The sequence below is a fragment of the Canis lupus genome, chromosome 14 (assembly GCF_011100685.1).
Source record: "Canis lupus familiaris isolate Mischka breed German Shepherd chromosome 14, alternate assembly UU_Cfam_GSD_1.0, whole genome shotgun sequence".
Classification (NCBI taxonomy): domain Eukaryota; kingdom Metazoa; phylum Chordata; class Mammalia; order Carnivora; family Canidae; genus Canis; species Canis lupus.
Window position 1 is genome coordinate 255,982 of NC_049235.1, and position 277,602 is coordinate 533,583.

General features: G+C 55.6%; 13 protein-coding genes and 2 long non-coding RNA genes across 42 annotated transcripts; 7 read left to right on the forward strand and 8 right to left on the reverse strand.

The window, feature by feature from the left end:
* The first annotated feature begins 13,539 nt into the window (after positions 1-13,539).
* Positions 13,540-19,424, forward strand: H2BU2 (H2B.U histone 2). The gene is made up of 2 exons (XM_038557523.1): positions 13,540-13,593; positions 16,594-19,424. The coding sequence occupies exons 1-2, from the start codon at positions 13,540-13,542 to the stop codon at positions 17,029-17,031; spliced, it is 492 nt and encodes a 163-aa protein (XP_038413451.1). The 3' UTR covers positions 17,032-19,424.
* Positions 19,425-20,910: 1,486 nt separating this feature from the next.
* On the reverse strand, positions 20,911-22,291 carry H2BU1 (H2B.U histone 1). The gene has a single exon (XM_038556407.1). It carries the CDS (start codon positions 21,482-21,484, stop codon positions 21,056-21,058), a length of 429 nt encoding a protein of 142 aa, XP_038412335.1. The 5' UTR covers positions 21,485-22,291; the 3' UTR covers positions 20,911-21,055.
* Positions 21,688-23,196, forward strand: H2AW (H2A.W histone). The gene has a single exon (XM_038556408.1). It carries the CDS (start codon positions 21,745-21,747, stop codon positions 22,135-22,137), a length of 393 nt encoding a protein of 130 aa, XP_038412336.1. The 5' UTR covers positions 21,688-21,744; the 3' UTR covers positions 22,138-23,196.
* A 236-nt stretch (positions 23,197-23,432) lies between these two features.
* Positions 23,433-32,307, reverse strand: LOC119866881. Its single transcript, XR_005369273.1, has 4 exons — positions 32,203-32,307; positions 31,522-31,608; positions 24,906-25,031; positions 23,433-24,188 (listed from the first exon to the last, which is right to left on the reverse strand). It is a non-coding gene; the product is annotated as an uncharacterized LOC119866881 (long non-coding RNA).
* Positions 32,308-44,419: 12,112 nt separating this feature from the next.
* On the forward strand, positions 44,420-44,829 carry H3-4 (H3.4 histone). Its single transcript, XM_038556409.1, is given in 2 exon segments — positions 44,420-44,630; positions 44,633-44,829. Coding segments are annotated over 2 exon segments (408 nt in total).
* Positions 44,830-51,010: 6,181 nt separating this feature from the next.
* TRIM17 (tripartite motif containing 17) lies at positions 51,011-56,790 on the forward strand. Of its 6 annotated transcripts, none has more exons than XM_038556414.1 (8): positions 51,011-51,140; positions 51,281-51,402; positions 52,484-52,917; positions 53,392-53,487; positions 53,922-54,152; positions 55,520-55,542; positions 55,634-55,734; positions 56,067-56,790. In XM_038556414.1, the coding sequence occupies exons 3-8, from the start codon at positions 52,489-52,491 to the stop codon at positions 56,612-56,614; spliced, it is 1,428 nt and encodes a 475-aa protein (XP_038412342.1). In that variant the 5' UTR covers positions 51,011-51,140; positions 51,281-51,402; positions 52,484-52,488; the 3' UTR covers positions 56,615-56,790. The 6 variants fall into 6 exon arrangements, with proteins under 6 accessions (XP_038412342.1, XP_038412343.1, XP_038412341.1 ...); XM_038556415.1 differs by having other exon boundaries at positions 51,308-51,402; XM_038556413.1 differs by lacking the exon at positions 51,281-51,402.
* On the reverse strand, positions 52,116-58,192 carry LOC106559712. 2 transcript variants are annotated; one of them, XR_005369276.1, is made up of 4 exons: positions 57,715-58,192; positions 54,271-55,140; positions 52,731-54,104; positions 52,116-52,611 (listed from the first exon to the last, which is right to left on the reverse strand). It is a non-coding gene; the product is annotated as an uncharacterized LOC106559712 (long non-coding RNA). The 2 variants fall into 2 exon arrangements; XR_005369277.1 differs by having other exon boundaries at positions 54,271-54,595; positions 57,715-58,190.
* Positions 57,627-64,675, forward strand: TRIM11 (tripartite motif containing 11). The gene is made up of 6 exons (XM_038556416.1): positions 57,627-58,095; positions 59,829-59,924; positions 60,057-60,287; positions 62,719-62,741; positions 62,828-62,928; positions 63,374-64,675. Exons 1-6 carry the CDS (start codon positions 57,688-57,690, stop codon positions 63,919-63,921), a joined length of 1,407 nt encoding a protein of 468 aa, XP_038412344.1. The 5' UTR covers positions 57,627-57,687; the 3' UTR covers positions 63,922-64,675.
* Positions 64,676-81,728: 17,053 nt separating this feature from the next.
* Positions 81,729-204,933, reverse strand: OBSCN (obscurin, cytoskeletal calmodulin and titin-interacting RhoGEF). Of its 10 annotated transcripts, none has more exons than XM_038556421.1 (105): positions 204,805-204,933; positions 200,942-201,954; positions 199,828-200,097; positions 199,457-199,717; positions 198,443-198,751; positions 198,043-198,309; positions 196,859-197,137; positions 196,256-196,531; positions 195,436-195,711; positions 173,712-173,987; positions 162,565-162,840; positions 160,354-160,629; positions 158,139-158,414; positions 155,922-156,197; positions 153,662-153,937; positions 151,445-151,720; positions 149,186-149,461; positions 146,967-147,242; positions 145,861-146,145; positions 145,380-145,646; positions 144,941-145,210; positions 143,964-144,230; positions 143,451-143,717; positions 143,145-143,257; positions 142,878-143,031; positions 142,568-142,729; positions 142,390-142,494; positions 141,842-142,108; positions 141,475-141,744; positions 141,070-141,336; positions 140,718-140,984; positions 140,360-140,626; positions 139,057-139,329; positions 138,299-138,565; positions 137,877-138,143; positions 136,370-136,642; positions 135,791-136,057; positions 134,770-135,036; positions 134,645-134,685; positions 133,587-133,809; positions 132,989-133,252; positions 132,448-132,714; positions 131,419-131,685; positions 131,037-131,309; positions 130,209-130,481; positions 129,745-129,941; positions 129,554-129,629; positions 127,413-127,685; positions 126,189-126,455; positions 123,773-124,045; positions 123,194-123,469; positions 122,614-122,901; positions 122,116-122,490; positions 120,923-121,296; positions 119,206-120,094; positions 118,222-118,500; positions 113,807-113,885; positions 113,467-113,591; positions 113,140-113,337; positions 112,633-112,665; positions 112,305-112,403; positions 111,877-112,095; positions 111,502-111,574; positions 111,221-111,288; positions 110,625-110,741; positions 110,376-110,515; positions 109,806-110,006; positions 109,613-109,695; positions 109,263-109,436; positions 108,276-108,432; positions 107,953-108,069; positions 107,713-107,877; positions 107,467-107,625; positions 107,100-107,277; positions 106,302-106,415; positions 103,985-104,152; positions 103,696-103,798; positions 103,264-103,393; positions 102,224-102,332; positions 93,601-93,789; positions 93,109-93,205; positions 92,723-92,844; positions 92,086-92,198; positions 91,765-91,933; positions 91,553-91,634; positions 91,184-91,384; positions 90,636-90,696; positions 90,102-90,179; positions 89,655-89,827; positions 89,521-89,547; positions 88,801-88,953; positions 88,648-88,693; positions 88,446-88,523; positions 86,117-88,097; positions 85,534-85,611; positions 85,116-85,226; positions 84,821-84,988; positions 84,341-84,463; positions 84,034-84,204; positions 83,703-83,787; positions 83,251-83,490; positions 82,785-83,008; positions 82,551-82,626; positions 82,175-82,324; positions 81,729-82,025 (listed from the first exon to the last, which is right to left on the reverse strand). In XM_038556421.1, the coding sequence occupies exons 2-105, from the start codon at positions 201,921-201,923 to the stop codon at positions 81,848-81,850; spliced, it is 23,604 nt and encodes a 7,867-aa protein (XP_038412349.1). In that variant the 5' UTR covers positions 201,924-201,954; positions 204,805-204,933; the 3' UTR covers positions 81,729-81,847. The 10 variants fall into 10 exon arrangements, with proteins under 10 accessions (XP_038412349.1, XP_038412346.1, XP_038412348.1 ...); XM_038556418.1 differs by having other exon boundaries at positions 133,587-133,850; positions 134,422-134,685; XM_038556420.1 differs by lacking the exon at positions 133,587-133,809 and having other exon boundaries at positions 134,422-134,685.
* A 17,182-nt stretch (positions 204,934-222,115) lies between these two features.
* Positions 222,116-227,255, reverse strand: IBA57 (iron-sulfur cluster assembly factor IBA57). 4 transcript variants are annotated; one of them, XM_038556429.1, is made up of 3 exons: positions 226,915-227,255; positions 223,513-223,853; positions 222,116-223,261 (listed from the first exon to the last, which is right to left on the reverse strand). In XM_038556429.1, exons 1-3 carry the CDS (start codon positions 227,253-227,255, stop codon positions 222,870-222,872), a joined length of 1,074 nt encoding a protein of 357 aa, XP_038412357.1. In that variant the 3' UTR covers positions 222,116-222,869. The 4 variants fall into 4 exon arrangements, with proteins under 4 accessions (XP_038412357.1, XP_038412360.1, XP_038412358.1 ...); XM_038556432.1 differs by having other exon boundaries at positions 226,921-227,046; XM_038556430.1 differs by lacking the exon at positions 226,915-227,255 and adding an exon at positions 226,635-226,752.
* A 5,582-nt stretch (positions 227,256-232,837) lies between these two features.
* GJC2 (gap junction protein gamma 2) lies at positions 232,838-241,534 on the reverse strand. Of its 5 annotated transcripts, none has more exons than XM_038556433.1 (2): positions 241,386-241,534; positions 232,838-235,016 (listed from the first exon to the last, which is right to left on the reverse strand). In XM_038556433.1, exon 2 carries the CDS (start codon positions 234,995-234,997, stop codon positions 233,693-233,695), a length of 1,305 nt encoding a protein of 434 aa, XP_038412361.1. In that variant the 5' UTR covers positions 234,998-235,016; positions 241,386-241,534; the 3' UTR covers positions 232,838-233,692. The 5 variants fall into 5 exon arrangements, with proteins under 5 accessions (XP_038412361.1, XP_038412364.1, XP_038412362.1 ...); XM_038556436.1 differs by having other exon boundaries at positions 241,257-241,392; XM_038556434.1 differs by lacking the exon at positions 241,386-241,534 and adding an exon at positions 241,029-241,166.
* Positions 241,535-242,355: 821 nt separating this feature from the next.
* Positions 242,356-248,696, reverse strand: GUK1 (guanylate kinase 1). 3 transcript variants are annotated; one of them, XM_038556442.1, is made up of 9 exons: positions 248,560-248,660; positions 246,337-246,520; positions 244,720-244,833; positions 244,348-244,389; positions 243,851-243,947; positions 243,014-243,158; positions 242,849-242,933; positions 242,645-242,730; positions 242,356-242,532 (listed from the first exon to the last, which is right to left on the reverse strand). In XM_038556442.1, the coding sequence occupies exons 3-9, from the start codon at positions 244,829-244,831 to the stop codon at positions 242,497-242,499; spliced, it is 603 nt and encodes a 200-aa protein (XP_038412370.1). In that variant the 5' UTR covers positions 244,832-244,833; positions 246,337-246,520; positions 248,560-248,660; the 3' UTR covers positions 242,356-242,496. The 3 variants fall into 3 exon arrangements, with proteins under 3 accessions (XP_038412370.1, XP_038412369.1, XP_038412368.1); XM_038556441.1 differs by lacking the exon at positions 246,337-246,520 and having other exon boundaries at positions 243,020-243,158; positions 248,560-248,696; XM_038556440.1 differs by lacking the exon at positions 246,337-246,520 and having other exon boundaries at positions 248,560-248,696.
* On the forward strand, positions 248,690-251,980 carry MRPL55 (mitochondrial ribosomal protein L55). 3 transcript variants are annotated; one of them, XM_038556443.1, is made up of 4 exons: positions 248,690-248,832; positions 249,450-249,506; positions 251,246-251,444; positions 251,793-251,980. In XM_038556443.1, the coding sequence occupies exons 2-4, from the start codon at positions 249,481-249,483 to the stop codon at positions 251,940-251,942; spliced, it is 375 nt and encodes a 124-aa protein (XP_038412371.1). In that variant the 5' UTR covers positions 248,690-248,832; positions 249,450-249,480; the 3' UTR covers positions 251,943-251,980. The 3 variants fall into 3 exon arrangements, with proteins under 3 accessions (XP_038412371.1, XP_038412372.1, XP_038412373.1); XM_038556444.1 differs by having other exon boundaries at positions 248,718-248,869; XM_038556445.1 differs by having other exon boundaries at positions 248,728-248,841.
* Positions 251,981-253,520: 1,540 nt separating this feature from the next.
* C14H1orf35 (chromosome 14 C1orf35 homolog) lies at positions 253,521-255,798 on the forward strand. Of its 2 annotated transcripts, XM_038556439.1 has the most exons (8): positions 253,525-253,708; positions 253,953-254,103; positions 254,219-254,264; positions 254,339-254,421; positions 254,527-254,599; positions 254,711-254,799; positions 255,047-255,181; positions 255,268-255,481. In XM_038556439.1, the coding sequence occupies exons 1-8, from the start codon at positions 253,615-253,617 to the stop codon at positions 255,347-255,349; spliced, it is 753 nt and encodes a 250-aa protein (XP_038412367.1). In that variant the 5' UTR covers positions 253,525-253,614; the 3' UTR covers positions 255,350-255,481. The 2 variants fall into 2 exon arrangements, with proteins under 2 accessions (XP_038412366.1, XP_038412367.1); XM_038556438.1 differs by lacking the exon at positions 254,527-254,599 and having other exon boundaries at positions 253,521-253,708; positions 255,268-255,798.
* A 1,492-nt stretch (positions 255,799-257,290) lies between these two features.
* ARF1 (ADP ribosylation factor 1) lies at positions 257,291-258,239 on the reverse strand. The gene is given in 4 exon segments (NM_001251927.2): positions 257,291-257,503; positions 257,662-257,793; positions 257,870-257,973; positions 258,054-258,239. Coding segments are annotated over 4 exon segments (546 nt in total). The 5' UTR covers positions 258,202-258,239; the 3' UTR covers positions 257,291-257,341.
* Between the last annotated feature and the right edge of the window lie 19,363 nt (positions 258,240-277,602).

The following is a 277,602-nucleotide window of genomic DNA, read 5'->3' on the forward strand; positions in this document are numbered from 1 at the left end:
AATGTATAAATATATAACGTATTGAAAAATCATTCTCATAAAATCTCAAGTTTTGTGAATTGACACACGTGTGTTCTGTTTTCTATTTGTCCTCTACTGAAAATGTTAAGAATTTACTTGAGCAGGGACACCTGGGTGGCTCCAGGCGTGATCCTGGGGTCCTAGGATTGAGTCCCACATCGGGCTCCCCATGGGGAGCCTGCTTATCCCTGTGCCGGTGTCTCTGCCTCTCTCCATGTCTCTCATGAATAAATAAATAAAATCTTAGGAAAAAGAAAATAGAATTTACTTGAGAAAACACTGATTGGAACTGGGGGGTATCCAGTCTAGCAGAGAGCCCTAGAAGATCAAGGACTCAGAGGACAATGGGGTGGGAACTAGGAAGTCATCCTGGGGCAGAAAGCAGGACATTACAAGGACATCTTCCTCTGGAGAGGGACCTGTGTGGCCTATCTTTAAGTCTCAGTTTGGTGACCTGGGGCTGGGCATAAGGGACTCCACCTGAGGCCTGCTGTCTTGTTTTCACAATCAACCCCCCCAGACCCCAGCTTAACTGAGAGACCCAGTCAGAATGCGGGGCAGGAGCACCACTCTCCATTCCAGAAGGTGTCTTGTGTTGGGGTTTTGTTTGTTTTTTCCTCTGTGATATTCCCAGGCCACTATTCTGGGCTCACATTTTTTTAAATTGCTCATTCTCTTTGTCCTTTTCTGACATTAAAAAAAAAAATATTTTATGTATTTATTCATGAGAGACACAGAATGAAGCAGAGACATAGGCAGAGGGAGAAGCAGGGTCCCCATAGGGAGCCCAATGTGGGACACGATCCCAGGACCCCAGGGTCATGCCCTGAGCCGAAGGCAGATGCTCAACCGCTGAGCCGCCCAGGCATCCCTGTTTCATAGTTAGTAGACATGTATTCTCCTCATATCAGCTTTCCCATGTGGCACCAAACATGTTTACTACGAGACCCAAATAGCCTTCATCCTTCTGTAAAGAGAAGCCAGAAGTAGACAAATCTATGTTCAGTAATTCACATCTCTGTGGTTTCTCTTTAAAAAAAAAAAAAGATTTTACTTATTTATTCATGAGAGACACAGAGAAGGAGAGAGGCAAAGACACAAGCAGAGGGAGAAGCAGGCTCCATGCAGGGAGCTCAACATGGGACTCGATCCCGGGTTTCCAGGATCACGCCCTAGGCTGAAGGCGGCGCTAAACTGCTGAGCCACCTGGGGTTGCCCTGTGGTTTCTCATATTTAGAAATGATCTGGATTTTCAGTGAACACCCATCATTCAACTTATCTCAGTATCACTGTAAGGTTTCTGACTGCCAAAAAGGACTTGGAAGCTATTTTTAAGTAGATGTACCATAAAGTGTAATAAGTGTTGAAAAGCTCATTTATAAAGCCTTGTCTTATTTGCATCCACTTGCTCTTAAGCATTATGGTTGGATTAGCCATGACAACCTTACAAGATATTCAGCAGCTCCCCATTATCTAAATTCTGTAAAAGAAATAACATGAGCGTATTTAGTAAACCGAGGTAGAGTAAAAGTATCATATTTAATGCCGTCAACTCTAAAGAAATGCCTTTTTAAGTGAAAGCAATAAAACTTAAGCTGGCTTGTAATTACCAATGATGATCCTGGATCGCATGAAGTTGAAAAATACATGGCTTAGTTTGTATATTTTTGAGAGTGTACTTCATCTCTATCAACGCTTGTTTGCTTTTCGGCCCATTAACCAGAGCGGCTTATAAACTGACTTTGGCACCACTCTCCAGAAGTAGAGATCCATCACATGTTTGTAACACGCATACACAGACGTACATAAATGCACACACATATACAAACAGATCTTATGGTTTTCAACTTAAAATTTTAACCATGAAGTAGGTAGGATCATGTAAACTCACTAGTTGATAAGGGAACAGGTGTTTCTGGCAGATGTTGGGATTGTGGGCTCGGAGGGCAGATTGCCAATACTTTACACTAACACCTGCGGGAGAGACTGCCAAGGTTTATATTTGCCCTGGACAAGTAATCTCAGGGCAGCTGTGGACTTGGTTTGGGGCAAAAGAATGTTTATAACGGTTTGTGTTTTATTTTTTTTATAAATTTATTTTTTATTGGTGTTCAATTTGCCAACATATAGAATAACACCCAGTGTTCATCCCGTCAAGTGCCCCCCTCAGTGCCCATCACCCATTCACCCCCACCCCCCGCCCACCTCCCCTTCCACCACCCCTGTTCGTTTCCCAGAGTTAGGAGTCTTTCATGTTCTGTCTCCCTTTCTGATATTTCCACTCATTTTTTCTCCTTACACCTTTATTCCCTTTCACTGTTTTTTATGTTTTTTAAACAGCTCCCTTCCCCTCTTTCCCTTTGAGTCTCTGGGGTTCTGTAGGCAGCGTTTGGATAACCTCCTGGGGTGTCTCTGTTTCAAGGACAAGGTAAGACTATCATCTCAAGGGACAGAAGACAGAAAGGAAGTTTCCTCCTAGGAGTTTGGGGTGTGTTTGCCTATTATCAGAACTCTAGGGTAATGATTATTTTAATTTTTCCTTCAGAGCAGGACAGTTCTGCTTCCAAAGTCCTGATCTTTTACAGTGTCTGCAGGCTTCTTGAGATGAATAGAGGACATTCGGGAATCATAAAGGCAGGTGGTTCCTGAATTGTTTCTAGAGCTGTATTTCTGGTTTTGCAAAGACTTGTCAGATAAGGAGAGTGGTTTTTAGTTCCCCAAAGAGGTGTGTTACAGCCTGAGTGACATCAAGGGGCTGCCCCAGCCATGCAAGCAACTGCACTACCCTCAGTTTGCTTATTGATGTCAGGGAGATCCCCCAACTACAATGGGAAGCAACAGACCCCTATGTTCAGGATTTACAGCTGTGAGTCTTTGGAACATTTCAGCAAATCCTTCCCTAAAAGGCCTCCAGACAAATAGACTCCAAGCTGAGCTCAAGCCCAATGCAGGACTTGATCTCAGGACCCCAAGATTGTGACTTGAGCCTGAATCAAGAATTGGTCACCCAACCAACTGAGCCAGCCAGGTGCCCCTAAAGTTCATTTCTCTATAGTCCTATCCTCCCAATGAGAATTCAACTAGTCTCACTATTTCAACTATTTGCTTGACAAAGATTTCCCAGGCTGGCATAAGGGTTTAGACTAGGTAGTAGTAAAATACATTTGGAAAAACTAAACAAGGTCAAATTTGAAAATCTTTGCATTTGCCTGTACAGTTATATAACAATAAAGGAAGGCATTTAAAGGTTAGCCCAGCTAGCAATGGACTAAAATGGGAAGAAAAAGGATCAATGGCAGGAAGGTCATCTAGATGTTACCAAAGCCAACTTTTGATTATTCTTCCTTGCTGCTTTTAGGACCTTTATTATGGAAACTAAAACCCCCACGGTAATGACCAAATTTGTAAATATTTTACATCTAAATCTAATTCATATTCCAAATTTTACTATCTCTGACCCTCCACCTCTTCTCTCCCGCTCTGACGCTCCAAGGATCAAAGGGCCATTTAAACAGGAACATCACTCTGAGCTAATTGTCCAACTCCTGGGTTCAGCTCAGGTCATGAGCTCAGGGTCCTGGGATAGAGCCCCTTGTTGGGAAAAAAAAAACCCTGCTCAGCAGGGGGTCTGCCCCCTCCCCCCGCCACTAGTGCATTCTCTAAAATAAATAAATCTGTAAAAAAAAAACAAAAACAAAAAACCCAAAACAACTTTTTAAGCCAGTTATAAAATAAATCATGGAGACAATATATAATATGATGAACTACAGTTAACAACACAGTAGAGCATATTTGCTTTGTTTTTTTAAGATTTTGTTTGTTTGTTCATGAGAGACACAGAGAGAGAGAGGCGGAGACGTGGGCAGTGGGAGAGGCAGGCACCATGCAGGGAGCCCAACATGAGACTCTACCCCAGGACTCCGGGATCATGCCCTGGGCTGAAGGCAGATGCTAAACGACTGAGCTACCCAGGCGTCCCAGTAGAGCATATTTGAAAGTTGCTAAGAGAGATGTTGTAAGTTCTCATCAAAAGAAAAAAAAATTGTAACTGTGCGGTGACAGATGATATCTAGACTTATTGTGATCATTGGTAATATATACAAACATTTAAAAAAAAAAAAGGCCTCCAGATGATCTTCTTTCTCTCTGGGTATGTGGTTTTATTTTAACTTAACAGACAGAAGTCTTAAACAAAACTTCCTCCCAGACTCCAAATATCAGCTTCCAGTTTGCCAACCTGGGACCACAGAGCCATGCGAAAAAGAAAAATCTTTTAAAATATCTTGTCAGCTATATCATACTTAAAGGATCTATCCAAAAGAGGACCTAACAATCATCAATATATATACCCTGAATGTGGGAGCTGCCTTATATATATATCAATCAATTAATAACCAAAGTTAAGACATACTTAGATAATAATACACTTATACTTGGTGACTTCAATCTAGCGCTTTCTACACTCGATAGGTCTTTGAAGCACAACATCTCCAAAGAAAAAAAGAGCTTTAAATGATACACTGGACCAGATGGATTTCACAGATATCTACAGAACTTTACATCCAAATGCAACTGAATACACATTCTTCTCAAGTGCACATGGAACTTTCTCCAGAATAGACCACATACTGGGTCACAAATCGGGTCTGAACTGATACCAAAAGATTGGGATTGTCCCCTGCGTATTCTCAGACCATAATGCTTTGAAATTAGAACTAAATCACAACAGGAAGTTGTGAAGGACTTCAAACACGAGGAGCTTAAGGTCCATCCTGCTAAAAGATGAAAGGGTCAACCAGGAAATTAAGGAAGAATTAAAAAAATTCATGGAAACTAATGAGAATGAAGATACAACCGTTCAAAATCTTTGGGATACAGCAAAAGCAGACCTGAGGGGGAAATACATCGCAATACAAATTATTTTTTTATCCAAAAACTGGAAAGAACTCAAATACAAAAGCTAACCTTACACATAAAGGAGCTAGAGAAAAAAACAGCAAATAGATTCTACACCCAGCAGAAGAAGAGAGTTAATAAAGATTCGAGCAGAAATCAATGAAATCAAGACCAGAAGAACTGTGGAACAGATCAACAAAACCGGGAGTTGGTTCTTTGAAAGAATTAATAAGGTAGATAAACCATTAGCCAGCCTTATTAACAAGAAGAGAGAGAAGACTCAAATTAATAAAATCATGAATGAGAAAGGAGAGATCACTACCAACACCAAGGAAATACAAACAATTTTAAAAACATATTATGAACAGCTATACGCCAATAAATTAGGCAATCTAGAAGAAATGGATGCATTTCTGGAAAGACACAAAGTACCAAAACTGGAACAGGAAGAAATAGAAAACCTGAAAGGGCAATAACCAGGGAGGAAATTGAAGCAGTCATCAACAACCTCCCAAGACACAAAAGTCCAGGGCCAGATGGCTTCCCTGGGGAATTCTATCAAACGGTTAAAGAAGACCATACCTATTCTACTAAAGCTGTTTGGAAAGATAGAAAGAGATGGAGTACTTCCAAACTTGTTCTATGAAGCCAGTATCACCTTAATTCGAAAACCAGACAAAGACCCCGCCAAAAAGGAGAATTACAGACCAATATCCCTGATGAACATGGATGCAAAAATTCTCAACAAGATACTAGCCAATAGGAGCCAACAGTACATTAAGAAAATTATTCACCACGACCAAGTAGGATTTATCCCCAGGAAACAAAGCTGGTTCAACACTCGTAAAGCAATCCATGTGATTCATCATATCAGCAAGAGAAAAACCAAGAATCATAGGATCCTCTCATTAGATGCAGAGAAAGCATTTGACAAAATACAGCATCCATTCCTGCTCAAAACTCTTTAGAGTGGAGGGATAGAGGGAACATTCCTCAACATCTTAAAAGCCATCTACGAAAAGCCCACAGCAAATATCATTCTCAATGGGGAAGCACTGGGAGCATTTCCCTTAAGATCAGGAACAAGACAGGGATGTCCACTCTCACCACTGCTATTCAACATAGTACTGGAAGTCCTAGCCTCAGCAATCAGACAACAAAAAGACATTAAAGGCATTCAAATTGGCAAAGAAGAAGTCAAACTCTCCCTCATCGCCGATGACATGATACTCTACGTAGAAAATCCAAAAGCCTCCACCCCAAGATTGCTAGAACTCATACAGCAATTCGGCAGTGTGGCAGGATACAAAATCAATGCCCAGCAGTCAGTGGCATTTCTATACACTAACAATCAGACGGAAGAAAGAGAAATTAAGGATTCAATCCCATTTACAATTGCACCCAAAAGCATAAGATACCTAGGAATAAACCTCACCAAAGAGGTACAGTATCTCTACCCTAAAAACTATAGAACGCTTCTGAAAGAAATTGAGGAAGACACAAAGAGATGGAAAAATATTCCATGCTCATGGATTGGCAGAATTAATATTGTGAAAATGTCAATCTTACCCAGGGCAATTTACACGTTCGATGCAATCCCTATCAAAATACCATGGACTTTCTTCAGAGAGTTAGAACAAATTGTTTTAAGATTTGTGTGGAATCAGAAAAGACCCTGAATAGCCAGGGGAATTTTAAAAAAGAAAACCATAGCTGGGAGCATCACAATGCCAGATTTCAGGTTGTACTACAAAGCTGTGGTCATCAAAACAGTGTGGTACTGGCACAAAAACAGACACATCGATCAATGGAATAGAGAATAGAATAGAGAACCCAGAAGTGGACCCTGAACTTTATGGTCAACCAATATTCGAAAAATGAGGAAAGACTATCCACTGGAAAAAAGGCAGTATTTTCAATAAATGGTGCTGGGAAAATTGGACATTCACATGCAGAGGAATGAAACTAGACCACTCTCTGTCACCATACACAAAGATAAACTCAAAATGGATGTAAGATCTAAATGTGAGACAAGATTCCGTCAAAATCCTAGAGGAGAACACAGGCAACACCCTTTTTGAACTCGGCCACAGTAACTTCTTGCAAGATACATCCACGAAGGCAAAAGAAACAAAAGCAAAAATGAACTATTGGGACTTCATCAAGATAAGAAGCTTTTGCACAGCAAAGGATACAGTCAACAAAACTCAAAGACAACCTACAGAATGGGAGCAGATATTTGCAAATGACGTATCAGATAAAGGGCTAGTTTCCAAGATCTATAAAGAACTTATTAAACTCAACAGCAAAGAAACAAACAATCCAGTCATGAAATGGGTAAAAGCCATGAAGAGAAATCTCACAGAGGAAGACCTAGACATGGCCAACAAGCACATGAGGAAATGCTCTGCATCACTTGCCATCAGGGAAATACAAATCAAAACCACAATGAGATACCACCTCACACCAGTGAGAATGGGGAAAATTAACAAGGCAGGAAACCACAAATGTTGGAGAGGATGCGGAGAAAAGGGAACCCTCTTACACTGTTGGTGGGAATGTGAACTGGTGCAGCCCCTCTGGAAAACTGTGTGGAGGTTCCTCAAAGAGTTAAAAATAGACCTGCCCTACGATCCAGCAATTGCACTGCTGGGGATTTACCCCAAAGATTCAGATGCAATGAAACCGGGACACCTGCACCCCGATGTTTCTAGCAGCAATGTCCACAATAGCCAAACTGTGGAAGGAGCCTCGGTGTCCATGGAAAGATGAATGGATAAAGAAGATGTGGTTTTTGTATACAATGGAATATTACTCAGCTATTAGAAATGACAAATACCCACCATTTGCTTCAACATGGATGGAACTGGAGGGTATTATGCTGAGTGAAGTAAGTCAATTGGAGAAGGACAAACATTATATAGTCTCATTCTTTTGGGGAATATAAAAAATAGTGAAAGGGAATAAAGGGGAAAGGAGAAAAAATAAGTGGGAAATATCAGAAAGGGAGACAGAACATAAAGACTCCTAACTCTGGGAAACGAACTAGGGGTGGTGGAAGGGGAGGAGGGCGGGTGGTGGGGGTGAATGGGTGGCGGGCACTGAAGTGGGCACTTGACGGGATGAGCACTGGGTGTTATTCTGTATGTTGACAAATTGAACACCAATATAAATAAATTTATTAAATATAATAATTAAAAAATAAATATCTTGTCAGGTTCCAGGTGGGCCAAAGAATAGGTTTTCTTGGTGATATTAAGCAACCCTTGGGATTGAAGATGCTTCCCCGAAAATAGGCGAAATATGCTGCCCTCCCGAGATGCACTGCCACTCCCAACGAAAGGAAGATTTGGACAATGTTTCTGGAAGCTGCGGACAGTGGGCAGTACCCCAGCTGTAAGTGGGACACAACCCACATTTCTGGGAGGCCATTTTTGGGGTCCCCAACCTGCCAGTTGCCAAACTAAGTTCCCAGGGCACAACAGAAGCCAAAAATAAGGCAACAGCTGTCCCTGGGGAGAGAAAGGATCAACAACCAACCCCTGGGTACCCAGAAGGAAACCCATAAGTCACCATTCAGAGTTCTAATTTTTACAAATGTTTTCTCCTCAATGTGAGTTTGGGAAGTAAGGAACAATGTGAGATTTTACCTTCCTCCCTGGACCAGGCATCACAGAGATCTGGTAAGTCTTCTCACCCTGGGCCAGCTTCTACCTTTGCTCCTGGGACCTCATCAGCAGGTTCTGGAGTGAGCCGAGTGTCCCAGCAGCCTCATCCTGGTCACCAGAAGCTGTAAAGGAGGAAAAATAATTTTCTGTCTAGCCTTTGTGGTGAGTACTTCACTGAGACCCCTTTTGCTCTGGGACACCTCATAATGGACAAGCTCATCCAGGATAAAAGTTCTGTGTCTCAAGATTATCTTTGGAGATCCAGGTGGCCAACAGGCACATGAGAAGATGATCAACAACACCCATAACCTGGGAAATACACATCCAAACCACAAGATACCACCTCATACCTGTCAGGATGGCTAAAATTAACAAATCAAGAAACAACAGGTGTGGCGATGATGTGGGTGAAGGGGAACCCTCTTGCACTGTTGGTGGGAATGTGAACTGGTGCAGCCACTTGAAAACAGGATGAAAGTTCCTACAAAGTTAAAAATTGAACTACCGTACAACGCAGCAATTGAACTACTGGGCATTTACCCGAGGATACAAAAATACAGATGTGAAGGCACATTGCACCCTGAGCAATGTTATCAACAACAATTAGACTATTCAGCCCAGACATCCATGGGCTGATGAATGAAGAAAGCACACACACACAAGGGAATATTACTTAGACATAAACAAAAGGTGAGATCCTGCTATTTGCAACAACGTGGATGGAGCTAGAGTGTGTGATGCTGTGACTGACATAAGTCAATCGGAGAAAGACAAATACCATATGACCTCACTCATAGGTGGAATTTAGGAAACAAAACAAAGGAGCAAAGGGCAAATAAGAGAGAGATAAACAAACCAAGAAACAGACTCTGAACTACAGAGAACACAATGATGGGCACCTGAGGGGAGGTGGGCAGGGCGATAGGGAAACAGGTGATGGGGATGAGGGAGGGCACCTGTCATCGTGAGCACCAGGTGACGTGTGGAAGTGCTGACTCACTACATTGTGCACCTGACACGATTATCACACTGTGTGCTAACTAACTGGGATTAAAATAAAAACTTTAAAAAAGAAATAAGACTGTCTTTGGTGACGTTTACTGTTTTTTCAGCCTTTAAACAAAATCTGACTCACCTGAGGCCTCACGTCGGAGCCCATCTGATTTTCAGCCATTTCCCATCCGGAAGCTCAGACCAGGACCTGAGTGGGCCTCAGCCATGGCCAGCAGAGGTGGCAAGAGGGCAGCAGGGTCAGAGGGGCTCAGCAGGGACCCACACCTGGTTGCCTGCTGCTCTGCCAGCCATCAGGGCCTTCCTGGGGTGGGGGGGGTCCCATTTCTGACACTAGCACCGTGGAAAGATAAACATCGTAAGAGTGTATTTGAGCACAGATGGATTCAACTCAGGCAGCATGCAATCCTGCACATGGGAAGCCATTTGGAGGAGCCGTACAAAATGCAGGACTTCTGTAGGCAGAAGGGAATGGAGACAAGGAAGTCATACATGCAAAAAACCAGTGGTTACTACACGGTCACTTTTCTCTAGGGAGAAGATGGCAGGGATCCACCAGCAGATTTCCTCTCCAGTGCCAACCATGTGATTCCTGATCCACTGGTTTAAGAGTCCATTCTGGGAGAGCCAACTTGGTCATTGACTTGTGTGGGTCGTGCAGAGAAAGTAAGAAAAATATGCCATATGCACACGAGGAGCAGAGCTTGGTCCTGTGAAAGAGCAGCGAAGAACCAAAAGGCCTGTGGGACAGGGTGGCCTCCAGAGCCCATTATGCCCCTGACCCCAGCTGGGGACAACCACAGTCTGTCCTGGGGTGGGCATCAGACCTCCCACAGGTGCTCATCCAACACAGCTCCTGCTGCCTGTCCCTGATCCTGTCACACCCCTGAGCCAGGGTCCACATCAGGCACTGGGGTTGACTGCAGACCCGCCTCTTCTGCTTGCTGAAATAACGTGGAAGGGAGCACAAAGGCAGCTCTGCCAGTCTCCTTGCACAGGATGCGAGCAGCACACGTCTCACCTGGGGTCCTTCTCATGTGGAGGCAGGGCCCCCCAGCACTCCCAGCCACGGGGGGGGGGCGGCAGAACAGGCTCCGTCTACTGGCAGTAGCACCCAGGCTGGCTAAGCTGGCTTCCTTTGCAAACCTACAAGCATTTAGTGAGGTCTACCCGCCCTCTGGGATCTGACGCCCTGCACTGGAATTGCCCCCACACGCCGCCCTGCAGCTCCCAACCCCACAGTGAAATCTTCTCCCTACTCCTATCTTTTTTGAACCCAGGGTGCTGCCTCCTGACAGAGCCCTCCCCCTGCCCCTCTGCAGGCTCTTCCAGTTTGGAGAGAAAGGGAGGAAAAGCAAACGCCTCTGTGTTTGCTATTGCAATGTTTCATCTATGGCAAATTCTCGTTTGTGAGAATGTTTTAGCAAGCAGTCTTCCTGGCTGCAGTGGGGAGAAAGCTGGCCACTCACTAGCCCCACCCCAGGGGAGAAAACAGGATGGTAGGCAGAGAAAACAAGTGGTCAAGCATCAGGCTCCAGATTTCAGCTCAGGTCATGATCTCAGGGTCGTGAGATCTGGCCCTGAATAGGGCTCTGAGCCGGGCATGGAGTCGGCTTGAGACTTGCCCTCTCCCTCTCCTTCTCCCTCTCTCCTTCTCTAAAAAAAAAAAAAAAAATACACGATGATAATTTACAATAATAAACATAATTATTTTATTCAATCATTTATTCAACATATTTATGGAACGGCTACCAGCACCAGGCACTATACACTAGAATTGCTAACAGAAAAAAGTTTCGATTTTTTTAAATCATCCAAACCCCATTTATTTTCTTTTATTTTATTTTAAAGATATTATTTATTTAAATTGACAGAGAGAGAGAGTGAACAAGGGGTGAGGGATAGAGGGGAAAGGAGACAAACAAGGAATCTGCACTGAGCTCAGAGCCCAGTGTGGGGTCTCGGGCTCTCATGACCCCAAGACCATGACCTGAGCTGAAACCAAGAGTTGGACACCTCACTGCCTGAGCCCCGCAGGCACCCTAAACCCCTTTGTAAATTTTTCTTCTAGGTCGTTCCTCCCAAGCACAGCTGTCTGACCCTAATGGCTAAGCTTCAGGCCACCGTTTCATTGCTTGTCTTTCTTTTTCTGTGTTCCTTTTGGCCTTTTTCATCAGCACAAAATCAACCAATGTTTTAGACTCTCAACAAGGGACCAGAGTGGTATGCAGGCCCAGGTTAGGATGGCTGCCCGGCACACACAGGGAAGGAGGGGCTCCTGCAAGTGGACAGCATCCATAGGGCGTAGAGCTTGCACACAGAGCCGCAAGTCAGCAAGTCAGAAGGACTCCTTTGTAAGACTTCACGAAAGTCATAAACTAACACGCAGACAGAAATCACACGTTTTAACATCCAGGAGTGCTGGGAGTGAGAGCATTGATCCACAGCTTCAGGACAGAAATAAAGTTCTCTTTAGGCCACTCATCCATGAAGCAGGTGCACAGTGCATGCTTGGTCTGAGCAGACATCGGACCTGGACTTGTAAGTCCGGATGGTGGAGGGTTTTTCTCTCATCACTCTGCCTCCCTCCCCTTCCCTCCTCCCTCCATTTCTTCTTGGGAAATCTCAGCTTGCCCTCCTGTGTTCCATCTGCCAATATGCCGTGGCTCCTGACCCCAAGCCAGCTCTCCCAGTCAGCACAGGCTGCTGTGACAAACAGCACCGACCAGGCCACTGAACCAACAGGCATCTATTTACTCATCCTGGTTCCAGGGGCTGAAAATCCAAGATCAGCCAGTTGGGTTCCTGATGCGGTCTCTCTCCCAGGCATGCAGAGGGTTCCCTTCTCACCATGTCCTCACATGGAACACACACGGAGAGAAGCAAGGGCTGTCCTGCCTCTTCTTATAAGGACACTAATCCCACCACAGGGGCCCCCAGCACCAGGACCCCACATAACCCTACTCTCCTCCCAAAGGCCCTGCCTCCTGATGCCATGCCACTGGGGATTAGGGTTTTGAATACAAATTTGGGGAAGACACACATTCATTCCATGGTAGCAACCCAAGAGAGTCAGGTCCTGATTTTCCAGCCACTCTGTGGGGGTAGAGCAACTCCCAAATCTTAGCACCAACACAGAAACACAGCTTCTTACTCAAGGCCATTTCTACAAATGTTCCCCTCCTATCCCACTGCAAGTCTTCCTCCAAGGCTTCCCAAACCACAAGGAAGCCAAGAAACCCCAGCCGGACCTGGTGGGAGGACCAGCGTTCCCAGGGTTGCGAGGACCAGGGCGGGTGAGGGGACTGCGAGGGGCACATGTGGCTAGGAACTCCCCCCTACATGGGGCCTGCAGGCCTAGGGGCACATGGCCACCTTCAAGGGCCAGCAATGTGGGCCAACACCAGGGCTGCCCTGAGAAGCGTCCCATGCTTGCTCCAATGCTCTGCTGGACCCCTCCTAAAATCCTCAACAGTCCTGGCCCAAGATGCCAAAATTCTCATTTTGCACCAGACCCTGCAAATCATGTCACTGGTGCTGTGACATACTCAAAGCACGTCATCCCCAGAACTCCCACTCCTTGGTCACAGGTTCTCTGAGCCACATGTCTGGGACTGAAGATGTTCAGGATGTGCCACCCCAAAGCACATGCCTTTGGGATACTGATTACTTGGGCCTGAGGATGCTCGAAAAATAACACAGGCTGGTAGAGCCTTTCTCTGAACCCCCCTTATCTGCCTAAAGACAGTTCCTCCCAAAAGTCCCTAACGGGCATCAATCCCCTCCCGCAATCATCACAGGAGACAAGAAAGAGGTCCAGGCCACAACCACAGACTTTATTACAAACCAGCACACCTGCCATCTGGTCTCCAAAGAGCCCAGTCGTCTTTCCTGCAAACTGGTCACTGCCTCTCAGAGGCCCGCACCCACCTCCCCTGTGAAGATGGTGGATAAGCTCTCCAACCTCACTTTCTACCCCTATGATGCCTCCACGCAGGTAATATTAAAAAGTAGTAAATTCATGTACCTTTTCTCCTGTTACTCTGCCTGTTGTCGGCTCACTTCATGGAACCAGCTATCGAAGCCTAGGAGGGTGGAGGTAAACTGTCCCCTCCCCAACATCGCAAACGCATTCACGTCTGCTGCCAGCGAACCTCAGCTGACACCGAAAGACTGCTTCTGAACGTTGTTTCGAGAATGTCAGAGAAATTTGTGCCAACTAAATCCATAGGTGAAAGGGAAGTGATTCCTACTTGGACTGCACCTCCTGTGCAAGATCAGGCTTCAGACATCTTCCAAGGCTGCCAGGAGGCAAGATGAATCATTTCTATACATTACTCATTAAGTCTCCCAGGGAACAAAATAATGATGTCCACAAAAGTGCTTTGGATAAATGATCCAGAAACAAGCTCATCTATTGTCTTAAGGCGCGTATATTCAAAGACTCTCTCTTTTTTTTTTAATGGAGTCAGCAATTGTGGAAGTGAGTGCAATTTCATCTATAGCACTTCCACCTTTCTACGGCATTAGAAGTTATAAGATTTCTGACTTTTTAAAAAAGGTTTTATTTATTTATTTATTTATTTATTTATTTATTTATTTATTTTTAGGTTTTATTTATTTATTCATGAGAGACACACACAGAGAGAGGCAGAGACATAGGCAAAGGGAGAAGCAGGCTCCCTACGGGAGCCCGATGTGGGACTCGATCCCAGGACCCTGAGATCATGCCCTGAGCCTGAGGCAGACGCTCAACCACTGAGCCACTCAGATGCCCCTCTGATTTTTTCTTGCCAGAAACTTGAACACAGAGCAACGCATTTGTGTTTTAATATTTTTCTTCTACACACCACATCATAAATGGTGGTCTTTCCTTGTTCAAAATGAAATGAAATTCACTATCCAAATATTTAAAAATTCTATGTTGCACTTGTCTTGGTTCTTGGTGCCAATCTGCCTGATTTCTAGGGGTTGACCCCTAGAAAGGCTGTTGACCCCTGACAGGCTGTTTAACTTGGGACATGTTTTCCTCAGCCTTTTATTAATCATCTATAAAACAGAGTTGATAATAGTGCATGCCTGAAAAGGCTGTTATGGGCCCTACATTGAATTAAGGATTTATTAAGTGCTTCCTGGCTTGTAATGAGCTCTATAGAAATGTTTGTTAAATCAACTACCTATTTTTAAGGTAAACATAAAATGGTTAATGCTGAGTATGTGCAAAGCCTCTCAGGGCACCCACAATGCCAAGAGGCCCAGGGATCTCAGAAGACATATTTGCATGTGGAGGGCATTTGTGTTGGTATCTTGAAGGCATCTTGTTAACTCTCTGAAGCTGAGAGCCATCTCGACTTGTGGGCATCACCAAGTCTCCTGGTCTGCTTGGATAATGCCCTGGATGGTTAAAGTGGCCGGGGGAAGGACCCCCAGACCAGAGCTGTTTAAAATATAGAGTCTGAGTTAATACCCCAGGATTCTGCATTTCTAACAAACTTCCCAGGTGATGCTGAAACAAGTTAGAAATGTGAATGCCTAACCCCCTTTTTTTCTCTCTTGTCATTTAACATATAGGAAAACTTAACCCGTGTTTATAGGAATTAATTTAATGAGAAAGCAACTGATGACTTCTGATAAAAACAAGACAACAGGTCCAAAATGGAGTGCCTTATGCTAAGCGCCAAGACTTAATTTACTCAAAGTGTCAGCTGTCCTAGAAATGGAGTCAGTCAGGAGTCCCCTCATCAGCACTAGTGAGGTCATTGGCCTGATGGGCTCCTGCTGTCCAGGTAAAGGAAGGTGACCTTTCAGTAACACTTTCTTTGCTTTGTTGGAAGCTCAGTTCATGCTCAGTTCTTCTTATATAAGATTTTCATTTTGTTCAGCTCCTTGGAGCTCCTATCTGTTAAATGAGGTGCTGCCCGATTTGAATCAATTTTGACTGATAAATTCTTAATATTTTGAATAGGCCTCCACTTTTCGTATAACAGATCAATGAGCCGGTGTTCTGATGCCTGGTTAGCGAGTAATACTATTTAAGTGTAGTAAGTATGTATGTATTATGTATTTATATTGATTGATTGAAATAGAGCCTAAGCATGCCCGCAAGTGGTGAGGGAGGGGCAGAGGGAGAGATTCTTCAAGCAGAGTCCCTGCTGAGCGAGGAGCCAGATGATTCAACCCCACCAACCGAGGTCATGACCTGGGGTCACGACCCCAGATCAGCACCTGAGCAGAAACCAAGAGTGGAGTGCAACCCTGTGCCAGGCAACCCTCTGTGCCAGGCAGGTGCCCCTAGCCGAGGCTATTTCAGTAGAGTAGGTGATATCATGTGCCCCTTCAAAGGGGGGTAGTCAGAGCTGAAACACAACACCAAGGACGACTGTTGCCCTTGAATCCCACTTGTTTCCTGCCTCCAGCTGAGAATTGGCTCCCATGCTGCACTTCCAATCCGAGTACCTTAACGTAATCTTGCGTTTCCTAAAAAGTTATTAGGATTTACTCACGAATTCTGACATAGCTCGGGGGGGGGGGGGGGGGCGGAGATGATGGAAAATAAAGAAGTTAGCATCATTCTGCTCAATAAGCTTCAGCTTCTCCTCCCTAGCCCTCGGCCTCAGAAATGTGTCTGCCCCTCGCCCAGAGGAGATGCAGGCGCGGGATTACACCGGCTTCTAATCCCTTGTTTCAGCATCCGTGTCCCTATTCGTATTTTGCCCCACGCAGGACCTACGCTGAACAAAGGCCCCAGCTTTCCCGGCTCTAACAAAGATGCTCCAGCCACCTCCCTGCGCGCCGCACAAGCGCCTCCGGATTGGTTGGGTTACCGTCCAATAGGAAAGAAGAGCCGGCGTCCGCTATTTACATAAATCCCTGGCCGCCCACGCGCGCGGCCGGCCGGCCAATCGGATCCCAGAGTTTGGAGCCTTCATTTGAATATGGAGACGATAGATAAATATCGCTGCCGGCGTAGCTGCTAGCATCTCCCCGCCGCCTCCAGGGCCGGTGTCCCCGCCGCGCCGTTCCCCCGACCCCCGCCGCCTCCGCGCCTCCCTGCCCTGCCGAGCCCTCCCGATCGGCCCCCGCGCCCAAGAAGGGCTCCAAGAAGGCCGTCACCAAGGCGCAGAAGAAGGACGGCAAGAAGCGCAAGCGCAGCCGCAAGGAGAGCTACTCCATCTACGTGTACAAGGTGCTGAAGCAGGTGCACCCCGACACCGGCATCTCGTCCAAGGCCATGGGCATCATGAACTCGTTCGTCAACGACATCTTTGAGCGCATCGCCAGCGAGGCCTCCCGCCTGGCGCATTACAACAAGCGCTCGACCATCACGTCCCGCGAGGTGCAGACGGCCGTGCGCCTGCTGCTGCCCGGCGAGCTGGCCAAGCACGCGGTGTCCGAGGGCACCAAGGCCGTCACCAAGTACACCAGCTCCAAGTGAGGCGCACCGGCCACCCCGGAACACAAAGGCTCTTTTCAGAGCCACCTGTGCTCACAAAGGAGCGTGCCACCCGGGCTGGTTGTGACGGCCTGGGGGAGCGGACGGCGGGACCTGGCCCGAAGCAGAGCTCCTGTACAGGGGTGTCCCCCCGAGCCAGACCCCGGAGACGGGGACCCGGTGAGGTGAGGATGCGCACCACCTCCAGGAAGGCCTCGGGCGACCTCCCCACCAGCCCCCCGTGTCCCTTCGTGGGTGAGACCGAGGTTCGCTGCGCGCCACCTCCGCTAGGCCCTGAGTGCTGTCGTGTGGCCGTGGCCCCTAACCCGGCGATGAATTGAAGCAGCTATTCTCGGCGTTGTGCGCTTCTGTTGGAAAGAGGACTGTGGGAGCATAGTGGCTCCATCCTCTTGGTCCCCTAGAATTCTTCCTATTAGATCATGGTTGTTTGCTTTTTTTTTCCCCCCCGAAAATCGTGAATACTTTTATTATAAACCCACCAAAGGGCAAAAGCCTTTTTCAGGAAAGGAATGGAGGGCTTTTAAGGAAAGAAAAAAAAAAAAAAAAAACAGGTCAAGCACATGCAAAGTGGGTGCAATCAGCCTGCTGCATAAGGGCAGGCCTGACAGGCTGGGCCAGGCTGCCGTCACCCTGAAAACCTCCCCCTGTGCCTCAGACTGCCACATCTCTGAGAACACCACCCAGAGTGTTCTGACCTCCCTGGGTTTGGGTGCGCCTGGGTGCCCGCGGTGGGCTGGGCCGAGCCAGTCCTGTACCTCAGGGACTCCCCCATCTCCAAAAACATTTCACCACTTATAGTCAGTTCTTTCTTTGCTTTTGTAGCTTTTATGAAAGGGACAGCCCTCCCTCTGCATCTTTGGTTTACCACAGAGCAGTTAGCAAATTTGACTTGAGATTTTTAGCTGAGGTGGGTGGGGAGAGGCTCACATGGGATCCCTGCAAAATCCCTCGGGGCTTCCAGATCTGAGTGATTCCGCGTTATCTCAAACCCAGAGGTTTCTGCAGCTGTGTTGGGTCCTCACTCTCCAAGCCTGTGCACTGCCAGTACGTGGCATACCCCTTCAGCAGCCTCCAGCCAATCGTAAATCACGTGTCCCTCTGTCGCAGCAGATTTAGAGGTGGGCTCAGCATTCAGTGTCCTTCCATCTTCCTGATGATAAATTCTCAACAGCAGAGACTGTGTCACCCTGCATCTCCCTGAATGGGTTCCTTGGTCGGAGAGGGCCAGCCAGGTCCGTTCTGTGCCTGGGGCTGCTGCTGGCTGCCTCTGCAGCCTCCACCATACTGTAAACAGAGGCAGTCTTTATTTTTATTTTTTTAACTTCTGTGTGCCAGAGCAGCCAAAGGACTGAGAAATTAACATTTTGCTTCATCCACAATGAAACATGTTCATACTATTGTATTTGGGAACTCTTTATTTTGCTTCTTGATTTCATTTTTGGAACTAAATAAACAGTATTGTTGCCTACTGCTAGCACAGTCACACATTGCTGGAGACCAGTCTCATTATAGTGAAATTAAGCCAAGCAGAGAATTAGGTGGCTCTGGGAGACTACATTCCTGTGACCAGAAGTGCTCATGAAGAGACTGACTCCTGATCAACCTGGGTACAAGGCTGGGGGCTCAGGCCCATCAGGAGGCCCCTGCTTCATAGTGGAAGACTGGATTCTGGGTGTTCCATATGAATTAGACATCTCTTAGGATTCAAGGCGTTGATTTTGATGATACATCACTGTTTCCAAATTTGGGGATTATAACTAGAAAGGAAAGAATTGAGTAAAATACCCATGCCAAAATTTCTGTATCTATGGTTTTGTTTGGGTTTTGTTTTGTTTTTCTTTTTGGTAAATATTGTTTCAGAGCATGTATCTAAAAAAGAAAGGGAAAGCAATGATGCACACCGCTATCACTGTAATCATAACAATACCATCCGTGCCCATGGATGCATAAACAGCCAATAGGGTAGAGAACCACCATCAATCTCACTGAAGACCTAGGTCTCCCTAAAATTCTAATTGACAATTACTTACAATTGTCTATCTTTGCTACCTACCAAAACGTATGTTTTCATGATCGCATACTGTTCAGATGATTTTTTAAACACTTTTTGCCCCCCTACAAGTATTTTTAAATTTCAATTTACATACGTTTTTTAAAATTTTTTTGATAAGTAGTAGATAAGACACTGTCAAAATATATCTTACATTTGGGTGAAATTCTGAGACAAGTGCAATGAGAATGAGTTCCGAGAGAAAAAAAGGGTCATCTACACCATCTCACTGTTAATGAGGAAATCTGATCATGTTTTATGAATTGATTATGGTATCAAATTGCTATTACAATATATACCTTGAAAAGATTGATGTGATCGTGTGTCAACCACCTCTCAATAAAAAGGACTTTGAAAATGTATAAAAGATCAAGAACTTTTAAAATATTCCAAATTCTCTTTAAAAATTGCTGTGGGCCATTTTGCTTTCTTAAAACGTCCTGTTGGGATTTGTGTCCTTGTAACTATCAGAACTAAGGATAAAAATATTTTAGATGAAAAATGTGAGGTTTTACATCCCTTTAGACTGGATTCAGGTGGGAAAAGGAATGGGTGGCTGGGCTTCCAGCCACTGGGCGAAGGAAGGGCTCGGTGGGACATTCCCGCCCAGACCTCCTGCCCAGCCTGGCATCCACCACCCAACCGGCTTCCTTCAGAGAGAGGATTTACCCTTTTTCATTGAGCTTCTGTCCCCCGCTTGGGACGAGGACATGGCCTCTCAATACAGGAGTCTCAGAACGGCTCAAGAGAGTGATTGATAGCAAACCGCTGATTTACACGTAACAAAACCAAAGGAAAAGGCAAAGCGACGTCCTTTCCCAATTGAAGACTCTTCGCGCCAAAGGCAAGGCGACACTTTCCAAATAAATGCCGTAAATTCTTTCAAAGAGAGAGGGTGGCAGCCCGGGTGGCTCAGCGGTTTAGCGCTGACTTCAGCCCAGGGCGTGATCCTGGAGGCTCAGGATCAAGAACCCACGTCGGGCTCCCTGCATGGAGCCTGCTTCTCCCTCTGCCTGTCTCTGCCTCTCTCGGTCTCTCATGAATAAATAAATAAGATCTTTAAAGAGAGAGAGAATTCTGCGTCACTAACGCTTCCCAGAAAATAACAATGTGGCTGATACGGGAGAGAGCTCCCTCCCCCCGCCCAGAATGGGAGGAATTACAGAAGGAATAATTTTCCTCTAGAACCGACTTACCCCGGCCCCATTTAGTCTAAAGCTGCCGCAGCAGGGGTTGGCTTAGCACATCTGCCTCCTACTCTAGGAACGCTTCCATCTCTTTTTCGGATTATATTTTGCCAGTTGCACGATCCAGCCACTAACATATCCTCCGGGAAATGTTCACTGCGTGAGGACGGAGGTCTCTGGTCCAGTGGGGGACGCGGGTCTCGGCGGATGCAGGTCCCGCCCCCGCCCCCCTCGCCCCCTCCCCGCCCCCCGGGGCTGCGCAGCAACCAAGTTCTCATCTCCGGGTTTCATTCATCAGGAACATGGCAGGTGGGAGGGGGAACTGGCACGATGTCCTCCTGAAAAAGGTGACCCGCGCCCCTCCCCCACGGGCGCACTGCCTGCGCAGGCAAGCGAGAGCCTCAGGCGGTCCACGCGCGAACAGGCCAGGGCGGGGGGCCAGGGGGGGGCGGTTCCCGCGCGCAGGCGCACTCGGAGGTCAGCAAGGGACGTGGAGCGAGAGACGCCCGCTTGGACTGGCGGTGCGTCAACAGCCCTGGCCACTGGGGGGGGGGGGGGGCTGTTAACACCTCACACCTCGGGGAGCGCAGATCCGCACTCCCTCATCCCGCTCTCAGACACCTAGGCGCGCGCAGACCCAGGACAACCACCTGGGGTCCCGGAACCGAACGGGTTCACAGGACAACCCTTCACCGTGTTCGAAACCCTTTTTCCGATCGTGTGGGTGGCTCTGAAAAGAGCCTTTGTGTTCCGGGGTGGCCGGTGCGCCTCACTTGGAGCTGGTGTACTTGGTGACGGCCTTGGTGCCCTCGGACACCGCGTGCTTGGCCAGCTCGCCGGGCAGCAGCAGGCGCACGGCCGTCTGCACCTCGCGGGACGTGATGGTCGAGCGCTTGTTGTAATGCGCCAGGCGGGAGGCCTCGCTGGCGATGCGCTCAAAGATGTCGTTGACGAACGAGTTCATGATGCCCATGGCCTTGGACGAGATGCCGGTGTCGGGGTGCACCTGCTTCAGCACCTTGTACACGTAGATGGAGTAGCTCTCCTTGCGGCTGCGCTTGCGCTTCTTGCCGTCCTTCTTCTGCGCCTTGGTGACGGCCTTCTTGGAGCCCTTCTTGGGCGCGGGGGCCGACTTAGACGGATCAGGCATGGTCGCAAACCTCTCCAAACAAAAAGAGCAGAGCTCTGCAGCCGGCATTTATACATCCCGTATGCAAATGAAGGATCCAAAGCTGCTCGTTCCTGATAGGCTTGGATGCTGCTTAACGTCATCCCCGGACAGGCGCATGCAAATCAGGGGATGGCGGCCTGCGCTTCTGATTGGTGACCGGCGCTGTCCAATGGGAGGAAGCCCGCGCCACTACCCCCGGACCAGATATAAGCGCTCGGCGGGCCTGCCAGCGCGGTTTCTGTGGGCGTTCTCTCCCGGTTCCCTCTCTCTTCGTGCCCCTCGCGGAGATGTCTGGCCGAGGCAAGCAGGGCGGCAAGGCGCGCGCCAAGGCCAAGTCCCGCTCGTCCCGGGCGGGGCTGCAGTTCCCGGTGGGTCGCGTGCACCGTCTCCTCCGCAAGGGCAACTACTCGGAGCGGGTCGGGGCGGGCGCGCCGGTGTACCTGGCGGCCGTGCTGGAGTACCTGACGGCCGAGATCCTGGAGCTGGCGGGCAACGCGGCCCGCGACAACAAGAAGACGCGCATCATCCCGCGCCACCTGCAGCTGGCCATCCGCAACGACGAGGAGCTCAACAAGCTGCTGGGCCGCGTGACCATCGCGCAGGGCGGCGTCCTGCCCAACATCCAGGCCGTGCTGCTGCCCAAGAAGACCGAGAGCCACCACAAGGCCAAGAGCAAGTGAGGCCGCAGAGGCGGGCCGGCCACGGCTGTGCGCCCCAAGGGCCCCTTGACACCAAAGGCTCTTTTAAGAGCCACCCACAGTCTCCGCAAAAGAGCCGCACTGAGCACGCAGCCTGAGCCTGTCCAAGCGCCGCCGCCTCCTGCGAGGCGCACGGGGAAGCTGGGCAAGACCTGGGTGCGCCCGCGCACCTGGTGGGCGCCTGTGCGGGTTTGCGCCGGACACGTGGGCGGCCTTGGCCTTCCACCCAGCCTCCTCCCTCCTCCGCGCCCCGGGTAGTTTCGGGAAGGGTCAGCCATGGCTGGAGATCACTGCCTCTGGATGGATGCGCAGAGTGGTCCTCTGGCTCCTGTAGACTTCAATACAGGCTGTCCGCTTCCCACGCACCTGGTGTTGCAGATGGGCAGCTTATGCAGAGCATCTGCTTTTGGGGGGCCCCTCCATAAACCTTAACGACTTACACTTTCAAACATAAAGATGCTTGACTGAGCGAGTGGACATTGCAAACTAGAAACGTGAGGTCCAACCGAGTTATGATCTAGTCTGGGTGTGAATGTCTTGCAAAGGGTTTGTGTTCGAAAACCATTTGCAGCATTTTAAAAATCCTATTTTTAAAAAGCGTAGACTTGGGATCCCTGGGTGGCGCAGGGGTTTGGTGCCTGCCTTTGGCCCAGGGCGCGATCCTGGAGACCTGGGATCGAATCCCACGTCGGGCTCCCGGTGCATGGAGCCTGCTTCTCCCTCTGCCTGTGTTTCTGCCTCTCTCTCTTTCTCTGTGTAACTATCATAAATAAATAAACATTAAAAAAAAGAAAAGCGTAGACTTTTAAATCTTAATGTAAGTAAAATGTTCAAAGCCATTCAACTGTTCAATCTGGGTTGGTCACACGTAAATCCGAATCCCTTAACCCTATGGCTAAAATCAGAGTAAGATAATTTTGTCCATGGAGTTTGGTCAGGAAAACCAGGTTTGTGAATTTAGTGCGTGGAAAGTCAACACTGAGGATCGGATTATGTAATACACGTGTGGCTATTTAGGAGGACGCCTGTTCATGAGCTCTACATTCTGCAATAAAGGGGGAGTGGGACAGTTCCCAGGGTTCTGGCAAAGTCTGGAGAATTAGCACCCACCTCACGGGGCAGGAGGGGTTAAGTGTTTCATTCGTGATAATTCCTTTAAAACAATGTCTGCCACAGAAAAGGCCTGATAACTGTTTGTTACTCCTGTTATCAATGTCATTGTTTTTGTTAATTTTATAGCAATAAAGAGAGGCCAGTAAGTGAATTCAGGAATATTATGTAATTTGTATTTGACTTACTAAAATTAGGTCTACTCAAACCAGGGCTCCCCAGACACCATCTAGGGCTAACCGCACATCTGCTGGGCCTAAAAAAATATCTTAGTGGTGTGAAAGTAGTTCACACCAGGGATGTGCACGCATGCTCTGTCCGCGTGGACCCAAGCACAGGACTCCCCACAGTGAGGTAGGTCCAGAGCATACAACCCAGCAAGCCCCATCTCTGTGCAGCCGCAAGGACTGTCCAGGAGACCATGGAGCCTCTGGAAATCAAGCTGGCCATTAGGTTCCCAGTGACAGTCTTCAACTCTGGCCCACATTTGTGTCTAAGCATCAGTATTAATGTAGGTCATTGAATGTCTTCACTCCCCTCAGTGGTGTTTAAGAAACACTTTCCAGGGTGCAGGGGGCTTTGGGATGCCAGGGTATCTCCGCAGAGCTCCCAATTTCCTCATTCCTCGAGACTCTGAGAGTGGGGCAGGGAGGTGGCTGACACTGCCCTTAGAGGCAGCCTTCTTTTGTTGTCTCCACAGCTGAGCTGTTCCCCATACAGAGCACCAAACACCAAGGGACATTCGGTTTTCCGTGATTAAGCACTGAAGGCAGGGACACAGGTTTTCAGCTGCCATCGCCACAGGTGGCCAGCTGACAGCACGTGGTACGGCACGGGTACAGAACCACAGGGTACAGCTCCGCCACCGGGAAGGTTCCACTGGACAGCTCTGGCCTGCCATCTCATCATCTGTCAGGGGTTACCTGGTTCAGAAAGGTGAAGAAACATCAGAGCCAGCCCACCGCTGTGAGACAAAGGCCAGCAGACCCTGGCTTCAGTGGGAAGGCACCACCTGGCCCAGCAAGTCTACCCCCAGGTGTACGCAGGGGCCAGTCACAGTCTGAGCAGCACGATGCCATGCATCCCAAAGGTGGGAGCAGCCCCGATGTCCCCGCAGGTGAACGCACAAACGTGTGGTCTGTCCAAACAGAGTGCCTGTCAGCCATGGTTGAGCCTGAGAAATGCGTTGGTGAGACAACCTGACAAAGAGGCCATGTAGGGGTGACTCCCCTTATAAGAAACAGCTGGAATGGGCAGCTCCACAGAGGTGGAGGCAGCTCCCTCAGTTGTCAGGGGCTGGGCGAAGAGGGGGGCACACTGCTGTGGCAGGACACACTCCCTCCCCTATCCTGGGATTATTGCCACTGTTCTGCCCCCATCCCTGTGAGAGGTGAGCCAAACAGGTACAAAGCCCCACAGCAAGAATGCAGAACCACCCAGGCCCATTGCCTGGAAAGTGGTCCCAGCTTCCAGAACTCTCCGCCACTCTGACTGGCTCCTGCCCTGGGCCTGGGTCTGTACCCTGCCCCAGCCCAACATTTGCTCTCTCCTCCTTGCTCCGTTCAGTCTCATCTTTTTACCAACATGTTTAAGAATTTCCCAAGTGGGGCACCTGGCGGGCTCAGTCAATAAAGTCATACCTTTATGATACCATAAAGCTCAGGTCATGATCCCCGGGGTCCTGGGATTGAGTCCGCATCAGGCTCCCCCTGAGGTATCTGCTTCTCCATCTGCCTGTGTCTTTGCCTCTCTCTTTCTGTGTCTCTCTTGAATAAATAAATAAAATAAAAATAAAAATAAAAAATAAATCTCCCAAGTGGGCAAGCATAAAGGACTCCCTGAACCCCTGTGTTCGCTTAGACCCTGAATTAGGCCGTTAGGGGACACGCCTTGAGGAGGACTGGGCCAGCCAGCTTGAGGGCTGTCAGGTGTGGGCTGCGCTGAGGAACTCTGTCGCCTGGAGGTCCTAGGCCTGGTCATCACAATTGACCTCGTGCTCCCAGCAGGGTCTGTTTCCCTGCATTTCTGACCAAGCCTCACCAAGGCTCTGCTTTTCTCCCATGCCCACCCAGCGAAAGCTTTAAAATCCCACTCCCCCCAACCCCCGCCCCATGCCCACTTCCCTCCCCACAGGTGGCTTGGCTGCAGTGCTCTCCGGGGACTCAGCATCCTGGCGCTGTGATCTCCCCTCCTGTCAACACTGCCCCCAGGCCTCCAGGACGCCCTCTCTTACCCACTGCCCTGTCCTCAGCTTGTCCCAGAGGGGGCAGCCCTTCTGGGGTTCTGTCTTGACTGTTTCCTCCTGAGGGATGATGGATCAGCCCAAAATGTTCCAAGTGCTGGGTCTCAGGGTCAGTGGTTGGAGCCAGCCTCCCCAGGAAAGCTGGTGGCTGCCGACCATGCTGGAAGCTGGCTCGTGGGTATTGGGGATCAGCTGGGGGGGGGGGGTTCACTGAGGGGGATGACCTAGGGGGGCAGCTGGAAGGTGGGAGGGGGGTGGATTAACCTGGTGGGTCAGTGTGGAGTCAGCCGGGAAGGCACTGGTCTGGGGGCCTCCTTCCCGCGGCTGGGCACCTTGTTTCTTCTGACATATAGTGTCTCTCCAAGGAAAATTCAGGCTTCCTTACACCTTCTGGGGGAAAAAAAAAGTCCCCAGGACCGCTGAGGGTCAGCCTGCACACCAGGACTCATGCCCCATGCTGGGGCTCATGGGTCCCCTGATGGGGAAACCTCCACATGGGGCAGCCGTGAGAGCCACGCTGTGGTGCACACAGGTCCTGTGCTGCAACAAGAGGCTTCCTCTGTCCTCCTGCTCTCCTTCCAGCCGGCCCATCAGTGGGGCCTGATGTGGCCCACGGCAGCCATGTCTCCACTCCACCTGGGAGCTCTCCTTTCTCCCAGTGCCAGGCTGCCCCCTGCATCCCAGGCACACCCCCACAGCAGCACCTCCTGGTCCTCCCCTAGCCAGGGACACCCACCAGGAGACCATCAGCAAATCGGGAGTGTCGGGGTGCAGATCCTCTCTGGGTCACTGGAGACATCCTAGTTCTGGCTCCCACCTGCAATGTGCTCCCCACCCCAAATACACATGGCCCTGTCCTAATGCCTAGAACTTGTGAGTGTGATCGTATGTGGGCTAACTAAAGGATCTTGAGATGAGGAGGTCATTCTGGGGTGAAGACTGACTGGACTCAAACATGCATGGGAGGCCCCACCGTCAGCGGGAAGGCTTGAGGCAGCTGGGAGGACTGGACACAGGTGTGCATGGGATCTACTCCGCAGAGAGCCCTGTCCTATTTGGCAGCTCACCCCATCTCTTCCACCTTGCTCCTGCCCTGAGTCTTAAATGGATTTAATAAACCACCTGGTTTGGGCTTGATGGGCCTATGAGCCCCTCCCGGCCAAGGCCTATCGTGACCTTGGAGGGCGCATCAGCCTCCAGCATGCCCTCCATCAGGCAGTTGGAGGCCCCCTTATGCAGGCAAGCCCGACAGGCTGCTCCCCATGGCACCGCTCTGCTCCCCGCCCCTCATGGTGAGGGATGCTATGCGGGACTCTCAATTCCACCCCCCTACCCCCCCACACACACACACACACGGCAAGACAAGCCCAATCCACCCTGATGCCCGAGGACAGCTGTGCATTCACAGAGGTGCGGCCGGGCAAGCGACCGTACCAGTGTGCAGGACTCGAGGTGTGCGTCCACGTGATCGACACTTGGCTGACACTGTGACCTGCCGTCTTCACAGGCCCGCGCATGCCTGGCTGGAGCAGCTCTAGCTGTCAGGTCCCTGCCCGGAAACTGCCCAGGGGCTGCGAACGGCCAACTCCAGGTGTGCTTGGGAAGGAGTCACCAAGGCAAGGAAATCGGGGACCCAGAATGCAAGCCACTGCCCCGCAGGCTCCTAGGGCGACCGAGGGGCTCCCGTGGCACCCCGCCTCCCCACTACTGCCCTGGCTAAGAATCTGGGGCACCTGCCGTGTTCTGCGCCCTGGCAGCCCACCCGGGCCTTGGCTCTGGCATGCAGCGGTGTGGCGAGCGATGACCCCGGAGCTGCGGGCTCTCCCCTCGCCCCTGCCCTCCACTCGGGGCGCCTCCCATCACCGGACACGCTGTTTCCATCCTCCCTGCATACCGGGGTACGTGCGGGTCCAGGTGGGCGTGCTTAAGAACCAAATAGCCAAATATGTCAAACAAAATATGTGAAAATGTAACACAACCTTATTTCCTCTTTGTAGAAACTGAACATTCTAATTACCCCTGGGCCTGGACTTGCCGTTGATGACTGATGGGGGGCAGGTGGAGGTGCTTTTAGGGGACTGAGCCCCAAGCCTGTGGGGTCTGACGCTGTCTCCATGTAGATGGGGTCACAACTGACTTAAACCAGTGGGACATGCAATGTCCTCTGAGGCCTGGAGAAATGTTTAGTGACCTTGCCAAACACATTGGATTGAGGGTGGGGTTTTTTTTGTTGTTTTTTACTCAAAACATGATTTTGGTGGGACGCCTGGGTGGTTCAGCGGCTAAGCATCTGCCTTAGGCTCAGGGCGATCCCAGGGTCCTGGGATCAAGTCCCACATCGGGCTCCCTGTGGAGAGCTGCTTCTCCCTCTGCCTCTCCCTGTGTGTCTCTTGTAAATAAGTACAATCTTTAAAAAACAAACAAACAAACAAAAAAAAAAAACATGAATTTGGCTATTTTGGTTTTGGTTTTTGCATTCAGGGTGTGAATGCAACCACACTCCACAGGGCTTGTTTCGCTCTTGGTGGAAATTAGTATTCGCCATCATTGAAGAGCTGGGTGAGCTGGGCACAGGCCTGGCAGTGGCCATGGGGGACAGGGCAAGGAGTAAGTGTTGTCTGCTCTTCTTGTCCACTGTTCTCTCCTCAGGGTGACACAGGTGTGTGTCCCTCCTGTGCACACAGACCGATCTATAGAGTCCTCTGATCATGGCTGGTCCTCTGCGGTTTCCACAACCAACAATGGGTAAGGACACATTTTCTTTGGAGCCACCGCCAATGGTAACATTCCTTTCTTCTGTGGCCGTTCTCTGTGGCAGAGCCAGCTGGGCCACCTGGACAGCTTTCCCATCAGGGTCACTCCATTTACCAATACAAGTTTAAGAAAGGTCACCAATGTGCTGCTTGCTTCGTTTCCGCTCCCTGAGAGGAGGTGGGTTTGCCCTGCACTAAATCTCTGTGTGCTGCTTGGAGTTCAGCAAATGTCCCCTTGTGGAGAGCCCCAGGCCTCACCCCCAGCCACCTGCTGCGCTGACCTTGGGTGTGGCAGTGTGTGGCTGGCTCTTAAGACTGCCACTCAGCAACATAATCTCTTACTCATCCCAGAGCCTGTGACTATTAATCCCTGTGGGGGAAGAGAGGAAATCCAGCATCCTGAGAGGAGGAGCTTCTCCTGGATTATCCTGGGCCCAAATCACTCATCTGTTGTAGAAGGAAGGCAGAGGGAGTGTGGACGCACAATGAGAAGGAGGTGAACATGCAGGTAGAGACTGGGGTGATGTGGCCACAAGCCAGGAGACACCTGAGGCCCCGGAGCTGGAAAAGGCAGGAAGAGATTTGCCCCAAAGCCTTCGGAGGAGGGAGCATGGCCCTGTGACACCTGACCTTGGAATTGTGGCCTCCTGCTCAGGAACTGGGTGGGGGATGGGAAGATCGTTAACCCCTGTCATAAGCCCCCGCCAGTTTGTGTGTGCCACTGGCTGATGGCAGGTGAGTGGAAGGGACGGGACCTCGTTTCTGGAGCAAGAACTTCAGGTGCAGCGAGCTACTGCCAGTCGTTCGTTCCCTCCTGCCCTGCATGGGACACCTGCACGTCCAGGGAATTCCTGCTCCCTGAGCCCAGTGAGAGAAGACGCGCGTCGGAGGGCAGCCTGGAGCCAGCAGCCACGGAGCCCGAGGTTTGGAGCTGTTTCTAGGCAGCATTATCACAGAAGAAACGATGGATGGCAAAAGGGGTCCATACATCCCATGGCAGGAAACCTGCTCATCTTCTCGTGTAACAAGCCCTTCGTCCGTTTTAATATGGAGCGTGAGTAGCATAAGTAGGTGCTATTCGCTGCCCAGGCCAAAGTATTACCAAAATAGTAATAATCATAGTAATAATAATAAGCTCAGAAAAGACCTTGGCCTATTTATAACCAGGGGTGAAAGATGAGAGACAATGGTAGGTAATTCCAAGTTTTATCAGCTGGGCTTCTCCAGAGAAACAGAGGCAATAGAATATACAGAGGGAGAGGCATTTCAAGGAACTGGCTCCCCTGACTGTGGCGCTGGTAAATCTGACATCCTCTGGCAGGCTAGGGACCCAGGAAAGAGTTGACAGTGCGGGTCTGTCTAAAGGAAGTCTGAGGTCACTAGGGTGGACCCGATCCCATAGGATCCGTGTCTTTGCAGCAAGAGGTGTAGGATGGGGACATGCAGAGGGACGGCCAGGTGAGGACACAGGGAGCAGATGGCCATCTACACGCCCAGGGAGGGAGGCCTCAGGAGGAACCAGCCCTGCCCACGCCTGGAGTGCAGACTTCCAGCCTCCGGGACCCGGAGACAATACATGCCTGTGGTCCAAGCTGCCCTGGGTGCGGGATTTGTTACATCAACTCTAACAAATCAGTACACCAGGAGTCTGGCTAAATGCTTTGCTCATGTTAATGTTAATGGCTTTATAAGATTGCTTTGCTACTGCCTTCTGAAAATAGTCATGCTGTCAACCCAAAAGGAACAACCCTTTTAAAAAAATGTTAAAGAGAAAGGAAAAGAGTTTTATTGCAGCCCAAGTCAGGGTGGCCACCTGGTACTCAGTCGTCCGCTCCAAGAAAGGGACACTGGCTGCAGGGTTAGGTCTGTTTTCTTACGTAGAGTACAAGGCACCATGATGAAGGACATCCAGAAAGTCACAGACTTTGTCCTGTGCTTTTACTCTGTTTAAGACTGTGTGCCTTTAACATGAGAACCAGGGAGGATTTTGTTTTCCTAATTTTTATGTTTGGAATGCTCCTTTTTTGGTTTTTTGGTTTTTGTTTTTATATGAAGCAGACATACAGAAATAGAGCCCATGCTTTGAGGTTTCACCAAATCATATTTACCTCCGTAAATGTTAAAGTATAGCTTCCCCAGGAGCCCAGGAGAAGGGCCCACACATGTTAGAAGCTGAGTTTTTTCCTTTATCAATGTGAATAAGCTCTGTGTAATGTACTGTTGAGAAGGTTTGTTACTGATAAACAGTGGAAGGTAGGATCCGACATCTGTTGAGGAGTGTGATTAATCATTTCCTTGAATTATTAAACAAAATCCTTTCAATGTACTGGGAGGACCTAGGAGCTCGGGCAAGTATTTATGCATGAAATGATACAATATTTTGGATGTTATTTTTCAAAATAATCTGAGCAAGAGAAGGGTAGAGATATAAATGAGTCGAAATTGCTCTTTGGCTGCTAATTGCTGAAATCCAGTCCATTTTACTATTGTGTTTACCTTTGTGTTTGAAACTTCCCAGGTTTTAAAGGAAAAAAAAAAACAGTTATGTAACACATCAGAGTTGATCCTTGAAAAACACAGGTTTGAACTGTGCAGGTACATTTATACACCAATTATTTTTATAAACACAGTACAGTACAACAGCAAATGTATTTTCTCTTACATTTTTCTTAATAACAGTTTCTTTTCTCTAGCTTACTTTATTGTAAGAATCCTGTATATAATACATATAATGTACAAAATACCTGTTAATCAATTGTTGATGTTTTCGGTAAGGCTTCCTGTTAACGGTAGGCTCTTAGTGAGTAAGTCTTGGAGGAATCAAGTCATACACGGATTGTGAACGGCTCAGGGGATCAACACCCTAACCCTGCATTGTCCTGGGGTCAACTGTGTTTTTGTTTGTTTTGAGTGTGAACCACAAAGACTTGAGACCACCTAATTTAGCAAGACCCTCATCATTGTAGGGTCATCACCAGAGCCACAGCCATAGACGTGTGTGGCATACATCCCACGAGTCCTCTCATTTCTTTCCACAGGGAGCAGACGAATTCTGCTGTGAACACATTCTGCATCTGTGTGCAACCGTAATGTGGTCTCACACCAACATCCCATGCATCCCCCATGACTGTTGTGTTCGTTCATTCTGGCAGGCAAGTATTCCCACCCCGGGAAAACTCAGACATGACATGCCTTTCTTTCAGTGTTGGGGCTCCCCAACACACCCCTGCTTCATTGGGCCATTTCCCAAAGCAAACATACCTTCCAGCTCTATCACGCTCCGAGTGGTCAAGCCATCTGGAAATGTTCACACGCTGGTATGAGTCCTGCTAACTCGTGTGAGCCCACCTAGGGAGGAATGAGCTCTGTTTCTACTGCGGAACCTCACTGATTTGAGAAATGGATGATGGCACAAGTGCTAAGGGGAAATCTGACAGGGTCTCTGGGGGGCAGACTGCAGCCCCCACCCCCAAGGGACTTGGCAGGAGTCTTAAGGCCACAGATCTGGAGATAAGGAGATCATCCTAGATTCCCCCATCTAATCACAGGAGGCTTAACAGCAGAAAGCTTGATTCAGCTGGAGTGACAGACCCAGCACAGAGATCAGGCACACCTGAAGCAGGAGGGGTCAGCTCGCCACCACTGGGGGGACCACCAGGGTCTGCTGGGCTCACACCCGGTCAGCTGCAAAGGGACCTCCTCCCAGCCAGCAACTCAGTGAGCCCGCGCTCAGTCATCCAGAGCCCTCAGACAGGAGAGCAACCTTCAAGTCACCTTGACATGAGCCCAGTTGAGCCTGGACTTCCCGCCTGCATAGCGGCAGAATACATGGGCTTTGCTTTAAGCTGCTCTCTGGGAGGACAGATGCTATGGGAGCAGCATGCAGTCTGGGTGGCAAGGAGCTGGAGGCTTGGGGTTCCTACAGGGGGTCCCCGAGCTCACCGTGGAAAGAAGCAAAGCCCCCTGGGATGCCCACCCTTCCCACCGCCAAGCTTCTCCCGCGCAGACACACTCGCTGAGCTGACAGAGCAGGTCCTGCGGTGGGCCGGCCCCCCGTGGTTCTATTTATACGGCCTGTATGCAAACGAGGACTTGGGGAAACCCAGCATGTGATTGGGTTACAGAGCATATGTAAATAGCCAGAGGCAGCTCTGCTCTCTGATTGGATAAGATTGCTGGGGAAGTCAGCCAACCAGAGCAGAGATGGCCCTAGACACCCTCCAAGAAGCGCTGCTCCGGGCCCTCCCCGGAGAGCCGGGCGCTTGACTGGGGGAAGTGGAGGCTGTAGCTGGGATTCCTGATGGTTTTTATTGTTTTGTTTTAAAAAAAATTTTTTAATTTAAGTTCAATTTGCCAATATATAGTATAACGCCCAGTGCTCATCCCATCACGCGCCCGCCTAAGTGCCCGTCACCTGGTGCTGATGAATTCACGGGGCCTTATGGTGATGAAGCCCCAGTAGGACGGCAGTGGTGAAATCCATCACCTTCCGACTGACAAAGAAATCCAGTATCATCTTTATTCCGGAATATCAGAGAATGGAGAGGAAGAGGGTTTGGGCGTGTTTTCGTGGTTTTTCGTTGTTGTTGTTGTTGTTGTTGTTGTTTGTTAGTATTTTTAGGGAAACGATATACACTTCAACGTATATGAGAATATCAAATACCTGGGCATCCCAGAGCAGTGTTTGCAGAGTGTGGTCTTGGGCCAACATCAGGTCACCTGGGGATTCGTTAGGAATGCAAACTCGGGTCACTCCAGACCCATTGAGTCACCAAGGGAATGAGGCCCAGCTCTCTGCTCAGATGCATGTTAATGTTTGAGAGCCAAACAAACTAGATTGAACGGGCTCACTCAGAAATTGAGCCACGTACTAAATTATCTGTCCTGTCTGCAAATGAGTCAGTAAAAAAATCGAATGGCAAAAATTTCTCTCATTATATTAAATAAGATAAACAAGGATACTCTTGGAAAAAGTGGGATTCTTTTCATGAAAATAGAAAGCTCACTGAGAGGTTGATAGAAAGAGACCTGCTTCCTTGGCTATTAAAATAAATTTGAAAAAAAAATCTATTTTCTCCTAAACTGATCTATAAATTCAACATAATCCCATTAGGATTTTATCTGTCATTTGGAAAGGGGATAAAAGTTGTGAAGATCCTATACAAGGAAATAGAGAGACAACAGATAAATTCTTTAAAAGAATAAGACTTTTCTATATACAAGACCATATTGGGATGCCTGGATGGCTCAGCAGTTGAGTGTCTGCCTTTGGCTCAGGTCCTGACCCTGGGGTCCTGGGATTGAGTCCCACATTGGGCTCCTTGCATGGAGCCTGCTTCTCCCTCTGCTTATGTCTCTGCCTCTCTCTCTCTCTGTCTTTCATGAATACATTTTTTAAAATATTTTTTAAAAAGACCATACTATCTGCAAACAGGGGAAGTTTGATTTTCTTCCTTTCCAAAATGGATGTTCTTTATACTTAAGATCTCAGGGATGTCACCGAACTGTTTTTAATCTAGGTTAACAATGGTTTTCTAACATTTTTTTCTTGTAAATATCTCTCCTAAAAGAAAGTTCTCCTTTGGACTGAGATTGAGTGTACGTCTTGCAGTAAGACCGTAGTACAGCTCTAATATGTGCTCATAGCTAAATTGCTGGTAATCATTTCAAACACAGTGGGGATTTTTAAAGGGCTGAAGTATTGAAAAAAAAAATGCCAGGCCTCCTGGCAAATTACTGTTAAACTAGTAAGAAACATAAAATACTACTGATAAATTCCACAAAATAAAGAATGCAGGAAAACCTCATTTTTTCCTTCTGAAAAAAAAAGTAGAATGCTGTTATTACAATGGATAAAGATGACCCACCGACAGCACCCCCCACCCAAAAGTACAGACTAGCATCACTTATAAATAAGGACAGAAAGATTCTACCTTAAATATTAGCTGATTGATTCCAGGATCGTGAAAGAATGACAACGGCAAATTTGAATTTCTTGAAAGAATGATAGAATGGTTCAGTATTATCGGGAATATAAGTCACCTCACTTAGATCCAAAGAGAAAAGGCTTATGAGTATCATTAATCTTTTATCATTTTTTTAAAAATTAATCATCTGTAAGTTAGGATCAGTGGAAGCCCAGAATCATTTTGCCGGGAAGTTCCTTTAGTATGGCTACTGTTAGAGCTGGAAACAAATCAGAGAAGCCCCTCATTTCATCTCTATTCACCTGCATTCTGGAAATGTCCTCTGTCATTCAGTACTGAGTGAAGAACCGACTTCTAACAGGTACCCAACATGCAGAAACAACAAGGAATGACAGATTACAGTTACACAAATACAAGTCAACTGCGCCAATGCAGTAGTCAACTACGAGCAAGGAACAGAAAATGTAATAAGGAAACCCATTCGGGGATCCCTGGGTGGCTCAGCGATTTAGCGCCTGCCTTCGGCCCAGGGCATTATCCTGGAATCCTGGGATCAAGTCCCAGGACAGACTCCCTGAAGGGAGACTGCTTCTCCTTCTGCCTATCTCTGACCCTCTCTCTGTGTCTCTCATGAATAAATAAATAAAATATTTTTTTAAAAGGAAACCAATTCAATATAGCCAAATAAATACATAAATACATCAAAATTAAAATATTTTTAAAAAATTTAAACCTACAAATAACCTTGATGAAAATGTGTGCAGAATGGAATGAAGAAATGTCTGTAAGTCTATAGATGGTTAAACACGATTGAAAGAAACAGAAGATGGGTCAGTTGGTGGAGCGTGTGACTCTTGATCTCAGGGTTGGGGGCTCAAGCCCCATGCTGAGTGTAGAGACGACTTAAAAATAAAATTAAAAAAAAAAAAAAAAGGAGCAGTCGAAGGTCCTGTGTCATCAGACACCAGAATGAAAGCTGGAGGGATCTCTGGAGAGAGCCGCTGGTTCTGACACATGTTCGGCCGTTCTGAAACCTCACTTGGAGCTGGTGTACTTGGTGACAGGCTTGGACCCTGGATCCAGTGTGCCTGGCCAGCTCATCTGCCCCTCAAAGGATGAGACAGTGGAATGGCCTGGGGGAGCATGCTCTAAAGGAGGTGCCATCCATAGAAGCATTCATCTCTCCTAAAATACTTAAAAATTCAATGGCCTGTACCCTATACAATCCAACCCAGTTTTCCTGACTTCACTGATGTGCCCTGGCCCCTCCTCCAGCTCACCACCACCCCTACTAAGAAAGCTGCATTCATTTCTTCTAGCATGCTCTCAAATGCACCAGCCCCATGTTCAAGGAGGCTTTTGTTTCATTTATTTTCACATTTGTCTGAAAAGGTATGTATTAGTTAGGCTGCTGCCTAGAAATAGAATTAATAAGATATATAGATATGCACATATAGGTATGTTCCTTTTATGAAGCCATTTAATAAAAAATAGATACATGTATTACACATATATAATTATTGGCTCTGAGTCTGAAGGTCAGAGATCGAGGAGCACCAAAGACAACAAGGATGTCCTGGCTCCTCAGCCAGACAAAGGGGGCCAGCTCCTGCTTCCTCCTTCTCTCCAGGCCCTCAGCGGCCTGGGTGGTGCCCCTCTACCCCCGCATTGGGGTGAGCCATGTGCTATTCCGAGGCCACCCATTCACCAGTGAATCTCATGCAGAAACATAGACGCACCCAGAATCATGTGCAATCCAGGCACCCTACAGAACATCAAGCCTCCCCATAAAATGAAGCGACACCAGGTGCTTTCTGCATTCCCGAATTTTTCTAGGTGGCCCAGTGATGAGCAGAATTAGGGTCCATGTGCTCTGGTCAGGCCCACCCCACCTCTCCTGGGCCCTGTGCCAATGTTGGACTCCGTGGTCTTCCTTAAGGTGAATGTCAGCAAAGAGAAGAAAGCATCCTCAGGTCCAGGGGGTCGTCACCTGGACGGGGCCGGGACGGCAACCCTAAGGTGAACCTGGCTATAAGCTGACCATCTAACCATGGCTGGCATGTCCCTCCCTTAGCAGGACAAAGCCACGCTGCATGCTGGGTGGGGCTGGTAATGTGCAGCTGGGTCCCCAGGATAAACACAGGTATCCACGTCTCGTTGCAGAGCCCACGTTTCAGCTCAACACTAGAAAGCTGGAAAGTTGTCTTTCCCATCTTTGCATGAAACTGAAAATTAACAACTCTGTGGACTCCCCAGAGAACTGTGGTCACAGAGTGCCTCCAACATCAGGAGACACAGGTACAGGCAGAATGTCACAGGTGAGATCTGCTTACATGGGGCAGGGGAGCTGGAGCCACCCACAAGTACCAGCACTCCAGGTCATTCTCGATGACGCCCAGAGGCTGAGTGTTGGACGAGCCCAGAGCAGCAGTCTGCAGGGTCTTCAGCACGGACTCCTGCCACCGCGCTATGTCCAGGTCCGACGGCTGTGCTGTGCCCAACACCAGGCAATTAACTCCGCTCTGGCCCCATCCACGTGGAGTCACACCCCACAGGCCACCTCACAGCAGACTCCAGCCAAAAGTCCAGGGGTCGCCCCCGTGACCCCCTGGCTACAGACCAGAGGCTCCCACGGCCCCTCCTCGGGTTACTGAACTTGCTCGAGTGGTTCAGATCTCAGAGAAACACCCCATGTTACCAGCTTATTATCCAAGGCTGTGACCCGGGGCCAGCCCTGGGGCAGGTCACTCTCCTCACGTCTCCACATGCTCACCAGCTCCAAGCTCCCCAAGTCCGACCTCCCAGGTTTTCATGGGGCCTCATGATGTGGGTGTGATTGGTTACGTCACTGGGCATTGGTGACTGATCCCCTCTTCCCTCCCAGAGGTCAAGGGGTGGGACTGAAGCATCCAACCCTCTGCTCCCAGGGTTGGGTCCCCTGGCCACCCGCCCCCATCCTGAGGGGCTCCCCAAGGTCACCTCAGTACTTAACAAAGACACTTGTATGGTTCTTGGAAATTCCAGGTATTTTAGGAGGTTTTTCTAGTACTGGGTGCTAGGACCAAATGTGTATTTCTTATTGTGAATCACAACATCACACACATTAGCTGGGTTTTACCTCCAGGAGTCCCCCCATGTTTTCTGGATAAAATACGAGAAAGATCCCCCACTCCACCTCAGATCCAGCAGAGCATCAGCCCCCCAGGGCAGGGCATTCATCCAACCCAAGCCCCCTGGCCACCCTGCCTTACCTGCAGAAGGCAAATCAGCTATGATGCACTGTGAAGGTCACAGCCCAGCAACACAGGTCCACAAAGACACTGAGAATGAATCAGAGTGTTCTAGCATGCTGCCCCTGCCCACAGCCTACCAGCACTCAGCAGGGCTGCAGCTCATGGCAGCAGGTCACAGCAGGAGAGCCAGAGAGCCACTCCATCTCACACTGAGGTTTTAGGGACAAAAAGAACTCCAGGGGTATTAGAAGCTACTGGGGCCTGTCGCCACAGTAGACACAAAGCACAGCCCAACCCCACAACTAGAACACCACAGATCCTCACCCTCAGAGCTGATTCAGTATGGCTCTTATCACCGGTTACATGTGTCATGTCTGCCTTTCAACCAGAAATCACCAGACACACCCAAAGGCAAGCAAAACACAGTCTGAAGAGAAAAACAGGCGTCAGAACTAGACGCAGGTTGACTCACGTATTGGAATGATCAGATTGGAATTTAAAATAACTGTGATTGGGGCCCCTGGGGGGCTCAGTGGTTGAGCATCTGCCTTCCACTCAGGGCGTGACACCGGGGTCCCAAGATCAAGTCACACATCGGGCTCCCCTCATGGGCCTGCTTCTCCCTCTGCCTGTGTCTCTGTCTCTCTCTCTCTGTATCTCTCATGAATAAATAAAATCTTTTAAAAAAATCTACTTCTCCGTTCTTGAATGGTCTTACAACTGTGCAGAGAAGGAACAGCAACAATGTGCGGACAAGAGCCTCTGGAGGAGGGGCCCAGAGCTCTCAGGGAGGTGGGGGGATGGGGGTGCTTCAGCACGTCCACCTGTGAGTTGTCTGAACTGCCAGGAAGCAAAGTAGTGTTATTTACAGTGGACCTAGGACACCTGAAACTCATGCAGTACTATGTATCCATACTCAAATAAAAGTAAGCAAAAAACAAACATTCAGGGGCACCTGGGTGGCTCAGTGGGTGAAGCACCTGCCTTTGGCTCAGGTGGAGATCCCAGGGTTATGAGATCGAGCCTCACATGGGGCTCCATGCTTATTGCATCATCTGCTTGAGATTCTCTCTCTCTTCCCCTCTGCCCCTCCCCCATGCTGATGCACCCTCTAAATAAATAAATAAACAAAATATTTTTTAAATAAAAAATAACATAAATACCCAAAAAAGTAAAGGGGACTTAGATTGGTTATAAATGTATATTTCAAACTCTAGGGAAGTAACTTAAAAAGAAGTGTACGTAGAATCATAATGGAGTAAATTTGGGGTAAATCCCCAGCAGTGCAATTGCTGGGTCGTAGGGCAGGTCTATTTTTAACTCTTTGAGGAACCTCCTCACAGTTTTCCAGAGTGGCTGCACCAGTTCACATTCCCACCAACAGTGCAGGAAGGTTCCCCTTTCTCCAATGAAACGCCGGGACACTGCACCCCGATGTTTCTAGCAGCAATGTCCACAATAGCCAAACTGTAGAAGGAGCCTCGGTGTCCATGGAAAGATGAATGGATAAAGAAGATGTGGTTTATGTATACAATGGAATATTACTCAGCCATTAGAAATGACAAATACCCACCATTTGCTTCGACGTGGATGGAACTGGAGGGTATTATGCTGAGTGAAATAAGTCAATCGGAGAAGGACAAACATATGGTCTAATTCATTTGGGAAATATAAAAAATAATGAAAGGGAATAAAGGGGAAAGGAGAAAAAATGAGTGGGAAATATCAGAAAGAGAGATGGAACATGAAAGACTCCTAACTCTGGGAAACGAGCCAGGGGTGGTGGAAGGGGAGGTGGTGGTGACTGGGTGACGGGCACTGAGGTGGGCACTTGACGGGATGAGCACTGGGTGTTGTTCTATATGTTGGCAAATTGAACACCAATAAAAAATAAATTTATATAAAAATAAAAGAATCATAATGGATATGCTAAACGGAGGACCGCAGATGGGCTCCTCACACCACAGCATGGCAGAGATCTCCAACCATCCTTAATGCCTACAACCACTTCCAGGTGACAGTAGTTACTACTCCTTCCCTAGTAGTACTTGGCATTTACCGCAGTGATAAAGATGCGCATTTATATATGTATCCATACAACCACACATATATTACGCATGTGAGTATATCAGAAATTAATTTTGTAAAAAAAAAAAAAAAAAAAAAAGGAAATTAATTTTGTGAACGCATTTATTTATTTATTTATTTATTCATGAGAGACACAGAGAGGCAGAGGGAGAAGCAGGCTCTATGCAGGGAGCCCGATGTGGGACTCGATCCTGGGACCCCAGGATCACACCCTGAGCCCAAGGGAGACTCTCACCACGGAGCCATCCAGGTGCCCCAATTTAGTATATATTTTGACAATTTAATTCAGTATCACTGATTTGCTTTGCAGTTTTGAAAAATGTTATGCATTTCAAAACATTCTGAGATATTTCATTGTATGCATTTTTAAATGTCACCGAACTGCCAGAGGGGTTCATGAGGCCCCCAAAAATCCAAGAAGAATTAAATTCTTGTCACCTATTCACCAACACAGAAAAACAATACCTCCTAAAAAGGAAAAAGTTACAAAACATCATGGAAAATGTTTTGAACCCTGAGCCTGAATTCTTTCCTACTGTGGGGCCGAGGGGAATCAGCACTATGGAGACAATTCCAAGCAGACCCTCTTATGAAATGGGTCTTCACAGGGAACAGACCCTGTTATGGGAACCTTGTCACGGCTAGACAACCAGGCAGGGTCTGTGTGCAGGTTTGGAGGTACTTTGGTGGCACAGTGGGTGACGGTGGGTGACGCTGGGACAGTGGGACACACCCCAGGCCCCTGGCACCGAATACGGTCTCCTTGTGGGGTACTAGGCAAGGGAACTGAGTGCCCATTGTGCTCCAGACCCGGAGCATGGGAAGGCAGGGCTGGCCAACGGTCAGCAGGTGTCTCCCACGAGGGGCCGGGCCACAGGGTATCAGTTGGGGTACAGGAAGGTTCCAGGGATAGCTGGAAGCCCACACGTCCACCACACCTGTGAGGTCCTGAAAAGCCTGTGTACCTGCTAATCCAGGGCCATCTGCTGCTGGGAGACCCGACTCTGAGCCACAACAGGGAGTTCCTACCCAGGGAAGCCCCACGTGTTGCGGGCTTATGGGAACACCCCACAGAGAAGATATGCAAGGTCAAACCCCGTGACCTCCAGGGCCCAAAGGATCCACCACAAAGTGCTACACAAGGCCCTGCATTTCCTGAGTTGTACGTGCAACTCCCAACACCGTGAGTGGTGGAGAGCAAGGAAAGAACTTTCCAGACTGGGGAGGGCTTTCCTCCACCACAGGCTAGAGGCTGTGTAGTTGAGGCAGAGCCACTGAATGCAACTGTCTAGGAAGAATTGTGGAGAAGTCTTTGCTGCAGAAAAGGTGTTTATATTAGAGCACGGGGACTGGACCTGCAGGCAGAGAATGCTGCCCAGTGTTTCGGAGGGTGGCTCTTGACATCCTTCTAAGGTTGTGCAGGGAGCGTGGAGACAATCTAATTTCTAGGGGATTTCTGGAGGCTGAAAGTGAGGTCTCAGGGACCCCAGAGGTCCAGTTCAGCCCGTAATAAAACATCAACCTTAAGGCAGCCTCAAGTTCCTTGAGGGATGGCACGCTGCTCGCTGCACATCATAAGGGAGTATCACCGTAGCTACATGACACTTGCCTTTGTTCTCATCACAGTGATTGGCACCAAATGTATGCACAGAGCAAACACAACCCCATCCATAAAATGCACGCGTCCCAGACAAGCCAAAACTTCCAGGAGGGACTGTTTGCATCTGAAAGTGTCTTTAGAGAGAGGATATCTCTCCTCTTGGGAAGGTTCTTTTTGTTTTGTTTTTGGGGTTTTTTAAAGACTTTATCCATTTATTTGAGAAAGAACGTGCAGAGGGATACAGAGAAGCAGGCTCCCGCTGACTAAGGACTCCATGTGGGACTCCATGTGGGGCTCCATCCCAGGACCCCAGGATCATGACCTGAGCCCAAGGCAGATACCTCACTGACAGAACCCCCCAGGCGCCCTCAGGAAGTTTCCTTAGGGGGTGATTGTTCCCTGGACCTTGGCACCCCTGAGGGAGTCGGAAGCACAGGGAACTCAGTTGCTGAGATCATGAAAACTGTCAACTGCACCAACTAAAAAGCAGTTTTACAGGTGATGAAGAAACTCAGCTTTTCATGTGTGTGGGCCCTGCTCCTGGCTCCCGGGAAGCTATACTTTGACCTTTACCAAGGTCGAACCGACTCAGAGTACGCCTGCTTCATTAATATATATGTAACCAAAACAGAGCATACCCATTGGAAAGAAAAACAGAAATCGTCGGGGGCTCCCATGTTAAAGGCCCACAGCCTTGCACACGCTAAACACATGAGATAAAGTCTGACTTTCTGGATGTCCTTCATCACGGTACCTTGTAATCTATGTAAGAAAACAGACCTACAACAACAACAACAACAACAACAACAACAAAGAAAACAGACCTAACCCTGTGGCCAGTGTCCCCTCCTTGGAGCATGCACTTCTTTTGGAAGCAGCTGCCTGACTCCTCCAGCAGAACTCTTTTCCTTTTTTATAATAATAATAATAATAATAATAAAAGACAGGGGCACCTGGGTGTGTGGCCCAGTTAGTGAAGAAGCATCCCACTCTTGCCTTAAGCTCAAGGTTGTGGGATCAAACCCCATGTCAGCTCTGAGGTCAGCACAGAGTCTGCTTGAGTGTCTCCTTCTGCACCAACACCACCCCCTACCCGAGCACTCTGTCTCTCTAACATAACTAAATAAAATCTTTAAAAACAATTTTAAAAGGGCTTGCTCAGTTTGCATCAACACATGCAAGGAATACAGATTCTGGTTTCCAATCTGGTGGGGGGCAGGGGTGGGCGCACACGAGGTGGCCCCCAAGTCCATGTATTGTGTTCAAAGGGAACCAGGTGACATTCCACCACGTGCCCAGGTAGTGGACTCGAGTCCCCTGAGAATCTAGAAACAAAAACTTAAAAACAGAACAAAAAGCTCTTGTGGTCAGAAAAGTGGGCCCTCAGACAAGGCACCCAAATGCTCTGGAGGAACCGAGGGGTCCTGCAGAGCCACGCAGCCTGAGCCCCAGGGCCGGCTTCCTGGGTTCTCCTGTGGAAGGCACAGCCAATGCCACGAACCCTTCATCCATCTGCCATCATCCCCCCAGAGACTTGCAGGGCAGGAGAACTCCTTATTCTCCTTAGGTCTTGGCAGGGGCTCTGTACAAAAAACAGATTAACAAGACGGAAGCATTTAAGTTTTCTGTTTTAAGATTTTATGGATTTATCTTAGGGAGAAAGTAAGTGTGAGTGGGGGGAAGGGCAGAGGGAGAGGGGGAATCTCCAGCGGACTCCACACCGAGCACCTAGTCCCACATGTGGCTTGTTCCGGAACCCCAAGACTGTAGCCTGAGCCGAAATCAAGAGTCTGCTGCTTAGGGACGCCTGGGTGGCTCAGTGGTTGAGCATCTGTCTTCAGTTCAGGTCATGATCCCGGGGTCCTGAGGTCGAGTCCCACATCGGGCTCTCTGCTCGATGGGGAGCCTGCTTCTCCCTCTGCCTGAGTCTCTGCCTCTCTCTGTGTGTCTCATGAATAAATAAAATCTTAAAAAAAAAAAAAAAAAAGTCTGAGGCTTAACCATGCAAGCCACCCCGAGGCCCCAAGCATTTCAGTTTTATTGTGACTCAGGAGCCTTCAGAAGGAAATTAGGACCCACAGAAGTTGTTGAAGCCACATGCTCCTCCACGAGGTTCAAAAGCAGGGCACTTGTGGACATCAGTGGAGACATCTGCAAGACCAAAGGTAGGTAAGAGCCAATCCACGAGGTCTGAGAGCGTGGTCCCCAGTGGTTCTCGCTTCCCGTCCATGATGGCAACGTTTCCTCTCCCTGAGCATAGACCCGTCACCTTTCACAGGGGAGTCAGCTCTGTTTCCAGGCAGAAAAGGGGGTTCCGTGCCCTCCCCTCTCACCTACTGTCTTCCACGTACCTTTAGCTCAGAAAGCTCTTACATGGAAGGTGCATGTCTTGGGATGGTGCACCTGGCCACCCTTGAGCCACAACCTCAAAGTGTGCAAGGGCCCTGAGGGTCAGGCAACAAGGACACTTCTCCCCAGAGAGCAGGAACAGGACTAGAAATGCTGAGGGCTGAAGGGGGAGCATGGGGAGGCTGGACCCTGGGGCAGGCCAAGCATCAGGGGGTGCCAGGGGTCGGCACGCGATCGGTGCACACGAGCATCGTGTTGGGATCCCCCTGTGCGGAGAGGCAGTGTGCTCATCTCCCAGGAGGGAAGGATGGGGACACTGAGGGTGTGCCACCTATCGTGACCTAGCAAGAAGGCATCCCCGATGAAGCCAGCAGACAGGGGCTCTAGGCAGGCCACCAGAGCGAAGGGACCCCTGTCGACACTGGTGGGGAAACTCAACATTATCACCACAGAAAGGCCAACTCAGAATGCAGCCTTCTAAAAGGTTCTTCCCTCTCTGGAGCTAGAGCGTTGGTGAGCCAAGAGGAGTGCTGGGGGGGGAAAGGGAGGAGCTATGTGGGCAGGGGCAATGCCCATGGGGAGGTGACCAGACCCCGACCCATGACCCACAGGACCCTGACTGACCGACCGGCCCAGCACTCCCGGGGAAATGACCCGTCCCTGACCTCTGACCCAACAGACCCCAAACCCCTGGCCCCCGACCCCTGTCTCATAGGCCCCTTATCCACCCGGCCCAGGAGCCCTTGCAAGGTGACCTGCCCCTGACCCCTGACCCGCCAGGCAGCAGGCGTGGGAACAGGTGGTCACACGCGAGCCGTGTGCAAATTAGGAGCGGGCCGCGGGGGTGGAGCTGGCGCGGACCAATCAGAGTGCAGCCTGACATGGCGCCACCCCGGGGCCGACCAATAGGAAAGCAGCAGCCTCTATAAAAAACGGGCCCTGCCACGCCACGACAGTAGCCAATGCCGGGAGCCGGGGCTCGCGCGAGGCGGGCGGCGCGCAAGTCGACGGGCGGCAAGGCCCCGCGCAAGCAGCTGGCCCCCAAGGCGGCCCGCAAGAGCGCACCGGCCACCGGCGCCGTCAAGAAGCCGCACCGCTACCGCTACCGCTACCGGCCCGGCCCGGTGGCCCCGCGCGAGATCCGGCGCTACCACAAGTCCACGGAGCTGCTGATCCGCGCGAGATCGCGCAGGACTTCAAGACCGACCTGCGCTTCCAGAGCTCGGCCGCCATGGCGCTGCAGGAGGCGTGCGAGGCCTACCTGGTGGGGCTCTTCGAGGACACCAACCTGTGCGCCATCCACGCCAAGCGCGTCACCGTCACGCCCCAGGCCAGCCAGCCGGCGCGCCGCATCCGCGGGGAGCGCGCCTAGGCCCCGCGCGCATCCCCATGCCGCCCTGCAGAACTCCCCCCAAAGGCTCTTTTCAGAGCCACCACCGACCCACAAAGGGGGCTGTGCCAACCCGTGTCTTCCGACTGGTTCTTGTTTCCGGCTCTGGTTAGGGGGCTAGAGCGGGAACTGGAGCACCCCGCCCGCGGTTTGTGAGCCCTCCAGGAGGGTCCCTGGTCTGGGAAGTTAGCTGGGCAGAGGCAGGCCCCGGGGCACGCCCGTGGGAACCTACCTCCCAGCTCCGTGGGGAGTGCTGGCAGGCGGCAGGAAGCCTCCCACCTGGGACCGGGAGTGAGTCGGCCATGAACCCAGGGCTGACCCAGGCCGCTGTAAGGCTGAGATGGAGGGTGGGTGTGGAGGGCTCTTCCTGGCGGGTGCTGGCTGCAACCCCATGTCCTATGGCCTTGGGTAAGGAGGTGAGCTATGCTTGGAGGACCTGCAGATGACCTATGGCAGATGATCCGGACTGTCGTGACCCTGGCATTGCGTGTCCACCTGAGGGCTGAGGCAGGAGCAATGGGAAGAACAGGAGACCAGGTGGACCAGGAGAAAACCGGTCCCTCTGGGCACATGCTTGGAGGGTCAAGGAAGCCCCTCTGACAGGTGTCTGAGCCCACAGCCCTGTCCCTTCTGGGGCCTCTGGCCCTCAGAGATGTGTGCACAGCCACAGCCTTGCTCTCTGGAGAATGTTCTAGCACCCTGCAGACACGGCAGAGCCCAAGTGAGACAACCACAGGGACGCAGACGGCAGCAGGGCAGGAAGCACGTGGTTCCCTGCGCCGGGTATAGCCGAGCTCCCCAGCAGAGCAGGTGCAGCCCAACAGCAGGGCTGCTGGGTGTCGCTGGTAGCTTTGAGGTCTGAGAAGACCCCAGCCCCTGGAAGGCCTGATTAGTTTTATAGACCTGTCAGGACCTGCACCTGTGTCTGCCCGTCCCTGGCATATGGGCACACTGCAGTTAGCTAGACATGGTTGGTCCTGAGCCCAGGTCGCCAGGCCATGTGTGCCCTGAGGGGATGGGCTGAGTGCAGTGTGGCGGGCGGAGAGGACCCTCCATGAGGACATCAAGAGTGGGAGCTCTTTCAAGATTTTATGTATTTATAAGACCCAGAGACACAGGCAGAGGGAGAAGCAGGCCCCCCGTGGGGAGCGCAATGTGGGACTCGATCCCAGGACCCTGGGATCATGCCCTGAGCCCAAGGCAGACAATCCTCCACGGAGCCACCCGGTGCCCCAAGAATGGAAGTTCTTAATGTAAATGAAGGCAGACCAGGCCAGCACATGATCACTGGCTGGAGGTCAGACACACATGGAATTGATGAGACCAGCTACACTGAGTCCACACTGGTTAATGGGAGGGAGGGAGAGGGTGGGAGGAGTATGTGGTGGCTCAGCTGTGTCCCACGGGCCAGGGATTGCTACTTTCCTGGGGTTTTTAGATTTTATTTGAGATTTTATTTGAGAGAGCACCAAGAGGAGGAGTGGCAGGCAGACAGGGAGAAGCAGGTTCACTCAAGCAGGAGCACTGAGCTGGAGCACTGGATCCTGGGACACTGGGCAGGGGTTGGGATCTCGACCTAGGCAGGAAGCCAGATATTGAACCGACTGAGCCTCCCAGGCTCCCCAGGAAGCTCCTTCTCTTCTCCATAGTGCAGGCCTACTATAGTCTGGTAGGTGAGCTTCCTATTTAATACAATGAATTGTGTGTTTCTGATCCTGCTCCTCATGGGCTGTGGACCCATTTGCATCCCGTAAACCATTCCAGGCCACACTGAAGGAACAGATGGGCCGCAGGGACTCCAGCGACTTCCTCACACAGCAAACAGTCCTTGTTCAGAGCCCCTGACAGGCCATCAGGGAGGGGAGGGCACCACTGCTGCATTAGAGGGGATTCCCCAGGGGGCCGGTGCTCTCCTTGGGGATAAGTGGCTGGGGCTGCCCTATGACAGGAGCACAGCAGAGACCAGGCTCAGCTTCCCGACTGGGGAGTCAGGAGAAATCAGAGGACTTTCTTCTTGTCCTCAACCCCGACCCTTCTTATGGGACAATTTTGGGGAAGGACATCAAAGAGACGTGATCACCTGGCAACCTTAGAGCTGGATCAGGGCACTCCAAGGCTCCCCACTGCTATCCCTTTACCTAGGCACATGGGACCTACTTGTCTTTCCTGCTCCCAGGGGCCGCTCCAAGGACAGAGCCTTGAGATGCTGACGTGCAACGCCTGCCTGGCATACGTGCCTGAGCCCAGGTAAGGCCTCTCCAAGCTCATAAGATCTGGCAGGCGGTGTGGGGTCCGCCGGTCCTGCAGGCACCCAACCCAAGGCTTGTGTGTACATGCCTTTGCTTTATTACAACGGCCCTTCGCCAGCCAGTCTCTGGGATCTCTCCCTGGCCCCTGAGCACAGGGGCCACTTTCACATTGCACCCAGGGAGTTCCCAGGGGGCTTTCAGACCAGCAGAGGACTCCTGGTCACTTGCCAGCCCCTGTCCCCCATCCCCCCTTTCCCACTCAGCCTGTCCTGCAGGCCTTCTTACCTGAGTATGTGGCCAGGTGTACACACCTGCTCCAAGTTAGGCCATGAGCCCTCGGGCATAAGAGTGTCGACACCTGGCCCAGAGGATCGTCAGAGAATCACATCAGACAGGCCAGCCAAGGGGACGCTCAGTGTGTCACTGTCTGTGATGGGCCGAATTGTGTGTACCCCCAGACCCTGCAAAATCCCTTGCTGCTCCCCAACTCACAGGACCTCAGAATGAGACTGAATTTGGAGACAGGGCCTTTGATGTGATAGCAAGAGGAAATGAGGTCAATATGGTAAGTCTTGATCCCATAGGACCGCTGTTCTGAGAGGAGGAGGTTAGGACACAGACACGTGCAGAGGGATGGCCATGTGAGCACATGGGGAGAAGGCAGCCGTGATCCTGTAGTTTACGATAAGAAATATACATTTGGGCTCAAAACCTTTGGAAGTTTCTAAGTGATTTCATGGCTGTTATTATAGCAAGGCCCTGCCCACCACACCTGTGTGTTGATGAGGTGACCTTGGGCAGCCCCTCAGGATGGGGGCAGGTGGCCAGGGGACGCAACCCTGGACGCTTCAGAGCTTTGACCCACACCCACCACTGTCCAAGGGGAGAGGGTGCAAACTGGACTGAGGGCCATGTGCAGTTCGTTGCTATGAAGAGGGTCACCTGGAAAAGGCTAACATAAGACCCCAAAGCACAAAAGCCCTCATGCTCTCAGCTGCCGGGACCAGGATGCGGGAAGGAGCAGAGACGTGGCCTGCAGAGGCTGCCACCACCTGCTAAGCCCAAACAGATGCCGCCATCTCTGCAGAGCCCAGTGGCTCTGGTCCCAGTGCCTCAGATGAAGTGAGGGCCTCATGAAACCAGAGGAGCAGCCTTCCTGCATTTTCCAGAATAGCTAGCTTTGAGCCGGTGAGCCCCATCCTACAGTAGAGGCCTGAACTGGCCTTCTGAGTGAGGACATGCTGCAGTGTGATTACCCAGAGGCTGGAGGGGATCAGGATGTGCAATGTCGAAATACACCACCGTGGCATACTGATGACTTTGAGCTGAAGGCGATCAACAAACAGCACACACAGGAGGAGCTCTCTGCCCTTCCACCTGTTCTGCCTAAAAGCAAAGCAGAAATTCCCATTTGTACAAAAATTTCCATTTGCAAAGGTGCCCGTCTCCTGTGACAGAAAGAGGACAGTAAGTCTCATCACCAGATGGGCCTGAGATAAACAACTCTTACCTATCTTTAATTCCCCCCAGTCACCTTCCCACAATTCACCCCCTGATGCCCATACCCCGTTTCCTCTGTTGAGGTGCTTCTCCACAACTTATCACCCTTTGTTAAAATGGTATGGAAGTTGGGACACCTGGGAGACTCAGTGGTTGAGCGTCTGCCTTGGGCTCAGGTCATGACCCCAGGGTCCTGGGATCGAGTCCTGCATCAAGCTCCCTGCATGGAGCCTGCTTCTCCCTCTGCCTGTGTCTCTGCCTCTCTCTCTGTGTGTCTCTCATGAACAAATAAAATCTTTAAAACAATAAAATAAAATGGAATAAAAGCCAATTTGTGTTTTTACTTCTTTTCTGTCCCATACATACTAAGAACCTAAGATAAAATATGTATGCCTTCTTGCCTATTAATCTGGCACTTATCTGTTTAATTCACAGACCTCAGGTATAGGATCTAAGAGGGTAGAAGGGAAGATTTCCCCCCTCCCCGCCCCGGTTAAGGCCCATGGGGCACATGCAGTAAGTATGAGAAATCACCTATGCAGTGGCAATATGCTGCATCCAGGATGCAGGACTGTTTGTTTCTGACACAAAATCCTGACAGATACAGCAATTTTTATGGTAATGACATATCAGAAACAATCACATTAGCAAGAAATTTGGAAACCAGGGTCTGGAAGACATGTGACAGCAGTGCAGGTACTGGCGCTACAATCTGGTAGAGAGAGGCCAGGCAGACAGGTGTGGAGCAAACAACATAATAGGGGCCTCCTGTGTGGCCCGGTTGGTTGGGCATCTAACTCTTGATGTCAGGGTTATAAATTCCAGCCCGGCACTGACCACCTCCCTGGAGGGAAAGGAAGGGATCCTAGTATGTGGCCCTTTGCACAACTCGGCTCTGAAGCAAATCTCCCACCACAAGTGGCAAGGGCATTCCCAGGAGGAAGCGTCAAGCTCAGGAATGCTCTGTGGAAGCAGGCGACAGGCCCAGAGGGCGCCCTGCCGACGTCTACAGTCACTGTCCTGCAGATGGTGGAGGAGGAGGGAAAATACTGGAGAAGAGGAAGCAAATGTAAAGGCCTTAAGACCTCGTCGCCTCCTTTGGATCCTCATTCAAACCAAATTCTCTAAGAGACAGCGTTGGGAGAATAGGTGGGATCAGAGGAGGGAGCCACGGGCAGAGAAAGCCCTGAATCCTGGTGCGTGCCTCTCACGTGAGGAACCCAGGTCTGGAGAGGCATGGGCAGTGTGGGGGCCACTGCAGACCCCAGAGTTGCCATCGTATTTTAAGATAAAGTCACTTAAGACTCTGCAGATGCAAATCAGAGCCTCCTGGGAGCTGCTCCTGAGGACTATGCACAGCTGGGCCCTGCCAGAGCGGTTCCCACCAGAAAGACATGGAAGGACTGCTCAGCTGTGTAGACGAACTGGGTCGCAAGCTTTCTTGCCTCCTGTTCTCAAGACCCACTTGCGTTTCCTAAAGGAGCCTGCTTGTTGGCCTCACAGAGGCCGTCTCCCTCCCTTCCACGAGGCAGGGTTCCTAAGAGTCCCAACCCCTTAACAAGCCAGCTTCTTCCGTTGCTGCCTCCCCAGTGCGTACAGAATAAATGCAGGGGTTTCCTGTTACTCGGTCTGCTGGCGGCTTAACTGACAGGCTCCAGACATTTCCTCCCAAGCAAAAAAACAGCAGGTGGAGGTGAGTGCGGCCGTGTGCAGGGTTTGCTTCACATCACACGTTCCTCTGCTGAGACAAACCAGCGGGGCACGTGCAGCACACACCGGGGTCCGCCCTGCCCATGCCCCTGGGGTCCAGTCCTCCTTCCCGAACCTGGGATCTGGACCCCCCGGCTCCACTCTCCACCCTCCTCCCCATGCTAACCACCATTAAAGCCACACCATAGACGTGGGCCGCCTGCAGGCAGGGCTGAGAAGCCCCTCACCTCCCACAATGGGGCACCCCCATACCTCCCCCCACCCCATGGTCCCCCTTCACCTCCCCCACAGAGACTCCTTCACTTCCAGCAACCGGGCAACCCCTCCTGCCTTCCCCCAGTGACCCCCCTCACTGCCCCCCCAGACACCCCTTCACCTCCCCCAACCGGGCTCCCACACCTGCTCTCTCTTCTGCTCCCCTCTCTTCCCCACAAGAAATCTACCTCCTGCCCCACGGCTCACAACCCCCTCCCCATCCACTCTCTACCATACCTTCTCCCCCTCCCCGCGGGGACGGCCAGAGCCCCCTCCGTCCCTCCCACCCCTGGCCCACTCTGCGCTGGCCCCCCCTCCGCCCCCACCCTCAGGCTGCTGGCCCCCCCAGCCCTCTCCACCCCATCTTCAGCCCACAACCCGGAACTAGCCTCCCCCGCCCCTGCCCTTTGACCGCCCCCGCCCCTGCTGACGCCACAAAGCCCTGCACCCTCCGCGGCCCCTGCGCCCCCGCAGCCGTCACCCAGATGGCGTTCAGCACACAGACGCAGGCTTTCTGGGGGTGCCGGGGGCGCGCGTGGCTGGGGGCACCCGGCAAGGTGCGGCCTGCGGCCCCTCCCTGTGAGTACATCCCCATAGACCCGCGGGGCAGCAGGTGGCCACCCAGTGGGCGGGGAGGCTCAGGTCCAACCGCCTGCCCTGCTACCCGGGGAGCAGATCCCGCGTTGAAGCTGGTTATAGACACGTAGCCCCCCTCCCAGTCTACAAAGGAGCATTCCCGCAAGCAGGGCAGCCAGTCATCTCCACTGGCCCCAGTTGCTGCCCCCGGATTCTGAGCCAGACCCCAGTTCACCAGACTGCCCCCCTTCCCCGGCTTCTGCAGGTAGGCAGCCCCCCCCCTTCCTGTGGCTGAGAGCCAAGGGAGAGACTGACTACAAAGTCTCTGCAGAGACAGCACCAGAGAAATGGAACCCTTGTCAGGGAATGGGATGCCTAAGGTCACAACATGAGGTCAGGGGTAAATCCACCCGAACTATGTGTGTGCACGTGTAGGTGCCTCTGTGCATGTGTATATGTTTGTGTGTGTGCGCATGTGTGCCTCTGGGCATGTGTGTGCACATGTGTGTATATATTGTGTGCACATGTATAGTGTTTGTGCACATGCGTATACTGTGTATATGTGTGTGTACTGTGTGCATATGTGTATATTGTATGTGTATATCATGTGCACATGTGTATATCAGGTGCACGTGTGTATACTATGTGTGCACATGTGTGTATACTGTGTGCGCATGTGTGTATATATACTGTGTCTGTGCATGTGCATATACTGTGTCCGTGCCTGTGTGTATACTATATGTGCATCTGTGTGTACTGCATGTGTATCCTGTGTGTGCGTGTGCTGTGTTCATGTGTGTATACTGTGTACATGTGTGTGTACTGTGTGCACGTGTGCTGTGTGTGAGCATGTGTGTGTATACTATGTCTGTGCATGTGTGCATGTGCCTCAACGTGTAGGCCTGCAGCTGCACTTGTGCTTGTCTGTATGCTCTGTGCACATGTGCAGGCACGTTGTCCAGGACCAGAGCCGCTCCATAGTTGGAACAGGAGACACAGATTTATTCAGGGTTATTGCCATTCAGGGAGAGGGATCCCGCAGAACCGGCTCGCAGGATGGGGTGGGGGACTTAAGGCTAAAGAGCAGAGGGGGTGGTCAGCCATGGAAAATCACTAAGAGGGGACATAGGGAGGGGGATTCTTTCCAGACTGGCCTAAAGGCTTCTAGACAGGGCAGCGGGGACCTGAGGAGCTAGATCTGACGTCATGGGGGGGCACTCTCAGCCAACTTGGCACGATGATCCCCCCTAAAGTAGCGGGGCTGGCCAAAGACAGGGCTTGGCCGTGGAGAGCCCAGGGCTCCCGGGCAGAGGGTGTGAGGGGCGTTCTTTCTGTTCCTGCCCCAGGAGACATGGATGCCTTGGAACTCGCCAGAAAGCTGCAGGAGGAAGCCACCTGCTCCATCTGCCTTGACTACTTCACGGACCCCGTGATGACCGCCTGTGGCCACAACTTCTGCCGGGAGTGCATCCGCCTAATGTGGGAGAAGGCCAAAAGTAGGAAGGGGGGCAGGAAGCGGAGGGGCTCCTTCCCCTGCCCCGAGTGTCGCGAGCTGTCCCCCCAGAGGAACTTGCGGCCCAACCGCCTGCTGACCAAGGTGGCGGAGATGGCACGCCAGCACCCGGCCTTCCAGAGCAGGGACCTGTGCAAGGCGCACCAGGAGCTCCTCAAGCTCTTCTGTGAGGACGACCAGAGCCCCATCTGTGTCATGTGCAGGGAGTCGCGGGAGCACCGGCCCCACACGGTGGTCCCCATCGAGGAGGCTGTGCAGGAGTACAAGGTGCGGCCGGGGCCGGGGATGGACGGCCGGAGGTGGGGGGGGCACAAGGAGGCCAGGCACAAGCCTCAGCAGACAGGTCGGGGGGGCGACTGCCGGCACCCACGGCCCTCGTGTCTGCACCCTCCATGGTGATGCAGTGGTTGGGCCACAGTTGTTGAGGGGTCCCAGCCAGCCAGGGCTCCGGCGCCACTGGGGGAGAGCTCATCCTTTTCCCTGTCTTCACTCGAAGGGAGGGGCGAGGGGCCCTGTCCCGGGGGCCCACCCTCATGATTTCATGGCCCCCCAAGAGGCCCTAGCTCCTCCCTCCGAGGTGCTGGGGTTAGGACTCAGCCACAACCTTGGGAGGATACATGCAAACCACAGCACAGAGTAGATACAGGGACAGTTACGCAGAAGGGTGTTAGCAGGTGCATCTGTTGGCCAGGCTAGGGGGGGGCCTCAGACCCCACATCCTGTGGTCTGTGTGCCCCACAGCTGAAGTTGGAGGCGGACATTGGGTCCCTTCGGGAGGAGATGATGAAGACAAGAGAGATGCAGGCCAGGGAGAAACAGACCTTGGCGGAGTGGCAGGCAGGTGCCGGTGGCCAGGGTGGGAGAGCCTGCAGAAGGCCCTCAGGGGGCGGGGACTTGCTGTCCTGTGTGGATAAGCGTGTGCGCACATGCACACACACACACGCACACACACAGAGCCCAGATTCCCACCAGAAGCAGGATCCAGAATGTGTGCTCAGCCCAGGCTGGCTGTGTCCAGACACAGTGGATGAGGGTGCACAGGTGCCGGCACACTGCTGTTTGGGGCTCAGCAGGTCACCCCACAGAAATGCTTGCACTCCTGCCTGGGTGGCTCCTTTTCTGTGGGTCACCAGGGCCCTGCAGTGGGGGCACTGCCAGCATTCAAGCTGGTGGGTGCAGCCGGCCAGAGAGATGGGGGACACTGGGGCAGCAGATCCCCAGGCCAGGGCCTGAGCACACCTCTGCCCACTGCCCTCCACGGGACCCTGCAGGAGAAGGTAAAGGAGCAGAGGCAGCGCATCCTGATGGAGTTTGAGAAGATGGGCCTCCTCCTGGTGGAGGAGGAGCAGCGCCTCCTCCAGGCCCTGAAGGAGGAGGAGGACGAGGTAGTGGCCAAGTTACGGGAGAGCTCCGCAGCACTTGAGAAGCAGGGCCACGCCCTGGAGATGCTCCTGCTGCAGTTGGAAGACAAGAACCAGCACACACCGCTACAGATGCTGCAGGTGAAGCAGGTGCCCCTGCTCACCTGGGAGGAGGCCTCGACACCCCTGCTCACCTGGGGGGGAGGGGAGGAGCTCAGCACCCTGCTCACCTGGGAGGGGCCTCAGCACCCCTGCTCACCTGGCTGGTGGGGGAGGAGCTCAGGCGCAGGTGTGGTCAGGGTGGGCCAACTGCAGGAACTGATTCAAACAAGGGAAGCTCGGACTCCAGTCAGCTGAGGCTGCGTAGGGAAGACCGCCTCCTTGTAGACGAGGCCCTAACAACAGACTTTATTGTCTCCGGGTCCCAGAGGCTGAGAGTCTGTGCTCCGGGCGTGGGCAGCGCTGGTTCCTCCTGAGGCCTCCCTCCCTGGGCGTGTACATGGCCATTTGCTCCCCATGTCCTCACCTGGCCATTTCTCTGTGTGTCTGCATCCTAAACTCCTCTTGCCTCAAGGACACGGATCCTACGGGATTGGGCCCACCTTAGTGACCTCACTGTACTGTAACTACCTCTCACCTACTGAGGTCCTGGGGGTGGGGACTCCGGCGATGACTCTGGAGGGACAGTCCACCTATGACAGGCTCCAGGCCTGTGCAGCCCAGGGAGGTGGCCCAGATAGGTACCCATGACTTCCCGGGCAGGATGAGCTTCACTGTCACTGCCCCCAAAGAGAAAGTCAAGAGGGCCCAGCTGGCCTGCCAGGGACGGGCTGGCCCCCGAGGCCCTGAGAGCAGGGGTTGAGGTGGCCAAGTGTGGGAGATCTGTCAAGCACATGGAGTGGTGGGATCCACAGCAATACAGATCACACACACACGGGCACGTTTACACAGCAGAAGCAGATGCCCCGTGCAGGCTGCCATATGCCCTGCCAGCCAGGGTCTGTCCCCGGGTCTGGTCTGTTGTCCTGACCTCCTCTGGGTTTTGTGCCCAGGAAGCGGCCTGCTGTAGGTGGTAAGTGAGACAGCTGCCCAGACTTTGGGGAACCTTCTTTCTTCTATTAAAAAGCAACTGGTAAAAATAAAAATAAAAATAAAAAATAAAAATAAAATAAAAAATAAAAAGCAACTGGTCTGCTAGTACACTGACCTCTGCCTCACTCAAGGCCAGGGTGGAGTGAAAAAGGCCCCACTGGATGGTTGTCGGTCCCATCCCTGGGCCACCATTTCCCCCCTTCACCGCCCCTCCTGAGCAGGATAGCTTCTAGTGTCCTCAGTGTCATACCGGGGAGAGCAGGATCCCCGTGTGTGGCCGGGGCAGGGGTAGGCTCTGGAAAGTGGGCACGGGGCCACAGGAAGACGTCATAAAGCCCTTCTAGCTCTGCAGACTGGACGTGCAAACATGAAGCCCCATCTCTCCTTCCCCCCCCACCCCTCCCCGTGTCTCCCAGGACATGAAGGATCTCCTGAGCCGGTATGGGGCCACCTGCCGGGGAGGCGGTGATGGGCGCAGGGAGGGCTCCGCACGGGACTGGTGGGGACAGTGAAACCTGTGTCCACTGGAGGAAGAACAGCCTGAGAGTGCAGTATCCAGAGGCCACCCCTACCATTCTGAGGACTGTCTGCAAGGTTCCCGGGCAGATAGAGGTGCTCAAGAACTTTCAAGGTAAGCGGGGGCCCCAGTGCTCTGGGTTGTGCCCATCCCACCCCTAGTCGCTCAGTGAGCCACCAGTTGGAGCGACTGTCCTCTACTGGACATTCACAAACAGTACCCTGACCTGGCACTCCAGGGCGATGCTCCCCTTTCTGTCCCCATTGGAACACGTGTTGAGATGCCCAAGGGCCGCCTAGCTCCCGTCTCCGTAGCACCACCAACATGGGCAGGTGGGGTAGGGACCAAAGCAGTGACCCAGGTTCCCTGGACTCTGCCTTGGGGATGGTTAGGGAGACCAGGGATGATTCAGCCCCCCTCTCCCTTGGCCCCCGGCCTGTCTGCAGAGGACGTGGTGCCGGACCCTGCCACTGCGTACCCCTACCTCCTCTTGTACGAGAGCCGCCAGAGGCGCTACCTCACGCCCCCGCTGGAGTCCATGCCCCATGGCAAAGACAGATTCCTGGCCTACCCTTGTGCTGTGGGCCAGGAGGCCTTCTCCTCCGGAAGGCACTACTGGGAGGTGGGCATGAACCTCACTGGCGATGCACTCTGGGCCCTGGGTGTGTGCAGGGACAACGTGAGCCGGAGGGACAGGGTCCCCAAGTGCCCTGAGAATGGGTTCTGGGTGGTGCAGCTGTGCAAGGGGAAGAAGTACATGCCCACCATGCCCAGCCTGACCCCCATCACACTAGCGGAGCCCCCCAGCCACGTAGGCATCTTCCTGGACTTCGAAGCAGGGGAGGTGTCCTTCTACAACGTGAAGGATGGGTCCCACTTGCACACCTATGCCGAGCCCAAGTTCTCTGGCCCCCTGCAACCGTTTTTCTGCCTGGGGGCCCCCAAATCAGGCCAGATGGTCATCTCTACAGTGACCCTGTGGGTGAAGGGTTAGGGGCCCAGGCTGGGAGGGGAAGGGTCAGCCCTGATCCCTCCGGAAGGTGAGGTGGTCCAGCTCAGCACAGGCCACCTGCCAGGCTTATCTCTGGCGGAGTCTTTGGGAGCCACCAGCAGGCAGGGTGATTTCACAAAGCTGAGATATCATTGTGATTAAAGCAGTTTAAATGTTAAGAAGGCCGTGTTCACACATACTTCATAAAGGAAACTCTGAAAGCACTGGGCTCCAGAGAGCACCGATTCTAACAGGGCCACCCAGAGCAGGCGGTGAGGTGCACTTGCCCTTAGCCCCCTGTGGTCTCACAGGCCACGTGAGGGATGCTGCAAGCGCACCGGTGCCGCTGTGGTCCGCCCTCCTCCACGACCTCGGGACCCACCTTGTGCTCCGTAAATCCCATGTTTGCACCTTTGGGCTGGGTGTTGGGGGCGGGGGAGGGTGTCACGGTAAAATGAAACCTTTCAAATTGAATCCAGCTAAAAACCTCCAAGCTGTCCAGCCCTGATGTTCCGCAAGCCAGGGCGCAAAGGGTGAGGATCACGGGTGGGAGAGACTCCTTCCCACGCGGCGCTCCCTGCAGCTTCAGGCCCATTCGCAGCCCTGGGGCGGTCTGGACACCCCGAATTCCACCCTGTACCCCCCCCAAGGACGGAGCCCCTCCGTCCACTTGGCACCAGCGTGCCCGGCCCGGGGGTGCCCGGGAGCGCGCGCCGCGGCCTCAGGGCCCCTCGTCCTCGCAGTGGCTGAGCCGCGCGTGGAACCCAGGGGCGTGCGGGGCGCCCCGGGGGCCAGGGTTCTGCGCCCGCCCCTCCCTCCAGGGAGCGGCCCTGCGGGGACGCGAGCACAGGCGTCCGGGGATGCAGCGCGCGCCACCGCCGGCCCGCGGGCGAACTGCCTCCGATTCCGGGGCCCGCGGGCCGCGTGACAGGCCGCGGCCAATCCGAGGGGAAAGCGGGTTGTTCCAAAAAAAAAAAAAAAAAAAAACTGGCTGCTTCCTGCTTCCGCTGCGGCGCCTCTTCCTGTCGCGCCCGGGAGCCCCGCGCCCGCGCCCGCCGCCGCCGCCCCCCCGAGCCATGGCCGCCCCCGACCTGTCCACCAACCTCCAGGAGGAGGCCACCTGCGCCATCTGCCTCGACTACTTCACCGACCCGGTGATGACCGACTGCGGCCACAACTTCTGCCGCGAGTGCATCCGGCGCTGCTGGGGCCAGCCCGAGGGCCCGTACGCCTGCCCCGAGTGCCGCGAGCTGTCCCCGCAGAGGAACCTGCGGCCCAACCGCCCGCTCGCCAAGATGGCCGAGATGGCGCGGCGCCTGCACCCGCCGTCCCCGGTCCCGCAGGGCGTGTGCGCCGCGCACCGCGAGCCCCTGGCCGCCTTCTGCGGCGACGAGCTGCGCCTGCTGTGCGCCGCCTGCGAGCGCTCGGGGGAGCACTGGACGCACCGCGTGCGCCCGCTGCAGGACGCCGCCGAGGACCTCAAGGTGCGCGGGGTGGGGCGCCTCTGCCCGGTGCAGGGGCCCAGATGCGCGTGCACCCAGTCCCGCAGGCGCACCTCCCGGACCCCGACGGCAGTCACCCGTGAGGCCCCAGCCTGGAGATCAGGGTAGGCGTGGCCTCCGGGAGGAGCGGGTCCTGCTGTGACCGCACCTGGCGAGTCTGGAGCGCCCCGGGCAGGCGTGGGTGACCGTGGCGGGGATGGAAGCTTGGAGGCAGCTGGCCTCGCAGGGACGCAGACGCACAGGGACTCAGCCCTCAGAGGCTGTGGGCCAGGCCGGGCTGCGGGGTGGACAAGGGATGGATGGGCCGGGTGGGCCAAGCTGGGGTGAGTGGAGTGCAGACCGGGCAGCGTGGCCGCCTGGCTTTGTGAGTGGGGTCCTGGGGCTCCTCTGCCATCTGACACGGCAGGGATCCACCGCGTTGAAGGCTGGGATGCCCCCATCTGTTCTGGAAATGCATTCCTTTAAAATCCAAACCAGCCTCAGCCCTCTGCTAAGGAGCCTCAGGGTAGATGCTCAGCTGGCTGCTGTCATTGGCTCCTCGGGGACCCAGGTACCGAGGACATGGGTGGCACCCTTCCAGCCTTCACACCAGGGTCTGTGCTGCATTTCGTGCCAGCAGCGTGGGTCGGCTGGGCTGGTCCAGTACTCAGCTGGTCTGTCGCTGTTCCGGAACAAGCCCTGGGGCACCAGAACAAGCTTGTGCCCACTGTGCCTAGGTGGGCTCGTCCTCACACAGATCTCTGTACTCTTGCCTCTCACTCTGAGGCACAACACATGCTGGATACCCCATCCTATGTGTCAGCCCAGCAAGTGTGTACTGCTGCCACCAAGCAGAGAGTGACTGGCAGCCCTCCAGAGGCCCCTCCCAGCTGGCCTGATAAAGACCCTTGGGGAAGCACTTACCTCTCTCCTGTTATAAGGGAGAGAAAACCTTGATCTAACCTGTTAGGTGCTGTGCAGGAGGCTTGCAAATTAAACTAACAAAGGCAGAGTAATAAGTGAAAAGATGGATAATTTTGAGTCACTTAAATTTCATATGGCACAAGGGCTTCACAGAGAAAAGGTGAAAAAACCTAGTTAGACTGAGTTTATGTTCCATTTTAACATAGATTGATAAATTGGGGAGAAGTGGCCAGAAACAGGGAACACGATTTGGGCTTCTAGGGCCACTAAGAACAAGGAGGCACATGGGGGAAACTGATGAAGATGTGGGTTATGAGTCATGACGCCCATTCAGGCAAACTCATCTGTGACAGTCATCTCCCCTCTCTGGTGCAACCCCAGGGAGGCAGACAGGAGGAGGGCAGAGTGCTCTTCCTAAGTGCTGCTCCCTGTCTCCTGGACTCCAGATGGTGCTTGTGTCAAAGTGGCCGACTCCGGGTGGCATCTGCTGACCCCCAGCCGGCCTTTGTCCTGAGGACACCAGCGAATCTGCCTGTGTCTCACAGGCTGTGCCCGACACTTGCACACCCAGGGGCACGGGGTCCCCACAGCGCCACTTCGCAGGCTTTACCCGGCTAGATGTGGGGTGGAGGGTCAGATGGCCGAGGACCCTGGCCAGGGCCTGCGGGGGCCCAGAGCGGGCTTGGCGCAGTGGGGGTCCCAGACGCAGGGAGAGAGGTCGGGAGCACTGGCAGGGGGCCTGGGATGTAGGCGCTGGCCGCGAGGGGGACAGGACTAGCTCAGCCCAGGTCACGCTTGCCTCTGTCCCGCAGGGAAAGCTGGAGAAATCCCTGGAGCATCTGCGGAAGCAGATGGAGGATGCGCTGCTGTTCCAGGCACAGGCTGAGGAGACCTGTGCCCTGTGGCAGGCAGGTGGCCGGGGCCCTAGGTCGGGAAGGGCGTGGCGGCCCGGAGCCCCCCCTCGGAGGGACCCTGCTCTGGCCCTGGGGGAAGGGTGGGGCCGGGGGTGCCCAGGCCTCAGCTGTCCCCTCCCCCTGCAGAAGATGGTGGAGAGCCAGCGGCAGAACGTGCTGGCAGAGTTTGAGCGGCTGCGCCGGCTGCTGGCAGAGGAGGAGCAGCGCCTGCTGCAGCGTCTGGAGGAGGAGGAGCTAGAGGTGCTCCCGCCCCTGCGGGACAGCGCCACCCGCCTAGGGCAGCAGAGCGCGCAGCTGGCCGAGCTCATCGCAGAGCTGGAGGGGCGCTGCCAGCTGCCGGCGCTGGGGCTGCTGCAGGTGAGCTACCCTCCCTGGAGGGGGGGGTAGTTCGGGCAAGTGTGCCCAGCCAGGTGTGTAGGGGCCCCTGGGGAGCCACGCAGAGTGGCTGCCGTGCCGTCCTGGAGCGTGGTTGTGCTGTGGCAGGGCTGTGTGGGGGTCCATGGGGCACGTCCAGGGTCCGTGGGGCCACCAGGTTGGCTGCAGAGGGCCGGGTCCACTGTATGGGGAGGGAAGGCTACCAGACGTCCCACAGGAGTCCCGCGTCAGCCCCTAGTCGCCCGACAATCTGCAGGACTCCTGGCCCCTGGGCCGGCGAGAGGCCGCTTTGTGCACAGCCCAGGGCACTGCCTCAGAGGGTGAGCCGTCCCTCAGGGGCCAGGCAGAGGTCCTGGCTGCCCTCTAGGGGTGTGAACTCGCCCCTCCTGCCACTGCTCAGACGCCAGGCGGTTTCAAGTGTGGGAAACAGGAAGTACGACGGGAGTGTCTGACGAGGACTGAGATAGGTCACAGAAGCAGTGGCTGTGGTCAGTGAAGTGGGATCTGGGCAGCCAGCCAGGGGTATTGGGGGAAGGCAGAGGAAGTGGGGGTTCTGGAAGGAGGCGAGGTGGGCCCCAGGAGTGAGATGACATCCCCAGGCCTGTATGAAAGGTCGTCGCGGGTCTCCGCTGACATGTCTAAGTGCATGGGTGGTCTCAGCCGGCCTGCCACACTCCTGCATCTCACACTACCAAGTGGCCACCTGTGCCCCCACCTGCCCACCGTGCCCCTGCCCTCACCTGCTCACACCTTCCAGCCCCGGGTCTTGGCCTGGGTGACCAGCTGCTGGGAGGAGCCCCCCTGCCCAAGCACGGGGTGGGGGTGGGGTCTGCGGTGGCACCTGCAGCACCTGTTCACTGGAACCTCAATGCCAGGCTGGGGCCAGGCCAGGTGCCTACACTTGGGTTGGGGGGGTGGGTGCCCTCGCAGGTTCAGGGGTACCCTTGTGGACAGAGGAAGTGAGGGTCCGGTGACTTCCAGGAGCCCACGACCCCAGGTCCCAGCCTCCCCGCCCCGGGCTTGCCCGTAGCCATCCTGTATCGGTGTAGAGCCGTTTCCTCCAGGGACATGTGTGTCTGAGGGCCAGGTGGTCTGCATGGATGCCAACTCCCTTCCTTAAGATCACGACCCCCACATGACCCTTGGGGCAGGGAGGGCCTGGTACAGTGTGTCCACCCACGCTGTTCCTGAGTGGGTTGGGCCTTGTGGCGACCAGGATGACCCCCTTGGCTTCCCAGGGCTGCGAGGTGGGCTACCCACCCAGCAGAACTAGCAAGGACAGGTTGTTTCTGCTTTGCCTGCTGCACACACCAAGCTTCTTGTGCCCTGGGCCCTTTGCACACATCACTTCCAGGCTTGCACAGTATCTTGAGAAGCCCGCAGTCTCCCTTTCCCTTTTCAGGCCTCTGTGCCTTGTCGGACCACCACTCCCACATCAGGGGAAAGCTGGTGAGGCACCGTGTGCATCTGGGGTCTGGCCTGATAGCTGGTGCGTGGTTAGACTCGCTACGGGTAAACTGATGTGATTGGTGAGGTGAGCCAGGTCCCTGCCGTTCTCAAAAGACCAAAGACTTCCCTCAGCAGCCATTGTCAAGTGTCCCCATCAGCTCCAGCTGTGGAACGAACACCATAGGCTGGGAGGTCTGCATAACACAAGCTGGTTGTCTCCTGGCCCCAGAGCCAGGCCTGGGCAGGGCTGCCTCTTCCCGAGGCCTCTCTCCCTGGTGAGTCCCTGCGTCCCTGCCCATGTCCTCACACGGTCACCCGCGTGTGCGTGTTGGAGCCCCAGACCCCTGTTCTCATAAGGACTCGGGTCATGTGGGATCAGGGCCACTCTAGTGAACTTGTGTACCTCAGCCACCTCTGTAAAGACCCCATCTCCAAACACAGCCCCCTTCTGAGGTCCTGGGGATCAGGCTCCAAGATCTGCAGCCCAGGGACACAGCCCATGGTGCCGTGAAGTGCAAGTATGTGCCCTTACAGGAGCGTGGAGCATCCAAGGGACAAGTGTCTCCTGGGAGGCGGGCATACACCGTCAGAGGCCTTGGGAACACAGGCTGTAGGTGCAGGCGCCCCCCCGCCCCCCCTACATACATGGTTGCCTGGATGTACCGCAGACCTGTCCCACCACCAGGGGGCCTGGGGGCTCTGAGTGCATAAGCCAGTAGGCAACACCACACATCCTCCAAGCATGTGCAGGAAGTGAGGCCAGGTCCGCAGGGCTGGCTGTGCCCACAGTGTCTCCAGGGTCCCTGTGTCTGAGCTGCACAGGAGGGATCGCCCACCCCTTCTCCGTGCTTTCTGATCACGTGTGTGTCTGACAGTGGGCAGAGCAAAGTTTGGGGGGCACTGGTGACTGGGGCACAGGGAGGGTCAGGGGATGGGCGCTGATGCCGCGTGTGTCTCTCCACAGGATATCAGGGACACCCTGCGCAGGTAGGAGCCCCAGCCCCTCCCCAGGGAAGGCGGGCGGGGTACAAGGTGGGCTGCCATGGGGGGTGACGCCTGCACTGCCCCTGCAGGGTACAGGACGTGAAGCTGCAGCTGCCTGAGGTGGTGCCCATGGAGATGAAGACGGTGTGCAGGGTCCCGGGGCTGGTGGAGGCACTGCGCAGGTTTCGAGGTGGGTGCGCTCTGGTCTCGGGGCACCTGCTGACACGCAGCGGGGGGTGGTAGGTCTGCAGTGGGAGCGGACCCTGGGGGTCCAGGCTGTCGGGCACCAGCCAGGGCTCTTGGTGGACATGGGTGCGAACAGCAGAGGCGAGACCATACCCCCACGGGCCCCAGGCATAGGGAGTACACCTGGCTCCAGGAGTGGAAACATGTAGGAAGCACCTGCGGTTTCCTCAGTCCTCCAAAGGAGGCTGCTTTGCAGCAGAACAGGGACTGCTTTTTAGAACATTCTGAGGTGCAGGGACAAGCTGTGAGGTGATGTTTTCCAAGTAGGAGCAGCGTAGGGCACAGTAGGCTCACAGGCAAGTGCTTCAGCCCATCGCAGGGGGGGTGCCCTGACCACGGGGGGGCACGGCAGGCCTGCCAGCTCACAGGGTGACCTCGCTTCTCTGCAGGGGACGTGACCCTGGATCCTGACACCGCCAACCCTGAGCTGGTGCTGTCGGAGGATAGGAGGAGCGTGCGCCGGGGGGACCTGCGGCAGGCCCTGCCTGACAGCCCCGAGCGATTTGACCCAGGGCCCTGCGTACTGGGCCGGGAGCCCCTCACATCGGGCCGCCACTACTGGGAGGTGGAGGTGGGCGAGCGGGCCAGCTGGGCACTGGGTGTCTGCAGGGAGGATGCCAACCGCAAGGAGAAGGGCGAGCTGTTCGCGGGCAACGGCTTCTGGATCCTGGTGTTCCTGGGCAGCTACTACAACTCCTCGGAGCGGGCCTTCGCCCCCCTGCGGGACCCGCCACAGCGTGTGGGCATCTTCCTGGACTATGAGGCTGGACACCTGTCCTTCTACAGTGCCTCTGACGGGTCCCTCTTATATGCCTTCCCTGAGACCCCCTTCTCAGGGACCCTGCGGGCTCTCTTCTCACCTCTGTCTAGCAGCCCCACCCCCATGACCATCTGTAGGCTGAAAGGCGGGCCTGGGGATGCACTGGCCCCCCAGTGAGGGGCCTTCCAGCTGTTTGTGCACCTGGGCAGGTAGTGCTGTCTTCTGGGCAAAGGCAGCACTCCCAGCGCCTGGCAGACATACGCATGTGCTAAAAAACTGACTGTTTTCATTGCTGGGAGCATGTGCCCGCACATGCGGGTTGTGCTTCATCCTATGTCCGGCCATGGGGCGCAGAGACACTCCCACTCGCCAGTGCCAGGCCTTGGGCTTGGGGCCCGGCACCTCCAGAAAGCCATGCTCAGGAGGCTGCTCCAAGGCCACTCACCTGTGTCTACACCTGTCCAGGGGGCAGGGTGTGCTTGCCCTGGAGTAGCCAGGTCCCCTGTGATAGAAAAGCCCTGAGAAGCCAGCAGCAGAGGTTGTGGGGCCCAGAGGCCAGGACCCCCTGGGCATAGACTCTCTTCTGGAAAAGGCTCCTCCCTGGCTCCAGGTGCAGATGTTCAGATGCGACAGGTGTGCAGGCCGGCCGGTGTCTGTCCTGGAGCCACGCTCAGAACCCCTTGCCAGAGTACCCTGCCCTTCCCTTTGCGGTTTTCTCCCTGCTGGCCTGGGCGCTTCCCGCCCTGCCTGGGGGGGGGGGGGGAGGCCTTAAAGGGCCCCCCCCCCCCTCGCTGCCATAGTCTGGAGTCGTCTTTGCTTTGTTCCGACTTACTGGCACCTTTCTGGAAGGTGTGCTGCAGCTCATTTGTGGCCCCAGATTTTATTTATTGTAAGGACTGTTCTCAGTAAATAAACTAAGCATTGTCTGTAATCCACTGTCAGCAGCTGGGGTGGGGACAGTCTGGGTAGGGGGAGGGAGGCAGGGCCCCCAGGGGCGAGATCTGGGGCGCACTCCTGCATGTGCATTTCACACACCTACCTCGGCAATTTTCCTGCTCTCAACTGCCTCCAACTGGAAATAATCCTCTTGCAAAGTGGGGTATTTCCAGGTGGCGTCTCTTGATCCAGTCCAGCAGGTGACTAAGCCTCAGTGATGCCAGTTCACAAGCATGCAGCCTGAATGCACCTGTTCACCCTTTGCACACGTCCTACATGCTTGGCTTCAGGGGCCCAAGGGTGCTGTCTGGTGACGGTGGCCAGGCCCAGCAATGGGCCGCTCTGTGGAGCTGCTGCCCGGGGAGGGGCGGGTGATGGCCTGCAGGGCATGTCCTGCTAGCTGCAGGTGCACTCCACCGGTTCTTTCAGCCCTCAGTTGGTGAAAGCTCCAGGGGCAGACACAGCAAGGATGGAGGGAGCCAGGGCGTGTGGGGTGTGGTCAGCCTGCCACTTCTGGTGCCCGAAAGCCTTGCTCTCTGTTGGCTCCATAGTCCCGAGGGGACATGGGAGAGGGAGCAGGTAGGAAAGTAAAGCAGACATTCTCTGCTCATGGGGTGTGATAGGCGGAGTGCAGAAAATAGGAGCTGAGTGTCCGGGCTAACCTCCTGGCACCAGTTGATGAGTTCAATAAAAAAAAAAAAAAAAAAAATTAAAACCTAAAGCCATCTGTGGGGGTGCTGGCCGGTGGTCAGTCCCTGCCATCCCTCCTGCCATCCTGCACCTCCCCTGGTCAGGTAAGTACCCACGAGATGGACTCAATAGACAAAGTGACCATCTTCACTCGGTTTACCGCCCTTCATGAGACAACTGCTGCCTCTGACCCAGCGTCAGGTCTGCGGGGGGGGTGGGGGGAAGCGGTGCCCATTCACCTCCAGGCGTCGAAGGAGCACTGCCTGGATTTTTAAGTCTTCCACTGAGACCTGCGTGTACCCCAACTTCACCTGCTGCACACGGAGAGTTGGGTGGTTTGGGTAAACTCTGGTAGGGGTGCACTCCCTCCCCCCCCCACGCCTTCAGCTGCACCTGCCACAGCGACACAGCACCCCCCCCCCGAGGTTGCACCACCCCAGAGTCGTTCTGGGGGCCCCAGGGGCGCCTGGAGCTGGAGAGTCTGGGTAGAGGACCCCTCAGCCCCACCTCCACTGTGTGCAACCCCCAGTCACCCCCACATTCCATCCCACGCACACATCCCTATGCACCCCACCCCCGAGCCCCAAGACCCCCTGCACCTCCTCCTGCCCTGCCCGCATCCCCCTGGGACCCCCCCCATAAGTACCCCACACCCTACTCCTCATGCCCCTGCCCACCTGGGTCCTCCGCTTGCACCCCTGCACCAGCCCTGCCCCGCCGAGCAGCCCAAAACCCCTCCCGAGGACCTTAGTACCCCACCTCACCTTCACATCTAGGATCCAGCTGTTTTCAGTTAACCTTTCAAGGATTTTTACTAAATCCACGATTTTACAATCTGGGCGAGGCGCGTCCCAGCCAGGTGTCCTGGGGTTGCCTGATGCGGTTTTCCGGGACGCAAGACCCTCGTGCTCCGTGCTGCTGGTCGGGTTCCCCGCCCAGCTCAATTCTCCAACAGCTCACTCGGGACTGTGCTCTGGCCTCTGGTTTTCTGGGATTTTCCAGAGAAGCCTTCCGATCCCAGGCTCAGCTCTTCCAATTTCCATTACCATTTCTGTGCCTTTGCTCCTTGCCATCTGTTCAGTCTCCCATTTGGTAAGTAACGTTCAATCATATTTGTCTTTCTCCTCTTCCTTTTGCATTCTGGTTATTTCTTTATTTACTTATTGTTGGAGTTGAATTTGGCAACACATACCATAATGCCCAGTACTCATCCCATCAAGTGCCCCACTCAGTGCCCGTCACCCAGTCACCCCCACCCCCCACCCAACTCCCTTTCTACCACCCCTAGTTCGTTTCCCAGAGTTAGGGGTCTTTCATGTTCTGTCTCCCTTTCTGATATTTCCCACTCATTTTTTCTCCTTTCCCCTCTATTCCCTTTCACTATTATTTATATTCCCCAAATGAATGAGAACATACAATGTTTGTCCTTCTCTGATTAACTTATCTCTCTCCCCATAATACCTTCCAGTTCCATCCACGTCAAAGCAAATGGTGGGTATTTCTCCTTTCTAATGGCTGAGTAATATTCCATTGTGTACATAAATCACATCTTCTTTATCCATTCATCTTTCGATAGACACCGAGGCTCCTTCCACAGTTTGGCTATTGTGGACATTCCTGCTAGAAATATCGGGGTGCAGGTGTCCTGGCGTTTCACTTTATCTGTATCTTTGGGGTAAATCCCCAGCAGTGTAATTGCTGGGTCATAGGGCAGGTCTAGTTTTTTTTAATAACACATTTACTTTTTATTGGTGTTCAATTTACCAACATACAGAATAACACCCAGTGCTCATCCCGTCAAGTGCCCCCCTCAGTGCTCGTCATCCAGTCACCCCCACCCCTGCCCTCCTCCCCTTCCACCACCCCTAGTTCGTTTCCCAGAGTTAGGAGTCTTTATGTTCTGTCTCCCTTTCTGATATTTCCCACACATTTCATCTCCCTTCCCCTCTATTCCCTTTCATTATTATTTATATTCCCCAAATAAATGAGACCATACAATGTTTGTCCTTCTCCGATTGACTTATTTCACTCAGCATAATACCTTCCAGTTCCACCCACGTCGAAGCAAATGGTGGGTATTTGTTGTTTCTAATGGCTGAGGAATATTCCATTGTATACATAAACCACATCTTCTTTATCCATTCATCTTTCCATGGACACCGAGGCTCCTTCCACAGTTTGGCTATCGTGGCCATTGCTGCTATAAACATCGGGGTGCAGGTGTCCCGGCGTTTCATTGCATCTGAATCTTTGGGATAAATCCCCAGCAGTGCAATTGCTGGGTGGTAGGGCAGGTCTATTTTTAACTCCTTGAGGAACCTCCACACAGTTTTCCAGAGTGGCTGCACCAGTTCACATTCCCACCAACAGTGTAAGAGGGTTCCCCTTTCTCCACATCCTCTCCGACATTTATTGTTTCTTGTCTTGTTAATTTTCCCCATTCTCACTGGCGTGAGGTGGTATCTCATTGTGGTTTTGATTTGTACTTCCCTGATGGCAAGTGATGCAGAGCATTTTCTCATGTGCATGTTGGCCATGTCTAGGTCTTCCTCTGTGAGATTTCTCTTCATGTCTTTTGCCCATTTCATGATTGGATTGTTTGTTTCTTTGGTGTTGAGTTTAATAAGTTCTTTATAGATCTTGGAAACTAGCCCTTTATCTGATACGTCATTTGCAAATATCTTCTCCCATCCTGTAGGTTGTCTTTGAGTTTTGTTGACTGTATCCTTTGCTGTGCAAAAGCTTCTTATCTTGATGAAGTCCCAATAGTTCATTTTTGCTTTTGTTTCTTTTGCCTTCATGGATGTATCTTGCAAGAAGTTACTGTGGCCGAGTTCAAAAAGGGTGTTGCCTGTGTTCTCCTCTAGGATTTTGATGGAATCTTGTCTCACATCTTTCATCCATTTTGAGTTTATCTTTGTGTCTGGTGTAAGAGAGTGGTCTAGTTTCATTCTTCTGCATGTGGATGGACAATTTTCCCAGCAGCATTTATTGAAGACACTGTCTTTTTTCCAGTGGATAGTCTTCCTGCTTTGTCGAATATTAGTTGACCATAGAGTTGAGGGTCCACTTCTGGATTCTCTATTCTGTTCCATTGATCTATGGGTCTGTTTTTGTGCCAGTACCACACTGTCTTGATGACCACAGCTTTGTAGTAAAACCTGAAATCTGGCATGGTGATGCCCCCAGCTCTGGTTTTCTTAGGTGTAAGGTTAGCTTTTGTATTTGAGTTCTTTCCAGTTTTTGGATGGATGCTTGTATTGCGATATATTTCCCCCTTAGGACTGCTTTTGCTGCATCCCAAAGATTTTGAACGGTTGTATCTTCATTCTCATTAGTTGCCATGAATCTTTTTAATTCTTCCTTAATTTCCTGGTTAACCCTTTCATCTTTTAGCAGGATGGTCTTTAACCTCCACGTATTTGAAATCCTTCCATACTTCTTCTTGTGATTTAGTTCTAATTTCAAAGCATTATGGTCTGAAAATATGCAGGGGATGATCCCAATCTTTTGGTACCGGTTGCGACCTGATTTGTGACCCAGTATGCGGTCTATTCTGGAGAAAGTTCCATGTGCACTTGAGAAGAATGTGTATTCAGTTGTGTTTGGATGTAAAGTTCTGTAAATATCTGTGAAATCCATCTGGTCCAGTGTATCATTTAAAGCTCTTGTTTCTTTTGAGATGTTGTGCTTAGAAGATCTATCAATTGCATAAAGTGCCATGTTCGTGTCTCCCAGTATAAGTGTATTATTATCCAAGTATGTCTTAACTTTGGTTATTAATTGATTGATATACTTGGCAGCTCCCACATTAGGGGCATAAATATTGATGATTGTTAGGTCCTCTTGTTGGATAGATCCTTTAAGTATGATAGAGTGTCCCTCTTCATCTCTTACTACAATCTTTGGGATAAATTTTAACTTATCTGATATGAGGATGGCTACCTCTGCTTTATTTTGAGGACCATTCGAATGGTAAATGGTTCTCCAACTTTTTATTTTCAGGCTGGAGGTGTCCTTAGGTCTAAAATGAGTCTCTTGTAGACGGCAAATAGATGTTGTGTTTTTTTTTTTGTTTTTTTTTTTGTTTTTTTTTTTATCCAGTCTGAAACCCTGTGCATTCTGATGGGATCATTAAGCCCATTCACGTTCAGAGATACTATTGAAAGATATGAATTTAGTGTCATGATAATACCTATTTAGTCCCTGTTTTTTTGGATTGTTTCCTTGGACTTCTTCTTTCTTTAAGAGAGTTCCCCCTTAGTGGTGGAAGGGGAGATGGGCAGGGGGTGGGGGTGACTGGGTGACAGGCACTGAGGTGGGCGCTTGACGGGATGAGCAATGGGTGTTATTCTATACGTTGACAAATTGAACACCACTAAAAAATAAATTTATTTTAAAAAAGAGTCCCCCTTAATATTTCTTGCAGAGCTGGTTTGGTGGTCACATATTCTTTCAGTTTCTGCCTATCTTGGAAGCTCTTTATCTCTCCTTCTATTCTGAATGAGAGCCTTGCTGGATAAAGTATTCCTGGCTGAATGTTCTTCTTATTTAGGACCCTGAATATATCCTTCCAGCCCTTTCTGGCCTGCCAGGTCCCTGTGGAGAGGTCTGCTGTTAGTCTAATACCTCTCCCCATAAAGGTTAGGGATCTCTTGTCTCTTGCTGCCTTAAGGATCTTCTCTTTATCTTTGGAATTTGCAAGTTTCACTATGAAATGTTGGAGTGTTAAACAGTTTTTATTGATTTTAGGGGGGGAGGATCTCTCTATCCTCTTAATCTGAATGCCTGTTTCCCTTCCCAAGTTGGGAAGTTCTCAGCTATGATTTGTTCAAATACACTTTCTCGTCCTCTGTCCCTTTCGGCGCCCTCTGGAACCCCAATTAAACATAGATTTTTCCTTCTGACACTGTCATTTATTTCCCCTAACCTTTCCTCATGATCTTTTAGTTTTCTTTCTCTTTTTCCTCAGCTTCCTTTCTTGCCATCAACTTGTCTTCTATGTCACTCACTCATTCTTCTACCTCATTAACCCTTGTCATTAGGACCTCCAGTTTGGATTGCGTCTCATTCAATTGATTTTTAATTTCGGCCTGATTAGATCTAAATTCTGCAGTCATGGAGTCTCTTGAATCCTTATGTTTTTTTTTTTTTTTTTTTTTTTTTTTTTTTTTTTTTTTTTTTTTTTTTTAGAGCCACAAGTAGCTTTATAATTGTGCTCCTGAATTGGCTTTCTTTTTTTTAATTAATTAATTAATTTATTCATGATAGAGAGAGAGAGAGAGACACAGGCAGAGGGAGAAGCAGGCTCCATGCCGGGAGCCGGACGCGGGACTCCATAGCAGGACTTCAGGATTGTGCCCCAGGCAGGCACCAAACCGCTAAGCCACCCAGGATCCCCCCGAACTGGCTTTCTCACATGGAATTGTAATCTATATTCTGTAACTCTGTGGGAGCGAGTACTGTTTCTGATTCTTTCTTTTGTGGTGAGTTCTTTCTTGTCATTTTGCTCAGTGCAGAGTAGTTAAAAACAAGTTGTACTGGAAAAAGAAGAAAAATAGAGGAAAAAGAGGGGGGGACAAACAAAACAAAAAAACAAGTAGGGGTATCCTTTGATTGTATATACTGTAAATCCCTCAACTTCCCCTGGAACTTTCCAGTGCTGCTTGGTCAAGAACTTGCTCTTCCCCTGTCCTTCCAGCTGGTTTTCTGGGGGAGGGGCCTGCTGTGCTGATTCTCAGGTGTGTGTACCTGGTGGAACTGCCCAGCCCCCATCTAGGTGTATGGCTCAGTGGGAGCTGTTTATCCTGTGAGGCCCCAGCTCCCTGGCGGCCCTGCCCAATCCCAGGTACAAGGTTACACCAGGAGGAACAACAGTGGCGGCGGCCAGCTCTCCCAACTCTGGAGTCAGGTCCCGCAGTAACTACTGCAGCTCCCAGCCCACAGAGGCCTGGATGCTCCGGGGGCGGGGGGAGGGGGGGGGCTCTGCACAGCTCCAGCCGCCCGGCGGCAGGAGCACGTCCTTGCTGCCCTGTGTCCTCCTGGCCTCTGCCTGTCCCTGGGGGAGCACCGGATCCTGGGCTATGTCCCCCAGCGCCCTGGGCTCCCGGGCCTGCACCACTAGAATCGGGCTCCTGGAGCCACGCAGCCCCCTCTGCATGGAGCTGCCACCAGAGCCACTGCCCTAGCTGCTCCTGGGGCCCCAACGGGGTGCACCCTGCAGCACCTTAGGGAGCTCAGCCCACAGTGTGTGGCGGGCTCTCCCCGGGTTGCAGTTCCTCTGTTAGTGCCCCTGGGAGCCTGAGGGCATCCCTGCCCCTCCTGGGATCCACTGAGCTCCCTGTGAGCGCCTTTTCATCCGGGAAGATTGGGAAAGCTCCTGCTTCCTAGGGACTGGGCTTTCCTGTCCTGGGGGCACTCACGGCCCAGCCTTAGCCCGGCTCCTCATGGGGGCCCTCCCCCTTGTATGCGTTTTTATTTCTTTATTTTTTTCCATCTTCCTGCCTTGATAGAAGCGCTAACTCTTCTCACTGTAGCATTCCAGTTGTTCTCTCTTTAAATCTCAGGTTGAATTCGTAGCTTTTCAGGATGATTTGAAAATTATCTAAGTAAGTTGGTGGGGACAGGTGACTTGCCCTACTCTTCCACCATCTTGCCCCACCTCCAAATCCATTGTCTGGAAGCATTTCCCATGTGTTTTATTCTAGGAGTTACAGTTTAGAAATTTCATCCATTTGAGTTGTTTTCTGTATATGGTATAAAGTAAGAGTCCAACTTCTTTCTTTTACATGTGGATATCCAGTTTTCCCAGGACCATTTAATGAAGAGAAAATACTTTCCCATTGACATCCTTATCAAGGATTGTTTGGCCACATATCCAAGAGCTTATTTCTGGGCTTTCTACCCTGTGCCTTTGGTCTATGTCTGTCTTTATGCCAACACTTCATGGCTTTGATTACTGTAGCTTTGCGGTATGTTTTGAAATTAGGAGGTTTGAGCCCATCAGCTTTTCTTTCTCAAGATTGCATTGGCTATTTGGGGTCCTTTGGGCTTCTGCATGAATTTTAGGATTTTTTTCTCCTTCTGCAATATCCTTGAATCTGGGGATCTCTTTGGGTAGAATGGGCATTTTAACAATATTAATTCTTCCAATCCATGATCATGGGATATCTTTCCATTTATTTTAGGGTTTTCTTTAATTACTTTCAGCAACATTTTGCAGTTTTTATAGTACACAAGTCTTTCACTTACCTGGATAAGTTTATTCATAAATATTTTGTTCTTTTTAATGCTATTTAAAATGTTCATATTTTGAACTATCTTCACACTGCAGATATAAATCCAATTTAGTGTGTTGAATTTAGTTTCCTCTTATTTTGTTGAGGATTTCTGCATCAACATTCATAAAGGATATTGGCTGCTAGTTTTCCTTTCTTGTCATGTTCTTGTCTGGCCTTGGTAATAGGGTCATGCTGCTTCATAAAATGAGTTTAGGAGGATTCTTTCCTCTTTAATTTTTTGGAATATTTTGAGAAAGTTTGGGTTAATTTTTCTTTAAATGTTTGATGAAATATGGGCAGCCCAGGTGAATCAGCAGTTTAGTGGCGCCTTCAGCCCAGTGCGTGATCCTGAAGACCAGTCTTGTGAATAAATAAATAAAATCTTTTTTAAAAAGTTTGATGAAATCCTCCATTGAAACCATCTGGTTCAAGCTTTTCTTTGTTGGGATGGTTTTGATTCCTGGTTAAATATCTTTGAGTTATAGATCTGCTCAGAATTTTTATTTCTTTATGATTCAGTCTTGCTAGGTTTTATGGCTGTAGGAATTTATACATTTCTTCTGCATTATCCAATTTATTTTGGTATTCATTGTTCAAAATAGGCTCTTCTGATCCTTTTTATTTTTTTTAAGTTTCTTGAAATTATTTATTCATGAGAGACACAGAGAGAGAGAGAGAGAGAGACAGGCAGAGGGAGAAGCAGGCTCCATGCAGGAAGCCTGACATGGGACTCGATCCCTGGACTCCAGGATCACACCCTGAGCCAAAGGCAGACGCCCAACCCACTGAGCCACCCAGGTGTCGCTGATCCTTTTTATTCCTGTGGCATCGATTGTAATGTTTATCCATTTCATTTTTGTTTTTTGAATCCTCTCCTTTTTTCTCAGTTATTCTAGCTACAAGTTTGTCAAGTTTGTTGATCTTTTCATAAAATTAGCTCTTAGTTTCAATACTTTTTCAATGGTTTTCTATTCTGTTTCATTTTTTCTCTAAATGTTACCTTTCTTCTAGTAACTTTGAGTTAGTTCATTATTTTTTTCTCTAGTTCCTTAAGCTGTAAAGTTAGGTTATTGATTTAAGATCCTCCTTTCTTCCTTTCTCTCTCTCTCTCTTTCTTTCTTTATTTCTTTTGTAGGTATGTACCACTATAAACCTCCTTCTTAGCACTGCTTGTGCTATATTCCCAGTGTTCATCATCCCAGTATCCTGGGATCGAGCCCTGCATCAGGCTCTCTGGTCAGTGGAGAGTCTGCTTCTCCCTCTCCCTCTGTGTACTATCTCTCTCAAAAAAAAATCTTTTTTTTTAAATAGTGTTTGTGTAATTTTTACCTATATATGTGTTGTTTTGTTTTGTTTTGTTTTGCTGTTGATCTCTAGTTTCATTCCACTGTGGTCAGAAAAGTGAGTTGGTATGACTCAGTCTTTTTAAATTTGTTAAGACTTGTTTTGTGGCCCAACATGTGATCTATCCTGGAGAATGTTCTGTGTGCACTTGAGAAGCAGGTACTACACTGCTTCTTTTGGGTAGAATGTTCTGTATATTTCTGTTGGGCACAGTTTAATCAGTAGTGTTATTCACGTACTCTGTTTCCTTACAGATGTTCAGTCTGGTTGTTTGGTCTGTTGCTGAAAATGAGATGTTGAAATTTCCTACTGTAATTGGATTACTATATCCCCCTTCAGATCTATCAGTGTCTGCCTCACATATGTGGGTGCTCTCCTGTGGAGATGGAGAGTGGAGCCACCCCAGGCTAACATGCCACAGGCACTCCCCTCCTTGTCAAGGTTCAGAATACTCTTTTGAATAAATGCTTTCAATTTTTTGTATGCTTTTGGTCAATTTCCAGTCTTTATATACTTGTTTTGACAACTTTGTCCCATTTTGCTGTTAGCTTTCAGGAAGAGGGTTTGTTGAATTCCTCAGTCAGCCATTTTTAAAGGGTTGTGTAGTCTCCCCACTCCTCCCCTTATTCATACATGGAAAGAGGCACTAGAAGGTAGATTTCATGGACCTGGGAAGAGAAATGTGTCCTACAGCATAACTTGTGCTGGAACCCTGCCCCTTCCAACACACAGCCCTCCCAGGATCCATTCAGGCATCAGGATGATGTGTCACAGACATTGGAGCCATCAGCTCAATGCCCTTGCCTCAGAGTCTCCATTGCACCCTCTGGCCAAGTCCCTAGCACTTCTAGACACCTGCAACCTGATTTCAAACTTCTTGTGATGGGACGGAAAATAATGAGCATTGGAGACAGTTACTTTCTCAATATTTCCTGTCTCATTTGGCATAAAGTGAATTTTACTCAAATTTTATCTATGGATGGTCCTGTATGATTCTCTAAACTAATTTTAAAAGATATTTTTGCATAAGCATCCTGGATTAATAATTGCCTATATAAGAAGTAGGTATAACAAAAGTACTGTGAGACAGTCAGCTTTTTATTTCTAAATTAATATTATTTGAGATTCTCTAATTGTATGACTATAAAGACATAGTGAATAGCTCAAGATCTACAATAAGAACACTACGTATCTCATTTATAGGTTATTTAATTTTTAAAAATGTTATCATTAAAGGTGCCTTGCTGGCTGTCAGTGGAGCATGCAACTCTTGATCTCAGGGTCATGAGTTCAAGCCTCATGTTAGGTGTAGAGATTACATAAATATTAAGAAAAAATACTTCAAATTTTTTTGAAAAATAAATAAAATGCTATTATTAATAAGCTGGCCCAGTAAACTCCTTTAAAATCCTTGGTTTTAATTCTAAATTGTGACTGTCCAAAAAATAACCCATTTCCTCTTCCAGCCAGCAACTCTCCATTGAGTATCTATTTTAGTCTGCTTGGGCCACCATAACAACAAACCATAGACCGGGGCGTCTACACAGCAGACATTTATTTTTCATATTTTTATGGGTTGAGAAGTCTAAGATCAAGGTGCCAACTGATTTGGTTCCTGGCTTACAGACAGCCAGTTTCTTACTATGTCCTCACATGATGGGGAGAGCTCTGGTCTCTTCCTCTTCTTATTAGGACACTAACCCCCTGGTGGAGGCTTTACACTCATCACCTCATCTAAACCTTTTGTTTATCTGGAGATGTCTTAATTGCTCTCTCACTTCTTGGATGGGAGTGTCAGAGGGAGAGAAGAGAGTCTTTTTTTTTTATTCTTGATTTTTTATTTTTTTTTATTTTTTATATATTTTATTGGAGTTCAATTTGCCAACATATAGCATAACATGCAGTGCTCATCCTGCCAAGTGCCCCCCTCATTACCCGTCACCCAGTCACCCCAACACCCTGCCCACCTCCCTTTCCACTACCCCTTGTTCGCTTTCCAGAGTTAGGTGTCTCTCATGCTTTGTCACCTTCACTGATATTTCCACTCATTTTCTCTCCTTTCCCCTTTATTCCCTTTCCAGAGTGGCTGTACCAGTTCCCCTTCCCACCAACAGTGCAAGATGGTTCCCCTTGAAGAGAGAGAATCTTAAGCAGGTTCCAAACCCAGCATGGAGCCCGATGTGGGGAACAATCTCATGACCCTGAGATTGTGACCTGAGCCAAAATCAAGAGTTGATGCTTAACTGATTGAGCCACCCAGGTGCCCCTATCCCTCATTTTTGAAGGACAGTTTAGTCAGCTACCGAATGCTTAGTTGACAGTTTTCTTTTCTTTTACAATGACCTACAAGTTTTCTAATGAAAAATTGACTTATGAGAAGCTTTTGCACAGCAAAGGATACAGTCAACAAAACTAAAAGACAACCTACAGAATGGGAGAAGATATTTGCAAATGACGTATCAGATAAAGGGCTAGTTTCCAAGATCTATCAAGAACTTCTTAAACTCAACACCAAAGAAACAAACAATCCAGTCATGAAATGGGCAAAAGACATGAAGAGAACTCTCACAGAGGAAGACATAGACATGGCCAAAAAGCACATGAGAAAATGCTCTGCATCACTTGCCATCAGGGAAATACAAATCAAAACCACAATGAGATACCACCTCACACCAATGAGAATGGGGAAAATTAACAAGGCAGGAAACCACAAATGTTGGAGAGGATGCAGAGAAAAGGGAACCCTCTTGCAGTGTTGGTGGGAATGTGAACTGGTGCAGCCACTCTGGAAAACTGTGTGGAGGTGCCTCAAAGAGTTAAAAATAGACCTGCCCTACAACCCAGCAATTGCACTGTTGGGGATTTACCCCAAAGATACGGATGCAATGAAACGTCAGGACACCTGCACCCCTATGTTTATAGCAGCAATGTCCACAATAGCCAAACTGTGGAAGGAGCCTCGGTGTCCATCGAAAGATGAATGGATAAAGAAGATGTGGTTTATGTATACAATGGAATATTACTCAGCCATTAGAAATGACAAATACCCGCCATTTGCTTCAACGTGGATGGAACTGGAGGGTATTATGCTGAGTGAAGTAAGTCAATCAGAGAAGGACACATTATATGTTCTCATTCATTTGGGGAATATAAATCATAGTGAAAGGGAATATAAGGGAAGGGAGAAGAAATGTGTGGGAAATATCAGAAAGGGAGACAGAACATAAAGACTCCTAACTCTGGGAAACGAACTAGGGGTGGTGGAAGGGGAGGGGAAGGCAGGGGGTGGGGGTGAATGGGTGACGGGCACTGAGGGGGGCACTTGACAGGATGAGCACTGGGTGTTATTCTGTATGTTGGTAAATTGAACACCAATAAAAAATAAATTTATTTAAAAAAAGAACTGAAAAACAAAGAAAAATTGACTTATGATTTTATTTAGAATTCCTTGTATGAATCAAAACCACAATGAGATTCCACCTCACACCAGTGAGAATGGGGAAAATTAACAAGGCTCCTGCTTCCTAGCCACAAATGTTGGAGAGGATGCGGAGAAAAGGGAACCCTCTTGCACTGTTGGTGGGAATGTGAAATGGTGCAGCCACTCTGGAAAACTGTGTGGGGGTTTCTCAAAGAGTTAAAAATAGATCTGCCCTATGACCCAGCAATTGCACTGCTGGGGATTTACCCCAAAGATACAGATGCAATGAAATGCCGGGACACCTGCACCCTGATGTTTGTAGCAGCAATGTCCACAATATCCACATTGTGGAAGGAGCCTCGGTGTCCATCAAAAGATGAATGGATGAAGAAGATGTGATCTATGTATTCAATGGGATATTACTCAGCCATTAGAAATGACAAATACCCACCATTTGCTTTGACGTGGATGGAACTGGAGGGTATTATGCTGAGTGAAATAAGTCAATCGGAGAAGGACAAACATATATTCTCTTTCATTTGGGGAATATAAATAATAGTGAAAGGGAATAAAGGGGAAAGGAGAAAAATAAGTGGGAAATATCCGAAAGGGAGACAGAACATGAAAGACTCCTAACTCTGGGAAACGACCTGGGGGCGGTGGAAGGGGAGGAGGGCTGGTTGTGGGGGTGACTGGGTGGCGGGCACTGAGGTGGGCACTTGATGGGATGAGCACTAGGTGTTATTCTGTATGTTGGCAAATTGAACCCCAATAAAAATGAATTTATTATTTAAAAAAGGAATAGAGATATAAAGGATAACCAAATGGAAATTTTGGGGACTAAACAATACAATAACCAAGCTAAAAGTCCAACTGGGGAATGGAAGGGGCAGAGAAAGGAATCAGTGAACCTGAAGATAGGACAATAGAACTTACCCAATCCAGGGATCTCTGGGTGGCTCAGCGGTTTGGCGCCTGCCTTTGGCCCAGGTCATGATCCTGGAGTCCCAGGATCGAGTCCCACATCGGGCTCCCTGCATGCATGGAGCCTGCTTCTCCCTCTGCCTGTGTCTCTGCCTCTCTCTCTCTCTCTCTCATTAATAAATAAAATCTTTAAAAATAAAAAAACCTTACCCAATCTGTAGTAACATAGAATAGAGTGAAAAAATGTGAACGAGGACCTGTGGTACTATTACAAAAGATTTAACATTAGTATCATCGAAGTCCTGGAAAGAGAGAAGAACAGCAGTCGGGCTGGAAAAGTACTCAAAGAAATAGTGACTTAAAATGAAGGAGATTCTCACACCTGCTCAACATGGATGAACTTTGAGGACATTATGTGAATGAAATAAGCCAGACACAAGAAAGATACAGTATGATTCCATTTATATTAGGTCCCTAGAGCAGTCAAATTCATAGAAACAGGAAGTAGAGCAGTGGTTACTGGGGGCTGGGGAGAAGAGGAAACGGAGTTTTCAATGGGGACAGTTTCAGTTTTACAGGATGAAAGGGTTGTAGAGATAATTAGCATTGATGGATACACAAAAATGTACATATAACAACACTGAACTATACGCTTAAAAATGATATATTTTATGTCCTCCGTGTTGTGCCCTTTACAATGTTCTAAAAAATTAGGACTTGCTCTTTGGAAGACTTTGGTAAGAGGATGATGAAAAGATAAGCTGCCAAGTGAGAGAAAATATTTGTAAACCACATATCTGACAAATGACTAGTCTCCAGGATACATACAGAACCCCCAAATTTCAAAAGTAAACAATCCTATCAGAAAATGGACAGAAGACCTGGACAGATATTCCACTCAAGATAATCAGATGGCAAATGAAACCATTCTGCAGCAATCACACTGCTAGGCATTTATCCTAGAATAATGAAGATGATAATCACACAGAAATCTGTACCTGAATGTTTATAGCAGGCTTATCTGAAACAGCCCCAAACTGGGAGGGATCTAAATAGCCATCAGTGGGTGAGTGGCTCCACAGGTTGTGGTACGTCTAGGCCATGGAACATTACTCACCCGTAAAAAGGAATGGACTACCAACAGTTGCAACTCTATTCATGAATTGCCAAAGAATTATGCAAAGTGAAAAAGAGCCAATCTCAAAAGGTTTCATGCAGGTTGCTCCATTCTTAAAATCACAAAAGTAACAAATATAAGTTGTCATGGTTGAAGTGTTAAGATGGGAGGGAAGTGGATCTGGCTGAACCCAAAAAAGGGGGGTAACATGAAGAATCCTTGTGATAGAAACATTTTGTAGCTAGCCTGTATCAGTGTCATCAATTTCAATTTCCTGGTTGTCATCACACTATAGTTTTGTGAGATACTACTATTGGGGGAAATTGGGTAAATGATGCCTGAGCTTTCTATATAGTTTCTTTCACTGCATTGTGATTCAAGAATGATCTCAGAAGATAAAACTTAACTGAAAAAGGTTACCATATAATAAAATACAACACACCTAGTCATCCCCACCCCCCGCCCACCTCCCTTTCCACCACCCCTTGTTCGTTTCCCAGAGTAAGGAGTCTCTCATGTTCTGTCTCCCTTTCTGATATTTCCCACTCATTTTTTCTCCTTTCCCCTTTATTCCCTTTCACTATTTTTTCTATTCCCCAAATGAAGGAGACCATATAATGCTATATGTTGGCAAATTGAACTCCAATTAAAAAAAAGAAAAAAAGAAAAGGGAAATTTGGACAGAAATACAGACACAGAAGTCACAGGGAGAATGCCATGGGAAGGAGACAGGCATTGGGGCCTTGTGTCTATATGCCCGGGAACAGCAAAGACTGCTGGCAAGCAGCAGATGCTAGAAGGGAGGTGCAGAGCAGATTCTCCCTCACAGCCTCAGGATGGAACCAACCTGGCCATCACCTTGACTTTGGATTTCTAACATCCAGAATTGGGAGATAATAAATATCTATTGTTTTAAAAATAATAATAAATAAAATAAAATACAACACAAATGTAGAAAACAAGATATAGTACATCAGATTTGATCTTTAGAAACAACCTGCCAACTAAAGACTCCTGATAAATGCAGGGACTCTGGGACCCAGTGAGTTCACCTGGCAGAGTTCAGCCTGGGAAGAGGGACATGGATCATGCCACATGACATTAGGAGAGGCGAGCCACTGTGTACGAAGCGCAGGAAGCGGAGTAACAAGGCAGAGCTCAAAAGGAAAGCTGGGCTTGGGAAGCTGGGCTAGCCACCAGCAAGGACTGAGGGAAGCTGGGATCCTGGAGGAGACATTGCCTCTGTGCAGCCCTGGTGAGTGTCTCTCAACATACCAAGCTGAAGCTGGGCCCACCCTGCAGAATCTGATCTAAACAGGCTTAGATGAGGATATGTCATCCCAACACACAGCACAGAGGAGGTTACCAAAGAAATGCAGCCTCAGAAAAGTTGCTCAGTCTCACCTGGGTCCCTATGCACAGAGCCAGGGTTGATGTGGACATGGCCAGCTGCGGCTGGGTGAGCATGGGACGGAGCAGAAGGGGTGGGCTCAGATGCAGACCGTGAGGGCTAAGAGCAGAGGTGTGTTCACTGTGTGTCTGAACAAGAGTGGTCGGAGCTATAGGACTGTTGAGGGACTCTTGGCAGAATGCTCAGAGGTAGTCCCTGGGCACAGTGGACCTGCCCCAGAAGAGAATACTGGCAGGACGCCATTCCTAGCTGAAACTAGAATTAGAATCAGTCAAGGCAAAACAAGGCAGCCAGCACTTATGCAACGCCAGACCCACACATTCTTTCCAAATGAGATTTCCCTTGTGTCCAGAACATCTAGCAGGAGTGGGAGGCAGGGGTAAGAGGGCTGGAGGGAGGTGAGGTTTCAGATTTTTCTGCAGCTTCTGAAGCCTCCCGGTTCAGGAGTCTGCCCCTGCTTCCCCTGTGGGTGGCCTGGCTGGTCACTCACCAGGCCCCTTTCTGCTTCCCACAGAGGGCTGCTGTGGCCAGTCCTGGAGGCCACACCAGGCCAGGGACGCGACCGTGGAGACCAAGCTGGTTGGGATCTGTGTACCTCCCAGCACCCAGGAGCCCCAGGAGAGGTGCCTTGGAGGCCCCGGGTGGGGCTAGGCTGGGGACCCGCAGGATCGGATCACCCTAGGTGAGGCTGCACTGGCAACTCTGGTTCTTCCATTCTAGGGGCCAGATGCCTCGCTTCCACTCATTCCATGGGGAAGCGCAGTTCCGCTCCTTAGTCATCCCTCCAAGTCCCAGGTGAGGTGGCAGGACCCTGACTTCTTTCCTCGAACTAAACTGAACAAAGACACAGATTACACCTCATCTGGTTCTGCTTTTTATTGGCATGCTGTGCATATACAGCAAGTTCTAGAAGCAAGACTAGGGGGTGAAGCCCAGCAGGGTGATCTCCTCGCCCCCCCCAATTCCACCTGGCCCAGTGCTCAGTGCACCTGCGCCAGATTGTGCTTCTTATACAGCAGTGCCCGCCTCTTCTCTCGCTCACGCAGGAAAGCACGCAGGCGCACTGTGGGGAAGGTCACAGCAGCTGGCTGGGAGCCGGCAGGGCCCTCCTCAGTTAGCCACGGGCACTGCAAGCAGCTTGATGCACAAGGCCGGCCCCTAGATAGAGGGTGAAGGTGTCTGCTGAGCCCTTGGAGCTGAGGTGGGGCAGGGAAGGGAGGCGGGAAGTGGGTAGGCAAGGTGGGGGAGCGGGCATTGGTGGACGTGGGGCAAGGCGGAGGGGGTTGGCCCTGGCGGGTCCACCTTACCACGGGTGAGCACACAATGTGCTCCGGAGAAAAGCCACAGCGCCGCCAGACAGCCCTGCGTAGCAGCGGCTCAGATGGATCAGCCCCTTGCGCAGGCTTTTCTGCAGGTCGCGTGTCCCTTCACTGTTCACAGGGTACTCGGCACTCAGCCTGCACGCGGGGTGTCAGGGCACCCAGGTCACTCTCAGGTGGATGGGGCCACAGGGAGCTCCGGGGTCACCCTCGATGGATAGGGAATCATAGGGAACTGAGATCACCCTCAGATGGATGGGGGACACGAGGTCTGAGGCCACCCTCATTTGGAGGACACACAGGGGGCTCCCGGGACACCTCGATGGATCCCCAGTCTCCCAGCCCCTGCGCTTGGGGGACTTACATGATGAAGGCTGTGACGCCTATGGCCCAGATGTCGGTCTGCGGGAGAGCACTCTGGCCCTCCAGGAGCTCAGGAGCTGGGGGACAGCACAGGTGAGAGGCTGGCTGTTTGCAGGGCAATGGGGCGGGGGGGGGGGGGGGGGGGGGGCAGGTCTGGGGGCGGGGCTTCCTCCTGCCCCCTCCCCTTTTCCCCCTCTCAACACCCGGGTCAGGTTGGCATCTGCTCCCCGCGCACCCATGGTCTCCACGTAGTCCTTGAAGCCCTCGGAGGGCAGGATCCTCTCCTGGGTGAGACTCTGAGCATTGCCCAGGTCCACGACCTTGAGTAAGTTGTACTCGGTGACGATCATGTTCTCCGACCTGAGGTCCAGGTGCAGGATGCGCTGCGCGTGCAGGTACTGGGCCGCACTCAACATCTGCCACAGGTAGTCCTTCACCTCTGATTCTGAGTAGGAGACCCTGGAGTGGCACGGGGAGGGGGCTCAGCCCTGTCCACGCCGCGGAAGGTGCGCGGGGACACCAGCCCTTCTGGTGGGCTTGGGAGGGGCGCCCCCCCACAGCTCCCTGGCTCTGGCAGGCGGTGGAGGCCGGGCAGCAGGTGGGCGGCGAGGTGAGAGGCGGTGCGCCTGTGTGTCGGGTGCCCCTCCATGCCCCGACGTGCTGAGCATCCCCCTGGGCCCTGCATCCAGGCGAGGCCTCACCTCTCCGCCAGGCAGGGGAGCAGCTCCGGTCCCAAGCACAACTCCAAGATAAGAACCAGGTGCCGGGGGCTGAGGTAGGCGGCCTGTAGCTGGGCCAGGTGCGGGTGGCGCAGGCTCTTGAGGGCTTCGTATTCCCGCAGCACGTCAGGCCTGTCCTCGAGGCGGTAGGGGATGATCTTGGCGGCCAGTGCGCGCCCGCTGGCCTTCTCCTGGCACTGCCGCACGACGCTGAAGCGGCCCCTGGGCGAGCAAGCACCGGACTGGCTGGTGAGGACCCCCACGCCCTCCTTCCCAGAAGGGGCTGGAAAGCTGGGCAGCGGGAGATGACTGGAGCCTTGGGGAGGGGGCTGAGGCTCTCGGAACCGCACTGTGTGGGCATGAGAAGCAGGGAGAGACGCTGAGGCTGGGATGGGAGCAGGGAAAGCGGGGAGGGGGACGGGGGGCTGCAGCACCTTCGGATCTGTGTCTGGAAGGTGAAGGTCTGCGTGCTGGGGAGGGGCTGCGTGGGCCGCGGGATGCTGCTCTCTTCCTCCGAGGCTGTGGGAGAAGGAGCCAGTGAGTGGGAGGCACCCCTACAGCCCCAGCTCGCCCCACCTGGTCTCCTGTACCCCTTCCCAGGCCCCCTAGCAGGGGCCCCATCTGTGAAGCCCCACACTTTTTTCTCTCATTCCTCAGGCCCTTTGGGGGCAGAGGCCTACCAGTGAGTGGGTGGGTCTGAGTGAAGGGGCAGGGCCAATGGATAGGACTACCGCCCCACGCCAGCAGGCTTGACAAGCACCTCACCCAGGTGGCTGGGCCCTCCCAGGAGGACCTGCTCTGAGGGGCTGCTGTAGGGTCCCATGCCCGCCTTGCTGACGCAGGCCGTCCGGAAAGTATACAGGCCCCCCGGGGAAAGCTTGCTGGTGAGGTAGCAGCAGTCAAAGATGTCGGAAGCCAGGGTGCTCCAGCTGCCGCCTGGGCCACAAGGAAGTGGGTGAGGGACAGTCCAGGGCCTCCCCACTCCAGAGTCGGGGGGTGCAGAGGCCCTTCCCCAAGGGAATACAGAGGTGGCTGGGTTCTGCCCAAGAGGCAAGGCAGCGGGGGCTCCTACCTTCCAGACTGCACTGCACGATGTAGGTCACAGGTCCGTAGGACTCCACGGGCTTCCAGACCAGCAGCACCGCATCAGCATACACCTCCCCAATGTCCGGGCGTGGAGAAGATGAGGGGCGCTCTGCAGGGCCCATGGGCAGCCGTCAGAGGTGGGCCCCCCACGGCTTCCCACCACAGCTGAGTGCCCCCAGCCCTGCCTCAACCATCCGCACCTGCTGCCAGATTCCTGAGCCCACCATCCCCTACAGCTATGCCCCACCTGGGGGCGTCCCAGTCTGCAGAGCGGACTCTCCAGGCCCTGGCCGTGCTGGGGTGGGGAGATGACCGAGTGGTGAGCATCATGCTAAAGGGGCCTCCTCCCGGAAGGGGACCAGCACAAACCAACTCACAAAGCATGAGGTGGTCGGCGGGCACCCTAGAAGCACCCATCAGGGTCAGTGCCCACCCCCACCCCGCTGAGAGGCCCTGGCCTACCCACCTGCCTTCCGGAGGACAGCCGTGGTGGCTGCCGTCCCCAGTGTGTTGCTCACACGGCACGTATACACCCCCAGGTCCTCAGCAGTCACCACCAGAATGGTGAGCAGCTGGAAGTGCTTGAGCGTGGCAGAGATGAGGAGGTGGCTGCTGCTCTGCAGGAGAGCCCCGTCTACGGCAGGACAGAGCAGGCCTGGGCAGTGGCACCAACATGTACCCTGCCCTCCAGGGGCCTGCCTCCCCCTATTCCAGGGGGCACCCTCTGCCTTCCTGCCACCTGTCCCGGGACATTTTCTTACCTTTGGTCCAGGTGGCCTGTGCAGCAGGCTGGGCCGACACTTGGCAAGCAAGAGTCACGGACTGGCCCAGGACCACTGTTTCGTCTGAGAGCTCCCGTAGAAAGGATGGCGCTAGGGAAGGGGGCCAGACAAGCCTTCAAAGCCACCCCCAACCTGAAAACACGGCCTGCACCCCCGAGACGGGGATGCTAGGGAAACCCATGCCCACTCAGCTCCCCTTCAACACTAGCACCTCCTCCAGGAAGGCCTCCAGGACTGCCCCAATGCTGGGCACCAGAGCCGCCCCCATGTCCCCACTAATCTGGGCCCCAGGCCCTGTGGATGTAAGCTTGGCCCCTCCAGTGGCCCTGGAAACCAGGGAGGGGCTCCCTCCCCCTGCAGTTGGGTCCCCATGGCTGCCCCTGGGCAGCACACCCACCTTGGTCCCTGCTCTTCAGGCCCAGCCGGAAGGAAGCCAGGCCTGCCTTCTTCCTTGGGGGGCTCTCTTTCTCTGGGCCTGAAGGGAGGAAGAGGCCTCTGGAAGTCACAGCTGTGGGGTCAGCTCCCCTGATGCTGACTCTATTGGCATTGGTGTGGGAGCAGGGGAGGAGGAACCCGGACCCCCACCCCCCACAGTGGGATTCCTGCATGGCCACAGAGCACAGAGCCCAGGGGTCCAACCCGCTGCTGACACCACACCCTTCCCACCCTGTCAGGGTCAGTCTATCTTGGGCAAGGGCACCAGGGGCAGGGGATGGGGAACTCTCGGGCCACTGGTGTCTGGGGAGGCCTGGCCATGGGCCCCAGGGTCAGGGCAGGTCAGGCAGGGCTCTCTGTTCCCACGCTGGGCCATATGGTGACCTCAGGAACAGAAGTACCTGTGTGCAGGTGATGTGTGTGGCCCAGGGAACCCCCACCCTAGAGAATGGCTTCTGGGTCAGCACAAGGGGTGAGGTGCCCCAAGGTTCAGAGCCAGACACCGGCCACCTGCCAGGGCTGAGGGGACGGAGGGGGGGAGTCACCTTCAGGCCTGCCCTTCAGGAGGCGGGAGATGTGGGCCACAGACGCCCTCACCCTCCGGCGAAGGCCCAGCTCCATGGGCTCCTGCTCCTCTGGCAGCACATGCCTTCCTGGGAGATGGAAGAGGTCACGGGCGGGGGGCGACCATTTGCGCTTCCTGCTGCCCGTGGCCTCTCTGAGCAGGGTCTCCATGTCCTCTGGCTCCTCAGTGATGTGCAAGCTGGCTGGTGTGCCCAGGGCACCTGGCCAGGGCCACCCGGCCTCCGGGAGCGTGGCCAACTCCTCCCCGGCCTCAGACTCAGGGGAGGATGGTGGCTCTGGCTCCACAGGCTTGGGGACCCTCCTGAAGATCATGAACTCAAAAGGGAGGTACTTGATGTCATACAGGTCAGACAGGTTGAGGTAGGCAGGCTCCACCTCTGAGATGTCCAGGGATATGGTGTCTGCTGTCTCGGAGTCCCCAGACAGGTCTCGGATCTGCACCAGGGACACCTGAGAGCCACCACCAAAGCCTTCCCACGCACTCAGCTCCGGGGAGGCCAGTGGGGGTGCCCCACTGCCCTTGGGAAGGGGCGCTTTGCTGGCCTGGGGTGGCGGGCTCTGGGCCCCTACTTCATCACGCTCCTCTGAGGACTGAGAAGTGGCCCAGGCCATCCTGGCCCACAGGGGACCCTGCCCCAGCATGCCCCCTGCATCCCCACCGAAGGCAAAGGTGCCATAGCCAGCCACGCCTGCGTAGCCTCCACGCCATGCCCCCAGGGAGAACTTCCGTGTTGTAGCCTGCTCCTGAGGCCGCTGCAGGCTGGGTTCCCACTCAAGAGCCTCCTCAGGCTCTGCAGCCAGGCCCTCCCTATCCTGGGTGGGCCCAGGCTCCGTTCCCACTGGGGAGGCCAGCCCTGGGGCGCTAGGGGGGCCCCGCCTCCCAGGGAGAGGGCTGTCCTGCAGTTCTGTCTTACCGCCTGGCTGGGGACCCTCTTGGGCTAGGGACAGGAACCCCTTTGGCTCCGGGGAGAGGAGGGAGCTGGAGGGAGCTGAGAGGGACCCCGGGCACTGTTTTGTAGGGAAAGAGCCCGGAGCCTGTGGTATAATGGCCGGAGGGGGGACCCCGCCTTCCAGGGCAGTAGGACCCCACTGCCTCCCACAGCTGTCCTGAGATGACCCCTCTTGCTGGGTGGACCCCAGGGCCCCGGTGATGGACTGAAACAGTCTTGGCCCCTGCTGGGGTCCCTCTGGCAGCTCCCTCTCCCGGGCAACTGTGGCGCCTCGCCGCCAGCTCTGCCCGGAGTCCATCGGGGCGTCTGAGGGAGCCGGGGTAGCGCCCTGGCCGCCGCCGCAGGCCTCGGCCGAGGGGCTGCGGCTGCGCGCGCCCCCGAGCTCCAGGGATGGGCTGTGGCCCGGGGCCCCGCGGGCGCTCTCGGAGGCGGGCGCCTTGGCCAGCAGGGCGGCCTGCTCGTCGCGGGCCGCCGCCTCCTCCAGCGCGCGGTGCTCCAGCAGTGGCTCCCGCAGGCCAGGCAGGGCGCGGGCGAAGTAGCCGCCCTGGAGCAGGTGCCGCCGCCGCGCCGGGGGCCTCCTGCCACCCGCGGGCCCTCCGCGCTCCGGGCCCTCGGCCGCCTGCTGGTAGAAGAGGCTGCGGACGACGCTCTGCCGCGGCACGCAGCCCGGGGCGGCGGGGGGCGCCGCGGGCGGGGGCGCGGCGGCAGGCGGCGCGCGGGCCTCGGCCTCCTCGGGCAGGCTGGCCGACGGCCGCAGGAAGCCCCGCGGGTGCAGCAGCGGCGAGTGGGTCACCGGAGACGGCGGCAGCGACTTGGCCCGGGCGAAAGGGGCCAGCTCGTTGTCGGAGGAGGAGGACGAGCTGCTGGAGGAGGCGCTGGCGCCACCGCGCAGGTGCCGCGCCACCCCGAGGGACGGGCTGTCGGGCGGGCCCCGGAGCAGCTCGGGGATGGAGCGCATCACCAGGATGGACTTGTAGCTCATCAGGGAGCGCTGCGGGGCGCGGGGGAGGGGACGTCAGCCGTGCGCCCCCCCACCCCCGCCTTCTTCGCTCCCGGCAGGCTCAGAGGGGCACCCGGGAGCCGGGAGGCGCTACAAGCTCCACGCTTCGGATCCCACGGCTCTGCCCTCGCGGGGACTCTGCACGCCCCGCCGCCCTGCCCCCGGGCTCCGGGAGCGCGGCCCCGAATTGGGATGCCCTGTGCCGCCTGCGGGGCCTGCTTTCTGTCGCCCCCCCCCCCCCAGGCCCCTCCTGGGCGCTGACACCGCATGGCAGCTTCCCCCCGCCCCCCGTCCCTCACTCTCCCCGCCCCCCCCCCCCCCAGAGGCTGCGGGGCTCACCTGCCAGCGGCTGCGGGCCAGCAGAAACTTGAGTTGCTTGGTGTTGATGAAGTGGGCCTCCTCCGCGGGCACGGAAGTCTGAGGGGGCCCAGGTGAGAGGGGCGATAAGGAGGGCCCCAGTGCACCCTGGGTCCACACAGGCCTCCCCTCCCCCCCTCAGATTGGCCCCCTGTGCACATCTGCTTGGACCCAGCCTACTCACCTGGAACCAGGGGTGTGTGAGGCATTTGGCTGCGCTGGGCCGGGCCCTAGTGAGAGAGGAGGGCCGGGGATCAGGCCAGGTGGCCAGCTGCCCCAGGCCTCCGCCTAAGAGAACCCCAGATGAGGCAACAGGTGGAGGGTGCTGTGCACTCACTTTGGGGCCCTTTGCAGGGTAGCCTTGATGAAGTCCTGGGCATGCTTGCTGAGGTGGGCAGTCATGGGGCTGTTCCAGGACACCCGCCCCTCCAGCACGTTCAGGAGTGTGGCTCGGTCACTCTCACCAGCGAATGGTGATGAGCAGGTCAGGCTAGAGGCAGAGACATGACTTGCCTTCAGATGTGACCTGGACTTGTGATCCATAGAAGCCAGAACTTGTACGGGGGCCCCCACTCCTGCCTGGGTGGCCACAGTGCCATGGCCATCCAGACCCCAGGATTCCCACAATGGTCTGAGACTTGCCCAGAGATCCAGGCTCAGCCCAGGACAGGGATCAAGGCTTAGCTTGAGGTGGGATCCAGGTGAGGTCTACACCAGCAACATGCTCAGAATAGCAGTAATTGGTGGAAGGGGCCCTCCAGCAAACTACCCAGACCCTTTAGGGAAACAGCTCACTGCTTTGCCTGGTGACTCCACAGAGCTTCTCTGGGACAGTGCGTGTAAGAAAAGAGCTCAGCAGAAACCCCTTATCAGTTGGCTGACCGCTGGTTCCCATAATAGCTGCCCTTGGGGTCCTGGATCTTTGATCTGGGGAGTGGCCAGTAGTGCTCAAGGCCTCCCCTGGGCATGATGGGGAGGGGGTCTGGGGTCGGCTTCAGAGGAGGTGGCTGACAAAGGCTTGGGTCTGCTCACCTGCGGTAGGCTTGGGTCTGCTCACCTGAGGTAGGAGATGACGCCCATGGACCTGCAGGAACAAAACCACAGTCACAGGGTGTGCTCGAGGTTGTGGGGTGTGTGTGCTGGGGGGCTGCTGGCATGGAAGCTGGCCTCCCCAGGCACCCACTCACTCACCAGATGTCGGAGGCCTCGCTCACTGGGGTCTGCTCGATGATCTCGGGAGACACAAATTCTGGGGAGCCATACTTGCTGTACTGTGGCTCTCCTGGGGTGATGTTTTGGGCAAAGCCAAAATCGCAGATTTTAATGTCTTCCCGAGCAGGATGTACCATCAGGATATTGGGGGGCTGTGAGGGAGAGTCAGGGAGGGGTGAGGCCATGCCCTGAGGAGGTGACTCCCGGGGCTGCAGGGAACACTCAGTTCTGTGAGGCCAATGTGGGAGCGCCTCTGATTCATCAGAGCTGTACCCCACCGGAGAGAGCTCCCCATCCCCAGAGGCAACCATGTCCTAACAGGGAATCTAGACATGGTAGGCCTATGCCCACTCCCTCCCCCATCTGCAGGCCCCAGGCTCCCACCTGTCCCTCCTGGGTCCCTGGGCACCCATGAGGGCTGAGTACCTTTATGTCCAGGTGCAGAACGCTGTGGCTGTGCAGGTACTGTAGCCCCTCCACCAGCTGCTGGACATAGACCTTGACCTGCAGCAAAGGCCAGGGCTCAGGTGGGAACCCTCCCCCTTCTCCTCCTCCCCCTTCCCTCCTCCTCCCCCTTCCCTCCTCCTAGCCTTCCCTCTTCTATTCCCCCTATCTACAAGGTATCTACTTCCCTCACCATCTGAGCTTGGGATGGTGCCATGGGGCAGGTCATGTGTAAAGCTTCCCAGACCCCATGCACATCAAGGCCAGAGGACTCCTCCAGCCTGGAAATGGATCAGCCTGACCAAAGCAGGACGGGGTGCCTCAGGAGCAGGCTAGGATGGCACACTGGCCAGGCAAGGAATCAGTGTTGGGGGGGAGGGGTGCATGGGAGGGCTGGGAGAGCTCTACGAGGAGTTGCCACACCCTGTGAGGCCTGGGGAGCCCCAGAAGTTCTCTGGGCTGGAGAGCCTGGGGGCGGGGCCTGTGTGGGCAGGGGGACAGCAGGCAGGCAGTCACCTCCGCCTCGGTCACCACACTCTTCTTGAACAGACGGTCCAGCAGCTCCTCCGACGAGCACCTGGCTCAGGTCAAGAAAAGCTCCGGAGTCTGGAACCCACCCAGCCCCACACATCTTTAGCCAGTCTCACCTGGGGTGGGGATGGGGCCATGTTGGGGAGGAGGTTGAGGAGAGTGGGAGGGACAGGGTCCCCAGGAGGGGGGCTGGGGGGGCCACCCCCCGCAGCAGAAAAGGGGGGGGGGAGCGAGCAGTGCGCATGTGTCCCTCCCTGGAGTCCCTCCCTGGAGCTCAGGTGGGCAGCCGAGGGCCCTCTCCACATGGACGCTGGGGGCACCCACCTAGCTGGTGAAGCCCCGTGAAGCATGGCAGGGGCCCGGTGAAAACACGTCCTGGACCCTGCGGACACAGCTCCGTGGACACAGCCCTAATCCCCGGTCCCTGGCCCCGCGAGCTACGAGGACGGTGCTGCGTCCAGGGACCCCAAAACAGCAGGCCCCGCAGGGCCCTGGGACCCTGCCTACCCTCCCTTAGGCTGAGGGCAGGATACAGCTCCAAGACAAGGATCAGGGTCTTCCGGGTCTCAAACTGGTCCAGCAGCCCTGTTACCAGCGGGTGGCTCAGCGTGGCCAGGATGTCCCGCTCGCGGTAGGCCTGGGTGCGTGTCCTGCTCCGCAGCGGGATGAACTTGGCTGCGCAGGACATCTGGCTTCCCTTGTGCTGCGCTCTCTTCACGAAGCCGAACACGCCCCTGCGCGGAGGGGGCCACGATGGGCGGGCACAGGGCGTGGGGGGCGTGTCGGGCGGAGGAGAGGAGGAGTGGGGCGGAGTTCCCGGCCGTCGGGGCTCAGGAGGCGGGGCGGGGGGCGGGGACCCAGGGAGGCGGGGCAGCGGCTCGGCGCCGGCTCGCGGGCTGTACCTTCCAATTTCCTCCTTGACCTCGTAGAAAGAGTGCAGTTTCCTTCGGTAGCTCTGCTTCTCAGAGTCGGGTTCGCTGTCTCCTGCAGCCAAGGAGCGGGCAGTGTGGGTGAGCACGTCCACTTCGCCCCCCGTAGCATCCCGGTGCTGGAGCCTGTGGGAGGCGACGTACACACCCTCCCGCCCCCGTGCCAGCGAGGCACTGAGACTCACCCCCATGGACCACCAGCTCCGCTTTACACAGCACCTGTCCACCCGCGTTGCGGGCCAGGCACGTGTAGACACCCGCATCACTGTGTGTCACGTCCCTCAGCACCAGGGAGTAGGTGGTGCCTTCCCGCTGCTGGCTGAGCCGGGTGCCATCCACCAGCTGGGAGTTGTCCTGGGGGCACAGACGGGTGGGCGGGGCCATCAGCCCGACCTGGGGGCCCCTGCAAGGTGGCCTGTTCCGTCCCCCAGGTACTGCCTTACTGCGGGGGGGGGAAACGCCACACACTCCCGACTCCCAGCACCCAAGGTGGCGCCTGTCCCTACCCGGTACCAGGTTACTGTGGGCTGCGGGTTGCCATCAATGACTGCCTGGAACTGGGCTGTGCTGCCCTTCTGTGCCTGCACATCCTCGATGGTGACCTGCATGGACGGGGATCCTGGGGTGCAGGAGGGAGCCTGTGAGGGGGGACCTGGCGGTGCGCAAGCCCAGCATTGAATCATCAAGCTGGAGCTTGCAGCCAGAGACCCCCTGGTGGGTGAGTCTTGCCCCTGGGCCTGTCCTGACACCCCAGGCAAGCAGCCAGGCCCTGGGATACTCCCCAGAGCAAGAGCTCATCTGCCTCCCCCAGTGAGGACAGCCTTCTCCTGACTCTGCCAAGGCCCCTGAGAGTCCATCTAACCTCTGTCTGTCCTGCTTAGAGACCTTAGCTGTCCAGAGCATGCTAAACCCTGCTGGGGAAGGGGGCATCCACACCCAATTCACTATTGTGGGCACCCCCAAAGGAGCGTTCTCACCCTCCCCAGAGAGGCCCCTCCTAGGGAATGCAGGGAACAGGGCAGTGAGGCCCCCATCACAGCAAGGCTGGGACATGCCAGGTGGCCTTGCAGGTTCCTCTGCACAAGTGTCTGCCCAGTCCAGAGCATGGGGAGCACACGTGTATCCTGCTAAGTCCCCACCTACTTGTGGCACCCGTGTCGCTGGCCTGGTACACGTATGTCCGATGTGTGGTCTCCATGAACACGTGGCTGTGGATGTCCCATAGCTCCCCTGCACCTGCCCCCAGCCAGGCTGCACCCTCCATCCTGTGGTGGTGGAGCTGGGTGAGCTGTCTGCCCTCCTCCTGCACCTCTGGAGTGTGGGCAGCCAAGCCTCACCCTAAGATGGGGGTCCCTGCCTCCCCCTCCCTGGACCCCAGTGGACTTTCTGGGAGGGGATGTCCAGAGAGGGGACCCAGCCCTGTGCAAGGAGAGGGCTCCACCAACATCCCAGGGCAGCCTCTTCTCCCTGCCCTGCCCCTGGGGTGTCCCTTCATGAACTGCCCCCACCCAGCACGCCAGGGAGGTTACCGGATGGGCACAGTGCATTCCTGGCCCTCAGCATGGTCCCCCAAGTCCCGCTCCTGGTCCTCCTTGGGGAGAGGCTGTGGAATCTTCTGCGGCTCAACTGGTCCAAGACAAGGGGCTTAGTGAGAGAGAGCTTGGGATGCAGCTGGGACTGCCCCCCACAATGCGCCCCGTGTCATCCTCCAGTCCCAGAGGGTGGGAGCACGAGGCAGAGCAGGGACTTCAGGGGTGCAGGGCCCTCTAGGTCAGAAGAGACAGGGAACATGCACCCCTAAAACCCAGGGCTCCAGACCTCCCTGCAGAGCTCTGAGGTCCTAGCTCCTAACTTGGGCCACCAGCCCTGAGGCTTCCCCTGCTGGCCACCCAGACAAGGGCCATGCTGACATGTAGCAGCTTCTGGGGGAGGGGCCTGAAGGGCTACATCCCTGGAGGGAGCATCTGTGGGGTGGGGGTCATGAGGGATCTACTCCTCCCTCTCCTCCTTCCTCCCCTCACCAGATGAATCTGCAGCCTCCATGCCTAAGAGTTGGGGGCCAGACTCCTGGGCTTTGGGTGGCCCTCTAGGGCCAGGGCTGGCATGGTCCCCTGTGGAGGGTCCTGGAGCCTCGGGGCACACCAGCATCCTTGGGACAGACGTGATCTCCTGGTCTGCTGGCTCCAGGGCAGGAGGAGAGACAGCAGCGTCTGTGGGAGAGGCAGGTCAGCGTGTAGGGGTGAGGTGTGACCTGGGCCCCAGGAGAGGGCTCCAGAAATTTTGTGCCAGTCCTCAGAGGCTGCCCTTCCCACCTGCCTGCCCCACCCACCCACTCAAGGCAGCGGAGTTCAGGACCTCTGGGAGCATGTGGGCTTCTTTGGGGACAGGTGAACCTGAATACTTGCCCCCTGTCCTGGCTGGCCCCTCAGGCTCAGTTCATGCCCTCACTTCTCCCACCCCACGGCCCACTCCAGACCCCAGGGTACTGGGCCACCCAGGCCAAGGTGGGCCCAGCCCCACACTGTAGGGAAGTCTGGGGACAGCCTGATGCTGTCAGGGACCAGGCGCTCCTTCCTGCCCTCCCAGGGCAGCCCCTGCTCCCTGCCTGGCACCTGCAGCCTAACCCCACCCAGGCCACTGCACCATCACTGGCTCCTACCACAGCCTCCCACACAGCCCCCTTAGGGGACTCTCAGACTGTCCCATGTGTTTGCCCCCTGCTCCCCACTTCCCAGCACATTTTCCTCCTCCAGCTGGAGACCAGTGTGCATGTAGCCAAACCACAGCTTCACATGCCCATGAATGCCCACCACTCCATTCCCAGTAGGTCCCCCTGCCTGGAACTCTCCCCTGTCCTAGACCCTTTCTCTTGCTGATTTTCCATATCATTGCGCCTTCCAGGCCAGAGAGGCAGCTGTGCAGGCTGCTGTTTGCCCCCCATGGCCCTAGAGCACCCGTCTTGTCCTTACCCAGTCCAAGGACATCGGCAGACCCATGACACATCACACCTTCCCTATCAACCTCGCCGACAACCCCCACTGCACAGGGGGCAGGAAGACCTGCTTAACCCCCAGCAGGCTGGGAGTGACCACTATGTGCTGTCCTGGTCACAGTATATGCACCCATGTGAGCAATCTAAATTGGCAAGCTGTCACACCTCCACCCAGGGACCCCAGAATGGGCCAGAACCTACAGGCCGATGCCAGGGGCTGACTCAGGGCTGCCATTGGTTGGTCTCCAGGACAAGGCCTGGACAGCACTCCCCACAAGTCGCCGGAGCCACCAGAGAATCAAGAAAGCAGAGGCAGTACAGGGAACCAGTTTATTATCATTGGGGGTAACCGATGGGTCGCTTCCCATACACGGACCCTGGTCCACCCTGCAGAGAGGGCTGGGCCCCACACAGGCCTCCTGGAGGCCGAGAGAAATGTTCATGGTGAAGATGTGGCCGGGAAGTCCCCACTGAGAGGAAGACTGGGTCCCCAGCCTGGAGCAGAAGGGACCCAACTGGCAGCCCGGCCTCGTAAACATGGCAGGACAGATGCAGAGTCCCTGACCTGTGTCTAGTGCCCTGAGCCCAGAGCTGCGGTCCAAGAGTCCCTCTGGCCTGCACTCTTAGGTGGCTTCTGTACTTTCTGAGATTCCCAGTCTGTGTGCAGTGTCTTCAGCTGGATCAGACCCCATGAAGTAGGAAGTGCCTGGAGTGGAAGGGGTGGGCAGGCTCCAGCCCTGAGTTCTTGGAGATTTGGAGGGAGGATCAGAGCACACATGTCCACAGAGCGCTGGCTTCCTCCATGCAGCCAAAGGGCCCACAGCCAAGCACCTGCTGCTCACAGCCTCAGCCCTCGGAGGGGCCAGGGGCCTTGTCCCCATCTGGGCGGATGTGCAGGGTGACTGTCTCACCCACTGTCCCAAAGCTGACTGTCTGGGTGGAAACCTCCGTTTTGAAGCTGCTCTGGCCACTGTCTGCAGACCTCTGGACCTGGATGCAGAAAGATGGCTTCCAGGATGCAGCACCCCCAGCCTGGGCCTCCTGCATAGAGAAAGAGACTCCTGCAGGGCTGAGCACCTGAGGCCCCAAGGGAGATGCCTCTCGGTGACTGAAAAAACTGGGTGGGTTTCGAGGGCCAAGGAGATGCCCCACGTTGAGCAGGACAGGCTGCCCCACAGTGGGTTCACTGATCTCTCTCTGGAGCACGGACACTTCGCAGGGTGGGTCGTCAGAAGTGCTAGGCACAGGGCCACAGCAGCCGAAGGTCTCCCCCTCCCGGGGCACATAATCCTCCAGGTCAGCCAGCGTCAGCACTCGGCCGTCGTGGGTGAGGATCTTGGGGTCATGGCCCCAAAGGCCATTGGTGCCCAGGGGCTCCTCGGTTGGGAGGGCACCTCCTCCCTCCACTTTCTCCAGGGGGGCTTCCTCTTCAGCCACCTCAAGAAGGGATGGCCCCGGGGTCTCCTCTGGCCCAGTGTCCATGCAGAAGATGAGGGGCTCTCCAGTGCTGACTGTGGCTCTGCCCCAAGCCTGGGGCTCCTGGGCCAGTAGGTTATTGTTGGAGTTGTTTGCATTGGGGTCTCCTATGGGGGTCCCACCAGGCAGTGTGAAGAGAAGCCCTGCCGAGCTGTCAGGTGCCTCTCTGGCAGGGGATGTACCTCTGGAGCCTGTCTTCTTCACCCTGACTTCAATGGTCTCTTCAACTTCTACCCACTTGGGCTGGGGCCTCGTGCCCTGGGGTGGGATTGGCGTGTGGGACTCAGGCTCTGTCACATACAGCGTGGGTACGGTGGGCCTCCAGCCTGGCTCCACCTCAGGCCTACGAGGCTGGCCAGCCCTCAGTGAGTACAGCAGCTCAGGGGCTGCCTGGCCTGGCTTAGGTGGGCTGGCAGTGTGGCGGGAAGGTGAGAGAGAGGGAGACTTGTTGGGGGACCGGCGCCGGCCACGAGGGCTCTTCACCACGGTGGTGATGGTTTCCTCTCTGCAGGGAGAGGGCCAAGAGGAAATCTGTGCAGAGACCTACAGCTTCGCCCAGTGCCCATGCCATCAGCACATACAGCAGCCACATGGGTGATCAGGTTAGTGTAGCAAGCAAATGGTGACACTGAGTGAACAAATTTCTACATATGTGCTTGAGCCCAACCTCTGGAACCAAAGAAACAAAGCACAAAACCTCATCTGGCCAACATTAGGCTCTACTCTGCAGGTCTCAAAACAAGAGTTGAGGCATCAGTGGAGGCCCATGTCACATCACAAGGCACCTCCAAACCCCAGACCATGTCTGGGTCACAAGTCTCCATGTGCCAGTCTCTCCATTTATGGCCATCTGATTTTGGAGCTGCTAATGCTCCTTGCCGAGCTAATGGACTGGGACACAGGAACATAGCCATGTGGCTTTCCTCATCTGTCCCATGAGTGCTTTGTGCTTTGTATCATGAGGGGTTGCTCCAGGGAGTTCTTAGAGGACAGGAGCCTCAGTGGTCCTCAGTTGGAGATGCCATGGGCACAGGTGCACATCCAGGAGGGTTGTCAGAGCCTTGCGGGTGTGACAGCCCAGCAAGAACACCTGGCTCCGGGCATGGCTTGGCTATCATGGGCTGTATGATGTCAAACAGGTACTTCCTCTTTCTGGATCCCTTCCCCCAAATGCAAGTGGGCAGGAAGGAGAAGGGGAGGCAGAACTCAAGGCAAGTGGCATGTGGGCGAGCATCAGGCACTGGCCAGGGACTTTGTAGCAGCCTCGGGGGATGGACCTAAGCTTCTGCAAGTGTGGACCATGAGGCTGAGAAGGCCAGATACTTGCCCGGGGCCAAGATTCAGAATCCCACCAGTCAGCCCTGGCACTCCTCTGCCACCCAGTGCCCCTGACCTTGCTGGGCGCTGTGGGTAAAATGAGTATTAGGTGGTATCAGGGAGCAGAGTAGTGCTGAGTAACACACAGACCCTGGGGAACTCACAACTCTCCTGAGCCCTGGAACCTGCATTTTCTCTTAGGCTCAGGCATACATATGGTGAAAGTTCAATGTTGTCACCAGCTGCCTGCTAGGACTAAGGCAGGCTCATGCTCTCTCTCTCCCTCTCATTCAGCGTCTGCCCAACTCAGGGCTCCAACCGGGAGCAGGTTCACCCAAGGATAGGCTCAGAGGCGTGTGCTACCCCTTGGGGTGCACGGCAGTTACAGACCTTCCCTCTCAGCCCTCACCTGGTAAGGAGGAAATGCTACACCCCACCTAACTAATGGGAACACTGAGGCTTGGATGTGTGGCCTATTCAAAATCACGAGACTGCCTTCCAGCCTCATGCCCAGGCTCAGGAGCACTAGGCTTGTCCCTGAGTGAGAGCTTGCCCAAACATCAGGGGAACCTGGGCCAGGCCCATCTGCTGGCCTCATGCCTCTGACATTCGCCAAGGCATGACAGTCAGACTGGGGTTCAGGGTGCCTCTTGAGTCCCCTAGCCCAGCTGTCCCAGGTGCGAGTCCTTTCTGAAGTTTTACTGATGGGACAGCCTGGCCCTGTCTGTTTTCCATTTTGTCATCTGTAAGATGTAAATAATAGAAATGTTCCCTTCATGGACGAAATGCAGGGTTAATTTGTGTAAAGCTCTGGCACAGGCGTACACCTCCAGGAAGGCTTACTACTGCCCTATGTACTTTGGGCCACAGTGTGCCTTGGGGGAAGAGGGAGGGAGGGGTGGAAGGGTTAACCCAGGATCTGACCAAATATCGGCTGATAGGGTTCTCCAAAACTTGGCCAACTACAGGCCCCTTTAGGAGATCACAGGTCCATGAGGACCAACTGGAGCTTCCCAGTCATCTGATCTTAGACCAGTCTTTCTGGTCTCCTGCCTTTTGCAAGCTTTTCCACGATCTCCAGCTGCACACACTTCCCACTGGATCAAGGACAAAACCAACTCTACCTTCTGTGGGCTTACTCAGTTCCAGGCCTCTCCAGTTACTTAATTAGCCACAACCTCAGCCTTGAAGGCACCGAATGAGGGGATGGTGGGCGTGGCACCGGGGAAATGGGGTACCCGCTGGCTTTCCATCATGAACCACCCTGAACAAGCCTCCTCTTCCCTGAATTTCAGTTCCCCATCTCCCAATGCTAGGGTTGGGCCTGGAGGCCTTTAAGTGCTGCCTATCAAGGTTACACTATTTTAATTAAATGCAAGTTAAAGATAATTTTAAAAATCCAGAATTCTTCAGTGGCTCTCGATACACTTTAAGTTCTCAGCCACGTGTGCCTAGTGACTGCTTTTGTAGCGAGCATAATTAAGATATAATATTCCCAACACAAGAGAAAGTTTGTGGGACAAAAATGCCCTAGATCTTTGGGTTTTGAGGGGTAGAATGTTCCCTCTAGCCCACTGTGGGAAGCAGTTCAGTTCCTGCTCCAAACTAACTGATGTGATCTGGGCCCAAGGCCTGAGTGAGCCGTTGCCAAGTACACAGAGCAAGTCTACCTTGTGGAGGCACTGGAGACATGGAGGCCCTAGAAGAGAGAGCTGTGAAATGTGAAGGTAGCCAAGGACTCAGGGAACAGTGAGCCCCTTCAGAGGCATCTGCAAGGTGCTGGCAGTCTGCATGGTGAGCAAAGGCCATGTGAGCAGGTAGTCAGACAAGCAGGTGGCTGGGCCACACAGGCAAGGTCCATGTGGGTTAGTGGGCATGCAGGGGGCACTACAGTCAGAAGGAACGGTAGGAACACGCCTGCACTTACATGATGACGGTTTTCTTGGGGACTTTAGTCTCCTGCTCAGTGACTACAAAGAAAACAGTTGGAATAGCGAGAGTTACAGATCAGCCAGTGCTTGGTGGCTGAGCCATTTGAGTGGCATGGCAGTGTAGTAACTTGCTCGGCTTTGGAGCACTGTGTCCACGTCATGCCTCACCTTGCCTGTTATGGGTTGGGAACTCAGTTCTGTCATCTTTAACATGTCTGCTCTGAGTGGCTGGGAGATGAGTGAATGTGACATCAGTATGTCCCACGTGAGGGAATGAGGGTCTTGTAGGGAGTGCAGCAAGAGTAGGGGCCCCACCTGGGCTGCTCACGCAGAAATCCCAGCTCTTCCATCAGCCCATGTGCCCAGGGAGCCCTGTGATTCTGTTAAACCTAACGTCCCACTTCTCAGACAGAAACTGAAGGCTAGGGGGAGGGTGGCAGGGTATGGAAAGAACTATGGGAGCCAAACTTAGACTGGGATGGCTGGTGCCTGTTTTATAAAAAATCCTGAAGACCAAGGGCACCTCTCCAGGGGAAAGGGGCTCTGTAGTACTAGAGATGGCATGTCTGAGCTTTGTCTCATGAGGCTATGGAAATCCCATCAAGAGCAACCAGAGACACCATGACAGGGTCCTGAGTTCCAAGTGAGTAGGGAAACCTAGGTGTCCTCATAGATGCTGCCCATAAACTCAACAGCCTTGATTGTCCTAACTTCCCACCTCCCTGGAGTCAGCAGATAGAGGACCTGAGTTCCAGGGAGAGGACTCGCTTGGGACCAGGCCACACCTATTCCCACCCATCTTGAGGCCTCTTCCTCTGTAGCTTCTGGGCAGGGCCACACTTGAAAGAGAGGTGCTCCTCCTAGCCACACCCTGCTGGGCAGCAGATAGTCCACCAGATACCAGTACCCTCAGATCTCAACAGTCCCTCTTGTCATTCTGGGGACAAAGCTGAGTGGGATGCTCAGCAAAGTCAAGTGGCACAGCCTGCAGCACACAGCACCCTGGCTTCCGGTGTGTGGGATTTTAGGCTTTGGTGCAGTGCCACGCAGAGGAAGAATTTCCCTTAGATGACCAAGAATATATTAATCTTGTGTCCAATTGGGTACATGTGAGTTAAATAGACCAGCTATATTTGTATGGCCTTTGGGAGCCTCATTTACTTGTGTATGTGTGTGCATGTGTGTGCACATACATACGTGTGTGTACATACACATATGTATGTATGTGTGTTTGTGCCCGCTGCCTCCTGGAGAGGGGAAACCCACTGGGAGAGAGAATGGGATCCAGCCAAAATGCCTTGTGCTTTAAGTTGGACCGGAAAGAACCAACCTGTTTGCCACCTGCAGGCCAGACCCTGTGTGCAGAGTGATGGGAGGACACTCCCCTGTTGGGGTCCCGTTCTGGCTGCTACATTGCTGGTACCTTTGTTCCTGACCTGACCTGCCACCTGACAGGCTCTAAGCTCCAGTGAATACTGGCAGCCATTGGAGGGGTGCAGCTGTGCGAAGCAGGGCTTCCAGCCCAATGCAGTTCCAAAAGCGAGGGGGCAGCACCCACCCTACAAGGCTGGCTAGGGCTGTCTTGGCTGCAGAGCCACCAGGTTAAAGATGAAGCAGCAGGATAGGGTTAAGAAGCAGGACATGGCGGGCTCCAACCACTGGGTCTGTGAGGACTGGCCTTCTCGGATGTGAGGTGCCATGTTTCTGGTATTAAGAGGGCTGCCCCTCTTCCAGACTCCAGAGCCATGAGATGATGACAGAAAGTGACCCATCATGACCATGAAGTGAATGCCTCTGTAGGACACACTTGTCACCAGCCCAAGAAGGAGTGCTGAAGTCCTTGCTCCCCAACATAAGATGCCATATGGCAGAAAGCACAGGTCCCTGCAGACACCACTAGGCCCTCTGAGGGGCAGGAACATGGACCCCTGCCCACTCTGTGAGGGCTGTGGAAGGCATCAAAGGCTGTGAGGTCGAGTTTCAAATGCCAGGTAGGCTGACTCTGGGAGGGTCCTCAGATAGAGGCTCCTGGTTACTGGGCCCCAGGAGGGACTGGATCCATTAGCCCAAGGCATCACAGAAGCCACCTGGGAGGATATATCTTCCAGCCCATCCACCATGAGAGCTGCAGCTCCACCAGCTGTTGATCTAGCATCAGCCTTCATGTCGCTAGGGACAGGAGGCACAGCTTCTTCTAGGTGGAGCAACTCACACTGGGAGAAGCTGTCCCTGAGGCTGCAGCCTGCCCTGCAAGCACCATAAGGTGTTCTCTGCCTGAGCAGGCCCAGGACACATGCCAATTGTCCTCCTTCCCATCCTGGCCATTCTGATGCTAGGCCCAGCTGGGACCCTGGACTCAGAGGTGAGTGGAGGCATGAGGCATCCTGCTGCCCACCCTTCACCTCCCACGCAGGAGCACATCTCCCCTCAAGGAGCCCAGACACCCCCACAGGCCAGGCTTGAGAAGTGTAGCCACAGCATTCTGTTTGCTTCCATGATGGCCCAACCCAGTGTGGAGGTACCAGGACCCCTGCCATCACTCCATCTCCTGGAGCCACACAGGGACCAGCAGGTGATGCACTGCACTCAGCACGCTTTGCTCAGAGCTGTCCTCCCTAGGGTCCACTGCCCTGCAGCCTGCCAGGCCCAGCCTGGCCTTTCTACACACTCATTACTGCCCCAGGGGTGGTGGGCAAGATGCAGGCCCCCACCCAGGGCTGCCGTCTAACCTGGCTGGAACTCTGGGCTCAAGGTTCACCTCATGCTGCCCAGGATGGGGCTGGAACCAGCCCCTGCCTCATAGTCTCTGCATCCCTTTCTCTCCCAGACAGACCCTTCCTCAGCCCTCACTGTCCCTCCTCCAGGAAGCACACCCTGGTTGGAAAGGCTGGTGGTTTCCCCCCAACTTGGCCCCACAGCGGCACTTACCTTCCACGGCTGCAAGCTGCTCCCTGTGAAGCTGTTCCCGGGCCCGAACAACAGGGCTCTGCACGCACAGCTCTGCCCCGCCCCTCACAGAGCCCAGCTGGTTCACCAACTGCAGGACGGATGGCAGGAGCCCACTTAGAGCCTGGGGCTCCCTTGGGACCATCCAGGCCATCTCTAGTATGGGGGGCCCTCTGTGGCTGTGTCCCAGAGCCACAGAGCCTGCCACAGAAGAGAGGCCTAGGGATCCCTGGGTGGCGCAGCGGTTTGGTGCCTGCCTTTGGCCCAGGGCGCGATCCTGGAGACCCAGGATCGAATCCCACGTCAGGCTCCCGGTGCATGGAGCCTGCTTCTCCCTCTGCCTGTGTCTCTGCCTCTCTCTCTCTCTGTGTGACTATCATAAATAAATAAAAAAAAAATTTAAAAAAAAAAAAGAAGAGAGGCCTAGGGGTTTCTTAGGTGGTGGGGACACTATCTGCACAGTATGGCATGGTGGCTGTTGCCACACCCGAGCACTGGAAACGGAACCGAATCTTTACCTACAGTTAACTTGATTTCAACTCAAATTGCATGTATGGCCAGTGGTGATTGAATCAGTGTGGATCTGACTGGCTCAGGTCCATGTGCCTCCCCAGGAGCTGCATGGGGGGGCAGGACCCACCTGGCCCAACCCAGGCTACTGGTCTAGCCTCAGCCTACATGTTACTAGGGACAGGAGGCCACACAGGAGCAGCCACATCGGAGAAGATGGCAGCCAGGAAGAGTCACAGCCTGCACTTACCTTCCACAGACCACAACTGGCCCTGCAGGTGGGCAGATGGCTTGGGAAGAAGACAGGATGCCACCTAGGGCTCCCACTCAGGTCCCTGTCCCCTTACATGTACACTTGGTGATGGGCTGGGGGCTCCTCCCTCATCAGGGTGACAGTGGGCTGGGGCCCCTCCCTCATGGGGGACACTGGATGATGATGGGCTGGGGGCCCCTCCCTCATCGGGGACACTGAGTGATGGTCCCCCAACCATTCCTGTGCCCGCCTACCTCACCTCACACTCATAATGGCCCAGGTCCTCCTTGCTGGCCGCCAGGATCTCCAGCACCAGCAGACCGCTGCGGGGCTCGCTCAGGGTTCGGTATTTGCTGCTAGGCGTCAGCAGAGCCCCGTCCTTGTACCACCTGCAGCCAAACCTGGGTGTGAGGCAGAGCCACCCCAGCTTCCCCACTGAGACCCTCTTCTCACCCACCTTGCAATTCTGGGCATCCACACAGAGCCCACACTCTCCTGAAGCCCGCCACTCACCCGCCATCCAGCAGGTGATGCCCTCTCTGCGGCAGGAGCCATGTTCAGAACCTGCCCAGCCCCAAGAGGCCCCTTCTCATCAGAAAGGCCCACGTTTAGTGTCCAGCCCGCCCCCAATGTATTGAGCATGCCACCTACCTTCCCTCCCATGCCCCCAGGCTCCAGCTGCCCAGCCCACCTGATCTGCGGGTGTGGGGCACCTTCGATGGTGCAGGTGACCTGAGCGTCCTCTCCCTCCACAAAAGGCACTGCCCGGACCTTTTTCACAAACCGTGGGGGTACTGTGGGGCCACAGGGTAGGTAAGGGAAAGACATACAGAGACACCATGGTGGGGTGTGACCCTACACCCACCAGCAATTGTCCCAGACTCCTGAGGCGGCCCACCTGCAGGCCTGCACCCCCCATGGTGCCACCTAGGTGGATGGGGGTCTGGATGCCTCATACCAGTCTCCCTCCCCAGACTCACCTTGCACCAGGATTTTGCCCAGTGTGCTGGCATTGCCAGAAGCACTGGCCGCAAAGCACATGTACTGGCCAGAGTCCACTCCAGTCAGGTTGTCCAGAATGAGGGCACATGAGCCATCAGGGTCTTCAATGAGGATGTGGTGTGGATCCACCTCCACTGGCTTTCCATCTGGAAAGGAAGGCAGGGCCGTCATGGAGGGGACCCTGCTGGGGACAGGAGGCTGGACTGTCTGGGGCTCATGGTCCCGGGGCAGTGGGCTGGAGCACAAACCCCTGGCAGGGCACCTGGCTGGCCATGCTGACCCACAGTCCTGTGTCCTTCCCCGATCTCTTGTGCCTGCTGTGCCTGCTGTGTGGCCTCGGAAAAGTAGCTCAGAGCTAGAGGCAAGAGCCAGGAAAAGGGACCTGACCCCACAGAGGACACACAGACCCTCAATAACCTGGCCACTGATTCCAGGACTCCCCGCCCACCCCCTACCCCTACAGACAAGCTGAGACACTGCCTGTGTCCCTCATCACCGCCCTGTCAAACACCTCAGGCCATAGCACGATTCCCTCCTGGATGGGGCGGGGGAGGGGGTGGGGAGATGTGTTCTTTCACTGGGTAGGCCCCCATCCTCCACCAATACCTGCAGCTCCATGGCTGACCGCCTTCCAGCAGCCCTGTACCTGCCCAACGAGGCTGCCGTTGAAGTCATAACAGCCCACGAGCAGCATCCTGACTCATGTCAGGATGCTTTATGTCAGGTGACCCTGCTCTTTCCCATCTGGGGAGAGCACCGGCAGGTGTGCCCACAGCCCCACAGAAGCTCAGCCTCCCCCAAAACCCGTGTTCTCTCCTGTGGGCAGCCCCCTGTCTGCATTTAACACCGGGCCCTGAAATGTGGGGCTGGAACATGCCTCTCTCACCGCAACCACCCACCTCTCCCCAGCCCCAGGGTCTTGGTTTCTGTCTGTATCTGGCCGGCTTGTTGGTTTGTAAGTGGGGAAACACCGCAGATCCTTCACACATTGGGGACGTGGAAGGGATGCCCTCAAGGATGCGGTATTCCAGAAGAGAAAGGAGGTAAATAAGCAGAGACCCCGTGGTCCTGTGAGAGGACCTGAGTGGGCCCCTGGGCGTTGGCAGCACACACGCTGACCACACCATGGTGCCTGCTGGACAGTGAACCCCACTCCCCTTTGCTGCGTGAAGACAATGGGAAACAGGGCAGGAGACTGTGTCTGGGTACTGAGAATCTGGTTCAAAGATCCCTGGACAGTGCCCTGGTTGACACGCTTTGCTCTGAGCATGCCTGAGGTCAGCTGGTGCCCAGCCAATGCCAGAGCCCACGCTGGGTGCCAACCCTGATGGGCAGTGCGCAGGACGGCCGGCGAGGAGTGCAAGGGACCCCCTCGGAGGGAGGTGCAGCTGCTGTGTGTGCAGGCCTAGCTGCAGACCCCCTCGGGGAGCTGTGGGTGCCCATCAGGCGGGCTCTGGGCTCCAAGGTGGCATCCACAGTGTGGTGACAGGCTCGAGGAGGCAGCGGCAAGGGGGGGTGTTGGGGCGTTCTGACAGGTGGCCCAGCTTCCTGGGCAGCCTTGCTCGGCCCCTGAGGCCAGTGGATGCCCCGCACCTGCATCACTCATGATGTGAGCCAGGTTCCCCGCAAGCAAAGAGGGGACTGTTGCCTTGGAGCATGTCAGGGGACCCTGACATGTGCCGTTTGGGATGCCCTGGCTGGAACGTGTCAGGGCAGGGGTGACCTGGGACCCCCAGACTTTGTGGCTCCCATCATGCCCCGAGCCAACCTGAGAGCCCGGCGCAGGGCCCACATCAGCATCCACCGTCCCCTCTCCTGGCCACCTGGCTTCCTGTCCCGAGCTGCCAAACGTCCTGCAGAGAGGTGGCTGCAGGGTATCAGCCCCTGCCCTCCATCTGCCCTATCTCTCGGGCTGGCCGCACCCCTGCCCATGTCCTGCCACTGCTCTGTCCTACAGGTTGTCACCTGTCTCCTCCCCTGGACCCCTGGATGCCAGCACCCTTGGGCAGCAAGGGCAGGTCACTGCATCTGAATCTCGGGAGCACACCCTGAGCCTCTGTCCCCCCACCTCCACCAGCACACCGGGCTCGGCCGACTGAGTTAGCAGGGACTACTGGACAGGAGGCCTGGGCCCTGTGCCCTGCCGTGCCCACCCCTGCCCCCGCCCCCCACCCCGCTCCACACCCCCCTCCCTGGCTGCCCAGGCCCCGCCCAGATCCTCCTCCCTCCTCCCGCCATCCCCACCCTGCCCAGGCCTGATTTCCTCCCGGTTCTTGCTAGCCTGGGCCTGCGGACCTTTGTACCAGCTGACGATGGGCTTTGGGGTGCCCGTCACGCGGCAGGCCAGCTTCACCGTCTCACCCAGCTCAGCTGTGCAGTCCGCCAGCTCCTCCTCGAAATCTGGTGGGTCTGGGCACACATACACAGGCCCTGAGCTCTTGGGGGGTTGGGGAAGGACAGCGGGGCCCCATGTCCTTGGTACGTCCCTGGCAAGCCCTCCATCCCAGGGTGTGGTTGTTATGGACACTACCCGTAACGACCTTCCCTCCAGGTGGCCCCTTCTGTCCCTAACGCTGTCTGGGCTCCTGCGCTGTGGTGGGGGTGGGGGGCTGTGCTGTGCCAGGGGTGGGGCCTGTCCTGTGCTGGGTGGAGGCCCCTATCCTGTATTGGGGGCCGCTGTCCTGTGCTGGGGGGCCCCTGTCCTGTACTGGGTGGAGGCCCCTGTCCTGTGCTGGGTAGGCCCCTGTCCTGTGCTGGGTAGGCCCCTGTCCTGTACTGGGTGGAGGGCCCTGTCCTATACTGGGGACCCTGTCCTGTACTGGGTGGCCCCTGTCCTGTGCTGGGTGGGGCCCCTGTCCCGTGCTGGGGGGCCCTGTACAGGGTGGGGGACCCTGTCCTGTGCCCGAGACACCCCTGTCCTGTACTGGGGGGCCCATCCTGCACTGGGGGGCCCCTGTATGATTCCCGAGGCTCCCCTATGCTCAAGTCGGGGTCAGCCCCACTCCCCCGCTCAGGCTGCCAGCAGGCTGAGCTGACTGTGCCCCAGATGGAGTGTGTCCTGTGTCCCCGGGGCCAGGGGCCATGTGCACTCACGCCACACAGGCAGGGCCAGGCGCTGCTGTAGGCCGCAGATCTCCTTCACCCAGGAGCTCTTGGTGATGACTGTCCGCGCCTGCAGCACGTACTTCCGCACGGAGTCCTCCCGCTCGTGCCACACCTCAAAGGCACGGTCATCACCCTCCACCTGGTCGTTGAGGTCGATGCTGCTCAGCTGTAGGGGCGGAACACAGGCTGACTGCCTGGAAGCAGGCCTCAGCCCTCGCCCTGGGGTCCCCACCTGCCCACCAGCCCCCTGCCCTACCCGCCACCCCTGTGCAGTACCCCCTTCCCCGCCCGCACCCCCCTGCCCTGCAGCCTCCACCCCACCCCCCTTGCCCTGGCTCCGCAGGCGCCCGCAGACCTTCATCATGTTCCGGAAGACGTAGCTGAAAGTGTCGGTGCGGGAATCCCTGCGGGGCTTACAGACCAGCAGGTGGTGGCGGAACAGGAAGACGTGCCGGTGGTGGCCCTTCCAGGGCATCCGTGCGCCCGGTGCCCCCTCCCACACGATGAAGTGGCCCTGGGGGAGCACGCGCAAGTGGTGAGCCCGGTGCCCGGCCGCCAAGGAGCCCTGCCCAGGCGACAGGCCGTGTCCTGCATCCCAGACCTGACGGATGGGCTCGCCCAGTGCCTCCAGGGTGCCCGGGTAGTTCTCCATGAGTGACAGGTGCAGCTGGTTTTCAGCGCGCTGCGGCAGGGCCGACACCACAGCGTACGCCTGCTCCAGCAGCGCACAGTTCTGCGCGTTCCTTGCCTTGTTGCGGATCAGCTCCTGGGGGACATGGCGTCAGGCCCCGGTGGTGCAGGGGAGGGTCGGGGAGGGTGGCCCAAGCAATGCACCCCTTACCTTGAGCAGGGCCTGGTACTGCTGGACCCGCTCCACGGGCTGTTCCAGAAAGTGCTGCAGGGGTGGTGGGGGCGGCTGCGAGGGGTCTGCGGCCGACAGCACCTCTTCTGTGTATTTCTGTGAGAACCGCAGGCCGGGGTTGGGGACACACAAGGCTCCCCAGATGACCAGTGTCACCAGAGGGGGGGTGCTGGAGGGCGGGGGCATCGGGGTGCACGCGCGCACACACTCACTGCCCCTGTCCCCAGGCCAGCCATACCCCGGCCCCACTGTGTCACCACCTGAAGGTGAGCACAGGGCTGCAGGGGCCCAGGTGGGGGTACCTTGTAGAACTCCTGCACAGCCGGGCTGACCACTGCTGACTCAGCCTGTACTCGGCCCACCAGGAATGCCAGGTACTGCTCGAAGGCCGCCTGATTCTTGATGAAGCACATGGCCACATCGTCATCCGTGTCACAGCTCTGCAGCTCCCGCTGGAAGCTATGGTGGAGGGCAGGGTAGTCACAGGGAGGCGAGCCCTCGGGTTTGGGAGGCAACAGCCTGCTGCCCACAGCTGGGCTGCTCGGGAATGAGTATGCTGGGCTGTGGGGGCTGCAGGCGTGGGGCATGAGGCATGCATGTCTGTGTGCATGTGTGCTGTGTAGGCAGGCAAGGAAGTTCATGTTCATGCAGCTGTGCGTGAGCAGGTATGTGTGCCACATATATATTTTTTAACAAGCATCCCTTTATTTGCTCATGCCATTACAAAAAACAGATTACATTAGCATAAAAAAAGTGTTTTCTTCAAGTCAGAGGCAGTTGCTCCCCAAAGTGTTAAGTAAAACAGTGTACATCAGTATTAAAATGTTAAATTTTATATTGTTTTTACCACTTTTGATCTTCTGAACAATTTTATTGAGCAAAATAAGATAAAAGATTACATATTTATTTGATGTTAGGAACGTAGATAAACACATATAAGAGTGTGCATGTGAATGCAGGCCTGCACGTAGGAGAGTGTGCCTGTCATGTGTATGGGTAAGTTTCCAGAGTGTTCTCATGTACATGTGTTGGCGGCAGGTAAGTATACTGCAGGGGCTTCCATGGGTGTTCCCATTTGTGTCCTCATACAGGAGTGTGGTGCACTGAAGAGTAAATCAAGTCAGCAAAGTTCTCTCACATATGCATGTATGTGGGCATGTGTGTACCTCTGTATGGCGTGTATCTGCACGTGTGTGCAGGCATCACTCTCAGCTGTGCACTACTCACACTGTACACGAGTGCCTGGCACATTTGTGCACCCTTGAGGACACGCCCGCCTGCCCACCCACCTGCTGTGGAAGCGGCAGATGTCCTGCACGTTGCGGAAGATGACCGCCTTCTGGCTGGCCACAGCCGTGGGCACGTGAGGGCAGCGGTCCAGGTGCTGCACGTGGTGGCTCTGCAGGAACTGCAGCTTACCCACAAAGGTCTGCTCAGAGCTCAGCAGGTCCTGGATGATGGAGCTGGGAGGGGACAGGGCGAGGGGGATCCAGGAGCATTGAAGGGGGTACTCGGCCTCCCCCTGCCACGCAGCTTGCCACCCACTGTCAAAGCAAGCCCGGTGAAGTAGGGAGAGAGCAGTCCCAAGTCCACCTCACCACCACAAAGCCGCTCACATCCCCGCCTGCTGGACCCTCACCTCAGCCTTGTCTTGTATTCATCCTCAGACACGGCCTCCCCCGGGAACTCGGGGGCCTCGGTGGGCCCCCACTCGGGTGACAGCTGGTGAGAAAATGGGAGTGTGGCCTAGGCTCTGGCCCCACCCTGTGGGAGTCGGGCTCCTGTCCTCACGGGGGACGACAATCCCAGGCCCCACCCCAGCCGTCCAGTACCTTAAGCCGCCTGTCCAGGTAAGCAGGGGACACCCAGCCTTGCCGAGAGGGGCTGGATTTGGTGGGTTTGGTGCGCACGAGCCAGCGCAGGGGGTGGGCCGAGTCTAGCACCTCCACGTACTGGCCCTCCCGCAGTGAGAGGGCATCCTGCTCTGCCCCCAGGGGCAAGTAGTCAGCCGTGACCACGTAGATATCAAAGATCTGGAGAGATGATGCTGAGTCAGACCCCAGGGGTGCCAGCCTGGCCTATAGCCCTCCCCCAGCCCCTAAGGACCCCAGAGGGGCGGGACCAGGGCAGGTGGCCACCCAGGCTTCCCAAGGCACCCCAGCCCCTAAGGACCCCAGAGGCTACAGGGTGCCTCGCATTAAGTGGTGGGAAAAGCCATCCTGAGATTCCATAGAGTTCCAGAACAGGCTCAACACATCTCTCCTGATGGGAATCCCATCAGGGGGGTGGTAGAGAGGTCACGCCAGAGGGCCAAGGCACAGCCTCAGGGGTGCCACCCAGATGTGTGCCCTCCACCCTACCTCACACCCCCTGTGACCTGCCCACCCCTGCTGGCAGAGCACCTCGCCTCGTGAGTCTCCATCCTCTGACTCTGAGGACGACTCCTGGACACTGGAGGAGGGGCGGGAACGGCCATGCCAGGGGGATGCGGAAGGCGTCTTGGATTCCTCATCGCTGTCACCTCCCGGCACCTGCAGCTTGGCTAGGGGATGCAGGGCAGGTGACACCCAGGAAGGGCTCCCCCCATGAGTCCCCGGGGTGGATGGACAAGGGAAACCCCGCCCTCGCTCCACAGCCTGTGGTGCCCTCACCATGTGTGATCTTGGCCGACACAATCTCGGTGATCTGGGATGTGAGCTTCTGCAGGAACTCCTCTGTGCCCACCTCAGCCAGGGACAAGTGGCCACGGGCCTCCACTGCTGTGGGCTCTGCGGGGGGTCCACAACCCAGCTCAGCTGGACACATGCCCCCACACATGCCCGGGAAGCCCCTCCAGGTCCCGTGCTGGGCTCAGTCGGCCAGCAGTGCCAAGGAGCACACAGATGTGAGGCCACCACTGCAAGGAGCTTTGCAGGGCCGGGCTAGGTGAAATGAGAGCTGCCTGGGTGACCCCAAAGGTCAGCAGGCAGACCCTGCTGGGGATGGGGGGCGGATCCAGGAAATAGGAGGTCCTGACAAGGACATGCCCAGCACATGCGTCCTGCACCACCCTTACCCTGCTCTCAGATGCCATCTGCCTCCAGGCCTGCTGGAGGGGAGCCCTGAGCCTAGGGCCACAAGGCCTCCAGGGGAAGGCGAGCAGGCATTCCTAGGGGCATACAGCCTGGGGCAGCCCCTCCAGGCCTCACCCCTGCCAGGGGCATGTCGGCCCCCACCCTGCAACAACATGCTCCCAACCAGCTCGTACCTTTCCTCTGCCCAGCAAGGTCAGCGAATCCCACAGGTTCTGACATCTGTGTGGAAATGGCTTGGGTCCTGAAGGGGAGCGGTATCCTGAGGAATGCCTCAGCAAAGTCCTCTTTTCACAATGGGAACACTGAGGCACAGGGTAGGCCAGGGCTGGCCCGAGCCACAGAGCCCTCGCGGGGCAGGTTTGGGCTGCAGTCTAGATGGGGTTCCCTCCCCCACAACAGCACTGTACCCCCAGGGCTGGGACACCCTGCTCCTAGGCCTGCTCCCTGCACTCACCCTTGTAGGAAAGTAGAGATGAGAGCCTCCTTCACCCCAGCATGCTCCTCCGCCACCCTGGTCTCCTTAGGCACTGTCAGGAGAACAGGTGAGTCAACACATGTTGGCCCAAGCCCTGAGCCACTTCTGGTTGACACCTGGTCCAGGACATCTGGGGCCCCAGGGGACTTGGCTCTGGTCCCCCGGGAGCCCCAAGATTGAGCAGGGCCCAGGAAGGAAACACTAAGGGTGGCAGGAGGCTTCTAGGAGGGTCCCGGCCAGCTGAGCACAACTGGCAGAACGGGGATGGGAGCTGGCCCACCAGGGGCTGTAGCCTCCAAGTTGGGGGCTTGGTGGACGTGTCCTAAGTAGGTCCCGACCCTGGAGGGGACTCACAGCCAGAGACGTGCAGGCTGGCAGAGCAGAGGGCCTGGCCGGCAGCATTGGTAGCGATGCAAGTGTAGGTGCCCTGGTGCGGCCTGCCCACGTCCAGCAGGACCAGGCTGTGCTGCTGGGCAGAGCTGGCCACTGTGTAGCCTGGCGTGTCGCGGCCAATCCACAGCACACCGCGCTCAGCCTCCTCCCGAAGCCAGTGCACAGCTGGGGCCGGGAATCCTGCAGGCAGGCGGACAGGCCCTCTGAGGGGTGGGGGTCGCCTCTGAGCTCCCTGGGGGAGTCGTAGGTGGGGGCAGGAAGGGGCCTCCTCTGAGCCTCCCGGGGAGATGAGGGAATCCCCGGTGAGGGGCAGGGAGGTACCTGCTCTGAGCCTCCCCAGTTGGGGGGGGGGGGTCCCAGGTGGGGGCAGGGAGGTAGGAGCACCCTACCTTCCACCTTCACTGAGAAGGTGATGCTGGAGCCTTTCTTCACTTTTTTGGAGGTGAATCTTTCCAGGAACCGGGGTGGTACCAGCTGCTGCTGCACATCTGGAGAAACAGCAGGCAGTGGTGACCAGCACCTGGGGAGCCTACTCCCTGTTGGGGCACCCAGCCCAGCCACAGCCTCCAGGTCCCAGCCTCATCCTGCCCAGGGCTGGGTTTCCACAGCCTATACCCAACCCTCCTCCCAGCCTGCCTCCATCTGCATCACGAGGTTGTGTCCCTCATGCGCTTTGGGGGAGCCACCCGCCCCCTCTGCCCTCCAAATTCTGCTCACCCGACGCGGGCTTCTCTTCAGGATCTTTGGGGCCTGAAAGAGGCAAGAAATGGAAATCAGGCCTATAGCAGCCAGGGTCCTCCTGCCCAGGGCCCTGCACCTGCTGAGGGTGGGGCTCCCCTGTGGGCCCCACCCACTCCTTTACACACTTCCCAAGACCCAGGCCACGCAGCCGGGAAGTTCACACTGAGGCTATGTGAACCCAGGTTGATGCCACCTACACCCCATGGCCCCTGGAGCGTGGTGTCCCTCTGGAGCCTACGCAAGGTCTCAGTGGAGGCTGGAGACAGACTAGGCAGCATAGGGCCAGCCAGGCCCAGACTGGAAGCACCTTGCCGTCAGTGCTCAGAACTTTGGAAAACAAGGAAGCTCAGACCTCCCCTCCCACAGTGCCCCTTGGCATCTTCCTCCGTGTGGTCTCCTGGTGCCCGCACGCCTGCCTGTTGTGTCTCAGGGCCCCCCAGCCCCCCGCACGGCCTATAGCCACCACCCAGTCCTCACACCCACCCCGGACAATCAGCCGAGCGGACGAGTAGGCAGCGCCCACAGCGTTGCTGATGTAGGCCGAGTACTGGCCATCATCCTCGCAGGTGACCGACACGACCTCCAGGGTGTGCAGCGTCTTCCGGTCAGCCATGTGGATGTGCTCAGAAGCCGTCAGGGGCTGCCCATCTTTGAACCAGTACAGTCGGGGTGCCGGGTAGCCTGGGGCCACAGGAGAGTGGTCAGCACAGAGCCCCCGTCCTGGGGGCACCACCCTACAGCCCCCTGGGACCTGGGACCGCTCAGACTGCACGGTTATATCACGGCTCCTGGCCTTTCTCCCTTTCTCACCTTTCACTTTGACCTGGAACTTGGCCAGGCGTGTGCCGGGGGCCACCTGGAGATCTTTCAGCTCCTCCACCACCTGGGGCAGCTGCCCCTCCTCCGAGGTAGATTCCGTACCCTCTTGCTCCCGGCTGGTGGGGGGAACAAAGAAGGTGCAGTGAGGTGGACCAGCAAGGAGCCCAGCACCTGGGAGTCAGGTCAGCCATGGTGGCTTCTGAGGGCCCTGTGTGCTGGACAGACACTGCTGGGGCCTGGATCAGAGCTCCAGCATTCAGATTCTCTTAGTGCCACCCGCTGGGGTGCCGCCACCTGCTGGGGGACAGCCCGCCTGTGTATGGTCCTCTACCTGGACAGGTAGCCCTGGGCGCTGAAGTAGGAGGAGGTCTCTGTGGCATCTGCCGCAGTTTCATAGTCTGTGCTGGTCACTGGGAAAGGAACAGTGGTCGCAGTGAGGCTTGTGTCCCGCCTGCCTGGGCACAGCCCCATCCCAGGGCCAGCCACCAGCTCTCACTTCAAGGCCATCCCTGGGAGCTACACGCATTCCTGGGGCAGACGCCATGGGGTACGTGGCTGCCAGTGGCCCTCTGCACCCAGGCTGTCACCAGCCCGTGCTTCCAGGCCTGGAGCTAACTGCAGGCCCCAACAAATTGCCAACCCTGGGTGATTCTGGGCCTCATGACAGGCAGGGCTGTGTCTTCCAGTTTTACCCGCTAGGGGACCCATGCTGGAACCCAACACGCTGGCGCCTGAGCTCAGACGTGCAGCCTCCAGAACCAGGAGCAGGAACCTTCTGTTTAAGCCAGATGCTCCGTGGCACCTGTTAGAGCAGCGGGACCAAGACAGCCTCCCCCATCCTGCCTCCGCCCAAACAAGATGTCAGGAACAATGGTTGTGATCGTGGGATTTAGAATAAGAAACACACATTTGGTCTTTGTCCCAGGATCCTGGCAAGGAGCTCCTAAAACCCTTAGCATTTCCTGTGCTGAGAGCCGTGAGGTGTCTTTGTTACGTACTGAGGTGACCTTGGGCAGCCCCTCAGGATGGGGGTGAGTGGCCAGGGGACCCAACCCAGGGAGCAGAGGGTTGGATGCTTCAGTCCAACCCCCTGACCTCTGGGAAGGAAGAGGGGATCAGTCACCAATGCCCAGTGATGTAACCAATCACACCCGCATCATGAGGCCCCATGAAAACCTGGGAGGTCGGACTTGGGGAGCTTGGAGCTGGTGAGCACATGGAGACGTGGAAAGAGTGACCTGCCCCGGGGCTGGCCCCAGGTCACAGCCTTGGATAATAAGCTGGTAACGTCAGACATTTCTCTGAGATCTGAGCCGCTCCAGCCAAGTTCAGAGACCCGAGGAGGGGCCGTGGGAGCCTCTGGTCTGTAGCTGGGGGGTCAGCGGGGGCGACCCCTGGACTGTGGCTGGCGTCTGCTGTGAGGTGGCCTGTGGGGTGTGACTCCACGTGGATGGGGGCAGAGCGGAGTTAATTGTAGGACCCCCAACTGGTATCAGAGAATTTCTTGTTGACCCCTTACAGATAGGAAACAATAATGAGCCTCAGCTTCCTGCCTTGAGTTTCCAGGTCCAGGAGGAGCAACTGAGGCAGAGCTAGGTAGACCCTGAGTAGAGGAGCTGGTGTCCACAGGACAGAAGCCAGACAACAGAATGCTGCAGAGGCAGTGAACTCTCTCCTGGAGGATTCAGCAGAGCACTGGCTGGCACGTGCACGCAGGGGCAGAGACACCTGAGGGGCCATTAAAACAGCGTAGAGGACGTCATGTTTCCAATCGGACTGGGAACTTCCCCAGTGGATGGCTTCAGGCCCTCAGCAGAGGGAGGGGATCAGCCCTGGACTGAGCCTGCTCCCCACCTAAGAGGAAGACCTTAGGCCTGCAGAGGTAAAGTATGCAGCCCCCACGAGGGCAGGCATCCAGTCAAGGACCACCAAACATGCTCGCAGGCAGGAAAACACTACCCAGTGGGGCAAAACCAAGCCAGGACGGTGCAGGTGGAACTGGCAGAGAAGGAAGTCAAAGTATTAGGACTGCATACATGTCTCCAAATCGTCAGAGACACAGAGCATGTGAAAAAGACTCAAGAAGTTGTAGAGAAGAAAAATACAACGACGGGATGGATGGCAGGTGAGCAATGACAGAACAGTGAAGGGAAGCAAGTAAAGGTACAAACCGCAGGAAATGAAGTGCATGGCGGCAAGAATTGTAAGGGAAGTGTGTCAGCATGTGGTAGCATCACACAGCTTCACACAGCTTCATGTGCATGTGACTGAGGTCCCCAGACGAGGGGGAAAGTTAACACACTTGAAAAAATAACAGCCAAAAACACTTCCAAACTTGATGAGAAAACTAGAAATGCCAAATCCCAAGTGGCTCAGTGAACTGCAAGCACAAGAGAACATAAAGAAAAGCACACCCAAGAACAGCACCGTCAGAGTACTTAAGACCAGCAAAAAGAAGGAAATCCTTAAAAATACCCAGAGGCCATTTTGGAGGACTTTGAGAAACTGATCCTAAAAGTCATATAAAAATGCCAGGGACTCAGATGCTCCAAACAATCGTGCACAAGAGCAAAGCTGGAGGACTCACTTGTCTCAACTTCAACACTGAGCATGAAGCTACAAGAACCAAGATGGTGTGGGGTTGGCAGAATGACAGACATATCGATAAATGGGAGAGAGGTAGGAGACCAGAAATAGACCCATGTATGTCATGGAAATCAGTGTCTGACACGAATTCCAAGACAGTTTTATGAAGGAAAATAGTCTTTTCTACGATCGGTCCTGGAACAACTGTATTTCCACAAGAATGGATTGGGGCCTTTCACACCATACACCCAAATGAAGCCTACACACAAGAGCTAAAACCATGAAACTCTTAGAAAAAAACAGGGGTGCAGATCTTTATAACGTCGGATCGGGCAATGGTCTTGTAGACGTGACAACAAACGTACAAGCAACCAAAGAAGCAATGGAGTTCATCACAATTAGAAATTTTTGTACATCAATGAACACCATTCAGAAAGTGGAAAGAAAATCCTCAGAATGGGGAAAATAATTCGAAAATCATGTATCTGATAATGACCCAGTACCCAGAACACATATATGTATATAGGGCTTCTTTCCGGGATCACAGAAATGTCCTGGCACCTGATGGCAGCGACACTTGTGCGACACGACAAATATACGTTTTCAAACGGCGCATTTTTATGGCATGCAAGTGTCTAAAGCATCCCAATCCTAAGAGTAAAGGCGAGTTTTGCACAGAGAAATGAAGATACGAGTGGCGTCCTGCTTCTCAGCGGAAGCAATGCAAGCTACAAAGGTTGTCTGCGCAACAATATCTTTCTGAACCACCACAGACACGCAGATGTTTTCTCCAGGCATACAAAAGCTGGAAGAACTATAGCACGCTCAGGCTACGGAAAAGATGCCGGAAGATGTCCTTCAGGCAGAAGTAAAGCGGAGCCAAAATTCACATCCCCACCGCAAAGTGAAATCCCTTCTATGTGGGCCAACATGTACGATTTTGTCTGGTTCGAGGGACCCGGCCAGCTGTTTGCAGCTGTGCTGCTAAGGGCGCGCCTGTGGCCCCGTGGCCCCTTCACATGTGCCCAGGACCCCAGTGGGCCGCGTGTCTCAGACCCTTGGAAACACACGCAGGCCGTAGGCCCACAGAGGCAGGATGGGGGAATCCATCAGGGAGGACAGTCCTGCCCACACCCCATAGATGCTTGGGTCTCCAGCTGGGACGCTGCCATGCTCGTTTCCAGAGAACATGTCCACGTGACGTTCCCGCCAGCAAGGAATGAGCGACCCCTGTCACTACACCCTGGGCACAGCGTGTTATCTCTCGCTGGGGTTTCGTCAGCATTTCCCTGCCGCCTAATGATGCAGACAGCTCCCGTGTGCGTGTCCTCTCCTGTGAACATCTGGACATGTATTTTGCTTTGTTCTAACTGGACTTTTAATTTTTATTTATTTATTTTTTACCATTTACTGCTAAGCATTCTTTATATATATTTTTTTAAGATATAGCTCTTTACTGGACATGTGGTTTGTAGACACATTCTCCCATCCTGAGGTCCATCCACACAGAGAAAATTTTACCAATTTTCCCTTTTGCAGGTGTTGCTTTAGTGTCAAATCTAAGAAGTTTTTTCCTGGCTGTGGCTCCTAAAGATGTCTTCCTTTTTTTTTTTTTCTGAAAGTATCATACTTTCATATCTTGTATTTATGGACGTAATCCATGTTGAGCTGATTTTTGTTTGAGGCCAAGGTCTAATGTTTTGTTTATAAACATCCCAACTCCTCCAGCACCATGAGATTCTATCCTGGAATCTAAAAGTCTAAACTTCCTCCACTTAGTTGCTCCTGCACTTTTCTCAAAAATAAGATGGACATACTCAAGTACTCATGTGAGGCCCACCAGGAGTCACTGTGCTGGACTAAAATAGGCCTCCTGTCCCCTTGTCACTGGAGGAGATTCGGGGGACTTAGGAACTATGTGCTAGGAGCCAGGGACGAGACCAAATACCCACTTCTTATCTCAGCACAGCCAGTCACCCACACGTGCCTGGGGCATCTCCAAAGTCCCCAGGCCCATCCCCAGCTTAGACACCCCCCAAGGAGGTAAGGCCCCCCAGCCCCTGTGGTTCCAAATCCCGCATGACCTGACACGAGTGCTCTCTGGGTCCTCCGGCCACCCCGCCCCACCGCTCCCAGCTTCTACCCTGGGGCCACACTCACGGTCTACACGGAGCTCCGCCTTGGTAGAGGACACACCCACACTGTTCTCAGCCATGCAGCGGTAGACGCCCATGTCTGCGGGCACCACGGCCGTAATGATGAGCTGGTGGCCGCCCTGCTGGTCCTCACTGATCATGTAGTGGTCATCCTCCTCCAGCATCCTGCCGTCCTTGAACCAGCACACGGTGGGCACAGGCTGGCCTGCCACCACACAGTCGAAGCTCACGGGATACCCATCCAGCACTTCTTGATTCTGCAGCTCAGTCAGGAACACCGGGGCTAGGATGGATAGATGGGTGTACAGGGGTTCAGCCCCGGGCTTTTCCCCCAGCCACCCCAGCTGCCGGCCCCTCAGTCTGCATCATCTGCACGGCATGCTCAAGTGGGAGTGCTGGCGGGCTCCCAGGTGGAACAGGACTGTGCCTCCGCCAGCCTCCCCCCATTCTCTGGGAGAATCTGTGCCCTGCCAGCCTGTGTCTCAGGCCACTGAGACGCTAGAGGAATAGAAGCCAGGAGACAGCAGGAGGGGGATCTGAGGGCAGACAAAGGCTGTGTGGGCTGGGGGTCCAGGGGTTGCAAGCATGAGGACAGCCCCAAATTACACGGAGGTTTCCAGACATGACGCCATGGGTTACATGTTATATCACACCCTTCACAGCTCCCAGGGAGTCACAAGCAAAGAGTGTAAAGGCTTCAGTTGCTGGAGCAGATAGATGATGGGGGCATGGAACCCCTTCTTTTAGAATACTTGTATTCCAAACCCTCACGGAGCAAAACACACAAGCTGTGGAAAGCCAGGGTTCCTCTACCCACTTCACAGAGCAGGACCCCGAGGCCCGCAGAGGCTGGCTCATGACAGGTAGAGCCAGGACGAACAGCGAGCTCTGTCTACCCATAAATTCAGGGCTCTTCCAGCTCAGGAGTCCCCTGGGCCAGCCCCGTGCCCCTCTGTCCTGTCCCACCCCAGGCCACAAGCAGACTCACCAGCCTCGGAGGTCAGCGCGGGGAGCGCGGGGAGCGCCCTCTCCTGGGGTGCCGCAGGGGCCGGGGCCACTTTGCTGATGCGCATCTCCACCCCCCGGGGCCCCTGCTCCGACAAGCTGATGTCCACCCCGATGCCCATGGTGCCAAACATCTCCCGGAAGCACGCGGCAGCGCGCTGGGACTCAGCGAGTGACTCGAAGCGGATGTAGACGAAGCGCTCATCTTCATGGTAGGTCTGCCAGTCCCCGGGCTCCTGGGGCTCCTGGGGCTCCGCGGGGCCCTCATCTGCACTGACGAAGATCTCTTCATCTGAAACCTCGGTGGGGCTCTTCGTGCGGAAGAGGCGGTGCAACCGCCGGGCTGCCCGGCGGAAGGCGTCATCCAGCTCACCCCCCGAGGAGCTCTCCGCCTCACTCTCTGTCCCGCTGACCACCACACACGCGCTGTGGGCCACATGGCCGAACTTGCTGCTCACCTGGCAGGTGTAGCGGCCGGCATCAGCACGGCCCAGGCCCGTGACCAGCAGAGAACAGGTGCCGTCCCCAAGCTGGTCGATGTGGTGGTGCCGGCCGTCAGTCAGCTCCACACCATCCTTCAGCCAGCAGGCACGCACGTCCGCCTTGCTGGACACCACACACTCCAGACGCAGGACATCCCCCACCTGGACCTCAGTGTCCCTGAACGTGCGGGAGAACGCAGGTCCCTCCTGCTGCTTCATCTCCTTGCGGACCTTGTAGCCCTTAAAGGCAGCCTGGATCTTCACGGCTGCTTTGTCCATGGACGGGTCACTCAGGTCCTCAGCCCTCAGGTCTGCTGGTGCAGAGCGAGCTGCAGCTGGCTGCTCCTGATGCTTCTGTGGCCTCCCAGATGGGACTGTGGGAACCCCGACCTGTGCACACAGGGAAGGTTTGGAAACTGAGGCCTGTGACAGGGCCAGGATGGGGCAGGGATGTATGGAGCGGAACAGGAAGCAAAGCCCAGGTCTGCTGCCCCAGCTCCACGTGGAGCCACTTCCTGCCCACCCAACAACTAGTCAACCATCACATGCCTCAGGGCTCCTACTGCCACTGGAGAGGCAACTCCACCTTCCCTGAGTCACTCTAAGTGGTCACCCAGACAGAGTGACAGGTTGTGAGGGACACCACAGAGAAACCAGTTCCAGCTCGTAGCAGCCAGTTGGATGGTGGGGTGGGTGGATGGGTAAGAGGTGGGCAGATAGGTGAGTGCTGGATGGGTAGATGGGTGAGTAGATAGGTGAGGGGTGGATGGATGAGGGGTGGGTGGGTAGGTGAGATGGTAAGTGGGTGGGTGAATGGTGGGTGCGTCATTGAGATAGGTAGTAGATAGTTGGATGGTGGGCGGGTACATGAGTGAGTGAATGGTGGAAGGATGGGTGGGCAGTGGATGGATAAACAGATGGTGGATGGATGGATGGATGGATGGATGGATGGATGGATGGAGAGGTAGTGAGTGAATGGTGGAGGGATGGGTGCTGGATGATATAAGGATGGGTGGATGGACGGGTGGTGGCTGGGCAATGTGTGAATGGACAACAGGTGTATGGACAACGGCTGGCAGATGGGTAGTGAGCGGATAGGTGGCTGTATAAGCTGGCATCAAGTGGACAGATGATGGAACAACGCAGGGTGGCTGGTGGAAGACTAGTGGAGACCTAAGACGTCCAGGCTGCTCCCTGCAGGCCACACAGGGCACTCACCTTGCTGGCTGGGGGTGAGGTGCTGGGCCTTCCAGCCTTCTTGAGGTAGGTAACCAGGGAAGGAGTGCCTGCCCGGGACTCGTCATCAGAGCTGGTGTGCGAGAGGTCAGCCTCCCCAGTGCGTGCCAGCTCGTCTGCCGTGGAGTAGTCCTCGGACAGGTCAGGGGCCGCTTCCTCTGCCTCCTGCCGCAGGCGCTGCACACGCCCGTCCTCCTCGGGCAGCTCACTGATGGAGTCCAGCGTGGGCTCACGGCTCATGCGGCGCTTCCGTGCCAGGGCTTCCCACAGCAGGTGCAGGTCACCCTCTTGGGCCGCCTCAGGGGGCAGGCTGGGCTGCACAGGGGCCTCATCCCTGGATCCTGGGGTCAGCTCCACTGAGGAGGACATGCCACTGGTCAGCAGGGTGGGCACACAGCCTTGATCCTGGGCCGGCCTTGGCTGCTGACTGCGCTGCCTGCCTGGTCTGCCAAGAGCTCTGAAGGCCCACTGTGCACAAGGATTTAGGGGTTCTGGACTGGCCCTGGGCCCCAGCTCCCCTGAGGAGGCCAGATCTCAACCTACCTCAGGCTCCTGCACAGGGGGAGTGGAACCAAGCAGAAGGCCAGAGGCAGTGCAGGTGCAGGGGGGCTCATGGTGTGGAGGGGCTCATATTGTGGGGGGTTCATAGTGTTAGGGGGGCTCAGAGCACAGGAGGTGGGGGCATGAGTTCAGGGGAGGGTGGTTCGGAGTGGGGGGCCCATAGTGTGGCGGTGCTCAGAGCATAGAGGTGGGGTCAGGGCATGGGGTTGGGGAGTCAGAGTGAGGGACTCAAAGGTAGGAGGAGGGAGGCTCAGAGTGCAGGTGGGGGGACGCAGAGCATGGGAGGTGTGGGGTGCAGGGCATGAGGGGGAGGCTTAGAAGGCTGGTGGAGGGACACAGAGCATTGGGGGTGCAGGGTGCGGGGCATAGGGCAGAGGCCCACAGGGCAGGGTTGGCCAGGGTCCTGTGGGGGAGCAGTGTGAGCTGAGCTGCCAGCCTTCTGAGGAAGCTGAGCCACAGGATTCTGTGCATCTCCCCCACCAGGCTTCAGTTTGGCAGGAGGCAGGCTCCTCAAGAGGACCCCCTGACTGTCTCCAGGGAGCTAATGAGGATGAGGGCCCAGCTCATTCCCACATCCCATGCCCTCCCACCCCCACTGGGTCCCCAGGACGCACCCTGGAAGGAGGCAGTGGCTGCAGAAGAGGTGGGGTCCCAGGCAGGGCTGCAGCAGTACTCCCCCTGGTCCTCCGCCGAGAAGCCCCGGATGACCAGCGTATGTTGCTGACCCCGGCAGAGAACCTGGACGCGCCCGCCAGGTTGGATGAGCTCCGTCCCCTTCAGCCAGACAACCTCACCTGCCTCGGCCACCTCGCACTCCAGACACAGGTCCTCGCCGGCACCCACCTGCCGGGTCTCTGGAGCAGGGAGCATGGGAGCCAGGGGCGCAGGAACTGGGTGCGCAGGAGCCCGGGTCTCTGGAGCTGGGGGCACTAGGGTGGGGGGTGCCGGAGCCCGGGTCTCTGGAGCTGGGGGTGCTGGAGCGGGGGGCTCTGCGGGCAAAACCACCACCTCAGCAAAGACACGCCCCGAGGCTCCTCAGCCTGGGAAGACCAGGAGAGGAGTGCTCTGGGCAGACTTCACCCTCAATAGCCGCAGGGCGCACAGCGACTCACCTAGCCTCACTGTCTGGGGCAGGTGCACTGGCTCCCCAGCCCCCACTGGGCCCACCGCTGCCACGCGGAAGCGGTAGGACTCCCCGGGGGCCAGGCCGTCCACGATGCACTCAGGCCCGGGCACCAGCTCGTGGCACAGCTGCCACTCGCCCGTGGTGGCCGCCTTCATCTCCACCCGATAGCCGCACAGCCCACCGCCACCATCGCTTGCTGGCGCCACCCATGACAGCGTCACAGAGCGGCCACTTTGCGCCACCACCTCAGCGTCCTCTGGGGGGTCCGGGAGGCCTGCAGGGAGGGGGGCTGGTCAGTGGAGGCTCCCCATCAGTGCCCGCAGGTGCCCAGCCTGCCTGCCTGGGGTCTGATCCCAGGGTGGGGAGTGGGTGCCAGGTGGTCCACCCCCACAGGCTGGTGAGCCGCTGTGCTTGGGGTCCAGACCCTCTGAGACAGCAAAGGCCGCGCTCGGGAACCAGGGAGACTGTGTGCCGGAGCCCACCCGACGGGCCCTCTGGGACCAGAACAGCTGAGCACCCAACCCACACACACTCCCGCCCCCGCAGCAGTCTCCAGAGCCACCCACTCAGCACGGTGAGCCGCGCGGAGGCCACGGCGTCGTGGGCGGCGAAGGTGACCTCGCCAGCGTGGTGTGGCTGGGCACCGCGCAGCAGCAAGGCGTGGTGGCTGCCATCTGCAGTGACCGTCCAGTCAGGGTCGTCCGGCTGCACCGCGGCCCCATTGATGTACCAGGTGGCCTCGCCCACCGGCACCGCCTCGCTCAGCGTGCAGGTAAAGCGGGCCGGCCCACCAACTCGCACCGACGCGTCCTGTGGCGACTCCAGGACGTCCAGGCGCCAGCCTGTGGGGCGGGGTCTGCGGTGAGCGCGTCCAGGGGCTGCCTGGAGGCGGGGCGGGGAACCCCCGGAGCCACCGCGCCCGCCAGCCCCGGCCCCTGTCCCCTGGCCGAGGAGGAGGCCCGGCCCGCGCAGGAGGGGTCTCAAAGACCAGCGCCCCCGACCCCAGCCTGCACCTTCCCTGGGCGGGATCCGGTGGGAGGGGTCTCAGACACCTGGCTCCACCCTGCAGCCCCGCCGCTCCCACACACCTGGGGCGCGGCATCCGGTGGGAAGTACCTCAGAGGCGCGCCCCCCACACCCCTAACCTCTGACTGTGAGGAATGCGGAAGTCACCACATCCCCCGCCAGGAAGGTCACCCGGCAACTGTCCTGCGGCCGCAGGTTTTTGAGCAGAAGCAGATGCCGAAGACCGTTCTCGAAGTAGACCACCTCCGCGTTTTCTGAGGTGTGCACAGGCTCATCGTCCAGCAGCCAGGTGTGGGCGGCCACCTCAGGGCGGGACAGCTGGCACTCGAACAGTGCCTCGCCACCTTCCAGTGTGTCCACGTTCTCCAAACCGCGCACCACGGTGTTCTTGGCTGTGGGGAACGGGCAGCTCAGGGCGTGTGGGGGCCTCCTCTGCACTGACTCCACACAGTCAGGGGGAAGAGCCTCCCCCGCGGAAAAAGGGTCTTAGGGCTGAACATAAGGCTGCCAGGGGAAGAGCAACATGCAGTGTCACTTGGGGCCTATGCACCCCCACAGCATCATGGCTCTGGTGGCCTTCAATTGTGGCCAGGGAGGGGGTTCTCCACACCAGCCAGGTGAGACGGCTTACTCAGCGGTGTTCCCAGAGCTGCCTGACCCACAGCCAGGGTCATACCCTCCACCTGTAACCCAAGAGCTGTGCCCCTGCGGGGACAGCCCTGAGCCAGAGCTGAGGCAGGCCAGTCTGCTCCCTGACTCACACACACCAGTCCTGTCCCTATTCCTGACCCACTCTAATCCTCTTCCGCGCACAGTACACTGGTCTTACTAAGTGAGCATGGGTTTCTTCTGTAAGCCATGAGCTCAGGACTGGGGGTGCCTGGCCCCAATGCCAGCTCAGTGCCTGGCTGCACAGGCCTGCCCCTGCCACGGCCCATTCCTGCCACGTACCACCCCTTGGGCAGGTGATATCTGAGTGGGCTTCCAGGAGAATGAACCTCAGGGCATGACTGAGCTGGGTGGGGTAGTCGTCTAGGCAGGAGGAGTGACAAGAGAGGACACCAGAATAGGAATGAAGGCAGGATGGTCAGCAGAGCAAGGGATTCAAGGCACCAGGTGGGGTCCTGGCGGCAAGGCTGCATGTTAGGCCAGAAAGGAGGGCCAGGTGGGCCAGGGCTGGCCCAGATGCTGGCAAGGGTGTGACCCTGATGCATGTGACCTCAGGAAGCCACTGCCTACAGGATCTGACCTGACAGAAGGGGACAGCCAGGCCCACAGCCCCACCTGCTGTCTGAGGGACGTGCCCAAATGAAACTTGTTCACAGCCCAGGGCTGAATCCAAACTTGTGCACGTGCCCTGCAGGCAAGCGTGTCTGCTCAGGACCAGCAGCCCCACGGACTGAAGGGACCAGAGCAGAGGCCCCCAAGGACCTGTCCATATCCCTCTTCTGGCCGCCTTCCTGGGCCTGGGCCGCTCACAGACCACACCTCCCCACATCCTGGCCCTGCTCCTCCCACATCAGAATAAACAGTGGCCACAGGGCCTAGCAGCCCATCCACACCTCCACTGTGCATGGATGGCCACTTTGGGGCCACAGCTGCCCTTAGTCATGAGGGGAGGAGCAGCGGGGTGACTGCCAAGCCTGCAGTCACCCAGAGTTACCCAGATGGCACTCAGAGTCACCCAGATGGCACCTAGAGTCACCCAGATGGCGCCAAGATGACACCCAGATGGCACCCAGAGTCACCCAGATCACACCCAGATGGCACTCCTGCTTCATCTCGATACAATCCCAGATATCAAGGCAACAGCAAGCCCATGAGCCCCCTGCTGTCTCCCACTTCTCTGGGCTCCCCTGTCTACCTACCCTGCCCAGATGCCTGTCCCCCCACTCCCACCTCTGTCTAGCCTGGCACTCACGGCAGCCCCTGCCCACAGCTGCTATCACGTCCTCCTGCAGCTCCCACCGGGATAGTCCCCAGAATGGAGGAACTGCTGTCTATTCTGATCTGTGCCCCCAGTGACCACAAAAAAAAAGTGTTTTAAAAACTTAGCTCTTTAAAGAGTGAAGGAAGGGGTGGGTGTGCCATCAGGCAGTGGCCAGACAAGCCCACCTGCTCATCCTGATGGCCCAGAACACTGCTCCCACCCTCCTGCTCACTTGCCACTAGGAACGGTTCAGATTTTCCCAGATAGGAAGTGGCAGCAGCCAAGTGATGACCCCCTCTGACAGGGGCTGCAGCCAACACCACTCCCCTGATTCCCCAGAGTGTCCTTGCTGTACGCAGACAGGGACACAGGGCTCCAGTGCCCTCTGGGTGGCCAGCCTGGAAAGCAGAGTAACCAAGACCCCAAGATTCCAGAAGCTTAGCCCAGCACCCCCATCCTATCCTGTCAGGCTGCTGTGGAAGGAGCAGGGGGCTGCCTGCTGCGACCCTGTCTTTCTGGCCTGGTCACAGGGCATAGGCTGTCGCCGCCTGCCTCTATACCACTAAGGACGATCCCAGCCATGCCAGAGCTGTGCAAGGCCTCACCTTGCACTTGCAGCAGGGCCACCACATGGGTGCCCGCAGCCTCACAAGAATAGATGCCACTGTCGCAGGGCAAGGCCGGCCGGAAGGACAACCTGGCCACGGTCCAGTCCTGCTCTATGACGACACGGCGCCCGTCGGCGCGCACCTCCTGCTCGTCCATCTTCCACGTGGCCTGCACGGGCCGTGAGTACTGGCAGAGGAGCTCGGCCGGGCCGCCCTCCTCCACCACCAGGTCCTGCATGGCACTGACCACCTCCACCGTGGGATCTGTCGGCCGACACCCCGGTCACGTGTCAGCTGGAGCCACGCAGCTGGACCCCACCCTCCCTCTGCCCTCAGAGGCTTAGCAGCAAGCAAGCGCAAGGTTGCGGCATGAGGGGACCTGTAATGATGACCAAGGGCCCTCTTCACAGGGCAAGCCTTGCCTGCCCCCCGCACCACCCCCCCTGGCAGATAGCCCTCAGGGCTAAGCCCTCCCGTCCCCTGGGTCCCTGCATCTCCCTGAACCCCTGGCCCAGGGCATGCTTTGCCTCAGCAGGGACACAGCACCTCTCCCCAAAAGCCCCCTGCTGGACACACGGCACCTCCAGCCCAGGTTGTACCTTCTCCAGAGGCCTTGCCAACCTCCTTGGGGTCCCTATCCCTTGTTAGCCTGCTGAAATCCTACTCAACTAATGGTTCGCCCCTCAGATGTGGGTGAACGTCCACACTTATTCTAAAGCACAAAGGAGGATCAGGGCAAAAGTGCCGGGTGAAGCCTTTCTGGCCAGCCATCCCAGGGGGACTGGACACCCCCACTGGTGTTCCCAAAAAAGCCTAGCTCGAAGGGCACAGGACCTCAACTGAGCCCGCAGCAAGGGAAGCAGCCACGAGCAGGGACAGTGCAGGCTCGGCCCAGGGCCAGGAAGGGGACTCTCGCCTCCTGGCAGCCCTGTAGACAAGCACCTGGCCACACAGCAGGGGCCAGGCAGGAGGCAGTGACTGGGCCCCACAAGTGGGTGGGATGAGGTTGGCTTACAGCTTTACCATTGCCCAGCCTGACCTTCTCATCCACCAGTCAGGCCAGCAGACCTCCCACTGTGCCTGCCCGTGACACACACACAGCAATGCCCAGTCCGTGTCCCAGGACCTGCCCAAACCTGCCACCCCGGGAGCCTGCAGCAAGCGTGCGGAATCAGTAGGTGCAGAAGCGCCAGCTCAGGGCAGGGTCCCATTGGCCAATACCTTTGACCAACAACTTGGCCGTGGAGACCAGGGGCCCTGCGCGGTAGGTGATGGTGCCGGAGTCGGCAACCCCCAGGCCCGAGAGTGTGAGGGAGTGGAAGGTCCCGTCACGCACGGAGATGGCACTCTGGGGGCCATCCTGCAGCAGGGTGCCATCCAGCCACCAGCGGGCCTCCGGCCCACCCGCACGGGACACCTCACAGGAGAACGTGGCCACCTCCCCCGCAAAGACGTCCACATTCTGCAAGCCACGTACCAGGCATGGTGCTGCCTCTGCGCAAGAGGGCAAAAGGAGGGGAGCTGGGCATCCTGAGTTTGCGGAGCCAAGCTGGGGTCCACAAAGGCTACGCTGGGCTGAGTCTAGAGATCTACCCAGGCCAGCTGGATCACCTCACTTGTAGAATGATAGGCAGAGACTACCTACAGCAAGCCCATGGAGGGCCGCCTCAGCCCCCCTGTACCCAACACCCCCACTGGAACATGTCCAGGTTCACCAAATGAGACTGATGACCTACATCCATGCCCTTTTCAGAAGGCACAACACATAAGCCCCATGCCCCCAGAATGTGATCTCTGTGGGGTGAGTGTAGGGTGAAGAGAAACCATGGGGCCTGCTGCTCTGATAGGGTGGGGGGGATCTCCCTTGGGAAGTAAGCCCTCCATCCCTGGAGGTGTAGAAGCAGGTACTTCTCCCATCCCCAGAGCTCCATTTGTCCAGACGTCTTGAGGTTCCCCCAGCCCTAAGATTCCTGGGCCCTAATGCCGTGGGGCAACTGCCCCCTGCTCTGTCATGCAGTAGGACCTGAACCCAGGGCCTTCCCAGACACAGATGATGACTGCTCTATACCCCTGTGCCCACCATGGCTGCATGGCTGCTCCCCTCAGAAGACCCCCATGCCCTTCCTAATGGTGCACTTAATAGTGCACCATTAACATTCCAGCCTGCACTTGCCCTTCCACCCTCTCCCAAAAGTGCACACCTGATGGCATCCTTGCCCTACCCCATCAGCTCCCCATTCCCATCTCCAGTAGAGTTCCCAAGTTCATCTATATGCCACCTACCAGGGCATCCATTCACACACCCCCAGGCTCACAGCCCTCCCCACAAAGCTATGGCCAGGTATCTGACATGAGCCAGCACACTCCAACAGGAGACACTGGGCCAAGAGGCACAGCCCTCAGTGGAGCCTGCAAAGTCCAACCCAGTCCCATGCTGCCCCCTTACAGATGCCCACCCTGGACCCACTCCACTCAGGACATCCAGAGTGCCACTCCTCCCCCATCACTCAACTTGAGGGCACTGCACTCTGGAGCCTTTCCCAGTCCCACAGTCCACAGAGCTACCTGTGTCTGTCCACCCTTTGAAGATCCCAGAACAGGGGAGGGGACCTGAGATTCAGGACACATACTGTCTCTATGTCCAACTCACCCAGCAGACTGGGGACTCCCTGAGGGCAGAGCTGCATCTGGCCCTTCTCCAAGTAGATGGTAAGATAGATGCTAGGTGGCTAGATGGGCACATGGATAGAGGTGGGTGGATGGATGAGGGATGGATAGATGGATGGATGGATGGATGGATGGATGGATGGATGGATGGTGGATAGATAAGTGTTGGATAAGCAGATGAATAAATGGATACGGTGGGTGGATCTACAGTACCTGGATGGATGGTGGGTGGATGACAGATGCATGAATGGATGGTGGGTGAACGTGCAGTAGATGGATGAATGGTAGATGGATAGATGATGGATGGGTGGATGAGTAGATGGATGAATGGATGGTGGGTGGATGTCCACTAGATGGATGGATGGATAGCAGATGGATGTGCAGTGGATGGATGGATGGATGGATGGAGGGTGGATAGATGATGGATGGGTGGATGAGCAGATGGATGGATGGATGGTGATTTGACAGATGGATGGGTAGTGGACAGATGGCAGATGAACACATGGACAGTAAATGAACAGATGGACAGATGGATGGTGAATGGATGGATGGTGGATGGATACATGGTGGAGAGATGGATGAAAAGGTAGATATGTGGGTGTAGACAGAAAGATGGGTGGTGAATGGACGGGTGGATGGAAGAGTAGAGGAATGACCCGCAGGCACGCGGCTGGTTATGGGAGCAAGCTGCCCACCTGTGACCTTTAGCTGGGCCTCCGAGCTACACGAGCCCACTTGGAAACTGATGGTTCCAGCATCCTCCAGGGTTACCTGAAGGAGAGAGGGGGTCTCAGCCTGGCAGCCCTGCTCCCATCATTTCCACAGGCCCCCAGCCCAGCCCCACCCCAGATGCATCGTGGCAGGCAGCAGGTCCCAGGGAGCCTACCTTGTGCAGGGTGAGCAAGTGGAGCGTGCCATGCTCTACTGTGATGTCATTCATCTCGTTGGCTTTCAAGGGCACCCCTCCCAGGGCCCAGTGGGCCTCCTGGCCAGAGGCCCTGGACAGCTGGCACCGGAAGTGGGCATCCTGGCCCTCACTGAGCTGCACATCCTGTAGGGCCTCCACAATGGTGACCTCGGGGACTGTGCAGTGGGAGACGGGGCATTGGCCTCTGTGCCAGGCATGCCTCCCAGCCCCCAGGGCCCGCCCTAGCACCCAATCCCATTTCCTGGAGACATCACATGGGGCACCACTCCAGTGCATCTTGGCCACCCCGGCACCACCCATTCACAGGGCCACCTCCCCACCGGTTCCCTCCCTGCAAGGGCAGGGACCCAGGGACCTGCCGGGCCCACAGAGGGCCTGGACCTTCCACCCAGGGGGCAGTGAGCCAGCCTGGAGCCCACTACCTCGGACAGTGAGCTGGGCGGAGGATGTGTGCATGCCCACATGGAAGGAGACGGTGCCCGCATCCTCTGGTGTCACACCCTTCAGCTGCAGCATGTGGGTGCGGCCACCTCGCACGGACACCTCCGTCACCTCGTTGCTCTGCAGGGGCAGGCCTTGGAGCCGCCACTCCACATTCGTGACGCCGGCCCGTGACACCTCGCAACTGAACTCCACATCCCCGTCGACCTGCACCTCAGCATCCACCAGCCCCCGCACGATGGTCACCTCTGGTTCTGGGGTATAGGTGAGGAGATCCCTTCACCAGCCAGGCCAGGGCACCCAGGCCAACCTCCCACTCCTCCTTCTCTGGGAAGGTTTCCTGAACACCCTCACTATTCTCTTACCACAGCCTCTATGTGCCCCACATGACATTTGTCACCATGACATTCAATTCCTAGGGGCAGAGACCCGGCTGGGGGTGCTTCTGTTTGGAGGAAATGTGAAAGGAGTTGTGGAGGGGTGGGCTGCCTCTGTCCATCCCCACCCTGTGGCCAGCCCTACCCTAGCCAGGACAGCAGGGAGCCAAGCCCTTTGAGAGACGCAGGGGCTCCATGGCGACGACGAGGACAGGCCGCCCACCCGTGGGCTGGGGGTGAGAGGCAGGGCAGTGTCTAGGGAGGGGTGCAGCTTGTTTCCCAGAGCAGAGCAGAAAGGACAAGAGAGAGCCTGTGACCCCAGAGCCGCCAAAACAAGGTACAGACAAGTGCTTGACCTTAATGGGTGCTGGGCTGGGCCAGGTGTACGCCTGGGCAGCCGCAGGGAGAAAGTGTGTGGCAGCGAGGGCTCACCTTTGACCATGACAGAAGCCATGGTTTTCTGACCACCGGCCACGCAGACGTACTCGCCAGTGTCTTTGGGCTCTAGCCCGTGGATGAGCAGCTCACACGTGGTTCCCACGCGCCTTATCTCATATTTGGGGCTCAGGTGCAGCTCCACACCCTCCTTGAGCCACTGCACTGGGACATCAGTCTCTGCCTTGCTCAGCTGGCAGTGCAGCCAGGCCACACCGCCTGCTTCCTGCTCCGTGCTCTGCAGCTCCTCCTGGAACACGGGTCTGCAGGCTAGGGGGCCAGGGAGCGGCGCTTAGGGCTGCCAAGCAAGGCTCTGGGCTCCCAGCCGGGGATTGAGGGCTCCGGGGGGCGGGGGACAAGGGGCCACTGGGCAGCTCACCTCGGACAGAGAGGCTGGCTGTGCTCTGCGTGTGGCCAGTGTCACAGGTGTAGTGGCCGGCGTCCTCCTGCTCTGCGCTTCGCACCAGCAGCTCCACGGTTGTTCCCTTCTGCACCATCTGGTACTTGGCACAAGGGAAAAGCTGCAGGGAACCCTTGCGCCAGTCCACGCTGGCACACTCTTGGCTCAGCTCGCAACGCAGGCATGCCGTGGCACCTTCGTCCACCTCCTGGGCCTCCAGCTCCCTGAGGAACTGCACAGGTGCAGCTGCGGGAGGCAGGAGAGTGTGAGGGCCATGAGGGCCATGAGGGCCCGGGGCAGGAGCAACCAGGGGGTGCAGGGGGGACAGCAGGAGCACAGGAGCAGTGTCGCTAGGGGTGCAGGGAGACGGGGGGGTGCAACTGCGTGGGTAGGAGAGGAAGTGGGGGTGGGACCCAGAGTGCCACAGAGGTGCAGGGGAGGATCACCAGAGAGCAGCTATAAAGTAGGGGAGGCACCACAGGTACTTAGCTGAGGGGTTCCAGGAGATGGGACTGACTGCTGGAGCGGAGCTAAAGAGTGGGCGGGGCAAGCTGCTAAGGATCTGAGGAATGGGAACCTCAGGGGTATGTCTATAGGGTGCAGGGGCGTGGCTACCAGGTGCAGGGGTCCTGAGGGGTGTGGCTATGGGGTGCATGGGCATGGCTGCTGGGTAGAGGGGGACCTCAAGGGTGTGCAGGGGCATGACCACAGGGTACAGATGGGAACCCCTATGGGTTTCCAGTGGGACCTTCACGGGTACAGCAGCTACAGGACTAGGGTGGATCCCACAGGGGTGCTGCTATGGAGTGCAGGAGGGGAACTGCAGAGGTGTGGCTATGTGGCGCAAGGGTGAACCACAAAGGGTGCAGCTGTGGGGGATGGGGTAACCTCAGGGTGAAGGCTGAGCTTCCTGCCAGGCTTGACAGGCCCCCAGGGGATGCCCAGAGTGACACTGCCACCCCAAGGCCCAACCCAAAGCACTGGCTCCGGTCTCGCCTTGGGGTTCACCTGTAATGGTGAGGGTGGCACTGGTGGACTGCAGGCCACAGGCACAGGTGTACTCCCCTGAGTCCCCCCGGTGCAGGTCCCGCAGCACAAGCTCCACCGTGGGGCCCTGCTGCCGAGGCTCCCGGCGTGAGTCAGCCTGCAGCTCCAGGCCGCCCTTGCTCCAGACCACAGTGGCACCGGGCTGGGACAGTTCACAGCGCAGGGTGACTGATGTACCCTCCTTGGCCTGCAGGCTCCGGAGAGGCTCCTTGAACACCACCTGGGCAGCTGAGGGGTGGGCAAAGGCAGACGGGAGCCAGGATCAGCCCTACGTGGGAGTCCCAACATGCAGCTGGACACACTGAAGGGGGAGAACTGGGCGGACTGGGGTGAGACGGTGGCGGGGGGACTGTCACACCACCAGGATGGGCCCGTGAGGCCATGAGGTGAACATTAGTGACCAAAGGACAGAGAGGTGAGTCCTTTAAAGGCCCGAGAAAATGCCAAGACATAGACAAGGACAGGCACTCATGCACTCCACGTGGCCCCATGCAGCGTTTACCCCTGACGGTGAGCACGGCCGCCGTCCTCTCCTGCCCACACACGCACGAGTACTCCCCGGAGTCCTCCATGGCCAGGCCCCGGATCTGCAGCTCGCACACGGCCCCGTCCTGCCTCAGGCTGACCCTGTCCCCGGCTCTGAGGGCCTCAGGCCCCTTCCTCCACTCCACGGGGGCCGCCTTGCTCAGCTCGCAGCGCAGCGTGGCCGTGGCCCCTTCCGAGGCCTCTTCATTCCTTAGACTTTTTGTGAACTTGGTGGGCAGCTCTGCAGAGGGTCAAGGTGACACAGAGGAAATCAGATTGTCTTGGGGACACTTGGTCTAAGATGAAACACCCACGAGAATCACATACCAGTAAAGGGTCACAGCGTGAATGACTTAATGAACACACAGATAGCGAGGAAGACAGAGTCCAGAGGGGACATAGCATGGATGTGAACATCGCGACAGATACAGAATAAGGATGTGGAGGCTGGGAGAGACTGGAGAAGGTCACTGGCAAGACGCAGACGTCCACAATCCTACTAGAGACAAGGGGTGACAGGATGACACTAAGCCGACACCAAGCTCCAGGTCCACGCGGCCCCACACGGCGTTTACCCCTGACGGTGAGCACGGCCGCCGTCCTCTCCTGCCCGCACACGCACGAGTACTCCCCGGAGTCCTCCACGGCCAGGCCCCGGATCTGCAGCTCGCACACGGCCCCGTCCTGCCTCAGGCTGACCCTGTCCCCGGCTCTGAGGGCCTCAGGCCCCTTCCTCCACTCCACGGGGGCCGCCTTGCTCAGCTCGCAGCGCAGCGTGGCCGTGGCCCCTTCCGTGGCCTCCTCCTTCCTCAGGCCCTTGGTGAACTTGGCGGGCAGCGCTGCGGAGGGTCAAGGTGACATAGACACAATCATGGTCTCTGACCACAGGGAAGAGGCAGGACACGAACATGACAGAGAAGACACAAACCCCAACAGACATGGGCCAGGTGCTGGGTGTGCAGAGCACTTGGTGTAGGCCGTGCCCCGCCCCCCCCAGCCTGGCCTGCTCACAGTGTGGCCGTGGCCCTTCCGTGGCTCCCCAGACGTTACGCTTGGTGTGATGCTGGCCAGCACGGCCGGGGAGAGCCAGGACTCCAGAGCCAGTCAGCTTTCTGGGGCCCTGTGTCCAGGATGGGTACACATGCAAGGATCACACCACCTCGAAGGGCCTCACGTTAGTGAGACACATGTGGAGACAATGAGGGAGGCCCACAGGCCTTACACAGATGAGGGGCACAGGGCTGAACGTAAACATCAGCATGTCTGCTGAAGGAGGAAACAGGATCCAGGACAAACAGAACCACAGGAGGACAGACATAGGGGCCCACAAAGTGCTACGAAGGAGGGGTAATGGGGAGACAACGGGCAGACACCAAGCCCCAGGTCCACGCGGCCCCACACGGCGTTTACCCCTGACGGTGAGCACGGCCGCCGTCCTCTCCTGCCCGCACACGCACGAGTACTCCCCGGAGTCCTCCACGGCCAGGCCCCGGATCTGCAGCTCGCACACGGCCCCGTCCTGCCTCAGGCTGACCCTGTCCCCGGCTCTGAGGGCCTCAGGCCCCTTCCTCCACTCCACGGGGGCCGCCTTGCTCAGCTCGCAGCGCAGCGTGGCCGTGGCCCCTTCCGTGGCTTCCTTGTTCCTCAGTCTCCCTATGAACTCGGTGGGCTGGGCTGTAACAGGGCACACAGACTAGGTCATGTTCGTCATCCCACCAGCATAAAGGGGCCTGCGGGATGGCAGGCAGGGGTGCTTACCCTTCACATTGAGGGTGGCCAGGGTCATCTGGTCCCCGAAGCAGCAGGAGTACTGCCCACTGTCCTGGGGCCGCAGGTCCCGCACCACCAGCTCCAGCACTGGGCCGTCCTGCCGCATGCTGTACTTGCCTCCGGGCCGCAGAACTTCGTCTCCCCGGTGCCACTGCACGGGTGCAGCCACCGTGGACAACACACAGCGCAGTGTGGCAGCGCTCCCCTCCAGCACATCCAGGTCCTGTAGCCCTTCCCGGAAGCACACTGGCCGTGCTGTGGGCAGGCACAGGCCTGGCTCAGCACCCATTGCGGCCACCTGGCTGATAGCCCCTGCATTAGGGGTCATGGGCATGCCATGGCCTGAGAGTTCAGGCAGGCCCACCTCGCCCTTCCCACACAGGGGCTACAGAACACAATCCCCAACACTGTCTTCCAGGAGGGGGACAAACGGCCAAGAGCAGAGAAGGACAGAGTAGGGTGGTCTGTACCCCCCAAATCCACACACTGGAGTGCCCCAAACCCCAGAACCTCACAATGACTGTGTTTGGAGGTAGGGTCTTAACCAACGTGATTAACATAGATGAGGTCATCTGGAGGTGCCTAATCCCACAAGATACATGATCACGTGAGAGAAAGTTAGGGCGCACACACACACAGGGAGAAAATGGCATGTACACGCCGTGGAGGGACCTTCGGGAGGATGTGGCCCTGCCGACGCCCGGCCCTGTGACTTCCCAGCTCCAGGACAAGGAATGGTAAATGCTGCTGTGGAAGGGCTGGCCTGTGGTGTCTGTGATGTGGCCCATGCTGACACAGGTGGAGATGAGCCGAGTTGGGAGAGGGGGACACAGATGGGCCAGAAACCAAGACACAAGATCGCTGCTGGTCAGGAGGCCATGGTGGCAGGAGGGGCGACTGGAGCCGGACTGTGGGGGCCATGGGCCTCCCCGACCAGGAGAGGAGGAGCCACATGGGGCCTGGGCCCCCCCCCCCGCCCCAAGACAAGGGCATGACCCTGGGAACTTACCGTGGACCCTGACAATGGAGCTGCTCCAGGAATCCCCAGCCTCACACTTATAGCGCCCGCCGTCCTGCATGGTGGCACCCGTAATGATCAGCTGGGCACGGTGGCCCTCCTGGCTCAGCTGGCACCGGGCTGATGGCCGCAGGACCTTCCCATCCTTGGTCCAGCACACAGAGCCGTCCAGGGTGGTGATCTCGCAGACCAGGGTCAGCTCCTCCCCCTCTGTGACCGTAGTATCTGTGAGCTCCCGGGAGAAGACGCTGGGCTTTTCTGGGGGTACAGAGCAAAGCAAGGACACTTGGGGACTCCTGCAGACCGAGCAGCTCCCTGGCCGAGTGTGCAACTGTCCCTTCAGGCGGGGCCAAAGGGGAACAGGGCAGGCCCGAGGTGCCGCAGCCTACAGTGTGGACACAGTGGATCATCTCTGCACGCCATATGCGATGATCACCCAAAATGAGCCCTACGGGCCAGGCACGGTCTGCCCAGGACCATGCTATGCACGTGGCCGAGATCTGCCCACCATGAGGCTGCACCCTCCAGCCCAGGGACCAGACCCCTCAGGGCACAGATCATACCACCCACCTGTGACCCGAAGGGTGGCCGAGGCCCGCTGGTCCCCTGCCTCAAAGTGGATGGTGCCCGAGTCCTTGAGGGCAAGCTGCCGCAGGGTTAACACGTGGTAGCCACCTGGCTGAACCTCGATCTCATTGAGCTCGTTGGGGTGCAGGGGCGTCTTGTCCAGGAACCAGTGGACAGGCCCATAGTCGGCAGGGGAGATGCGGCAGGAGAAGGTGGCTGAGGCTCCCTCACGCACCTCCACGTCCTCCAGAGCCTCCGTAATGAGTACACGCTGGCCTGCAGAGAACAGAGCAGTAAGTCAGGGTCCCCAGCCACCAGCTCCAAGGGAAACGGTCACTCCCCCAAGACCCGAGCAGGCTCACAGCTCATAGGCCGCAGGTGACAAACCCAGGAACCAGGAAGGGGCGCAGAGCTGAACTGTCCAGGCCCACCTCCAGGGTCCTCCTGCGGAGCACAGAGGCTGGGCGCAGAGGGCCCTCGACTGCTGAACTGTACTCCACACCCGCCTGCATCCATCCCCAAGGTCCCAGACACCATTAAATCCGGGATGAACAAGAGGACCAGGAGTGTGACAACAGTTTTGCCTTCGCTAAAATCAAATTCAAATGCTTTGGAGGATTAGCGACATGAATCATTAGGGACAAAGACCCCACTTCTGCCGTGAACAACGTAGGTGTGGGGACAGCTCAGAAAGCAGTCCTGACGACTACGGTGGATGCTGCTTCCAGGCTCCTCCTGTACCTGCAGGGGTCTGAGGGCTGTGGGGCCATGGAAAGAACTTGGGGGTGACCCAGAAGCTGGCAGCAAGTGCAGAGCAGATGGGAAAGCATGCGAAGACCAACACAACTCTGGCCACACTGCCGACAGCCTCACGACCATGTCTGGTCTTCGCAGACATGGCTTTGCTCCTGTGGGGTCTCACTCTAACCCATGTTGTTTGGACTAAGCATGGGTGCTGCTTTGTTATGGAGCATGGTTTCTAACCTACTCAGGGGTCTCCACGTGAGCTCGCTACACGGCTGGCTGTCATAGAAAAAACACAGCAAGCCTTTGTGGTCTTCCCTTGTTTCCTGTGGACAGATTCCACCCCCCGCCCCGCCCTGGGGGACCCTGCCCTGAGCCTGGATGCTGGCCCTGGTGATGAGGGCAGTGCACTCCCCTGCTAGACACGTGCGCCCTATGGCCCTGGGCAGCCACAGCTCCTACGGCAGGCCCGTTCCCCTATCTGTGAGATGGGGGAGTAACCCTCAGGCTACCCACAGGTACAGCTGCTACTCACACCTGAGACCTCCCAGGCCCCCACATCCCATGTGCAATCCTTCCCGAACCCCGGGGCCAGCACACAGGAGGGGCTCTCAGCAAACAGCTGCATGAGGACACCCACACCGTCACACCAGGTCCCTCCAGGAGTGCCTCGGTGACAATACCCCCAGTGCTGGAAGTGTCAGGGATCAGGTCCGACGGCCTCCAAGCCCATGTTCAACAAAGCTTGTGCCCACCCGGGCCTCACCTTGCACCAGGAGCCGGGCCTGGGAAGAGGCCTGGCCAATGTCACAGGTGTAGGTGTCACTGTCTGCCTTCTCCAGGGCATTGATGGTGAGCTTCAAGGTCAGGCCCTCCTGGCTGGGCACGTGCTTCCTTGAGGCATGCAGTTCTGTGACACCCTTGCGCCAGGTCACCATGGCTGCGGGATGCTCTGTCTTGCACATGAACACAGCCGTGCCCTTCTCTTCCACCTGCACATCAGCGAGCTCCTCCATGAATCTGTTTGCCTTTTCTGGGAAGGGGTGGAAGGAGGGGAGGTTGAAGGCAGCACACACCCCATGCCAGCCCCTCAGGATGGGGAATGGCCCCCATCCTGCACAGATCCCCTGCTGAGCCAGGAGGGGAAGAGGCCATGGGGACCCATGCCGGGATCTCTGGTAGGGTCACCTTCCACACAGACGGTCGCCGTAGTCTTGGAAGCCTCTGTCTCACATGAGTATTGGCCCGAATCCCTGAGTGAGACTGCATGGACCACCAGCATGGCCCGAGTGCCTTCCGTGACCAGCTCGTACTTCTGACTGTTGCGAATGGACTTCCCATCCCTTAGCCACCGCACCGGGGTGCTGGCCCGAGACAGCTCACAGCTCAGCACCACATCGTCGCCCGGAGCGGCCCGCTGGTCCTCCAGGGGCTTCGTGATATCCACTGGCCTCTCTGAAGAGAGCAGAGCAGCCACACATGAGGCCCAGCCAGGCCCTAGCCATGCTGAGGGAGAGGCCAAGACCACAAAACCTATACAGAGCCCCCATGGTCACAGGGGAGGGTTGGGGAGGGGAAACATGAGACCACAGACTCAGGCCTCAGGATCACTCAGATCCCCAGCATCTGCTGTGAACCAAATCACGCAGCCGTGTTTCTGCCAGGTGCACGAGCTCAGGAACGCCAGTGGTGGTGCCACAAGCTCAGGGGGCTGCCCAGCTGTGGGACCACACAGTAGACACCAGAAACTCTGCTCCCGCCCACACACTGGACGATCTCACCCTCTGGAGTGAGCTCCCTTGGGAAACTAAACCCCCAGCACCTCAACAGATGCCTCTGGGCCCCCCCAGGGAAGCTCCCCAGGCCTGGGGAACAGAGTCCTAGCAGTGCCCATCCTAGCCCGCGGTCCCGCTCCACCTCCAGCCTGCCCTGCGGGTGATGCTCACCTCTGACAATGAGGGAGGCCTTGGAGGTGAGGTCCCGCATGGAGAACACCACCTCCCCAGCGTCACTAGCAGCAGCATCTCGGACAGCCAAGGTGTACTTGCGGCCCTGGCGTGTGGCCCGGAAGCGGCCAGAATCTCCCACCATCTTGCCGCCCACGGTCCATGTGGCTGCATCGCCGGTGCTCTCGTGGGACAGGACACACTCAAAGCTGCAGCTCTGGCCCTCCAGCACCTCCACTGTCTTGAGTCTCTTGGTGATGCCTACGTGCAGGTCTGAGGGCCACAGGAGACGGTGGTCATGCCAGCCAGGATGCCAGATCTACATGCCCTGTCACAAGGGCTGAGACCTCACTCCCACCCTCCAGCCCCAGTCTTGGTGGGCCTGCTGACCCCCAGCCTCCAGCTGGCCAAACCCTGGCGTTTGCATCACCGAGGGCTGTTGCAACCAGTGTGATCGCCATCCTATCTTACAGAGAGCAATCACCGTCCACAGTAGTCATGAGCTCAAAAGCTCCTGAGCTTCCAGTGTCCCCTTCCTGAAGGGGAAGGATGGGTGCCCCAAGTGAAGGGGCCCTCCAGCTCCCAAACTCACCACACTGCCCTGTCCTCTTCCCTGAACCATCTCAAACCTCACCAGACCTTTAGAGACCTGCCACAGGGTGACCAGGGCACAACCCTGCCATGTACATGCAAGAAGGGAGAATGGGCCGGGACAGCAGTGCACATAGGAGGCCAGGCCCAGGCTGAGAGGGACATCTGAAGGGACCCTGGTGTCCCGGGGGGTGAGAGGGCTGATGCTGCCCTGCTGGCAGGTGACCTATGACATGGCTGCCTAACAAACTAGAAGGTGGTCTGCCAACAACCACCTTCGCCGGGCAGTGCCTGCAGCCTGGGAGTCCTTCTAGGGCATCCTATGTCTGACACCTGGGCCTCTGCCACAGGCTGCCTCCAAGAGGTAACCCCTGACTACCCTCTGCACCCCTGCAACTGCTCGCACAGACCCTGGTGCAGAGCGAGGTCTCCAGCCTCTGCAGAATCCCTGGCACCTGGTGACCCTATCAAACAGGGCCAGCCCAGTGTCCCCAGCCCGACCTTGCTCGGCATCGCTCACGCCCTGCCTGCACCTGGGCCTGCTCAGATCATACGAACCTGCTCCTCCAGGAGTTCGCGCTGACCGCTCGGTCTGCAGCAGCTTCTGGCCTTGGAGAATGGGTGCCCCCCTCCCCCGACCCTTTCCCCTGCCCTGGGCTCAGTCCCGCCCCTGGCCCAGTCCCACCCCCTGAAGCTAACCCCTGCCACACACCGTGCACAATGACTTGGGCGCGGGTCTCCTCCAAGCCCACGCTGCAAGTGTAGAGGCCGGTGTCGTCCCGGCTCAAGTCGTGCACCACGAGCCCACGCGTCCCCGCTGTGTGCAGGAAGTCATACTTGTCGCTGGGGCCCAGCTCCACGTCGTCCTTTCGCCACACCACGCAGGCCTGGGGGTCTGAGACCTCGCACTGCAGGGCCAGCGTGCCCCGTTCCTCCGCGGATACATCGTCCAAGGCCTTCAGGAACACTACCGGCTTTGCTGGGGGGGAGAGGGTGGGGAGCTGAGCCAGTGCCACCTCCTGCCTGCGGAGAGCACCCCCCCACACCGGAGGACCCCAGGGACGCCTCACCCTTGACCTCCAGGCGGGCGGTAGCCGACACTTTGGGGGAGGAGACGCGCACGGTGCCTGTGTCCACCCGCCGGACCCGCTTCAGCACCAGCGTGTGGCAACGGCCCTCGTGGGTGATCTCGTGGAAGCTGTCGTTGTACAGAGGCGCGCCGTTGAGCGACCACTCCACCTCCTCGTCCTCATGGGACAGCTCGCATGAGAAACAGGCCCGGCCCTCCTCCGTGACTTGTGCGTCCTGCAGTGGCTGCGTCACGGTCACCTCGCGGGCTGCCAGGAGCACAGCGGCTGCTCAGCACCCGCCACAGGCGCCCCCGGCCCCGGCCCCCTCCCGGACCCTGCGCACCCCCGCTACCTTCCACCGTGACCTGGGCACTGCTCTGGGCGCTGCCAGCCTGGCACCGGTAGATGCCTGCATCAGCAGGCGTGAGGCGGAGAATGCGCAGCTCAGCCATGTGGCCCTCCAGCATCATCTTGAACTTCTCCGAGGGTGCCAGGGGCGTGTCCTCCTTGTACCACTGCACAGCCTTGGGGGGCGGCTTGAAGTCACAGGACAGGACCACTGACTGCAGCTCGCGCCCTGCCTTGGGCTCCAGCGGCCGTGTGAGCACCATGGGGATGTCTGCAATTGGAGGGGAGAGGGTAGCGCTGCGGACACGGAGGGCCCCCCGGGGTCCCCACAGCCCGAGGAGGTTACCCCCACCTGTGCCAGGTCCATGCCAGATCCATGAGCAGCCTACCTGTGGGGCCACGCCCTCACCTGAGACCACCAGGCGCGCAGTGGAGCGCGACTTGCCAATGGTGAAGTGCACTGGGCCGGTCATGGTGGAGCAGGTGCGCCGCAGTGTCAGCCGGTGCACGGTGCCCTCCTGCTCCATGCCCACATTGGCCCCGGCCTGCAGCACTGTCTTTCCCAGGAGCCACTTGGGTGGCCGCACCGATGGGATGGAAGTCTCACACTCAAACCAGGCAGGGGCAGGTTCCATCACTGTCATGTCCTGCAGGCCGCGCACGATGGTGATGGATTGCTCTGTGGGCAAGGGGCTGGTCACCGGCGGCGTCCCATAGGGAGGACCGCCAGCCGCTCCCGGGACGCTGGAGAGGTGCTCACACTGCCCTGCCCGCACCTTCCACGAAGAACTGGGCGCTTGTCTTCACGTCCCCAGCATCGCAGGTGTAGGTGTCTTCGTCCTCGGGCTGCACATCCTTGATGACTAGCTTCCGGTAGAGGCCGTCACTGACCATCTCGTACTTGGGCCCAGAATGCAATTCCACGCTGCCCTTGAACCACTGCACCTGGGCGCTGGCCCGAGACATCTGGCACTCCAGCACTCCGCGGTGCTTCTCCATGGCTATCTTGTCCCGCAGCGGGCGCAAGATGGTCACTGGCAGCTCTGTGGGTGTGGCCCATGAGGAAGCGGGGTTCTCAGGGCGCCCAGAACCCTACCCTCACTGTGGCCTGGGGGCTCTGCCTCTGTGTCCTCCTGGCACCAGGCTGGGCCCCTGCGCTGGGGCAGAACAGCCCATGCTGACCCCCTCCCCTCTCACCAGGGCCACTAGGGGGCGACCCCATGTCACCTAGGGGCTTGCTTCTCTGGGGCCCACTTGGAAGACAGGAAAGGGGTGCGTGCTCACTCAGGAGCCATCCAGCACAAACCCTCCCCTGCACTCTCACCTTTCACTCGCAGCTGCGCTCGAGATTCTGCAGTTTCAACCACAAATTTGATCTCCCCTGCATCTTCTACCAGGACCCTCCGGTAGATAAGCGTGTGTGTCCTTCCTGAAAGACGGGCCACTCAGTACTGGGGGACGGAGGGAGGACGTGCCCACCCGAGGCCTGCTGAGCGTCGCACCTTCCTGGCGGATGCGCACGTTGTCACTGGGCCGGAGCTTGCTGCCCTCCCAGAACCACTCTGCTGGCACCTCATCGAGAGAGACCTCACAGGAGAAGGTGGCGCCCTCCTTCTCCATCACCTCCACATCCTCCAGAGGCCTCACGATCTGGACCTTGCGACCTGGGGTAACAAGCCAGGCCCTGTCACACACAGACACACGGAGCTTTCCCCCTCCCCCGACTACTGAGGAGCACAGGGCAGGGCAGAGCAAGGGGGCTCAGCATTCGGCTGGGAAATGCAGGGAGGCCTGGACCCCTAATCTGCCCACCTTGCACCTTCAGGGAGGCTGAGCTCTGCGTGTCGTGGGCGTCACACACGTACACGCCCTGGTCCCCGAGCTCACACCGGTAAATGATGAGACTCCGACATGCACCTTGGGCCACCATGCCCACTGTCTTGCCCACCCGCAGCTCCACGCCGTCCTAAGGAGGGATGAGGTCAGGTCAGACACTGGAGCTGCCCAACAGAGCCACCCCACCCCTGCGAGGCCACAAACAGGCAGGGGGAGCCCAGGACTCCCGCAACAGGGAGGTACCTTCAGCCAGCGTACATCCACGTTGGGGCGTGACAGCTCACACTCCAGGGTCACCTTGTCCTTCTCTGTGGCCACTATGTCCTGCAGGGGGCGGCTGAACCTCACAGGCAGCTCTAGGTTGGCAGGACAGGAGAAGTGAGAGGCAGGGTGGTGGGGGGAGGGCTAAGCTGGGTGGTATCACATGGCTGGTTCTAGGAATGAGACCCAATGCCCCTGACCCACAGGATTCCACCACCCTGTGCTGCCCGCCTCCCCCAGGGGCAGAGGTGAGGCGCTCTGCAATGGGTCCTGCCCAAGCCCACGCACCAGTGACTACGAGCCGTGCAGACGTGTGCACCCCCTCAGCTTTGAAAGCAATGAGGCCACTGTCCTGTGGCCGCAGCCCGAATAGCGTCAGGGTGTGGATGGGGCCGTGCACCGCCAGCTGGCATGTGGGCCCTGGCTGTAGCCGCAGGCCGTCATGCGTCCAGCTGCCCTCCACATCGTCATGGGACAGCTCCACCTCCATGCTGACCGTGCCCTGCTCCGATGCCTCCACTGCCTGCAGGCCCCGCACCAGCCGGACCTGGCGCACTGCAGGACAAACGCACAGGGAGAGGTGAGCCCCTGTCCGGACACCATGGTCCTCAGGCCACTCACCACCCCAGGGGCCTCAGAGCGGGCCAGCTGTCCAGGAGGGAGAAGCCCACCCCATCCACCCTCGCTACCTTCCTGGCATCCCCCAGGGCCCATCCCTCCAGGGGGACATCTGCTTCCCTCCCCGTCCCATCTCCTTCCCAGTTGCCCACCCCCCAGGCCCAGCCTGCTGCTGCTGCTCACTTTCAACGGTGAGCTTGGCCTGGGTCTTGTCGTCCGGAGTCTCACACCCATAGAAGCCACGGTCAGCAAAACCCACACAGCGAAGAATCAAGCGGTGACTGGTGCTCTCCGCGTGAATCTCCACATTCTTGCCTGGCGCCAGGGCGGTAGCATTCCGCGTCCACTTAACCTCAGGCCACGGCCGAGTCAGCTCCACTTCCATGGTCACCAAGCTCCGCTCTTCCACTGTCTGTGGCTCTAGCTTCTTTCTGAACAGCACTGGGGCCTCTGGGGTCCCAAGCAAGGGAGGTCACTGCAGTCACTGCCACTCTTGGGAAGGCCAGAGCTCGGGGGCCCTTCCACCCCGGCCCACGCCTGGCGGCACAGCTGATCCCCAGCATGATCTCACATGCTGACTCCAGGCTGGGCCCAGCGTGCACCTGTACAGGTACAACTACAGGGGAGGAAGCCCAGGCCCTGGGAGGCTGTGCGTTCCCCAGCATGCCTCTCATCACCAGCTCCCCTACCCCCCATGACCCTGCCATGCCTGGAACTCCTAAGTGTGGTGCAGGCCTCCTAGTCCAGGCCCTGCCACCATCTCCCCAGAAGCTGTGTGCTCACATGACTCCCACTCAGGACCTGCAGCAGCTCCCCAGGGGAGGTCCTGGTGTCAGCCCATCACCACCTCCGGCCTCTGCCTGCACCAGCTGCCAACCCCACTTCCTCCGCTTTGCTCTCCAGGGGGTTTTGGCTTGGGATGCCTACTCCGGGAAGCCTCCCTGGACAGCTTCAACCTCTGCCCACTCCCCAGCCAGATGCATTTTGTAGGAGTTTCCTTTGCCTCCTTCAGAGTAGGTACCTAACACCTGGGCCCCACCCAGAGAAGCCTCCAGGTCACCCAGACCAGCTGTACACAAGCTGGCATCGAGTGCTGCCAGAAAACCAGCCCTTGGGGAGGCCCTCCCTGCCACGAATACACACACTGCACACACACACACCTCGCACGCGGAGAGCAGCAGAGGACAAGACACCCTCAGCCTCCACCGTGATCTGGCCAGAGTCCTCCAGGGTCAGGCTGCACACCGTCAGGCTGTGGCTGGCACCGCTCTGCGAGATTAGAAACTTCTCGCTGGGCTGCAGCAGGGCGCCGTCCCGGAACCACGAGACCGCTGCGTCGCTGGGGGACACGACGCACTGGAAGGTGGCCTCACTGCCCTCCTCGGCCACCACGGCGCTCAACCCCGACGTGAACTTGACCATGCGGGGAGCTGCGGACGGGAATTTTGCTGGAGAAGCGGGAGGAAGGCGGGCGACCAGGTAGAGGCAGAGGCCCCACCTCGCCGGCGTGGACAAAGGACGCCTCCTCCAGGAAGCTGCCCAGGGGCACCCCGCCCACCGCACACCCCACCACCCACCGCGCACCCCACCGCCGCGTACCGCTGACCGTGAGCTGCGCGCTGGTGCGGTCGTCGCGGGTTTCGCAGGCGTACTCCCCTGCATCCTCCAGCCGCAGGCCCGACACGGTGAGCGTGCGCCGGGGCCCCGCGGCTTCCATGCGGAAGCGCTTGCCAGCCCGGAGCTGCGCGCTCCCGTGGCGCCACACGACCTCAGCCTGTGGCGGGCTCAGCTCGCAGGCCAGCGTCACCGTGCCGCCCAGCTCCCCGCTGGCGGGCTCCAGGTGCTGGCAGAACTTGGCTGCCACCTCTGCGGGGGGGGGGGGGGGGGGGGGGCAGGCACATCACTGCGGGGGGGCCCCCCCGAGGCCACCTCTGCGCACAGCACCGGGGCGGTGAGTCCTACTCTGGCTCCGCACAGGGTCGCTGCCCACAGCACCTCCCAGGGGAGCGCACCCCCCCCCCCGCCCCCGCGCCCTCACCCTGCACACACGGGGCTCTGGGGGCCGCCCAGTCCCGCTGACCTTCCACCTGCACGGGGAAATCCTGCCCCTCTGTGCCCACGCGGCAGCTGTAGACCGCGCTGTCCAGGGTTTGCGCTCCGCGGATCTTCAGGGTGTGGGTCACCCCCAGGCTGGCCATTTCATGCCGCTTGCTTCTGCGGATCTCCACGCCGTCCTTGAGCCAGGTCACCGCAGCCACAGAGGGTGTCGCCAGCGTGGCAGTCAGGAATATGTCCTCATGCTCCCTGACCACCAGAGGCTCCCTGCGGCCAGGTTTCTGCAGGGTAGGGGGCTCAGGCTCCGGCTCTGGGGGGGACATCGGTGGGCATAAGAGCAAGGCCCTTGCCTTCCTGTCCTGCGCCCCATCCCACCTAGGAGCCAGACCACCTGCCAGCCACAACCCAGCTCCCAGAGCCAGACAGGGCATCCAGAAGGAGCCACCTGGGACCAAAGGCCTGAGGCCAGGAGCTCTGTCCCTCCCAGAGCTGAGAGCCCAGGATCCCTGCCCACCAGGGAAGGTGGGCCCCATGGGCAAAGACTGCAGGGTGGAAAAGCAAGTGTTTCAAAGAGACCCTGAAACAGCCTGGGCCTGGACCCATGTTTCAGAAGGGCCTCAGGAACAGGGCAGGAGAGGAGATATGATAGGACAACTTGGCCCAGGTCCATGCCCGGATTGGCACCCAAGCAAGTGCTAGACAAAGGACAGCTGGACCCTCAGGATCCCAAGGCCGGAGACCACTCAACTGAGGCTGCATACCTCCACAACAAGGATTTAAAATGGGAAATGTATCTGTTCATAAACCTACACAGAAAAGTTCTTCTGATAGACCAGTCCTTAGCAGGTGCAGGTGACCAAGAAAGCCTCAGTGGCAGGTTTTGTACTAGTTAAGGTACAGATGTGACAGTGAAGACAAAAGCTTAGAGAAGCAGATGCCAAGAACATGCCACAATAGGGCCTGCAGCATGCTGTCTAACCCAAGGACCACGGAAGTGGACAGAGGCCGAGGATGGGCCCATCAACAGACAACCCACCACATGGACAACACACAACAGCTCCCACCGTGTCAAAAAGGCCACCTTTCCAGATTTGTCATGCGCTATAACCTCTACCCAATGCTAGAACCCACCTGCAAACTCGAGACTGAAAAACACCTTCTGGCCCCCGGCCTCGCAGCTGTACTCCCCGGCGTCGGCCCGCCCCGCCTGCTGCACCACCAGCCTCCTGCTGCAGCCCTGGGCCTCCACGTGCACCCTGGAGCTCGCACTCAGCTTCTTCCCGTCCTTGTACCACGTCACCTCCGTCCCGGCCTGGGCCACCTCGCAGCTCAGCGTGGCGCTGCCGCCCGCCTTGGCCTGCACCTCACTGCGTGCTGGCTGCTCCTTGGCAAACACCGGTGTAGGCTCTGGGGACACAGGGGGACATGCAGGGTCAGAGGCACCATCCAAGGGAGGAAGGCAGCACTGGGAGGAGAAAGATTACACGGGGCTGCAGGGGACTGGGAACGTCCCCAGGCTCTGCACCAGCCATGTGACTGGAGAAGCCCCATAGCTTCTCGACCATGAGGGACACGATTCATGTGCCCATCCCTCACTGCTCCGCAGGGGCCCCTAGACGTGGGGACCACACATCGCATCATGGCTCTACACACGCTTTCCAGGTGCGGGGGGGGGGGGGGCGGCACATTCTAAAAGTGTCCCACCTAGTCTGGTTCCAGGTGGGGCTAGAATGTTTATCACCGCCGCATGTGGGCCACCCAGTGAGGCACCTCCATTCTAGGCTGATCCACATGGGCTTGTCCAGGAGCAGACCGTATCTTCTCCTAGAACTCCGTGAGAGCTGCTCCAGTTGGGATCACACATCCTACAACTGCCCCATGTGGGCCCTCCAGGTGAGGACAGTACATTCTAACTCTGCTCCACATAGGCTGTTCCAGGGGCACCACACATCCCATCATTGCCCCACCTGGGCTGTTCCAGAGGGGAGTCTGGGACACTTCTGTGTACATGGACTCTGTGGTCATGATACATGGATTGTTCTACTTTCCCGGAGGACATTCGACATTTCTGTAGAGTTTGAAGGCAACTTTCCCCCGCTATGGTCTACAAAGCTTCCGAGTCTCCATGCCGTTTCCTATCTTAGTATTTTCAACTGGTGTCTATCTGGTGGAGTCCCTGTACTTCCCCCAGCATCTCTGTCACTGTCTGCGGACTCATGAGGCCTGGCACCTCCCCCAGTATTCCTGGGCTGCCCACTCCTGGTTGCTCCACTGTGGGGACACGGTTCATGTCTCTGCTCATTCACCAACAGTACTGTCTTTTCTCTACTCATTTTAAGGCACTCTTTCCTTAAAAGTTAGAGACTGACAACTATGTGTCTAAAGTTGTTTTCCCAAATCTGTGGCTTGCCTTTTCACTCTCTTATGGCCTCTTCAGAGGAATGAAATTCTCAATGCTAGTGTCATCACATATGTCTATCTCGTCCTATTGCATTCAGAGCTTTCAAGTTCTATGGAAGGAATCTTTCCTTACCCGAATCTTCAAACAACTGTGTGTCATCTGAAGGTTTCATGGTTGCTATCCTACCAGGACATGGCTTTTGGGTGTTGTGTGAATTCCATTACAGTTTAATTTTTTCCCAATTTTAAATGATTCAAGCACCGTTTATGAAAACAACTCCTCTCTCCTTATCGTATAGACATTGCAGTAAAAACAAACAAACCTGCGGTTCGGCAGGAGCCCGTGTATGCAAAACTCTGTTTCTGTTTTGTTTTGACCCCTTGATCTGCAAACTACCCCTGCACCGAGCTGCACAGATACCGCATATCCATGTGAAAAACAATATCCTGAAGCAACTAAGACAGGATAATCTAAAGTTTAGTTGAGATATTTCCAAATATGATTATATGGTCAAAACCTCCCCTATTGGTTTCAAGAAACTGAAATGTCTCTCGCTAAGAAGAACCCCGGACAGTGCCCCCCAGAAAAGCACAGTCACATAACCAAGGTGTGAGATGCTTAGTCTACTTGATGCCTCTACCCGAGCGTGGAGCACAGCCATCATCCTGGTCACCGAGGAACTCTGGGAGGGTTCTGTGCAGGTGCTCAGATGCATGACTAAGCATTAGGACGTGACAGCACCGCTCGGGGCGCAAAAACGGCCCTGTCACTGCACACACACACCCTTCTCATTAAACCTCCATCCGTCCAGCCATGGCTACGAAAATAGAAGGCAACAGGATGGCAGAGGTGAAAAGGTGAGGACGGATGCAGGGAGCAGCAGGGCCTACGGGGTGTGTAATGCAATCCCTTCATCACCTCCACACAAGACTCAGTTGGTGGAACTGACCTGCGACGTCCAGGCGGAAGGACACCTTCTGGCCCCCGGCCTCGCAGCTGTACTCCCCGGCGTCGGCCCGCCCCGCCTGCTGCACCACCAGCCTCCTGCTGCAGCCCTGGGCCTCCACGTGCACCCTGGAGCTCGCACTCAGCTTCTTCCCGTCCTTGTACCACGTCACCTCCGTCCCGGCCTGGGCCACCTCGCAGCTCAGCGTGGCGCTGCCGCCCGCCTTGGCCTGCACCTCACTGCGTGCTGGCTGCTCCTTGGCAAACACCGGTGTAGGCTCTGGGGACACAGGGGGACGCGTGATCAAAACCTTATCTAAGTCAAGATGCAGTACTGGGCGGTGCCTGGGTGGCTCAGGTCATGATCTCAGGGTCCTGGGATTGAGCTCTGCATCGGGGCGGGGCGGGGGCGGGGGGGGGGGGCGGTTGTCCCTGCTCAGCAAGGAATCTGCTTCTCCCTCTCCCTCTGCTGCTCCCCCTGCTTGTGCTCTCTGAAATAAATAAAATCTTTAAAAAAAAAAAAAGGAAAAGATGCAGCACTGGGGAAGCGGGAGTACCCAGGAAGCTGGGATGTTCTCCAGGCTGGGCACCAGCTGTGTGGCCCTCAATCCCACATGGGTCCCTGCTCCCACCGACTCTGTGCCGACAGCTATTGGTGATGGGCTGGGGGGTAATGAAGCTGTACCTCTATCCCCCGTGTGATGCTTCCGACAGACTGGTGTCACCTTGCTCATACTTCGTCTCCCGTAGAGACCCTGAAATCCATGACAGACCTACACTATGAAGTGTTTCTACAGCCCCGGCCTGCTTTGCTATAGAACTTACGCTACCACGTAAAATGAGATAAGAGCACAGCTCCTTTCCTATTCTGTATAAGAAAGTCCACGAGCAAGAAGTGATTAAATTCCAGCATATCTGGAAGAATTCACCCGGCAAGCCTTTGGACTCACACGTGGATTCACAAAGACATTTTGTTACTGGCGCTACATCCCGGCGGGGCCGTTTGCATTGTCTACTTCTCCTAAGATTTTCTTGGAGAGAGAGGAAGAGAGAAAGCAAGCGGGGGGAGGGGGGCAGGCAGAGGGAGAAGGAGACCCCCGTTAAGCAGGGAGCCCGACACAGCTCGATCCTGGGAGCATGGGAACAGGACCTGAGCCGAAGGCAGACGCTTCACCCACAGACCCACCCGGGGAGCCCCACTGTTGACTTCATACATCAGTTTGATTTCCTTTCCTACAACCACTGGGACAACGTGTCATCACCATTCTGATTCTCTTGCATTAAATGGTGTCAGACTGTCTTAAACAGCAAGTCGAAAAGGCGCACAGCCGCCGTGGCGGTGTCCACGCACGCCCGCGGGTCACGATCTCCTGAGACAACAGCAGTCCACTGTGTGCGGCCCCAGGACCAGGGCGGGGCTGCGCTGACCCTCATCCGAGACACGGAACATAAAGACAAAGTCACAGGATTCTCTGAGAACCGGCCCGGGAGGCACAGCTCATGGACCCCCATCGCAGACCCTTTTTGCCAGTCGAGGGGGGGGCCGCCACCACAGCGCTCTGGGTCACAAGTGTGCCCATGGGCTGCGTACTCCTCTCCCTCTCTCAACCCTTGCCTCGGAATCCCACGGAGTTCTAACACGGGATATCCTAACTGAAGACAAAATGATACAGGACGAGCTTTGTGGAGACAGCTCCCGAACACACGCCTGTTGCACCACGGGTGCTTGGCTACCACTTCCATGCTCACTATTTCCTTGAGGCTCTGCCATGAGCATCTCTCTGGCCTCTGTGCAGAGAGGCTCCATACCCGTGTGCAAGGACAGAAGCACGCCCAGGACACCTAAAACCTCCATCACAAACACGCAGTGTCGAGATAATTCCAAGGATGACCGGGTGCCCGCGTGCTTGCCCTGGGTACTGGACTCCATACGTCTCTCGATGGTGAGAAACACCCAACGAGGCCTCTGGGAACCACTAGAGCATCCACAGGTGAGGACATCTGGTCAACTATGGCCGGGACACCAAATGGAGCCCAGGTGCAGGACGGCAAAGAACAACCGTGCATTCCGAACGAGTGGCTGAGGGTTGCCCACGGGGGGCCCATTCCCTTCAGTAAACCCTCGCCCGGCAACATCTCTGGGATCAGACACCAGACAGAAAGTGGCAGCTGGGAGGAAGGGACAGGAAAGCTCCCGGGTCCGTCTGGGCTGTGGGCTAGTGTGACCATCGCCTGTAATCCAGGCTATTCTCCGCGAACTGACCTGCGACGTCCAGGCGGAAGGACACCTTCTGGCCCCCGGCCTCGCAGCTGTACTCCCCGGCGTCGGCCCGCCCCGCCTGCTGCACCACCAGCCTCCTGCTGCAGCCCTGGGCCTCCACGTGCACCCTGGAGCTCGCACTCAGCTTCTTCCCGTCCTTGTACCACGTCACCTCCGTCCCGGCCTGGGCCACCTCGCAGCTCAGCGTGGCGCTGCCGCCCGCCTTGGCCTGCACCTCACTGCGTGCTGGCTGCTCCTTGGCAAACACCGGTGTAGGCTCTGGGGACACAGGGGGACATGCAGGGTCAGAGGCACCATCCAAGGGAGGAAGGCAGCACTGGGAGGAGAAAGATTACACGGGGCTGCAGGGGACTGGGAACGTCCCCAGGCTCTGCACCAGCCATGTGACTGGAGAAGCCCCATAGCTTCTCGACCATGAGGGACACGATTCATGTGCCCATCCCTCACTGCTCCGCAGGGGCCCCTAGACGTGGGGACCACACATCGCATCATGGCTCTACACACGCTTTCCAGGTGGGGGGGGGGGGGGCGGCACATTCTAAAAGTGTCCCACCTAGTCTGGTTCCAGGTGGGGCTAGAATGTTTATCACCGCCGCATGTGGGCCACCCAGTGAGGCACCTCCATTCTAGGCTGATCCACATGGGCTTGTCCAGGAGCAGACCGTATCTTCTCCTAGAACTCCGTGAGAGCTGCTCCAGTTGGGATCACACATCCTACAACTGCCCCATGTGGGCCCTCCAGGTGAGGACAGTACATTCTAACTCTGCTCCACATAGGCTGTTCCAGGGGCACCACACATCCCATCATTGCCCCACCTGGGCTGTTCCAGAGGGGAGTCTGGGACACTTCTGTGTACATGGACTCTGTGGTCATGATACATGGATTGTTCTACTTTCCCGGAGGACATTCGACATTTCTGTAGAGTTTGAAGGCAACTTTCCCCCGCTATGGTCTACAAAGCTTCCGAGTCTCCATGCCGTTTCCTATCTTAGTATTTTCAACTGGTGTCTATCTGGTGGAGTCCCTGTACTTCCCCCAGCATCTCTGTCACTGTCTGCGGACTCATGAGGCCTGGCACCTCCCCCAGTATTCCTGGGCTGCCCACTCCTGGTTGCTCCACTGTGGGGACACGGTTCATGTCTCTGCTCATTCACCAACAGTACTGTCTTTTCTCTACTCATTTTAAGGCACTCTTTCCTTAAAAGTTAGAGACTGACAACTATGTGTTTAAAGTTGTTTTCCCAAATCTGTGGCTTGCCTTTTCACTCTCTTATGGCCTCTTCAGAGGAATGAAATTCTCAATGCTAGTGTCATCACATATGTCTATCTCGTCCTATTGCATTCAGAGCTTTCAAGTTCTATGGAAGGAATCTTTCCTTACCCGAATCTTCAAACAACTGTGTGTCATCTGAAGGTTTCATGGTTGCTATCCTACCAGGACATGGCTTTTGGGTGTTGTGTGAATTCCATTACAGTTTAATTTTTTCCCAATTTTAAATGATTCAAGCACCGTTTATGAAAACAACTCCTCTCTCCTTATCGTATAGACATTGCAGTAAAAACAAACAAACCTGCGGTTCGGCAGGAGCCCGTGTATGCAAAACTCTGTTTCTGTTTTGTTTTGACCCCTTGATCTGCAAACTACCCCTGCACCGAGCTGCACAGATACCGCATATCCATGTGAAAAACAATATCCTGAAGCAACTAAGACAGGATAATCTAAAGTTTAGTTGAGATATTTCCAAATATGATTATATGGTCAAAACCTCCCCTATTGGTTTCAAGAAACTGAAATGTCTCTCGCTAAGAAGAACCCCGGACAGTGCCCCCCAGAAAAGCACAGTCACATAACCAAGGTGTGAGATGCTTAGTCTACTTGATGCCTCTACCCGAGCGTGGAGCACAGCCATCATCCTGGTCACCGAGGAACTCTGGGAGGGTTCTGTGCAGGTGCTCAGATGCATGACTAAGCATTAGGACGTGACAGCACCGCTCGGGGCGCAAAAACGGCCCTGTCACTGCACACACACACCCTTCTCATTAAACCTCCATCCGTCCAGCCATGGCTACGAAAATAGAAGGCAACAGGATGGCAGAGGTGAAAAGGTGAGGACGGATGCAGGGAGCAGCAGGGCCTACGGGGTGTGTAATGCAATCCCTTCATCACCTCCACACAAGACTCAGTTGGTGGAACTGACCTGCGACGTCCAGGCGGAAGGACACCTTCTGGCCCCCGGCCTCGCAGCTGTACTCCCCGGCGTCGGCCCGCCCCGCCTGCTGCACCACCAGCCTCCTGCTGCAGCCCTGGGCCTCCACGTGCACCCTGGAGCTCGCACTCAGCTTCTTCCCGTCCTTGTACCACGTCACCTCCGTCCCGGCCTGGGCCACCTCGCAGCTCAGCGTGGCGCTGCCGCCCGCCTTGGCCTGCACCTCACTGCGTGCTGGCTGCTCCTTGGCAAACACCGGTGTAGGCTCTGGGGACACAGGGGGACGCGTGATCAAAACCTTATCTAAGTCAAGATGCAGTACTGGGCGGTGCCTGGGTGGCTCAGGTCATGATCTCAGGGTCCTGGGATTGAGCTCTGCATCGGGGCGGGGCGGGGGCGGGGGGGGGGGGCGGTTGTCCCTGCTCAGCAAGGAATCTGCTTCTCCCTCTCCCTCTGCTGCTCCCCCTGCTTGTGCTCTCTGAAATAAATAAAATCTTTAAAAAAAAAAAAAAGGAAAAGATGCAGCACTGGGGAAGCGGGAGTACCCAGGAAGCTGGGATGTTCTCCAGGCTGGGCACCAGCTGTGTGGCCCTCAATCCCACATGGGTCCCTGCTCCCACCGACTCTGTGCCGACAGCTATTGGTGATGGGCTGGGGGGTAATGAAGCTGTACCTCTATCCCCCGTGTGATGCTTCCGACAGACTGGTGTCACCTTGCTCATACTTCGTCTCCCGTAGAGACCCTGAAATCCATGACAGACCTACACTATGAAGTGTTTCTACAGCCCCGGCCTGCTTTGCTATAGAACTTACGCTACCACGTAAAATGAGATAAGAGCACAGCTCCTTTCCTATTCTGTATAAGAAAGTCCACGAGCAAGAAGTGATTAAATTCCAGCATATCTGGAAGAATTCACCCGGCAAGCCTTTGGACTCACACGTGGATTCACAAAGACATTTTGTTACTGGCGCTACATCCCGGCGGGGCCGTTTGCATTGTCTACTTCTCCTAAGATTTTCTTGGAGAGAGAGGAAGAGAGAAAGCAAGCGGGGGGAGGGGGGCAGGCAGAGGGAGAAGGAGACCCCCGTTAAGCAGGGAGCCCGACACAGCTCGATCCTGGGAGCATGGGAACAGGACCTGAGCCGAAGGCAGACGCTTCACCCACAGACCCACCCGGGGAGCCCCACTGTTGACTTCATACATCAGTTTGATTTCCTTTCCTACAACCACTGGGACAACGTGTCATCACCATTCTGATTCTCTTGCATTAAATGGTGTCAGACTGTCTTAAACAGCAAGTCGAAAAGGCGCACAGCCGCCGTGGCGGTGTCCACGCACGCCCGCGGGTCACGATCTCCTGAGACAACAGCAGTCCACTGTGTGCGGCCCCAGGACCAGGGCGGGGCTGCGCTGACCCTCATCCGAGACACGGAACATAAAGACAAAGTCACAGGATTCTCTGAGAACCGGCCCGGGAGGCACAGCTCATGGACCCCCATCGCAGACCCTTTTTGCCAGTCGAGGGGGGGGCCGCCACCACAGCGCTCTGGGTCACAAGTGTGCCCATGGGCTGCGTACTCCTCTCCCTCTCTCAACCCTTGCCTCGGAATCCCACGGAGTTCTAACACGGGATATCCTAACTGAAGACAAAATGATACAGGACGAGCTTTGTGGAGACAGCTCCCGAACACACGCCTGTTGCACCACGGGTGCTTGGCTACCACTTCCATGCTCACTATTTCCTTGAGGCTCTGCCATGAGCATCTCTCTGGCCTCTGTGCAGAGAGGCTCCATACCCGTGTGCAAGGACAGAAGCACGCCCAGGACACCTAAAACCTCCATCACAAACACGCAGTGTCGAGATAATTCCAAGGATGACCGGGTGCCCGCGTGCTTGCCCTGGGTACTGGACTCCATACGTCTCTCGATGGTGAGAAACACCCAACGAGGCCTCTGGGAACCACTAGAGCATCCACAGGTGAGGACATCTGGTCAACTATGGCCGGGACACCAAATGGAGCCCAGGTGCAGGACGGCAAAGAACAACCGTGCATTCCGAACGAGTGGCTGAGGGTTGCCCACGGGGGGCCCATTCCCTTCAGTAAACCCTCGCCCGGCAACATCTCTGGGATCAGACACCAGACAGAAAGTGGCAGCTGGGAGGAAGGGACAGGAAAGCTCCCGGGTCCGTCTGGGCTGTGGGCTAGTGTGACCATCGCCTGTAATCCAGGCTATTCTCCGCGAACTGACCTGCGACGTCCAGGCGGAAGGACACCTTCTGGCCCCCGGCCTCGCAGCTGTACTCCCCGGCGTCGGCCCGCCCCGCCTGCTGCACCACCAGCCTCCTGCTGCAGCCCTGGGCCTCCACGTGCACCCTGGAGCTCGCACTCAGCTTCTTCCCGTCCTTGTACCACGTCACCTCCGTCCCGGCCTGGGCCACCTCGCAGCTCAGCGTGGCGCTGCCGCCCGCCTTGGCCTGCACCTCACTGCGTGCTGGCTGCTCCTTGGCAAACACCGGTGTAGGCTCTGGGGACACAGGGGGACATGCAGGGTCAGAGGCACCATCCAAGGGAGGAAGGCAGCACTGGGAGGAGAAAGATTACACGGGGCTGCAGGGGACTGGGAACGTCCCCAGGCTCTGCACCAGCCATGTGACTGGAGAAGCCCCATAGCTTCTCGACCATGAGGGACACGATTCATGTGCCCATCCCTCACTGCTCCGCAGGGGCCCCTAGACGTGGGGACCACACATCGCATCATGGCTCTACACACGCTTTCCAGGTGGGGGGGGGGGGGGCGGCACATTCTAAAAGTGTCCCACCTAGTCTGGTTCCAGGTGGGGCTAGAATGTTTATCACCGCCGCATGTGGGCCACCCAGTGAGGCACCTCCATTCTAGGCTGATCCACATGGGCTTGTCCAGGAGCAGACCGTATCTTCTCCTAGAACTCCGTGAGAGCTGCTCCAGTTGGGATCACACATCCTACAACTGCCCCATGTGGGCCCTCCAGGTGAGGACAGTACATTCTAACTCTGCTCCACATAGGCTGTTCCAGGGGCACCACACATCCCATCATTGCCCCACCTGGGCTGTTCCAGAGGGGAGTCTGGGACACTTCTGTGTACATGGACTCTGTGGTCATGATACATGGATTGTTCTACTTTCCCGGAGGACATTCGACATTTCTGTAGAGTTTGAAGGCAACTTTCCCCCGCTATGGTCTACAAAGCTTCCGAGTCTCCATGCCGTTTCCTATCTTAGTATTTTCAACTGGTGTCTATCTGGTGGAGTCCCTGTACTTCCCCCAGCATCTCTGTCACTGTCTGCGGACTCATGAGGCCTGGCACCTCCCCCAGTATTCCTGGGCTGCCCACTCCTGGTTGCTCCACTGTGGGGACACGGTTCATGTCTCTGCTCATTCACCAACAGTACTGTCTTTTCTCTACTCATTTTAAGGCACTCTTTCCTTAAAAGTTAGAGACTGACAACTATGTGTTTAAAGTTGTTTTCCCAAATCTGTGGCTTGCCTTTTCACTCTCTTATGGCCTCTTCAGAGGAATGAAATTCTCAATGCTAGTGTCATCACATATGTCTATCTCGTCCTATTGCATTCAGAGCTTTCAAGTTCTATGGAAGGAATCTTTCCTTACCCGAATCTTCAAACAACTGTGTGTCATCTGAAGGTTTCATGGTTGCTATCCTACCAGGACATGGCTTTTGGGTGTTGTGTGAATTCCATTACAGTTTAATTTTTTCCCAATTTTAAATGATTCAAGCACCGTTTATGAAAACAACTCCTCTCTCCTTATCGTATAGACATTGCAGTAAAAACAAACAAACCTGCGGTTCGGCAGGAGCCCGTGTATGCAAAACTCTGTTTCTGTTTTGTTTTGACCCCTTGATCTGCAAACTACCCCTGCACCGAGCTGCACAGATACCGCATATCCATGTGAAAAACAATATCCTGAAGCAACTAAGACAGGATAATCTAAAGTTTAGTTGAGATATTTCCAAATATGATTATATGGTCAAAACCTCCCCTATTGGTTTCAAGAAACTGAAATGTCTCTCGCTAAGAAGAACCCCGGACAGTGCCCCCCAGAAAAGCACAGTCACATAACCAAGGTGTGAGATGCTTAGTCTACTTGATGCCTCTACCCGAGCGTGGAGCACAGCCATCATCCTGGTCACCGAGGAACTCTGGGAGGGTTCTGTGCAGGTGCTCAGATGCATGACTAAGCATTAGGACGTGACAGCACCGCTCGGGGCGCAAAAACGGCCCTGTCACTGCACACACACACCCTTCTCATTAAACCTCCATCCGTCCAGCCATGGCTACGAAAATAGAAGGCAACAGGATGGCAGAGGTGAAAAGGTGAGGACGGATGCAGGGAGCAGCAGGGCCTACGGGGTGTGTAATGCAATCCCTTCATCACCTCCACACAAGACTCAGTTGGTGGAACTGACCTGCGACGTCCAGGCGGAAGGACACCTTCTGGCCCCCGGCCTCGCAGCTGTACTCCCCGGCGTCGGCCCGCCCCGCCTGCTGCACCACCAGCCTCCTGCTGCAGCCCTGGGCCTCCACGTGCACCCTGGAGCTCGCACTCAGCTTCTTCCCGTCCTTGTACCACGTCACCTCCGTCCCGGCCTGGGCCACCTCGCAGCTCAGCGTGGCGCTGCCGCCCGCCTTGGCCTGCACCTCACTGCGTGCTGGCTGCTCCTTGGCAAACACCGGTGTAGGCTCTGGGGACACAGGGGGACATGCAGGGTCAGAGGCACCATCCAAGGGAGGAAGGCAGCACTGGGAGGAGAAAGATTACACGGGGCTGCAGGGGACTGGGAACGTCCCCAAGCTCTGCACCAGCCATGTGACTGGAGAAGCCCCATAGCTTCTCGACCATGAGGGACACGATTCATGTGCCCATCCCTCACTGCTCCGCAGGGGCCCCTAGACGTGGGGACCACACATCGCATCATGGCTCTACACACGCTTTCCAGGTGGGGGGGGGGGGCGGCACATTCTAAAAGTGTCCCACCTAGTCTGGTTCCAGGTGGGGCTAGAATGTTTATCACCGCCGCATGTGGGCCACCCAGTGAGGCACCTCCATTCTAGGCTGATCCACATGGGCTTGTCCAGGAGCAGACCGTATCTTCTCCTAGAACTCCGTGAGAGCTGCTCCAGTTGGGATCACACATCCTACAACTGCCCCATGTGGGCCCTCCAGGTGAGGACAGTACATTCTAACTCTGCTCCACATAGGCTGTTCCAGGGGCACCACACATCCCATCATTGCCCCACCTGGGCTGTTCCAGAGGGGAGTCTGGGACACTTCTGTGTACATGGACTCTGTGGTCATGATACATGGATTGTTCTACTTTCCCGGAGGACATTCGACATTTCTGTAGAGTTTGAAGGCAACTTTCCCCCGCTATGGTCTACAAAGCTTCCGAGTCTCCATGCCGTTTCCTATCTTAGTATTTTCAACTGGTGTCTATCTGGTGGAGTCCCTGTACTTCCCCCAGCATCTCTGTCACTGTCTGCGGACTCATGAGGCCTGGCACCTCCCCCAGTATTCCTGGGCTGCCCACTCCTGGTTGCTCCACTGTGGGGACACGGTTCATGTCTCTGCTCATTCACCAACAGTACTGTCTTTTCTCTACTCATTTTAAGGCACTCTTTCCTTAAAAGTTAGAGACTGACAACTATGTGTCTAAAGTTGTTTTCCCAAATCTGTGGCTTGCCTTTTCACTCTCTTATGGCCTCTTCAGAGGAATGAAATTCTCAATGCTAGTGTCATCACATATGTCTATCTCGTCCTATTGCATTCAGAGCTTTCAAGTTCTATGGAAGGAATCTTTCCTTACCCGAATCTTCAAACAACTGTGTGTCATCTGAAGGTTTCATGGTTGCTATCCTACCAGGACATGGCTTTTGGGTGTTGTGTGAATTCCATTACAGTTTAATTTTTTCCCAATTTTAAATGATTCAAGCACCGTTTATGAAAACAACTCCTCTCTCCTTATCGTATAGACATTGCAGTAAAAACAAACAAACCTGCGGTTCGGCAGGAGCCCGTGTATGCAAAACTCTGTTTCTGTTTTGTTTTGACCCCTTGATCTGCAAACTACCCCTGCACCGAGCTGCACAGATACCGCATATCCATGTGAAAAACAATATCCTGAAGCAACTAAGACAGGATAATCTAAAGTTTAGTTGAGATATTTCCAAATATGATTATATGGTCAAAACCTCCCCTATTGGTTTCAAGAAACTGAAATGTCTCTCGCTAAGAAGAACCCCGGACAGTGCCCCCCAGAAAAGCACAGTCACATAACCAAGGTGTGAGATGCTTAGTCTACTTGATGCCTCTACCCGAGCGTGGAGCACAGCCATCATCCTGGTCACCGAGGAACTCTGGGAGGGTTCTGTGCAGGTGCTCAGATGCATGACTAAGCATTAGGACGTGACAGCACCGCTCGGGGCGCAAAAACGGCCCTGTCACTGCACACACACACCCTTCTCATTAAACCTCCATCCGTCCAGCCATGGCTACGAAAATAGAAGGCAACAGGATGGCAGAGGTGAAAAGGTGAGGACGGATGCAGGGAGCAGCAGGGCCTACGGGGTGTGTAATGCAATCCCTTCATCACCTCCACACAAGACTCAGTTGGTGGAACTGACCTGCGACGTCCAGGCGGAAGGACACCTTCTGGCCCCCGGCCTCGCAGCTGTACTCCCCGGCGTCGGCCCGCCCCGCCTGCTGCACCACCAGCCTCCTGCTGCAGCCCTGGGCCTCCACGTGCACCCTGGAGCTCGCACTCAGCTTCTTCCCGTCCTTGTACCACGTCACCTCCGTCCCGGCCTGGGCCACCTCGCAGCTCAGCGTGGCGCTGCCGCCCGCCTTGGCCTGCACCTCACTGCGTGCTGGCTGCTCCTTCGCAAACACCGGTGTAGGCTCTGGGGACACAGGGGGACATGCAGGGTCAGAGGCACCATCCAAGGGAGGAAGGCAGCACTGGGAGGAGAAAGATTACACGGGGCTGCAGGGGACTGGGAACGTCCCCAAGCTCTGCACCAGCCATGTGACTGGAGAAGCCCCATAGCTTCTCGACCATGAGGGACACGATTCATGTGCCCATCCCTCACTGCTCCGCAGGGGCCCCTAGACGTGGGGACCACACATCGCATCATGGCTCTACACACGCTTTCCAGGTGGGGGGGGGGGCGGCACATTCTAAAAGTGTCCCACCTAGTCTGGTTCCAGGTGGGGCTAGAATGTTTATCACCGCCGCATGTGGGCCACCCAGTGAGGCACCTCCATTCTAGGCTGATCCACATGGGCTTGTCCAGGAGCAGACCGTATCTTCTCCTAGAACTCCGTGAGAGCTGCTCCAGTTGGGATCACACATCCTACAACTGCCCCATGTGGGCCCTCCAGGTGAGGACAGTACATTCTAACTCTGCTCCACATAGGCTGTTCCAGGGGCACCACACATCCCATCATTGCCCCACCTGGGCTGTTCCAGAGGGGAGTCTGGGACACTTCTGTGTACATGGACTCTGTGGTCATGATACATGGATTGTTCTACTTTCCCGGAGGACATTCGACATTTCTGTAGAGTTTGAAGGCAACTTTCCCCCGCTATGGTCTACAAAGCTTCCGAGTCTCCATGCCGTTTCCTATCTTAGTATTTTCAACTGGTGTCTATCTGGTGGAGTCCCTGTACTTCCCCCAGCATCTCTGTCACTGTCTGCGGACTCATGAGGCCTGGCACCTCCCCCAGTATTCCTGGGCTGCCCACTCCTGGTTGCTCCACTGTGGGGACACGGTTCATGTCTCTGCTCATTCACCAACAGTACTGTCTTTTCTCTACTCATTTTAAGGCACTCTTTCCTTAAAAGTTAGAGACTGACAACTATGTGTCTAAAGTTGTTTTCCCAAATCTGTGGCTTGCCTTTTCACTCTCTTATGGCCTCTTCAGAGGAATGAAATTCTCAATGCTAGTGTCATCACATATGTCTATCTCGTCCTATTGCATTCAGAGCTTTCAAGTTCTATGGAAGGAATCTTTCCTTACCCGAATCTTCAAACAACTGTGTGTCATCTGAAGGTTTCATGGTTGCTATCCTACCAGGACATGGCTTTTGGGTGTTGTGTGAATTCCATTACAGTTTAATTTTTTCCCAATTTTAAATGATTCAAGCACCGTTTATGAAAACAACTCCTCTCTCCTTATCGTATAGACATTGCAGTAAAAACAAACAAACCTGCGGTTCGGCAGGAGCCCGTGTATGCAAAACTCTGTTTCTGTTTTGTTTTGACCCCTTGATCTGCAAACTACCCCTGCACCGAGCTGCACAGATACCGCATATCCATGTGAAAAACAATATCCTGAAGCAACTAAGACAGGATAATCTAAAGTTTAGTTGAGATATTTCCAAATATGATTATATGGTCAAAACCTCCCCTATTGGTTTCAAGAAACTGAAATGTCTCTCGCTAAGAACCCCGGACAGTGCCCCCCAGAAAAGCACAGTCACATAACCAAGGTGTGAGATGCTTAGTCTACTTGATGCCTCTACCCGAGCGTGGAGCACAGCCATCATCCTGGTCACCGAGGAACTCTGGGAGGGTTCTGTGCAGGTGCTCAGATGCATGACTAAGCATTAGGACGTGACAGCACCGCTCGGGGCGCAAAAACGGCCCTGTCACTGCACACACACACCCTTCTCATTAAACCTCCATCCGTCCAGCCATGGCTACGAAAATAGAAGGCAACAGGATGGCAGAGGTGAAAAGGTGAGGACGGATGCAGGGAGCAGCAGGGCCTACGGGGTGTGTAATGCAATCCCTTCATCACCTCCACACAAGACTCAGTTGGTGGAACTGACCTGCGACGTCCAGGCGGAAGGACACCTTCTGGCCCCCGGCCTCGCAGCTGTACTCCCCGGCGTCGGCCCGCCCCGCCTGCTGCACCACCAGCCTCCTGCTGCAGCCCTGGGCCTCCACGTGCACCCTGGAGCTCGCACTCAGCTTCTTCCCGTCCTTGTACCACGTCACCTCCGTCCCGGCCTGGGCCACCTCGCAGCTCAGCGTGGCGCTGCCGCCCGCCTTGGCCTGCACCTCACTGCGTGCTGGCTGCTCCTTCGCAAACTCCACAGAGGGCTCTGGGGAGAAAGTGGGATGTACAGTTTAAGAGACTCAGAGCTGGTACCGCTTAGGTCACAGAAATGAAAGCTTCACTATTCACTAAATTTACTCCTGGGAGTAAATGCCATCATGTGCATTGCAGGGTGCTGTCATTTGTTTGTAAACATGTGTCTCTCATCTTGGATCCCTAGTGTACATTTGAAGGTTTCTGACTTATGAGCAATTTTTCAGGCTGGTGCAAGGGGTGGAGGCTCTTTGGTCACCTGTCCCTCCTAATTCATTGTCCTTCCCACGCTACAGCCAGACCTCATGGGCAGGTGCAGTGGTTCACTCCTGTACCCCCAGCATATGGTGTGCCTACCAAACATGTCTTATCAAGGTGTAACTCCCATGTAAATTGCAGTAATGTTGTTTGCACAACCCAGTGATGTTTATTGTGCTTGTTTCCACATAAACAAAGTATCAACCAACAGAACATGTCTAGTTCCCCACTCACTACTAACCATCCTCAGAAGTAACCACTATCCTGAGCTTTCCCACCATCAATCATTTTTTCCAGGTCTTTTACTTCACATGAATGCATACTATATTGTGTGTTTTTTGGGTCTGGTTTGGTTTTTTTCCATTGACACAATGTGAGATGCACCCAGGTTGTTCCACTGATGGATGGTTTTCCATTGTATGAGCGCCTCAGTTTATTTTATTTTTCCTGTGTCTCTTCTGGTTCATTTTGGATGTTTCCAATTTGGGGATATGATGAATAGCACTGCTATGAATGGTCTTTTGGGGGAACACAAAACTGCTGGAACATAGTTATGGTACATTTGGCTTTAATAGGTATTTCCAAAGAGTTTTCAGAAATGATTGTGCCAACTTACACTACCACCAGCAGGGCATGAGAGTTCCAATTCTCTACATCCTTACCAACACCTGAAATCACCTTTTTAAAAAAAACATCGTGTATCTCCCATTAAACTCAAGTGCATACATACAGAATCTCAGAGATTCTATGTTCTAGAGGCGGTCAGCCATGCATACAATCATTGGCACAACTCATGTGAATGGTGGCCCACGTCATGCAGGCACCAGGCACCATGGTGGTGGCTGGGAATGTGACAGTCAGAACACAGTCTACTGAGGCAGACAGAAAGACAAGCACATCAGCCATGACAGCAGTGATGCAGTGCTGTGGTGAAGTTAAATGTGGGAACACACATGAAAGAAGGGACTGATGGGGCCCTTATGCTCTGTACTCAGGGCAAACCTCACTATGCGGTGATGAATGATTAAAGCCTGGGGGAGACATTTTTTTTAAAAAAGATTTCATTTATTTATTAGAGACACAAAGAGAGAGAGAGAGAGAGAGAGAGAGAGGCAGAGACACAGGCAGAGGGAGAAGCAGGTTTCACGCAGGGTGCCCAATGCGGGACTCGATCCCAGGAATCCAGGATCATGCCCTGGGCTGAAGGTGGTGCTAATCTGCTGAGCAACTGGGGCTGCCCTGGGGGAGACGTTCTAAGAGGTGAGCCCAGGGCCAGGCTCTTCTTCAGGGATGCATGTGAAATGATTTAGGGTGGTACAAGGGAACCACTCTGGGATGTGGGGTCACACTGGCCCTGCTGTGTCTGGGTATGATATGATAATGACAATCAAGGCACAGAGCAGCTACTGAGAAACAGGGAGACCACCAGCATGTGCACACCTGTGTGCATAGAGGGGTGAAGTTAGAGGTTGAGAAGCCAGGTCTCCAGAGAAGAGGGACTGTGCAGAATGCAGCTGCCACTCAGCCATGTTCCCCACAAGGGGTTTGATGAGTTCTAAAGCTGTCTGCCCAGGAGACTATGAAGCCCAGCAGAAAACTTCTGAAAACCAGAGCAAGGATCACACTCTGGCCCCTTGCATCCCAGGGAAACAAAGATTAGCACTGAGGATCTGCCAGGAAAGGGGCCTTACCCACACTCAAGTGTCTACAGGAGTGCCAGGAGGACTATGCCCAGGGTTGGGGCACACTCAGACACAAAACTCTCATCAAAATTGCAAGGAAGCCCCAAATCAGCATGGTTCTGGAATGGGCCAAAGTTTAGTAGTCCTCTCCCTGCCTTGCACAGGAAGGAGCAACCTTCTTTCTGGAATAAGATACCATCACCCATATCCAGCAAGTTTTCTTTTCTTTTTTTTTTAATAATAAATTTATTTTTTATTGGTGTTCAATTTGCCAACATACAGAATAACACCCAGTGCTCATTCAGTCAACTACCCCCCCCTCAGTGCCTGCCACCCAGTCACCCCCAACCCCCGCCCTCCTCCCCTTCCACCGCCCTTAGTTCGTTTCCCAGAGTTAAGAGTCTTTCATGTTCTGTCTCCCTTTCTGATATTTCCTACCCATTTCTTCTCCCTTCCCTTCTATTCCCTTTCACTATTATTTATATTCCCCAAATGAATGAGACCATATAATGTTTGTCCTTCTCCAATTGACTTATTTCACTCAGCATAATACTCTCCAGTTCCATCAACGTTGAAGCAAATGGTGGGTATTTGTCATTTCTAATGGCTGAGTAATATTCCATTGTATACATAAACCACATCTTCTTTATTCACTCATCTTTTGATGGACACCGAGGCTCCTTCCACAGTTTGACTATTGTGGACATTGCTGCTAGAAACATCGGGGTGCAGGTGTCCCGGCGTTTCATACCAGCAAGTTTTCTCATCCAATGTCTGACAGTCCATTGAAATGTTGCTGGTGTGCCAAGGAGAGTAGTAAATAGAAAACAAAAAACCAAACAAACAAAACAACCCCCCCCAAAAAAAACAGGACAGTATGAGATGATTGATTTTTTATGGCTTTTCAGACTGGGATGTAGCCATGATTAAAACTGTTTTAAAATGAAATTTTAAAAAATTAATCAAAAATGAAAAATTTATAATTTTTCAGATAAAAATTCCAGAAAAATTTCCAGAGTCTGAAAGCTATAAGAAAACAAACGGAAGATACATTACTTGAAAATAGTAAACACGCTACAACTGGGAAGGAGAACACATTACATATAGAAGAAGAGAATATAAGACATTAGGAAGGCAGAGGAGGGGGCAAGATGGCAGAAGAATAGGGTCCCCAAGTCACCTGTCTCCACCAACTTACCTAGATAACTTTCAAATCATCCTGAAAACCTACGAATTCAATCTGAGATTCAAAGAGAGAACAGCTGGAATGCTACAGTGAGAAGAGTTCACGCTTCTATCAAGGTAGGAAGACGGAAAAAAATAAAGAAATAAAAAGCATCCAAGGGGAAGGGGCCCCGCGAGGAGCCGGGCTAAGGCCGGGGCGAGTGTCCCCAGGACAGGAGAGCCCCGTCCCAGAGAAACAGGAGCTGCACCAATCTTCCCGGATGGAAAGGTGCTCACAGGGAGTTAGAGCAGGATGCCAGGAGGGCGGGGATGCCCTCGGGCTCCCTGGGACACTAACAGACACCTGCGCCCCGGGGAGAGCCGCCGAGCTCCCTAAGGGCTGCAGCGTGCGCACAGCTGGGCCCAGGAGCAGCTCGGAGGTGGCTCGGCATGGAGGGGGCTGCGCGGTCCCCGGAGCACAATTCCAGTGGCTCGGGCCCAGGAGCCCAGGGCACTGTGGGACACAGCCCAGGATCTGGGGCTCCCCCGGGACAGGCAGAGACCGAGAGGGCACAGGACACCAAGAACGCTCCTGCCACTGGGCGACTCTGAGCTGTACAGATAAGCGGCCCCGGCCCATGGAGCATCCAGGCCCCTGTGAACTGGGAGCTGAGGTAGCTACTGCGGAAGCTGACTCCAGGGCAGGAGAGCTGGCCGCCGCCACTGTTGTTGATCCTCCTGGGGCCTCACAGGATAAACAACCCCCACTGAGCCTCACAGTAGCCTCACAGGATAAACATCTCCCACTGACCCAAGCACCAGGAAGGGGGCTGAGCAGCTCCCCCAGGTGCTCACACCTGAGAATCAGCACAGCAGGCCCCTCCCACAGAAGACCACCTAGAAGGACAGGGGAAAAGCAAGTTATTGACCAAGCAGGACTGGAAAGTTCCAGCGGAAGTCGAGGGATTTACAGTATATAGAAACACAGGATACTCCCCCTTCTTTTTGGTTTTCTGTTTGCTTCCCTACCCCCTATTTTTTTCTTTTCTCTTTTTGTTCTTCTTTTTTTCTTTTCTTTTTTCCCTTCTCGCTTTTTCTCCTTTTCCCAGTACAACTTGTTTTTGCACACTCTGCACTGAGCAAAATGGCTAGAAGGAAAAACTCACTTCAAAAGAAAGAATCAGAAACAGTCCTCTCTCCCACAGAGTTACAAAATTTGGATTACAATTCAATGTCAGAAAGCCAATTCAGAAGCACTATTATAAAGCTACTGGTGGCTCCAGAAAAAAGCAAAAGGATTCAAGAGACTTCATGACCACAGAATTTAGATCTAATCAGACAGAAATTAAAAATCAATAAAATTAGATGCAATCCAAACTAGAGGTCCTAATGACGAGAGTTAATGAGGTAGAAGAATGAGTGAGTGACATAGAAGACAAGTTGATGGCAAGGAGGGAAACTGAGTAAAAAAGAGAAAAACAATTAAGAGATCATGAGGATAGGTTAAGGGAAATAAATGACAGCCTCAGAAGGAAAAATCTACATTTAATTGGGGTTCCCAAGGGTGCCGAAAGGGACAGAGGTCCAGAATATGTATTTGTATTTGAACAAATCATAGTGACAACTTCCCAAATTTGGGGAGGAAACAGGCATTCAGATCCAGGAAATAGAGAGATTCCCCCCTAGAATCAATAAAATCCGCTCAACTCCTCGAAATTTAATAGTGAAACTTGCAAATTCCAAAGATAAAGAGAAGATCCTTAAAGCAGCAAGAGACAAGAGATCCCTAACTTTTATGGGGAGAAATATTAGATTAACAGCAGACCTCTCCACAGGGACCTGGCAGGCCGGAAAGGGTGGCAGGATACATTCAGGGTCCTAAATGAGAAGAACATGCAGCCAAGAATAACTTATCCAGAAAGACTCTCATTCAGAATAGCAGGAGAGGTAAAGAGCTTCCAAGATAGGCAGAAACCAAAAGAATATGTGTCTACCAAGCCAGCTCTGCAAGAAATAATAAGGGGGATTCTGTAATAGAAAGAGGAAGTCCAAGGGAACAATCCACAAGAACAGGGACTGAATAGGTATCATGATGACACTAAATTCATATCTTTCAATGGTAACTCTGAACGTGAATGGGCTTAATGACCCAATTAAAGGCGCAGGGTTTCAGACAGGATAAAAAAGCAAGACTCATCTATTTGCTGTCTACAAGATCCTCATTTTAGACATAAGGACAACTACAGCCTTAAAATAAAAGGTTGGAGAACCATGTACCATTCAAATGGTCCTCAAAAGAAAGCAGGGGTAGCCATCCTTATATCAGATAAAATAAACTTTATCCCGAACACTGTAGTAACAGATTAAGAGGGACACTCTATCATACTTAAAGGATCTATCCAACAAGAGGACCTAACAATCATCAATATTTATGCCCCGAATGTGGGAGCTGCCAAGTATATCAATTAATAACCAAAGTTAAGACATACTTAGATAATAATACACTTATACTTGGTGACTTGACTGTAGCACTTTCTACATTTGACAGGTCTTCTAAGCGCACAACATCTCCAAAGAAAGAAGAGCTTTAAATGATACACTGGACTAGATGGATTTCACAGATATTCACAGAACTTTACATCCAAATACAATAGAATACACATTCTTCTCAAGTGCACATGGAACTTTCTCCAGAATAGACCACATACTGGGTCACAAATCGGGTCTGAACTGATACCAAAAGATTGGGATCATCCCCTGAATATTTTCAGACCATAATGCTTTGATATTAGAACTAAATGACAAGAAGAAGTTCGGAAGGATTTCAAACACGTGGAGGTTAAGGACCATCTGCTAAAAGATGAAAGGGTCAACAAGGAAATTAGAGAAGAATTAAAAAGATTCATGGAAACTAATGAGAATGAAGATACAACCATTCAAAATCTTTGGGATACAGCAAAAGTAGTCCTGAGGGGGAAATACATCGCAATGTAAGCATCCATCCAAAAACTGGAAGGAACTCAAATACAAAAGCTAACCTTACACCTAAAGGAGCTAGAGATAAAACAGCAGATGGACCCTACACCCAGCAGAAGAGAGTTAATTAAGATTCGAGCAGATCTCACGGAAATAGAGATCAGAAGAACTGTGGAACAGATCAACAGAACCAGGAGCTGATTCTTTGAAAGAATTAATAAGATAGATAAACCATTAGCCAGCCTTATTAAAAAGAAGAGAGAGAAGACTCAAATTAATAAAATCATGAATGAGAAAGGAGAGATCACTACCAACACCAAGGAAATACAAATGACTTTTAAAACACATTATGAGCAGCTATACGCCAATAAATTAGGCAATCTAGAAGAAATGGACGCATTCCTGGAAAGCCACAAACTACCAAAACTGGAACAGGAAGAAATAGAAAACCTGAACAGGCCAATAACCAGGGAGGAAATTGAAGCAGTCATCAAAAACCTCCCAAGACACAAAAGTTCAGGGCCAGATGGCTTCCCAGGGGAATTCTTTCAAACGTTTAAAGAAGAAATCGTACCTATTCTACTAAATCTGTTCCAAAAGATAGAAAGAGATGGAATACTTCCAAACTTGTTCTATGAGGCCAGCATCACCTTAGTTCCAAAACCAAAGACCCCACCAAAAAGGAGAATTATAGACCAATATCTCTGATGAATACAGATGCAAAAACTGTCAACAGGATACTAGCCAATAGGATCCAACAGTACATTAAGAGATTATTCACCATGACCAAGTGGGATTTATCCCTAGGATGCAAAGCTGGTTATGTGATAAACCATATCAACAAGAGAAAAAACAAGAACCATAAGATCCTCTCAATAGATGCTGAGAAAGCATTTGACAAACTACAGCATCCATTCCTGATCAAAACTCTTCAGAGTGTAGGGATAGAGGGAACTTTCCTCAGCATCTTAAAAGTCATCTACAAACAGCCCACAGCAAATATCATTCTCAATGGGGAAACACTAGGAGCCTTTCCCCTAAGATCAGGAACAAGACAGGGATGTCCACTCTCACCACTGCTATTCAACAGAGTACTAGAAGTCCTAGCCTCAGCAATCAGGCAACTAAAAGAAATAAAGGTCATTCAAATTGACAAAGAAGAAGTCAAACTCTCCCTCTTGGCAGATGGCATGATACTGTACTTGAAAACCCAAAAGCCTCCACCCCAAGATTGCTAGAACTCATACAGCAATTTGGCAGTGTGGCAGGATACAAAATCAATGCCCAGAAATCAGTGGCATTTCTAGACACTAACAATGAGACTGAAGAAAGAGAAATTAAGGAGTCAATCCCATTTACAATTGCACCCAAAAGCATAAGATACCTAGGAAGAAACCTAACCAAAGAGGTAAAGAATCTATACCCTAAAAACTATAGAACACTTCTGAAGGAAATTGAGGAAGACACAAAGAGATGGAAAAATATTCCATGTTCATGGATTGGCAGAATTAATATTGTGAAAATGTCAATGTTGCCCAGGGCAATTGACACGTTTAATGCAATCCCTATCAAAATACCATGGACTTTCTTCAGAGAGTTAGAACAAATTATTTTAAGATTTGTGTGGAATCAGAAAAGACCCCAAATAGCCAGGGGAATTTTAAAAAAGAAAACCATATCTGGGGGCATCACAATGCCAGATTTCAGGTTGTACTACAAAGCTGTGGTCATCAAGACAGTGTGGTACTGGCACAAAAACAGACAAATAGATCAAAGGAACAGAAAAGAGGATCCAGAAGTGGACCCTCAAATTTATGGTCAACTAATATTCAACAAAGCAGGAAAGACTATCCACTGGAAAAAAATAAAGTTTCTTCAATAAATGGTGCTGGGAAAATTGGACATCCACATGCAAAAGAATGAAAATGGACCATTCTCTTACACCGTACACAAAGATAAAGTCAAAATGGATTAAAGATCTACTGAGACAAGATTCCATCAGAATCCTAGAGGACAACACAGGCAACACCCTTTTTGAACTTGGCCACAGCAACTTCTTGCAGGATACATCCATGAAGGCAAGAGAAACAAAAGCAAAAATGAACTATTGGGACTTCATCAAGATAAGCAGCTTTTGCACAGCCAAAGAAACAGTGAACAAAACTAAAAGACAACCAAAAGAATTGCAGAAGATATTTCCAAATGATGTATCAGATAAAGGGCTATTATCCAAGATCTATAAAGAACTTCTTAAACTCAACAGCAAAAAAAAACAAACAATCCAAACAGGAAATGGGCAAAAGACATGAACAGAAATCTCACAGAGGAAGACAGACGTGACCAACAAGCACATGAGAAAATGCTCTGCATCACTTGCCATCAGGGAAATACAAATCAAAACCACAATGAGATACCACCTCACACCAGTGAGAACGGGGAAAATTAACAAGACGGGAAACAACAAATGCTGGTAAGGATGTGGAGAAAGGGGAACCCTCTTGCACTGTTGGTGGGAATGGGAACTGGTGCAGCCACTCTGGAAAACTGTGTGGAGGTTCCTCAAAGAGTTAAAAATAGATCTGCCCTACGACTCAGCAATTGCACTGCTGAGGATTTACCCCAAAGGTAGAGATGCAGTCACATGCCGGGACACCTGCACCCCAATGTTTCTAGCAGCAATGTCCACAATAGCCAAACTGTGGAAGGAGCCTCGGTGTCCATCAAAAGATGAATGGATAAAGAAGATGTGGTCTATGTATAAAATGGAATATTACTCAGCCATTAGAAATGACAAATACCCACCATTTGCTTCGACGTGGATGGAACGGGAGGGTACTATGCTGAGTGAAATAAGTCAATCGGAGAAGGACATACATTATATGGTCTCATTCATTTGGGGAATATAAAAAATAGTGAAAGAGAATAAAGGGGAAAGGAGAGAAAATGAGTGGTAAATATCAGAAAGGGAGAGAGAACATGAGAGACTCTTAACTCTGGAAAATGAACAAGGGGTGGTAGAAAGGTAGGTGGGCAGGGGGTGGGGGTGACTGGGTGACAGGCACTGAGGGGGACACTTGATTGGATGAGCAATGGGTGTCATGCCATATGTTGGCAAATTTAATTCTAATAAAAAAATTACAATTCAAAAAAAAAAGACATTAGGAAGGCAAGTCAGCATAATGTCCAGAATTAAGCAGAGAGAGAAAAATAGTTAAAAGGCAGCAAGAAAGATGCATACAAGACATGTAGGGAAACACAGAAAGGTCGAATAAAATGTTAACCAATTTCAGACAGAGAGAGAGATGGGACAGATCAGAGAAAAGCCAAGCCTATGGTTAAGGAGAACATAAACCCACACATTCAAGAGGATCTGCAGCCCCAACCAGTTTGAGTATAAAGGAAACCACACTAAGGTTCATCAAAGTAAAAGTACTGAAAGCCAGAAGCAAAAACAGTATCTTGAAGGCAATAGAAGAAGAAAATTTTTTTTAATTTTAAAAAGGCAACGAAAGAAAGAAAGAAAGAAAGAGAGAGAGAGAGAAAGAGAGAAAGAAAGATAGAGAAAGAAAGAAAGAAAGAAAGAAAGAAAGAAAGAAAGAAAGAAAGAAAGAAAGAAAGAAGAAAGAAAAAAGATCCTTGAAGGAACATAACAGATCTGACAATTGATAGCTTAAGAGAAAATATGGAACCCAGAAGACAATGGAATATCTTTATTTTTTTAATCCACCAAGAGATTTATGAGTTTCATGTCACTGTAAGTGATTTTTAAATCACTGACAATTTTCTATGTATCACTTTTAATGCATATGTACTTTCTTTTTTAAATTTAAATTCAATTTGCCAACATATAGCACCCAGTGCTTATCCCATCAAGTGCCCTCCTCAGTGCCCATCACACAGTCACCCCATCCCCCCTACCTCCATTTCTGCCACCCTTTGTTTCCCAGAGTTAGGAGTCTCTCATGGTTTGTCTCCCTCTCTAATTTTTCCCGATATCTTCAAAATACTAAAATATGCGCAGTTGACACTTAACAACATAGGGGTTAGGGGTGCTGACTCCCCATGCAGTCAAAAATCTGTGTATAACTTTTGTTCCTCTGAAATATAACTACTAATAACCTACTGTTGACTGGAAGCCTTACTGATGATATAAACTGTCAACTAACACACACTTTGTATAGTATATGTATTACAGATTGAAGTAGGCTACAGGCAAGAAAATGTTATTAAAATCGTTAGGAAAACATTTATATACTATACTGTATGTATCATAAAAGTGGACCTGCGGAGTTCACATCCCTGTTGTTCAAGAGTGACTGTATTTACATATGAGGAGCTGCTACAATGTAACCTGATACCCAGAGAAAATAGCCCTCAGAATTGAAGACAAAATAAATGTTTTCACATAAGCAAAAAACAAAGAAAAAAAAGAGCACCAGAAGACGTGCTTAAAATAAATACTGGTGCGAGCTCTTCAGGCAGAAAACATAAATAAATAATCTCAGAATACTGAGCCCAAATCCTGGCTCAGTCTTCTGACTGTGTGAACTTTCGCAAGTTATAGAATTTTCTTAGCCTCATGTTAAAATGTGAATTATCAGAATTCCTCCTCTGAGGTTGTTGCAATGTTTACACAAGTGAAAAGACAAAAAGCACTCATAAAATACAGTCAAGGACATGTCATTAATACCTGCTGACTGCTCCATGGGAAACTTTGTGAAAAAACAGGCCGCTAGACATCACCTGCATATACCCCACTCCCTGATAACTACCCTAAGGAGAAGAAACACCTCAAGGCACTTACCTGTGACATCCAGGCGGAAGGACACCTTCTGGCCCCCGGCCTCGCAGCTGTACTCCCCGGCATCGGCCCGCCCCGCCTGCTGCACCACCAGCCTCCTGCTGCAGCCCTGGGCCTCCACGTGCACCCTGGAGCTCGCACTCAGCTTCTTCCCGTCCTTGTACCACGTCACCTCCGTCCCGGCCTGGGCCACCTCGCAGCTCAGCGTGGCGCTGCCGCCCGCCTTGGCCTGCACCTCACTGCGTGCTGGCTGCTCCTTGGCAAACACCGCAGAGGGCTCTGGGGACACAGGGGGACAATCAAATACCTAGAACCAGATGAGGGTCTACCTTCTGGATGCCAACCCCAGGATGCCAAGGCCACAAGCCTGCTCTGCTCTGAGCACCCTCTACATGGAGAACCCCACACTCTAAAGACACATAAAGCAAGAAATAGCTTAGTTCTCAGAATGTGAAGACAAGTCAAATAATTTCCAGGTAGATGAGTGTTACAATTCAGGATTTTGGCATTTATCATCTGTGATCCCATAACTCTCCTAACCTATGGAGGCATACCCTATTGCCTGCACGTCAAAGCACAGGTATTTTCAGGGAGAATTTCCTGTGCACTGTTACCATCAATGGATGACACCCAAGTCACAAGAACACAGACACAACTTCTAATTTAGCCTGTAGATTCTAGCAAGCCAATCACCATCCTCATAATCAAACCCTGGCCTTAGGACTGGGCATGGTTTTTATCAATTTACTTCTTTACCTTCATGTCACATTACTTCTCGGACCCACTCTGTCACTCTAGACTAAATTTTTTTCCTTTGAACATCTATTCATCAGCAATTTTTTCCAGCTAGCTTTTGTGAGTGGTAAATTCTCTTCATTAGCTTGCTGAAAGCATCTTTATTTCACTCGAACTTTTGAATGATGGTTTAGCTGGATACAGAATTCTAGTTGACTGTTCTCTTCCCCCAGAACATTAAAGATGATCTTCGTTGCCGTTGACAAGGATAACTGTCCTCCCATTGATCTTTGTTTTTCTGTGGTTCACTAGGATGCATATAGCTGGAAATTTATTTTTCCTACATTTCCCATGATCACTTGGGAGTCCTGAAGCTTAGCATTCACATCTTCAACTGCTGCTAAAAGTTCTCTGCATGATGGCCTTCAGACTTTTAACTTCTCATTCTCTCCAGTCTCTCCTAAAAGTCCTTTTGGACATACACCTGGCCAACTGCTTCTCTTCTCTACATCTGTCCTTTTTTTGTTTGTTTGTTTCTGTGTTCCACTCTGTGTAACTTCTCCTAAATCTATCTTCCAATTCAGTGATTTTTCTGTCTAATGTGTTATTTATTACTTCACTAAGTTGTTCATTCTGAATGCTGTGTTTCCCATTCAAGAAGCTTCACTTGCTGCTTCTTTGAATCTGCCTGTTCTTATTATTATTTTACTTTTTTCTTGCTTTTTCAAGACTCCCATAATACTCATCTTCAGTGTGCTGCTTCATCATCTGAGGTCCCTGGGGGGTCTAATCCCAATTTTTTCTGTGACTTCCAACTCTCTTCTATATAGGATTGTTCCTCCGGTGCTTAGATACATTTTATTGTGAGTGCATCTGATGTGGTGTCCTTTGCCATGTGGCTCTGGTGGTGGGGTAACCCTCCTGGTACTCTTACCATTGCCAGGCACTCCAGGAGTACCACTGGCCCGGAGCCCCATTTGTAGGTTAACTTCTCAGTCTGGGGTCCCTAGTATTATAAATTGAAATCTCAATCCCAAGTGAGAAATACTTTCCTATTTCTTAGAGGGAACTTTTCCCACCTGAGCCAAGGAAGATGTACAAGTCTCCTGTGACCTCCCTGGGCTGCAGGAGATTGCTCTTCTGGTCCACTTTTTCTTTAATGATGTAGTTCTAGAAGGTTTCCATCTCTTTATGCTGATCTCCGCTCCACTTCCTATTTCTTCTCATGCCTATTTGCAAGCTGGTAAGTCAGACCCAGGTCCCTGGGACCCAAACTCCCCGCAGCAACTGTGCACCAACTCATCACCCACTGCTTTAGTTTCTTTAGTGCCTCCTCCTCTCTAGCATCTCGAAATGTCCCTTTTTTTTTTCTCCTTGCCAGTCCATTAAATTGACCTGACTTTGTTACATTCTGCCTACCATTTTGAGATGTCCATAGTGGGAGAGTTTTCAAACTATAGAAGTCCACAGTACTGCTGGAACCTGAAATCCAGAGGGGGTGCTTTTAACTCTACCTTTCCAATTTCAACTACTAGAGACTCTGCTTTGAGAACACCTCTCTATTTTCCCAATAGAAGTAATGAAACTCTTAATTTTGGACCTGCACATCAAAGCATAGGTATTCTCAGGGAGAATTCTTTATGTTATATCACCAAGAATGGGCAATATCCTTGAGTTACAAGATATTTAATTGAATTTTTAATATTTTTGAAATGCACATAGCCAAAGTATAGACAGTTTTATTTTTATGCCTCAACCTGTATTTTTCATGGAGAAAAACATAAAGCATCCGGCTGACTTTCACCTGGGGCAGGGAGCTGGATGGAGTGATGATCCAACAATCTGTGCAGTGGCTAATAGGGGCTGTGATCAGCCTCCATGCCACTGGGTTCTCCCTCCAACCTTCCGGGCCTATATGGTCCCAGCTCCCTCAGGATCCCAGGGCTAGGCCCCATCATCACCCACTCCTTCCACAGTACTTCTTCCCCCAGTCCCTCCCACCACCAAAATGCCAACAAATCCTGAATCTCTATTCCCAGACCAGCATCAATTGAGTACCATGGCCCAGACAGCCAACCACCCCCCAGAAATCCCAGGCTAGTTTGTTACCTGCTCCTCCCAGTGAATCTGCTCCTATCCACGTGCCACATCTCAGATGGTGGCCCCTCAGTCTATCAGTGCTCAGTGTTCACCTAAGCTTGTAAGACTCACCTATGTCTACTGTTTCTCAGCCCACACCCACCTGAGCACCACTTCATACATTCATACACCCTCTCTGTCCCTTCAACCACCACCTCTGTTTGACCCAGACACCTCCAGAGGCAAAATCTCTGCAGTAAGATGTCTCCAGTGGCCAAACAGATTAAGTGGAGTCCACATGCTTCTTGTGGATGTGATGTTCACATGAGCTCCTGCCATATCTGCCCTTCCAGCCAATAACAGCCTTATTTCTGGAATCATGGCTTCTCTATAATTTCTCCACCCCTTTAGGCTACCACCAGAATTCAGCAAATGGATGAGTCCTCACAAGCACTACCATGTGAAAGCAGAGAACACCTCAACCACACAGCCAACCATCATCCTCAGCAATGGCCAGCTGGATACACACCTTTCAGACTGTATGGTGAGGCACCTGCCACTCATTCTGTGGCCCCAGATTCACCTGCATCCTCAAGATAAGATCACACCAAGTCTCTGTTATTTCTGATGTTCACTTCACAGGAATCCTCACAGATTTACCTTGAAGGAAATTGTGTCTCTTTGATATGCATGTCATAAAATCATTCCTCATCACACTGTGCGTGGGTATGTCTGTGTATATATGGGGGGTATGTATGTATGTATGGGTGTATGTCCATGTATATATTTATGTATTTCTATGCATGTGTTTAAATGTGTATGTGTGTATGTATATCTATGCATGTGTTATGAGAATATATGTTTAAATGTACATGCATGTATGTTTCTGTGTATGCATGTTTGTGTGTGTGTTGAAAGGTGTACTGGGGTGTATATATGTCCATGCATGTGTATACGTGTGTTGTGAACATGTATATGTGTCTGTGCATGTGTGTGTGCACACATGAATGTATTTAAATTGCACACATGTATGTGTGTGCATGTTTGTGTGTGCTTGAGATGGCGTGCCACTGGCTGTGCTCAGGAAGAAGTATGTGCACTCTCCATAGTCACTCTGACCGCACAGCTGAGCCCACACCATGAGGCCCCCAGATACACAGTGGTTTACCTTCAAAATTGACCTGATTGAGTTACAAATATCACCACAAGGATGCCTAGGATTTGTCCCACACTAGAAACACCAAAGTTTGGGTCCATCTACATAATTACAAAAAATTAGAATACATATTTTTACAAAAACACCTGTGATTAGTCCCAGTTTGGGGCACAGATACTCCACCCTATCTCAGTCACCAAATATAGCCACAGGGCCATGGAGCTGGTTTGAAGGTTCTCAAAGTAAGCAGCAGCAGGCAGATTGGGGAGGAAAAAAACAGAATTCAAAATCCACCAAACAAAAGTGAGTCTACCTTTTCCCCCTTGTCTACACACACGGCAGCTCAACATCCAGAAGTAGTTCCCCGCTCTCCCCCACAGCATAGGGAAGAGAACCCCAAATGCTCAGAGAGAATGGAAGACATCTCATTTTTTCTCCATATTCTCACACCCTAGCCCATGAAGATTAGAGACCCCTAGAACACTGGGGGAGGGTGAAGAACATTGTTCTCCAACAAAAGGAGGACCCACAGATCTTTCTTTTTTCCATCCTCCTACTGATGTATGTCGGACCATGAGAGAAGCAAGTACCAGAACAACATGCTTAGAGCTCCACCTTTCCAACTAAAGAACTAAAAAAGATGACAGAGGATCTAGAACATGACGTTGTCCAGGAACACCAGGGCTCACCCTTGAGCCACATGTGAGTGGATCTGACCCCAACCAGCAGACCAAAGACTTTGAGCTCTAAAGGGGGGTATGGTCTCTGTCCAGAACTACACTAACTACTAGGTAAACACATTCAGGACAAACCCAAATGGTACTTCAGAGCCTCTGGAAACAAAATAACCCATGGGAGGCTGGCAGGAACCCATAGCTTGAACTCAACAAAGCTTATTTCCAGCTTAAAAAAAAATCAACGCTAGATGTAAAGAAGACCCAGGGTTTCAAAATATAGTAATCAGTATATCCACAATGCCATCCAAAACAGTGCCCTAAAAAAACAGGAAACTCGCAGTTCACATGCTTGGGAGAAGACTATTAACAAATACCAATGTCAGAATGACAAAGGTGCTGGAAATATCTGACAGAGACTTTAAAGCAGCTATTACAAAAATGTTCCTAGAAGTGAAAGCAAATACCCTTGGAAGGATTGGAAACACAGAAACTCTCAACAAAGAAGGACAAGATATAAAGAACCAATGTACCTTTTACAAGTGGAAAATAAAATAACGGGAATAATTCACTGAACAGGCTCAGTAGCAGAATCAGTAGACAGAAGAGCTACTGAACTTGAAGATAAGTCAATGAAAATTAAGCAATCTAAGTAAGAGAAGGAAAAGGAATTTTAGATAGAGCTTCAGGGAATCTATGGAATGAAACTGAAAGGACTAAAATTCATGTCATTGATCCTTTAAATAGAGAAGAGTATATTTCAAAAAATATTTTCAAGAAACAATGATTGAAGCCTTTTCAAATTTGGTGAAAAACATCAACCAGATTAAAAGAGCCCAGCAAACCGCAGACACAATAAACTTAAAGAAATCCACACCCAGACACACCATTTCAGAGTTACTTAAAACTAAACAACAAAGACTCTTGAAAGCAGGAAGAGAATACAAACACATGATTTTCAGGGAGACAATTTGAATGACTGAATATCTCATCGAAAAATAGTCACCATCAAAAGAAAGAACCAGAATTCTGTATCCAGCAAAAATATCCTTCAGGAAGTAGACTGAAAGTCAGTAACAGAAATATGAGAGTAAAATCTCTAAATAGTTGGGAATCAAAAAGAACACTTCTAAAAATACAGAAATCAAATTAGTCTGAAGGTAAATTAGGAAATATTTTAAACTGAACAATGAAAATAAAAACATATCAAAATGTGTAGGATAAACTTAATACTTAGGGAGAAACTTACACCATTAAATATTTATAATAGACTCCTGATGTACCCACAGCTGATACACTGTCTATAAACCTGGTCACAGTCTCCCCTCTCTGAACCAGACACACGTGAATTTGTACCAGATCCTGCAGACTCTCCCTGACAACACCCCACCCCCTCCCTCCTCTTCTCCCCTCTGCTCCCCTGTCCCTCAGGCTTTGGTCTCTCAAAAAAAAAAATTATAATAGAAAAGAAAAAATTTCAATCAGTAATCCATTTTTTCCACCTTAATAATTTAAAAGCAAAATAAGGGGATCCCTGGGTGGCTCAGCAGTTTGGCGCCTGCCTTTGGCCCAGGGAGCGGTCCTGGAGTCCCGGGATTGAGTCCTGCATTGGGCTCCCGGCAGGGAGTCTGCTTCTCCCTCCTCCTGTGTCTCTGCCTCTCTCTCTCTCATAAATAAATAAATCTTTAAAAATAAAAATAAAAAATAAAAGCAAAATAAACCCAGAGCAAGCAGAAGGAAAAGTAATAAAGATAAGAACAGAAAGCAACTAAATTGAAAAAAATAGAGAAAATCAACGAAAACTATATATGGTACTTTGAAAAGATCAATAAAATTGATAAATCTCTAGCAAGGCTAAAAAAGAAAAAAAAGAGAGATGATCTAAGCTAACAGGGATGCCTGGGTGGCTCAGCATTGAGTGTCTGCCTTCGGCTCAAGGCATGATCCCAGGATCAAGGATCAAGTCCCACATCAGGCTCCCTGTGGAAGCCTACTTCTCCCTCTGCCTGTGTCTCTGCCTCTCTCTCTCTCTCTCTCTCTCATGAATAAATAAATAAATCTTAAAACTATGTGTGTGTGTGTGTGTATATATATATATATATATATATATATATATATATATATATATATGCTAACAATATCAGGAATGGAATGAAACATCACCACAGATGCCCCTGACATTAAAAGTATAATAAAGGGGGGATCCCTGGGTGGCTCAGCAGTTTAGCGCCTGCCTTTGGCCCAGGGCGTGATCCTGGAGTCCCGGGATCAAGTCCCACATCGGGCTCCCTTCATAGAGTCTGCTTCTCCCTCTGCCTGTGTCTCTGCCTCTCTCTCTCTGCGTCTTTCAGGAATAAATAAATAAAATCTTTAAAACAAAAAAAGGTATAATAAAGGAACACTACAAGAAACTCTATGCACATAAATTAAACAAACTTGATGAGACAGAACAATTCCTCAAAAATCACAAACTACTAAAATTTGCCCAAGAGGAAATAGGTAATCTCCATAATTTAATCACTATAAATGAAATGCTTTCAAAATTTAAAACTTCGAAAGAAATAAAAATTTAGGTCAGGATGATTTCACTGGTTTCATCAGGGAAATAACTAAAAAAAGAAATTTAAAAAGGAAGAGAAGGGTAATGGAGAAAAAATGAGTGGGAAATATCAGAAAGGGAGACAGAACATGAGAGACTCCTAACTCTGGGAAACGAACAAAGGGTGGTAGAAAGGGAGGTGGGCAGGGGGTGGGGGTGACTGGGTGATGGGCACTGAGGGGGGGCACTTGAAGGGATGAGCACTGGGTGTTATGCTATCTGTTGGCAAATTGAACTCCAATAAAAAAACAAAAATTAAAATTAAATAAATAAAAAATAAAAAGGAAGAGAAATCACATCAATTCTACACAATCTCTCACAGAAAACAAATGAGAAGGGAGCCCTCTCCAAGCCATTTTGTTAAGCCAGCATTACTCTGAGGACAAAACCACACAAAATCATATATGAAAACTACAAACCAAAATTTTTCAATAATATAAATACAAATATACTCAACCAAATGGCATCCCATTGAATCAGAAACATGTAAAAAGAATAACACACCACAATCAAGTGGCCTTACTCTCAGGATTGCAAGGCTAGTTAAATATTTTAAAATCTAAAGGAGATGTCAGCAAAAATGGTAAATTAACAACTTTTCAAAAAATGTGTAAAACTCTCCACCATAAAAGCAATTAAAACCCTTGCAAAAATTATTGGAATCACCTTTTTTTCTGGCTCTGGAAATTAACCAAAGGCTTATAGCAATCTATGGAGCATATATTCCAGGAAAACAGCTGAACAGTAAGATCATCAAGATTTGTGGTGTTTTAATCTACTGAATTTTCATACCTGCCTCCCTATCCCTGGGGTAGTCTGGAAAACCAATAGTCCATAGTCACAGTGAAGAATGGCAGCCTGGAAGCCACATGAGGGGGACAGAATGGGGCAAAAGCCCCATTCCCCGAGAACTGTCATTATTTGACCTATGTGGTGATTCACTAGAAAATTCCACTCATTGAAAATATCAGTGAGGGTGACAACACATGAGAGACACCTAACTCAGGGAAATGAACAAGGGGTAGTGGAAGGGGAAGTGGGCAGGGGGTTGGGGGACTGGGTGATGGGCAATGAGGGGGGCACTTGGCGGGATGAGCACTGGGTGTTATGCTATATGTTGGCAAATTGAACTCCAATTAAAACAAATTTTTTAAAGGAAAATTCCACTCAGAAGACTGACTTCCCTCCTGCCTTCCTGCCTTCCTTTCTTCCTTCCTTCCTTCCTATCCAAGCCTGAACAGGAGCTTACTCAATGCAAATAGCCTTTTCCCCCATCAGCAGTTGTTGAAACGATCACAAGCAATTACTGAATATCATGGCTGCCCAAGGTGGTGGATATCAGTTGGGCAAACAACAGGCTAACTAAACAGCTTAAAAGGAAATGCTGCAGAATGATGTCCATAGAGAGCTATGGAAAGCTCTGGCACATTCCTAGAAGGCCATACATATACGTACACTCAGGAATCACTTGAGAAGGTCCTAAATTCACACATTGGACTAATCTTGAGGATGTGGAAGCATGACATAAGGGCAAATATGGAGCTGTAAACTGCCTGGCTAACTAGTATATGCATGTACCAACACCCATACAAAAGCCCACGGAAAAAATTGAGAGACTTACTGGTTATAGGCATCTAAAGTCATCACTGTAGCTGACCAATAAGCTAACCAATCAGAAATTTCAGTGGTTTACACTGTACAAAATGCAGACTTCACAGAGGTAGTTCAGAAAAGTGACTGTTTTTGTTGCTGTTGTTTGTGTGTTCAAACAGCAAAAGGTTGGACAATATGAACTCAAGATCCCACATTATATTACTTAATATTCCACTTATCAACAAAGAATTACATGACATGCCCATTACAGGAAACGAAGAAGTCACAGTGAGGTCCCTGAGAACGTCCAGATATTGTCTCACTAAACAAAGTCTTTATGTCAGCTGGTTTAAATATGTTCAGAGAACTAAAGGAAAACATTTCTTAACAAATAAAGAAATATATGAAAACAATGTCTCACCAAATAGAGAATACCAATAACAAGATAAATTTCTTTAAAAAAAAAAAATTTGAGAACCGCAAGAGGGGCAGTGGAGTTTCCAGTATCCCGGAGTCACTAACAGAGGAAGTGCACCCCGGGGTACAGTGCCCCACATACCACTGCCGATCTTGGTAAAGGGCTGGAACGCATGTCCAGCAGGGCCTTGGGGAGAAGTCAGTCCATCAGGCAGGGGCTCCAGATGGATGGGGCTGCACTCTGTTGATTTTGGGAGCCGGGGCCCTGGGAGCGTGATTCCAGTAGCACAGGCCCTGGATCCCAAGGCGCCGGGGGACACAGCTCAAATTCCTGCATTCCCCCAAGACATGCGAAGGTGGGGAGGACACAGGACAGCAGGACTCTCCTGCCGCCAGGTGCCCCCAAGCTGTGCAGATCAGTGCCCCACACCAGGAGCATCCAGGCCAGTGTGGACTGGGAGACTGTGATAGTTATAGTGGAAGCAGACTCCAGAGCTGGAGAGCTGGCCACCACCAGTGTTGCTGATCCTCTTGGTGTCATCCTGTGCCTGGGACAGAGCAGGGCCGCCAGGAGACAGGGGCCTCACAGGATAAACAGCTCCCACTGAGCTGTGCACCTGGCAGGGAGCAGGCATCTCCCTCAGGTGAACAACTGAGAATCAGCACAGCAGACCCTCCCCCAGAAGACTAGCTGGAAGGACGGGGGAAGAGCAAGTTCTTGGCAGAGCAGCTCTGGAAAGCTCCAGGGAAAGTGGAGGGATTTACAGGGTACAGAACCAGAAGGTACCCCTCTCTTTTTTTCTTCCTTTTTTTTCCAGTACAACTCGTTTTTAGCCACTCTGCACTGAGCAAAATGACTAGAAAGAAGAACTCACCACAAAAGAAAGAATCAGACAGTCCTCTCTCCCACAGAGTTACAAAATTTGGATTGCAATTCAATGTCAGAAAGCCAACTCAGAAGCACAATTATACAGCTACCAGTGTCTCTGGAAAAAATCATAAAGGATTCAAGAGACTTCATGACTGCAGAATTTAGATCTAATCAGGCCGAAATTAAAAATCAATTAAATGAGATGCAATCCAAACTGGAGGTCCTAACGACGAGAGTTAATGAGGTAGAAGACAGAGTGAGTGACATAGAAGACAAGTTGATGGCAAGGAAGGAAGCCAAGGAAAAAAAGAGAAAAACAAATACAAAGACCATGAGGATAGGTTAAGGTAAACAAATGACAGAAGGAAAAATCTATGTTTAATTGGGGTTCCAGAGGACGCCAAGAGGGACAGAGGGATAGAAAGCATATTTGAACAAATCATAGCTGAGAACTTCCCTAATTTGGGAAGGGAAAAAGGCATTCATATCCAGGAGATAGAGATATCCCCCCTAAAATCAATAAAAACTGTTCAACAACTCGACATATAATAGTGAAACTTGCAAATTCCAAAGATAAAGCGAAAATCCAAAAGCAGCAAGAGACAAGAGATCCCTAACCTTTATGGGGAGATATATTAGATTAAAAGCAGACCTCTGCACAGAGACCTGGGAGGCCAGAAAGGGCTGGCAAAATATATACAGGGTCCTAAAAGAGAAGAACATGCAGCCAAGAATACTTTATCCAGCAAGGCTCTCATTCAGAATAGAAGGAGAGATAAAGAGCTTCCAAGATAGGCAGAAACTGAAAGAATATGTGACCACAAACCAGCTCTGCAAGAAATATTAATGAGGATTCTGTAAAAGAAAGAGGATGCCTAAAGAAATAATCCAAAAACAGGAACTGAATAGGTATTATGATGACACTAAATTCTTATCTTTCAATACTAACTCTGCACATGAATGGGTTTAATGATCCCATCAAAAAGACGTAGTCCTTTTACAAACTGGATAAAAAAGCAAGACCCATTTATTTGCTGTCTACAAGACACTCATTTTAAACCTAAGGATACCTTACAGCCTGAAAATGAAAGGTTGGAGAACCATTTACCGTTCAAATGGTCCTCAAAAGAAAGCTGGGGTACCAGTCTTCATATCAGATAAATTAAAGTTTATCCCAAAGACTGTAGTAAGAGATGAAGAGGTACACTATATCATACTTAAAAGGTCGATCCAACAAGAGGACCTTAAATCATGAATATTTATGCCCCTAATGTGGGACCTGCCAAGTACATCAATTAATAACCATAGCAAAGACATACTTAGATAATAATACACTAATACTGGGAAATTTCAACATGGCACTTTCTGCAAATGACAGATCTTCTAAGCACAATATCTCCAAAGAAACGAGAGCTTTAAATGATACACTGGACCAGATGGATTTCACAGATATCTACAAAACTTTACATCCAAATGCAACTGAATACACATTCTGCTCAAGTGCACATGGAACTTTCTCCAGAATAGACCACATACGGGGTCACAAATCAGGTCTGAACCGATACCAAAAGATTGGGATCGTCCCCTGCATATTCTCAAACCATAATGCCTTGAAATTAGAACTAAATCACAAAAATAAGTTTGGAAGGATTTCAAACACGTGAAGGCTAAGGACCATCCTGCTAAAAGATGAAAGGGTCAACAAGGAAATTAGAGAAGAATTAAAAAGATTCATGGAAACTAATGAGAATGAAGATACAACCATTCAAAATCGTTGGGATACAGCAAAAGCAGTCCTGAGGGGGAAATACATCGCAATACAAGCAGCCATTCAAAAACTGGAAAGAACTCAAATACAGAAGCTAACCTTACACATAAAGGAGCTAGAGAAAAAGCAGCAAATAGATCCTACACCCAGTAGAAGAAGAGAGTTAATAAAGAGTCGAGCAGAACTCAATGAAATAGAGACCAGAAGAACTGTGGAACAGATCAACAAAGCCAAGAGCTGGTTCTTTGAAAGAATTAATAAGATACATAAACCATTAGCCAGCCTTATTAAAAAGAAGAGAGAGAAGACTCAAATTAATAAAATCATGAATGAGAAAGGAGAGATCACCACCAATACCAAGGAAATACAAACAATTTTAAAAACATATTATGAACAGCTATATGCCAATAAATTAGGCAATCTAGAAGAAATGGATGCATTTCTGGAACACTACAAACTACTAAAACTGGAACAGGAAGAAACAGGAAACCTGAACAGGCCAATAACCAGGGAGGAAATTGAAGCAGTCATCAAAATCCTCCCAAGACACAAGAATCTAGGGCCAGATGATTCCCAGGAGAACTCTATCAAATGTATAAAGAAGAAACCAGGGATCCCTGGGTGGCGCAGCGGTTTGGCGCCTGCCTTTGGCCCAGGGCGCGATCCTGGAGACCCGGGATCAAATCCCACATCGGGCTCCCGGCGCATGGAGCCTGCTTCTCCCTCTGCCTGTGTCTCTGCCTCTCTCTCTCTCTCTCTGTAACTATCATAAATAAATAAAAAATTTAAAAAAAAAAAAGAAGAAGAAACCATACCTATTCTACTAAAGCTGTTCCTAAAGATAGAAAGAGATGGAGTCCTTCCAAATTCGTTCTATGAGGCCAGCATCACCTTAGTTGCAAAACCAGACAAAGACCCCACCAAAAAGGAGAATTACAGACCAATATCCCTGATGAACATGGATGCAAAAATTCTCAACAAGATACTAGGCAATAGGATCCAACAGCACATTAAGAAAATTATTCACCATGACCAAGTAGGATTTATCCCCGGGACACAAGGCTGGTTCAACACTCGTAAAACAATCAATGTGATTCATCATATCAGCAAGAGAAAAACCAAGAACCATATGATCCTCTCATTGGATGCAGAGAAAGCATTTGACAAAATACAGCATCCATTCCTGATCAAAACTCTTCAGAGTGTAGGGATAGAGGGAACTTTCCTCGACATCTTAAAAGCCATCTATGAAAAGCCCACAGCAAATATCATTCTCAATGGGGAAGCACTGGGAGCCTTTCCCCTAAGATCAGGAACAAGACAGGGATGTCCACTCTCACCACTGCTATTCAACATAGTACTGGAAGTCCTAGCCTCAGCAATCAGACCACAAAAAGACATAAAAGGCATTCAAATTGGCAAAGAAGAAGTCAAACTCTCCCTCTTCGCCGATGACATGATACTCTACCTAGAAAACCCAAAAGCCTCCACCCCAAGATTGCTAGAACTCATACAGCAATTTGGTAGCGTGGCAGGATACAAAATCAATGCCCAGAAATCAATGGCATTTCTATACACTAACAATGAGACTGAAGAAAGAGAAATTAAGGAGTCCATCCCATTTACAATTGCACCCAAAAGCATAAGATACCTAGGAATCAACCTCACCAAAGAGGTAAAGGATCTATACCCTAAAAAATATAGAACACTTCTGAAAGAAATTGAGGAAGACACAAAGAGATGGAAAAATATTCCATGCTCATGGATTGGCAGAATTAATATTGTGAAAATGTCAATGTTACCCAGGGCAATTTACACGTTTAATGCAATCCCTATCAAAATACCATGGACTTTCTTCAGAGAGTTAGAACAAATTATTTTAAGATTTGTGTGGAATCAGAAAAGATCCCGAATAGCCAGGGGAATTTTAAAAAAGAAAACCATAGATGGGGGCATCACAACGCCAGATTTCAGGTTGTACTACAAAGCTGTGGTCATCAAGACAGTGTGGTACTGGCACAAAAACAGACACATCGATCAATGTAACAGAATACAGAATCCAGAGTGGACCCTCAACTTTATGGTCAACTAATATTCGATAAAGGAGGAAAGACTATCCATTGGAAGAAAGACAGTCTCTTCAATACATGGTGCTGGGATAATTGGACATCCACATGCAAAAGAATGAATCTAGACCACTCTCTTGCACCATACACAAAGATAAACTCAAAATGGATGAAAGATCTAAATGTGAGACAAGATTCCATCAAAATCCTAGAGGAGAACACAGGCAACACCCTTTTTGAACTTGACCACAGTAACTTCTTGCAAGATACATCCATGAAGGCAAGAGAAACAAAAGCAAAAATGAACTATTGGGACTTCATCAAGATAAGAAGCTTTTGCACAGCAAAGGATACAGTCAACAAAACTCAAAGACAACCTACAGAATGGGAGAAGATATTTGCAAATGACGTATCAGATAAAGGGCTAGTTTCCAAGATGTATAAAGAACTTATTAAACTCAACACCAAAGAAACAAACAATCCAGTCATGAAATGGGCAAAAGACATGAACAGAAATCTCACAGAGGAAGACATAGACATGGCCAACATGCACATGAGAAAATGCTCTGCATCACTTGCCATCAGGGAAATACAAATCAAAACCACAATGAGATACCACCCCACACCCGTGAGAATGGGGAAAATTAACAAGGCAGGAAACCACAAATGTTGGAGAGGATGCGGAGAAAAGGGAACCCTCTTACACTGTTGGTGGGAATGTGAACCGGTGCAGCCACTCTGGAAAACTGTGTGGAGGTTCCTCAAAGAGTTAAAAATAGACCTGGCCTACGACCCAGCAATTGCACTGCTGGGGATTTACCCCAAAGATACAGATGCAGTGAAATGCCGGGACACCTTCACCCCGATGTTTCTAGCAGCAATGTCCACAATAGCCAAACTGTGGAAGGAGCCTCGGTGTCCATCGAAAAATCAATGGATAAAGATGTGGTTTATGTATACAATGGAATATTACTCAGCCATTAGAAACAACAAATACCCACCATTTGCTTCAACGTGGATGGAACTGGAGGGTATTATGCTGAGTGAAGTAAGTCAGTCGGAGAAGGACAAACGGTGTATGTTCTCATTCATTTGGGGAATATAAATAATAGTGAAAGGGAATATAAGGGAAGGGAGAAGAAATGTGTGGGAAATATCAGAAAGGGAGACAGAACATAAAGACCCCTAACTCTGGGAAACGAACTAGGGGTGGTGGAAGGGGAGGAGGTCGGGGGGTGGGGGTGAGTGGGTGACGGGCACTGAGGGGGACACTTGACGGGATGAGCACTGGGTGTTATTCTGTATGTTGGTAAATTGAACACCAATAAAAAATTATTTTATTAAAAAAAAAGAAAGAAATGACAAATACCCACCATTTGCTTCAACGTGGAGGGACCTGAAGGGTATTATGCTGAGTGAAATAAGTCACTCAGAGGAGGACAAACATTATATGGAGAAACATTATATTTCTTTTTTTTATTTCTTTTTTGGAGTTCAATTTGCCAACATATAGCATAACACCCAGTGCTCATCCCATCAAGTGCCCTCCTCAGTGCCCGTCACCCAGTCACCCCCACCTCCGCCCACCTCCTTTCCACTACCCCTTTGTTTGTTTCCCAGAGTTAGGAGTCTCTCATGTTCTGTCACCGTCTCTGATATTTCCGATTCATTTTCTCTCCTTTCCCCTTTACTCCCTTTCACTATTTTTTATATTCCCCAAATTAATGGACATGGATGGAACTGGAGGGTATTATGCTGAGTGAAGTAAGTCAATCAGAGAAGGACAAACATTATATGGTCTCATTCATTTGAGTAATATAAAAATTTGAAAGTGAATAAAGGGGAAAGGAGAGAAAATGAGTGGAAATATCAGAAAGGGAGACAGAACATGACAGACACCTAACTCTGGAAAACGAACAAGGGGTAGTGGAAAGGGATTTGGGTGGGGGGATGGGATGACTGGGTGACGGGCACTGAGGGGGGCACTTGATGGGATGAGCACTGGCTGTTATGCTATATGTTTGCAAATCAAACTCCAATAAAAATATGCAAAAAAAGATTTTATTTTTTTCATGAGAGTCCGAGAGAGAGAGAGAGAGGAGAGAGAGAGAGGCAGAGACACAGGCAGAGGGAGAGGCAGGCTCCCTGTGGGGAGCCTGATGCAAGACTCGATCCCAGGACCCCTGGATCATGCCCTGCCAAAGGCAGATGCTCAACTGCTGAGCCTCCCAGGTGTCCCAACAAGATAGATTTCTAAAGGCAAACAGTAATTCTAGATTTGAAAAGTAGAACTAGAATGAAAAGTTACTAAAGGGATTAAATATCTGATTTGTGCAGATAGAAGAAAAAATCAGCAAATCTGAATGCAGGTCTCATGAAATTACCCAGTCTGAAGAGCAGAAAGTAAAAGGAATGGAGGAAATCAACAGAGCCTTAGTTGTCTGTGGGGCAACATATGCACAAGAGGGTTTTATAGGGAGAAATGACAAGAAAGGAGCACAGAGAATATGTAAGAAAGAATGCTCAAAAATCTCCAAAATTAACATTCAAGAAGCTCAACAAATAATAGGAAATGTAGTTACACAGATAAACATAAAAGCCAGTATTACAGCATTCTTAGTTTGTAGCTCTTCATTTTTTTTACGTGACTTAAAATACAAATGCACAAACAATAATTAGAAAACCACAAAGTTAATGGACTAAAGTTAGTGTATATAGACATAACTTCTGATGATGAAAACATAAAGCCGTCCGTTGTATGGGACACAGAACTGTAAAGGAGCAGTTTTTAGTTTAAACTAAGATGGTATAATTTTAAACTTGAATATTACAAAGTAATATTAACATAAAAACAACTCACAGGGAGACCAAACAACATGAAGTGAAAACAAGCAGATTAAAGAGAGAAACAGATAGATGCGCAATAATAGTTGGAGACCTCAGTGCTCTGCTTTCAGTAATGGACAAACAGGAGCTTGGTAAGGAAAGGGCAGCATACGCCAAGTAGACCCAGCTGTCTCTGCAGAACTCTGCACCCAACCACAGCAGGAGACACTTTACTCAAGTGCACACAGGAGGTTCTCTAGCATAGACCACCGGTTATCCCAGGAAATGAGTCTCAATAAATGTAAAGATATTGAAATAATACAAGGTATCTTTCCCAAACACAGTGGAATAAAGCTAGAAGTCATTAATGGAAGCAAAAGTGGAGAGGTGCCTGGGGGGCTAAGTCGGTGAAGCATCTGCCTTTGGCTCAGGTCGTGATCCAAGGGTTCTGGGATGGAGCCCCATGTCTGGCTCCTTGCTCAGTAGGGAGCCTGCTTCTCCCTCTGCCCCTTCTCTCCCCTCCCCACTCATGCTCTCTCTCTCCCTCAGAAATAAATAAATAAATAAATAAATAAATAAATAAATAAATAAATAATCTTTTTAAAAAGAAGGAAAACTGGAAAATTCACAAGTCTGTGGAAATTCAACTACACACTCTTAAAGAATTATAAGGAAAATTAGAAAATATTTTGAAATAGAAATGAAAACACAACAGACCAAGACTAATAAGGTGCAGTGTTTGGAGGAAAACTCACAGTTATAAACTATAGGCCTGTGTCAAAAAACATGAGCACAAATCAATAACCCAATTTCACACCTTAAGAAACTAGAAAAAGAGGAGTAAGTAAAACCCAAGGTTAGAAGGAAGGAAATGAAATCTCACCTGAGATGAATGAAACACAGAATAAAAAAAAACAATAGAAAAAATGGGAGATGTTTGAAACAACCAACAAAATTGACCAACCATTAGCTAGACGGACACAGAAAGTTAGATGACTTGGATTATTACAACAGAATCAATGCAGGGACATCAGCACAGACCTTACACCATGAACAAGTGCATGGTTATGAGTTGGACGATGAAGATGAAATGAAAAAACTCACAGAAACACACAAGCTACCAAAACTGACCCCAGAAGAAACAGAAAGCCTGAACACACCTACAATAAGTAAAGAAATTAAATCGGTAACCAAAACCAAATGAGAGGGACACCCGGGTGGCTCAGTGGTTGAGTGCTTGCCTTCAGCTCAAGGCGTGATCCTGGAGTTCCAGTATCGAGTCCCACATTGGGCTCCCTACATGGAGCCTGCTACTCCCTCTGCCTGTGTCTCTGCCTCTCTGTGTCTCTCATGAATAAATAAATAAAATCTTTTAAAACATACATAAATAAATAAATAAATAAGTAAATAAATAAATAGGCACCCAGACTGGAAATAAAGTAGTAAAACTAGCTGCACATACAGGTGTATGACACCTTTTTGTATCTAAAATAAAAATCCTTAGGAATCCACAAAAAAATCAATATGTGAATAAACCAGTCAGCAAGGGTTTAGGACACAAGACCAATATTCAAAAGTTCACTCTATCTCTGTGTATTAGTGATGAACTATCCCAAAATAAAATTTAAAAACAATTCCATTTAAAGAAGTGTCAGAAAGAATAAAATACTCAGAGGGTCCCTGGGTGGCTCAGCAGTTTAGCATCTGCCTTCGGCCCGAGGCATGATCCTGGAGTCTCAGGATGGAGTCCCGCATCAGGCATTCTGCATGGAGCCTGCTTCTCCCTCTGCCTGTGTCTCTGTCTCTCTCTCTGTCTCTGTCTCTCTCTGTGTGTCTCTCATGGATAAATAAGTAAAATCTTTGAAAAAAAAAAAAGAATAAAATACTTAGCAACAAACTCAACAGGTTATTCCACACTAAAAACTATAAACTGTTGAAAAATTTTAAGGCCTACATAAACAGAGAGGCAGCCTGTATTTATGTCCTGAAAGGTTGATATTGTTAAGATAGCAACTCAAATGGGTCTACACATTCAGCTCAATCGCCATCAAAATACCGGCTGTCCTTTTTGTAAAATTTGTTAAGCTGATCCTAAAAATCACATGGCAATGCAAGGGAACTCAAATAATGAAAACAATAGTAAAATAAAAAGAACATGGGATGCCTGGGTGGCTCAGCAGTTTGGCACCTGCCTTCGGCCCAGGGCGTGATCCTGGAGACCAAGGATGGAGTCCCGCATCAGGCTGCCTGGATGGAGCCTGCTTCTCTCTCTCTGCCTGTGTCTCTGCCTCTCTCTCTGTATCTCTCATTAATAAAGAAATAAAATCTTTTTTAAAAAATAAATAAAATAAAAAGAACAAAGTTGGAGGACCCACACTTCCCAATTTCAAAACTCACCACAAAGCCACAGTGACCTAGACTGTGGTATTGACATAAGACAGATGGACTGACATATATGTCAGTGAAAAAGGACTGAGAATCCAGAACTAAAACCTGACATTGGTGATCAACTGATTTTTGACAAATGTGCCAAGAAAATTTAACAGGGAAAAAAAGATATCTGTTCAACAAACCGTGCTGGAACACCTGGATTTCCACATGCAGAGGGTGGAGGTGGGTCTCATCATCACAGCACACAGAAAAACTAACTCCAAATGGGCCGAAGACCTAAATGTAAGAGTAAAACTAGACAACTCTTAGAAGAAAACAGGTGTCAGTTGGTGTGACCTTGGATCAGGCACTGGTTTCCAAGATAGGACACGAAACATACAAGCAACCAAAGCGGGTACATTGAAATTCATCACAACTTAAAAACTTCTGTGCATCAAGAGACACTATTGACAAAATAAATGGGAGAAGATATCTGGAAATCTTGTATCTGATAAGGACCTAGTGTCCAGAATATGTAAAGAACCCTTACAACTCAACAATAAAAAGATAAACAACACTATGTAAAAATGAGACAGAACCTGAATAGACATTTGTCCACAGAAGACATCCAGATGGCTGACATGTACCTGAAGGGATGCTCAATGGCACTCCTTGCCAGGGAAATGCACACCCAGACCACAACAAGATGTCACCTCACACTCACCAGTGTGGCGACAAGCAAAAAATAAATGATGAAAATAATGAGTGTTGGTGAGGACGTTAAGCACATGGATTCTTGCACACTCTTGGTGGGAGTGTGAGAGGGCAGCCAGTGTGGGAAATCGAGCACTTCCAGGGCGAACGCATGAAATTGCTGCATGACCAAGCCATCCCAAGGGAACCAAATAGAAGCATTCACTTGCACAAAATGTCCCGGCAGCGCTGTTCTTAACAGCCCAGCGTGGGACCAACCACATCGTCTGCCGGCTGGTGGAAAGGACACAGTCCACAGAGCAGGAGGTCACCAGGTTGTATGCATGAAGCACGCATGCACAGCACAGCACATGGGGGCCATGGAAGCACCACACTCATGCGAAGGGCCCGACTTGAGGGGCCACATGGCACGTGGTCCCATGTAGTGTCCCCGACCGGCAAAGCCAGGGGCACACAACAGACCTATGGTTGCCAGGGGCTGGGGGAGCACACACGCGGTGGCATACTGCTGGCATTTCATAGAGTCGTGAAAGCATTCTAGAATGAGGTGGTGCTGGGGCATACAACCTTGCAACGTACTCAAAATCGCGGAATCGGGAAAGCACAGGTTTATGGTGTTTTACTCAATTCTCCCGGCCCTGCTTCCTGCTCAGCCTCCTGCTCCAAGCCTCACACACCACCAGCCAGCGCCTTCCAGAACGTTCCAGATCTCAGCATATGGGCCCTCCTTGAGGGCTACCCGCCTATGACACTTGGTTCACCCTGCAGGGCCTATGCCCTGGCTGTCTTGCGTGGCCAGCCCTGGTCCCCTCCCCTGCCTACCTTGGTCAGGAGGTCAGAATTCACAGGGTCACCACGGGAGGCAGCCCAAGCTGCCCCCAGAGGGCCAGGGGGTCTTGTGGGCACAGGGTCTCAGCAAAGCCCCAGAAACTCCATTACCACTTCACATATGGGACAACTGAGTCACAGGGAGCAACTTCATGAGGTTCCAGGGAGGCAGGATCAAATGGTCACTAACAGGGGGCTCAGGACACCAGGCTCTGTCCCCTCCCAGGTCTGGAGGCCAGGAGTCCTCAGTCAAGGTGTCGTGGCCGTGCTCCCTCTAAGGTTCCAGTAGGACCCCTCCACCTGGAGGGGCCCCTTGCATTTTGGGCTCGTGGTCATGTCTCCCCAGTCTCTGCCTCTGTTACCACATGGTCATCTCAAATCTCCTTCTCTTGTAAGGACACCGGTCATAGGACTCAGCGCCCGCCCGGCACCAGGGTGCTCTCACCTCGAGATCCATGCCTGGGTCACCTCTGCAAAGACCCCATTTCTACATAGGGCCACACTCTGGGGTCCAGCAGGATAGGAATTTGGGGGGCACACATCAGCAACAATCTGACCAGGATCACCCGGCAGGGCTGAGATCAGACCCCTTCCACACCCCAGCACTGCCCGCCTTGAAGGGGGTGTCCGGACTCAGGATGCATCCACCCCACGTGAGCACAGGGGGGTCCCAGGTCAGACCCAGGCTGGCCACTTGACCCCAGGCCCACCTCCTCCACCCTGGACATTCCCACTGCCCAGACAGTAGGCCAGAGGCTCATTTTTCCGAGCCAAATGCACAGCCCCAGCCAGCGGAGTCCGGCCCCAGCCAGCGGGGTCCTGCCTCAGCACACCCCTTGGGGGCAGACATGCACCCTTCCTGAGGCCCTAAGCAAAGCCAGCTGCTCCAAGGTCTGGGGTGTTTGTTACTGGGCATTAGCTCACTGACTGACACAGGCCTGACCCAGCTGTTGACCTCAGTCCAGCCCCCAGCAAACGCCTCCTCCAGGCCTGCTCCTGGAATGTGGTCACACCCTTCCTTGTCAACTGACCTGCAACGTGCAGGTGGAAGGACACCTTCTGGCCCCCGGCCTCGCAGCTGTACTCCCCAGCGTCGGCCCGCCCCGCCTGCTGCACCACCAGCCTCCTGCTGCAGCCCTGGGCCTCCACGTGCACCCTGGAGCTCGCACTCAGCTTCTTCCCGTCCTTGTACCACGTCACCTCCGTCCCGGCCTGGGCCACCTCGCAGCTCAGCGTGGCGCTGCCGCCCGCCTTGGCCTGCACCTCACTGCGTGCTGGCTGCTCCTTCGCAAACACCGGTGTAGGCTCTGGGGACACGGAGACACACAGCGTCAGAGGCCCCGGAGGTGACATTCCCTGAGCCCTGGAGCCCGGTGTACATACGCTCTGGACTCAAGGCAGCCTTGGCCCCCACCCCCCCAGGTGCAGCTGGTGGGACCCTTCTCAGGCACAGGGGAATCCAAAGCCCTAACCCCTCCTGGGCATGCTGGGGAGCAGCCTCCGAGCACCATGATGGGCAGCCAGGACACTGTCTGGGGCAGACGGAAGGTGGGGGGCTGTGGCTGAGACCCCACCAAGGGCCAGCACTGAGGCCCCAGTAGCTTCTAGAAAGAGCCAGAGCCACAGGCATCAAGAGCCCAACCTAAGCTGCTGAGGACACTTCCAGCACCTTTCGGGTCTTGTCAGTGTCACTGCCTCGTCTTCAAAAAGGAGAAAGGGGCTGCAACTTTCCTTGTCTTTTTATTTTCCGCATCCACATCTTTTCTCGTCTAAATGTTAGTTCTCTGGGAAGTTTCTTCTCCCAAATCCAGAAGGAAGTACCCCGCCCAGGCATCCGGGGCTGCAGCTCACCAGAGACAAGCAGCTGGAAGTCCACGGAGTCCTCGCCCACGCGGCACGAGTAGGTCCCCTCGTCCTGCCTGCTGACCGAGGCCGCCACCAGCCGGTGTCGCGTGCCCACATCCTCCTGTGAGAAGCGCTGGCTGGAGCGGCTCAGCTCCATGCCATCCTTGTACCAGCGCACACGCACGTGGGCCTCGGAGGTCTCACATTCGAAGTGGGCCAGGCCTCCAGCCACGGCCTCCACGCAGCCGCCAGCTGTGTCCTTGCGCAGGAAGGGAGTAAGCCCTGCAAGGGCACACGGGCAGGTCAGGCAGCAAGGCCTGGGAGGCCTCACCCCGGTCAGGGCCCCCTCGGAGGCAGAACCAGGGCCCCCTCGGAGGCAGGACCAGGGCCCTTTAGGAGGCAGAACTGGCTGGGCTACTGAGTTCTAACCCCTTCACCCCCCAGGGCTGCCCCCAACGCCCTCCCCAGCCCTGCCCACAGGTCACCCACCCCTGCAGGGCTCCCACTGCTCAGACCCCCTCAAGGCTGCCCAGAGCTGGGGCATGTCCCACGGCCAAAACAGGGGCGGTGGGCCCATGAGGACCCAGACACACACGCGGGAGACGTCACCTTGCACGGAGAGCTGGTAGGCGATGCGACCCCCATTGCTGATGCACTCGTACAGGCCAGCGTCATCTCGCACCACATCCCGCACCAGCAGGGTCCGCTGCCCGGCTGACGCCTGCACCTCGTACTTGGGGCCTGGTGGCAACACGTGGCCATCCTTCAGCCATGTCACCGCCGCTGCCTGGTCCGACAGCTCAGCCAGGAGCTGTGCCTCTTCATGCAGCTGGGCCAGCACCTCCCTCACAGTGGCCACCGGAGGCCTGGCAGTCAGTCCTGGGGCCTCTGGGGGCCACATACAGGAGGACAGAAGGTGTGTAGACAGAGAGAGGAGGGGACAGAGGGAAAGGAAACAGAGAAGGAGCGGACAGGGGAGAGGGGATGGGTGGGGAGGGGACAAAGCAGGAGTGGAGGGGACAGATAGATGGGTAGGGGAGGGGACACAGGGGGAGGGAGGAGAGGCAGTGGAGAGTGAACAAAAGGGAGTGTCAGGCAGAGGGGAACAGAGAGGAGCCAGAAATGCAAACTGTGGAAGGAGCCTCGGTGTCCATCGAAAGATGAATGGATAAAGAAGATGTGGTTTATGTATACAATGGAATATTCCTCAGCCATTAGAAACGACAAATACCCACCATTTGCTTCAATGTGGATGGAACTGGAGAGTGTTACGCTGAGTGAAATAAGTCAATCGGAGAAGGAGGAACATATGGTCTCATTCATTTGGGGAATATAAAAAAATAGTGAAAGGGAATAAAGGGGAAAGGAGAAAAAATGAGTGGGAAATATCAGAAAGGGAGACAGAACATAAAGACTCCTAACTCTGGGAAACGAACTAGGGCTGGTGGAAGGGGAGGTGGGCGGGAGGTGGGGGTGACTGGGTGACGGGCACTGAGGGGGGCACTTGATGGGATGAGCACTGGGTGTTATTCTATATGTTGGCAAATTGAACACCAATAAAAAATAAATTTATTAAAAAAAAGAGAGAGGAGCCAGAAAGGAAGGGACAAGATTGCAGAGTGACGGAATGAGCAGAGAGGAATGGGAGTCGGGGAGACACCGAGGCTCTGTGCCCCCTTCCACTCATACCCCAGCCTCCCCTCTGCAGCCCTGCCTCATCCAGCAGACCCCCTACCAGCCCACCTGCCCCACCCCAAGGACAGAGGCCTGGGGGTCATAGCTGGGTCGCCTACCTCGGACCTCCATGCGGATGCTGCTCTCAATGCCATTGGCCATGAACTTGAGCTCAGCGCCCTGCAGGCTGGCGGACACGGCACGGATGGTGAGGGTGTGGCGAGTGCCATCCTGGCGGATCACATACATACTGCTGGCCTTCAGGGCCTGCCCGTCCAGGAACCACTCGCCCGCCGAGGCCAAGGTGAGGTCCACGGAGAAGGTCACCTCGCTACCCTCCACTGCTGCCACTGCCTTCAGAGGTGTCTTCACGGCCAGCTGGGGGGCTGCAGGGTGAGGGCTTCAGGAAGGGGCCCGCCTCTGCCCACCTCACCTCCTCCCCTAGAGCTGGGGAGGGGGCCCAAGAGCTTCCTCCCCCAGGAAGCCCACGGAGCCCACACGCAGAGTGCCCACACCTACCCAGGTGGACAGTCCCCGGGAACTCGAGGTAGGGGCTGTGGCCAAAGCTGTTCACAGCTGACACCCGGAACTGGAAGTTCCCCTCCTCGGACATGTTGGCTATGGTCAGCTCCTGTGTGGCCACCCACTCAGCCTCGTGGCACCGGCTCCAGGTGTAGGCGCCAAGCCGCTTCTTTTCCACCACATAGCCGTCGATAGGGACAGGGCGGTCTCCGTGGGGTGGTGGGGACCAGCCAAGGGTCACAGAGCACTCCGTCCTGGCCTTTACCACGGGGGCCTCAGGGGCTTGCAGGGGCAGCTTCCTAGGGGCTAGGGAGAGCACAGCTCACCGATGTCACCAACTCGGAGCTCCCTCAACCCCTGGGTCCCAGGTCAACCCAGCAAGGTGTTACACAACCCCCAGCCCTACTGAGGGGGCTGCTTCCACGGTCTGGAATGGCCATGGCCCAAGGGGACAGCAATGCCAATGGAGGCTGTGGGCGTGTGACCCCTGGCTCCAGCCCTGTGGCCGTTGATTTGGTTGCGGTGGAAAGAGTGCTCTGGCTTTCGAGGGAAACACAGCCCAGGTGGCCTAGGGACAAACCCCATCTATGTATCCAAGGCTCAGGCTAGGCAGTGACCACAGCAGAGCACATTCCACAGGTCCATGTGCTGGGGCACATTCCTTCCCCAACAAAGGGCTGGCCCGGTGGGGGCCCGTGGGGGAGGGTCCTACCTCCCAACCTACAAATTTGAGACCAAAGGGCCCAGAAAGAGGACATGCTCACCCACAATGCCCCACACCTGCCTCACCCACGCGTGTGCTTCTAGAACAACCTCTACCTTCTAACTTGGTTTGCAGAGTGGGGAATCACCAGCACTCCTACCTCGCAGTCACCTGGGGTGACCACCGTGAAGGAGGGCAGCAAACCAGGGGTGGGATGCGTTGGCCCAACCCCCCAAAGCCTCCCTGTGGCAGACCCCAGGGCACAGACCTGGGTGGACAGAGGAAGGGGGGCTCTCCAGGGCCCTTACCAGACACAAAGAACTGAGTGGATGTCCGGCAGTCCCCGGCAGTGAAGGTCACCTCGCCCACGTCCTCCAGGGTGCACTTGGAGATGGTTAGCGTGTGGCACCTGCCATCCGTGGTGATGGCCACTCGGCCCCCAGCCACCACCTCCTCCTGGTTCCTCAGCCAGTGGACGGGGTCCTCGGGCCTGGCCAGCTCCACGCAGAACATGGCCGTGTCCCCCACGCGCACCGCCGTCTTCCTGGGGAGCCTCCGGACTAGGTTGCCTGTGGTAGGCAGGGCGCGGGGCGGGGTACGGTCGGGGGAGGGACACGGGCTCCTCCTCCCGGCGCACCTCCCGCCCGGCCGCTTCCCTCTCCCCCCACCCCCAGCCCACCTTGCACCGCCAGCTCCGCCACTGTGCGGCTGCCCTCCGCAGTCTCGCAGATGTAGACGGCGTCGTCGTCCGCCGACACGTTGCGCACGGTCAGCCGGCGCTCGGTGCCCGCCTCCTCGATGCCGTACTTGGCGCTAGCCCACAGCCGCGTCTCCTCCTTGTACCACGCGGCCTCCGTGGACGGCAGCGGCACCTCGCACTGGAACGTAGCCGACTCCTTCTCCTGCACCTGCAGGTCCTGCAGTCGCTTCTTGAAGGGCATGGTGGGCTCTGCGGGGAGAGCGGGGGAGCGCGCGTGAGGCGGGGAGGGGCGGGGAGGGGCGGGGAGGCGCAGGGGAGTGCCCTGGGCGCGGCGCGGGGAGGGTTAGGGCCGGAGCCGGGGCAGGGGACGGGGAAGGCAGAGAGGCTGTAGGGATGGGGAGGAGGAGGAGGACGGGAGGGGGCAGAGGAGAGGGCACAGAACCTAGAGCCTCCCCTCTTAATATAAGATGTCTGGAAGAGGAGGAGAAACAGGCACGTAAAGCCACAAAAAGCCCAGGGACGCTGCTCCCGGGCGCAACACCCCGTGGGCCCGTGGCCCCGCCAGCCTCCCGCCCCGGAGCCCCTGGGCCCGCTGAGACCGCGGGCCCAGCCCTGCTGCCCGAGCACTTCCCCCGCACAGTGTCTGCAGGCACCCCCTAACCCTGGGGAGCGGGGCCACTTCCCCGCCCTGGGAGACTACAGCGGGTCAGAAGTGGAGGTCAGGAGCCTCGCCCACAAAACCCGATCGTGCTTCCCGTCCTCTGCCCCCGAACCCTGGGGGAGGCCCAGACCCCTACCAGGGCCCTCAACAGAAGCCCGAACAGCGGTCCAGAAGGGTCTTCAGGCTCAGCGGCCACAGCCTCTGGCCTGCCTTTGTCCCCACCCTGCCAGCGAGAGACCCCTCAGCATCCCGTGACGGGCGGAGTGCCTGGGGGGAGGGGGCGCCGAGGATAAAGCGTTTTGCTGTTCACTCCTGTGACTCGCAAACGCCAGAGCCACCAAGACTCCGGATTCCACCGCGGATTTCGTTATCGGTGGAAAGGAGCGGGGAAGGGGCCGCGCGGGGATAGTGCGGCCCGCGAGCGGAGCTCACCTCGCACGACCACCAGCACGGAGCTGTAGGTCTGGCCCACCAGGTTGGACGCCGTGCAGGTGTAGAGGCCCCGGTCCGACTGCTTGCAGAAGAGGATCTTGAGCACGAAGTTCTCCTGGGCGTCCTCGTACACCACGTGTCGCCGGCCCTCCACCACCAGCTGCCCATCCTTCTTCCAGACCGTCTCGGGCTTGGGCTCACCGGTCACGTAGCAGCTAAGACGCGCGTGCTTGCCCTCGGTCACCGTACAGGTGCGCGTGCCGGAACCGGGAGGCGAGGCTGGGGCGCCCTCGGCGCGCATGGCCTCGCGCCGCCGCTGCAGGTGCGCCAGGAGCGCGGCCGTGGAGGCCCCGGGCGGGCTGGCGGCGTCCGCGTCCGCGTCCACCGTGAGCGCCGCGTCCGCGCTGGCGGCGCCCAGCGGGTTCTCGGCGCGCACTGTGTAGGTGCCGCCGTCGCGGGGCCGCGCGTCCCGGATGCGCAGCGCGCTCGCCTCACCGAGGGCCTCCACGCGCACGCGGGGCTCGTCCGGCGCGCCCAGGCGCCGGCCGTCCTTGGCCCAGCTCACGGCCATGGGCGGCGAGCCGCGCACGCGGCAGCGGAAGGTGGCCTCGGCGCCCTCGCGCACGCGGATGGACGTGGGCCGCAGCAGGAAGTGGGGCGCCTGCTCGGCGCAAGCGGCCTCAGCGTCCACCTGCAGCCCGACAGCTGCGAAGGCCTCGCCGATGGCGTTGCGCGCGCGGCACACGTACTGACCGCTGTCGCCCAGCGCCAGGTCCAGGATGGTGAGCCGGTACAGGTCGCCGTCCTGGGCCAGGCGGAAGCGCGCACCCTCCTCCACCGGCAGCTGGTCCTTCTCCCAGCTCACTTGCGGCGTCGGGTTGCCCACGATCTGGCAGCTCAGTGTGGCGTCCTTGCCCACCGACACCACAAAGGCCTTGGGCCGGGTCAGGAATCGGGGGGCCCCGCTGAATGAGTGATCCATGGCAGCGGCGGGGGTGGGGGGCGGGAGGGCCCTGCGAGTGGGTTGGCAGAAGGTCAGAGTGGGGAGGAGACCCAGTGGTGGCCGAGTCCCGCACCTGTGCCCCACCTGGCCATTCCCCATTCAGACCTCCTGAAGGACCCGGAGGTCTCACCCCCCACCCTACCCCCCCCCCCCATCCCCCTACGTAGAGTCACCAGGAGGCACCATGGACCAGAAACTCAGATTTAACCCTTTCTGGGCATTCGTGGTCTGTTGCCACACCCCGCACCACAGGCTTTGCTCACAGTTGGGTACCTCTTCCTCCTGACCCCCAGCTCTAGCCCCACAGCCCAACTCGAGGTCCTATTGAGCACCATCTCCAAACATCACAACAGCAGCCTGGCTGGCCCTCTCTCTGTCCACCAATGTCCTTCCTACCTGGGTCCACACAGACCCGCCTGTGTGTGCCCCCCCCCAGCTGCATCCAGGCACCAGCCCCCCTCCCTGACACACCGCAGCCTCCTGGATGCTGAGCCTCCAGTCTGCCTGTGTCTCCTGCCCCAAGAGGAGGCGGTTCTCCCACCTGGGCAGGGCGGGCCCTGGGAGGCCTGTGCTGGGCACCTGCTGCTAGCCCAGCCCCTCTCTGACTGCTTACTCCCGAGGTCACCGGGATTCTCCACCCCAGGAGGCTCTCCTTTCCTCTGTGGGTCCCTGCCCTGCTTGCCCAGGCAGTGCCCATGACAGAAGTCCCACCTGCAGCTGCCAGTGCCTCTCCTGGGAGTTCCAGTCCCTTTAACCCCGAGCAGGGGAAGAATGGAAATCCTGCCACCGTCTGAGTGCTGAAGCCCACGAGCTGCCCACACCCCCTTCCTGCGAGCACCTGATCCTGGTTTGGGACAGCCCACAGTCAGCGGGCAGGAAGGACAGGCACAGAGTACTCCAGAAGAATCTGGGCGGTCCAGGCTGAGGCTGGCCAGGTTGGCCGGCAGGGCCCGGTCAACCTACAGACTTTGGCTGGCTCCCTGTGGGGACAGGGTTGGCACCACACAAACCAAAGTCCTCAGGTGACTGGCCTCTGCCCATCCCGGCAGGGCCTGGCTGGCCTTCAGCACAGGTGGGTTAGGTGAGCCGGGCCTGGCCTACCCTCCACCCCACCCACCCCTGGCTTCAGTAAGAACAGCAGCCTGTTGGGCTCAGGGCTGGCCCCAAACGCCTGAGCGCCCTCCTCAATCCGGGGCTGGGCTTCCAGCACGGACTGCCCACTGGGGACGAGTGGGGTGACATCCTGTGATTCAGGGCCTAATCCCCTTAATCCCCCTCGAGGAGGTGAGTCCGCAGCAGCCTGCTGACTCACTGTGGAGTCAGCACCTCTGTCCCCTACCCCCCACTGCCTGGCCAAGTTCTGGGGCTGGGAGGACCCAGGCGAGTGGCTACCCGGGCCCCGCCTCCATGGATGCCCTCCTGGGCCTCGATGTCCCTCTGGGGAAGGGTTACTCTGACACCAGGTTTCCAGAGGCCCTGCGCTCTGAGCTCCCAGTGACCCTCCCCTGGATTGCAGTTGGCCCAGGGGTCCCCTGAGCCAGGACAGTGCACCTCACACCCCCCACCAGCCACTGCGGGAGCAGGTATGGGAGCTAGGTGCTCTGAGCTCACGAGTGGGCAGGGTCAGAGGGCCACCTCCACAGCTGTGGCCTCTGGGAGCCAGGACCAGGATGGGAGAGGGAGCTCCCATCACTGCACGTGCTTAGAGGGAGCCAGCCCAGCACTCGGCAGGTGATAGCACTCTGGCCTGCAAGGGTGGGTGGAGACCCCAAGATCCTCAAAGGCCTCAGGGCTGGTGCTGATGCCCGGCTCCCTGGCATGGGGCCTGTGTTCCCCAGCTCAGTGCAGCAGCCCATGAGGCCTGGGGGCCCCCTCCAGGCAGGTACCCCCTCTGCTCAGTAGGGTCATGGCACCCTAGATGCTGACCAAGGACTCCAGAACCCTGGAGCGGGGGGCAGAACTCCTCCTGGGCATGAACATGCAACAGTGATGGCAGAGACGGGACACTCAGGAGGGGACATGGGGCCAGCACCTCAGCCCCAGCCTCCCAGGGAAGCCCCTTCCTCCCTCAGTGTGGACCCCATTCGCACTCCTCACCCCTTGAAGGCCCCAATCTGCCACTAGCAGGAGCCTCCCTCCACATGGCTACATGGCGACCATGACCTCCCCAGCCCCATCTGGGGTCATGCCTCCAGAGCTTCCAAGTCCCTAGGACCAACCTGAACCCTGCTCACAGCCTCCATCCTTGTTTTTCTAGAATTTGGCCAACCTTGGGGCCTCCTCATGGGGCCCCTGGACCATTTCCCAGATGAACCAAGCATGGGGAATTGCTGGCAGCCTCACTGCACAACCTTGACGCATCCCTGGAGCCCCCGCTGCCCCCACCCCTGTCCCCCGCACTCCTCTTCTAGAAAAGACCTTCCCTAAACCCCTGGGCTGGCGGCTTCCCGAACTCCCGGGGAAATTCTTTCCTGGAGTCAGGTGTCAGTGCCCCTCTGGCTGTCCCCTCTGCTGAGCCAACAGGCCCAAAATAGCCCCAGCTGTCAGCGGGCATCCATCCTAGCAGGCTGGGGGCAGGGCCGGCCAGACCCCCAGGCCTCCCTCTGAGCAGGGGGCAGCAGAGGAGAAGGTGGAGGCCTGCATGGCCCCTGACCTCCCACCCTGCGTGAGGGCCCAGCTCAAGTCACCAGGGCATCAGGGGCTGGGTTCCAGGGCCCCAACCCATGGAGCTACACGGCCTGGCTGGACACCCCCCCACCAGGCCCCTCTGTACCCCAGAGTTCTGACCTTCAACTGGACAGCCCTGGGGGAGAGGGCCTAGGTCCCGCTCAGCCCCCACCCTGCCTGTAGGCCTCCTCACCTGTCTCTACGGGGAGGCTGGGAGCAGCTCCCACGTGGGGGGTGCAAACGGTGGGCAGGGGCTGCTGGGTCTCACTTCCCTCCACAGGCCCAGGACCGACACGGCTCCCACCCAGCAGCCCACTCTCTGGCCGGTCCTCAGACTGGATGGGGACGAAAGGACAGGCGGACGCTGTCAGCTGGAGAAGGCTGGGCCCGCCCCCACGGCTGGCCAGCCCAGCCCAGCCCAGCTCCAAAATAGCCTGAGTGTCAGAGCCGGGATTTGGTTTCACCCCCAGCCCCAGGGAGGCAAAGGGCAGAGGCTCTGGGTGGCCAGGGGTGGGGGTGGGGGGCAGCGATGGTGTGGGTGAGGCCGGGACCCCACCTGGTGGGGAACCCTGCTCAGACTAGCATCCTGGAGTACTAGGCAGAGGGGACCCAGAATGCACCAGAGGGCACCCAGGACAATCCAGCGGGGAGAGGGGGACTTGGGACCACCCAGAGGGCACCCAGAATGTGTCAGAGGGCACCCAGAACTGTCAGGGGGGAGAGGGGGACTTGGGACCACCCAGAGGACACCCAAAAAATGCCAGAAGGCACCCAGGACAGTCCAAGGGGAAGAGGGGGGGTTGGAACCACCCAGAGAGGACCCAGAAAGTGCCAGAGGACGCCCAGGACTGCCCAGGGGCAGAGGGAAACCCAGAACCCCCAGAGGGCAGATGGACTCAGGCCATGCTGAGGGCACTGCCACCTGAGGGTCCTGGAGTCTGGGTGGAGGTGGCACCCAGAAGCCCTGCACACCCCAGCATCAGCCCCCATCCATCCCCACCACACCATGCCCAAGGCAGCTTCTTTATCCCTGGTCCCTCTGGGCAGCACCTGGCCTGGCTGGGTGCCCCCAGCACCTGTAAATGGGGGTGAACACCCTGAGAACCCATCCAGGGACCTCACTGGCCATGGACAAGGGCCCAGGCCCAGGGGGATGGCTGGCAGGACAATGGTGAGCACTGCTATGTCCCCAGAAAGGCTGTCCCCCTCCATTCCCTTGGTCCTGCTGCAGGGACAAGCAGGGACAATACGCCAGGCCCACCTGGAGGAAAGGTGGCCCTTGCCTGGTGAGGGCCTCACCAGGACCCAGAGGCCCCTGTGGATGTCCTGGGTCTCCTGGGAGGGGGCTGCCCCCTACCCCCCGAGGCCCAGGTCTGAGACCCCCCCCCCATCAAGGAGCTCATCTAGGGGTGGGGACCACGGCAAGATACCCAGCAGGCTGCTTATATCCGCCTGCCCCGGGGGCCTCTCCTGCAGTATCCACCTGCTGACACCCAGCCCAGCGGGTGGCCGGGGCCTGGGTCCAAGCACCCAAGGGGTGGAAACAAGGGTAGGCAGGATGGGGGAGGCTCTGCTGCCCAGCCTCACCCCTGCCCCCAAGCATGGGGAAACTGAGTCTGAGCCCAGACCAGAAGCCCTGGAGATGCAGAATCAGGCACCATCATGGCCACACACAGCAGGACGTTAAAGACATTTATTTCTCAGGGTGCTGGCAGGTGTCATCTGGGAAGGCGATGCTTGCAGACCCTGGGATGCTGAGGTGTCTCCCAGGTACAGATGCAGCCCCCCTCAATGTGCCCCAGTGAACAGAGGGGGCAGCACTGGGGGACCCCCTGCTCCCTGAGGACACTGCTCCCAGTCCCGGCCCAGGCCAGGATGTCACTGCACTGACCCCCCTAACACCAGCATACAAGGGGTACTCACTCTCCTCCTCCTCTGTCCTGTGTCCCTCTACAGCTCATCCTCCTCCTCCTCTATCCTCCTCTCTGTCCTGCGTCCCTCCACAGCTCACCCTCTTCTTCCTCCATCTTCCTCCCTGTCCTGCGTCCCTCCACAGCTCACCCTCCTCCTTCTGTCCCCCTCCCTGTCCTGTGTTCCTCCACAGCTCATCGTCCTCCCCCTCGGTCCCCCTCCCTGTCCTGTGTCCCTCCACAGCTCACTCTCCTCCTCCTCTGTCCTTCTCCCTGTCCTGTGTCCCTCCACAGCTCACCCTCCTCCTTCTGTCCCCCTCCCTGTCCTATGTCCCTCCACAGCTCACTCTCCTCCTCCTCTGTCCTCCTCCCTGTCCTGCTCCACAGCTCACCCTCCTCCTCCTCCGTCCCCCTCCCTGTCCTGTGTCCCTCCATAGCTCACCCTCCTCCTCTGTTGCCCTGCCTGTCCTGTCCCTCCACAGCTCACCCTTGTCGTCCTCTGTCCCCCTCCATGTCCTCTGAATCTCATGCTCTGTGTCTCGGGGTCACTTGTCCCCACTTCCCTTGAGGACAGACATTTGGTCCTAGGAAGTGGCAGCTGCAGTTCAGCTCCCACACACACACACACCGCCTGTGCCACATCACAGATCGCGTGTCACTGCTGCTGCCCCTGCCCACACAGCAGAGGGCTCCTGTGGGACAGCCCTCTGCTGGTGCTCCCTGCCTCTAGTCAGATCCCCCACACTGGCTGCACTCCACAGTATTGGACGTCGGCCCTGACTAGAAGGACTAGCCTCCCTGGGCTGTAAGTGCTCCGTCTGCAGGGAGCCCCATGCTCACAGGCATCCCAGGCCTGAGCCCCTTCCTCTGGCCATGACCCGCACGGCTCCCCCAGGAGCAGGGACCAGGCTGCAAACTCCGGGCCTGGAAGCTCTACCACGAGCTCCTGTGGTAGCTGGCAGTGCTCCTAAGGGGAACATGGTGCACTCGGTGGGGGAGGGGAACCTGCTTCACTCTCCCTGACTTGGCCCATGTGTGGTGTAAATGCTCCTCTCGGGAAGGCAAGCCCCCGTCACCTTCTGGTGTTCCCTCCAGAGACATGGACAGTCCCCAGGACGGAGTGTCTGCAATTTGCAGCAGGTGGACTGTGGTTCAGGGGGCATGGTTTGCTTGTTCACACGGCTGATGGGTCACACCTTTCTCCCTGAGTGACTGACCAATGGCCATGAGACCAGGGAGGTGTGATGACACAGCCTGTGCAGACCCAGGCACAAAATGGGGACATTAGTGGGGGAAATGGTGGTTTCCAAGTAAAGTTCCGAAAGAACTGCCGCTGCTTTAAGGGCAGTGGTGGGATTGCACACATGCAGGCCTCCCATCCGGCCAGTTCCTGGTGCCCACACCACCTGCTCCCCACCATGAGAGGCTGAGCTTCCAGCCAGGAGCTGAGGGTGAGGGCCAGGGGTCAAGCAGGGGAAAGGGACCCAGAGCCAGGCAGTGAGAGGGGCTCCTGGGGAGCAAAGGGACCACAGGGACATCCTGGGTCCCTTGCATGCGGTGATCCACTGGCACAATGACCGCTGCGCGGATCCAGGGAGTGCTGCGGCTAGGGAGCCATGGGGTGGGGAGCCACAACAGGAACCCCACAGGCGCAGATTCCCAGAGTCAGGTGTGCAGAGAACTCGTCCACAAGGTCCACAAGGTTACTAACAGGTGGGTCTCAGGCACACAGCACCGCTGGGAGACCATGGGCTTTCTCCCCTCCACGTGCCTCCCCGGTTCCACGCCCGCCGGAGACCAAGTGCTTGCTCCCTCCCAGGTGACTGTGCTGTTGCTGGGTGAGCTTGGTCAACAGAAGAAAATTGGACCATGGAGGAGTCTCTGATCCTCTTTCTCTCTTTCTCCTAAACATACTCCAAACAGCCTCACCTTTCTGTTTCCAAGACAAGAGTGAAGGAAGGAGGCCCCCAAATGTGTGTGCTATGAGGGTACAGCACCTGCTGCCAGAAATGAGGTGCATTAAGGACCCAGGACTTCATCTGTGGCCATGAGGACCAGCGGGCAGGACCGGGCTCGCCCGGAGGGAACCTCAGCTCCAGAGGGAAACTGGGGATCATCTTTGGGGAGGCTGTGCTCCAGTCAGGGGTCAGCAAAGCTTTCCAGGGAAATGCAGACCCCTCCTGAGGAAGTGCATCCCTGGTGCAGGTGCAGGCAGCGAGCTCCTGCTTCACCGAGGCCATATGCACGAGGCCATGTGCACGTGTCCTCAGGATTCTGGCTAGGTAGGGCCTTGGCTGAGCTGGGGCCCCTGAAAGCCAGTCTTCTGGGTGTGGTCCCAAGGGCTACCTCCAAGGTATCCAAGTGTGCAGCATGCCTTCTGGGTGTGGTCCCAAATGTTACCTCCAGGGTATCCAGGTGCACAGCATACCTTACTGGCTGCATCGTAAAACCTCACCTGTGCCCAAGACAAAGCGTGCCAAGGTGCAGCTTCTGCCTCCTTCCTAAGATGGGTTGGGGGCCTCAGGAGCAGGAGGAGGGCAGCTCTGCACCTGTAGGACCCTGCTGACCTTCTGTCAACCCACAAGGCTGTCCCCACTCCCAAACGGGCTGTGTGTATTCTGAGTAGGGGGAAGACATGGGTGTTTTCTTCACTGAGAACTCAAGTGTGAACCAAACCTAGAGACCCCTTGATTCCAGGAGGACCCCAAGCTTTCCTGGCCTGTGGTGCGGACCCAACAGACTCACAGGTGGGCTTGCTTTAGACCAAATGTTGACTGCTCCCTCAGGTACCCCAGCACCACCCTGGATGCTAAACCCACACACTGGAGAGCTGCCCCCCCCCCCAAATTCATACACTGCCACCAGTGCCATGGTCCTGGAGGCAGGGCCTTCAGGGGGTGATGAGGTCCTGAGGGTGAGTCCCCAGGATGGGATTTGTGCCCTCGTGAAGGGGGTGCCAGAGAGCACCCTCACCCCTTCCGTCACAGGGCACAGTGAAGGACGTCACCTGTGACACCACCTGTGACCTGGGAATCAAGCCTCCATAGACATGGCAGCGTCTCCAACACCCAGCCTCCAAAGCCCTGAGAAATGTCTTTACGAGAGTCCCATCTGCACTGTCCCATCTCAGCAGCCCCAGAGGACTGAGGAACCGACTGCTCATCCGAAGAGCCACAGCCACATGTGTGAACCCATGGCTGTCACATCTGAGTCATGAAGCATTTTGTACTAGGCTTTTAGAGGATCACAAAGCCCCAACCAGGTCGACTCAGAGGCAATCACAGAATCTTAGGGAGGGCTGTGCCTGCCCATAGCCGAGCCTGCTGGGGAGCCAGGGCCAGGTGCTAGGCAGCTGGGCTGCCCACACGGCTCAACCTGTGGCATCTGGTCTCATCCTGGTTCCTGACACAGAGCTCCTAGCCCCCTGGGAAGGCCCCGGCAACAGCAGCAGCCCGCACTCTAAGCAGGCCACTCTGGGTAGGCTCCGGGGTGGGGGCTGGTCACCAGGAGGATGAAGCTGGACCAGAAGCCTGGAATTTCCAGCCCCACGTCCACCCTAGGGGCAGGTTCCTCATCCTTCATGCCTCCTGGATAAAGCTCCCACAGGAATTCCAGGTGCAGGGCATTCGGGGAGCTTCTGGGTTCATGCCTCCCAGTGTGGGGAGGGAGGGGCACCCCAAGTCCACAGGGAAGGACACTCCTGTGCTCGGGGCCTCCCAGACCTCACCTGTGTGCCTGTCTACCTGACTGCTCATGAGTGCCCTGCATCACATCCTTCATTGTGTAAGAAGCCAGTAACCGTCCATAACTGTGTCCCTGGAATCCATGAGCTGCTCCAGCACATAGTGGAATCCAGGGTGGGGGCCCTGGGGACTGCCGACCTGCAGCCTGTGGGTCGGAGCACAGGTGACACGGGGATTGGCATCTGCGGTGAGATGGCCCTGTGGCCTGAGAGCCCTGATCCCATGGGGCCTGACGCCAACACCACACAGACAAGGTCAGACCTGAGTTAAATGTAGTCCCCCAAACCCCCCCACCCCCACGCTGGTGTCCATGGAAAATCAGAGAATTGGTTGTTGTCGGAAAACACCCCGGGTCCCATCGGTTCTGAAAGCTCGAGGGGAGTGGCAATTGTAACAAAACTTCCCTGAGGAAGTGGCCCTTGTGGAAAATGAAAGTGTGAAGATGAGTGAAGCCATCACGTCACCTGCACACCTACGGCCACACTGTCCAGCCAGTGAATGGCACTAGCTGGGCTTTCTGGTTTTCACCCTGTGACATTCTGATAAACCACCCCTTGTATGATGGATATCACAAGTGCTGAACATTTCTAAATTTTTTTTTTTTAATTAGGCTCCACAGTCCAACATGGGGCTTGAACTCAACGATCCTACTGATGGAGGTGCCCCAGGTGCCCCGGTAAATGCTGAACCTGTTGATGAAACAGTGCTTCTGCTTCCCAAAGCACCAGCTGCCTGCAGCAGTCACCCAGTGCTAAGAGGGTCCACCTGCCCCAGGCCCTCCCATCACTGGAATCATCCCTGTACCCCGTGGAAATACTGTTTAACCAAGACCAGGGGGAAATCACACATTTTGTAACTTATGTCCAGAGGTGTGTCGATCCTCTGATCCTCTATTTTGTTGGATGTGGTCAGTCCACACTGGGATGAAGCTGGTGTGTCTCCAGAGCAGGTCTGCAACACCTTGGGGGCCCACAGACACCTTCCCAGCTGGCAGGTCCCTCCAACATGTTCACAGTGCATAAGAGTGCTGTCACCCCTGGCAACACATTAGCATCTACAGTGTCCCACATGTGCCCAGGCCACAGCCCAGAGCCATCGGATCACCACTCCTGGGGTGGGTAGGCCGGGCAGCAGGGCCCCCAGGCCTTGTCCCCGAGAACCATGGCCCCGACCTCCATACAGAAACAAGGTACCAAGGTCCCACTTGCAGGGACTTGCTCGGCGGCAGACCAGGTATAATGGGCAGGTGAAAACCAACTCAAAAAACACGTATAATCTCTGGAAGCATCTCCTCAGGGCAGGGAGCCCACGAAGAGACCCAGATTCGGGAACATCTATGAAAACAGGTATGACAGTGAGCATGTGGTGCTGTCTGGCCATGTGCTCCAGCTTGGCTGCTCAGCGAGGCCAAGAGGACAGGCTCCCCATCAGCGATCAGCAGGTGGGGTATGCGCCAGTGCTGCTCACTCCACAGCCACGTCGGGGGTGCTAACCCCTGAAGCAGCACGGGCCCTGGGTTCCCAGCAAGCGCCCACCACATTCAGAGGCCGCACCTATCCATGGAGGCACTGCAGACACAGCACCCAGGCCCTGGCAGAGCAGCAGCTCCAGCGTAGGAGAGCCAAGCAAGCAGCCCAGGCCGCTGTACAGGGCACGGCGCACACCCCAAGGGCTCTCAAGCTCTGCTTGGAGGAACCCAGGCAAGGAAGGCTCCGGCCCAAGGCTGCCCTTGAAAACATCAGCCTGTCTTGAGTAAGCCAGGGAGCTTGTCAGGAAGCTTCAGTGATAAAACTGTGGCTCAGGGCTGGATGAAGGGAAGAGAAGGAAATGGAATGGGATGGAGTGGAACCACAGAAAGCCTGGAAACCAGAACCAGCAGCTCTCCTCTGAAACACAAATGATGTCACCACTTCACACCTGTCACAGGATGATGTCCCCAGCAGCCATCCTAGAGGAGAACAAAACTCCCTTGACCACACTGAGATTTGTAGTGGCTGCCCAAGAAAAGATACCAGACACAAACTTTGGAAATGATGCCGCCACACACATGCCTTTCAGGAGTTCCTACACGCATGTACCACAGTACAGGGACAGTTAGGGCAGTGGTGGTGGCAAAACATGGTGAGCGTCAAGTAAGTCAGGGCAGAGCACCAGAAACACTGGCAGCTCCTCAGCTGTTGCCATGGAAGACACTGGTACGAGCATTCCCCAGAGACACAGAACCAACACAGGCCCATCCATGTTCACCTGGGTGAGCAGGCTGGAGGCCCAAGAGAGCCAGTGCTCCAGTGCAAGTCCAAGGACAGAGAGGGGATAGGGGACCCAGAGGAGGGCGTGGGGGGGCGTGGGGGGCTAAGTTGGATGCCAGTGTGAGGACCGCAGTGAGGAGCCAGCTAGGGCAGCAGTGGCTTCCCAGGCCTGGGGTCAGGCATTGCCCTGACGAGGCTCTCCAGCACGCCTTCTGTTCAAAGCAGAAGCGAGCCCACGCTGTGGCTCTCACCATGGGGGTCCCTGCACCCCATGGGCCCTTCGAAGGACCCAGCAGTCAGGACAGTCCTCACGGAAAATGCCATCTGCATCTTACCCACGGCCTCAGGCCTCCCCTCTGCAGCGTTGTGCCAAGAACCCAGCTGTCTGGGGTGCAGCTTGTGTTAGAGGGATTCCCACACTGCGATAAACGGCACTCCCTTCTCTGCGTTGTGTTGTTGGTTTTGGAGAACATAGCTTTTCATTAAAAGTATGTCTCCCATGTGAACACCATCTCTTGTCCTGCTCTGTGTGCCAGGTAAGGAGCCAAGTTTACTCCCTTGGTGAAATGTCATTGAGTCAGGATCCCTGAACCTGCTTTATATTGTGATTAACTTTTCCTTTATGATACAATAAAGCTGACAGCATGGAAAGATGCAATCCACGTGAGCATCTTTGTAGTGTCGTCATGACGGGCAGGAAGGCCCAGGTCTCACTGAGACCACTCGATGGGTGAGGGGCAGCCCCCTCAACAGACAGTGTTGGATGTCCACAGTGGAAGTTCTCCCTGACATTGGCCTTGGCAAAGATTTTTTAGACCTGATGCCCAAGCACAAGTGCCAAGAGCTTGTGGTAGGGAGAACCACATGGAAGCCCTAGCTTCTGTGCAGCAGGTGAAACTGTGGATAAGGTGAAGTGACAGCCTACAGATCAGGAGCACTCTCTGTAAACCACATGGCCGTAAGGGATTGTGGCCAAATGAACCCATGTGGCCCAACCGAGGCAGAAAAAGAAAGGGTCAGATTCACAGTAATTAGTCAAATGGTAGCTGCCAGGGGCAAGCGGATGAGGACAAACATCATCCTTCATGACAAGAGAGAGTCCCAGGGATCTGATGCGCAGCATGGTTACAGAAGGAAAACACAAGCAGACACTTCCCCGAACTCACTGGATTATGCACTTTACATGGATGCATCAATATAGATGATTTAAAAAAAAAATGATATCATGGGGCACCTGGGTAGCTCAGCCTGCCTTCAGCTCAGGGCATGACCCTGGGGTCCTGGGATCGAGTTCTGCATCGAGCTCCCCGCAGGCAGCCTGCTTTTCCTCTGCCTGTGTCTGCCTCTCTCTGTGTGTCTCTTATGAATAAATAAGTAAAATCTTTTTTAAAAAAATATTATTATGGGATCCCTGGATGGCTCAGTGGTTTGGCGCCTGCCTTCGGCCCAGGGCGTGGTCCTGGAGTCCCGGGATGGAGTCCCACGTTGGGCTCCCTGCATGGAGCCTGCTTCTTCCTCTGCTTGTGTCTCTGCCCGTCTCTCTCTCTCTCTCTGTGTCTCTCATGAATGAACAAATAAGATCTTTAAAAAAAAATGATATCATGAGCAATCTCATCACAATGAAATTGAGAACTAAGATGATGTGGACAAGTTTTTAGAAAACACAACCACCATTTCAATTCATGCCTACAAAAACCAGTAAACTCCAACAACCGGTCATGATATTTCCTTTAGGTTTTATTTTTTATTTTTTGGCAGGGAGAGAGTGCATGGGCAGGGTTAGGGAGGGGCAGAGGGAGAAAGGATCTGAATGGACATTTTTCCAAAGAAGACATGCAGACAGTAACTGGCACCTGAGAAGATACTCCACATCACTCAGCCTCAGGGAAATACAAGTCAGAACTACTGTGAGGTACCACCTCACACCTGTCAGAATGCCTAGGATCAGAAAAATGAGAAACAACAGGTATTGGAGAGGGTGCAGGGAAAGGGGAGCCCTCATGCTCTGTTGGGGGCAATGTAAGCTGGTGCAGCCACTGTGGGAAACAGTGTGGAGGCTTCTCAGTGAAAAACAGAAATGCCATAGGATGCAGCAACTCCACTTCTGAGTATCTATCTAAAGAAAATGAAAGCACTAAGCTGAGAAGACCTCTACACCCCCATGTTCAGAGCAGCAGTATCTACAGAAGCCCTGACACCGACCAGGGAATGGATAAACATATGGTGTATGTACAAGGGAATAGTATTCAGGTATATAAAGAACAGAACCTTGCCATCTGCAACGTGAACAAACCTCCCAGGCATTATACAGAGTGACATGAGTCACAGACAGACATTTATTTCTTGATTACAGGATTTTACTCAGATGTGGAATCTAAAAAAAACCCAAAGAACTCAAATAAGCTTCCTTCCTCCCTCCCTCCTTCTGTCTCTGTCTCCGTGTGTCTCTCTCCCCTCCCCCCCGTATGGTATCACATCTCATTCACAGACTTCAGCATTGGGATCAGACTCTCTTCTCCCCAGAAGGGCTGGGTGTCCATGGACAGCTCGAGCTCTGAGTTTCCATCCATGTTCTCTGCCTCTAGGAAGCCTGACCAAGGTTCACCGTGGGCTGCGTGCTGCAGCTGCATCGCCCTTACCCGCCTGTGTCCTTCTCTTCAGGACACACACCTGCCTGTACTGACCCAACTCACACCCCTCATCATCTTCTCACTGTGTTCTCTCCTGTAAGGGACTCCTCCCTATGGACTATACCCTACCTGGCTTACTCTCTGGCCAAAAAGTAGGTTTCTGGAAAATGAACCATAGTTTTCCTCTGAGTTACACTTAGAACGAATCCTGTAGATATGTTTCTTTGCAGGAAAGTCTAAGCTGAAAAACTTAGTTCACGGTCTTCCCCATTATATACTGGAAACTTCTGTTTATGACTATGTTTTGCAGGTTAGAGATTTTCCTAAATTGATACTCTGGTCTCTCAGACACTCTCTCCTCCCACTTAATGTTTCTATTGTTTTAGGTGATGCATCTCCCCACAATTTTTTTCCGATACAAGACAAGCCTCTTAATGTCACATATTGAACTAACACAAAATGAGGTAGCGCAAAACTGACGAGCTCTACACTTCCACAAGTACATGGAGCCTGTTTAAAATAAGTGACATGGGCAGCTCGAGCTCATGATCCTGGAGACCTGGGATTGAGTCCCACATCGGGCTCCCTGCATGGAGCCTGCTTCTCCCTCTGCCTGTCTCTCTGCCTCTCTCCCTCTCTGTGTCTCTCATGAATAAATAAATAAAATCTTAAAAAAAAAAAAAAAAAAAGAATTATGTAGACAAGCTCGTGATCCTGGGATCGAGTCCCACATTGGGCTACCTGCATGGAGCCTGCTTCTCCCTTTGCCGGTGTCCCTGCCTCTCTCTCTCTCTCTCTCTCTCTCTCTCTCAGAAGTAAAATCTTTAAAAAATAAATTAATTAAATAAATTTGTTTAAAAAAGAAGTCTCTCCATGTGTTTGCAGAATTATGTAGACAGGGGATCCCTGGGTGGCTCAGCGGTTTAGCACCTGCCTTTGGCCTGGGGCGTGATGCTGGAGTCTGCTCATGATCCTGGAGACCTGGGATTGAGTCCCACGTTGGGCTCCCAGCATGGAGCCTGCTTCTCCCTCTGCCTGTGTCTCTGCCTCTCTATCTCTCCGTGTCTCTCATGAATAAATAAATAAAATCTTAAAAAAAAAAAAAAAAGAATTACGTAGACAAGCTCACACTCATATCCTCAATTTTAAAGTTGAAAGTACAACTGACTTAAAAGAGAATTTGCCTGTCAGTGTAGGTAGAGAAATTTATAATCCTTGTTTACACAATAAACCATCATGCTCTTGAGAAATGAAAAAAAGAAAGAGAAAAAAATGTAAGGCTCTGGTAGACACACACTTCCTTTGAAATTTATATGTGAAGGTGCAGACCATCCAAGGCCTGAAGAGCCTTGAAAAAGAATTAGGTGGAAGAGCCCATCATGCCCAAGAGAAGGCGTGGACGGATGAGCGGGACAGAACAGGGTACCCACACACAGACCCACACACACATACCCAGCTGGCCTCTGGCACACCAAGGGAAGAGGGGCCTTTTCAAGAGAGGGTGCTGAGCACCCGCACATCCACCCAAATCTCACCCCAGATGTTTGCAAGACTCGTGCAAACAGGGGCTCAGACACAGAACAGACACCATGCAGCTCTCAGAGAAAACACAGAAGAAAACCTTCTGAGTCTAGGACCCCAGCAAAGAGCGCCTGCACAGGGCACCCATCACAATGCATAAAAGGGAGCATGGGTATCAATACCCCGCCACTGGACATCTACCCAACGGATTTGCAAAGACGAATGCACCCCTGTGTTTTGTGCAGCACTGTTCACAGCAGACGAGACCCGGCAGGACCTGAGGCTCTATCCAGAGATAGATACCAGGGGGATACTCGCCACCGAAGAGGAGATCCTGCCATCTGAGGCCACCAGGCCGGACCCAGAGTGTATGGTGCTAAGTGAAGTGAGTCAGTTGGAAAAAGATAAATACCTTGTGGTTTCACTCACTTGACAAAGATAAAAACATCCAAACAAAACCCAGAAGCAGACGTGTAAATACAGAGAATACACTGAAGGCTGCTGGGGGGTGGGGAGGTCCCAACTCCCTGTGATAGAACGACTAAGTCACGGGGAGGAAAGGCACAGCAGGGGGACACGGTCCATACTATTATGACAGCATCTGCGGTGACAGATGGCAGCTACACTTGTGGTAAGTCACCATGAAGTACAGAGAAGCTAAGTCACAAGCTCACACACCTGAAGCTGCCATGATGCTGTGTGTCAGCTACACCTCAACAAAAAAATCATTATATAAACAAATAAAAAAGAGGTGGGAAAAAAATGACAGAAGGGACATCCCTACGAATCCTACAGAAATTAACAGGGTAATAAGGGAATACGATGAGCCACTCTGTGCCCCAAAGCTGATAGCCTGGAGGACACACAAGGTGCCATCTGCCAACAACACTCAGGGAAGGAGAGGCAGGCAGTACCAATAGGGCTCAACCTACCAAAGAAACCAAGGCAATAATAAATAACCTTCCAAAACAGAAAGCACCAGGCCCAGCTGGGATCCAAGTGGATTCCACCAAACATTCCAGGAAGGAACCTAACAGCCCCCTCTAGTCTCTGTGGGAAGGTAGCACATGGGGAACACCTCCCTTCTCTATGAGCAAGGCCAACAGCACCCAGACACCAACACCAAAGACATTACAAGAAAAGAAGACCACAAACCAACATGTGTCTTCAACAGAGACACAGAAACAAAAACACAAAAAGGAAAAAGGAAAGACCAGTGTTTTGGAGCCCATCAAAATTTAGACCTTCTGCTCTGCACAAGCCCAGGTGACAGATGGCACGTCCAGCCATCCACAGGGCTGGAAATGTGCAAGCCACGGTCGACCCTTGGCACTCATGGTTTCTGGCTTGGCGAATCCGCCCATGTGTGAAGCGTGCCTATGGGCCCACAGCAGTTCTGGAGACATGCTGCATCCCCGCGGACACATGCAGAACAGTGACACGGTGCTACAACATGAACCCTCCATAGGGTCCCTTCCACGGTTGGTTCAGGACCGTGATCTGCCCTTGGGGATTTCTGCTGGAGATGTCCCTGTGTACAAGCAGGGACCTGGGGGGGCTGTCTGGTGCTCCAGAGTGCAAGGGGGCTGCACTGTGCCTCACAGGGAGCATGAGCATGCAGGAGGTGCTGCAGTTGGGCCTTGAGTCTCGCTGGGGCCTGTGGGTCCAGTGTGAATGCATCAGCAGTACCTACACATAAGTGGTCTTCAAACAAGACATACATCAGGTGAAGCCGCCTATTGCCGACAGAAATGTTGAGGCCGGAGCTTGGCAGGAAGCAAAGTGCGCTTTGTGGGAATCAACACAACAGGACACTCTAGTACAGAATGCACGCACCCTTACAGGTGGGCTGCCCCAGGTCAGGAGAATCCTCAGCATCTGAGGAAGGACTGGGACAGAAACCCAGACTCCCCAGTAAAAATGAAACACAAGATCCCACTAGGAACCTGGCAAAAGTCCTGAGAAGGCATTGCAGCACGAGGGCAGACAGGCCATCAAGGAAATTCATGTCAAATCCACCACAAGACGCCTCTCACAACAGGTAAAACCAAATCCACTGGCACCCCAAAAACAGGAAACTGGATCTCTGGCATGCTTCCGATAGGAGCGCATGACACAGCAGGTGCTCCGGAAAAGTCTGCAAACCTTGTCAAGTTAACACGCCAATGGCCCGGGCCAGCCTCACCTCCTCTGGGCATGTGTACACGTGAAACCTGTGCATGAACATTCACAGCCGCCGTTTCTGCAGTCGACTCAAGTGTCCTGGCTCAGGGGGTGGCTGAACAGACCACGATGGATGGCCCGACGGAGCCAACAGGCAGGCAGAAATGAGCTCCATGCAGCCACCGTGGGGACCTAGCACAGTCCTGGAGAGCTGTGCTGAGTGGCCCAGGGGAGATGTCTGGGTGGGTCCTCTCCCAAAGCGCCGCTGACAGGACAGAATGTAGAAAGAGGGCAGATGGTGGTGGACATGGAGGGGCTATAGAGGCTGGGGGGGGCATCCTGTGACCCAACTGTCCTGGAGACACTGCCCCCGGTGACAACCCCAGCAGGACCGTACAGGCACAGGAACAAGAGAAGGGGGTGCTCACCAGGACACTGGGTCCTGTGCGATGTTGCAGCAGCTGTGCACACAGCTACCGCTGGAGACCGGCAGGGGGCGGGGAGGGCGGGTGGCCCAGAACACAGGGTGGTGGGGATCCCAGGCAGGTCCAGGCAGGGGGCCCCACCGGTGAGCCCTGGGCCCAGTGTCCCCCAGAGCCCGGTCCCTCCCATGGGTCCACCATACCCTCAGCTCCTGTCCTACAGGCCACCGGCCACCCAGCAGGCAGCCCTGCAAAGCCTCCCTGATGCCTCCTATAAGGAGGTGGGCCACCCCTGACTCCTCACCCATCAACACCCTCCCCACCCCCAGCCTGGGGATCCTACCAGGACCGCCACATTTCCCCCAGCTCCTCCTGTGCACAACAGTCCACCTCCCTGACCCCACCTGAGCTCCGCTCAGCCAGGCCTCCTCCAGTGCCCCCTCTCCTGGCCCCCACCTCGCCCCTCCCAGCCCCCTCCAAGCCCCGCCCTCCCAGCCCCACCCTCCAGGTCCCTCCAAGCCCCGCCTGCAACCACACTGCCCTATGCAGTTGGAAAGACAGTCAAGGTGTAGCATTCTGCAAGGCTCTCCCCCAGATGTACCCTCTCTCCGGGGATGCCCAGCACACCTGCCCCTCCACCCCAACCCTGTGTGTGTGTCCAGGCCCTGCTACACCCCGACTCCACACACTGCCTATTGGCCTGCTACTCCCCCACCCCGCTGTGCCTGGACCCTGCACACAGCCTGCCCCATTCCAGCTTCATCACATGAAAATCCAGCCTACTTTGCAGTTACCTTATGGCTAGTGGGCACTCACCTACTGAGGGAACAGATGAGTGAATGAAAGGTAGACCAGGACACGACATGGCAGACTCCAGAATGTTCACCAGCAGAATCCCTGTGGCCAACTTTCCCCGACCGACTCCCCTTGGAGAGCTCTCCACAAAACACAATTTCTTCAGAAATTACTCACAAATATGACCACACTGGATCAACACCCCAGGAAGAAATGGAGACAGGGACGTTGGGGTGGCTGGGGCTCCCCACCGTCGCTCACACACAGCCAGGCATCGGCCGGATGTCTGAAATCTAAACACCAGATCTCCAAGTGGAAGTTACAAGGGCTGCCACAGGTCAGCAAGGCCACGCTGTCCGCGGGCACACCACACGGAGTGGTCACGCCGAGAGCATGGGTGGCTCCCCACACAGCCCTGTGGGTCTGACCTCGGGCGGTGATCTGACCAGGTGAGGCTTATGTCTACAAAGGGCTCGCTCCCATTGTGGGCATCCGCGGAGACCCCCGCCAGAACAGGCAGAGCCCACCTGCTCAGAGCTCTGACATGGCAAGGGAGTCGGCCACCCAAGCCCATGTCTGCAGATTCACAGGCAGTTGGGAGCCTCCATCATTGGTGATGGGGGTTATGGTGTGGCTGCCGGGGCTGGGGCTGGAGACGGGCCAGTTTCCTGGGCAGGCTATGGGGTCATGAGTATTTACAACAGTCCAGCCAGGGTCCATCAGTCCATCTGTCCGCTCAGGGCTGCTTTCCCCGTAACAGGACACAGCAACACTAACTGTGGTCCAGCTGCCCGACAGGAGCACTGCCCTCCCCGCAAAGCTCTAGAGCAGCCTCAGCTGTGGGAGGTGGGGTGTAGGCACTGTCTGGAACGGGGTGGACAGGAGCTGCCCGGTGGTGGGAAGTTCCAGGCTCTGGGGTGCACAGCTATAAACACTTCTCAGAACCCATGAAATAGCAGCATCTATGCATTTCACCGTAGGCCAATTTTACCCCTGAGGGGAAGAAAGAGGTTGATGTTGATGAAGGCATTAGGCATGAGGGGGCTGAGGTCTGCCACCTGCTTGGACAGGCAACGAAAAATGACAAAGGCTGAGGGGCCCAGAAGATGGGGGTGCTGGCACGGGGACCCAGCAGCCAACTGCCTGCAGTCAGGCAGGTGCACAGGTGCTCACTGCCAACTCTCATGCCCCCTGGGCCCCTGGGTTACGTGAACACAACAAAACGTAGAGGGAAGTCAGGGCACTCAGGTGGCTCAGCTGGTTAAGGGACTGACTCTGGCTTTCAGCTCAGGTCATGATCTGGGGGTCCTGAGACTGAGTCCCACGTGAGGCTCCAAGCCAAGTGTGAAGTCAGCTTCAGATGGTCTCTCTCCCTCTGCCCCTCCCCTCCTCCATGCTCACCCTCTCTAAAATAAATAAATTTCTCAGTCTCTAAAATAAATAAGCCTTTAAAAAGCAATGTTACAAAAAAAAAAAGCAATGTTACTTGACAGGATGAGCACTGGGTGTTATTCTATATGTTGGCAAATTGAACACCAATAAAAACTAAATTTATTAAAAATAATAATAATAATAATAAACAAAAAAGAAATAAAAAAGAAATGTTGAAGGAAACACGTCTAAACAAGCTTCACGGTGGGGACCAGGGGCCTTGGGAGGGCCAGAGCCCTCCACCAGCCATTACCCGGACCCTCTCAGGGCACAGGGGTGGGGCATATGACAGCTTACTTCTCAGAACTCTGAGCTTCGCACGCACACACAAGCAGCTGTGAGACACAGCAAGGGGCTGAACACACACACCCGTTCTCAGAAATCGGCATTTGTGAGCACAGAAGCAGGCGTCAGCATCACGCACTGCCTGATGCCCTCGGACCCCCGGCGGCGAACACCAGTCTGCCCGCCTTCTGCCGTCTGCTCCAGGCTCCCAGCTCCCCAGCCCTCCCATCCTCAGAGGCCTCTTCCCAGGGCTCTGCTGGGAGATTTCATCTGCTGAGTTCTCAGGGTGTCTGGTCTACACAAAACCAAGTCCCATCACCTTCTACCCAAAAGGAAACCAGAATTCCACACAGGCTACTTGTGGGTCATACTTTAATAGCCACCCTGTAACATCAAAGAGGACACCCCAGCACCAGAGGTTCACATTGCTGGGGACAACAGAAGTCAGTGGTCTCAAGCGGGGAGGAAAGTCACCCCCAACTGCGAAACCTTGGCCACATCTCAAACCAGCAGCAAGTAAACCAAGCAGAAGCTCCATCCTGGGCCCTGCTGTCCAGGCCCAGGGCAGCTCCAGGGCAGGAGATGTGGAGGGCTGGCATGAGGGAAGGCAGTGCCCAGAGCCCGCCTGTTCTATTGGCCAGTCCCAGATGCAGAAGGATGCAGGCAGCCCCAGGGCGAGGCTCTGGACTGCCCTTGTCCTGCGCTGATGGTGGAATGACCTGCAAACCCTCAAAGCTGGTATCTTGTCCAACATCACACAGCAGAGGCTACAGCTCAGCTCAGCCCAGAAACAGATGTGCGGCAGGCTCCTCCTCACCCCCAGGCCAGGGTGGGCTCCTACCACTCCCAGCCACAGGGAAGCCCCCACACAACGGCCCATGCAGGGCCTCCAACCCACCACGAGAAGCACGGTGGGCAAGGCATGCCCGGGCCGCACCTGCACACCCGCAACACCGGCGGCCCTGGGAGGCCCACTACACCTGGGGACCTCCAGAGCAGGGGACCGCTGTGGGCAGTGAGGGTCAGCCTGCAGAGCGTGGCCAGCAGACAGGCCCCTCCACAGCTCCCTTGGCAGCTCCAGAATCTCTGGGAGTGGCGGGCATCCGGGGCTACTTGGTAGCCATGGGCCACCAGTCCGGCACAGACACAGTTACAGCCACCTGGCCGCTCTCAGAGGTCCTGATGTGGAGAGGACCTCTGATTTTCTCTGACCGTAGCAAGGCCAGGCCCACGTCTCCCTGGCCTGCCCGGTACTTGCCAGCCACCTGCCCCGACTCCATGAGCACCGTGGTGCCAGGCGTGATGCCACTGGCAGGGAGAGGGCCTGAGAGCTGTACCGGGAAGAGGCGCTTGCGGATGACGCCCATGTGGTGGGTGCGGGCTGTCAGCTCCTGGCCGATGTAGCAGCCCTTCGTGAAGCTGACGCCATTCATGAAAGCCAGGTTGGACTCCAGGGGCAGGGCTACTCCTGGGGGCAGGTCACGGATCCCCTCGGGAACACCTGCGGGGTAGGAGGGAAGTGGCTCCCTGAGGCCTGAGGGGTCCTTCAGCCGGGGGGTGGGGGGCACCCCTCCCATGCCCCACACCCTGCAGAGCCCGCTGTCCACGCGCCAGCCTCCAGCACAGGTGGGGTTGTGGAGAGCTAGCACTGAACACCTGAGCCCCCGCCCAGGCCCCCCAGGGCACAGGCCCAGCACAGGGCCACCACTCCACCCCACCCCCACCCGACCATGCCCCATCCCACACCCAGACCTTGCCGGTACCGGTGCCGGTGATAGTCCCGGAGGTCTCCCAGCTGGCCCCTGGGTACCAGGGCCAGGCCCTCCTCCTGGGTGAGAAGCCTCCAGCCCATGCAGGCGGTCCGAGGGTCGCGGGTGAGGATGGTGGCCCCGTTGGCCTGCTCCCACAGTGGCACAGCCCCACCAGCATCCTCAGGGGAACTGGGCAGTACAGCCCACACACGCAGCTCCGGGCACGGCTCCACCTTGACCTTCCGTCGGATCTTGTACAGAGCCAGGTGCCCCTGCAGTGCGCCCAGCACTGCACTGTCACACTCCAGAAGGAAGGCGGGTGCCTCGTCCAGCTCGGGGAGACTGCAGGCAGAGGCAGGAGCTCCTGAGGTCAGTGCCCAGCCATGGACCACCCGTCTGTACCGCTGTGTGCCACCCTCACCCTAAGCCCCACATGCCGTGTGAGACCTCACGTCCACTGAGGCGGCCCTCCCCACCCATAGGGCTGGCAGTGCTGGTGCGGGCCCAGGGAGTAGACCACGTGGGGCAGGCCCGGGGCCACAGCCCTGCAAGGTGGGGGCAGGCCCGGGGCCATGGCACTGCGCAGTCTTCACAGACAGAGGAGCACAGACCACGGCTACTGCAGGGTCCTTAGCGGGATGTCCAGGGCCCACACAGTACAGAGGCGGGATCCTGGCTACAGAAGTGGATTGAACACAGACCCACAGCTGAGGGGAAACCGAGGCAGGGAACTGGTAAGACCAGCCAGGTTTATGTCTGAGAAGGTCACCAGGTGCTGCCCCTGGCCCTTCCCCTAGTCCCCACCAGCAGGCGCCCCCCGGCCCCTCCCCCAGACCCCACCAGGTGCTGCTCCCCTCCCCTCCCCACCATGCCCCACCACCAGGTGTCCCTGGTCCTTCCCCCCAGGCCCCACCAGCTGGTGCCCCCAGACAAAACAGGGTTAAGTGCTGCCCTGGAAAAACCAGTCACTCTCAAAGAAAAGAGCTGCAGGGGTTTGCTTGCCTCACCCTAAGTATACATCCTGTTGTGTTCACACTCATCCCACAAACAGCAGCCATGGGTCCCAACCAATACAGGTGGACAGAGCTAAAAATCGTCAAGGTATGTGAGCCCAAGCCAAACAACTCCCTTTGTCTGACCTCCTGAGACGACCCATTACTTAGGGTAGAAAGGAACAGCCAGGGAGGAGCAGGGGCTGAGAAGGGCGGATGTGCACACAGGGCTGACGGGACAGCTGTCCTAACCCAGTCACAGACACCTGCGCACCCAGACACACATTCACACGTATGTGGCTCACGTCCCACCCCTGAGTGTCACCCCAGACCACAGGAGGCAAGACTGTGTGTGGAACTATGGGAAGGGTGTTTGGAGCCTCCCTGCTCCTTTATCTGCTTCCTGTGTCTACAATTATTTTTAAAAAAATAAATAAATAAAAAAGTTAAGCGATAAAAAAGCAGCTGCCTGGGAAGGTGGAGCTCAGGGTGTCTGTAGGGGATCAGCGCCCTGCACAGCACCCAGTATGCTGGCATGTGCCCTGCCATAAACACAAGACTCCACTCTACCCTGGGCCAGGATCTTCGCACATACACAGTCCCTTGAGGATGCAGCTGGGGGCCAGGACCGGACAAGGACAGAGGCTTGCTGGCATGCTCCAAGTCACCTAGGGGTGCACCTACTGGGTACACAAGGGGGGCTGAGGACACAGTGGCCTGCAAGCTCCCAAGAGCTACCCCCCGGAAGGCCAGGGCAGGAGTGCTGCCGAGATGCTGGTTATATGCATATATGCCAGGGGGCACCCCCTGCTGGAAACAGGGGAGCAGATGACAGTCCCTGTCCTCAATGGGGAGAGCACCTAGCAAGGCCAGCATAGCCAGGGGCAGAACCTACAGCATCTCCTACACGGTCTGTACCCGGGGAGGGCCCACAGCACTCAGGGAGGGTCCCGCAGCATCAGGGCCACGTAGGGGTCACATGCATAGTTGGAATGAGACAGCACACAGCCTGGCCTGAAAGGATGAGCCAGCAAGTGTCACATCCGACAAACGTCTGTTGTTCAAAATACAGAAGAGCCCTGGAAACTCAACAAGAAACAAACAACCAGATTAAAAGCAGGCCAGAGACTTTAAGAGACAGCTCCCCAGGGAAGACAGCAGGAGGCAAAGAAGCTGGTTTGCAGGACAGTACAGCCGCTCTGGAAGACAGTTCGGCGGCTTCTGGCAAAACCAAATGCTCTTCCGCTACAACCCAGCCATGGAGCTTCTAGGCACTGTCCCAAAGCAGATCCCCAAATCCCGACTCGGGGGTTTACAGCAGCTTTACCATAATCGCCACAACCGGGAATTGTGAATGCCTAGAGACACCTTGGGCCGTCCACACAATGGACAGGACTCAGTGCTGAGAACAAACGGGCTTCTAAACCACCAGGAGCCGTGGGGGAATCTGAGGGGTGGGTTACTGGGTGAAAGCCGCCCATCCCAGCAGGCACGCGCTCTGCGATTTCAAGTGTGGGGCGTCCTGGAGAAGGCGGGGCTGTGGACACAGGAGACAGGTCCCCTCTGGGGGCAGCGGGGGAGGACTTGGGGAGCACTGCAGAGCTTTGGGGCCGTGAAACCATCGTTGTGTGACCCTGCGGTCCTGGGCACACGTCCTACTCCGTGCCCACGGCAGGCACAGCACCAGGAGTGAACCCCATGGATGGGGGGTGGGAGGGTGAGGCGGCTCTGGGTGATGCAGCATCAGTGCGGGTCCATCAGCTGGAACCCATGCACCCTCCTTCTGGTGGGGACGCTGACCTGAGGGCGGCTGCATGCAAACAGGAGCTCTCCAATCCTTCCCCTCAATTCTACTGGAGCCAGAAGCTGCTCCAAACAGTCAAGGCCACTATAAAAGCAAAGCAGTGAAGCCACCCCTGCGACCAGGTGCCGCACCCAGGAACACCGAACAGGGAGCCTGAGGAAGGAACAAGGTAGGGACACCAGAAACTCCAGAGAGCAGCAGGCAGGGGGCGCTGGGCTCCCAGGGAGGCGGCCCTCTCCCCAGTGCGAACCTGGGCCAGGCAAGTAGGCAGGACTGGACCCACAGGAGGAGCCAGACCTCACCGCAGGCACTGGGGCCAGTACATACCTCATATAGGTATATGGCTCCTCACCTGCCCGAAAGGGAGCCGACTGCGGGGCGACCCCCTGTGGCACTGCAGACCCCACCCGCGGCTTCCCCAAGCGCAGCTGAGCAGAAACAGCCACTCGAAGGTGCTGACCTCGGACACCAGCTGGGAGTCTCCGGCCGGGCGCGGGAGGCCGGGTCCGGCGTCCTCCCCCGCCCTCCCCCGCCCTCCCCCCGCAGCGGGGCCGCCCGCCGGGGCCCTCCCCCGCCCCCCCCCCCGCAGCGGGGCGGCCGCGCTCACCCGTACAGGAGCACGTCGTAGAGCGTGCGGCCCTGGGCGCTGAGGACGTGGGCGTAGCCGGCTCGCGCCAGGGGCGGGGCCGCGCCGGCCGCAGGGCCCGGGAGCGGCAGCTCATTGGTCAGCAGCCCCAGGAGGAAGGGCGCGGAGTCCGGCCCGCGCACGCGCAGCAGAGCGCGCTCGGCCAGCGGGAAGCAGGCCCAGGCCGCACCGCCCCCAGGGTCGTCGCCCTGACGGCCCGCGCTCTGAGCCAGGCGGCGCCCTGGAGCCGCGCGCAGCCGCCAGCACCAGGCCGGGCCGCCGCGCCCCGGAACCGCGCCCCGGAGCAGCGCCGCGGCCGCCATCTTGGGGAGGAGTGGGGCGGCGCGAAGGGGCGGCCCCGCTGCGGCGCGGGCGGGAGTGCACGGGGGGCGGGGCTCGCGGGGCAGGACGGAGCTTCCGGCGGGCGGGGCGTTTGCGCGGAGGGGGCGGGGCTCGCGAGGAGGGGCTGGGGGGCGGGGCCTCGCGCTGCGCGTCTGCCTCCCGCCCTGGGTCCGGGCGCCTGACCTGTCCCTGTGGTCCCGCCGGCTTCGCTGCGGCAAGGTGAGCTCCGCCTCCTCGCCGAGGCGCCGTCCAGCTCACTTGCGTGCCGCCGCCGCCAGCTGCCGGGACTCCCGCTGCCCTGTGTCGGGGAGCCTGACTCCCGAGGGCGTCCGGAGCAGGTGCCAGGGCTTCCTCTGTCGTGGGGAGGTGTCCGTGGCTTGGAGACCCTGGTCGCAGTTCCTGTGGGTATCGTGTGCAGGACGCCTTTCTCCCCCTGTGGGTTCTCAGCTCTCACAATCCCCTTTTCTGATGCTCTGGATGCTAGATGTGCTTGGGAGGGGGCCCCCGCTCTGGCCCCATCCACGTGGAGTCACACCCCACAGGCCACCTCACAGCAGACGCCAGCCACAGTCCAGGGGTCGCCCCCGCTGACCCCCCGGCTACAGGCCAGAGGCTCCCACGGCCCCTCCTCGGGTCCCTGAACTTGCTGGAGCGGCTCAGATCTCAGAGAAATGTTGGACGTTACCAGCTTATTATCCAAGGCTGTGACCCCGGGGCCAGCCCCGGGGCAGGTCACTCTCCCCACGTCTCCACGTGCTCACCAGCCCCAAGCTTCCCAAGCCTGTCCTCCCGGGTTTTCATGGGGCCTCATCACTGGGCATTGGTGACGGACCCCTCTCCCCTCCCAGAGATCAGGGGGCAGGACTGAAGCATCCAACAACCCTCTGCTCCCAGGGTTGGGTCCCCTGGCCACCTGCCCCCATCCTGAGGGGCCACCCAAGGTCACCTCCACACTCCCTCAGGGGCTCCTTACGAGCACCAGGACACCTCCATCGCTCTCCTCACTTGGGGAAACCCCAAGGGCCTTGGGCATTCTGTGCCAGGAGCCGTGACAAAGACACACGTGCTTCGTGGTATAAACCACATGATCAGAGGTGCATACCCCAAGGGGAGTTGCCAGGTCATATGGTAATTTTCTGACTTTCCAAGGAAAGTCCATACCATTTTCAGTGGTGTGTGCATCAATTGGGAGACACGCCCCATCCCAGGTGGCTAAACCAGACATCGGTGTCTTGAAATTCTGGAGCCTGGAGTCCAGGAACGGTCAGTTTCTGCTGAGGCCTCTCTCCGTGGCGTGCAGACAGGCCCCCTTGCCTTTACTGTGCCTTCTCTTGACCTGGTCTACCTGTCAGAGCCCCCTGTAGCAACCTGGCATGCAAATGAGGCCAGAGGCCAGGCTGTGCCAGCCCCTGCCCAGTGCTCCAGGGCCATGCTCACACTCTGTGGTACCCCACCCCCCTCACACTGCCTGCAAGCACAGCTCCACGTCCCTGTCTGCACTTGAGACATCTTCCCCAAATTCCAGACCCGCGGCCTGCTGGGCACCCCCTTGTGTGTCCCGTCCCTCAAGCAAGAGCATGTTTGCACCAGTGGGACCCACACAGCTCCAATGGCCCTGAAGAACAATTTTGAGACACCTCCCTCTGCATACCTGCATCCAGGAGCTTGGGGCTCCACATGGCACCAGGTCCCCCTGCGGCGTGGCCCCTGGGTCTCCGCGGGTTCGGGTACTGAAGAGACCACTTGAAAAGGCTATGGCTGCTGGAGCCACAGCCACCCCGAGTGGCATCCCACAGTAAGCAGTGTGGTCCTGCACCTAGCGACCCCACAGCTGTCCACCTGCGGCCATCTCCAGACTGCCCCCCTTGCCCTGGCCACTCTCTGAGACACTGAACGCCCCACTGATTCATGTGGTTAGTGTGTGAGGCACCAGCATCCGGGGTCTCTGTGGCTCCCTGCCGCACCCTGGGGCACAGGTAACAGTTGCAATGCACAGGCCAGCGTCCAGGCAAGCTCCATGGGAGGGCCCATCGTGCGTGGTCCGAACACCTTGGCAGCCTCATCCGGGGCCCTGACCTACCCGTCCCTCTGCCTCGGCACTTCTGCTGACCCGGCTCCCTTGCACCCTTCCCAACCCTTCTCACACTCATGCTGCCCAGGACCTAGGAGGTGCCAAGTCCTTCCGGACTGGCGGCACAATGACGAGTGTGGGTGTCCCAGGTCCTTGGCCCCCCTCCTGGCTGGCGCCCTGGCTGTGACCCGCCAGCCCTGGTATGCGTCCCCCCTGGCCGCTGGCTGTGCGCCCTTTCTATAGAAGCTCTTCCTCTGCCCAGCCTGGCATTCCACAGGTGACCTGGCACCTCCCTGTGCGCCCGGGGAGGATGGAGAGGAAGCCACTGGGACGACACGGGCTGGGGGTCACGTTCCTCTGGCCTCACGTCAGCCCATCCCTCAGCCAGCACAAGAGAGCTTTCCCACCAGCTCTGGCCAGCAGGCACCCCCGGAACCTTCCCTGACCTTCCCAGTGCCCCCCCACCCCACCCCCGGCACTGTCCATCGCTGCAGCTGCCTGCCCCAGGGCTGCTCAAGGGCTCCCCAACCCAAACAGAGCCAGTGAAGCTTTGGCTTCTGCCTCAAGTCACTGCCACGCCCAGAGCCTCAGGGCAGGTGGCTGCCCCCACCCACCCACCAGCGCCGCCCCAAGCCCCCTCCTCCGGGAGGCCCTCTGGGGTCTCCATGCCAGCCTGGCCAGCCCGCCAGTGTGTGGGCTGCGCCTTCCTGGGTGCAGCTCTGGGCCAGAGGTGGTGGAGGCGGTGGGGCGGGGGTCTGTCTGGCCGCGGAGGCTCCCGGGCACCCATACTCCTCCACCCGGGTCGGTCCAGCAGCTGCATCGTCGCTGTGCCGCCCGTCGGAGGGGCGGAGAGCCGGGAGCTGGGAAACCGGCAGGCCTAGGGGTCCCAGACTCGACTTCCCAGCTGCTGCTGGGCCAGGGGTGGTTTCCTGTTATTCTCAGCTCGCGGCCTCCTCCCTTCCCAAAGGGAAGCATCCTGGCAGCCCCTCCCCACAGCCCTCCACAGTTGCCCCAGTGCCAGCAAGTTGGCTCCAGCTGTGGAAACGGATGACAGCCAGACAAAGCCATCCCGTCCGCTCTGGCCCCCCAGCCCAGCAAGGCCTGGGCTCTGCCTCCTCCGCACTGCAGGGACCAGAAGATGGGGGGCAGTTAGGGGATGGCCCTGCACCCTGGGTTCAGCCTGCATCCTCACAGCACTCCCAGGTGCATGGGGAAACTGAGGCACTCATGGAGAGGGGCTTGTTCAAGTAGCTGAATGAGTATTGAGTACAGGGCACCGCTCAGGTGTGTCTCCAGCTCCGGGAGTTAGGAGCCTCAAGAGCCTGGGCACCACGTCCTTTAGGGCGCCTTCAGGTGTGGGATCAGGCCATGTCAGTGTTCTGTAGGCTCTAGGCCTGGGCAGCCAGGACACCAGCCAAGACGGCACGACCACAGAGCCTAAGTCCCTGCGTGCAGGGGGCACAGAAGTCAGGGGATCCCTAGGGGTACATGTGGACCCCCGCGTCCCTGGGGTGGGTGCTCTGTCAGCAAGACTTGGCTGCTAGGATGTGGATTAGTGGGGGGTCTCTAGAGAATCAAAACCACTAGGGTATGTGTCGAGGGAGAGAGATTTATCTTAGGAAATGGGGTCGTGTGGGGACGGGGCTGGCGACCTGCATGATGGGCTGGGGACCAGGGAAGCTGGGCTGTAGTCCCAGCCTGAGTCTGTCCCAGCAATGTGAGTTACCTTCCATGCCACCTTTTTGTTCTGCTTAGGCCTTCACCTCACTGGGTCAGACCCACCCACACTGGCCCGGGCATCTGCTTTACTTGGTCTGCAGATTTTTTTTTTTAAGATTATTTATTTATTCATGGGAGACACACAGAGAGAGAGACAGAGACAGAGGGAGAGGGAGAAGCAGGCTCCATGCAGGGAGCCCGATGCGGGACTCGATTCCGGTCTCCAGGATCACGCTCTGGGCTGAAGGCGGCACTAAACCACTGCGCCACCCGGGCTGCCCAGTCTGCAGATTTAATCCCCAGACTGAGCGGGGACCTCAGGCTTTACTCGGCAGACCATCACCTGATTGGATGAGGCCCACCTCCACTGGCAAAAGCGATCTGCTTGACCAAAGTGTGCTATCAGTGTCAATGTCATCTGAAAACACACCTTCATGTGACATCTAAGCTGGCGTAGGCACAAGTCACTGGGCACGGATACCTAGCCTACCTACATCTGCCTTCTGTATCCAGGGACTCACAGCAGAACGGTTTCCCCATCAGCCCCCTGGCAGGTCCTCCTCCTGTTGACCCCAACTGCCTCAAATTGCATGTAAACCAATTAAGAGTGGGGTGAGGGAGGGGATTGGGGTACAGAAACCAGATAGGCTGCACCCTAGAGGCAATTCACAGGGGGATGTCAGGACACTGGTTTGAGGAGGGTAAGTGACCACGAAGTCCCTGGGAGCAGGCCCCAGCGTGGGTAAGGGGATGGGGTCCCTTGTCTATGGTGGGGAGCAGGTGACCAAGCAGGCCCTGGCATGGGTGAGGGGATGGGGTCCTTCATCTATGGGGGGGGGGGTAGGTGACCAAGCAGGCTGCAGCATGAGTGAGGGGACAGGGTCCTTCTTCCTATGGGGGGGAGCAGGTGACCAAGCAGGCCCCAGCTTGGGTGAGGGGACAGGGTCCTTCGTCCATGGGGGATGCAGGTGACCCAGGCTGGCAGGGCCCATGTGGTGGTGGTAGTCTCTGAGACCCCACCGTCAGATTTCCTATCCCACATGTGCCCTTCACTGTAACATGGACCCTCCCACAATGAGTCCGGTTGGCTCCTGGATCCCGCAGGCCTGTGGCCACCGTGGAAACAGTGTGACATCCAGGCTGGGGACCAGAGTCACCGGCCTGAGCCACGCTGAGAGGCCCCACCACAGAGACCTGGATTCCCGGGACAACACCACCAGTAGCACACCTCAAATAGGGATGCATAGGCCTCCAGCGTGTCCTGGGCTGGACGCCCCTGGGGACCCAGCGTCACTTGGTGTCACGGGCAGGCTGACACTGGGCTGGGGACACTGACAAGGGTTTGCCGGCCAGGAGGGCTTGTCCCAGCCTGCTCGGAGGATGCTGGGTCCCCTAAGTCGAGTTGGAGGGGGCTCCTTGCTGGCAGCAGCTGACCCTCCCCTCAGCTGTGGCCAGGTTCAGTAATGCTGTGCCCTGAGTGCCCGCCACCCGCCTGTGTTCTTTGTTCTCACCATCTGCGGGTTCGGCCATGCTGCCTGGCACTGAAGGGCACCCACGTGGCTTGAGCCTTGCTTCTCCCAGCAAGGCTGGAGCTGAGCCATGCATCCCTGGGGGGCAGTGGTACACACAAGTGCATGTACACACACCCGCACGCATCACACATGCATACACAGAGGCATGCACACTCACCTACATGTCCACACCACACTATATACACGTGTGTGCATGCACAACATAGGTGTGCATGTCCACATGCACCCACGGAGGCAGCTGTAAACAAAAGTTAGTTTTATTTTGCTTCCTTTGTCCTGGGGACTGTGTTTGAATTAGGGAGGGGGCTGGGGGCAGAGAAGGAGCACAGAGGACCCCAGAACCCCTTCCCAGGATGACCTCCACCCAAGCCCCGACCACCACCTGCAGAAGGTGAGCCCACAGGTTTGTAGGACTTCAGTGTGTTCAGAGGAAGGGGCCACAGCACAGTACGAGAAGCCCCAGCAGCTGTGGTCTGTCTTATGGCGTCACCACTGTCCAGCAGGGAGCTGAGAGCATGCTCCCCTCGGAGGGAGGACCAGGGCCCAGCAGGGGCCAGGCACATCCCAACCTTGGTTTCCCCTTCTGCTCAAGAAAGACCTAGGATTGCTTTCAGCCCTGCAGGAAACAGGAGGGGGGCAGAGGGGGAGGGAGCCCCATTGGTGGCCACAGGGAGTAGGGACCTAGCACGGTGCCTCCAGTGCCCCCATCCCCCCCCCCCAGGTGCCCCTGGGTGACGCAGGTGGGCTGCTGCAGGGGAGAGGGTGAAGCCCCTGCCCGCTCAGCGGGGTCCCTCCTTTTGGGCAGCCAGCCAGGGGGCCAGGAGCGGCTAGGAGGGGGTGGGAGGAGTGTACCCCAGCCACAGTCCCCTCCACCCTTCCGGGTTGGGGATCAGAGCTGCGGACCCTCGCAGGGTCCTCGTCCTACTCTGGACACAGGGGGGCTCGGGGAGGGACCGGCAGGGACATGGAGCGGACGGCGTGCGCCCCCCTCCCGCCTCCCGAGAGGGAGGGTCCCCGCGGAGGTGGGGAGGAGAAGGAGAAGACAGATGATGTCCGCTGCCCGCCCCGCAGCCGCCGCGCCGCCGCGCCGCGCCCGTCAGATCCACACCGTGGTCTTGCCCTCCCTACTGCTGGCACTGCCCTTCTCTGAGCCGGCCCGGGGCTTCCCGCCGGGCCCGGCCTGGCCGCCGCCCGCGCCCGTGCCCCCCGACGCGGCGCTGCCCGAGCCCGAGCCCGAGGCGGGGGCGCTGGGCCGCGCGGGGCCCCGGGCGGCAGCGAGGAGGCCGGGGCACGGCGGGCTGTCGCGTTCCCCCAGCGCGTGGCCGTCCCGCAGCGCCCGCAGCGCCAGGCTTGCCAGGTCGGGCTCGTGGGGGCGCGCGCGCTCGGCCGCGCGCACCACCAGGCTGTAGTCGGGCGGGCAGGCCAGGCCGGCGGGCGGCGGGCAGGGCGGCGGGCGGGGCGCGGGCCCCGGGGCGGCGGGCGCGGGGCGGCGGGCGCGCACGGCGTCCTGCGCGCTGCCCAGGCCCAGGTGCGCCATCTCGCACAGGTTGAGCAGCAGGCAGAGGCAGCTGACCACGTACATGACCAGCAGGAACACGGTCTTCTCCGTGGGCCGCGACACGAAGCAGTCCACCACGTGCGGGCAGGGCTGGCGGCTGCAAGCGAAGAACGGCCGCACCTCGAAGCCGTACAGCAGGTACTGGCCCACCAGGAAGGCCACCTCGAAGGCGGCCCGCGCCACCAACTGGGCCACGTACACGCGCATCAGGCCCTCGCGCTGGATGCGCCTCCGCCCGTCGTGCTGCCCGGCCGGGCCCCCCACCCCCGCCGCCTGGTCCAAGCCCGCGCTCTTGGCCGCCAGCGCGTCCTCGGCTTCCGCGTCGTCGGCGCCCGGGCCGTCGGCCGCCCCCGACTCCTCCTCGTCGTCGCCCAGGCCCAGCATGGGCTCCTCCTCGCTCAGGCCGGCGGGCTCGGGCCACCCGGGGTGCGGCGGGGGTGGAAGCGGCAGGGGCGCGCGGGGCGGCCGGCGGCCGGAGGCCCCGGGGGGCAGGCGGCGTCGGGGCGCGCGGCGGCGCTCCTCCTCTGAGGCGCGGGCCAGGCGGTGCACCGCGTAGCCCAGGTACATCACGGACGGCGTGGAGATTACCACGATCTGGAAGACCCAGAAGCGCACATGCGACAGGGGCGCGAAGGCGTCGTAGCAGACGTTGTCGCAGCCTGGCTGCCGCGTGTTGCACGTGAATTTGGTCTGCTCGTCCGAGTAGATGGACTCCCCGCCCACGGCTGTGAGCACGATGCGGAACACCACCAGCACGGTGAGCCACACCTTGCCCACGAACGTCGAGTGGTTGTGGATCTCCTCCAGCAGCCGCGTCAGGAAGCTCCAGCTCATGTTGGTCATAGGGGCGGGGGCGCGGGACCTGCAGGGGCGGCAGCGGGAGCTCAACCCGGGGCGGGGCAGAGGGTGGGGGTGGGCGGGTGGTGAACCAGCGGATCTAAGGGGCACTCCCAGGGCGCGGAGGGGGTGGGACAAGACCAGCGGGGGACCGGAGGGGGAGCTCAACCGGGGCGGGCGACGGGGCCTTCGGGGGCCAGCTGCCGAAGGGAAGGCCGAAGGGGCACCGGGGGTGGGGAGGGGAGACAGGACCAGGGGACTCAAGGAGCACTCCTGGGTGGGGTGGGGAGGTTAGGACCAGAGGACCAGAGGAGCACTCCTGGAGCAGGAGTCATGGAGCACTGGGAGGGACGGGGCGCATCTCAGCGCCTGGAGCCAGGGACCCTGCCTGAGGAAGGGGGGTGTCTTGCCACCCTCCAGGAGCTCCATGCCCACCCTGGGTCCTGACCTCGCCCTGAGGAGGGATACGGGAGAAGTCAGGATACCCCTGGCTCACCCCAAGACTCCTCCCACATCCCAGCGGCCTGCAGCTGCTCCAGCACCCTGTCTACCCTCCCACCAAAGCCCGGCCCCTGGCAAACTGTGCCCCACCCCCAGCTCTGGGGACCCAGCCCAGACCCTGAGAGCCCATGGGAGACCAAGGCCAGCCCCCTCAAGCAGTGTGCAGGTCAGAGGAAAGGGTCTCATGCAGCCCGGTCCCCACCATCTGGGCGCACCCCCAACCCAGGCCCCTTCCGACCCCAGGCCCCCTAGCAGCACGCCGTGCCCCGCTTTCCACTCCACAACTGCATGGGGCCTTGGCTTCCTCCCTCTGCACGAAGGACCCCCCACCTTCATGCCTCCCTGAAGGCACCTGCAGGGTCCCCACGCTGCTGCCCAAGCCTTGGGGCTGCTTCCCCTCCTGTCCCGACACCACCACCCTGTCCACCCTATGGCCACATAGCAGGACATCCCCACTGGGAAGCCAAGGGAGGCCCGACATCCTTCCAAGACAGGGACTGGTCCAGCAAGACACAGGGACCTTAGGGCATCTGTGACCCTTGGAGACAGCCAAGGTCCCAGATGGGAGGCCCTTGTGGATGAGCTGCCCTGGAGACAGAGGCTGCTGTTCATCTTTCTCTGCCTCCAGGAAGGGGACAGGGGCATCAGCCTCCCAACGCCCACCCTCCCAACTTGGTGACCAAGGCCAGTACCTGCGTCGGGGGGAGTTTGGGGACAGGAGACCCCTGATGTCGGGTGCGTCTGCCCCCTCCCTCTGCGTGAGAGGCAGCGTGGGCAGGTGTGGAATGGAGCTGCAGAGGCAGCAGGGGCTCAGGGAAGCTCGGCTTTATGCAGCTGGAGCCTCTCCCCTTGGGTGGGGGCAGGAAGAGGGGGCAGCTGGGGTTCCTGGGGAAATGACCCTTCTTCCTCACATCTGTGTGCAGTGCCCCTCAGAGCCACACATGCATAAGCCCTTCTCAGATGCATACATGCATATGGTTGCACATGTGAACCCCCACCTGCATGCTCATGTGTGCACACGCTCACAATCAGATGCGCAGATGTCCATTTGAGTATTTGGGTGCACACAGGACACACACGCTCCTGTCTGCACACATTTACAAGCAAATGCACTGGCACATGTGCAAGCTCTCAGACACACGTGTGCACACTTACACCCTGGTGCACAGGTGCACACCCCTGGGGAACACAGACACACATGCACCACCCCGCCCACACAGGGCTGCGCACCCAGAGCCCCGACTCCCTCCCTGGAGTGACTCTGACCCCCTGCACCCCCAGACTGGCTGCTCTTCCGTCCGGAGTTCTAAGCACAGGTCTCCCAGGACCTGTGCCCACCCCAACCTGACAGCCCCACCTCCGCAGAAACCCAGAAAAGGGGGAGGCACGGGGGGGGGAGGGGGCCCCCACCTCTTCTCTTCCTCCCAGGACCGGGGCCCCAGGAGGAGCAGAGAGAAAGAGTCGTTTGGTGTGTGCTCTAGGCGTGCATGGTAGCCTTGTAGGCCCACCAGTCCCCGGGGTCCCTGTCCCCACAGGCCCCTGGCCAGCTCCAGGTGTGTGCTGTGCAGCCCGTTCCGAGGTGTTAGGGTCAGAGCCCCGGAGGTGACGCAGCCCATCAGGTCTGGCCCTGCAGGCCCCTCAGTCTGGGGGCGGGGTGGGGGGAGGGTGCCATCTGGGGAGCAGGAGGCTCTCCCCGAGATCTCCCAGCACAGTGGGGACTCAAGTTGCCTTTGGGTGAGGGGCAGAGGCTCACAGGTGGCAGCACCACTACTCTTCAGACGAGGGCCAGTGCCCAGTGTGTGCAGGGCCTGGGTCGCACCCGCCTGATGCCAGCGCTGCAGTAGCCAGGAGGCTGCACTGACTGGCTGTGCCTGGAGGAGCCCAGGCCTGGCGTCAGGACCACGCAGGATGGGGCTCCAGATCCAGGCTTCCGCCCCCCCGCACCCCATGCCTCCTGACACACGCAGGTGCTGGCAGGAAGGGGACCCCAGCCCTTAGCTGCCCCCTGCGACCTGGACCGCCCTCTGCCCGGCTCCCCGCACCCCGGAGGCACACTGCCCAGTCCCGCTCCCAGGGCTCCCAAGAGTCACAGCCAAGCACCAGCCACCCAGGTAAGCAACCCCAGGTTGAGCCCACGGCTGCAGGGCCTGTGCTCTGCCCCGGCAGGTACACACACACACACACACACACACACACACACACACACGCTCATGCCCTCCTGGACGTGCCCACGTGCACTCCCGCCCAGGTCCTCGCCCTGCTCACACCTTGCACATGCCCTACCCCGCACACACTCGTGCCAGTCAACATCCTGCGTTCCTGCCCTGGCTCACCCTGCACGTGCCCCCACACCCACCCCTCCACGCGGCACACGTCCCACCTGCGGCCACGCCCCCACGTGTCCAGGAGCGCCCACACTCCATGCCCCGCCCCTCCTGCCTGGGGGGGGTTCTCACTACTGGACCCGTTGGGGGAGGGGCGGGGAGTCGTGAGTTAGCATGGGACACCTAGGTCTGCGCCCGTGTTCAGCTGCCCACGACACGATGGCTCCCCGGGGACTGACACGGGGACGTGTGTGTAGGGAGGTTTGTACACACGCCTAGTCCCTTGCCCGGTAGCTCACAGGGTGGCAGTGCAAAACACCCACAGCAATGGACACACGCACCATGGTCCTCCTCGGCAAAGAGCCCTGCACTTATGGACATGTGGTGGGTGTCAGACATGTGCCAGAGCATGTGCCTGTGCCCGAGATCGAGGAAGTGGAACGGCACACGCACGCAGACATGGGCTCTCATGCACACCCAGGCAGACATACACTCATGCACCTGTGTGCAGACACACAGGCTCTCTGGCATACACGTGCCCACACGGGCTCTCATGGACTCGTGGATCGACATGGGTTCTCATGCACATGTGTGCCGACACAGGCTCTCAGGCACATGGGCTCTCGTGCACATGTGTGTGGGCACACAGGCTTTCATGCACACATGCGCACACGTGTGCCCACACACATGCACCCACACAGGCAAGCACATGCACACATCCATGGATGCACGTACACACGTCCTTACACTGCGAGGGCTGCGTCTCCGGGTAGCAGGAGTAAGGAGTGGTGCAGCCTGGGTTCTGGAGTCCCCCCAGGCATAGAAAGTAGAAGGAAAGGGAATTCCAAAGTTTCTGCAGCCCCCTCCCCTAGCTCCCGTCCTGAGGGCCAGCACACCAGGAGGGACAATGCAAGCTGGCACAAATCCCCACCCAAGTGAGAAGCCAGCTTGGGGCCCAGGTCAGGTTGCCCCTGTGCAGAGACAGTCATCAGGGCACCGGGGTCAGCAGGGGCCAAGTGGTGGGAGATTCTCCTGCAAGTACCTGACCTTCCCGGGGACTGGGGTGTCAACACGGACAAAGTGAGGAAACAGAGCACCCGAGGCCCACAGGCACCCTCTGGGGATGACTCGATGCCCCCTGAGACCCTGGGCACCCCAGAGTAGCTGTGAGGATGAATGCTCTGTGCCCTGCTGGACTCCACAACGGGAGGGCCAGGGGACAGTGTGAGAAGGCAGGGACCTGCCCCCAGGGGCGCTGGGGTACCGCCTGGCCCCCTGCTACCAGGTAGGTTCTTGGAGGCTGCAGGCAGGGGACCAGGCCTGGCTGCCAGAGGACCCTGACCCGGAGGAGGGGGATGCGGGGGAGCTGACCTGAGGCCCAGGGTGGGGGCACACAGGGGGAGGAGGGTCCGTTTAGATGGCATGTCACCCAGAGCTGGGTTGGGGGTGGGGTGGTGGTGGTGGTGGTGGTGGGGTGGTAGTGTCACTTCGGGGATGCGGGAGGGGCCATTGTGGGGCTGGGGGCCAGCGGGTCACCCCGGGGGGGGATAGGGGGGGTTCAGGCAGCACCAGGCCACCCCTACGCACCCCCCCCACCTCAGTGGCCGCCGTGGAGGAGGAAGCTCTTCGCACCCCTGAGCCTGAACAAGCCTGGGAGGGCAGGGGGGCACATGGGGGGCTGAAACTGGGCCTGCCCATCTGCTTCCTTCCCATCCCTGTTCTGCTTCCTCCCAGGAGCCCCTCCAGGCCAGGCGGGGCTTCCTCCCTGTGAGGCGAGGCTGTGGGCAGGGCCCCCAGAACCCAGAATGCTCAGCACCCCCCCAGAAGGCTCCGCTCCCCCTAGAATGCTTGCCCCCCCCCAGAATGCTCAGCTCCTCTGCAGTGTCCCCCCCCCCCACCCAGAGCCAGGCTCCTCCCCTTTCTAACTCATCCACTTGTGAGCACCCACAAGCACCCTGAGGTCAGCTTGGCCTGGCCTCAGGACTCACCCACGGACCCCCTTGTCTGCTAGGGGTTGCTCCTTGGGGTTCCCCTCTGGGTCTCTGCCCCTGGACCCCCATCCTGGCCGCCCCAGTCAGGTTCCACCTGCACCATCCAATCCCACGGTGTGGACTCCAGGCTGCCTGGGGGGGAAGGGCCAGGAATGCACATCCACCCACCCCTGCGGCAGCCAGCGCTCAGCGTACTGAGGACCAGCCCCCAGGCTTCCGGCCCTCAGCCTCACTCCCTCTCCACACCCCTAGGCGCCCCCCTCTGCAGACTCCCTCCCCTTCTATATCCCCAGGCTCCCTGTCCCCTCTTCAGCCTCCCTCCTTCACCCCCCCTTCGCCTCACCTCTACAGCCTCCCTCCTCCTCCACACCCCCAGGCTCCCCCTTCCCCTCTACAGCTCCCACTAGGCTCCCCTTTCATGCCCCCTCCTGCTCCTGGCTCATCTGCAGGTCCTGCCCAAGGGGTTCACAGGTCCCCATCCTCAAGGTTCTTGGGCTGGCCTGGTGCATGTGCAGACTGTGGCACTGGCGCACCGGGCACGCGCGCATGCACACTCCCCTTACTCCCCTATTGAGCCCCTTCCCCCAGGCCCTTGGTGGGTTCCACCCCTACCACACCTGTGCTCAGCAGAGGCAGATGCACCTGGGAAGCTGGCTGCGCGAGTACCCGCCAAGGACTCAGGGGCCCCTCTCTGTCCACTCCCACTGCAACCCTGATGTGAGGGTGGTCCTCCCACGGGGAGCCCTGGGGCCCCGGGCGTGGGGGAGGGCTGGGACCTGGGGGAGCACCCTGTGGGGCCCTCCAGCCCTGCCCAGGCCCTGCTGGCAAGGCCTGGAGGCTGCATCCACCCCCCCACCCAGCCATTCTGGGTGACTCCACTCCTCCCACCCCACCGGACTCCAAACATCCTCAGCACCCGCTCCAGCCCACCTGGTACAGATCCCCTGCCCCACAGCAGAGCCTGGCCACCCGCCCTCTCCCCATTCCTGCCTGGGTCGCCCAGACAACTCACTCACGACATCTGGCACACTGGGGGCCGCTCCTGGGGAACAGGCTCAGGTCTGCTCTCGGTGACCCTAGGGCCCAGACCTGAGGAACTGGGGTCCACCAGGCCACTGGAAGGAACCTCGGGCCGGGTCAGAAGCAGGGTGTGGGGCGGGCAGGTGTACCCACCCCAGTTCCTCCACCCATGTGTACAGGGAAGCCTCCCCAGCCTCCTACCAGGCCCGATGGGTCTGAAGCCCAGCCTCTGGACATGCTGCAGCTGCCTGGCCAGCAGGAGCTGGCTGGACAACGCAGCCTGATAAGTCCCAGCTGCCGGGGAAGGTCTCAGGCGCACCCCCCTCCCTTCCTGCTCACCAGCTGGCCTGAGTAGGGCCCCCTCCCCCATCATCACACTTTGTCCCCCCACATCAGGGAGGGGGGCCTTGGTCTGGCCACGCTAAGTACCTGTGGTCCCCTAGGGGCAGCCACTGCAGGAGGGGGATGCCTGGGCCAAGACCCTGTGCCCACAGAGAGGTCGCATGACGCTCATCTCCAAATCGATGCCCACACCTGGTCCCCTGGACAGGGCCCTACCTTCTCCAGGCCAGGAAGTAGGAGTCCCTGAGCCCTTCCACCTGCCAGCTGGCTGGACACTGGCCCTTCAGGGTGTATGCCTGGCTGAGTCCTGGGCCTGACCCAGGGCCACCTCTCACCACCAAGCACAATGCGGGGGGAGGGCCTTCAAGGGCTCCATTGTTCCCCCCAAGGCCTAGGGTGTGAATTCCCGATTGTCCGGGGCTGGACAGGGCCCAGAGAAGGAAGGGGCGTCCCCTACGGCCCCCTCCCTCCCCTTCCCTCATGTCAGGCTGGCCCTGCCTCACCTGCCTCAGGCCTGGGCATGGGGAGGCCAAGGAACCCTCGCATCCAGGCCAGGCTCCCACCTACCCTCCTGGTGCATCTGCGCTTTGGGACAGGGTCCACCCTCCCCGTCTGGCTTCTGCCTGGGTCCCAAGAGCACAGCCCAGGCGTAGCACGTCTCCCGCCCTCCACAGCACCCTGGCTCCAGGTATCTCCCTGGACCCCTGAGTCCCATGTCCCCCCTGGAGCCCAGCACTGGACTGGGATGGGCTGCAGGACGCAGGGTTCGGCCTCCCTCCTGGGGCAGCAGTGCCGTCCCTCGGCCACCACAGCTCAGCTCAGGGACCCTGAGAACAAAGGGCTCAGGCAGAGCGAGCTCCGTGCCCTCCCCACAGCCTAAGGGCACCTCCACAGGGCAGCAGGAGAGGCTAGCAGATCCGTCTGCTCCTGCCAGGGCCCCATACCCACTGGGGCCTCAGGCAGGAAGCAGCCCAGCTGCAGGGGATGTACCCAACACCTGATGGGGGGCAGCTGCTGCCAATCCCTGATGTGAAGATGGGGCACAGGAAGTCGGGCTGGCAGCCCAGAGCAGCAGGTGCTGCACAGCACGTGCGGCTGGTCAGGGATGGGCTGCCAGGAGTGGGGGTGCACGTGTACAGCCTGTCCCCAAATCCCTGGCCCAAAGGGCAATCCACAGGCTCACAGACACCATAACCCAGCAGTTTTTTATTGGAGGCCACCCCAGCTCCCAGGAGATGGGGAGAGACCAGGGTCCACCAGCCGTGGCAGCGTGAGCAGGAGACGCGGGCAGCACCCCCACCAGGGAGGACACCACCAGCATTTCTTCTCAGGAGCAGCTGGTCCTCTGAGCCTTCTTGATTTCCTGCCACGGAGAGGAGGAGGGTTGGGGCCAGGGTCGGCTGACAGGCCACGTAGCCTCTACCAGCCCTCGGGCCCGTAAGCACAACAGGCCTGAGTGCCCCCTGAGAGCCCACCTCTGATAGCGCCTCCTCCAGGGCCCGATAAGCCTTCTCCAGATTGTCGTTGATGATGACCAGGTCAAACAGGCCCTGCTCCTTGCCTGTGGGGTGTGTATGGGGGGGGGGGAAGGACACAGGTTGGCATGGGCCCTCCTCCCCAGGGACTCCCGTGCTTCATGAGGAGCCTGGGGGAGGGGGGACGCTGGCGCCCACACTCACTGCTCTCCATGTCCACCTGGGCGGCAGCCAGCCGCTTGGCCAGGCTCTCCTCTGTCTCTGTGTTGCGCTGGCGCAGCCGCTGCTCCTGAAACATGTGGGAGGGTCAGAGCCTCTGTGGTCACCTGCTGCTCCCGCTCCTGCCCTGGGGCTCCAGCCTCACCCCACCCCCACCAGGACATCCAGTGAGGGTGGCTGCACGAAGATGTAGATGGGCCGCAGGTCAGTCTTCTTAATGTTACGCACGCCTTGCAGGTCCACGTCTAGCACGCATATGCGGTTCATGGCCTGCACGGCCCGCACGGCTGCTTTGCTGCAGGAATAGACAGACAGGGATGGCTCAGGGGGCTTCCTGTGGCCTCAAAGAGCCTGAGCAGAACCATCGCTGCCCATGCCCTGAACCTACCCGGATCCCAGCACCTCCTCCAGCTCTCTGGAAGCACTTGTGTGCTGGGCCCTCTGTGGGGCTGAGGGCGCCTGTGGGCCAAGGCACAGGGTGGCTGTGTGGCTGTCACCACACAGCCCAAGGCCCCAGGGACTCCCTCTGGGGGCCCACCAGCATTCCCAGATGTGCCTAGGGTGCAGCGAGATGAGTCTTACAGGGGCTCAGGGACAGGCTGCACATGGAGGCCTGCCCAGGCCTACCTGCCTGCCCCGGACGTGGCTCTGGGCCTGGAGCTCTAGGCATCCCAGCCAGATGGGAGGTGCTAGCAAAGACCCTACTGTGGATTATGAGGAGGGAAGGGGAGCCCAGCACAGCCCATGCCCCTAGGGGACCCAGATGCCTTGAGTCCCCGCTGCACACGGGTCTGGAGGGGCCCTTGGCTTCCAGGGGCTTGGCCAGGTGGATGGAGGTGGCCTGGAGAGCCCCAATGCTGTCCCATCCTGAGTGCTGGCGGGGTGGGTACTGACCCCAACTGCCCCAAGAACCCTCAGAGCACCCCCTGCCTAGGTCCAGCCAAAGGGAGAGCCCCTGGGAGGGAGAGGACACCGGCAGTGGCCCACCTGGTCCCATACAGGTTCCCCGAGAACTCAGCGTGCTCGATGAAGTCGCCTGCAGCGATGTCCCGCTGCATCACCTCCCTGGTGACGAAGTAGTAATCTGCAGGGAAGGGCCCACTGAGCCACAGCGGCTGGGCCCTCAGGGCCCTCAGGGAAGGGACCCATCTGGCTCACAGCGGGGTTGCACTGGCCATCAAGCAGGGAGCATATGTGCACACAGCATGTGGTTACACGCCCCTGCTCAGATAGCCTGGAAACCATGGGCTCCCTGGGGGAGGCTCCTGGGGGCCGGGGGGCCAGTCAGCATGGGCAGGGGAGGTGGAAGGGACTTCCTGGGTCCTGCTACCACGACAGAGACCCTCGTGGTGCATGGAGAATGGCCCACAAGCCAAGAGAAGGGCCTGTGGAGATCTCCACAGGGCGTCGGGGCCCCCACCCCATCTGCACACCAATGCCCCAAGTCCACCTGCCTTGCAGGAGGACCTGAGGACCCAACTCACCTTTGCCATTCTCTTCTCCAGGCCGTGGGTCCCTTGTGGTATCTAGGAACGAGCACCCAGGATCCATGTGGGCCCAGGGTCCCTATACTCCATCCATGGTCCTCCCCACAGGGCCTGGCTCAGCCTCCGTGTGTGGGTGTACGGGGTCAGGATCAGGGTAGCAGTGCGGGAACCCTCCCCGTGGGTGGGTGTGGGAGCTCAGGGTCAGGGTCAGCAGTGCGGGGACCCCCCTGTGGGTGGGTGTGGGGGCTCAGGGTCGGGGTCAGCAGTGCGGGGACTCTCCCTGTGGGTAGGTGTGAGGGGGTCAGGGTCAGGTCAGCAGGGGGCCCAGCCCCCCATCCCCCCTTCAGGCTCCCCAAGCCAGGGCCTCACGGGACACGCTGAAGCCAAAGATGCTGCCGTGCTCCTGCAGCAGTCTCTTGAGCAGGGTGCTCTTCCCTGCCCCTGACGGTCCACTCAGGACGACAGGCCTTGGTCCCGACATCCCTGCGGGTAAGGAGAGTGGTGTCAGCAAGGCCGGAGGGACGCGCCCCCCCGCCCCCCGCATGCAGACATGTGAACACCCCCACGGCTGGGGCAGAGCTGCAGGCCCTGGACTTAGAGCCCACCTGTGGCTTCCCTCCCCATCCACAGCAGGTGCCCTGTGCCCCCAGCACCCTGCCCCACAGCCTCAGACCCATCTGTGGAACCCAAGGCCTGGTCTGAACAATTCCACCTGGCCCAGCCCGAGGGACCACAGCATCCTAACTGCTCTGATGTGGGGCCCCGGAAAGCTGGCAGGTGGACAGTTGCCCCCCACCCCCACCCCACACGGGAGGAGGGGAGCTCTGTACCCACCGGACCACCCCGGGCTGGACCCACCTCCAGGTGGGCTGCAGCCTCCTCACAGCCTGGGCTCCCTGAAGAGCTGGCAGGGGTGGTAACCCGGCCCACGCCCCACCCTCCGGGCACTAATCCCTCCCAAGGCGGCTGGCCCCACCCCCCCAGGACAGAGGGAAGAGGCAGCTCCCCCCCACCCAGGCACGAGGTGCCACATGTGAGGAGGGCCAGGCACAGCCTGCCATAGGGAGGCCGGGAGGGTGTGTGGGGAGCTGGCGCCGCCCCCTCCTGGCAGGTTCCTGTCCAGGGTCCCCAAGGGCAGGGCCAGATTCCCTGGGGCTGCCCAGTGTTCCGGCCGAGGGCTGCCATGGGGCCACTGGCTTTCCTAATCCTTGATGTAGGCCAACACGGTAATCTGGCTCAAGGAGGCTATTCTGAGACCACCCCGCCACACACACTGCCCCGGGAAGACACCACCCCAGGAGGATGGAGCAGGAGGGATCCCCTGCTGAGCACACATGAGCCGATTGAGGCTGCACATGTGAGCGTCACCTCCAGTGACACCTCACCTTACCAGGTGTCCTGCTCAACGACATGTCTTTCAACTTAGCCACAACCCCACTGGACTCCCCACTCTGTCCTGGAGTCCAGGCTCTCCTGTCCAAGGCCCAGGCTCACTGCCGCTGCCCCCTGCCTGGTGGGGTCACCCCAGCTCTGTGGGACTTCCCAGGTGCTAGGGATGGGGCGAGCCAAGTGGGGCTGCAGGCTGGGGTGTGGAGCGTGGAAAGAAGGCTTGGCTCTGTCCACCACGTGCCTGTCCCCGGCCCGCATGGTGCTGAGCCACTGCCCGCCCACCCCACCCCAATATGGACATGCACATGCACCCCACCTTCCTGCCTGCAGGGCTGAGGTCTCCCTGGGCCCTGCTGTCCTGATGGCAGTGCAGGGGGACACCCGCCCAGTGGTGATCACAGCGCCACTCCCTCAATCCAGCAGACATGGCTGGGCACCTTGGGACCCGACTGGGAGCACCCACGTCCCGGGGCAGAAGAACATAAAGGGGCTCCCCACCAAGGATGGCAGGACGTGGCACCCCCACGCCCTGAGCACTGTGTAGCTCCTGCTCCCCAACCCACAGGCAGCTCTGGCTACTGCAGACAGCAAACCTACCGGGAAAGACACGTCTTCCATCAGGGCCCCACAGTGCACATGAAGTCCCAGCGCCTGCCGCCCTCACAGGTCATGCCACTCAGGTCTTACTGGCTCCTGACCTGACGCCGGGGCCCTCTGGCCTGTCCCAGGAGGCTGTGTGCCCCAGAGCCCTGCCAGTGCAGGTCACTTCCACCTGAGCAGGCTGCAGTGACAGGTGTGCTCAAGATCCACCAGGGCAAAGTCCCGTCCCCGTTCCTCCCCCCCCCCCCCCCCCCCCCGCAGCTTGGAGGCCTTCTCCCAGTATCCTCCTGCCTGCCTCCCCCACCCCCCACCCGCTGGCCCTCAAACCCAGGCTCCAGACCTCCTCCTGCCCTCCCTCAAGTGCAGAAACCCTGATACAGTGGGTAGGCACAAAAGCTTGGCCCTGCCAAGGGCACTGAGTGGGTACTCACGTGGGGCCCACAGGGCCGAGTTCCCTCCCTGCTCCTAAGGCTGACTCCACCCATCACAAGCACAGGCTCACCTGACCAAACCAGGGCAGCCTGGCCTGGCACCCAGGGCCTCGTAGGCACAGTGCTGAGCAAAGTCACCAGCATGGGATGGCACTACAGGCCCTGGCTGTGCTCCAGGGTGCCCTCTCATAGTGGACCTGGCCAAAACGGCTGGTCATGGCTGTCCCTGAGACAGGCCATGTGAGGACACGTCCCAACTAAGCGACCTCATACAAGCCTGTCTTGAGAAGGAACGCTCAGAAAGCAGTAGACACCTTTTTTCTCACTTGCTCTCCCCACTTCCTTGAAAGAAAGCCAGGCCCTCTGAAACTGTGGACGGCTCCAGGGCAGGGCTGGGGGGCCCGAGGCACCAGAGCTACAGAGCAGGAAGGAGCCCAGACCCTCAGAGGGGACACCCAGCCCCCACGCGCAGGCAGGGTGGGGGCAGAGGTGGTGGCCCCCACACCTGTGCTCCTAGTAGGTCACCCTCACTGCTGCACATTTCCTCTGGACAGGGGGTTGACCGCTTCCACCGCCAATCCTATCACAGTGCCCCCTCTCTCAGCTATACCCAACACATCACAGAAAACAGACACAAGCTGCTTAGACTGAACTGTGCCCTGCAAACAAACATGCGGCAGGTGATAACCCCCCAAGACTGCTAATCCAGCCACAGGACAAGGGCTCGGTCGGGTTCCCAGAACACCCACCCTGGTCAGCACAAGCAGACTGCACCTCTGCAGGCACAGCAGGGACCTGGGCTGCGGGTGGCCCTGAGGAGCGCTGGAGTGCCACTCTTACCAGAAAAGGGCAGCACAGGGGTGTTCAGCTGTGGGTGCAAAGTCCGGAGACGGAAGCACCCCAGGCCCCCTTGTGGATGAAGGACAAAGCATGCCCAATCAGGGTCCAGAAGATCTCAGGGTGACAGAACAGTCTGGGAAGGTCCACATTTGGGGGGCCATGTCCCCCCCCCCCCACTGGCCATTAACTCCTCCCCTTCCTTCTGGCGGGAAAGGGCCAGTGACAGCGGGAAGGCGGCAGGCCCCCGCCCTGCACCCCAGGCCAGCTCATGGACAGCTGAGCTCACCCAAAGGCCCGTATAATCACACCGACCACCCGTATCCAACAAGCCTGACTCCAGTCTGTGCTCCTGGGACAGGCTGCAAGACGCCCCGGAGCCAGACGCGCCGCAGGCTAGCCGAGGGGGACGGAGTGGGGCCGGATCCGGAACGTGGCCCCACCGCCGGGACGGGAGGGGCGGAGCAGCCAGCTTCCCCCGCGCACGCTCCCCAAGCCCGCCCGGCGGAGCGCGCGGGGCCCCGGACGCGCCGGCAGAGCGGACCCTCGCGTGGCCGTGTGCCCGAGCGCCGGCGGCAGGCCCGCCCCACTCTGGCCCAGCCTCCGTCCCCGAGCTCGGGAACACGCGCTGCTCAGGGCAGGGGCGGCCACACCGAGCGGCCCGGACGCCCGCCCGCTCGGCCCTGCGCTCGCTCCCGGCACGGTCCGCAGAGGCGTGCGCGCGGCGCCCTGGCCGGAAGCGCCCCTCCGACCCCGGTGGCGGGGACCCCGAAAGCGTCGCCTCCGAGCCCCGGAGAGACCCTTCCGACCCTGCGGGCAGCTCCGCTTCCCGCTACGACTCCCGCGCAGACCCGCGCGCTCGGACAGCCTCGGAGCGCCGCCCGCGCGCCCCTCGGCTCCGCTTCTGCCCACGGAGGGACGCGCTCCGAGAGCCCCGGCGCCAGCCACTCACCGTCCGAGGGGGCCCGGCCCAGGGCGGCCGCCGCCAGCCCGGCCAGCGGGCGTCGCAGCATGAGGGGCTACGTCACAGCACCGCGCCAGCACGCCTCCGCCCGCAGGGCTAACGTCACGGCCCGGCGCCGGCCTCGCCCGCCCCTCAGGGTTGCGTCAGCACCGTGCGACGCCGCGAGGGCGGAGGACGTCCCGGCGGGGCCGCCCTAGGACGCGGCGTGTGCACGGCCCCGGTCGCTTCCTCTCCCGCCTGGCCCGTGCGGCTGGCGCGCTGGTAGGCGAGGTGGCCCCGAGCTGGGGGCCGGCGTCAGGTCGGTGCCGGAAGGGCGCTCCCGACGGGTGGGCCGGGCCTCGCCGCCGGCGCTTGAGGGCGGCGTGGTCGGGAGTAGCCCGGCGGCCGGTCCTCCCGAGGCGCGGGGAGGGCCCCCACACTCCCGGGGGCCGAGGCACGCTCGCCGTCGCGGCCAGAAGGGCTCTGTTGCCGGGGTCGGAAGCCCGGCTTGCGGTCGCGGACACTGGCACGGACGCCCCGGCACCCTGCGCGCGGGAGGAGCGGCCGTGCGTCCCCGCTGCCCCGGTCCGCACGCTGCGGGCGCCGGGAATCGCCGCCGTCCCGCCGACCCCCCTCCCCGCCGCTGACCCCCCGTCCCGCTGATCCCCTCTCCGCGCTCGGGACCGCTTCCCGGCATCTGGCGCTCAGAGACCGTCCACAGCTCAGCCTAGCAGCGAGTGTGTGTGTGTGGGGGGGGGGGGGCAGGGCAGCCTGACAGGTCACGGGGAGGACAGAGACCTGGAGGGGATGCCTCCGTGGGAGACAACATGTGTCCGAGCTCTCCCTGGGGCTAGGTGAAGGTTAATGAGGTGGGAAACCCTGTTTTATTCCCTCCCCAGGCCTCAGCTGCCACAGGGGCCCTCAGGAGGAATGGCCGCCAGGGGCAACGTGCTTGGGTAAGTGGGGACTTGGGGCCCCTTGGCCTGCTGTCCGGGCGCTAGAGGGGTGGTCAGCGCCTTGCTCTGGAGCAGGCAGGGGGGTGGGTGTGGATGGCTGCCCTGGCAGGGGTTGAGGGAGGCGGCAGGAAACACACCGTCACCGTGACTTTCCTGTTCAGATCTGCAGCCCAGCCTGGCTCTGGGTCCGTGGAGAGGGCCATGCCTGCCGGCTGTTCCCACTGAAACCACTTGGTCTCCCCGACAGGACAAGTGTGGCCTGAGGATGGTTTTTATGAGGACAGAAGCAGAGCCAGTCTCTAGTTGGCTCTGTGGATATGGGGCGGAGGGGGCTCCTGACACTGCCATCAGGGTGAAAGGAACCAAGGGACTCTGGCTGCTGCCTTCCTGCAGGGCACCTGCCCTAGGAGAGTTCCCCATGTAGCCCTCTCTTGCTGATAGGACATGGAGCATCCGCTGTCTTCTCAGCCCTGCAGAAGCCGCCTCCCCCCCCCCACCCCGTCCCCGCAGTCCACGGCCCAGGGTCCTCAGGGCGGCCATGTGCCCTCTCCCCAGTGCTGCTCCTGCCCTGCCAGCCTAACCACAGGCTTCTCTGGCGCTGGAGCTGGCCATCTGTCTCCTCTCTGCCGGTGTTTCTTTTGCCAAAATTTACTGAGTGCCCAGTTGGGGCTCTGGGACTTCAGAGCAAATAAGATGTGGTTCTTGCAGCTAGGGCCGCGGGGTCTGGTGGAGGACGCATAGGTACCATACCCTCAGGCCGAGGGGTGCTGGGAACGCCACCCAGGGCAGGTGCCTGTGCAGGGGCTGTGCTGCTGCTCTGTGGAACCGGAGATCCTGAGAGCTGAGTGAAAGCCTGCAGAGCATGGGGACTCACCAGGAGCCAGAGGGGATGGTTTGGGCTTCGTCCATCAGTGGCTCCACCACTCACAGCCCGGGAGCCCTCTGAAGGCACTTGGTGGTGTCAGACACAGCACTGGGCAGCAGGGCTACTCCTGGAATGCCTGACAGCTCCAGGGAGCTGTGGAATTGTACCCTGTCACAACCTGCGGTCGTGGGAGGGGACGGGTGGGGGAGAGACAGCTTTGGGGTCCTGTAGCCTCTATAGGTGGCCCGCATAGGGCTTCCTCTTCTGGTTTCTTGGAGGCACACCCTGCTGTGTGCAGGGAGTCCAGCTGCCTGCCGTGTTCAGAAGCCAGGTGGACCCTAGGGGTATTGGTTACAGGTGGGCGGCTTCCTCTGTTGACAGTTCTGGAGGCTGCAAGTCTGAGGTCAGGGTCCAGGCAGGGTTGAGTTCTGCCGAGGCCTGCCTTCCTGGTCCTGAATGCTCTTCTAAGAGCAGCAGTCCCACACCGTGGGGGGATGGGGGAGGCTCATGACCTTCTAGGGTTCCCACGTCTGATGTCATCTCATGGAGGTAGAGCTGCAGTGTGTGAATTTGGGGGAGACACAAAGGTCCAGGCTATGGTACTGGGTCTCTGCTCCCCTGGAATCTTTCCTGCCTGATGCTGTGTGGTGACCGTGCTCTCAGCCCACTGGGGGCCTGGCTGCTGACCTCTGACGTCACTTGTCCAGAAGGTCCCTGCACTTGCCCCTGCAGCCTCTTCCATGGGGCAGGGGCTGCTCTGACCACACTCCAGTCTGGTATGCGTCACCGCGTGCCCCCACAGGAGCTGGACAGCCTGAGCTGCATGGGCGCTTGGGTCCGAGCACCAGCCACTGACCAGAACGTGTGTTTGTAGCCTGCTGCGGCAGCAGGTACTGACGGGGACTGCTCCAGTATGTCGCCTACACACGTCCTCCTGGCAGGCTGATAGCAACAGGGCCTTGCTCACGCGTGTGCACCGACAAGCCTATGCACGCCTCTACCCTGTGCTCCTGGTCAAGCAGGATGGCTCCACCATCCACATCCGCTATCGGGAGCCACGACGAATACTCGAGGTATGCCTCCCTCCCCAGTGCTCCCTGGGGTGCAGCTGCTCCTCCAGGGGCTCGTGGGCTGTGCCCACAGCAGCTTAAAGGGGGGAGTAGGGGGAGAAGCCATGACCTGGGATTGCTGGAGGTGGAGTGCTCACCCCATCTGTCAGACCAGACAGCAGCGGTGAGCTGCGTATGTAACGATGATCAATCTTGAGAAAACAAGTCTGTGTAAAGATGGAGAGCTCTGATGACAGAGAAAATCCAGCAGAACGTAAAAGCCCTAAATACAGAGTGGAGAATGAGGTGAAGTGGAGGCACGGACAAGGTTCTGGGCCCTCCAAGTGAGCTTGTGCATGCCCTTCCCCACAGATGCCCGTGGACCTGGATGCCCTGTCCCCAGAGGAGAGGCGGGCACGGTTCCGGAAACGAGAGTCACAGGTCCAGAAGAAAAAGGAGGAGCCAGAGCTCTATGATGACTTTGACGTGGAGCGGTACAAGCAGTTTTGGACAAAAAAATGACCAGGCCTGGAAGTGTCCTTAAACCGTGTGTTCTCGAAGCTGCCTCCACCTGGCCTTTCCTTCCCGCACGCTCGAGTCTGTTGTGAGCTCTCTGCGACCCAGTGGGCTAGGTGGCTAAGGATTGGGTCAGGCTGTGGTGTTCAGACGAGGTCTGAAGGGAGTGCCCGTGTGGGAGGAGGAAGGAGAGGGCCCTGGAGCCCCTCACTCCCTGACCAGCTGCAGCCTCAGGGGCCAGGGGCCCTCAAGAAGAGAGTGGGAGGAGCAGGGTGTCAGGGATGCTGGTACGGGCTGTCAGTGGACTGGCCCACAAAGGGAGGTGCCTTCAGCTGGGCTTGTGGCCCCTGTGACTACAACAAACCTGTGGTCGGCTGCCATTCTTCTGCTCCAGTGGTGGGTTTCAGCCTGGCCAGGCTTCTGCAAGACCAAAAGGCCAAGTCCCAACATTTCCACTTGTCGCTGGCCTGGCCCAGGCCTGCCTCTTGCCCTGGCCTGGGCTGTCAGGACTCTTGGAAACCTGAGTGAGTGCCCACCGTAGGGCACTGATACAAAAGGTGGGGAAGGTGCCCACGTTCTATGGGAGGGGGCTGTGTCTGGGCTCCTGGCGAAGGGTGCTGCATTAAGCACCCACCTTTGGACTCCTAAGTCCCTGGTGGTCCACTGAGTTTCCTGGCCACGCGCAGGGTCCTGGGAACATCCAACGGCATTGTCTGCCCTTCCCTTGAAGTGGGGTCACAGCAACGATGCAGGGGTCAACAGCAGAGCAGAGGGTGAGCGGGGCAGGGACAAGTGGGACTTGTAGCCACAAGGCAGGGTGGGTGCTGGTGACGGAAATCACTAAGAGGGCCCCCCCCCGCCCCAGGCAGGGGGTTCTGGCAGAAACCACCTACTGAGATTGCTGCTGGTGGGCCTGGCAAGACCTCCACTAACGCACGGGCACCTGCTTAGCTTCTGAAGGGGGCCGGAGGTGGCAGGCTCTTCACCACAGCGGGTGACACGGTGAAGTGGACGGAAGGCCCAGGCCCGTCTGCAGCGCTCTGGTCAGTGGAGGTCCCATCTGCACCAGGTGTTCCTGTGTGTGGGCCCCCGACCCCCGCTCCGCAGGACCTCGCCGCCGCCCACGTGGGGGGCTTCACACACTGTCCATGCCGCTGCTCCCCCGTGTCCAGGGCTCGGAGCTGATCCTGCTTTGCCCAGCACAGCCGCCCCCCGCGGCGCCAGAGGAGCCCGTGCATTGGCGCACCTGCGCCGTCCCGCCTGCCCTCCACGCTGGGGTCTCCAGGGGACGGCCCCGGGAGTTGCAGGCCGTGTCCCGCTTCTCCGGAGCCGAGCCGCCCCCGGTGCCCGCTCCCGGCACTGCGGCCCCACCCGCTCGCCCATCTCCCGGCACAGCCCCAGGACCGTCGCCCGCACAATGTGGCTCCCAACGCCGGCAGGATCCTCGGGACCCGCCTTGGCGCCTACGCCCGCTCCCTTCCCGGGCGGTGCGCCTAGCGCTGGGGGCAGGCGGGGCGGCGGGGCCGGGGAGCAATGCGCAGGCGCTTGCGGCGCTGCCCGGGTATGCGCGAGTGTGACGTCAAGGCGCGCGACGCGGCGGCGGGACCCCGGCGCCGGCGCCGCCCGGGGCGGCCAGGCCAGGGTTGACGGAGGCAGGGGCGGCGGGCGGCCTGGCACCATGTTCGGCTCCAGCCGGGGCGGCGTGCGTGGCGGGCAGGACCAGTTCAGCTGGGAGGACGTGAAGACCGACAAACAGAGAGAGAACTACCTGGGTCAGTGCGGCGCCGGGCCCGGGGGCGGGGGGGGCGGGGGCGGGGGGGCGGGGGAGGACGCCCGAGCTGCCGTGCGCGGTGCCGCAGGTGCGGGAAAGCGGGGTTGCGAGGTTCTCGGTGTGGGCAGCCGGGGGCGCGGGGGCGGGGAAGGAGAGGGCGCGAGGTGCGGGAAAGGGGGGCTGCGGGCGTGGGAAGGCGGGGAGCGGCGACCAGCGGGCCGAGCAGTCGCGCTGCGTCCCCGCAGGCAACTCGCTGATGGCCCCCGTGGGCCGCTGGCAGAAGGGCCGAGACCTCACTTGGTACGCCAAGGGCCGGGCGGACGGCGCGGGACTGAGCCGGGAGGAGGAGCTGGCGGCCGTGCGGCAGGCGGAGCAGGAGGCACTCATGGCGGCGCTGTGAGTGGGCCCCGCGGGGTCGGGGGAGCTCGGGGGGCCCGGGGGCGAGGCGGGGTCCGAGGGGCAAGGCCAGGGACTCCGGCCGCCGCCTGAAGCTCGCCCGCGGCCCCCACAGAGGCTACAAGAACGTGAGGAAGCAGCCCACTGGCCTGAGCAAGGAGGTGAGCGGCGCACGGGGGGCGGGGCGCCCGGAGTCTGTGCGAACCCCCGCCTGAGACCCGCTGGCTCCGCACAGGACTTTGTGGAGGTCTGCAAGCGAGAAGGAGGGGAGCATGAGGAGAAGGGAGTGGACCGGCTGCTGGGCCTAGGGAGCTCCAGGTGCGTGGCTGGGGGGTGGAAGGGGCCCTCCCCAGGTGGACGCACCGCCCCGCCGAGGGAGGCCTGGGCCTTCTCACCGTGGGGTCCTCGCCTGCCTTCCCGCAGCGGCTCTGCAGGCCGAGTGGCACTGTCCCGGGAAGACAAGGAGGCCGCCAAGCTGGGGCTGTCGGTGTTCACGGTAAACCCCCCTCTGCGGGCGGGGCACCCCAGAATCGGGCGGGCGCCGAAACTGGGACGCCCCCCCACAGCCCCCTAGAGTGCCTTCCTTCCTTGCTCCTTCCCTCCCCAGCACCACCGCGTGGAGAGCAGCCGCCCAGGGGCCTCCCCCACCTCTGCTAGGAAGAAGCCTCGGTTTGAGGAGGAGAAGGTGCAGCCTGGGTAAGGGCTGCTCCCACCCCTTGGTCCCAGGCCCACCTGCTGGGCTCCCCCAAGGGGGAGGCAAGGTGCACTCCCACCCCTGCTTTTCCTCCCTGGATGGGGAAGCAGGGCGCCTTCCTACCTCTGCTGCTCCTGGCAGTTTCCTGCCACAACGGGAAGGAAGGACCGCTGTACCCACTGGCCACAGGGAGGGGGGGGTGTGTCTGTGTGGACAGTGCACAGGGGACGCCACCCCACGTCCCTGCAGCCTGGAGAGCCACAGGAAGAGCAGGAAAGAGAAGAAGAAGAAGAAGAAGAGGAAGAAGAAGCACAAGAAAGAGAAGAAGAAAGACAAGGCACACAGGAGCAGGGTGGCTTCTCCACTGTCTCCAGCTCCTGCAAGGTAGGTGTGCTCAGCCTTGCCGGGGCAGAGGGAAGGTCTGGGGAGCAGGGCAGCCTCCCCCTGACCACATGTCCCCATATCCCCAGGCCGGGGCACCACCAGTGCGGCTCTGACTCTGAAGATTCCTTGCCCTGCTCCAAGAGGCGACGCAGCCACCACAGTGACTGAGGCCAGATCACAAGGGGCCCCCATGTCCAGCAGGGGACCTGCCCCGGGAGGACACACTTGCCTGGGAAGGCCCCGAGACACTTCTATTTTTCTTCAACTCACTTTGTACTTAAATAAACTTATTTTAAGGGGAAAGCCTCTCATCCTTGAGGGAAGGTGGCTGTCATGTCCCAGTAAAGTTCCAGCAAGACCAGCCTGAGACCCTGCTGGTAGGGCGGGGAGGGGGGGGGGGGGCGGGCTCTCCCTGGGTTACCATGTCCAACCCCAGGGCACAGACGTGCACCTGGAGCCAGCAGTGTGCCCCACCCCTGGGAGGTGAGCACCTAGTCATTAAACCCTCCTATTACAGCCTGCCTGCAGGGAGGATGAAACCCAGGGTGCACTCATGATTGTGAAACTGGCATCTTTGGCTTTAAGTCATCAAACTAAAAACGATTCTGTCTTCATAACCCTGGCCCTGGTGTTTCAACCTGGTAGTGGTATAAACAATCTTGGGCGGGGGCCAGACTGGGCGCCCCCAGCCAGGAGAAGGAACCAGACCAGCATGCCCAGTCAGGTGGGAGGGATGGTCTCCAGCCAAAGAGCCACTAGGAGCCCTGCCAGGGGTTTCCTACCCCTCAGGAGCAGGCTGGCTAGCAGGGATGGGCGTGGACAAGAGCAGGCCTCGGGCACACCCAGTGTGGTGACCCTGCTGTCCCTCCACGTCCCAGTCCCACAGAATAGACCAGGGGCTGCACTAACAGTCAGCGGGTGGACGATGAGAGGGCGCTGGGTCATATGCACACCTAACACAGGGAGCAGTGAGCCACACCATGTAGGTCCCTAGCCAGTGACATCCTCTGTGCACAGTGGTAAGTGTGGGTCAGTGGCACCCAAGCACTGGAAAGCCATGAAATAGTTAAGAGATTTTATTCTAGTAGCTATAATTACAGTGCTTGTTTGTCGAAATGAAAACTGAAAACAAGTATACAAAACAGTTGATTACTAATCGTGTATTGAAAGCAGTAAGAGGTTCCACGACACCAAATAAACCAGTTCTGAGAACTTCCCCAAGATAAAGTTGAACAGCTCCAGCTTCTTCAGTGTTTATCAAAATACAAAAGAAAACAGTAGAGGTCGTTGTTTTGATGGCAAATCTGACCCTTGCAGGCTGAGGGAGTGAAAGCACATGTAGACCAGGGCTCCCGGGGCTCGGGGCTGAGGTGCTGGGATGACTGGCCTGCCCGCCCGCACTCCTGCTGGTGAGACCCCAGGCAGCCCAGAGGAAGCCAGAGTGCCCACACTGCCCCCAGGGAGGCCGGGGTCCCTCCAAGGGGTCCGTGAGCAGTGATGCAGCCCCCAGCCCATCTCCTGGGTGGCCGTATAAGCACAAGTACAAGCACAAATGCTAGGGGATACAGGATGACCCGAGACAAGAGCGATCACAGGGACCCTATTGTGACCATGCAGAATGGACCGTGGCTGGTTCTGCCCTGTCTCACGTTCCCGATGGGAAATGGCCCACTGGTGGACTGGACTCTGGCCGCCACTGCAGAACCTACACTAGGCACATATCTCCCTTCTGTGTGTTCAAGTGTTCTCCTTTTCTTGTATTTGTAACGATTTTAAAAATGCACTGAGTTTGGGTTAAAAACCAACCACCAAAATGGATCTCAACATAGACCTAATGCCCAGAGGAGGTGTGCCAGGCTGGTCCCACACAGCGACTCCCGGAGGCCCCATGTGCCTAAATCCCTTCTCAGTATTGAACGGTGGGTTGATTCTCTTTGTACAATAAAAAAAGCTGAGTAATATTGCATAGGAGTACCAGAAACTGCCTCGTTGGGAACACAAAACTATTTACATTAAATAAAAACCCGGCTGCAGGCTGCGTCTGCACATTTACAGCATGGTGAAGCACACTGTGACCAACCATGGAGACAGCTTCTGGCACTCACACCACATGAGAGTAAAGCAGGGTGGAAGGAGGGAGTGAGGGGAGGGGGGCGCGGCTCACTTCTGGTTCCGGAGCTGATTGGACAGCCAGTCCAGTCCCTCATAGAGCCCATCCCCACTGGTGGCACAGGTGGCCTGAATGTACCAGTTCCTGTGGCGCAGGGAGTGCAGCCCTAGCTTGTCCGTGATCTCAGCTGCATTCATGGCGTTCGGGAGGTCCTGGTGAGAGAGGCCCAGTGGCCTGGGGTCAGCAGATTGCAGGGACCAGCCCTCCCGCCCTGGGACCCCTGGCCGCCCCACCCCTACCCCCATCCTGCAAGCCGTCCACTGGCACAGGGCACGGTCTGCTGGCAGCCAGCTCCCACTTGTGCGCCTACCTGCTTGTTGGCAAACACCAGCAGGACGGCATCCCTGAGCTCATCCTCCGCCAGCATCCTCATGAGCTCCTCACGGGCCTCATTCACACGCTCCCGGTCATTGCTGTCAACCACAAAGATGAGACCTGCGGAGCCGTGGGCATTAGTACCAGCACCAAAGGCACCCCGACCTCTCCCTCGGGCCATAGCCCCTCTGCTCACCTTGTGTATTCTGGAAGTAGTGGCGCCACAGAGGCCGGATCTTGTCCTGGCCACCCACATCCCACACGGTGAAGCTGATGTTCTTGTACTCCACGGTCTCCACGTTGAAGCCTGTGGGAGCATGACCTGGGTGAGCCTCGCGAAGAGCTGCCCCCGCCATCCCCCCACGCCCACTGCCCCCCCCTCCTCACCTATGGTGGGAATGGTGGTCACGATCTCACCCAGCTTTAGTTTGTACAGGATGGTGGTCTTCCCTGCAGCATCCAGGCCCACCATGAGAATGCGCATTTCTTTTTTGCCAAAAAGGCCCTTGAAGAGGTTTGCGAAGATATTTCCCATGCTGTAGACTGGTGGGAGCAACACTGGCCAGAGAAACCTGTAGAGACAGGAGTCCTGGGTCTCTGTGCTGCTCAGGGCCAGCAGTGTAGGAGCAGCTTGGGGCCCTCCCTCCAGCACCAGATGAGACCTGGTTCCCAAGCAGCAGACATGGAGTCCTGCCCTTACATGGGAGCTCTGGGGATCTCAGGGCAGGTATGACCGAAGCCAGAGGCTGCTGTCACCAGAAAATGATGCCCACATCTACTCCACCTGCCCTGGGCGTGATATATAACACATGACACATGGAGGGGGAATGCTTTCAGTGAATGTGAGATGCTCCAGAGTATCGGCAAAACAGCTGCAACAACCATCCCAGCAGTGACACAGGCCAGAGCCCACCTTCACTGACAAACTGAAGCTTTGCACTCACCCATAGGCAGGACCTGGGCCCTGGGACAGCACAACAGCCATGACATCCGAGGGGGAACCTGTCAGGCGGGCACTTTCACCCCAGGGTGGAAGTAGCCCCTAGGCCACATCGGGGACTATTTGCCCCAGGGTCCCCTCGTTGAGAGCAGAAACCTGGCCTGACCCCTCCACAGGGAGGTACTTTCATTTTTCTAGTTTCCTTTCCTAACAGGGACTTGGGAGACAGTCACTTTCTCAAATGCAGGTTGCCCAGGAATCTAGGTTTTTAACACCTAGCAAAGCCATGTAGCAGGATGTGAGGCAGCCTTCAGACAAGAGCAATTGTCTGTGTGGACAGAATGTTAGTGTGTTCCAGGCAGGCAGGCAGGCAGGCAGGCAGATAGAGCAGTCCTGAGGTGGAAGGAGCCCAGCCACGCACAGCTGTCCCTAGGAGTGGTCAGGAGACCCCAGGCTTTGGAGCATGGAGAGGATGCAGGTCTGCCTCCATGTCACTTCTGATGACAGGCTCAGGTAGCATCACCAGGGCTCCACTATGTTCAGCCCTCATCACCAGTGAGCACTGGGTGAGAACATATACATTCCCACTCCCCCTAGTTTCAGCACCCAACACACTCTGGCCGAATCACCACCAGAAGGACTGTCAAACCTGCCTCATCATTCCTACAACCAGTCCATCAGCACTGGCCCCTAGGATCCAGGAGGCAATGACATTCCTGTTTTACGTGGTGGGTCTGATGCTGTGGTGGCTCCAGGCATGCCCAGTGGAGGCCTTCCAACTGGCTTGAGTACACTTTTTTCAGTTGTTAAAAAATTTTATAATTAACTCCTCTATACCCCCAATGTGGGGCCTGAACTTACAACACTGAGATCAAGAATTGCACGCTCTACTGACTGTGCCAGCTGGGCGCCCGGATTCAATGCATTTTTGACATTTTTATTCTTTTGGTTGTGAACAGTATTTATTCACAAAATTAAAATTTAAAATAATCTTTACTGCAACATTTCCTTTTTCCTTAGCCAATTTTCCTAACATATACTCTCTGGGGAACACACATGTTCATTCTCAATTCACTGTTGAAATCACTTATGAAGAGGTACCCAACCCACAAAGACAAAAAGAAAAAGAGGGCGACAAGGCATTCTAGAAGCCATGGCGGGGTGGGTGGGCCTGACCTCATCATGTGTGTCCTCAGCTCTGCAGGGAAGGGACCTTCTTAGAGCAACTGAACCAGGGGCCCTGCTGCCCCCTGTATCCTTGGCAGGTGAGGTGCTGGACAGACAGGCACTCTACCCCACAGGCCTCCCAGCCAGGGCAGGACCTATGGCTGCTCGTTTCAGGAGGACCCAGAATAGCCATGGCCTAGGTCCCTTTAAAAACCTACCAATGGAAGAAAGGAAAAGAATTTGGGGCGGGGGGGGGGGGGGGGGGGGAGACGGACACAGAAGACTATTGAAAACAACCACGCAACCCACACCTAGCCCCAAGGCAACAAGGTGATGGTCTGATGCAGAAAAAACAAGGACAGGGTGTTGGACACAGGGAAAGACTCTTGGCAGACCTGACAGCCAAAGTGAAATACACACACACACACACACACACACACAATGGATAAAAAAGATTAGGAGCAATTTAAAAGGTCCACATTGACCTTGGTCATGGGAGTGTCTTTTTAGACACAACACCAGAGGCATGAACCATGAAAGAAACAACTGACGTGGTGGACTTCATTAAAGCTACAAACTTCCACTCTGGGCAAGACCATGTCAAGAGTGAGACTGACCAGACTGTGAGAAAACATGTGCAAGATCAAGGACTGTTGTCTAAGAAATACCCAAAAGACCATTTAAAATACAGTAACAAGCAAATTTTTTTTTCTTTTTTCTCTTTCTTTCCTTTCCTTTTTTAAAAAAATTTTTGAAGATTTTATTTATTTATTCATGAGAAACACAGAGAGAGGCAGACACAGGCAGAGGGAGAAGCAGGCTCCCTACAAGGAGCCCTATGTAGGACTCCATCCTGAGTCTCCAGGATCACGCCCTGGGCTGAAGGCAGCGTTAAACTGCTGAGCCACCCCGGCTGCCCAAGAAGCAAATTTCAATTGTATTTTGGAACTATAAAATGGGAGACACCTGGGTGGCTGCATCAGTTGAGCTTTTAACTCCTGATTTTGGCTCAGGTCATGATCTCAGGGTCATGGGACTGAGCCCTTCACTGAGCTCCAGAATGGGCACAGGGCCTGCTTAAGATTCTCTCTCCCTCTACCCCTGCAGTTCCTCCTTCTCTTAAAAAAAGAAAAATCGTAAAATGGACCAAAGACCAAACACCTCCCCAAAGACATATAGATGGCAAATGCATATATGAAGAGACTCTCCACATAATACGTCATCAGAGAAATGCAAATCAGAGCTGCCCACTACACACCTATTAGAAAGGTCCAAACCCACAACCCGGTGACACCACCTGCCAGTGAGGATGTGGGGCCACGAGAACTCTAATGCCTCATTGGTGGTTTGTAGGACAGTACAGCCGCTCTGGAAGACAGTTCGGCGGCTTCTGGCAAAACCAAATGCTCTTCCGCTACAACCCAGCCATGGAGCTTCTAGGCACTGTCCCAAAGCAGATCCCCAAATCCCGACTCGGGGGTTTACAGCAGCTTTACCATAATCGCCACAACCGGGAATTGTGAATGCCTAGAGACACCTTGGGCCGTCCACACAATGGACAGGACTCAGTGCTGAGAACAAACGGGCTTCTAAACCACCAGGAGCCGTGGGGGAATCTGAGGGGTGGGTTACTGGGTGAAAGCCGCCCATCCCAGCAGGCACGCACTCTGCGATTTCAAGTGTGGGGCGTCCTGGAGAAGGCGGGGCTGTGGACACAGGAGACAGGTCCCCTCTGTGGGCGCCTGGGGGCAGGGGGGAAGACCCGGGGAGCACTACAGAGCTTTGGGGCCGTGAAACCACCACTGTGACCCTGAGACATCCTCCCATATGTGTCCATGCCCACAGCAGGCACAGCACCAGGAGTGAACCTGGAAGACAGGGGTGTGGGCGGGCTCTGGGTGATGTAGCACCAGTGCGGGTCCATCAGCTGGAACCCACGCATCCTCAGGTGGGGACGCTAACCTGAGGGCGACTGCAAACAGGAGCTCTCTAATCCTTTCCCTCAATTCTACTGGAGCCAGAAACTGCTCCAAAGTCTTTGGGGCAGGGGGAGCAGAAATTCTTAAACAAAATAACATCTAACAGAAACTCCAAAAAACAAAGAGCACAGAAAATTTTGAGAAGTTAGTTCTTAAATGTTCCAGCTCAGGAAAACACAAACCTCCAGACTGAGGGAGCCTGGGGTACAAACACTGAAACAGATCTACTCAGGACACCAGGGGTCAAAGCACATTATGGAAGGGACACAGCAGGGCTTTCAACCTCCCAAGTCTATAATACCCAGCCACAGTAGCAATGCAGGGGAGGGGCAGAGCAAAGGTAAGGCCAGACATGCAAGCCTCCAAGTAGGTGGCCACAGGTGAGGGGAGCCCGGGGTGGGGGGGCTCCCGCACAGGCTAGAGCAGGAAGGCAGAGTTCCAGAGAAGGGGAAAACACTGTGCGCATGGCTAAAAACTGGGGCCTGGCAATCCTACTGATGACAGGTGCGATGACAGGTACGCAAAAACACCCAGGGATGAAAAGGAACAAAAAAAGAGCGTTTTAAGATTTCCTGTGGGAAAATGTAAGCCAGTCACCAGCTGGCTCAATCACAGTTCCATTACTGTTACTGCTGGGATCCAGGGGCTGAGGCCAGGGTCCAAAGCAGACAAACTAGGACTGTCTGTCTGCAGCACATTCATCTAGAAACAGCCCTCAGAGTGGAGCCACGACAGGAGACTGGGCTGTCTACTTGTTTCAGCGTTACTGGATCTTGTTCTAACCAATCGACACAAAGTCCCAGGGGCCCCCACCTTGTCCCTGGCCTCCTCTGATGAGCTCTCAAGACCAATGTGATCCCTGTCCTGCCCGAAGTCCTAGAGCCCTCCAGGGGGGCTGGGGATGAGCATAAAGTCTTGGGTTTACCATTTCCTGTTCTGCAAAAGGTCAAGACTTAGCACAGCATCTGCCACAGGAGACAGTTGACACGGACTGCCAGAGCCATCCTGTGGCCTCTCGGCACAGGTTCTAACATGCAGGACACCTGGCCCAGGTGCTATGTCACACCTTCTGCCACCAGAATCCCTTGAGCTCAAGTCCAAACCCGTCTTTCAGGTTTACTGTGATGATCCTCTGCAACAGGGAGCAATGAAAACATGGACTTTGTCACCAAACCTCCCTCCTGGGAGGAGTGAGTGCCACCCCACAGCCCTGTAGGAATGAGTTTTTCCTCTGTTAGGACCAGGAAAAATGCAAAGCAAAGAAGGTGGTGGCCTTTGTTCTCGGATGCAAAGGTCTACTTGGCCACAGGCCAACGCCAACAACGGGGCCTCCCTGGGCAAGCCAGTCCAACGAGATAAAAACGCAGCTCCGTGAGTTTACAACTGTTCCACTCCGATAAATGAACACAACGTGACTGGTTTTGCTGCTGTGGAAAAGTGCAGCCTCGGCATCCCCTCCACAGGCCTGTGAGGTTTCAGGAGACACAAAGGAAGAAAGTCTGCTACATTCCCTGAAACCGTCAGAGGTGATTACCAACAGAACCTGAACTGTTTGCAGTCGTTAGCCCAAAGAAACCAACAACCCGAGTTTGACTTGGAAAATGAAAACGTGACCCAGGGAGGCAAAGACTTGAGGGTTTGGGCTCCATTCTGTGCTGGGAATGGGGAGTTCAGATGGACGAATCCTGTGCTCCAATGAAAAGGTGGGAGACACCTGAGCTTTTCTTCTTTCCACCTTTGTGAAAGTCAGGTTTATTGGGCCTGAGTTACACACTGTAAAATGTGCAACTCCGCAGTCCAGACTCTCACTTGATATCTAATGGGAAAGAAATTCACAAAACAAAGACTTTCCCTAGGAGCTGATATGCATTGGGGACCACTTTTTTTTTTTTTTTTTTTGTGCCCAGGAGAGCATATTCCTATATATTTTATATATATATAGAAGTTCAATTTGCCAACATATAGCATAACACCCAGTGCTCATTTCGGCAAGTGCCCCGCCCCCCCCACCCAGCGCCCGTCATCCAGTCACCCCAACCCCCAACCCACCTTCCTTTCCACTACCCCTTGTTCGTTTCCCAAAGTTAGGTGTCTCTCATGTTTTGTCACCCTCACTGATATTTTCACTCATTTTCTCTCCTTTTGGGGATCACTTTCTAAGGGTTTCCTGAACAAGCAAATTGTGTCTAGCAGCCACCTATGTACAGAGTTACTCAAAAGCCCAACTCACCCAACATGTAGAATTTGACTGTTAAAGGGGTTTGTTGGTGATATGATCACAATGTGCCACAAAGCAGCTTTTTGCCCACCAACTCAGGACCCCAGGCTCAGGTCATCACCCTGCCTGCAAGCCCAAAACTCCACTTGGTAGCGCAGGCTCCTTCGGCAGCTGAGCAGCACATGACACATCATCCCTATTTCACAGAATCAGTCTGTGCCAGTACTAGTGATGAGGTACGTCTCATACTCCTAACACAACTGTGACAAAAGACAGGGATCAACATGCTCACAGGGGAGAGTATTCAGCCTGGCACTCAGTGGATGCAATTAAACTGTAATCTTTTCTCCCACCCAGTGTTATGTACATAACAGACACATCACTGAACGAGTCTCAGGTATGCAACACAATGACTCTGTGGGTAGGTATATACTGCAAAAGGATCATCACAAAAGTCTAGTCAACATCCTTCATGTCCCAAAGTTACATATTATTTTCTTATGAGGAGAACTTCTGATTCTCCTCTTAGGAATGTCTCTATTATAAAATCTAGTCCTGTGAACTAGTCACTGTAGTTCCTGATGTCCCAGGACAGACTTAGACTGTTAAGCCTGCACCTCTGGACCACAGTCACCCAGCCTCCCACTCCTAGCAGGAACTTCCAGCAGGAAGGGACAAGGCACCCAAGCAGAGACTATCCCTCTGCTCTGCACCCTTAGGCCAGCTGTCTACTTGCCCTCACTCTGTGCTCTGCCTCTGAGAGCTGAAGAAGGGGCTGGCAGATCTGACTCAGAGGGCACAGCCAGGGAAATGCAATTTGCTTGCCCTTTGCCTGCTTTAGATTCAGAGTTAAGGGACGCCTAGGTGGCTCAGCGGTTGGGCATCTGCGTTTGGCTCAGGGGGTGATCCTGGAGACCCAGGATTGAGTCCCACATTGGGCTCCTTGCACAGAGCCTGCTTCTCCCTCTGCCTATGTCTCTGCCCCTCTGTCTCTCATGAATAAATAAAATCTTAAAAAAAAAAGATTCAGAGTTAAATGCAACAGCTAGAAGTGAATTTCGTTATCAGCGTAGCTCCTCTACAGTAACACACATGCCCAAGAACCACTGTCCACTGTCAAAGGGAACAGACCACATGGGGACTGCTGGACTGCAACTCACCCCTCTCGCCACCAGCTACAAAGACCAAAGCTCCTAAGTGAACAACAGATTTATGGTCTATAGTTCCCCTCACTAAGAGTCTTCAAGTTTTACTATTTTTTAACCTATCCTCAAAACACCTCACCGGAATGAATGGATGGGAACAAATAAGCAGACAAGCTAGCACAGTGTGAACAATATGCACAGGAGACCACTCAACACAGGTCAGTCGGCCCCCGAATCGACTCATCTGAGACAAGACACACACACTGCGGCCTTGCCAGGATGCTGCGTCAGGAGCCTCTCTCAGCTCTGTGCATTCGCCCTGCTGGCAGACGCTGACTGACTGTTCCAACACCATTTCCTCACGCCTGACTTGTCCCTGGGGTGGGGCAGCAGCGATGGGTTGCCTTCCAGGTCCTCCTGCAGGGCTGGTGGTGGGGACCCCTGGCCCTCACTCTACTCTGACTTCTCTGACTTACATGTTAAGGGCACAAATACTTTCCTTCTGACCCTAAATGCAGTAAAGTCTGAAGGACCTGTTACTGAAAAAGAAACCCCAAAAATTAAAAAAGCAAATTTGCATCAACCACAACAAATTAAGCTGAAAATTGAGGAATTCAAGTAATTTGTGACAAGGCAGAGCAGCATCTGAAAAACCACCCATCACCCCAAGAAGCATCCTGGCACTGACCCTTACCAATCTGCAGGGGGTTAGTTACTGGTCCTTCTCAAGCCAGCTGGAACTGTAGCTCAATCCCCCACAGTGGCAACCAGAGGACCAGCAGTCTGGGATGGGTCAGGAAACCTCAGACCTCATTCCAGGGACACTCCAGTGCCTTCTCCATGAGGTGCTCACTCAACCTGGGACCTTACCTTGATAGGAAATGGTCCTTTCTACACTGCCTTCCGGGTGTACCCTCACCACACTCATGAAAGGAGCAACTGCACAAGAGCAGCGCCGGGCACAGAGCTTCAACAACACGCAGCAAACACAAGTGGCAGACCAGGGAACGGGAGTGGAAGAGTGCCAGCATACGTACGCCCTCTGACCCCACCTCCACCGCGAGCAAGGTCTCAGAGGAGTCTTTCATGGTAGGGTCCCCATACACGTGCTGAGGCTGCTGCACCTTTTCTGTGCCTCTTCAGAGAGGTCACCAAAGCCCACCACACAGGCCCTGAGATCCCCCCCACCCCGATACCCTTCTGGGAACCACCTAGAACAAGGAGGCCCCTGAGGCTCTCTCAGCACAGGGGCATGGGGGGCAGATTAAGCTAATCTTCAACCCTTGGCTTCTGTCTTCCAGGGACCATTATTGAAAATAAAATAAACGAGCAGCCCCATCTCTTTTCTGTAGGACGGCCTTCCTGAGGACATAGAAAAGCCAAGTGCAGCAGAGGTTCAGCACCTCTGTGGGATCCCCTAGTATATCTGCCCTCTGCCAGTGGTCTTCTCAGGCTCAGGGCCCCTCTACCATGCTGGTCCTGTTCTGGAGGCCACCATCCTTATGGGGACTTCTCATGTCTGGCCATCTCTCCACGGCCTCTTCCCGCTCTGGCCACACTTGCAACCACAGACAGCCCTGGTGCCCATACCATCCTCTGCTTGAAGCCCCTCAGATGAACAGGAGGTCCCATCAGGTCAGCATCCTGCACATTCACATTCTGGTACTACCCCCTCCAGGGACCCCCCCCCCTCTCCTGCAGACTTTCCCACAGATCTCCCAGCAAGACTGAACCCCAAACATAACCTAGCAACCTCCTCCTAGGTCCTTGGGTCCAAACCCCAGAGATACCCACCACCTCTCTCTGTGTCCCTCATCCCCCATCTGCCTGCTTCACCAGCAACTGCCCTCACCCTTCCCTCTGAAAAGCACCAGTACCTGCCCATGAACTGGCCCTGGCCCCCTCATCTCCCCTCTGGCATCCCAACAGCCTGTGGCTTCCACGCCACCAGCAAGGGGTCTGCTGGTCAGAGTCAAATGCCTGCATACTACCTGTCATGCTAGGGTGCTCACAAGGGTCACGGCTGACACCGTGGAGTTTCATGTGCCACACCATCATCTCAAGAGGAAGCTGGCAGCCAGCACAACCAGCACACACCCTGGACTGCAAAAAACCGGTCATGTTGCTCCATCTATCACCAAATGGGGAAATAAAGGGCAGTGACCCATTATCAAACATGTGCTTCCAGACTAGGAACGACCACACTACAAATTCTGCCAAACCACCTGCCAGAGACTGCTGCAAATGCACACCACTGCAGCACATGTCAGGGCCTCAGATCTGAGGACAGGGTGGCTCTGTCGACAAAGCAGTTAAGTTTCTCCTGGAAACAGAAAGAAACTCTGTAATAAAGTTCTACAAAGAACAAAATACAATCTTCCTTGATTTGCAAGGTAGTCGCATTTCTGGAAAATTCAGAACATCTATTAAAACCACACACACACACACACAAAGTGTTGCTTCTGTACACAAGACACAGATACGAGGTCACACAGAACGCATTCTTCCCAGTCCCACAAACTCAGGGCTGGAGAGGAGCCCCCTCTGCCCTATCTTCTGTGGACAGGCTGCTGAGCTCTCCTGGCCAGGGTGTGCAGAGACCAGGACATGAGGAGCTATAGGGACGTTTGCCACTGCTCCCGACTCACACAAGGAAGTTGGGGAGGCAGGCCTGCAGGGGATGGCCTATGATGCTCCTAAGGACACACAGCTCTGAGGCTGTTTTCGTGAACCTTGTCACATTTCTTTTAGCTCGTCAGGCCAACCCATCCGAGAGCATGCACCATCTCCCAAGACAGTGACAAACTGTATAGTAGGTACACTACACCTACGCTTTAGAGTTCCTAGTAATCACCAGAATATGCACCTAGGACGACGTAAATCAGCTGAGGGTCATTTGCGTGACCTGGAATCCCCTCAGCCTCATCCCCATCCGTCCACCACCCCCAATACTCTGGACTCACATGCTCACTATCCCACTCTTCCTCTTTCTCATGCATGCCCTAAGCTATTCTTTCCCGGCCACGTAGCAAGTCACTCAATCCACTACTGGGTCAAGACCAAATACCGGCCATGCCAACAAAGAGATGGGAGTACAGGACCTAAGCTCTTACCTAACTTCAGGAAGTCAAGGAAGAAAGAGAGCAGACTGAAATTCACACACCAAGACACCCTCTTGAAGAACTGGAAGGATGGAGTGCAGCTTCTCACAGCAGGTGAGCACACTCGCTATGGACCTGCACAGGCTCATCCCTCTGGCCACCTGACTGGAGACCACACCCAGCATTACTGAAACAAGCAGAGAAGCCCAAGGGTGCCTTCCTGGACTTCCGAGCCTGTCCAGTCTGGGGAGACACAGCTCAGCAGGTCTGAATGTCCTCCTTGTGGAGCACACAAAGCTAACAGTTCGACCACATGGGAAAAACCAGAACTGTGAGGGGCACACCACCAGTTTCTGCTTTTGGGGGCAATCAGACAGCACATGAATCAGCCATTCTCCAAACCCACTATCTCAAGTCCTTTGAAGTAGCAAATCTGGACACCTGTCTCTGAAGGCAGCCTCCTAGGAAGCAGAGCCTCCATAATGCCCCAGTGATGTGGATTATTTCCAGCAAGGCATTCCTGAAAACAGGGACAACTCTGCAGAAGCACATCTACGTCCAGCCCATTAACAAGACCAAATCCTTAGGGGAGGAGGACAGGACGCTCTAACAAAATGGCTAGATTGGTGATTAACACACACTCAACTCCCTCTAATTCTGGAGCCAGTTGGTGAGAGCATATGCATTTCCAGCTTGTGCAGTTAGGGTACTCCGTGCTTGCCGACACTCCAAGTGATATCGGCAGCCCCGCAGTGGGTCCCCCATATAATACACTGGGAGAGGTCTGTCTCAGCACAGCTACAACACAGCCTGGCGTCCACACTCCTTCGCACAGACACACAAAGCCAGAAATGCAGAACCAGCCATGCAAACAGCAGACAGAAAAACGTGCTGACCACTCACTTGCTAGTTCTGAAACAAGAACTACAGCCGACCCCTGGAACCCCAGCAGCAGGCCCAAGGCACAGCACTAACAGTGACTTCCGGGACCACCCCAAAGCTCTGCGTTCCCTCCTCCTGTCAACGACTTCTTGTGCAATTCTGCTTGACGTTTGAGGAAATGGGAGGGTGCCAGGAGCTCAGAGGGCAGTCGGAGCTAAGCACTCTACACTAACCAGCAAGCCTTGTTAACCCCTGGCTCAGCACCACCCGCACTATGCAACAAGTGAGCGCTAGGGCGCAGGGCCTTCCCATCTCTGCCCACCGCGGGCGGCCGGGAAGCAAGGCCCGTGTCGTGGCCCCACCACCGGCGCCTCCTGGGGCCGCAGGGGCTACCCTCGGACCCCAGGACCCCTCCCCAGGGCACCGGTACGGGAAGGCTGCCCCGTCCCACCCCCGTCCTCCGAGCCCACAGGAACTGGGCTCAAACCCTGGCCCTCGCGTGACCTTGGCAGCGTCCCGGACCCCGGGCTTCGGTTTCCTGGTCCTCGAGACCCCGAGGCGGGAGGCCTCGCAGGCGGAGCAGGAAGCAGAGCTTCCTGGGGAGCCCGTGGCCTGGGCCGGACTTCCGGGCGTCCACCCGGCGGCTCTACGGGGCGCGAGGCCGCGGCGGGGCGCTGGGGCAGCCGACCCTCGCCCGGGGCTCCGCCCCCGCCGCGCTCCCCTCTCACGGCCGGCTCTCGGCTCCTAGCCCCCGCCCCGCCCCGCCCCGACCCCCCCGCAGCCTCGACCCCAGGCCCGCTCTTGGCAGCCTTCCACCCAGCCCCGGCCTCGACCCGGCCTCAGCTGGACCCCCAGCCCAGCCCAGCCTCGACCCCCGGCCCAGTCCTCGACACCCGCACTGCCTCGTTCCTCATCCCAGCCCCGACCTCGGACTCGACTCGAGCCCGCCCCCGTCTCCATCCCCGGCCCAGCCCGCCGCGCCCGCCCCGCCTCGGCCCCCGGCCCCCGGCCCCCGGCCCCCGGCCCCCGGCCCCCCGCCCCCGGCCCCGGCCTCGGGCCTCGCCACCCCGGCCTCACCCCGGCCCCCGCCCCGCCCGGCCTCACATGGCCCTCACCGCCCCGCCGCCACGGCGGTGGGCAGGGCCTCGCGGGGCCGGGACCGCCCCCGCCACCCAGCCCCGGCCTCGACCCCGGCCCCGGCCCGCCGCCTCACCCTCGGCGGCCGCGGCGAGGCTACTGCTCCGAGCCAGGCGTTGGTTTCGCTCCCACAAGATGGCGGCTCTGACGGCGGCCACGTCAGTGCCTCCTGCCGCGGGGGACGCTGGGGAACGGGGCGGGCCTGCCTGCGGCTCCGCCCACTCCCCGCCGCAGCGCGCACGCGCAGACTCTGGGCAGGAGCGGGCGCGCGGGGACAGGGGCTGCGCCCCGCCCCGGGCCGCCCCGGTCCCGCCACCGCGCGGGCGTACTTGCTTTCCCTGGCCCGGGCGGAGTCAGCCCGCGCCCGCGCCCGCGCCCGCGCCCCGCTTTTTCCCGACCCCGGGTGTCTCAAACCCACCTACTGGTGTAGATGAAGGGACCGAGGTGGGCAAGGGCCCTGCGGCCGTGGCGCACGAAAGGGCGCCTGTGCCCTCCCTAACCTAGCAGGTCCCGGTGGACCAGCGGCCGGGTGTGGGAGTCGTGGCCGCAGTCGGTGCCCGGGCCCGGCGTGACCCCAGAGCCCACCCGAGGGAGCAGGCCGCAGACCGAATAAAGAAGCCGCGGCCAGTGGCGCAGCCAGGCTGGGGACGGCGCTGCCCCCGGGGTCGCCGCCAGCCGAGGTCCCAGAGCCCTGGAAGGAGGAGCTCCCTCCCCCGGGAAGCCTCCTTGCGCTGGTCTGAGCGGCGCCGCTCCCCAGGCTCCAGACTCAGGCCCTGGCTGCGATCCCACGGAGGACCTAACTCTTCCCTCCTGCCCTAAACGTGCCTCGAAGCCTCATGCAACGTGCCCTCAGGGGTCTGTACCTCCAGGAGTGGCACAGAATCCTGGTAGTGCTGGCTCCCTACCCCCAGAAACCAGTCCTGCCGGGTTATGCTGGTGGTCCTGTGTCTTCAGAAACGAAATTTAAAAAATCATAAAGAATCTAGACAGGAAGGAGTGTCCAAAAGATACACGCACAGTTTAAAAACGAATGATTCCTATGTGCCGGCCTCTCGGTAAAGGCATCCGCCGTCCTCTTGATTCTGTCCTTCCTGGCTTGTCCCCTGTGGGGGGGAAGGGGCATTTTTAGGCTGTGGAGGCCGAGAAAATTAAGGCCATTCCACTTTAAGTTCAGCGTTAGCACAGGTACAGCCATCCCAGGCCCCTGTGAATAAGAGCTGAACTTTACCTTACTTCAGTTACAGGAAGAAAACAGCTTTTAGCTTAATGTCCTAGAAAGCCCCATATTAGAATAAAAACAGAGCTCAATGCCCTTGAAAGCCCCTTATCAAAACGTAAACAGAACTTGAGAAATTGCTCCCCCCCTTCTGAAGGTCCCCTAGACCAGCCCTTAAAACTAAGCTGAAACCCACCTCGGGGCCCAAGTCCCTGCTCCGCTGTGTCGGGTATACTTGGACCCAAGCTCGAGCTTGTAAATAAACCGTCATGTGTTTGCATCAGTGTCGGCTCCTTGGTGGTTTCTCGGATTCGCGATCTTGGGCCCAACAAGGCCAGGCCACACAGGTATGGGGGTCATAAGGGGAAGGATCCCTGCCCCCGCAGGAGATCTGTCAGTGAGCGAGGAAGTGCCAGGGGGTTTCCTGGAGGAAACCGAGGCCCAGGTGCTCACCAGAGGTTCTCCAGGGAACTATGGCCCTCTGCCCCTCTTCCCTGAAGCCCACAGATAAGACACCCTGGGGACACATGGATGGCATGGGGTGCCTGCCCACCTCCTGCCAGGAGGGGGTGAGATGAGCTGGCTGCAGGGCACTCTAGATTCTCACCTCCAGTCTGACCTCTGGCCAGGGGCTTGGGTCAACCTCCTATTCCCTAGGGGGCCCAGGCCCAGGCCCAGGTCCAACACAAGGATGCTAAACAGGAAGGGTGGCTGGGAAAGCAACTCAAGGATCGGAGGACTGGCAGGAGCATAGGGGCAGAGGAGGGGATTGGTGGGGTGCTGGGGATACTCCCTCCTTTGGGGTGCCCTGGCTGGCAGGCACCTCTCACAGCTATGTGATGGGTGTTGTTCGGGGAGGCTGAGCATGCTCAGAGAGGTTGCATGAGGCTGGGCCTCCTGCCTGCCCCATCAGCACCTGTGCTATTGTGCCAGCCGCACCCTGCTGCCCAGGACAGGGGCTGCTATCTTGGGTGTCTCCAGATCACTACTCAGTTAAGGCCCTCATTATCTGGCGCCTAGGACAGTGTGGGGAGAGGGGGCCTCTGGTTCCCTGGTCTGGACATGGACCCCTGAGCCCAGAGGTGACCCCAAGACAAATTCCTGTCCAGATGGGTGAGGGCCCCACATCTCCCTCTGCTCTGTTCCCCTCTTCCCCAGGCCTAGCCCCAAAGCCCACCTTCCTGCATGTCCCTCCTAGGCCAGGCTGCGGGACCTTCGGCCCCTACACTCACCCCTCATTCCCCACCCCACCCCGAGGCTGCCCTGCCTCCTGTCCTGGGCCAACCAGGCGGTGACTCTCATCCCTGTGGTCATGCCAGCATCCCATGGTGGGCAGGGTGTGGACACCTCCGAAGTCATACATGGGGGAGGCCTGCATCGCCTTAGGGCCCTTGAACATCCCTGATTACCTGTACCCACTCCTGCCTCCGTTTCCCCATCTCTGAACCCTTACTGTGGCCTCCTCCCCCAGCCCAGCTCGTGGGGCCCCTGCTCATCCCTGGCCCAGGCTGGAAGTACTCCTGATCTGGGGCTTTGCTCCCTCTGTCCCGGGCTGGGCAGCCCCTGCATGTGTTGCTTGACTCCTCCACCTGGGGCACCGTGGCCCTCCTGGGGCGGGCCAGCGGCATGGGGCAAGAGTATCTCCCGCCTGGTTCTCAGCGCCTGGAGAGACAGCGGGGGAAGCCGAATGGGGCGCCCCACGCAGCAGGCACCGTTTCTCTGCTCTGAAGCCCTCTGTCTGCCATGTAGCATTCCTCACCAAACGCAGTCGTCCTTCCCAAACAGCAGTAGGCCAGGACCTGTGGATTTGTGGGCAACACAAACCCACTTTCCTATCACATTATAGCTGGTATGGGAGCCAGTGGCAGGTTCCTGCCCCCCTCACACCTGCAGTCAGGGAAGGTGCCAGCCCACCAGCGGCCCCGTCATCCTGTGGAGCCACTGGGAACATCCCACCCCTGAGGTCGTGCACCCAGGGTGCTTTTCTGCTTTCAGTAACTGGATCTGTTCCTGTGGAAGTGGAACCTCATTTATTTTAGACACCAATGAGACAGGGTCCCTTTCACCAGCCTGATAGGGGGTCCCTGTGGCACACATAGCCTCCACATTCCACATCGACAGGGACCCCCGACACTTGCTGGCCTCAGATGCTGCTCTCACTTGTGGGGCCCTGGCAGGTAGTCTGTGGGTGCCTGTCTCAGCCCCGCTTCCCCACAGTGGTTGGAATGGGGTCTCTGGGGTGGCCCTGGCCTCGGCCCCCACCCCAGCCAGCAATGGCACAGCCAAGCCCACCCAGCTGACAGCTGACTAGCCTGAGAGGCCACCAGGACTGGCTGGGGCATTGGCTCTTGCCCAGGCAATGTGGACAGCTAGACCCCTGGAGGGCCCCTGGAGGGTGGCAGAGCCTCTGGGCCCCACGCCTGCGCCTCCTCCCACCTGAGCTTGGGCCTGGGTCTGTGGTATCCAGCCCGGGGGGTGGGGTACCGCACCCGATCTCATGATGTGTCACACCCCCAGCCTCCAGCCTCACCCAAAGACAGTGGCCAGGGCGCTCAACTGCTTGGCACCCCGACCCCCAGCCCTGCTTCCCTGTGAGCCCGGGTCCTGGGGGACAATTCTGGTGGGGATGGGACAGGCTGCCTTGGTGACCTGTGGACAAGCCGTGGCGAGCGGCCATGGGGGCCCTGGTGTGCCCCAATGTTTTAAATGGGTACGCACGTGTATTCAGGGAGTGTGGGGACACGGATGCATCCATGCACTTGGCGGGGCCACCCCCGGTTGCTGGGTCCATGGAGGTGCGAATTGGGCTGCAGGGAGTGTTGTCACGCTGGCGTGGCGGGAATACTGTCCCTTGGGTGGCACCTGGAGCGGACTTGGGGCGAGCCAGCAGGGCATCTTTACCCAGGTCTGACCCACCAGCCTTTGGGAGCAGCCATGCGGCTGACACCCTCGCAGGCGGGCCTCCCCTCTGCGGCTGTGCACAGAGCTATTTTGGAGGGGAGGCCACTGGTACTCAGGGCCTGGCCAGGCTGGGCTGCCGTTCCAGGGGGTCTCAAAATGGAGCCCCCACCCTCAGACTGGGGTCTTCCCTGGCCTCCTGGCTTCACCATCCACAGGGCACCCCCCCTTCTTGCCCCTGCATTACCTTGTTGGAGCAGATGACTCTGGCCCTCCCCAGTGTCACCCCTGCCCTCTTCCCTCTGCCCTCTCCCCTTCAGTAACACCCTCAGCCTGCCCCTCTTCCTAGGGACCGGGGGCAGAGAGGAGCCTTCCCTATGTTGGAGAAAATCCTCTCTGGGCCCTGTGAAGGGAGCAGTGGACCCTTGGCCAGGGCCCACCTGGGACAGCAGCAGGACCTGAGTCTGAGCTCAGAGCTCACCAACCAGCCTTGGGGTGTCCCGTCAGGGCACGTGGTGGGGCTGTGTGGTGCGGCTGCATCTGTGGCGCTGGCACTGGAGTCTGCTCTAGTCACAGCTGTCAGTCACAGCTGTCAGGGGTGCAGGGGCCAGCCTGGGGCAGGAGCAGCCCCAGAAGGTGGGACAGCATGTGTGAACTACTGTCACTGGAGGCATGGAGAGGAGGTTCAGTGGTTTTCCAGCACAGGAGTTTGGCATCAGGTAAGGCTTGCTGAAAGTGAGCTGGAGCTATAGTCCATTATGTGTTGTATAGAAGAAAGTCTGACGTGGGAAAGCTGGAGTGGAAGAGCTTCCTTTTGTCCCTGGAGCACGTGTTTGGAGGGCAGTATGGGTAAAGGGTACGAGTGATACGTGGACACAGTCAGTCGGGGTGGAAGGAGAGCCCTCTGTGGGGCCTGAGGTGTGTCTGGGGGTGCCTGGCACCCTGTGAGGTGGTGGGTTGGGGAGGGAGGACGTGGTTGGGCCCCCATGGATCTGGCACGGAAACATGCACTGGGAGGGCTGTAACCCCCAGCTTCACTGGGATGAAGTTGTTCTCTTGAGGTCGACCCCAAGTTCGAGGCCCAGACAGAGGGCAAAGGGGGAACCCCGCCAGGCCACGAGGCTCTGTGCATTCAGGGTTCTGAGAACCCCGGCCATGTGCCCCGAACCTGGGGCCCCTGCTCAGGGAGGCAGGAGGGACCCTCCTGAGCCTTCAAGGTGACCTGGTCTCCAGACCTGGGAAAGGACGAAGCCTGGTGTCCTGAGCCACCCGGTGGTAGTCAGTGGCCGCAGCAGCCTGGACCTTCAGGTGGGTGCTCCTCACTCACTCATTGGGTTCGTGCCTGAAAGAGTGGGGGCTCTTTGGACACCATCTCCCTGCTCTGTCTGTGTCCACGTGGTCTCTGCACACAGGCACCGCTCTGGGGCTTGGGGTCACCATGGCTCTGGCTACTGGGATCAGACCCATTCCCTCCTGGGCCATCCCAGGCAGGACCAGCAGCAGGCCGCCTGGCAGCAGCTTGTGAAGACACCCCGTCACCCCACTCCCTTCACCCATTGCCCCCAAAGCCTGGTGTCTGCAGGAAACTAGGTGTGGATGTCAGTCCTGCAGCCATAGGTATTGCAAGACCGCCCAGGGAAAGATGGGCTACCATGGGGCAGAGCTCACATGCCTGCCTCAACCTCCCCACACTGGCCCCTGCCCCGTCCTGGGTGTGGACCATTCTGGGGAGCCCACGTGGGATGCACGGACTCTCTCCAAGGACTCACATGTGTCTCGCGTGCCACCCTCTGGCAAAGCCAGAGCACCTGGACACCAAGCAGAGTGGGGGGCCGCAGGGATCAGGTACCTAGCAGGTGGCCAGGTCAGAAGCCCCCAGGGGGGCTGACAGGCTCTCCACCCCCATGTGCATGGCCCTCTGCTGCTGGACACCCCCAGCTCATTTCAGCTCACAGGCCAGGCACTCCGGCCCCCACTCTCCTCTGCCCTGCCTAGGGTCCTCACCCAGGGCCTTTGTGCTGGCTGCCCACCTCCAGGTGACTTCCCTCCCTCTGTCCCTCCCTCCGTCCCTCCCTCTATCCCTCTGTCCCTCCCTCCGTGGGGCTGTGTGCTCCCCCTGCTGCCTCTCTCTGCCCCTAACTCTACTCTCTTCCACTGCATACCACACATTTGATGCATTTATTTGTTTTGCTGTGTGGCCCCCGCTGACAGGCAGGGCCTTTGCAGCAGACAGGTGGTGGATGCTCGTTGAGCACTTGTCCGCAGTTCGGGCGGGTCCCAGGGCCCGCCAGGAGGCTCAAAGTGGGAACACAGGGACCAGACCCGAGCCTGGGCAAAGGCGGGCTGGCCTCCCCACCAGGGGCAGTGCAAGGCGAGCCGGATTCGCGGCGGCGGTCAGCGGGGGGCGCTGTTGCCCAGGACACGGATGCCCGTGCGAGCTGGGAACTACACGCTTTAATTAAAACCCGCCCCTCTGCCTGACCCCACTCTGCCACCGCATTCTCCACTTAATTGGGGCTCTTCAGAGCGGCCGAGGTTAATTAAAAAGCCCACCGGAGGCATCGTGGTGTCCTGGCATCTGCCGCCAGCGCCTGCCTGCGCACCCCACCCCGAGCCCCAGAGGGCTGCCCCTCCCCTGCGCCCGCCCCTGGGCCCACACCTCCTCACGGCTTGCTTGCCGCCCCCCCCCTCCTCTGGCCTGGGCCAAATATCCTCCAGGAACCCTGTTTCTGACCTCAGGGCGGAGGGCTGGAGCAGACATTGCCTGCAGCCCTGCGATGTGCTGGCCTGTGTGCTCCAGTCGCAGCCCCCACCGGTCCGCCCTGCGGTGCACCAGGGCCTGGGGGGCCGGTTCCTGGGAGGCCAGGGGTCTCTGGCTCTGCCCAGCGCCCTATGAGGGGGAGTACGGTCTCAGAGGAAGAGAACAGAACTTGCCCCAGGGGCTCTGCTGCCAGGTGTGTTCAGGGCAGTGAGTGCCCCATGGGAAGCCGGCAGTGCCACGCGGGGGCTCAGGCCGCCAGGGGAGAAGCCACTGACATTGGGATCTGGGACCTGAACCTTCAAGGACCTCATATCCCCAGGCCTGGCTGCAGGGAGGGATGTGGCACAGGCTGGCAGAGAAAGGCAGAGTCCCTGACAAAAGCTAGTCTTGTTTGGCCATTGATGGGAGCACAGGAGGTCAGAGCATCCCGGCCACTGCCCCAGGATGGCCTCCTGCCCACCTGCAGCCCTGGGCCTGGGCCTGCAGGCAGTG

What these genes read in the sequence shown, in the direction of transcription:
- GUK1 (XM_038556440.1), bottom strand. Translation starts at nt 248,620, where the DNA reads ATGCTGCGACGCCCGCTGGCCGGGCTGGCGGCGGCCGCCCTGGGCCGG. An exon ending in TGGAGAAGAGAATGGCAAAG is followed by an intron (nt 243,948 to 244,347) that starts GTGAGTTGGGTC and finishes CCTTCCCTGCAG; the next exon opens with ATTACTACTTCGTCACCAGG. An exon ending in GGGAACCTGTATGGGACCAG is followed by an intron (nt 243,159 to 243,850) that starts GTGGGCCACTGC and finishes CTATTCCTGCAG; the next exon opens with CAAAGCAGCCGTGCGGGCCG.
- TRIM17 (XM_038556410.1), top strand. Translation starts at nt 52,375, where the DNA reads ATGATCCCCCCTAAAGTAGCGGGGCTGGCCAAAGACAGGGCTTGGCCG. An exon ending in AGACCTTGGCGGAGTGGCAG is followed by an intron (nt 53,488 to 53,921) that starts GCAGGTGCCGGT and finishes GGGACCCTGCAG; the next exon opens with GAGAAGGTAAAGGAGCAGAG. An exon ending in CACCGCTACAGATGCTGCAG is followed by an intron (nt 54,153 to 55,519) that starts GTGAAGCAGGTG and finishes CGTGTCTCCCAG; the next exon opens with GACATGAAGGATCTCCTGAG.
- GJC2 (XM_038556433.1), bottom strand. Translation starts at nt 234,997, where the DNA reads ATGACCAACATGAGCTGGAGCTTCCTGACGCGGCTGCTGGAGGAGATC.
- IBA57 (XM_038556429.1), bottom strand. Translation starts at nt 227,255, where the DNA reads ATGGCGGCCGCGGCGCTGCTCCGGGGCGCGGTTCCGGGGCGCGGCGGC. An exon ending in TACGACGTGCTCCTGTACGG is followed by an intron (nt 223,854 to 226,914) that starts GTGAGCGCGGCC and finishes CTCTGCCTGCAG; the next exon opens with TCTCCCCGAGCTGGACGAGG. An exon ending in CCGGCACCGGTACCGGCAAG is followed by an intron (nt 223,262 to 223,512) that starts GTCTGGGTGTGG and finishes CCTACCCCGCAG; the next exon opens with GTGTTCCCGAGGGGATCCGT.
- H2BU2 (XM_038557523.1), top strand. Translation starts at nt 13,540, where the DNA reads ATGGTGGATAAGCTCTCCAACCTCACTTTCTACCCCTATGATGCCTCC. An exon ending in CCTATGATGCCTCCACGCAG is followed by an intron (nt 13,594 to 16,593) that starts GTAATATTAAAA and finishes CGCCGCCTCCAG; the next exon opens with GGCCGGTGTCCCCGCCGCGC.
- H2AW (XM_038556408.1), top strand. Translation starts at nt 21,745, where the DNA reads ATGTCTGGCCGAGGCAAGCAGGGCGGCAAGGCGCGCGCCAAGGCCAAG.
- OBSCN (XM_038556418.1), bottom strand. Translation starts at nt 201,923, where the DNA reads ATGGATCACTCATTCAGCGGGGCCCCCCGATTCCTGACCCGGCCCAAG. An exon ending in TTCTGCACCTGGACATAAAG is followed by an intron (nt 89,828 to 90,101) that starts GTACTCAGCCCT and finishes TCTCCCTCACAG; the next exon opens with CCCCCCAATATCCTGATGGT. An exon ending in GGACTACGTGGAGACCATGG is followed by an intron (nt 82,627 to 82,784) that starts GTGCGCGGGGAG and finishes GCTGTCCCCCAG; the next exon opens with CTCCTGAGCTCCTGGAGGGC.
- C14H1orf35 (XM_038556438.1), top strand. Translation starts at nt 253,615, where the DNA reads ATGTTCGGCTCCAGCCGGGGCGGCGTGCGTGGCGGGCAGGACCAGTTC. An exon ending in ACAGAGAGAGAACTACCTGG is followed by an intron (nt 253,709 to 253,952) that starts GTCAGTGCGGCG and finishes GCGTCCCCGCAG; the next exon opens with GCAACTCGCTGATGGCCCCC. An exon ending in GAGGCACTCATGGCGGCGCT is followed by an intron (nt 254,104 to 254,218) that starts GTGAGTGGGCCC and finishes CGGCCCCCACAG; the next exon opens with AGGCTACAAGAACGTGAGGA.
- H2BU1 (XM_038556407.1), bottom strand. Translation starts at nt 21,484, where the DNA reads ATGCCGGCTGCAGAGCTCTGCTCTTTTTGTTTGGAGAGGTTTGCGACC.
- TRIM11 (XM_038556416.1), top strand. Translation starts at nt 57,688, where the DNA reads ATGGCCGCCCCCGACCTGTCCACCAACCTCCAGGAGGAGGCCACCTGC. An exon ending in AGACCTGTGCCCTGTGGCAG is followed by an intron (nt 59,925 to 60,056) that starts GCAGGTGGCCGG and finishes CTCCCCCTGCAG; the next exon opens with AAGATGGTGGAGAGCCAGCG. An exon ending in GGCACTGCGCAGGTTTCGAG is followed by an intron (nt 62,929 to 63,373) that starts GTGGGTGCGCTC and finishes GCTTCTCTGCAG; the next exon opens with GGGACGTGACCCTGGATCCT.
- MRPL55 (XM_038556443.1), top strand. Translation starts at nt 249,481, where the DNA reads ATGGCCGCCAGGGGCAACGTGCTTGG. An exon ending in GCCAGGGGCAACGTGCTTGG is followed by an intron (nt 249,507 to 251,245) that starts GTAAGTGGGGAC and finishes GTGTGTTTGTAG; the next exon opens with CCTGCTGCGGCAGCAGGTAC. An exon ending in AGCCACGACGAATACTCGAG is followed by an intron (nt 251,445 to 251,792) that starts GTATGCCTCCCT and finishes CCTTCCCCACAG; the next exon opens with ATGCCCGTGGACCTGGATGC.